Here is a 260,922-nt window from a genome sequence, read left to right as displayed (position 1 = left end):
GAAGATGATCTTTGCGGCAGAGTGGTGAACAGAAACCAACGGGCTGATGTGAGAAGAAGGAAGGCCAGAGAGAAGAAGGTTGCAGTAGTCCAACCGTGAAATAACCAGTGCATGAACAAGCGTCTTAGCAGAAGAGACAGACAAAAATGATCGAATCCTGGCAATATTATACAGGAAAAATCGACAAGATTTAGCTACTGCCTCAATATGAGGAATAAAGGAGAGCGAGGAGTCGAAGATAAAGCCAAGGCTACGAGCTTCCTTGACCGGAGTAAGCGTAACATCATTGACAGTAAGAGAGAATGAGAGATGAGGAGAAGGTTTAGGAGGAAAAACAAGCAATTCAGTCTTTGCCATGTTAAGCTTCAAGCGACGATGAAGCAGCCAGGCTGAGATATCTGAAAGACATGCCGAGATACGATCGTGAACATCAGGAGAAAGTTCCGGAGATGACAGATATAGTTGTGTATCATCGGCGTACAGATGATATTGGAGACCATGAGATTGAATAAGCTTGCCCAAGGGCAACATGTATAAGGAAAACAACAACGGGCCAAGCACCGAGCCTTGCGGAACCCCTACTGAAAGGGGAAAGGAGGAAGACGAGCTGCCATTAGTCAACACGCTGAAAGAGCGACCCACTAGATAGGAGGCAAACCAGTTATAGACAGAGCCACAAAATCCAAGGTCATGAAGGGAATCTAAGAGAAGATCATGATCAACCGTGTCAAAGGCTGCAGTTAGATCAAGGAGAATAAGAACGGAATAATGGCCTTTAGACTTGGCAGTAAGGAGATCATTGGTGATCTTAGTAAGGGCTGTTTCGGTGGAATGCAGAGGACGGAATCCAGATTGAAATGGATCCAAAGCAGAGTTACTAGAAAGAAAGTCAAGACAGCGAGAGTAGACCGCACGCTCCAGGATCTTTGAAACAAACGGCAACAAAGAGACAGGTCGGTAGTTAGACAGAGATAGCCTATCAAGAGTAGGTTTCTTGAGAATGGGAGAGACTGTAGCATGTTTAAAAGCAGAAGGAAATGAACCAGAGGACAGAGAAAGATTAATAATATGTAGCAAGGAAGGGAGGATAGCAGGAATAAGAATAATAAAGACGCGAGAAGGAATCGGATCACGAGAACAAGTGGAAGGCTTCGAAGAGCGCAGTATTGTAGACAGTTCATCCGCAGAGACCGAAGGAAACGCAGAGAAATTTGCAGGAGGAGCTGACAGATGAGGAACAGGAACTGGAAGAGGAGCAGAGCTGGCCAGATCAGAGCGGATAGTTTGGATTTTAGCATTGAAAAAAGAGGCAAAGTTATTAGCAGACAGCGAGGCGGGGAGAGATGGCGGATTAGGCTTCAGAAGAGAATTGAAGGACGCAAAGAGCCGCTGAGGATGCCTAGCATTTGACTGGATCAGCGTTGAGTAGTACTGCTGTTTGGCCAGTGAGATGGCAGAAGAGAAAGAGGAGAGTACAAATTTGTAATGGACAAAGTTTGCCCGGTCCCTGGTCTTACGCCAAAGGCGTTCAGCTGCCCGGGAACAAGAGCGAAGGTAGCGGAGGGAAGAGGTGAGCCACGGTTGGGGTTGAGAAGGGCGAACTATCCGAGTTGTAGATGGAGCAAGATTATCAAGAGTTGAAGATAAGGAGGAATTAAAGAAGGAGACAGCTGAGTCCAAGGAGACAGCCGAACAGACAGAAGGAAGGGAGGAGGCTAGAGACTGGGAAAAAGCCTCATAATTGATAGATTGCAAGTCACGACAAGAGCGAGAAGCGGGACGTGAAGGAGGAGGATTATGAGTAATATTGAAAGAAACTAGGTGATGATCTGACAGCGGAAAGTGAGCAGTAGAAAAGTCCAACACAGAGCAATTCCGAGTGAGAACAAGATCCAGACAGTGTCCAAGGGAATGTGTGGGTGCATCAGACCAAAGCTTAAGATCATAAGAGGAAGATAATGAGCGAAATCGTAGAGCTGCAGCATCTTGAGGGTCATCCACATGAATGTTGAAATCACCCAGGATAAGAGTAGGACAGTTGTCAGAGAGGAAAAAGGACAGCCACGAATCAAAATCAGAGATAAATTTTGAGGATGAGCCTGGGGGGCGGTACAGAACTGCAACCCGCAGTCGCAGTGGAGCGAAGAGCCTCACCACATGTACCTCAAAGGAGGAGAAGCAATGTGAAGGTGGAATGGAAAGAGGCTGGAACTGACACAAACTAGATAATAAAAGACCCACACCACCACCCCGACCCTCTGGGCGACTAGTGTGAGAGAAAGAGAGTCCTCCAAGAGAGAGGGCAGCAGAGATGGCAGTATCATGGGCAGGAAGCCAGGTTTCAGTAAGAGCAAGGAGGTGGAGAGACCTAGAGATAAACAAGTCCTGGATGACAGGGGCCTTAGAAGCAAGAGAGCGACAGTTCCATAAGGAACACGAAAAAGGCAGCTGAGAAGAGGGGAGACACCGGATAGGAACTAAGTTAGGACATAGCTGAGATCACTGTCCGTTTAACTGGGTCTTGGCCCAACTTTGAGGCATCCCTAGTAGGGGTGTGCACGGACCCCCGCTCCACTTCACTTCCAGATCCATGATTTGCCGGATCAGGCCGCTTCGCTCCGCCCCCGCTCCGCCCATGTCCACTCCGCTCCGCTCGGAGCTCCGGATCCGGATCGGAGCTCCGTTTCCCCCCCCCCATAGGCTTGCATTAAGCTAAAAAAGTATACAACTTTTTTTCTGTGAAAGTTAGAAACCTCAAGTTTGGCACCATGACACCTCATAGAGGTATACACACGCACGCCACGACTCAAGGCAATCCCATCATCCCCTGATTTTTGGGGAATTTATGAAAATCAGGCACCCCATTCACACCCCTTTCGATAGCTCCGTCAATTTGCATGTTAGAAACCTCAAACTCGCCACCATGACAGCTTATCCAGGGATACACATGCACGCCAAGACTCAAGGCAGTCCCAGCATCCCCTGATTTTGGGGGAATTTATGAAAATCCAACACCCCATTCACACCCCTTTCGATAGCTCCGTCAATTTGCATGTTAGAAATCTCAAACTCGCCACCATGATAGCTTATCCAGGGATACAGATGCATGCCCAGACTCAAGGCAGTCCCATCATCCCCTGTTTTTTGGCGGGGCTTAAACCTGCAGACATCTCAATGGGGCCATTTCAAAGGAAATCCCAACATGCCATGAATTGGGGAGTATGAATCTTCTTCCACACTTGAAAAATGGATTTGGAACTTCCAAAACTCCAAGTGAGCGCAGGAAGGACTTCTCCCCTGAGTCAAAGCCAGACAGACACAACATCCCTGCGAGGTGGGCAGGGGAGGAGAGAGGGAAGGCAGGCAGGCAGGCAGCAGACATTTCTGGGGGCATAAGGAAGTGAGCCAAGGATAAGCCAGTAATGCATATAAAATGGAATAAATAAATAAATAAACAAAGGAGGAGTGGAATTAAAAGCAGCAGTGTTGCTGAATAAACAACAAGAAGAACTTTAAAAAAAAGGCTATATCTGTCTTTTACCAGCAATAGGGGGACGTGCCCAGGGGAGGGGGAAGCAGCTGCTAGTTCAACTCATGAAAGACATTGCTCCACCACTAAGAAGTAGAACTGTCACTTCAACTCATGATAGGCATTGCTCCACCGGGTTACTCTCTTTGGAAGGCTCTGATGGCCTTCCAAGTACAGGAGAAAGTGAGGGCACGTCCACATGGCATGCCCTAGGGGAGCTCATCCCCTTGCACCACATCTTTTCAGTTGTTCCCCAAAGTTAGAGTGGGTAGCAGTGCTGTGTTTCCATCTCTTATTATTGGCTTAGTATATGATTTCACAGGTTGTGTCTGTGCATTTGGTGGGGCTACTGTTTTAAAAAACACTGGGAAAAGTCCATTCAGACTAAGAAAGAGAAGTTCCCAGAATCCCAAGTTACCCGTTTTGCCTATCCCCTTCTCCAACTTCGGGATCATGTGATCATGACCGGGAGTTGACTCTGCCCCTCAGCACTTCGGAAAAGGTATTTTTCCCGCCGGTTTTTTAAAAAATTCTAGCGCGCGACCCGCACCACGCAGAGAGCTGAGAGTAGTCTCAAAATGACCCCCATCCACAACTCTCCAAGTACAAGAATTTTCAGAAAGATAGCTTCAAAAACAACACAGTTATCCCCGATTCTTTTCCGCAATGCAATCCTATGGGCGAAATGTTTCAAGATGGCGATCGGACCGGACCGTGGAAACTGGAGCGCTCCAAAAAATGGCCGCTTCTCTTCGCCTTGCTTCTAGGGGTCCGCGGTCCGCTTCTACTCCGCCTCTGGGCAAGGCGGAGCAGGCCAATTCGCTCCTGCTTCTGCGCTTCTAATCGGAGCGGAGCACATGCCTAATCCCTAGATAACTCACACTCAGGGGGTACTACATGCCTCTTTTGGCTGGTGAAATAGAAACCCACAGACTGCTGGGACATGAAAGAAAATGGAGTTCTTGACAGCCCCTCACCTCTCTGACATCAGAGAAAGGGAAAAGGGGGGAAATTGAGGGCGCGGTGTGGACGGAGTGGCCTTCAACCACACCAACTTTAGACCAGTCCTGTAGCTGTTGCTGCAATGGAGAATAACCTGGGAGGAAGAGCAGCAAATCATTCTTCCTTTCCACCCTGCTAGTAGGAGCCTGGCAGAGTGTTGGATGCATCAGATGCTCCAATGCCATCACAGGGTGAGCATATTTTGGAAATTAAAAAGGAAGTCAACATGGGCGGCCCCCAAGGAGGCATGCCCACCAGTATGTCCAGCCCCCAAGGAGGCGTGCCCACCCAAACATGGCCTTGGTCACGTCTGATTTTACAGCACACAATTAAGACAAACCTGTTCTACATAACATCTTACTGTTAAAAATCTCTCAAATAAAGAACCTGTGAGACATTCAATGTATCTGAAATTAACTTCACTCACACCTGCTTTTGTAGCTTTTGCTGTACTTTGAAGCTTTTGGTATACTCTCTGTGATACAGTCTCCCCTTCCCTCAACTATTTTTTCTGACTGTAAAGATGTTTACAGCTGTGGAATGAGCTCCCTAAGGGGGTTCACTTGGCACCTACATTATATTCTTTTAGACGCCAGGTGAAGACCTTTTATTTTCTCAGTATTTTAACAGTCTATAAACTAATTTTAACTTTGCTGTTTTAAATTTGTATTTTAAATTTGTATTTTTGCATTGCTGCTGTTTTTATCTTAGTTGTGCTTTTATATTGTATTTTATATTATGGTTTTATACTGTTGTTTTGTTTTGAATTGTCTTAATTTTGTAAACCGCCCAGAGAGCTTCGGCTATTGGGCGGTATAGAAATGCAATAAATAAATAATAAATAAATAAATAAATAAAATCCTTCACTGGATGACCATAGTCTTGCCTTTCCTAACATTTAACACTTGTTCCCCATCACCTTTCTCATCTCCATAATCACAGATTCAGCATACTGCTTCCACTGAACAAAAGACGCAGTGCAGAAAAACAAGTGCAGAAAAATCTAGTACAACAAACTAGCAACCTAGCATTCTGAAAGGTCATGAATATCTAGACCTGTCTGGGCAAAGCTGGAAAGTTGGTCACCCTATCTATATGATTACCACTGAAACTACAGCAATTCCTCATCTTCCCTTGGGACACTACAACGGAGATATGAATTTTAAAAGATATGAAAACAGTTTAACAGCACAGTCCTATACGTTACTCAGAAATTAGCCCAAATTAAATAGGGCTTATTTCCCCAGAAGTGTGTAGAGGACTTTGACAACCAGCTAACTGTCCCTCCTTTTTCCTAGGATTTGGATAATGAAGCTTTTTAAGGCAACCAAGGCAGGGTTTACAATCCTCCTCCTCTTAAAGGAAGTGGGGAAACCATCCAAACCATCACCTACATAGATTCTCCATTTAACACCCTTGCAAAATTATACTTTTGCTGCTCTGAAGAACATGAATAATCAAAGCTGCAAAGGCTAAACTGAGAATTTAAATATCCCTCAACCACCAGCAAGTTGCTACTTTTCTTCCCCTTTAACAACTCTGTCACTGCAGTACTAACCGTATTAAAGGAAAATATTTTGAAAGAGATTTTTTTTTTTTAAAAAAAAAGTATGTTTTCAATGGGATTAGGTCATAAAGTCAGAGTGGGGGAGGGGAGAGAGGAGGATAAAGGAAAAGGGGGAAAGCTTTTTAGAATGTATATAACATTCAGGGGGAAATCACGGAAGAAATCTTAAGAGTGTCCAAAATTTATCTTGAGACATCTGTTCGCTGCCGTCCCCCTCCCTCCCTGCCCCCATTTGTTTAATCCACCACTTCCTCAAAGTGAAGGCTGCAACCGATAGGTCCAAAACTCATTTACTAAGTTCTAAATCTCCCATTCAGCTATTGGGTGGTGCTTACATTTAAGTAAGCATGCTTAGGCCTGTTTTGCAGCAACTGTTTGCAGGCACTACTTTGACAATTACTTTGGCAGAAGAAGGGATATGGAATGTCTCCAGGAGACTCATGCTTGTTTCAGAAGCAAAACAGAGACTCAGCCAATGAAAAGTCTGCTTTCCCCGCTACCAAGAAATCGCCTGAAAAAAAGACAATAAGCTAACCCTGTCTCCTCCCATCTGCTGGAGAACTGGTGGCTTCTGACTGGTAGTGGTGTGAGGTGTCGGCCCAGATAATCAGGGTTGCACCCCAAAGATCCGGGGCTTTGGCACTTTGGGCCCCTCACTGCCTACACCCATAGCATCATTATATCACACCCAAGAGTCTCAGCCTTTGGGGTGATGAAGACTTGGCAATCCTAGGCACAGCTATTGACAGAAGTTTTGCATAAATATTTGGTAGCTTTGTCCGGTTACTTATTAATATTTTTCAAAACTAGTTATAAGACCGTGCATTCCTTCCTGTTTGCTCATCCGTTCTTTGACCATGGGGAACCATTTGCTGTTTTATATTCTGCTGGTGCTCATTCCTGCCCTTGGATCATCTGATTTTGTAATAACCCATTTCAGGAACATCAAGGTAAGTGTACAAAGAAGCAGCTATAGAAACCCTATCATTTTGGCAGTGGAATGCTACCTAAAGCATTCTGGGCATTCAACTTTAAATATATCTTTTTATTTCTTCCAATGTACAAGTATTCCTGACAATAAAAGGTGACTGATTGATGAAGTATTTCTCCTTGAAATCAAGGATTCCTAGATGTTGGATGTGTCCTTTAGAATTATAAGGTTCAGAGGATACACATGTCAGAGCACTGGGGAATATTAGCCTTGTTTCTGTAATGCGCATGCCCTCTTTTTGTCCCTAATTGCCTAGAAGCATTTGGAACACTTCCAAAAATTTCCAAATGTAAAATTCTCCCTGAATTTTCTAATTCTGAATAACCTGGTGGAGTTCCTGAAGAGGAACCAATGAATTTGCAATTGTTCTGTTTTCTGTTTGCAAATATGCATATGTAAATTGCTGCAGCTTTCAATGTATTCATATCTTTCCTGCTGCAGTTCTATATTACCAATATATGTATTTTTTAAAACACTGATGAAAACACTGCAAAAAAGCAGTCTTGATGCAATCTTATCAAGGTTCTTTTTGTGTGTTGTTTTACTGACGTGCACACGCACACAACCACGCCTGTGGACTGCTTAAACATCATGCATAAAGAATCGTGATAAGTCATTCATACAGTCACATCAAGATTGCTTTTTTGTACATCAGTGCTCACATGCATCAGTAACAGAAAGAGGAAGAAGAAGTGCAAAATATGCAGAAGGAACAGAAAGCAGTAGCAAATGATGCAACTCCAATTTCTGGAATTCTGGAGAAGTGGCACTCAGACCCAAGAAATAATGAAAGAACTGGACACATCTCCCATCGATACACAATAAACCATGTCCAAGATTCTGCCTGCACCCCAGGTTTTCATGGAAGGAACTCCCCAGCGTGCCATCAATTGAGCGAGGAGATGGCCCTGGGTGTCCAAACTGCATGTAACATTTGTCATGTAATTTGGCTTTGTGGCGATGATGATGATTTATTACATTTATATACTGCCTCATAGCCGAAGCTCTCTGGGCGATTTACAAAAACAAATATACAAAATTTAAAACCACAAAAAGCATCAAAACAGGGGATTTCCATTTTAAAACAGTAGGCACAGGGTGACGCTGAGACCTGGAACGTGGCATGGAGTAGAGGACTTTAACCCTTTGTGATCCCCAGTTCCTGCTAGTTGCAATGGGAGAAAAGCTCCATTGGCACCAAGGAGAGCATTTTTCCTATTGCAAGTAGCAAGTGGGAGATCAATTATAATTAGGACTGTGGTGGGGGCAAGGGAGTAAAGCCCCCTTCCCCCATATCACCCTAATCCAGATCATTCCTCCCTCCCCTTCGCACTGGCTATTTTAGTTCCAAGAATCAGCTATGTGCTGCCCTTCTACATGATAAAGGTCACATTTAATTTGGCTCTAAGATGCCACTTGTTTTTCCAGTGTTAGAAAACAACCAAGCGCCAAAGAGAGGTAAAATGTTTTATTACAGCCCCCTTTTTAAAATTATTATTATTATTATTATTACCCACCCACCCTAATTCTGGGGCACCCAGTTTCTATTGCAAAGCTCTGATAATTTGAAGCTGCAATTGGGATTGAAATCATATCATTTTCCCTGTCAGCCACTTTTTTGTCTCAAAAATGTTCCCTCTGAAACATTTGTTTATTAGTAATACTTATGTACCGTTTAATATAATAAAATCTCCAAATGGTTCACATATAAATGTTAAAAATTACATTTAAATTCTGCTATTTAAAAATAAATGAATTGCAGTAACAATACAAAACAATTCAAGAAACATTAAGATGGAGCAGCATATTATTAATTGCTATTAATTACAAGCCAGAGAAAGCCTGAGTCAACAAGCTGATTTTCAGGAGGTGTTTGAAACACACATATTTTTCAGGAATAGGTGCAGCCACCAAGAAGGCCCACCTTTGAGATATTACATGGCGACTTTCTGTTGGTCGCAGAATGACCAGCAATGTTATTGATAAGATAATATCTTAATCAGGAGAAACCAAAAATCAGCAGGTGATACTGTTGAAGCCCTAGTTGACCTATGGAATGGAGAAATGGCCTGGGTGGTTGACATGATCGCTCCTGAGCGTCTTCTCCTAAAGGGTGGATCCAAACAACCCCCCTGGTTTCCCAGGGTACTGTGGCTGATGAAATGTGTGGGGCATTGATTAGAGCAACATTTGCAGAAAACTCAGAACAAGCCCAATTGAACATGGCCACCTTAAGGCCTACTTCATGGCAATGAGGGTGGTGAAGAAATTGCACTTCTCTGCCAACATTGCATCTGCACAGTCACCCAGCTGAGCTTTTTGGGGTGGTCAGAGGCCTACTGCACTCTGGCTTGCAAGAAGATAGACTGTTGTGACCAATTTGTGAAATACCTTTCAGATAAAATTGATATTTGTCCCAACTTGGGTGCCAGAATTGATACAGATCAAGCGGATGTAACTTTTGTCCTTGCTTGTCAATGGATACTTTTCTGTTTGTACAGCCTGATGATGTGGATAGGATCAATGGAGGCCTACTACTTGTGTGCTGGACTATTGCCCTTTCTGGCAATGGTCCAGCACAAAAAGTGGTAGTCCTCACTTCTCCATGGACTCCTAGACCCCCACAAAATCATGTTTGTGTTCTAATAGGAATGCCAGTGGCATCCATGGTACTGAGTGTGGTTTATCACCTTTCATTGCTCCACATGGACCCCTTGTGCCCCTGCCTGGAAAAGGACGGTCTTGTTTTTTGTTTGCTGGCAGTTACCCATTCTTTAGTAATGTCAAGGTTGGATTACTGCACAACATGGGCTGCCTTTAAAAGTAACCAGAAACTTCAAATGGCCAAGAATATGGCAGCAAGGTTGTTGACTTGTATCCTCTGTATTGCACTGCATTGGCTGCCTTCCATTGTACTTCCACACCTTTACGCAATAATGACATATTTGCTTTGCTTTTTTATTTCTTCACAGAAGAGAAATGCTGCAGATGTTGTAAGTACTCTTCTAATTTATAAGTCTAGGTTGTTGCACAGGTACAGCCTACATTGAACTCAGAGGCAATTCCTCCCCATTGCCCGGGCCATTTATATTGGTTTTGTGTAGAATTCTATTACCCTGATATGTGCCCACACACACACAGTTCGTTCGAGATGTGGGAGTACTGTGAGCTCCTATATCTACAAGGGCTCCACCATTCACTTGACAGGAAGAGTAGAACAGCATGCACTTTCCTTTTCATTGAAGAAATATAATTGTTTTATATTGAGGTGAAGGTGTATATAAGTATTTCTTTATTACGTTTATATCCTGCCTCTTTTCCTTCAAGGAACCCAAGGCGGCATACATAATCCCCCTCCTCTCCATTTTATCCTCACAACAACGAACCTGTGAGGTAGTTTGGGCTGAGAGTCTGTGACTGGCCCAAAGTCACCCAGTGGGTTTCCATGGCTGAGTGGGGATTAGAACTCAGATCCCCTGACACCCAGTCCAACCCTTAGCACTACACCACACTGTCAAATGTCCTTGACTTCCAGTTAGCTAAGCAATCATGGGTTCATCATCGATGTGTAAGGGTTGACATTCTGCACATTACATTTTCGTATGAAGAAAATAACTGACATGTAATGAAGAACGCTATTAGATGAGCATTTTATAGCATGCTCGTTACTGGGCACTTATGGATTTTTTCAGGTCCTTTTTACAATGCCATCTGCCTCTCACACGTTCCCACACCTTCTGCTCATTTTCCCGTCGCAAAAAAAAAAAAAAAAAAATACGTGCCGCCATTTCCTGCTGTGTGCAGGATAGAAATGTCCACTGAATGGGCCATGTGGTTATTTCCCACAATAGAGACGATTAAGCTGCTCGTCCCTATTGTGGGACAGAAAAGCAACGGTAAGGAAACATGATTTCCCCCGTCCCCCGATGACACTCTAAAAGGATGTGTAATACTACGTGTAATACTAAAAATGGCCACACAATTGCTTTTGTCCAATATAGCAAGCCATTTCGTAAATCTGTGGATGGAGAGATACCACCAGAGTCATTTCTCTTCCAGCCTTCATCCTTTCTCCCAATTTTGGGTTGTTGGCAATGTAACTCCTAAACCACTGCAATCAATAGTTGTGCAACCAAATGTTGCTCAGTATATTTGCTTTAGTTGCTTATTGAACCAGGGACGGCACAAAGGGTATGTAGAAATAAATGGTTCAAAGAACAAGTCATAATAAAAACAAATCAATACCAGGAGACAGAACCTCGGAGATCAAAAGGGATCTGAGATCTGTGTACTGTGCCTGTATTTTTTTCTTCTTCTTCAGTAGAGCTGAGGGCAATTTCAGTTGGGGAAACAGCATGGGGGAAAGTTCTTTGTTGTTGTTTTTAAAAGGGGGCGAGGTCCAACAAAGTGTCCCCTCTCTAGGTGGTTCACAAAAATTAAAACCATGAAAAGCATAATAAAACAAACAACAGTCTAAAAACACAATTACAAAATACAATATAAAAAGCACAACCAGGATAAAACCACACAGCAGAAATTGATATAGGTTAAAATACGGAATTAAAACAGCAAAGTTTAAATTTAAGTTAAATTAGGTGTTAAAATACTGAGAAAATAAAAAGGTCTTCAGCTGGCGGTGGAAGGAGTACAGTGTAGGTGCCAGGCGAACCTCTCTGGGGAGCTCGTTCCAGAGCCAGAGTGCCACAACAGAGAAAGCCCTCCTCCTAGTAGCCACCTGCCTCACTTCCTTTGGCAGGGGCTCACGGAGAAGGACCCCTGGGGATGATCTTAAGGTCCAGGGAGGTACATATGGGAGGAGGCACTTGTATGGCCATTCTCATGTTTGGAGAAGCTCTTGGGGGCTGCATTCCAGTGGTGGTCAGTGACAAAAGGGGCAGGTCCAAATACCATCATCTTTGATTTCAAAGCTCTTACTCCCAGTAAGTAAGCCTTAGGAAGGGCATTTCAACTTTTTGGAACGGCAAAATGACTAAATGGCCAATGGTTGGGGGAAAGGGAGTGAGACCAGGAGAAGAGGGCATGGTCATCTGGGGAACCCTGTATCTGCCTGGGACCTTGGAGAATGGCTGTCAGTCAAGCAGTACAGGTTTAGATGGAACAATCTGACAGCGCTATATGTTCAAAGAGGTTATGCAAGTCAATGGTGCTCCCACTACATTTTTTCAGCATCCTAAGAGAGCAATGCTGTGGTTCCTGGGCGATTATCCCAGGGACCATTGGATGGCTTGGGAAACCCCTCCGAGGTCAGAGATAGCACTCCGACTTTGAGGGGGTCAGAGGTTCGACCCACTCCCTCTCCCCCTTGCACCCAGTGCAGAGAGAACCATGCTGGCTGCCTCTTTGAGGTTGGCAAAGTGACCTCGGAGGAGGAGGAAAGGGGGACTTCCAGAGGGTGGGGTGGATAGGAGGAAGCCAGAGAGGCCAGGATACAACATATCCTGAGCATCCTCTAATCTCCTTCTTTCCCCCTCCGAAGTGCCCTCTCTAGGTGGGCTGAAAAGCCCATCTAGCAAAAATCAGGAAAAATGGAGGACTGGGAGGAAAAGATGGCTTCCACCATTCTTCCTGCCCTGCCAGCTTCAGCTTGGCAGGACATAGGAAACTTTGAAGCCTCCGAGTTTGGGCGTTTCCGAGCAGCAAGGGTGCATTCGATAGGATTGCACCCTAAACCTCCCTTATTTGAATAACTGAGGCTGGGTTTGAATACAGATCTCCTATGTCCAACCCCACACTGTCCTTGCTCATCACAAACAGTACCTTGTGTCATGAAAATGTTAGGGTAAAGCAATAGATGAGAGAAAGCTAAACTTTCTCGCTGTTTCCTGTGGAAGTGCAGTAGTAATCCTATTAAGTGGAAAGGCTAGATGAAGTTCCTGTGGCAGTAGATCAGATACGAATGAAACAAAGTACATATTGGATTCAATTAAAGGAAATGACAAAGGTCTCGATGAAAAGTCTTATGATAGCACTCTGCTATCCTTGATGTGATAGGAGTATTCCATTATTTGTGAATATCAAAAATATTAACATAATTGAAGGTAAATTCTAAGAATCAGTACCTACTTAAATAATGTTTTAAGTTTCACAAATCTTACTGATTGTGAATGTTGCATTATCCTGTTCAACAGGTGGTAGCTATTGTCTAATGTTTGTCTTTCCAGATCACAGATGGCATAGATATCTATAGCATGAAAATTGATTGCAAAGTTACTTCCCGGTTTTCCCATAATGTCATCACCAGTCGAGCCGTCAATCGTGGCAATGTGTCCAAGGAAGCCTTGTTTGATGTGGAGCTCCCCAAGACAGCATTCATCACCAATTTCACCATGTATGTAAAACCGACTTTCTAAACAACTGTGATAAGAACGCTCAGGTGCAACTTAGACCCGAAATACGTGGTGATGGAGTTAAACTGCATTCATTATTTGCTTTCGTTTACATTTGATTTCTATGTTTCAAAGGTAATGATTATTTTATAGGTAGGCTCAGTGGCCAGAAGAAGTGATTTAGGTATTGTGCAACTTTGGCTTCAACATTTAGCTGTAGTAGGCAAATGGTTGCAGTTAATCTCTTCAGACAATTTGAGGAGTAGCTCAGTTGTGAGCTAAATTGACCTCTGGTACTCTTTTCTTTCAACATGCCTGAGATCCCTATTAATTTAACCCAGCCTTGGTTTGCATCTGCCCTGGAATGGGATTTACTCATGCTCAGGGTCTGATTGATTGCACATTTGGAATCTGGTAAAAACTACCCTTTTCTTGCACAATACTCTTGCACAAAAGTATAAAAGAGGCTTTTGCAGAAGAGCATAAGAAGATTAGACCAAAACCTACCCAGCTCACATTCTGTTTGCACAGTGGCCAACCAGATGCCGCAATAGGAGCCCACAAGCAGGGCATGAGAGCAATAGCACTTTCTCACTCATGTGGACTAGTATCCATTCATATCAATGGATTGATAGCCTTATCCTTCATGAGTTTTGTCTAGTCCACCTTTAAAGCGGTCCAAGTTGGTGGCTATCACTACAACTACAAACAATAAAAACACCATCACTCATTTTATTCCTCCGAATAAAAATACCATCACATTTTTATTGAGTCAGTCTGTTGTATTAGCCACCTTAGAAACATGGCATAAAAATGTTTCGAATAAAGTAATACATTCATTACTGGTCAAATACTTGAAAGGTTGTCACACAGAGGAGGGTCAGGATCTCTTCTTGATCCTCCCAGAGTGCAGGACAGGGAATGATGGGTTCAAGTTACAGGAAGCTGGATTCCGGCTGGACATCAGGAAAAACTTCCGGACTGTTAGAGCAGTGCAACAACAGAACCAATTACCTAGGGAGGTCGTGGGCTCTCCCACACTAGAGGCCTTCAAGAGGCAGCTGGGCAGCCATCTGTCAGGGATGCTTTAAGGTGGATTCCTGCATTGAGCAGGAGGTTGGACTTGATGGCCTTATAGGTCCCTTCCAACTCTACTATTCTATGATTCTATGATACCATCTCTCACCTGCCTTGGCACAAGAATTCATTCAGGTTTTCTCTGTGTTAATAGCCATTATTTCTAAAAAAAAAAAATCCTCATACAAAGCTGCTTTATATCATGTCTGACCATTTGTCCACCTAGTGGCCAGATTCTAGACCAACACAATGTCTACCCTGACTAATGGGGATCTTTCTCAACCCTATCTAAATATGCTAGAAATTCAACCTGGGACCTTTTGCATGCAAAGCATATTCTCTACCACTGGGCTATGGCCCCTTCCTTTTTCAGGACATAAATTGCACATTCGTCCTGGAGAAAACTTGATCTGCTGCATGGTATTTAGTGCATCTGACCTTTAAGACAATTGAAAATATTCATTATTTAAGTAAATGTACTGTGTACCCAGCAAAATGTAATAAGCTATAATTTTCACTTTAAACTTCACTGGAAGGAATTTGATGAGTTGCACATGCACACACGCATGCACACGCACACGCACACACACACAGCCAGTAAAAGTATGTTCATGTTACCGACATATATGTACATATATTTACCTATTTTTTCTCCACTAGGACTATTGATGGCGTCACCTATCCTGGAACTATAAAGGAAAAAGAAGCTGCCCAACAACAGTATCAACAGGCAGTTTCAAGGGGACAGACTGCAGGTCTAGTAAAGTGAGAGTGAGATCCTTTCACATCTTGATAGTTTGTTGTAGTGGCTAAATTTCAGACTGGGAGTTGGGAGATCCGGTTTCTAGTCCCCACTCAGCCATGGAAACTCACTGGGTGACTTTGGGCCAGTCACAGATTCTCAGCCCAACCTACCTCACAGGGTTGTTGTTGTTGTTGTGAGGATAAAATGGAGCAGAGGAGGATTATGTTTGCCACCTTGGGTTCCTTGGAGGAAAAAGGCAGGATAGAAACGCAATAAATAAATAAATTTCTGAAGAAAAAGAAAGAAATTTGTGGACAGATAGATAGATAGATAGATAGATAGATAGATAGATCACAGTATGGTTGGCAAGCATGTATCATACATTCGCCAATAGTTAACTTTTGTATTAAATATTAGGGATGAGCAACTTCTGATAGGTCGGAGTGGTCAAACTCCTTACTTGTAATGATACTAATGTTCTTCAAGTCGCCCAATATTATAGGAGAGGCAGTGTGATATAACGCTTAGCGTGTTGCACTGGGGCCTCAGGAGATCCAGGGGGGATTCCACACGTCGTACTGAGGCCGCTTCCATGCGGCCCCAGTGCGACGTGAAAGCGATTGTGTAACTTGCCTAGTGAAGAGACGAGGAAGAGGCGTCCTTGCCGCCGCCGCCGCCACCCACCTACCTCCTCGCCGGCCGGCTCGGAGAGCTCGGCGGAAGAAGGCGGGGTGGAGAGCTTCCACCCCGCCTTCTTCCACCAAACTCTCCATCCTGGCCGGCGAGGAGGTAGGTGGGTGGCGGTGGCAAGGACGCCTCTTCCTCGTCTCTTCGCCAGGCAAGTTACACGATCGCTTTCATGTCGCACTGGGGCCGCATGGAAGCGGCCTCAGTACGACGTGTGGAATCCCCCCAGGTTCTAGTCCCCACTCGATCATGAAGCTCACTGGGTGACTTTGGGTCAGTTACTGACTCTCAACCTGACAGGGTTGTTGTGAGGATTAAATGCAGAAGAGGAGAACCAGGTAAGCGACCTTGGATTCCTTGCAAGAGGGGAAAAGGCAGGATATAAATGTAATAATAAAAATTATAACTGCCAGATCAAAATATCAAAAGAGATGCTATGAATCTGGACACAGAGTAGGAGGTTGTGCCTTTAACCCATTCTAGCTTTCTGTGTTTTAACCAGCCATGGTACAAAATATAATGGTATTAATGGTGATATCAACTTGAAATATACATTATAGTTTGATTTTTCAAAAGTGACTCCTTTAAGTGTGAAAGAATTACAGTGAAATGAATTTTATATTGATAAGAACATACAACATTGAAAAATGAGATCTCTGTAGCACATGTTGTAATAAACCTCTTTGTTATGTGTGAAGGGCCTCTGGGAGAAAAACTGAAAAATTCAGTGTTACAGTCAACATTGCGGCAGCCAGCAAAGTCACTTTTGTGTTGACCTATGAGGAACTGTTGAAGCGAAGATTTGGAAAGTATGAGTTGTTCATAAAAGTAAATCCAAAGCAGCTTGTCAATAAGTTTGAGGTAATGTACCTATCATATTAAATGGCATTGCTGTAAAGTCTGCTTGTAGTTCAGAATGATCTTGAATGAAAGATAGAAGCTCGAAGGAATGTGTGCATCTTGTTGAAGAAGATGGTTGAGATGCTGTCTTAATGCTTTTTGCTACATGTTTACTCAAACTAAGATGGCTGCCAAGCAGAGTTCTCTCAGATTCAAATGAGGTCTTAGAAACACACATTCTGTGCCTAGGGATAGGCAACATGGTACCTGCAGGCACCAAAGCACCTTAGACAACTTTCTTGGTAGCCATTGAGATGTTCTACCTCTACCACTTTTAATTTATTTATTTTTTAAATGAACAAATTGTCTTTCTGGCAGCAGAAATTACTTCAAAGTAAATTGAGGGTCTCCAGCTGCTGCCATCTTTATTTCCCATAAATGCATCTGAGCCACATGTGGGGTTTAGAGACATTCTTACAAAATAAAGATGGTGGGAGGCTGCCGGCTGATGCTTTCCTCTGCAGCATGTCCAGCCACCAAGAAAAAGGGAAATACTTGTCACTGAAATCTACAGGTCAAAGGAGTTATTAGTGTGTTGGAACTCAGATTTCGTGCCTTGCACTAAATCTTTTAGGCAGGTTGCTTGTTCATTGTGAGTAGTCATGGTTTCCATGGCAGCCATTTTGTGGTGGTGCCCATGACAAATGGCCTAAGGTGCCCACAGGTCCAAAAAGGTTGCCTATCCTTGCTGTTAGCTATTACCTAGGAAATTCTTGCTGTATATATGTATTTGTCTAATATTCTCTTACTGAATCTACCCCTGAATGATTACATTTCTGTGTTTGTCAGTGATTGCATTATTCTGATCAACATTTCAGATTGAGGCAAACATCTTTGAACCCCAGGGTATCAGTTATTTGGAAGCCGAAGGATCATTCATCACTAATGACTTGTTACCAGTCATACATAAGTCTTTCTCAGGAAAAAAGGTATTCCTAGTAGTGATCTCAGTACAAACTAAGGATCTTATTTTCCCTTTTGTAATGATGTACAAAGTGAATTCCAAATCCCTACAAATATTTTGAGGTTTAGGTTAGGTACTTGCTGGAGGTAATAATACTAAGTTCTGCCTCATGCTTTTGAGTGTGTGTTTCATACCCAAGGTGTTAACTGTCTTGCAAAATATTTTTTCAGTGATCTCAGTCTGAACACAAAATCCTTGCTTGAGAATTAATTGTTAAAAGATGGCAATGACCGAACAAGAAAGAGGTCTTGGGGTTATGGTGCACAGTTTAATGAAAATGTCACCCCAGTGTGCGGCCACTGTAAAGAACGCAAACTCCATGTTAGGCATTATAAGAAAAGGAATTGAGAATAAAACTGCCACTATAGTACTGCCTTTATACAAATCTATGATGTGACCACACTTAGAATACTGTGTACAGTTCTGGTCAATATATATATATATATATATATATATATATATATATATATATGAGCTGGAAAAGGTGCAGAAAGGGGCAACTAAAATGATCAAGGGGCTGGAGCATCTCCACTAAGAGGAAAGGTTACAACAGCTGGGATTGTTCAGCCTAGAAAAAAGGCGGCTAAGGAGTGACATGATTATGCATGGTGTACAAAATTATGCATGGTGTGAAGAATGTGGATAGGGAGACATTTTTCTCCCTCTCTCAAAATACTAGAACCCGGGGACATCCCATGAAGCTGGCTGGTGGGAGATTTAGGACAGACAACAGGAAGTACTTCTTCACACAGTGCATAGTTAAATTATGGAACTCACTATCACAAGATGTAGTGATGGCCACCAATTTGGATGGCTTTAAAAGGGGGTTGGATAAATTCCTAGAAGAGAAGGCTATCATTGGCTACTAGCCCTGATGGTTATGTGCTACTTCCAGTATCCAGGGCAGTAAGCCTGGGTACATCAGTTGCTGGGGAACTTGGGTGGGACGGTGCTGCTGCATCATGCTCTGCTTGGGGGTCCCTGGTCGACAGCAGGTTGGCCACTGTGTGAACAGACTGCTGGACTACATAGACCATCGGTCTGATCCAGCATTGCACTTATGTTCTTAAAATCTAAGTTGGTGGATGTTTGTGTTTTCAGGGTGAAGTGACTTTCAAGCCGACCCTGGACCAACAACGATCCTGTGTCAATTGTCCAACAACATTGTTGGATGGAGATTTTGTCATCAAATATGATGTGAACAGAGAGTCCCCAGGGAATTTACAGGTAACTAAGACTGATCTGAATCAATGTGCTTGTAGATGTGACCTTAACACCATCACACACACATTTTTCTTATTATTCTGTTTCAGATTGTCAATGGATACTTTGTGCATTTCTTTGCACCAAAAAATGTTTCACATTTGCCTAAGAACATTGTTTTTATAATAGATGTCAGTATCTCAATGTCTGGACGAAAACTACAACAGGTAACTCAATATGCTAAAGTCAAATCCATGTGCCACTGACTCTGATGTTAGCAGAAAGGAGGATGCCTCCATAAACATTTGACCTGAGCAGTTGTTAGCTTGAATGCCTATAAAATCTGCAGATACTTGAGTACGCAGTCATTTTGAGTCTGAATCTTGACTCAGATAAACTATTGTGTCCAAGCTCAATGCCGGCGCCATTGCGCAAGATGTCCTCTGTGTGTGTGTGTGTGGGAAACCCCTATATTCCTCTGCACCATCAATCACTCACTCACTCTCCATTTCTCTCTGGCACCAATCTCCACAACACCTGAGGGAAAGGGCAGGCGAGTGAGCAGGCAATGATGGCTGTTGTACTTTCTCATTCTCATCTCTTGCTTGCATTCTTCCTCTGGGCCACAGAGATAGAGAAGGAAACTGGGTAGCAATGACAAGGAGAAGTTGGCGTGTGCTTTGGTCAACAGCACTGGGCACCCTAGTTAAGTGCAGTCCTTAAGTGCAGCTGCCCACCAGTACCATCCCCTGATTTTGGCCATGTCCAGTCTGTAGTTCCTTCCTGTCATCTTTCCTGCTTCTGTTTATTTTATTTTAGACAAAGGATGCACTGCTAAAAATATTGGAAGACATAAAAGAAGAAGACTACTTGAATTTTGTATTGTTTGGTAGTGATGTACACAAATGGAAACATACCTTAATCCAAGCCACACCTGAGAACCTGGATGAAGCAAGACGTTATGTTCGAAACATTAATATAGCTGGATGTAAGTTTAAGGGGGGGAAACGTTTGTTTATTTGTTTATTTATTTTGATGCATTTGTACCTTGCTAAATCAGCAATAGCCAACCGCATGCTGGGGGTCTGCTTTTATGCCCAATAAATGGACCAGTGAGGGAACGTCTCCAGTCTTGCCTTCTGGGGCCAACCTGCATGGCTGGTTGGCCCTATGGCCCATCTCCCCATCCTATATGAGGGAGCAAAGCAGGCCAACTGGTAAGTAAGAGCCCAGACTGCTATACAAAGTATTCAAGGAGACCAGCTATAATAAAGAGCTCAGTAAAGAAGACTGCATAACAAATAAGCAATATAAAACCACCTTTAAAAAACAGATAACAGTGTATATAATGGCAGCCACTTAAAACACCATGAAATTAAATACAGATTAACACAGAGAGCAGCAGGCACAAACAAAACAGCTCCATAAGCCAAACACCCATTTAAACAAAAGAAAGGATTTTACCAGTTGGAGGAAGGTCATCAACAAGAGGACTAGGTGGCCTTCAGCAGGAGGGTGGACTCAATGGCCTTATAGGCCCCTTCCAACTCTACTATTCTATGATTCATGGGGAGAGAGTTCCAGACTCTGGGTACAACTAGAGAATGCCATTTCTTGAGCTCCTGCCAAAGATACGTCAAGTTAGAAATAACACCTGGAATTCAAGTGTTATTATTATTATTATTATTATTTATTTATATAGCACCATCAATGTACATGGTGCTGTACAGATTACACAGTAAATAGCAAGACCCTGCCACATAGGCTTACAATCTAATAGTGTTAAACACTATAAACACAAAATAAAGTGTTAAACACTCCTCTCCACAGCCACAAACCAATAGCCCCGTTCAGAAGACACCTTAAACCATGGCTTTAACCATGGTGGCTAAGGCTTTTGGCCTTAGCCACTGTGGTTAAAGCCATGGTTTAAGGTGTCTTCTAAACAGGGCCACTGAGAATAAAGATCCAATCAGTCAAAACAAAGTCACAAAACAAAAATGCTGTAGGCAAACAAAAAGAAATGAGGAGGAACTGTGCTTTAATTTGCACACAAAGCCAAGCTCAAAGACACACACTCCAAAGAGTGAAGGAACTGTGAACTAAAATGTGTCTTCCTATCCTCCACACATCCATCCCATAGTTAGAAGTGATTGGAGGGTCCCATGTGGAAAGAAGACCTAACAGGATGATGGGACACTTTTGCTAGAATGAGTAAAAAAATGGAGAGCTAGAACATCAATTTCCTCCTTCATGCTCTCCCTTTCTCCCTCTGTGGGCTCCTTCAGATCGGGGGAAATCATGTTTTCTTACCATGGCTCTGCTTCCTTCTTCTCTTCTGCATTTGCAATGAGCTGAAATTACAAGAGGAAGAGAGCAGAGACCACATGGCCCCTATAGTTCAATGGAAACAGTGCGCTCTAGTGGGCATTTTATAGCTCAACTTCACCTGCACACGGCAGGAAATCTCAAGGAATCCTGACTTATTTCAGAAGAGTTGGATTTTCTGTAGTTTAATTTATAATGCTAAAACCAGGAAATGAAATGGGAGACACACAAGAGGCTGATGGCCCGAGAACATCTGTGAGTGACCAGTCATGAGTGTGGTATAAATCGCTGGTTTAAAGAAGCTCTCTCACTCTCTTTCTTTTCCTCCCCACCCCCACCCAACACCCTCTCTATCATACCTAGCTACATCCCATGTTGCTGCTGCTGCTACTGCTAGCGATTCAGGAGTCATCTGAGTTTGATTTTATCCTAGAAAGGCTGGGTAAAAACGGCCAAATAAAATAAGAATAAATAATGTTGTACCTCGGGCTTCTTTGGGCTCATGATAATTGGTGAGAGGGAAGGGAAAGGCCTTGTTTGTCTCATTTTCTAATTTGTCCTGAAATAAATGGACACCCCTAATGTGTGCTGCGAGTTCAAAAAAACATATGAAGCTGCCTTACAGTAAATTGGACCACTGGTCCATGTAGCCCAGTACTGTCGACTGTTGCCAGCCTGTCAGTGGCTCTTTGGGGGCCTGACACAGAGATCTTTTGGAGCATCTCAATAATAATAATAGTAATAATAATAATAATAATAATAATAATAATAATAATAATAATAATAATGTATTACCCGCCTCTCCCTCTGGATCAAGGAGGGGAACAACACCAAATACAAAACACCATAAAATACATAAAACTGATTAAAAACATATAAAACTGATACATTATTAAAAGGCATCTTGAAATTCAACTGGATAGGCCACTACCTGAGACTCTAACTGGGGATTAAACCTGGGACTCTCAATAGGCAAAGAATACACTCCACCAGTGAGGGATGGCTTCTTCTAGAGCTCCTGCAGCTTTAGCATACAAATAACATCTGCTGAAATTCCCTTTTCTATACAACTGTTAAAGATGCAGGAGCCCTGTCCTCCAGTCTATATGGTCACCCTAGTACTGCATCAAATCAGCGTCAGTGCCAGAGTATGCCCTGTATAATGCTTTAAAAGAGGAATATGTGAAATTGAGGGGAAATGCTCTGTAATTCCCATTCTAAAAATCCAATGTGGCCATGGAGTATTGCAATGAGTTCTCTTTCATCACATAGAGAAGTTATTTCTATTTTATAAGTGGATAACAAATACACCGCCTCATTTAGGCATCTGCTACTTTTAAATTTTGCATCTCTGTATGTTCCAGGGACAAATCTCAATGGTGGCTTAATGGCTGGGATTGAAATGCTGAATGACGCTCAGAAAAATGGTTCTGTGCCAGAAAGAAGTGCCTCCTTAATTATCATGTTGACAGACGGCAGGCCCACTAAAGGTATATTTCCTGACAGGCTAAAGAACCTTCACATGCATATGAGATGACTGTGAAAAATGTCAGGCTTTCACAAAGCTTGAATAGGGGCAGTATTTCGGATTTCAGTGGCGGAGGAATGTAAGGAAATTTCAGTAAAGGGTGCAAGATCCACCTCACTGTTTAAAGGGTTGTTTTTTTAAGACATTCAAGACTAGATTGTAAAAATATCGGTGTATTTTAACTGCACTGTTTGTTTATTTATTTATTACATTTATATACCGCCCCATAGCCGAAGCTCTCTGGGTGGTTTACAAAAGTTAAAAACAGTGAACATTAAAAACAAATATACAAAAATTTAAAAGCATAAAAACAGCAAAACCCAGGTTATTTAGTTTTTTTAATACTTTATAAAAGCTAGAGCAATACGATCAATGTAAGTCAAACAATAACACCTTAATTAAAGGGATTCATACTTTTGACATGTATGCTTGGCATAGGTTGAACAGTGCAATCCTATGTTGATAGTCGGCAGCAACTGAAGTCAGAGACTACTGATTATTCTAATGTAGGGCAGCTGGAGCATGGAAGTGACCTTCGCCTCTGTGTTCCAGCCACTCTGCATTTTTGCTAGACGGGCGATTTAGCCCATCAAACCACAGCACTTTGGAGCAGAAGGGCAAGCATAGAAAACTGTGTGTCCTGTTCTGGCAGTAACAAGACTGTGGTCAAATTCCAAACTGAGGTCAGAGCACAGGAAGGCAGGTGGACAAGAGCAGCAGGCATCAACAAGAGTGGTCATAAAGAACAGGCAAAAGGTCAAAACACAGGTAAACAATCAGTGCAGTACATAGTCCAAGAGCAGAGTCGTTAGGCTGTCCAAAGGTCAAGAAACAGGGTATCAGGCAGAGGCACGGTTCAACGACACAAGACTGTTCCCACAGTGGCTGCTTGCTACTGCAGGCTTTTAAGCCCACAGCCTGTTGAACCCCAGCCAGAGCTCAGCAGGCATGATCAAGCCTCCTTCTGCAGAGCCTTACTCCTGAGGAGTAACTTTCTCCTGAGGAGTCCTTCTCTGATGGCGAGCACTTTGTTGCACAAGAGCCCTATTAGCCTCCCTGGGGTCAGGCGGTTGCTCAATCTCTGCTTCAGATGCAGAGTCTCTTTCTCCTGGCAGGGATGGCCCTGCAACCACCTCCCCAGAGGGCTCAGGCTTCTGTGAGGCTAATGGCAGTCCCCAGTCTGGAGCTTTGACTTCTAGGGCATCCTGGGCTTCTGGGTCCTCTAGCTCCTCCTCTGAAGAGGACTCCTCAAGTAGGGGCATGACGCTGTGTACGGCAGCTTCTCTGGTCGCCTCCCTTCCCACCCCCTCAGGACCGCCTCCTTTTCCGTGTCTCCATGCTCAGGTTTCTGAGTGCGGTGAGGTAGGGTGACCATATGAAAAGGAGGACAGGGCTCCTGGTATTGAAAAGGCAATTTCAGCAGGTGTCATTTGTATATATGGAGAACCTGGTGAAATTTCCTCCTCCTCACAATAGTTAAAGCTGCAGGTGCCCTGCCCTCTTTTAAAACTGGTCACTCTAGTATAGCTCCTGCACTTTAACTGTTGTGATGAAGAGGGAATTTCACCAGGTTCTCCATATATACAAATGACACCTGCTGAAATTCCCTTTTCTATACAACTGTTAAAGATACAGGAGCCCTGTCCTCCTTTGCATATGGTCACCCTAGGTGAGGTAGCCAGTGTGGTTTTCTCCATGCCAGCTACAAGGGGAAGGAAGGGGGTGGGGAGCCAGTAAATAGAATAATCCTATGGTCTCCAGACACTGTATAGGGGCCGTAGGGTTGCTTCCTTAATTGCTTATTGTTTATAAAAATTACTGATTAAATCACATATTATTATTAATGATGATAATAATTTTTCAAAATTATGTAACCAAGAACAATGCTAATTATTTTATATTTTTATATAGGAGAAAGAGATACCCAAGTGATTTTAGATAATGTCAGAAATGCAATTCAAGGGAAATACCCTTTATATAACCTTGGGTTTGGCTACGACCTTGACTATGGGTCTTTAGAAAAGCTGGCAGCTGAGAACAATGGACTGGCTCGTCGCATCTATGAAGATTCTGATTCAGACCTACAGTTACAGGTTAAAGGAATAATAATGTTAACCTTTAAGTGACTGCCAACATTTCATTTATTCTAATATTTCTAATGACATTTATTTCTATTTTAAGGCTGAAAAAAATAAGGTCATATTGTTTTCTGAATAAGCACGGTGAGAGACAGCTCACAGTTGCTGAAGTTCACTGAGCCCTATAGAGAGGGGTCAAATTGTTCTGATTGTTCCTCTTGTGTCCCTGTCCTGGCAAAGCAATCTCTCCTCAACTCTTTACCTCTTTATAAGGATAGGGGCCAGAATGTGAGATAAACTGCTTTGGAATGCCATAAATATTCTACTGCATATTTCTGGTCTTCATTCATTGTGTGTGTGTGAGAGAGAGAAATTCTCTTACCTCTAATGTAGGGTGACCACATGAAAAGGAGGTCAGGGCTCTTTTATCTTTAACAGTTGTATTGAAAAAGGAATTTCAGAAGGTGTCATCTGTATATATGGAAAACCTGGTGAAATTTCCTCTTCATCACACCAGTTAAAGCTGCAGGTGCCCTGCCCTCTTTTAAATCTGGCCACTCTAGTATAGCTCCTGCAGCTTTAACTGTTGTGATGAAGAGGGAATTTCACCAGGTAAGCCTATGCGGCAGGGTCTTGCTATTTACTGTTTTACTCTGTACAGCACCATGTACATTGATGGTGCTATATAAATAATAATAATAATAATAATAATAATAATAATAATAATAATAATAATATACAAATGACACCTACTAAAATTCCCTTGTCTATACAACTGTTAAAGATACAGGAGCCCTGTCCTCCTTTTCATATGGTCACCCTATCTAATGTGCAAAGATTGATCAATAGCCTTTCTTCCAAGACACATTTTCCTCTTCTTAAAGCCTCACAGCAAAACAACCCTGTGAGGAAACTTGTCCAAGAACACCTGTTGAGCTTCTTAGCTGAGCAGAGATCTGAACATGGGTTTCTCACATCCAGTCCCAACACCCTTTCACCATACTGGATGGTGATGGTCTTGGTTTTGTACAGGTCAGATTTTAGAACATGTACAGATGATTGCTTCCTCTACTCCCTCTTGTGTCCCTGACCTGACCCATCCCACAGAAAGTCAGACATGTGAACTGCAAAGCCCCTGCTAGTGCTGCACTGAAACGTCTTAGGGAGGAGCTATATTTGGAGTTTCACAGAATAGGGGCCACTAGTGAAAAGGTGCTGTCTCTTGTACCTGCCAACCAGGCTGATCTTATTGGTAGGCTCACAAGCAGGGCCTCCACTTCTGTTCTTAAGCCATGGCCAGGTTCATATATGTTTTCAGTTTGCATATATTTATATGCATCCTTTGCTCTTTTCAAAAATATTTTTAAAACTACACTGAAGTGGTAGGGTAGGAAATTTTAAGCATATACCTTTGGTTACACAGTGCTTAAACTGTTTGTTTTTCTGATGGTTTCTTTTCTAGGGCTTCTATGATGAGGTGGCTAATCCCTTACTTACAGAAGTGGAATTGAAGTACCCTGAAAATGCCATCTCTGACTTGACCCAAAGTAGTTTCAAACACTACTATGATGGTTCTGAAATAGTTGTGGCTGGACATTTAACACTGCCTGACTTCAATGATATTTTCGTAGAGGTGACAGCTCATGGGGTAAGTAGTTAGGTCTGGCTGTTCTGCATGATACTTTATTCACTAGGGCTCTATCTATAGGTGGGGAAAGCCCCGGGGTGGCTCCGCAGTGGCGCTGTGACACTTATATGACGCAGCAGCCATTGTGGAGCCATCGCAGAGCTTTACCCCAAAGCTCCAAATTTATAAGTTGGGGACGTACCCCGACTTTTTTCTCTAGAGCAAGGTGCCGACAGTGCTTCTGCATCTGTCGCCTTGCTCCGAAGTTGCAGCGAAGGCATGGCTGGGCCGATGGCCACCCCTGATTGGTTGTCATTGGCCCGGACAGGAGGGCAGGGGCGGGCCAGCAAGCCAGATGGCCACTGGAACGTCTCCGTGCATTTCCTATGGTGGCTGGACAAACAAAAGCCTCTGCCTGGTGTCGTCGAGAGAAAGAAAGAAAGCCCCAGGTAAGGGTAAAATGGGAGATGGGGGACGTGCGGCGGTGCTCGCACCTGCAACACAGCAGAGCATGGAGCAGCAGTGCATGGGGGCGGCTCCTCGCAAACCCTGCACTTGCTCCTTGCCGTGGGAATAACCCCACAGGAGCGCAAATGCGGGGTGCAGTGCTAATGCATCATCGTATGGATACCCCCTAAGACATTTGGAAGAAAGGGCAATAAACTGACCGATAAGGGACCTTGGCATTACTGCCTCTGATTATATACGGATCAAAATTTGGTTTTGGATTCAGCAAGATAGCAAAAGCAGCTTCAGTTAGTATGCATACATGTATGTTTTCTATTTTGTCTGAAACAGGTTGTCAGCCCTTCTCTATACACACAGCCCTCAAGTGTTTTGTTGATGCTGCCGGCCTGCTTTTCTCAAATGTGCTGTTATGCTGCTTATGCCACTGGCATCCAGATATATTTTAGGTATTTTATATAAGGAATTAAAGCACACACGTATACACCCAATGCCAGAGATGCAGGAAGAAGCATATTCATTATGAGATATTATTTATTAAGAAAACGTTGGGGTGATTATGGCTGATAACGATCATTTTTGTGAAGTTTTGAATTGTTACAGCAACCAGCTCAGGGTGTGAGGTGAGGATGGTAGCAACAAAAGCCCACCACTCTTTGATCTCTGGCTATGTTAATACAATCGCAACAAACAATATTATCATGTCAAAAATCATCAGGGTACTTCCTAGAGGGCAGTTGATGGACAAAGGAAGGGAATTTACATATTATACATAGCTGAAGCTGGCTTTCCTGCCTTGCTGTTGAAACTGTAAACTGCCTTGGCTGCTTTAGCAGAAAGATAGCGTAAGGATAATGAATTAGCAAATAAATAAACAGAAAGATTTGTTAAACATTTCTAATAGGCAGAAGAGGACATGACATTCTCTGAACAAGCAGATGTTGAAGAAACAGCAAAAGCTCTTGAAGAGCAGGAGTATGTATTCGGAGATTATATTGAGAGACTCTGGGCTTATCTCACCATTCAACAGCTTCTGGAAAAACGGTATTGAAGAGTGCTTTCTGATGTCATGAATAAGCTCAAAACTGTTGGAGAAATCCAGTTTGATAAGGCTGCAATCCTATGCACACTTATCTAGAAGTAAGTCTCACTGAGTACAATGGGCTTGCACTGTAAAATATATGGGACTGCACTACAATTGTTCCATTTTTCCAGAGAGACATACTTTCTAGATTTGGCCTAAGACTGGATAAAACCACACTTGTGTTGGATAGGTCTTGTACTTTGTGAAGGCACTTCTAACTAGGGGTGTGCACGGACCCCCCACTCCGCTTCACTTTCAGATCCGCCATTTTTGGATCGGGCCGCTCCGCCCCACCCCCACTCCGCCTGTGCCCACTCCGCTCCGCTCGGAGCTCCGGATCCGGATCAGAGCTCCGTTCCCCCCCCATAGGGGGGGGGTTACCGGGCCCTGCCGCCATCGCCGCCCATGCGGCGACGGCGGCGGAGCCCGGTAAGGGACCAAGGGAGAGGGGGACCTTACCTGCCTCCGTCCGTGGTCCGTCGCCGTCTTCAATTGAGCCCGCGGTTCCACCAGGAAGTCTGGGCCGCAAGCGGCCCAGACTTCCTGCTGGAACCACGGGCTCAATTGAAGACGCTGACGGCCCGCGGACGGAGGCAGGTAAGGGAGAGGAGGGCAGGGGGGTTACCGGGCCCCGCCGCTGTCGCCACATGGGCGACAGCGACAGCGGCAGGGCCCGATAAACCCCACTTACCTTTCCGGCGGAGCTCCGGATCGAGGCGAAGGATCCGCCTTCACCTCGATCCTCTCCGCCACGCTCCGCCGGCCCCCCAATCCTCTTCGCCTCAGCCTTAAGGGCAGGCGAAGCCCCCCGCTCCACTCCTGCTTCTCCGGTCCGATTAGAAGCGGAGCACATCCCTACTTCTAACACAGGCTGTAACTAGACCAAAGGTTTATCCCAGGATTGTCCTTGGGGCAAACCTGTTCATCTAAGTGCCACACAGGGCATCCAGCTCTCAGGCAGGGACAAACCTGGGATGATCCTGGGAGAAACCTTTGGTCTAGCTACGGCCACAGTTATCATGAAATCCTAAATCTGTCAATACATGGGGAAAGCCCCGTGGTGGCTGTGGATGAATGATGTGTCAGTTAGAAGACGCAGGTGCAGCTTTGCAGCCACTGCAGGGCTTTCCTGTGAAGAGGCGGATTGAAAAAATTGGGGATTTATCCCATCTGACATCACTCTGGGGTCAATACAGGGGTGGTGCCTGGTGGAAGGCTACTGGCTGATTGGCTGTCTCCCACCAGGAAGAGGGTGGGGGAACTCTGGCACCTGGATGGCCGCCCAGAAACCCCGTACTCCCTCCTCGGCTCGGGATTACATGATGCCACCCCAGGAGAGGGAAAATGTGGGGTTTCAAAGGGAGGCGGCACCAAACTGGCACCATGAAGATGGCCCCTAGTTAGCCTCTCCAATTTACATGTGAGTAGGGCCTGGATATCATACCCAACTTGTCCTGAATCCAGTTGTGGCAGTCCCCAAAGGCCCAGAAGCAGTGGGTTTCAATCTATCTTCCTGGGGTACCTCAGCAGCTTTTTAGAAGTTTTCAGTGCCATGATTGGCGTAAACCAAGTTTCCTGAAAGTGCCCACCACTACTGACCTTGCCTTGCCTGTGTTGTACAGCTGCAGAGGAGCATTATAAATAATGTGGTGTTGTTCTTTCATCCAGCAATGCAGCAAAGGGAGAAGAAAAGGCCAATCTTACTGCTAAAGCCCTGGAAATGTCCCTGAAATATAAGTTTGTGACTCCTTTGACATCCATGGTGGTCACAAAACCAGAAGACAATGAGGATAAGGCTGCACTTGCTGACAAGCCTCTAGAAGGTACAGCTACATTATACTTTTTAAAAAGTGTCTTGCACAAGAGTAGTGACCCGACTGATTCTCCATGTAGCTGGTGAATTTTAAAATTATGTTTGAAACATACATGGCCCTGATGTGTAGATTACGTTCACTACTAACATGTCCTTTACATAAAATAGCATAATAATCTTCTCTTCCAGAAAATTATACATCCCACTGTTAAAATCTTCCCTGCCTTGCCCCCTAGGTTTCTGTCCAAATACCATGTGATGGTCATGAAACACTCATTTTCCAAAAGGCAAACAAGTGTTACTTAAAGAAAAGTAACTTGCCCAAGAACCTAAAAAACAAGACAGAAATGAGGTCTGAGCTCTAAGACACAAAACATTCTTTGGAACCCCAATAAAGATGATGCGTGGAGGGCAGCTCTTCACTTTGCAGAATGCCAGCCTCCATTGCATAATAATATATTTTTAAAAATCTTAAATAAAATAAAAAACAGGATAGGCAGGGAGTTTTGTGTGTGCCAAGAGTAGTGTCCACGAGAACCACATTAGGGATCCCAAGGTTATACATACAGGATTAAAGCCAAAGATAATCCTACTTAGAATAGACCCATTGAAATAGTTAGCTTAAATCCCGTTGATTTCAATGGGTCTACTCTAGGGAGGACTAATTTCGGATTTAAACCATTTGTATTTTATACTTATTGTTGTCCCCCGCCTCGATCAGGATGGAGAGGCGGTTAAGAATTATTGTTGTTGTTGTTGTTGTTGTTGTTGTTATTACTACAGCGTTGTGATTCAGGCAGCTTTTATAGAAGGTTTCTCTTTGTACCATACCTGAAATCAGAGAGGGAGGGTTCACAACTTGCAGCAGCTGTCTGAGATGACATTTGGTTATTGGGTTACATTATATAGCTGGTACTTGTGTGGCATGTCTCCACAAGTATATCCATCCTTGGAGAATTACTACCTGATATTAAGCCCATTCAGAAGACACCTTAAACCATGGCTTTAACCATGGTGAATAAGGCTTTTTGCTTTATTCGCCATGGTTAAAGCTGTGGTTTAAGGTGTCTTCTGAACGGGGCCATTGTGGGGTGAAGAGAGCATTATATGAGCACTAAATCTATCTCATAGTGAAAGCCATTAAAACAACAACAACAACAACAAACAACAACAACAAACAGGATCATAGATCCAGCCTGTAAAGCATTTCATAGTCCTCTCTAAAGGTTTATATCTGATCCTTTGTGCTTACCTGAACAGTATTTTGTTGAGAATGTCTAAGTACCTTACATCAGAATAGATGTTCTAAACATTGTAACTCTTTTTCCTTCTTCTTATTTATTTTCTTACTCATTGTTGGAAACAGCTGAGGGTAAGTTTGATTTAATTAGCATTTTATCTTTAAGCATCATTTTTAATTATTGGTCTAGCGCAGGTAGCTCACGGAAAGGGACCACTGCGACCAGTGGTGACAGCCTCCACACAACAAGTCATTTGTACGCGGGAGCTAATCCCATGGATTGAACAAGCCTTTATTTCAGACGCTGTGGGCGGGGGGGGGGGGGGGGCACTGAGAAGAAAATCATAACATTTGCTTAGAAAACCTCTTCATGGAAAAAGCTTGCTGTGGGGAATTTGCTCCAGTGAGGAGACATTTGAAAGCATCTTCCTAGTGGTGGTTATTTTCCATGCATAGCCCCTTAATTTGCTTAAGGCAGCCTTCCCCAGCTTGATGCCCTTTAGATATGCTGGACCTAGGGATGGGGGAGCAATTTGTTCAGTTTGCATTGTGAACTTACCTAATTTCGCACTTTTGAACCCCTAGGCGAACCACAGTTCAGTTATCCTTCAAAATGTGCACTTCTCTGAATTTTGCAGTGTTCTCCAATCAAAAATGCATACAAAATGGATTCTAGTAGGAAAACAGTTTGCAAAAAAACGAAAACAAAGGTGTATATTAGGCAAAAACACAGTTAAAATGCATGTATTAGGAGAAAATATTTATTAAGAGAGAACATACGTATTTAAATATTTATTCACACTGAATGACTTCTCTGTATTCTTTAATTTACAGCTACTCGGCAATGTAAGTTGAAACCATATTTCACTTAAACGAATCAGAACATACGTATTTAAATATTTATTCACACTGAATGACTTCTCTGTATTCTTTCATTTACAGCTACTCAGCAATGTAAGTTGAAACCATATTTCACTTAAACGAATCAGAAATGCTTACTTATACTAGAATCAAAGACATAACAGGCCTGTATTTAAAGCCGAATCCTGATTTTCAGTTCATGTGAAGTGCTGTGAATCTTTGCTCCTGGTTTTTGAATGGAAATGTGAGCAGGATGTTGATATAATCAGCTAGAAATTCATATGTGAGTCAGCTATGAAAGCATTACAGACAATGCAATCTATGCCTACAGTTTTGGACCATGCATATTAGGAGCTGTCCTATTCTGAATCAGACCAATAAACCCAATGCTGTCTACAGTGACAGCCAGAAGGTCTCCAATTCCAATTCCATGTCTGCATCTAAAAAAACACTGAACGAATGGTATATCAGTAATCTGTCTAGTTAGACTGGAGACTGCAAAGTATGTGTCATTGAGGAGATCATTCCCATAAATGAAAAGGTCTAAAAGCAATAGCCCTCACCACCGCCTACCCAAGAACTGGTGTTTAGTGGTATAATACCTCTGAATCTGAAGGTTGCATTTAACTATGGCTTATAGACCCTAAGAGATCCAACTTTGCCCATTGAAACCAAATACCCTTTAAAAACAATTTATGGTATTGGCCTTCTGAGAAGTGCACCATGTTTTCTAAGGTAAGGCATTTTGGTTTGGTGATAGGTAAGGGAATATGATAACATGGAGGAAAATTCTGCAGCCAAGGCAACAGATCTTCCCAGTTTCCATCTGTAAAGATTTAGTGGCCGAAGTAAATCAAGACCTCTGCAATATCAATAGCATTTGCTAGCGTAACAGGTTTCCTGGGAAACCTCTCATGCTGGCAAGTGGGAAATCCATTGCCCTAGCAAGCTCTAGTGATGTTGCACTAGCCTTGGTTAATGCTAGCACAATGTCAATAGCGCTAGCATATGGGCACCATTGGATCCTTCCCAATGTATCCAATAATACTTGCAGCATAATCCATAGCTACTCTCTTGCATGTATCTTGGGGCAAGGGAAGCCCTGGGGGGGGGTGCAGCAGCCACAGCACACCCACCCCGGGGCTTTCCCGTGAAGGTTCAAAGAAAAAAAGTGAGGGACTTAACCCCATTTTTTTCTCCAGAGCAAGGCTGATTGTTTGCTGTTTGCCCAGGCCGAGGGCAGGCCCAGCCACCGTAAACCCCATGCTTTTGCTGCAGTGTCCGGATTAGCCGCTGCTACCCCGAAGCAGCAAAAGCATGGATTTTGCTTATCATGGCAGCAACCCGCTGCTGTATAGGTAGCCCCCCAGTTATTTCTTCCCTTTCTTTTATTCAGTAATAGCAAAATCTTTAAAATAACTGTGAAATAACTTGAGGTTCACTGAAATCTTGTTCATGTATGTTTGGAACATTTCACTATTAAGTTATATTCATTAAAATTAGGATGAAAATTCAGCCCTTGGAGAATTTATAAAATATATAGGCATTCTATTTTAACTCCTGTTTAACCTTTCTTTCTTTCTTTCTTTCTTTCTTTCTTTCTTTCTACATAGCATCAGCACTTGTTGTTCCATCATATAGCAGACCAACAACAACTCACAGGTATACTAGTGGTGAGTTTTGTTTTGATTTGTTTACAGATAATTGGGGTGGGGTGGGGTCTCTGAGCTCCAAAAAATTAAGACCTAAAGTCTAGTAGTACACATTCAATATTGCAACCACGTTCCATCATATGATAGAGATACAGATCATAAATCACAGTTTGGAGGCTCAGGAACATGCTGGGAGGCTCATGTGTTACCACTTCCCTGGTCACAGGCAAGTTCACTCCTCCACTTCCTGGTTTTTTCTAACCGTGGTTTGCCATAACATCTGAATTGGCAAACGATTATCAGCACTGCCTCCAAGCTATGGTTTGCAAATTCAGTTATAAACATAGTTTCATATCATAATTGTATGATATGAAGGGCGGGGGTACATTATCATCTCTAATATAGGCAGAGAGCTTTGAACAAGGGGCAGGATTATCTAAATGGACATTTCTATTTGCAGTTGATGGAGATCCACACTTTATTATCGATGTTCCCCAAAAAGAAGATGCACTTTGCTTTAACATTAATGAAGACCCCGGCGTAGTCTTAAACCTAATTAGAGACCCAATTACAGGTAAGTTAAAGTGATACTTTCCAGACAAAGATCTCCCAACTTTCATCTGCTGCTTTAGAATAAAGAGTGATTCTTTCTTAACTGAGAGGGCCAAAATTACAATTCTAGTAATTATTTTTTATATATCTATATAAAATATCCTATATCATTTTTATACTACATTTTTCTTGCCCATAGAAAACTACTCCTTTAACTACTAAGGTTTATTTTCCTCAGAACTTTTCCTTAATTATACTCTTTTTCTCTTCATCATCATCATGTTTCCCCCCCTTTTTTTAGGTATTACGGTCAATGGGCAGCTTATTGGAGATACAATGAGCAATAATGATGCGGGACCACACAATACCTATATTGGAAGACTTGGGATTGTAAATACACCATTGAATTTAAAACTGGAAGTAACTCCTGAGAAAATCATTCTCCACAATGGCACAAAGCAGATGACATTTACATGGCTTGATGAAATCACCTTACTAAACCCAAGGTAACATTCATAGCTAACACACCAACTAAGATTTGAAAATAATTTCTCTTGGGAAATGAAATTCAAATAAGGAAACTGTGAGCCATTCAACATTTTATTACTTATTGCTTTTATTTTTATTCTACCCTTGCATCTATAAGCTTAGGGCAGATCATAGCCTCGTCCCCCATTTTGTTCTCATAAACAATCCTGTGAGGTAGGTTAAACTGACAGATGGTAGTTGGCCTGAATTTCCTAGTGGAGTAGAGATTTGAACCTTGGTCTCTGGATGATAAAACATACATCACAAAAAGTTCTGCTTCGAATGTTGAAATATCTTCTATAACTTGAAGGTAAGAGGCAGAAATTGGCAATTAAGCTGAGACCAGATACATTTTGTCTCTCTCACTTTATAGAATTACCATTACTCTTGAGTGAAGCCTTTTGCTTATCTGATGTGATATGGGGGCTGACTCTGACAAGATTGCACATAAGAGATTTAAATTTATTTATTTATTTTATTACACTTGCATACCACCCAATAGCCAAAACTCTCTGCAAGTACGGAGGAGCATTCTTGGAGAGCAATGCCATCTGTGTCTCCCTGGAAGTAAGCACTATTGAGTTCAATGGAACTTATTTCCAGGTAAGTGTGTGTAGGATTGTAGCTCCAAAAGAGCTTCCCCAAATAGTTTTTCATTGAAGTTTATCAGTTGTAGCTTTTGTGATGTTGTTCCCACAGAGCCGACCCTACTATGAGGTCTGCTGAGCCTTTTGTCTCAGGCAACAGACTAGGATATGCATGGTGACACCCTGCCACCACCTGTCTGAGCCTCTGACATGGTGTGACTGCCATGCTGGAACAGGCATGTCCTTCCCCACAGCTGCTGCCCCACAGCATCTGACTGGGCAGGGCCAGGCAGGTACCCTGTTGAGTCTCTGGAAATCTGCCACTGGTTGGGCACTCCCCAGACAGGCTGGCTCCCTACAAAAGCACTGGAGTATCTGGCTGGGCATCCACAGTGAAGCTGGCTCCTTGCTAAGTGAGGGGAAACCATTGCTGGTCACTTTCACTTTGGTTTGAAATGAAACAGAGGATTCATTTCAACACGCTAACCCAAGAGAGGATTCACACAACATCTAACCCACATTCAGTGGATGAGTGTGGTTTGTTTGTTGAACCCTGGGACAGCTTGTTAACCATGCAGTACGGCTTGTTAACTGCCATGAACAACCCAACAACAAACCATGGGTTCTCAAGGTGACTTGAGAAAAATAAGCCTCACAACATGGTTAATAATCCACCCTGGGGGAAATGTCCTGGGTTTGGATGACACACTAACCCACAGTTCAACAAACAACCCCACCATTCAACAACAACCAACATTCAACCACTGAACGTGGTTTAGCATGTTGTGTGAACGCAGCCATAGCCTGGCAATAGCTGCTGGGCCATACCCTCTATGCCCACTGTCATCTGGCTAGGCTGGCCATGAGTTGGAGGACTGGACTGGGCAGTGGCTGCCTACAGACTGAGGCCATGTGATATGGGGAGAAACCTTATATATTCTCAACCAGCCATCGGTTGTAAGGTGTCTCATAAGTCTCACAGGACTTCACCAAAGTCTCACAAGAGTTTGCCACAAGGTTGGTGAAGTCTAATGAAGCTTTGGTAAAGCCTCACAAGACAATTAGTGGCTCTTCTATAACAGCATGATGGCGGGGGCAGCGGAGTCATGACTGCAACACTGGCACTGCTCTGTCTCAGGCAGTGAAATGGCTTGGGATGGCCCTATCCAAATGAGAACCCTTGCATTCATCTGTTCATGCTCTATTTTCTGATGCAAACTAGGTTGACTTTGAGAATCATCCGGAAAAAGAGTTTGGAAGTCTCAATGGGAGAGGGAGCAACTTTTGAAGTGGTTTTGCACCAGGTCTGGAGGAAGCACCCAAAACACAGAGAATTTCTTGGATTCTACATCATGGACAGTCACAGGTTGTCTGAGCAAACACATGGTTTATTAGGTATGATTTCATGAAAGAATATTGATATGTGAAGTGAGAGAATAGGAATATTCATTCCTGAGATCTGAAAGTCTTTTAATTTAGAAAGCCTTTTTTGGTAAAACATTAAGGGTTTGCAAATCTTCCAGAAAAGATGAGAAGTAGCAAGTATGAATGCCAGGCCCTGCCTTCATGGTGCCCATATAGTCATCACTTTGCCTTTAATCCCTGCGGTTCCCTGCTGCAGAGTGGTGGTGGCCAGTGGGTAATCCTGATTGCAGAGGTAGTGCAGGCTTTCTGGTGGCCATTTGGTGTGTCAGGCCCTTCTCCACACATGTTGATTCTATACAGATTAAAAATGCCTGAAGAGGGCAGTTATCATTCTATTTGTCTATGTCTGTAGATATAACAGCCCTCGGCAAAGAAAACTATTATATCAAGTAGAAGGATAGGCTAGAACTTTACATCCTGACACTGAGTTTTCTATGTGAAGGGATTTTTTGTGTATGTGGCAAACCAGTCACTTCAGCCAAGGAATAGGAGTCTGAAATGCCCTGGCACAGTTTACCACCATAGAGAGATCACGTTTGCGTCCACGTCAGTTATTTTTTCCAGTATGGAAAAATGCATTTACTCAGCTTTTATGGAGAATCCAGGCAATGTTACTACCAAATCATTGTAATCCATCATTTTCAATGTTGTCCTCCTGTCTTCTTTTCAGAACTGACCCTGCTTATGATTTTTTTAAAAACTTAAATGCAATTGCAGCATTCACCCATAGTATACAGCATGAATATGCAAAGTGCTAGTGAGGTTTCTTCTAGCTACTGGTTTCTTCTTATTTGGTTTATGTAGTGTTTTGCTTCATATTTGTTTTTGTTTTTTAAAGTGGCTTCTGCTGCCTGACTATTTAGTGTCTTCCTGTTCAGTCCCGGAATTCCTGAAATAGTCCTTTAGTTAGCTCCTATTCCTTGGCCTGGGGGAAGATTAATTACTGCTTTCCTCTTTTCATCCTCAGCAATTGCTCATTTTTAATAATTATTGCAGTATTACAATGAAGAGGAAGCAACCAAGTGAAGGGCCAGTAGTCAAGAAGCAGATTGTAAAAGAAAGAGGCAAAAGGGAAACCACTAATTAAAGGGGCAGGGAGAAGTGAGACATTTGGTGAATGGGACTTCTGAGTAAACATATTGTTTTATTTTTATAAGTTGCTTTAAATATTTTATTAACTTTTTTTATATAGAAAAGTCATCTAGATTTCCCCCCAATAAATTATTTAATGTATTAGGATCTTGCCTATAGCGACAGGCTTTGTGGGATTGGACTGGGAAATTGAGCCTTATATCCCATATGGAACCACCATTTTAATTTCAGTTCCAGCTTATTGTTGAAGAGCAATGCCGCAACAACACTAAATATTCTTTTTGTACAAGCAATTTAAGACAACAGTGGTAACTGCTGTTGCTATTTTTACCTTTAGGGCAATTCTTTCAACCAATTGACTTTAACATACTTGAAGTCCATCCTGGGTCTGATCCTGAGAAACCAGATGCTACCATGATTGTGAAAAATAACCAGCTGACAGTAACCAGGTAAACAGTAATTCAAATATTTAGGAGATAATATTTTGCCTGCATGGGGTTTGAACTTTGAATTTCACCACTGTGTGTTTTCCCTTTTAGGGGATGGCAAAAAGATTACACAGAAGATACAAAGCACGGCACAAATGTCCCTTGTTGGTTTATTCACAGCAATGGAGAAGGTCTAATTGATGGCACCTATACTGACTATGTAGTTTCTAGCCTCTTTTAGCACAAGATATATTAGTCTTTGGCTATGATCCTTTGAAGTAACAGAATATATAAGTATTCCATAGCACTGATGTTCGCTAATTGACTATAAATGTATTCATAGATCACTTTTTTATGGTTCCTGTTTTAGTACAACAATGCTATCCTAGATGCCTACTTAGTCACAAGTCAATAGAACTTGTACTCTACAAAACCAGGGGTTATTATTTCCTCATGTTTCTCACATTAATTGCAGGACAATTATCCTTTTTAAGAACATTAACTCTGATAACATTTCTAATCTGGAGATTAAACTAAACCATAATTTGTATAATTTAACTATAGTGTTGGTAGAAAGAGGTTCAAAATAAAGTAAAAGTGTCAAAGCAGTCCATCTTATGTAAGAATGAATGCTGCGATTAAATCTTCAGTTTCAATATCTTTGTGTGTGTGAGTAGTATGTTCTGCAGGATTAAGCAATCTAACAGCATGAATGCAATCCTCTCCTCTTATCCAGCAAACACACATTGGCATTTACAAGTGACAGTCAAGTCTTGGGTGTGTAGTAATGCAGCTTTTAGTACCTATGCAACAACATGTTTGGACAAGGCGTGGCATGTTTCCTGGTCAGAGATATTGAAGAGGGGATGAAGAAAGATTGCTTTCTCACAGTACCAAATTACTGGAGCAGTTTCAACATTTATTCCTTTCAGCAGGTGTGTTCCAGGTCATCAGTGTTCACACTGAGCCAGTTCTCATGTTATGGTGGCAAATTAAGGGTTAATTAACCTACGATTTGCCAGTTTGCATGCCGTGCACGAGCCACTTCCCATTAGTATGAACAACCTCGATCAGTTTGATCGGAGATACTTGCATGACGTGCAAATCCAGACATGGTGGGTTGTTTATGGGTTAAACAACCCAAAGTTAACTTACAATTTGTTTTTAGGTTAAAGTTAATTGACCCACAATTTGCCACTGTGACCTGTGAACTGGGTCATTTAATATAACTGGAAAAGAGTGAATATGTTTCTGGAGCACTGATTAGTACCATTCTTGAAATTCCCTTCAATAGATTTGAAAATTACAATTCGAATCTTCACATCAAATGTCATTTAACAATATCTGAATGCTTTTTTTGGTATGCCAAATAGTGCCTTTGGATCATATTACTCCTATACTGCATAGTTTACATTGGCTCCCTGTTAAGTTTCAATGTGCTGGCTATGGCCTTTAAAGCCCTAAATGGTTTAGGACGATGTTATCTGAAGTACTGCCTACACCTGTATGAGCCTGCTCAAGCATTAAGAACAGAGTCAAAGGCCCAGCTCTCTAATCACCAGCAAGAGTTATTAGGGTGCTGGGTCTGGGGATAGGCTTTTCTAGTGGTGGCCCCGTACCTTTGGCACTCCCTCACCATGGAGATATGCACAGCTTCGTGACTTCTGGGGTTTAAAAGCAAAATCCTGAAGACTCATCTATTCCAATCAGCAATTTGGTGCTTCAAAACCATTAGCTGTTGCTCCTGCTCTCTCTCGCTTTCTCTCTCCATATGTTTAACTGTAATTGATGTTTTTGTAAACCCCCTTGTGAGTGTAGTGCTCCCTTAAAATGCACATTAAAAATCTCATAAATAAATGAAATGTCAATTTCAAGCCCATATGTAATATCCATATCAGTATTCGACATTGTAAAGTTATAAAAATACTTTTAAAAAACTTAAAACGCATTTCCATTTTGTTTAAGCAACGTGAGTGGTACACATTTTTGTATGATCTATCATATTTGGATATGGGAAACTGTCTAAGGCATAAATGGGCAAAGCAAATTCCTGCCAATACAGGAATTCAGAGAAGATGTGGTTATTGCAATGAAGGTCAGGCTTTTATTTGTTTGGAGCTTCAATATCTACCCTTGAATAAGAATTACACTTCCTGTTTCAAAGTGTTCACAAACCTCAAGATTATGCTTAGATAACTTGGCTCTCCCAAAGAATTCAGGGGATCTTATTTGTCTGCCAAGCTCCTAGATGCTTTCATTTAAAAAAAAATGAGTGAAATATGTCATTATGTGTTCTCACCATATTGAAACAGATCGATTGTGAAAATGTGCACTTCAAATTTCCACTGTTGTGCAAGTCACACTAATTTAAAGAAACACTGAATGACCAGCAGTAGGAGTGCTCATGCTTTTGTTGTTGGCCATTTTTCTATTCCAAATCATTGGGTCATCATTGCTCTTGCCCTATGTAACTGCTTTAATTTGAAAGTCCATCTTGCTTTGGCGCCATTAAAACGTGGCTTTTTATCAAAGTCTTTGAGGGCTAAATTCACCAAGCTAAATTGTTGTAATTGGTTTTATTTTAAATGTTATACTGGTTTTAAATCGATTAATGGTTTAATATGTTTTTTAGCTATGTATATTATTTATTGAGGTCTTAATGATATAGGGCAGGATACAAATATTTAAATCAATAAATAAAATGTGTGAGGTAAAAACTGGCATGCTAATTTTGAAGGAAGCACTCCTTATTGCCCTCTCTCAAAGTTGTTTTTGGTTCTTTAAAAAAACAATCAGGGGAATGTTACACACATAGTCCCTGTCCCACAAAAGTAGGGCTCACAAACAAGCAGGGCCGGCCTACTATTAGACAGAGCGAGGTGATTGCCTCAGGCAGCAGATTCGGGATGTCATGAAAGGGCAATAGATTGCTAGTTATTTCATTTGTTAGTCTTATATTTATTTATTTTTACTGCCAGGGATGTAGGGAGAGGGTTTGTTGTGGGATATTTTTGCCTATGTGCCAAAATAACTTGACTGGCTTTGGGCACTCTGCTTCATGACTTGCGAGGTGAGGGGGAGCACTTGCTGTTTTGTCTCAGGCAGCAATGTCTTGGGCCAGTGCAAACTGAAACATCTCCCCTACTAGGGACGATTACAATGTTAAGGGCTTTTTAGTTTAGCAAGAAAGGTAAGAGTGAATATGATAAAGGCTTATAAAATTCTACACAGTGTAGAGAAATTGAACAACAGTTTCCCTCCCTCACTCATAATACCCAAACCCAGGATCTTCTAATTAAGGTGAATAGTGGAGATTTGGGACAAATAAAAGGAAGTACATTTTCACACATCACATAGTTCAACTATGGAATTCTTTGGCCATAATCTGTAATTGGTTGCTTAATTTAGAAACTCTGGAATTTGCTACCACAGGATGGCCACCAATTTGAACGGCTTTAAAAATAAATTAATGGAGGGGAAGGCTGTCAATGGCTACTAAGTCATGATGGCTATATATTATTTCCAGTATCAGAGGGAATATGTCTCTGTATACCAGCTGCTGGGGGAAGACAAGCAGGAGGATGCTGTTGCATTCATGTCCTGCATATTCCCACTGAGGCATCTGGTTGGCCAGTGTAGGGAATGGGATATGGGACTAGATGACCTTTGCTCTGACCTAGCAGGTTCTTATATGGACATAGGAAATGTATATATTTGTAATATGCACAATTGTATCCCATCACTCCCCTTTATATTCAGATTTTTTTATGGGATCACAATGTAATCTTTGTGATGAAAACACCCATTTAGAAGTTTCCCAAGATAGACTGCTGGTAGACTACAGATAATCATATGTCTGAAAAAGCCCTTCTTTATAAAATGGTTTCACTGTACATGTAAAGCTAATGTATCAGGGAGTTGGGTTCTAGTCTACCTTTCTCCTTGGTTGACTTACCAATTTTTTATTGCAGGATGTTTTGTACATTCAGTTATGTGATTCCCCACCAGCATTCTCAAGTAGTACAGTAGCAGGAGGGGCCTACAGTGTGGTATCTCTAAAATTACAGTTTGGCTCTAAATTTGGGGTTGTTCTCTCAGTCACCTTTGAACCCCCCCCCCCATGACAGGCAGAACTGATACAGCAGGAAACAATTCTCACACTAAATCCCAGAAGAGGTTCCAAGATCAAACAATAATCCCTTAGATGTTACTTAGGTTGACTTCATTCTGACCCCTCATCCATACCAAACTATTAAACTTGAATGTGAGAGTTAATCAGTTTGTCAGTTTTACAAGCCTCTATCCTTCACTCATATAGGCATCTGGAGGCTGTCATTGACACATATATCTTTTCTGACCCATTCTAGAGCAGATGTCTGTCATATTTTGTTGTTCTGCAACTGTGGAATATAGTTACTGCTTCACAAACAAAGTGGGTCTCCATCTTCTCCACTTAAGAGGGTAAGAGTAAACCAGGTCTAGGTGTGATTCAAAAGACCATTATATGTGGCCTAGCAAGAATTCTGGGAAACCTCACAACATATTTGCTACACTTGCAGCAAGACATGTAAACAAAATATGTATAGGAAAATATACCTATGTCACCCACAGGTCACTCACATGACCACCAATTCTAGATTTGCTTTGGTATCAGAAAAAAAGTCCTGAGTTGGCAAGAGGACTGAGAAAGTAAACAGAATCCAGTGGCTGGCTCTCACTACTACCTGTAGCCAACTTCGTTAATCAAGCATAGCTTCCATTGGTTAATTGTATTTAGAGATGGACTATTATGTTAACACTTTTTCCTAACATACACCTTTTTCATGCATTTTTTTAAAAATCGGCAAACTTGCTCACAACATTCAGAAAAGATTTTGATGTGTGACTGGGTTCGTGCGGAAGTTCAGGGAGCGTGAATTAGTTTGCATCACATTGTGTACCGAGCAAAATTCCCACTCGGCTCTAGTTATTATTATTATTATTATTATTATTATTATTATTATTATTTATATAGCACCATCAATGTACATGGTGCATTGTATTGTGCATGGTGCATGGTGCATGGTTGTATTGGTTTTGTATTTTTCATTAGCTGCCCCTGCAGCTATGTGTTGAAGGTGTATGATATACTTGAAATAAATAAATGAGAGTTGTGGCAACTGTACATTCCCAAGGGTCAAACCAGGTGATTCAGCTATTATTAGACTTCGTATTTCAGGGCTGTCAATAAGAACAGAAGTTATACTGAGGCCCAGTATTGGGCAAAAGGCGGGATACAAGTAATAATAATAATAATAATAATAATAATAATAATAATAATAATAGACAATAGAATGTTGGGTGGGCTGATCAGGAAACAACACTTAGCTTAATGTAAACTTTAAGCTTTAAAAATAATCTTTTAGATTGAACAGGAACTACAGCTATGATTGGTTCTGTTACGGATCTTGCCTGAGGAAGTAGTGTCTGAAAATAGAAAACTCTGTGCAACCCTATATCTACAGTGAAGAAATCAATGCTACTCTAAGATAGCATCTGGTTTTGTGAGGAATCTGAATATATTAAGTAGACCATTGGCCTGGAGTGCCTATGTATGGTAATATATTTTGACAGAACCTCTGAACCAGGGCACATGCCATATGAGGTTTGCTCTTCTGTTTTAATTTTTAAATAGCAGCTGTCTCTCTCTGTGTGTGAATTAATGCTGCAGCAAAGGGGAGTTAATCCTTTCTGACTTGTGCCAGGACCCTGCCAAAAGACAATCTTTGAAGTTGCTTTTCACCATGGGGGAGAAGTCCCAATCCAATTGCAGCCCTGCCCCTACCCCACAACTCGCCCAACTATTTTAAAAAAGTACTATGCTCTTCAGGTCTGAAATAATCTACCAATAAATAGGATTTACCCCTCATACAGCAGTCACTGCCTTGCTTGTTTGCTTCCTCATCACTCTATCAAGCTTTATCATGTATGACTTTCTCCCCCCAAACCCTGTAATCTATCCCAAGCTTTGCTATTTCTAAATTGCATAGCTTCTGTATGAACACCTTTGCAGCCAATGTCTTTTTCCTTCTGGTCCCAGCATCTTTCTGTCCAACCCCTGCTTGATTACTCCAAAGAAAATGAGTCTTACTCCCTAGTAAGCATGTTCTAGTTTGGACATCATGATAAACCATGATTTATGCACATAGGAATGAGCTGTAGTGAGCATTGGGCTTGCACACTCCCATCTCCATCTGGCATGGCTGTGAGATTAACTGAAGCGTGTTATTCCATTTGAACCCAAAAAACCCATGGTTAATCTTAACTATGGCTTGTTAGAAACAAGCCAATTTAAAAGCATGAGTTAAGATTAATCACAGTTGAGAGTCTCCTCCTCGGGACTGCGCTGCATGAGCCCAAGACTCACTGAGGTTCATTTCCATGAGGATAAACCATGATTTGTTGTAGGGGTAAGCAACCTATTTGATCCTGAAGCCTACATACAGCAGTGGGCAGCAGGTCAGGGGTTCATGCTGACTGTGGGCATGGCCAGAGCCAGGAAATGTGGTAGATTCCATTCTTTGCTGTAACATATTTTGCTGAATATTATTTCTACAAGCAATTTTTCCAATTGTCTAACATTCACTCATGCTGACCTTTGTTCCTTTGTGGGTAGTTGAGATACAGCATCTAAAACAAATGTCCTGCTCCCTTAAGAGAAACCTACACTATCGCAAGCTACCATGATCTGGTGCAATCTTTTTATGTATTCAGTCTTTTTATTTAGACTCCCCCACCCAACCCCGTGCCTTGATCTTCTTCCCAGAATTTCAGTTTAATAGCACAGCAGGACCCTGACCCTAAGAAGGTTACACAGAGAACAGGGTTAACTTGTGCCATCACTAGATCTGCCACAGTATCTAAACACAGCCTCAGCTATGAGCCTTGAGAGAGAGATCAAAATTATATTTAAGTTTCATTGACACTGAGTTATGTAGCTTGCCTCCATTCAACATCCTTTGGCCTAGGCCCTACCTTTCCTGGAATTTCTCGCACTCTACCTTAGCTGGAAGTGAGACAGGAAGGGGAGAAAGCACCTGAGGGAGGTGAAGCAGGGGGACAGTTCAGCTCTCCTCACCTTTACATACCTATTAATAAAAACAGAGGAAATCCCACACATCCCACTTTATATATGAATGGAGCAATTACTTGAGTAAACCAATGTGTCTATTCCTAGTACCATGTCTACTTTGGCCCCAAATGTGCTATGCAGAGCAATCCATTGCATGTTTACTCAGTACCCACTGTGTGGAATGAAGCTTACTATCCATCCTGAAGCTCCCATAACATTCCAATAATCACTAGACATCAGACTACATTTCAAAAATAAATATTATGATAAACATTTGGTTAAGGTGGATTAATGTGGACTCTGGAAGATCCATTTGTATTGAGCTATCAAGTTTATTTCTGAAATTAAATTTAAGCAGAGCATTCATTTATTATGTTGCAAAAATAAATGCTTGGGTTGGCCACTGTGGGAACAGACTTTGTTCTGATCCAATACAGCTCTTCTTATGACCTTAAATTCCAGCTATTCTGACTAATACCCAAATCTGGGATGTTATACAGATCATAACAAAAACATTTTCTCAGATGATGTGGCGCTAGCAGGAACAGATCATAAAACAAGTATTTTCTCAGATGATGTGGCGCTAACAGCAATAGATCATAAAACAAGCATTTTCTCAGATGATGTGGTGCTAGCAGGAACATGTCATACAAATTGTCCTATGCTATTGTTTTGAGCATATCACAAGAAGAATCCCCCCAAATATCAATATATACTGGGAACAATATAGTCCGTGTGCACGCCATCAATGAGGCCTTCCCCGTTGTTGTGAATAAACCAGCAAGGGACATTGGTGACATGCCGGGCATCAACAATGTAATCCTTCTGCCATCCCCTAAAATGGAAGACACAAAGTAGTGAACTTAAAGCATCCACTTCATGCAAGCAAGTTACTGTCAACTAAAAACTCAGTTTTATTTACCTGGTTACTGTCAGCTGGTTATTTTTCACAATCATGGTGGCATCTGGTTTCTTTGGATCAGATCCAGGATGGACTTCAAGTAGGTCAAAGTCAATTGAATGGAAAAATTGACCTTGAAGTATAGATGACAATACAACAATAGTTACTAAACGCTTTCCAATCATTGATACTATTTCACAGGTATTATTTTAAAACAACAGCTGTCTACGTTTCATTCAAGCAGCAGAAAGAGACCCATCACTGCTACCCATCTCCAGATAACCCAGCCCAAATATGGTTGAGTCTCCAACTATGCACAGGGGTTTCTGGGTCAAGAGCAAAACAAGAGTCCTATAATAAGACCCATACCCCAGTATCTATTTTCACAAGGTACCCCACTGACATCCCATCGTTATATTAGGCAATAACTTTGCATACTGTAGTGTGCTGCTGTCCTGTACGCTACATTAAATGAGCCCGAGGACCACTTAGATCTGGGGTGGGAAACCTCTGACCTGAAGGACACCTACACATGGATAGGTTATCCACTCTTGCTCTCTGGACTGCCCCTCTGGGAATTGCTTCCTCTTCCACACATGTGTGTAAGAGATGTAAAAACATAGAGAAGGGATGGGGCGGGACAGACAAAGCACAAAGCAATGCTGCAAGCTCCACCTACTTCTGGCTGTGGCTCCACCCACCATCAGGTCTGGCTCTCCCCACCACTGGCTGTGGCTTCCGGATGATGTTTCCTGTAGGTCAATGGCTCTTTTCCCCACCCCTGCATTCTAAATCTTATAGGCACTGCTTACTCTGAATGAAAGCATGGAGTTGGGAGATGGTGATGGAAATAATCTTCCTGCCACATATACAACAGATTCCAGCATATGGCACATTTCATAAGTCAATATAGCATTGTCAGAAAAAAAGTGAGAAGTGTCCAAAAAATAACAACAAAAACCAACCATCTGAGAAGTATTTCTGACTTGTTGGCTTTTTACTCATACAATTATTTTATGAACAGACTACCTATGCCTTGTGAATGAAAAGCAACACAAAACAACAAAATCCTCATAAAAGTATTTTAATTTTTTTTTGTAAATTGTTACCTAATAAGCCATGGGTTTGCTCAGACAGTCTGTGACTATCCACTGTGTAAAATCCCAGGAAATCTCGGTGTAGTGGATGTTTCTTCCACACTTGATGCAGAACAACAACAAATTTTTCCCCATTACCCATTGAAACCTCCAGACTCTTTTTTCGTTTGATTGTCAGAGTCAAGCTAGGTGTGAAAAGAAAGAACAGGCTAACCTGAGTAATTTGGTCATTATTTTGAACAATAGAGAGGCTACAGTTGAGGAAATTGGATAGGTGGTGTTCGGAGGAGGCTTTTTAAATTTTTTTAAGGAATGTTAATATTTTAACTGAATCCTTAAATTCTTCTTTATGGTATTGTATCCACATCAACGGTTAAGGCCACCCATTCTGACAATGTTGTTAGGCAGGTCAGGGGATTGATATTCTTGGTTGGAGCCTTCCTGGTGGAAGCTCCCAAACTGCGGAACTCTCTTCGTATTAATGTAAAGCTTGCCCCTTCTGTCCATGCGTTAAGGTGAGCCTTGAGGACTTTCCTCTTCAGCGCCACCTTTCAGTGAGGTCACAATTAGTCTTGCATTTCAGAACAGCTTCTCTGTGTTTTTAATGTTCCTCTGGTTTTTGTACTTTGCTTTGTGAGCCCTAAAAAGTGGCTAAAACTATATTAAATAAATAAATAAATGTTGAGCATTGGTTCTCCATGAGTTTGCTCAGACCTGTTTCAGCAAGGATCACTACATACTCAGCATTGATTAATGTTCATTAACCTGGAGCCCTTCCAGAACTTTTGTAGTTCAACTCCCATCAGGCCTAGCCAGCATAGCCAAAGAGCAGGGATGCTGGGATTCGCAGTTCAAAGCACCTAAAGTGTACCAGGTTGGCATAAATGCTGAATGCAGGGCAGTTTGAGCCCCCTTGTGCTCACAACGCATATGTAGCACATCCAGACACCTGTTTCCACACAGGGATTGGTCTTCATGGATCAGGATATCTGTGTTTGACATATTAAATATATGTCAGATATTCTCTGAATATTTGTTTAATCCTCCTTTAAAATTTGATATTGCTATTTGAAATTGAAGGATATTTGATTTCATAATATTTAACTTTGATATTTGATAGTATTTGGTAGTTGACATGCAACAGTCTTTAACATTTCACAATAATTGGTAACTAGCAAGCATTAGCATTAGTTGGCTGACTATATTTTTAGGTGATATACAATAGTGTTTAGTATCTGATATAAAATAGTTTCCGCAGATGATTGTATTTTATAGGTAATATGCAATGGTATTTAGTATTTTTATATAAATGTATTTATGAACCAGATGTTCCAAATTTGTAAAGAAATTTTAGAGCACTTTGTCCCAACCCCAAGTTGTGGTTCATTTGGGTCCCCTCCATGCATTTGCTCATATGATAACATTTTAATACTTTTTGGGAATATGCAGTGTTTACCTGGGTTGTTGTAAGATGATTTCATCAAGCCAACTGAATGCTGTCCGTTCTTTACCATTCTGAAGGATGATTTCTTCAGTGGTTATTTCAAGTCTTAAATTCTGATGTATATTTACAATCCCAAGTTTCCCAAAATATGTATTCTGTGGTGCTACATCATTATTGCTGTTCTTATCACCAATAAGCTGCCCATTGACTACAATACCTAAAGGACAAATAATGTTAAGAGATGGAATAATTACAAGTAAAATGTTCACAAAACCCTCAAGTCTAACCCTGGCTTACTATGGGGCAGAACAGTATAGAGAAGCAACATGGTTAATGAAAAATCTGGAATTGTACTTCCTGTTAAATTGGAATTGCTTCTATGAGAATGAAAATTTATTTCACCAAAGCTTGATTGACAACAAATTACCATTAGAAGGATCTTGTAACATTGTACTTGTACTGAAAATGAAGCATCTGCGAGCCGTTATTCTCATCCTACATTTTAATCTGTCTCCAGATACTTAGTATAATTAATCATGTGGACCAGCATTTAAATATCTCTCAGGGCAATGGAATATTCTTAACCTCAATAGAATGGGAAAATTTAAATATTTATTAGTCCTCAGATTGGCTTATATATCTGCAAGTAGCTTCTCCAAAAGGAAATTGTGCTTGAATGGTAACATAGGACCGAGGTGCAGAACTTCAGGCCTGTGGGCCAAATTCAGCCCACCTGGGGTCCCAATTCAATGCTCTGGCATTCCCTATATGGCCCAGTTTCCTTTCCCAGCTTTTGCATACTTTTTCCCCATTAAGGCATGCCCTGCTGGATCAGACCGAGGGTCCATCTAGTCCAGCACTCTGTTCACATAGTGGCCGACCAGCTCTCGACCAGGGACCAACCTTCTAAAAGGTCAAAATGCTTGTCATAAGGCTTAGTTAGTGGCAGTAAGTGCTATTTAAGTTAAAATATGCTGGTATTTTGGTCTCACCCCTTTGGCTTTGGATTCGCCCCCTACTGGGGTGACTCCTGAGCGCTCCACCAAAATGAAATTCAGCCCTCACACTGAAAGAGGTTTGACACTCCTGAGTTATGTTACAGACAACCATCTCTTCTGAAATGCGGAGGAAGGAGTTTTCGCATGTGCACACAGCATTGCTACACTTTTGTTTTCAGAGAAGCAAATGTGTGTCAAAAGCACTTCCACTACCCTTTGAAATGTGAATCCATTTGTTTTTATCCTTAGTGGCCCAGATTCTCCAGGCACAGAGATTGTGAGGAGCTCCAAAGGGTTTCTTCAAACTAGATGACAGGCAATTAAATGGCAGATAAGATTTAGAGTATATAAATGCAAAATGATGCACACTGGATCAAGGAAAAGATAAGAAAAGATAAACTTTTTAAACATATATATTGATGTGGTCTAAATAGGGTTCAACCATCTTAGAATCTTAGGAGAAAACTCATTTTAAAAAAATCAGTTCCAAATGCTGTGGCAGTATAAAAACACAATTTCACCATGATGAAAAGGGTTGAAACTAAGAGAAGTATCAAAATAAAAAAATAAAATCTGTTGTGTATGCACATTATTGTGTTCAAATTTGGCTATCCTATGAAAAGAAAAACAGACCTCAAGAAAGAATCAGAGGTGTTAGATGGACATTTGGTTTGCTCTAGCAAGGCAATTTTTATACAGTAACTTCCATTTATACCTTGGGACTTAAGAGTCTTTCTATGTGAGGTATTTATTGTGCACTCATGATTCCTCACTCATGGTAGTTTGTGGGTGCTTTACATGATGTCATCCTCCTTCAGGGCCTCTCCTGTTCTTTGCAGCCATCTTAGCGTTATTTTTTTTCTTACTAGGAAAGTCTGATATATCTATGAATTGCAGCATAAAATCCTAGTGTATTTCAGCAATTCCTTTATACTGCAGCACCACCTAATGGTTGTGTAATGGAACATATAGAAAGGCAGAGAAAGAAAAACCACAGAAAAATATGAAAAGGAGCTGATCTTAATCCCACAAAGAAACTGGGACAGTCCCATGTTTATAGAAAAAAGACTCACCTGTAACTGGGTCTCTTATTAAATTTAACACTACCCCTGGTTCTTCATTAATATTGAAACAAAGGGCATCTTCTTTCTGGGGCACTGCTATAATGAAGTGTGGATCTCCATCAACTGCAAAGAGGGATTAATAAAATATACATGCTGAGCATTATTTCATCTCTCCCCCTCCCCATTTCAGTTGTCTTTTGTAGAGTCTGTTTTTAAATGAAAAGGGGGAATACAAGAGCTGAAACAATAATACTGGATACAAACAATGATTTCTATGAGCTAATAGAAATGTCTCTCTCTCTCTCCCCCGTCCTGATATATTTGTTTATCTTGTCCTTACTGCAGGGTGACATTATTATGGCATTGGCCTTAGTTTTAATCCAGCATTGGTAGCTTGATCACTGAGCAGCTATGTAAGGGGAGAACCCTGTTTCTTCCATTTTCCTAATTCAAGGTATTTCCTCTACTCCCATTCTAGTCAATGGAATGGGAAAATATGCTAGATCAGGCTATAAGCAGCTTCAATTCAACTTTGTGTAAAAGGGCTTGAATGTGCTGGGAGTATTACTGATCACCAGTGGTCTCATGGACATTAGCCAATTGGTGTCCTTTAAAGTCAGACACAAATGTGTCAGACACAAATCATGTCTATTGCAGACATGCTAGTCATGCTATTAGAACCTAGATCCGGCTTCTTCTTCTTTTCAGATACTGCTTGAAATACAACAGAAATACGCCCAACTGAACACTGGTGGACCGAGAAAAGGTGACTGTGTGTACTATTGCAGCAGTTCAAACATATTGCCTCAAAGTTTCATCTGTCGATAGCCAAAGCACACATTAAGTTAGGCACTCATTTTTATTTGCAGTGTACAGTGCCTTTGAGGGCAAAGAGCAAAATCAGGTGATTTTCAACAAAAAACAGGTATAGGGAAATGACAGGAAAATGGCTTCCTCTTCCCATGCTACAGTCCCAATCCAGACTTTTGTTTTTGCCTGGGCTCTAAACGAGAAGCCAAACTTCAGTTTGAAATCGTTTGGGTAAGCTACTGTGTTGAAAACATGTATGTTTCTGAGGTAATAAAATTAAACCATTTCAGACAAATGCTGACTGTAGCATAGTACTCTAGTCCTCAGACACCATCTACCTCAGGGGCTCTATCAGCTGTCTTTTCACTTGGAAATAATCAAGCAGAAGGCTCTATAAATTCTTTGTTGCCAGTAGTGCCACACCACCGACTAGCTCTTCAGACCCATAACAAAGACCATTAAGAACTATCTTGTTAATGACATCCATTGAAGTCTTGTGAAATAATTTCTCTGTAAATTTGAAAAAGTAAACTCACCACTAGAATAATAATAAGGGGTCGATGGAGCACTAGAATAACTAGGGAATGATTGCTGCCTTGCTGTTTGAAAAGAAAGAAAATTCAGTTACTTAAAATCAACTCAAAATGGATCGACTGCATATTTTTCCAATACCATGCTGAGTTCCCATTCTGTTTTTTAATTATTATTGTTCCTATATCTGGACAAAACCTTCATGGATGTAGCCTGGGGGCTGCCTATATGCCCTGTATACCCTGTGGTGGCTACGGAATGGTGCTGTGTAATTTATATGATGCAACTTGCACCCACCACAGGCTTCCCCCCAGAAACTGTGCACTTACAAATTCACAGACTTACAGTGACTTTTTCATTTACTCCAAGGTCACCACCTTCTTTGCTCATCTGTCAGTAGTGACCTTCATTTGCATCAAGGCTGGGGGCGTTCTGGGGGCAGATCAAGGCCCAAGGTAGGTTGCGGGGGTGGGGGGATGTGCAGGAAGGCCTGGCAGGGAGCTGGCTCAGTAAGCTGAATGGCCACCAGTGCTCTCTGGAAAGCCTGTGCTCCCTCCTGCCAGGGCCAGATTTACGTACAAGCTAAACAAGCTACAGCTTAGGTCCTCATATGATGAGAGGCCTCGTATTAGAAAGAAAGGAAGAAAAAAGAAGAAAAAACACATTTACAACATTGCCACCGGGAAACCATAAACATCATACAAAATGAAGACCTCTTCAGAAGGGGGAATACTGTTATGTGGTTGGGGTCAGTCTAAATTATCTCTAGGGATCCCTTACTCAATGCCTCTGATTGCAAAGAGAGGATTTCCCCCAACTCTGTTACTCTTAAAGTTACACGACTATCAAATTCTGTTCAATTGCACAGCCCGTATTTTTATTTATTTATTTATTTATTTATTGCATTTCTATACAGCTCCATAGCCGAAGCTCTCTGGGCGGTTTACAAAAAAAAAATATTATTTGAAGAGGGAAGGGCGTCACTCATGTTATAGCTTAGGGCCACAACAAGTTTAAATCCAGCCCTGCCTCCTGCCATAGGGATTTGCTGCTCTTACCGCGCAGCTGCAAAGCCGCGGGGTTTTGAAGGAAGAAGCAGCAAAGCGATGCGGTCAAGACACACACCCCTGGTAGTATGGTGGCTCTCATCTGCTCAGGTGTGATGAGCAAGAGTGAAATAAATATTCTATTCCACTTAGCTAAGCTACAGAAAACTGCCTACCTTATTTTTTTAAAAAAACTTGAAAGTAAAAATAAGAAAACTGGAGCAGTAGTTTAATTTTAATATATACATTAATTCCTATGACATTGATCAAAGCTAAAATTTGCAAAATGGTATTGCTTTGTTTTAACAATGAATAGTATGTTTAAATATTATTCTAGCCTGTAAATGTAGGCATGTTCCACTTACGTTCCTGGCAAAAGAAGAGGAATTAAATTAAAATTGTGCTAAACCTGAGTAGCGAGATAACAAGACTTTAGATCTGAGTGAAGCTTACATTGGACCATTGACATGAGCTAACAATTGTTTTGTTATGACTAAATTCTTTGGTTCAGTAAAATTTGGAATTCAGCTTTAAGAAATAAAATAACTTAGTAAAATTAACCAACCATTGTTGAGGGGAAGAAAATTAGACAGAAAAATAATTAGAATCGAACTTACCTTCAGCTGTTTTCAAGAAATTTTAAGAAAATGAGAAGAAAAAAAGGTTAATATTTATGCCAATCTATTCTGACCATAAAGCATTTTTGCAACAGAATTGTCTCAATAAGTATAGAATGGATGATATGGTTCAGTTACAAGTCTCTAGGCAAAGATGGAGAACAGTTATTTTTATTGCTTCTAAAAACTAATTCAATCATAGAAGTTATTCCCTTTTAAATGTGCTGAATGTTCATGTGAAATTCTTCAAACAATGAATCATTTTTCTATCTGTTCAACTGAATGGCAAGCTAGGACCAGTAACTACTAGTTTTCTTTGACTCTCCTACATAGTGTTAATTTCCCCTCTCATTAATTCAAACAATTTGCAAATTTTTGAGTTTCAGGGAGAGCTTCCTGCCACAATGGAAACAAAGCTTATGTCACTGAGAGGGAGGGAGTGGACCAGACGAAGAGGAGGTTAGTATTCATAAATTTTATCTCAATGTATTATTATTTATTTATTTAGAATATTTATATAACGCTCCCCATTGAACATTTTTGGAGCGGTGTACAAGATAAAATGAAAATAAAAACAGGATAAAACAGTTAAAACAAAATTTAAAAGAAGCAAAACAGATTCAAGGCTGCATATTAAGGAAAGGCTTCTTGGAATAAAGATGTTTTCAGGAGGCGCCAAAAGGAGTACAAGATTGGAGCCTGCCTGGCCTCCAGAGGCAGAGAATTCCACAGGAGGGGAGCCACCACGCTGAAGGCTCTTCCCCTGGTGGGTTCCAATCGGAGGATGGATCTATGTGGAACCATCAGGAGCAGGCCCTCGGATGACCTCAGTGACCGGGCAGATTGGTAAGGGAGAAGGCGCTCTCTCAGGTATCCTGGTCCCAAGTTATTTAGGGCTTTGTACACAAGTACAAGAATGTATTAAAGGAACTGCAATTAATATATCTTATTGTGACTAAACTATGATAACGTTCTGGTATATATTGTACTGTAAGATGTCTTTTGTTGATGCTGTGGTGGATGATATTGGCTAAAACCTATTTTGGTTGCATAATAAAGACTAGTATTTATTCAAGCTTAGGGATCAAAGAATTATACCAGGGCATCATAGGGCAAAATCAGTGACTTCACTTTCCCCAGAGATGGGACTTAAGACCAGCATCCCACAAAAACCTCTTTAACCGCTTTGGCTCTCACAATATCCAGAGGTGTGCAAATGTCGCGTCTGGCTTGCCAACTTTGGTTGGAGAAAAAATAGATTCTGGAATTTCAGGAGCCTGTTATCTACCAAAGAATCACTATCAATTTGTAATGTGTTCAAAGAGAGCTTGCAGGCTATGCCTTCCTGTATTTTATGTCATTTTGATGGATATGACTGAATATATAATAAACCCATCCATGTGGCAATAAAAGTGATGGGTTCCATTTTGATTGTAGGGGAAAAGGATCACTACGCTGGCTAGCTATTGCCCCTGGACATATAAGAAGACCGCACTGTTGTATTCTTGGAACTTTCCCCATAAAAAGGAAGATACTAAAAGCCAGATTGGTTGATTTCCAGATAAAACTATCTGTACCTTCTACCGGTTTGTCAGCAACTACTTCCTTATCTTCATTGTCTTCTGGCTTTGTGACCACCATGGATGTCAATGGAGTCACAAACTTGTATTTCAGAGACATTTCCAAAGCTTCAGCGGTAAGATTCGTCTTTTCATCCCCCTTTGCTATAGAGCTAAATGTAAGAATATCAGAGAAGCATTAAGGTATTGACTTTTTAAAAAATAGGAATCCTAGTTATTTGGCATTTTGCCCATCTCTGCTTAAGATACGTATTGTAAATTGCTCTTGAAACTATGCTGAAATGACAAAACAAATAGGAAATGAACCCCACCAATGCCTTGACATCAGTTTTGCTGAGATTTGGGGAAGAAGTTGGGACTCTAGTGAAGCTCTTGGCACTTAAGTAAATTCCTGGGTGCGTGTCCCATTATATCCTCAAAGAACATGATCAGGACAATTTGAGCTAGGTCTTCCCAAAGTGTTGTGTCAAAGTTTGGTCTCTATGAACTCTTCAGTGTTGTGCAACTTGATCTAAAGAAAACTAACTTCGGTCCTGAAGATCTAATAAACATTATCGGCAGGTTGCTAACATCCTCTTTCTAGACAAGGTGCTTGAGTAAAATGGTCATCAGTCAAGTCATTCTTGGATGGAACTGATTTTCTAGATCCATTTCAAATGGGCTTTTAGTTTGTACAATCTTGGTCACTCCATTGGATGACCTTTGCCAAGAGAGGGAAGAGGGAAGTGCAACTATCTTGGTTCTCTAGGACCTCTCAGTGGCTTTTGATACCATCAACCATGATATCCTTCTGGAAAAGCTGTCTGAGATGGCTGTTGGAGCAATTCCAGTCCTACTTGGATCGAACGTGGTGCCCTGTTGCAGTTATGCTATGGAATTCCACAAGGCTTTATTTTATCCCCTGTCCCATGGAAGGACAGCACTGGCCTGTGTGATTCATGCATCCCTTGCCATCCCTCCAAATTTGGAGAAAACTCTTGGGGTGAGGAATGGAATCCATAGCAGCTACGGAGTGCCCCAAAAGGTTAAATTCAGCTTGCAAACAAGTTATTTTTGACCATTTTGGCACTATGTAGCTGCTACAGACCCTTTAAAAAAATTGGCAACCATGTGATGGGGAAAAGTGTGGGCCCGTTCCTCTCTCCCCGTTTTGTTTTTTACTTTTACAAGTGCAGGCCGCCCATGGTGACCAATCAGAGGGCGCCATGGGCTCCACTGCCCAAAAAGTCAGGGTAAGTGCCCAACTTTTTTGGAGCGGAGTTTCCAGGGTTTGCCCCCGGATGGCTTCGCAATGGCAGCTGCATCATGTAGATGACATGCTGCTATCACAAAGCCACCCTGGGGCAAACCCTTCATGTAGACATGCCCCTGAAGGGAGGAAATTTTAGCTTTTGCAACCCCAAAGGGTTGCTGGATTGTATGTGTATATGTGTGAGTTTGGGGGATATTTGGGGATTATCAATACCTCTTGTAAGGCACCTAGAGAATGATTCAATTGAAAGGCAGGGTGTAAATCTTCAAAACAGATAAACAAATAACAATTGCACATTATTGGCACAAAGAATTCATCCTCTGAAAAGGTCTTTTCATTACCGTTGGTCCAGAAGTTGCTGAATGGTGAGATAAGCCCAGAGTCTTTCTATATAATCTCCAAATATATAATCTTGTTCTTCAAAAGCTTTAGCTGTTTCCTCAACATCTGCTTGTTCAGAAAAAGTCATATCATCAAGTGCCTGGAAGGAAGAAAATAATTACATTTATAAAAGTGCATTTAATAGTATTTCAGCAATACACAAATTACTTTATAGGACAGGATTGCATATACCTTACTATGGATTCTGTAACTGTGTGCAGTGGATCTCTCCTCATATTTGGGAGAACTACTAGTTCCTTATAAGAACTCCATAGTTTCATAGTTCCTTAATTCAATTTAGCAGTTACAAGCAATCTAAACAGGAGATGCCTGGATTTGTTGGTCTCGGCCACAATCCTTGATAACCTGGAAATGCTTTGCGTAGCTAGGCGAATCCCCTCTCTTGGCTAGGTGAAGCAGGCACTTGGGTGTGGTTGGGTGAGTGGGAAGGGGCTAGTTTTATACTCAGATCGGGCTAATACTTACACCATTAGCTTTCACCTCTGCAGTAATACTATTTATGTCATTGTCTGTAAGTCGTCCAGCTACAACAATTTCAGAGCCTTCATAATAATGTTTAAAATTATTTTGAGTCACGTCAGTGATGGCATTTTCGGAGTATTCTAATTCAACTTCAGTAAGCATGGGATTGGCTACTTCATCATAGAACCCCTAGAAAACAAAATGTTTATTAGAATAACAAACGACAGTAATACTTAAAGGAATTTATCTGTTGAGGTCAATATATTATTCTTTAGGTCTCCTGCTCTGGTATGTATTTCTTTTCTGCTTCAAAATCCAGACATCCCTTTTGCTGGTAAAGGTCCTTCCCTTTACCTGGTAAATGGGTGTCCTCTGGAGACAGAAGCCTCATTAGATTATTTAATTCTAGCATTAGAACAGACTAGAATAGTCATTTCTGTATATCTGCTGGTAACGTATGTATATAGATATAAGAGCCTAGGACGCAAATGGGGGGGGGGCAAACGGAGTTCACCAAGAGACAAGGTAAGGCAGTCACCTCAGGTGACAGATTTTAGGTGGGACAAGGTGAAACACAAAGGTTCTCTTATAACAATGGGAAGCTCTCCTGCAACAGTGTAATGTGTGGGAATTGCATGAAAGCAATGTCACCCATGTCAAAAGATAGGGAGGAGATGCTAGTTGAAGCCCAAACACCAACATGCCTGGGATGGTCCTGGAGTCTCCTACTAATTCCAGTCTTCATTGTTTGAAACACTGTTCTTAGGGCCAAGATGGTCACATGCTTGGTGACTGTGCTATAGCATATCAGTGAACTAAAGACTAGCAAATGCTACAGCATTCCCTCCTGCTACCTTCTTCCATCTCCTCCAGTTGGGGAATGGAGTGGCAGGCAGCCAGTTGCCTGAGATGGGAGGAGGCTGCATCACTTCACATACTAGGTTGTGGGCTGATTCTTTGCCAGCAGCAGCAGGCAATTTATTTATTATTTATTTATTTAATTACATTTATATACTGCCCCACAGCTGAAGCTCTCTGGGTGGTTCACAAAAGCTAAAAACAGTAAACATTAAAAATATACAAAATTTAAAAACCATCAGAGACATAAAAACAACAGTATAAAAACAGCAGCATCCATTTAAAACAACGGTTCTGGGGTCCATTAAAAAACAAACTTAGCGTTCAATGCCTGGGAGAAGAGGAAAGTCTTGACCTGGCGACTGAAAGATAACAGTGTTGGCGCCAGGCAAGCCTCATCGGGGAGATCATTCCACAGTCAGGGGGCCACAAGCCCTCTCCCTTGTTGCCATCCTCCGAGCTTCCCTCGGAGTAGGCACTCGGAGGAGGACCTTAGATGTTGAGCGCAGTGTATGGGTAGGCTCATGTCAGGAGAGGTGTTCCATCAGGTATTGCGGTCCCAAGCCATGTAGGGCTTTATAGGTTAAAACCAGCCCCTTGAATTGGGCTTGGAAATGTATAGGCAGCCAATGCAAGTGGGCCAGAATCGGTGTTATATGCGCAGACCTCCCTGCACCAGCTATCAAACTGGCCGCCGCATTTTGCACAACCCGCAGCTTCCGAACCATCTTCAAAGGCTGCCCCATGTAGAGGGCATTGCAGTAATCTAATTTGGAGGTTACCAGAGTATGGACAACTGAAGCTAGGTTATCCCTGTCCAGATAGGGAAGTAGCTGGGCCACCAACTGGAGTAGGTAGAAAGCACTCCATGCCACCGAGGCCACCTGAGCCTCAAGAGACAGAGATGGTTCTAGGAGAACTCCCAAGCTATGAACCTGCTCCTTCAGGGGGAGTGCAACCCCATCCAGAACCGGTTGAACACCAATGGTGGCAGCAGCAGCAAGGGGGAAGTCAAACAACAGGGATCTGTCCTGGCCCTTGGACAAAGAGGAAGAACTGTCCTAAAAGACATTGATTCCTCCCCACTTTGACTCCAGATACAGCACAAAGGTGTCAGAGCAGAGGGAATCTTATTGGTGGTGCCCTTTTAAGGGGCTGTGCCTCAGTGGCAGAGCACCAGCTTTGCCTGCAGAAGGTCCCAGGATCAACCCCCTGCATCTCCAGGTAGAGATGGAAAAACTTCAGCCTGAAACCCTGAAGCGGCACATGGCACCTTCTTTTCCTAAGCTTCCCTTTGTATCTAACCCTGCCTGGGGATTGAGCCACAATCCACCAAGAAGCAGGACGCACACTGACACCAGATACTGCCTCAGCAGCACAGCCAGAGCAGACGTGCAGCTTGGTTGACCAGGCAATGGAGATGCTTCCTCCTTGGGCAAAGCACCAAGACGTCTTGCAAGGGACAGGCCATGGATGCTGTCAAGCTTATCAGTGATGGCTTGAATGGTGGCTAGGTAGGGCCCAGGGAAGATCAACCCCAGAACTGTCAGGCAGTGCAGTGGAGGAGACAGAGAGCAAAGGTTGTGGGAGGGAGGTGGGGGGGGAGGAGGAGTGTGGTGCTTCAACCCCTTTTCTCTCACATCTAAGGCCCAAGCAAGAGCGATAGCAGTGTGGAGTGGGCGCAGCAGCTTCTCCCTGCCACAGAAATGTTTCATCATAAATATTAGAATGAATATTATCTTTCACATGATTATTATTCTACCTGTAATTGTAGGGCTGCATCAGAGTCTTGATAGATGCGACGAGCTACACCATTGTTCTCTGTTGCCAACCTTTCTAAAAATGCATAGTCAACGTCATAACCAAACCCAAGATTGTATACAGGGTATTTTCCTTGAGTTGCATTTTTAGCATTCTGCTGAATCTCGTAGGGGTTGGATACACCTGTATGGGATCGATCACAAAAAAGAATTAGGTTTAAGGTGGTTTTGAATACAAAAAGGGGGGAACCTACTAAAATGTTTTAAATCAGCAATGATACTTTCAAAATGAATAACACCGTCAATACAGGGAAAATTTAAAAGAGGTTTCCTTTTCCAGATTCCAGCAAAGTAATGAGGCTTTAATTCTCTTACCCCACTGGTAATCCCAACTCAGAACCAGGGGGAGCGTTCTGCACAAAAAAAGCCTCCAAAACAGACCGACATAGTGTCATGTTTCCCAAGACCTCCAGCCTTCTTGGGAGACAATAACGAGGTCTGCTTTATCCAAGCAATTGCTTTATCCAAGCAATTAACATCTCTTCCCATCCGAAGAGAGTCTAATCTCTAGGAACTTTCCTCTAGGCAAAACTATGCAAACTAAGTGAGACAATTGTCCTTTCAAGAAGAATGGAAAGCCCTTTCCCAAAACGCATTAACTTCAGAGAGTCTGGTTGTGATGCAGCTTCTGACAAGATGCCAGCTGGACAGACTTTCTCTCACCTTCCATTAGCTCCGCCCGTTTTAGTCTGTGGCATACTCTAGGATCGGCTAACATTTCTGTGCCCTCCCCCTTGGAAGAATACTGTCTTCCCACTGACTGTGTGTCATTTACCCTTGAGGAGATAAGCAGTGGAGAAGGTTCATTCCCAGCTGGTGAAGAGCCGGTGAGAGCTGCCTCCCCCACTGGTATAATCTGGCATGTTTCTGGCGCCGTCTCCTCTACTTCAGAGTCTGATTCTGATTGATCACCTGAAATAGCTTTCCCCAACCCAAGGGGAGCAGGGCTAGACATGACACATAAAAATTATGGAGAGCATCATTACTAGGGGTGTGCACTCTGCACCGAAAATCCGAGGACCTGATGGACCTCTGACAAACCTCTGGAATTGGGGTGCGGTTAGGAGGCCGTTTTAAAACCGTCGGAACTCCGTTGTGCAATTAGATCGTTCGGAGCCCAAAATGCATCCATACATCCGAACGTTTTTTAGGCAATGTGAGGGCATGTTTCATGTTGATGGACAGTGAACTGAACACATTTCCATATTAGGAAGACACTGAGTGCTGAAGGGGGTAAGTTCTGAGATTGACATCTGTGGCTAATCAATAGCCACTGTCTCCTCCATGTCCACCCCCTCCAATCACACTGCTTAGGGGGAGGGATTACAAATGATATAACCCATTTCCCTCCGCCTCGGAACTCATTTGTTTGCTAGCTTGTGGAGCGAGAAAAAGTCCAAGTTCCACTCCCCATATGCACTATAGTTGTTGGCTGAAAGGAAGGATTTAGAAAAAATGGCTCACATTATGAAAATAATTCCATGTAAATGAGTTGTCCCAGGAAGTGATGATGACTGGCAGGAAGTATAGATCCATACAATCTCACAACCCAATATTAGGATACGGAAAAAAATCTTGTGCCAAAGGCTGATCTGTATACTGTAAGTATGGACACAACTCAGCTGGACATAAAGTCAAGAGAAGAAGGGGCGGCGAGAGAAAAGTTTGATATTGCTAGTACTAGTATATCTCCTATTTTGAAGACAGGACTCAAGTTTATATGCTTTGAAAAATATATATATAAAAAAGGTATTATATTTATGTTTGTTCTTATCTGGCGTCTGATAGGGAGAGAACACCCCCCCATTTTATCCCATTAAAGCAAATGGTAAGGGAACAGATCTCTATTTTTACAAACTGAAGCAGGTCTCTACTTTTATAAACTGAAGATGCACAACTGTGCATCAGCAAAGTAAAGAATAAAAGGTCCTGCGCTGTTGTGTGTGTGTATGTGTGTGGAGGGGGGAGGGGGGAGAGGATATATATATATATATATATATATATATATATATATATATATGTGTGTGTGTGTGTGTGTGTGTGTGTGTGTGTGTGTGTGTGTGTGTGTGTATATGTGTGTGTGTGTGTGTGTGTGTGTGTATATATGTATATATATATATATATATATATATATATATATATATATATATATATTCCTAAAAATCAAGGCATGAACAGATCTGTTTTAAACTTAGCATGGCTAAAGCCCTACATAAGAACTACCAGGGTGCCAAATTTTATCTCTTTATCTTTAAAAATGACAGATGTATGCATTTTTGTTAATTCCCATTGATGATAATAATGTGGTTCTCTGAAAATGGAGTGGTTTTCCGATGAGTAATCTGGCAGTGCGGGGAGACAGAGTCGCCCCAAAAATTGGGGCAGGGAATCCCCTCATTGGAGCTGCACCCCAAATTTCGGGAAGCAGGCCCGCTCTGCACACCCCTAATCCCTACATCTCAGGCCAAAAAAAGGTGCATGGTACTTGGACTACGATGAAATTAACATGTAGACCAGGATTGGGGAACTCCTGCCCCACCAGATGCTATTGGACTCCAAAGTTAGTTGCTACAATCTCAACAGTCATTGAGTGATATGTTTGGGGCCTTATTGAGACATAGTATTAGTCCTCATATAGTCATTGACTATTATTTCTGGAGTTTTTGGCTTATGTGATTTCCTGATAAAAATATGGATATGCAAAAGTCTCCTCCGTACAAGGATGAGGTTGAGTATGAGAGCACAGTTCTAAAATAATTGGCATCCTATCCCTCAAATGTATTATTTGTAGGTTTAGGATGCTAGTCAACTGCATTTGTATACTTCTTATTTTTCCTCTCTGGTGCTAGTTCCAGGGAAGCTACCATCCGGAAGTGCCCAAAAGGGACATAATAGTTTTTTGCATTTAATCAAAATGTAGAAGTATGGAATGGAGAAAGCAAGACATAGATACCTTATTTCCAAATCAGTCATAATACCATATTAAGATCATTTCACCTGTTGTTCAAACACTTACCCACATTGGCCTCACCATCCGTTAACATAATCACTAAAGAGGCACTTCTTCTAGGCACAGAATTTGATTCATGCGCTTTATTCAGCATTTCAATTCCAGTTATTAAACCATCATTAAGGTTTGTTGCTGCAATACGGAAATGGCAATTTAGTTTGTAATACTGAAAGTGAGAGGGGAAAAAACACCTGGTTTGATTGATTTCAGTGGGATTTCAGGTAACAGTGTGTTAGAACAGCGGTGGAAAGAATCTGTATTTATGTAAAGGCCACTTTACACAAGCACAGCAAGGGACAACAGCCCAGCAAACTATTCTCAGGGTGTTCATATTTTTTGTAAATATTACACATTTGCATTTCTGAATATGGTAAAAAAAAAAATCTGGTCTCTTCTTTCAACTTGAACAAGAATACACCAGTATTGATTGAGGGACAAAAAGCAGGCTTTGGTAGGGCAGTATATTCATCATGGTGCCATTGCCACTTCTGCAGCAGAAATAGTATATGGCTCAGTTCGGATGACACGTTAGTCAAAGGTGGACTATTTAATCAACTGTTGCTTAAATAGTCCCCTGCTGACTATTGTGTCGTCTGTTGGGCAAAAACCACACCAGTTGGTCATTTCCAAAAAAATAACCAACAGAGATAACCAACAGTTTGCAGAACTGTTCTTCTGCACAACCATTGCTTATTGTGTCGTGTGGCAGGCTCTGTTGATTATTTCCCCTCTGACAAAGGGGAAACCCCAGCCACTGTAGCCTAGCGGGGCTCCATTGGCAGGAGAAATAATCCCAGGCCAGCAAGCACTTGGAGAGCCCAGATCATGCCATCCCTGGGTTAGGCGGTGCGATCCTTGACATACCACATGCTTCCCGGCACAAGGATATGTTGTCCCTGGGTGGGGTGCTGCTGATCTCAATGCCCCATGTGCTCCCAGGGACATGCAAGATTGTGGGGTGGGGCAGCAAGGATGTTTCCCGCAGCTGGATGTGCACTGATCCACCAATATTGGGAGGGGTGCAAGGATCCAAGCTGCTGCTGTGACAAGCAGGATGGATCCTTCCGCATCCCATTCCCATTCACGAGAACAGAAAGGGAATCCCTTTGCTGAGGAAGGAGGGATGTTTGTGCATCTGATTCCCCTGCATCCCCCATGCCTCAGCAAAGGATTGCCCTTCTGTTCTTGTGAATGGGGACGTGACGCAGAAGAATCCAACCAGCTCGTCACAGCAGCAGCTCGGATCCTTGTGTGCCCCTCCGTCGCCATCATTTCCATAGCAACAGGGCAGAGGGTGGCATTGTTTGTAGCCACCCCCATTCCTGTTGCTATGGAGATGAGAGCGAAGGATGCGTTAGCACCAAGAGAACTTCTCCTCTGACAGGGTATCAGTTATCTCAGCAGTGCTTCTTCTGTCCCCATCTAGTTTTGAGGCAGAGAGAGGGGACCTGTGATTGTCAGCTCTCCCCACTCTCTGCCTCAAAACTAGATGGGGACGGAAGAGGCGCCGCCAAGACAACTGACGCCCTCTCAGCGGAGAAGTTCTCTCCGTGCTGACGCATCTTTCCCCACTGGCACAATGGCAACAGGGAAAGGGGTGGCATTGCTATAACCGCCCACTTCCCTGTTGCCATGGCCCCGACAGGAAAGGACGCATCAGCACCGAGCCATGTGATCCCCTGTGAGGGATGACATGTCCTTTTCCAGAGGCTGGATCGCATGCCCTGACACACGAAGAGACTGTTCCTAAGCCTCTTGCTTCTGCAGCAGAGATGGCACATGTTTCTCCCTGCCTGCCCTCTTTTGTATCTTGTCACTCTAGTATAGCTCCTGCTGTGATGAAGAGGGAATTTCACCAGGTGCTGCATATATACAAATGACCCCTGCTGAAATTCCCCTTTCAATACAAGTTTTAAAGATACAGGAGCCCTGCCCTCCTTTCCATATGGTCACCCTAGGAAACTACCAAACTATTAACAATAGGGAGAAAGGCAAAGGCCACCTGGGAAATCCCTGAAGGGCCAGACTGGGCTTCCAGGTGGGCTGGATTTGGCCTGTGAGCCTGAGATTCAACATCCCTTTATGTAGAACTTCAGCTCAGATAGCCAGGGGGAAGAAGAACCTTAGCTGAGTTCTGAATGCTAAGGGGTCCCAACATTAGTTCTTCCCCACAGCCTGGGTTTATTTGGGAAAGTTCAAGAGGATTGTAATAACTTGATGAATATATCTTCAATGAAGAATATATCTTGGTGGCAGGTGAAACTATAGTCTTGGACTAAATACTTGACTCTGGTGCACTGGACTCTGGGAGATTTAAGAAAGTAAAGAAGTAAACATAAAAATCTATTAGACCCTCAGAAGTAAGTTTTGATGTTTATTGCATAGTACTTACCTCCTCTGTCATTAATTTTCTCAATAAATTCCTTTGCTTCCTTCACATTATCAGGAGTGGCTTTAATTAACGTATCTTTCCATGTAGAAACTGAACTCTCAAACAGTATGATATTAAAGTGATCGTCTTCCCTTAAATCTTCAACTATTTTTGTCAGTGCTTCCTTTGCCTAATATAAAATTAAATATATATATACATATTCAAATTAATAAATTTGGATATATTGAGGGGGAAGGGAATAAAGAATCAGGCCTTTAATATTATTTGTAAACTGTGGCTCTTCCAGATTGGGGGAGGGGACTCAGCAAGGTGGTCCCAGGGGCCACCCTGCCTTCACACATGCACCACCTTTTTAACATTTTGGCAGGTGGCTGTGTTGCCCAGTGAAGTGACTGCTGCTGATGCTCCAGCCACATTATAGAATCATAGAATAGCAGAGCTGGAAGGGGCCTACAAGGCCATCGAGTCCAACCCCCTGCTCAATGCAGGAATCCACCCTAAAGCATCCCTGACAGATGGTTGTCCAGCTGCCTCTTGAAGGCCTCTAGTGTGGGAGAGCCCACAACCTCCCTAGGTAACTGATTCCATTGTCGTACTGCTCTAACACTCAGGAAGTTTTTTCTGATGTCCAGCTGGAATCTGGCTTCCTTTAACTTGAGCCCATTATTCCGTGTCCTGCACTCTGGGAGGATCGAGAAGAGATCCTGGCCCTCCTCTGTGTGACAACCTTTTAAGTATTTGAAGAGTGCTATCATGTCTCCCCTCAATCTTCTCTTCTCCAGGCTAAACATGCCCAGTTCTTTCAGTCTCTCTTCATAGGGCTTTGCTTCCAGACCCCTGATCATCCTGGTTGCCCTCCTCTGAACACGCTCCAGCTTGTCTGCGTCCTTCTTGAATTGTGGAGCCCAGAACTGGACGCAATACTCTAGATGAGGCCTAACCAGGGCCGAATAGAGAGGAACCAGCACCTCCTGTGATTTAGTAGCTATACTTCTATTAATGGAGCCCAAAATAGCATTGGCCTTTCTTGCAGCCATATCGCACTGTTGGCTCATATTCAGCTTGCGATCTAAAACAATTCCAAGATCCTTCTCATTTGTAGTATTGCTGAGCCAAGTATCCCCCATCTTGTAACTGTGCCTTTGGTTTCTATTTCCTAAATGTAGAACTTGGCATTTATCCCTATTAAATTTTATCCTGTTGCTTTCAGCCTAGCACTCCAGCCTATCAAGATCACTTTGAAGTTTGTTTCTGTCTTCCAGGGTATTAGCTATCCCACCCAATTTGGTGTCATCTGCACAAAAGGAGATCAGTACCAACCTGCAGATCACATACTCGTTTCTTCCCTCCCTTCCTCACTTATGTATAAGTCCACCACTCTCTTTATGTTTTGGAGCTAACCCTCATCAGCGCTACATCTGCACTAATCAAGGTTGATTCCAGGCACAACCTACAAACTACATGGATGGGAAGGGCTGAAGCCTGCTGCTTTACAAAGCTGGCTGTATGGAAATGGAAGACTGGAGCTAGAACCTTCTCCCATCTTCTTGCTTAAAAGGAGCTGCATCCAGTTAGAATGCAACATTCAGTTAAGAGTGAAAGGCACATGGCTTCAGACACGTCCCACCATCAAACATGTGTAGAGTGTGCAGTGGGGATGACTTCAAATGGAGGGCTCCCTTTGTCCACCACTTCTTCCCCACCCACACCCATTGATGTTTAGCTAGAGTGACCAGATACAAAAGAAGGCAGGGCTCCTGCAGTTTTAAGTGGTGTGATGAAGAGGGAATTTCAGCAGGCACTGCATACATACAAATGACACCTGCAGAAATTCCCTTTTCTATGCAACTGTTAAAGATACAGGAGTCCTGCCCTCCTTTCCATAAGGTCACCCTAGTTTAGCTGTGGAAGGCTCTGGGAGCAGAAATGACTTTGGCTGGATAAACTAAACTGGGGGAAGGGTTGGGGAGGAAATGCCAGGAAAAAATAAGCACTCCTTCCACCCGCTGCTTTTCAACTTGAAAATCCCCCACCCCAATTTGAGACTCAACTTGCCAAGTTAGCAGGCATGCTAAAACCCAGATGTACTCATGCGTACACTCCTTAATAGCTATATGAAAGGCAGGCTAGGATACTTATTCACAAGCCATTCCTGTACCTCCTTCTGGGACTGCAGTATTTTAGAATTGGGTGAATCCATAAAGAAAACCAGTACATCGGAAGAACGGCAGGCTGGAACTCTTTGTATGGACACAGCAGCTTTCTGCAGTCAAGGAGTTTTAATCTGGAGGTTAAATCACATATGCAAACCCCACCTACATTAGGAAGTGTAATCAAGAGCACTATACATGACGCTATTGTTTTTTCTGAATGTGTAGAGCAGGCCTTTTCTGAGTAGAAAATTAAAAGGATGTGGTTTTCTCTGCCATACTTATTGAGAATTGTTTTTATAGTGTTCAATTACCTGCTGAATTTTCTGTCCATACATGGAGCCACTGACATCTATTACAAAGGCAACATTCTTTGGCAAATGGGCAAGATCTTTTGGTGCAAAGAAGTGTACAAAGTACCCATTGACAATCTGAAAAACAAACATAAGATATGGAAATACCATTATTACAAGTTTTATGTACTGGTATATCAACTCAGATGACAAATAACTGGATTTACCTGTAAGTTACTAGGAGAATCTCTGTTCACGTCATACTTTATGAGAAAATCTCCTTGCAATAGAGAAGTTGTACAATTCTCACAGGTTCGTTGTTGATCAATAGTGGGACTGAATGACACATGGCCCTTAGGAAAGAAGAATTCTTCAGTTTAGATTTTAGCAAATGCATGAAGAATGTAGTCCACATAGAGATTTTGCATTCATTCAGAGATCCAGGAGAAATGATTTCCCCCATTGGTTGTTACTCTTTTGTGCAATTTGCATTCAAATATGTCATTTCTGGAAAACACCTCAAGGAGCATTAAGGATAAATGTTTGGGAACTGCTTGACTGTTACAGGTATCCTATCAGAAGTCTGTGAATAGGGTAATGTCAGTTGTCCACTGGCAACGACTAGTCAGAGCCTCGAACTTGTCAAATGACTGTTGATAATTTGGCAATGTGTTGAGACCATTTTTCTTAAATCTTTTAAATGGCTGGGAAATACGTAAGGGGGCATGCCTTTCTCTCCCCACCCACCTCCCCCACCTCAGGGTGTTTTAATCTATGTGTCTATGAAAAGAACAGTACAGGCTGCAGTATGAGTAACACAGGCTTTAAAAGGCACCAAGACTATGATCTCTTTCGCAACCCAGGAAGAAAACCCATGGTTTGTTGTTGGGTTGTGAACTCAGGCTTGTTTACAGTTAACAACCCATAGTTAAACCACAGCACAGGGTTTACATATAACAACAATCCACACTTCAGCAACCACCACGTTTCAATGACAACTCATACTCTGGGTTGTTGTTCTGTGCGAAACAGGCCATAGAGAGCTGAGTTTAGGCTCTGTAAGCTAAGAGCACTTGGGGACGCTGTATCTCTCTAGAGATCTAATCTGGGAGCAGTGAACTTTTGTTGTCTGTCGGAATGTTTAAACTGTGTCTCCACCTACGCTCAGTCTGTATGTTTGCAAATAAAGACAAATATTACAAAATACCACTGTGACCTCCTTCCAAAGGAAACTGAACCTGGGGGGGATTCCACACGTCGTACTGAGGCCGCTTCCATGGGACCCCAAAGCGATCGTGTAACTTGCCTGGCGAAGAGATGAGGAAGAGGCGTCCTTGCCGGCGCCGCCGGCGCCACTGCCACCCACCTCCCTCCTCGCCGGCCGGGACGGAGAGCTCGGCGGAAGAAGGCGGGGTCTCCACCCCGCCTTCTTCCACCGAGCTCTCCGTCCCGGCCGGCGAGGAGGGAAGTGGGCGCCGGCGCCGGCAAGGACGCCTCTTCCTCGTCTCTTTTACAGGCAAGCTACATGATTGTTTTTGGGGTGCACTGGGGGTGGATGGAAGCGCCCTGAGTACGACGTGTGGAATCCCCCTGGGTCAGTGCTGGGGTCCAGGGACTTCACAGCACTCTGAGAAACTGGATGAGCACAACATTACCCAAATTTGGGTGTATTACCAGGCTGAATGTTAGGTTTTTTAATCTACTAAATTTTTAAAAAGGGACAATTTGTTAGCTTTTCTTTAACTGGTAAGACAATATGGGACTTCAAACCTAGATAACTATGAGCTCCATCACACCTAAACATTTGCCCTGGTTTTATGCCCCTTCATTTCCGTAGCATTTTAAAGCCTTACATTTCATTCACCTTTACACCCCTCCTCTCCTGTAGCTGGCGAATCTGTTTTCCTATTGCATGCCCCTACCCCACCCCAACCTGCAGATCTGCTTTGTACCTCCCCTTGCAGTCTATTGGTTGGTAGCAGTGGATTTTGCCCATATTTGGAAAGAATACGCTTATTGTTCGGGGTGGGGTGGGGTGGGGGATTCATCTAGTGGAAGTAAATCCCATTGATTTCATTTGGCTTTAAAGAATAAATAATCATAAAACAAAAGGGGCCAACCAAGGGCAAGATGGATGGATGATATTCTAGAGGTGACAGACTTGACCTTGGGGGAGCTAGGGGTGGCAACGGCCGACAGAAAGCTCTGGCGTGGGCTGGTCCATGAAGTCACGAAGAGTCGGAAGCGACTGAACGAATAAACAACAAAGTAGTGTGTATAGGAGTGGAAATAACTCTTGGTTCAGGCAGCCCTGAGGAGCACTCCTTTGCATGTTTACTCTGAAGTAAGACCCACTATATCCAACGGGGCTTCCAAGGTTGCACTCCTAAACAGCCAAAAACCGTATGCAAAGCAACTATTCTCCGTTCCGGACTCCAAATCTGTCCCCTTTTCAGTTTCTGAAGGAAAGGGTGGTGGTGGTGGTGAAAGGAGAGAGACTGACTCTTGTGTATGTGTGTGTGCTTAACTTTTCGCTCTTCCTTTTTTGGGGGGAGGGGGTGGAGGATTCCTGCTTCCAGCCACAACCACCCTCGTCCTTGCTTCTCTGTTACCCGACCTCCTCTTGCTCCTCAACACACAGTAGGTGCTGACGGGGGGGGGGGTTAGAGACAGAACCTCAGAGGGAGCAGAGACACCTCGAGGCCACTGGCTTAGGAGGAGGCGGGCGAGCCTGGGGCCATGGCGTGCTGGAGAAAAGGCACGTCCCCTCTCTTTCGTCAGCAATACTGCCCCTTTAACACATGCCCTCAGAACATAGGATTGAGTATGATGGGAAATATAGGTGAGGGTCGGCCGCATTGCCGGAAAAAACATACTTTCCGTACATTAAAAAACAGCTCACAGAGACACGGGGATAGAGACGAGACAGGGACAATATCATGTGAGCCCTGTGCAAACAACCTACAGTAACAGTGGGGTATAAAGCTGGTGTGATGGAGCCCTATATGTTCTGATATGCCAGAACTTTGTGACCTCTAGCTAGTTTTTTCTTATTTCTCCCTCTTTATATCACTTGGGCAGCACCTTAACAATCCCCCCACCCCCAAATTCAAGAGGATAGTAGAAATATTGAACCACAACTGCTAGCATCCTTTTGAGAAAGGCAGGAATGCTATTTTCTTCCCCAGAGGCAGGAATATATTATTATTATTATTATTATTATTATTATTATTATTATTATTATTATTATTATTTTATATAGCACCATCAATGTACATGGTGCTGTACAGAGTAAAACAGTAAATAGCAAGGCCCTGCCGCATAGGCTTACAATCTAATGTGCATGGCCTTGGTAAAAGTTTTTTTCTCCAAATGTTTTTGTCTTCCATTTGGAGCCCTTGTGCTTTTCCATCTTTTTTCTTATACAGAAAATCCATTAAGGAGGGAAAGACAGAATAGCTGTACAATGTCTTCAGACTGGAAGCACCATAAGTTTCAGTAAACTCCAATTGGTTTGAACTATACTTACCTCAAAGTAGGTGTGCTATATGGGTTTCACTTGACATACCTTTTTCCCTGAGAAAGACTTTTCTACAACTGGTAACAAGTCATTGTTGATGAATGTTCCTTCTACATCAAGTTCGCTGATACCTTGGGGTTCAAAGATGTTTGCTTCAATCTGTAATGTTAATTGAAATTATGCTGGCATTGATGAGGCATATATATATATATATATATATATATATATATATATATAAGACAAGCCAACAGAATAAAAACAAATGCATATTTTTTTAAAAGAATATCTTCCACAGTTGTTTTATAAATTAATCTCTGAGTTAATTGCCGCAAGCAACTCTATGTGGCACTAAACAGTCCCCAAAGCACACAGGAAGTTCCAAAGTGCAGCTTAAGTTTCGGTGCCACTGCTTTGGGGCAGATGTCTAGGGCTTAACACAGCAGAATGTACAGGAGATACCTCAAATGCAGCAGGGCAGAATCCTATGTCTGTTTAGCTGGGAGCTGTAGGAATTTTGTCTGTCTAAACAGGCATGGGATTGTGCCTTAAATTAAGGGCTTCTCTAAACAAGCTATTTATAGCATGCTCATGACTGGACACTCATGGAAGTTTCTAGGTGGATTACATTGCACTGTAAACATCCAGTGCCTCTCTCATTCTTTAAAAGGATTTCCTCGCCTTAATTTGAAATGGAAAAAAAAAACTAGTAACGAAAAGATCCCCTTTCCATTTCATCACATAAAGAGGAAATTGTGCTATAAGAATAGGCAGACCAGTGCAATCTTGTGGCGGTATAAATGAAACATAGAATTCCTAGTTAAAGGGGGAAAGGGGGAGGGGGAAGGGAAGAGTGTGTCAAGAGAGCACGTGGTGATCGTGGTATGAAAATGGAAGCAGAAAGCTGCAGTAAGTTGCAGGGTTTTCCCTGGTGTAGAAATGACCTAATACACATTGCAATTTCTAAAGGAGGAGGCCCCTGTAAGATCATTAAATCCACGGGCTAAAATTACCTAATTGCATCATTGAGCTAGAGAATCTGTTTCTGGGGAAAATAGGAAGAAACACATTGCAAGTACCAACAAGTACTTGAACAAATGTTTGAATCAAGGCCAAATACTTGAAATGATAATAGACAAAACACTGTTTTTAAGGAATGGCATTAAACATAAAATAAATTTAAAAACACACATGTGTAAACTTCATATTAAATACAGTTGTAATTCCCGCAGATATTCCCTTCCTTTCTTTGCCAGTGAGAGTCAAGACACTTGCCTTTCCATCTCATGAAAATACGTCCAACACAACACTGAATCTGCTGCTCAGCGAAAATAGTTTACTACTATGACGCAACACTACCACTGGGCACAACTGAATGGGCCTTACCTCAAACTTGTTGACAAGCTGCTTCGGGTTTACTTTTATGAACATTTCATATTTTCCAAACCTTCGCTTCAACAGTTCTTCATAGGTCAACTCAAAAGTAATTTTGCTGGCCGCTGCAACGTTGACTGAAACACTGAATTTTTCCGTTTTCCTTCCGGCAGCCCTTCACATGTTATAAGATACAAATAAAGCCATGAGTGCATTGCTTTAAGAGGATATGCACCAGACAGCTATTCATGGAAGACAATCCCATAAGACAAGAGCAATATAAGGAACAACAGTGGACAAGAAATGAAATAACAAAAAATATTTGAGACTAGAAATTAAATAATAAAGTTAACTGTAAGGTTTCACACTTACTTTACAAGACCTGCAGTCCGTCCACTTGAAACTGCCTGCTGATACTGCTTTTGGGCAACTTCTTTTTCCTTTATGGTGCCCGGATAGGTGACACCATCAATAGTCCTATTGAAGAATAGATAGGTAAATACCTGCTTATGCGGATCTAAGAGTAATTTTAATGATTGTTTTCTCTAGTTCATCAGATTACTATCCATATGTAAGATACTATCTGCATTTAGGATGCTTAGGGAAAAGTTTAGAAGGGACTGTGCCTTCACATTACTGAGACAGAATCTGGATGTAGGAGAGATACCTCAACTGAGCTTCTGGCAGAGTTTAAATTTAGGCAAAACATTTGAATAATAATCAAATACCCAGGTTATATGATAGGTGATACCTGGCTTGTTAGTAATTCAGTAGAATTACCTAGAGGGATGGTGGTCTCTTCCTCCAGCATTGCTGCAGAAAGATACTGTTGAGGATGCTCCAGTTCTAGATTTCCAGGACTGAGCAGGGAGATGGACTACATGGCCTACAAGGCCCCATCCAACACTTTGATTCTCTGACATCAACTCTGTTGCTGTTGGCTTATATATTTCTATTCTGACCTCCAAAGTTTAGTGAGATAATGATATGTTTTACATACATGGTAAAGTTGGTAATGAAGCCCGTTTTAGGAAGCTCCACATCAAAGAAAGCTTCCTTGGACACATTGGCACGATTGACAGCTCGACTGGTGATGACATTACGAGAAAACCGGGAAGTAACGCTGCAATCAATTTTCACCCAGTAGATTTCTATGCCTTTGGGATGCTGGAGAATGAAAGTGACACATGATATAAAGGAGGTTTATGGGATAACATTTTATTCCCTCGGTAATATTTTGAGGATGTGCTCGTGCAATGTTCCATTCGTACAGAGGCTTCTACACATTCAAAATTGAGGCCTGGGCAGCTGGGGATGTTGAGTGTGCATCCATTTCCTCTCCTACTTTTAGCCCTCACATGAGCAGGCTGAATACCTGCATAGCTGGTTAGAATATTTAATATCCCTTCAAGAGCTTTCCAGTTTCACTGTTAGTTGAAACAAGGAATTGGGATCCTTAAAATATTTGGAGTCGTGATGTACTGGAACCTGCATTGTAATGTTCTGAGGGAGATGGAGGTGGCGGCGAAGCCTCTTGTGCCCAAGAGCTTTACCACACCAGCGTTATACTGTGCAATCACTGTGAATTGCATGCAAAGGACTCAGAAGTTTTCCACCTTATAATCTGCTTTGATTGTGAAGTACTCCCAAAGCCAAGACGCTGGGGTTTGGAGGCGGAGGCTTCAGAACGGCGCGCAAGGAAGCCACTTCCAGGCGCGCCGCTTTGAAGCCTCCGCCCCGCCCCCCAACCCCAGCATCCTGGCTTCAAAGCCGGGAGCAGGCAGGAGCGTGCGCGCACACGGGAGGGCGGGGTGGAGCCTTCAGAACGCACCTGCCTAGGGCGCAATATAGTCTGGCGCCAGCCCTGCATGCAATGCAGAGATAAGGAAGGCTAAAGTTCACATAACAATTTCAATAATAAACCAATATTTTGGATATAGATCTCCAGGTTCAGGCGTCAGGAACCTCAGGCCTGGCAGCCAAATCTGGCCCTCCAGGGTTCCCTGGATGACTACAGCCCCTTTCCCCAAACTCATTTTGTGGTTTCCCGGATTTTGTCCAGATTTCCACCCCCCACCCCCCATTCTAAAAGGTTGAAAATGCCTCTCTGAATGATTAGTTAAGAGAAGTTAGAGCTTTAAGTTAAAACATGCTGGTATTTCTGGCCTCACCCTTTTTTGCCTTCACCCCTGCCCACCACAGGAATGCGGACCCCGAGAGCTTCTCCAAAACTGAATTCCAACCTCAGGTTGAAAGAGGTTCCCCACCCTAGCTGAAATCCTGCTGGAGCAGAGCAACCTTATTGCATCTTTTTTCCTTCTTCACTTAGGATAATACCCTGTAGAAGCCACCTCTTCTCCCAGGACCAGCCCAGTCTGTGGTCCCAAACCTCTCTTTCTCTGAACACGGTTCTTGTGGTTCGCAGGGCTTGAAGGCCATCTGCTCCCTCAACCCCCAGTCACAGCCTGGTATAAATAGAAGCTGGTGAAGAGGGCTAAACCAATGTGAAGTTTTTTTCTTTGCTTTTATGGAGCTCTCTGCACATACGGGCTACTTCTGAGCCACTACAACACAAATTTCAGCCAGCTCTAACCTCCTTCATAATAATCTATGATTGCCGGCTGTGTATGCTTGCAGGGGCGAGGGACTCTCTGCATGGGAAAATGGCATCAAGATTGGAATCCTATTCATCTTTACTTGTACTAAAAGTACCATTGAACTTAGTAGGACTTATTTCTGAAGAAACATGCATAGGATCTCTCTTCAAGAATCTATACCCACCCTACCAATGCACAAAAGTGCTCTATTGTAGAGGTATGTGGATTTTCACAACTAAAGGTGCTTCCAGATGAGTCTTTTATGCCCCCATCACCCTGCATCAGTCAAGGAATTTTATGGGGGGGCGGGGGCAGATGTCGTCTTCCACTTGTAACTCTCCCGTGTTTCCGCATTGCCTCTTCTGTCTTTTCTCTTACTGCAGAAAATCCATTAAATAGGGAAAAAATACAGCATAGCTGTTCAATGCCTTCTGTCTGGAAGAACCCTAAGAAATGTTTTCCCCCAAGATCTCACATGCCATCTTTCTACCATGTAATTAAATTCTGTCATAATTTTGGAGTTAAAATCATCATCATCATCTTATAGCTAAAATAACAGTGTTTCAGTGAAAGCAAGGCAAACATAAATGGTCAAGAAATTCAGCATTCCAAATAAAATGTGAAGACTTACATACCCCATCAGTGGCACTTCTCTTCTGCAAAAGAAAAAAGAAGAGAGGCAAAGAAAGAGCACATTTAGCATCAAAATATAGGGTTGTTGTATCTCATACAACATGCTACATAGCAGCTGTATATCGCTTTACATCTCTATTCCTTTACAGGAACTAATAGTTGCCATCAGATAAGCACTCAGAATAACAGGGCTGAAAATCATCCAGTTCTCCCCATCCCTGAGGTAGAACCCTTCATGCCAGCAAACAATAAATTAAATCATACATAATTATGGGCCAAAATTACACTGAAGAAGCAGGAAATGATCATTCCTCAGGTATCTGTAGGGCATGAAAGTAATTTAAATAACATTCCTATAAAGCCTGACACAGCTTGGGATGACAATGCCTGAGGGAGTGCCTCTTCCATCATGAACCGACCCATACAGTACATTCAGTCCTCCTTTAGGTGCCTCCTCTAAGAGGGGGTCAGAGGGAGGCAACAAGAGAAAGGGCCTTTTGGGTCATGTCCCCCCAATTTTGGAATGATATCCCTGACGAGACCTTACCAGGACCAACATCTTTTTGTTGCCACATAAAAACTTCCCTCTTCTTCCAGGCATTTGGCAGCATGTAATGAGTTTTAATTACGTCTTGGACTGTCTTTGGCTGATTGTTTTAAAAAACATTTTAGATATATGTTGTCCATGTGTGTTTTATCTGTTTATCTGTTTTTATGTTAACACTTTTTGTACTTTATGTAATGTATGTGTTTTTTTCATTTTGGTGAACCACCCAGAGAGCTTTGGCTACTGGAACATTATAGAAATATAATAAATGAATGAAATGTATATCCAAAAGGCCAAAACAAGAGGTTGCATCCAATGGTGTCTGCCCACCAGCAGAAAAGACATCTCCTTTGGAAGAGATTCCACCACAATCCCTCTGCAGGTCCACAAAAATCTGCTCCAGAAAGTTTGGGGGTCTACCAGAACAGATTTAGGGGGTATGGGTGCAGGGTGAAGGAGAAGAAGGGGAAGTCCAGTTGTGCAATAAGATTCCACTTGTACAAAGTTGAATGTAGCCCAAGGTGAGCTATTATGTGACAGTTAAACAGGAAAGTGAAAATACCCAGGTTCACCAGCTGATAAGATAGAGAGGAATTAATTCCTTGTGCCAACCTGGAAGGCAATGCAAAACTCATCTCTGAGATAAGCCAAGAAAATATTTTTCATACCATCTAATACAAATTCCCTTCTATGGAACTTATATTACTCAGGGCTGGCTCAAGACATTTTGCTGCTTGAGGTAGAGCATTCCCCAATCAGGTTCTGAAGTACACTAGACCAGCTAAGTTATTTGGCACCTGAGGAAACCCTCCACTCACCCATCCCCAGAAAACAACACAAGCACCCTTTTTGCTCCCTGACAGGAAAAAATACAATAGTAATAAATTAAATAACTAACATTTTCCTTCCCTTTCACGAATGATACCCAAAATCAGCTGCCTGGGGCAGCTGTCGCATTCTGCCTAATGGTATGACTGCCTAATCGTATATATTACCTCATGAGAACATATGTTCTAGTTCAGCACTCAATTCACATAGTGGCCAACTAGCTGTTTATCAGGAAGCCACAAGCAAGACATGAGTGCAACAGCACCCTCCTGCCGTTGTTCCCCAGTAACTAGTGTACATAGGCTTCTTGCCTTTGATACTGGAGGTAGCCATAGCCATTGATGGCCTTCTCCTCCAGGAATTTATCTGATGCCCTTTTAAAGCCATCCAAACTGGTGGCCATCACCACATTTTGTGGCAGTGAATTCCATATTTAATTATGTGCTGTGTGAAGAAGCATTTCCTTTCATCTGTCCTGAATCTCCCACCAATCCTGCGATAACCCTGGATTCTAGTATTAATGAGGGGGGGGGGGGGAATGTCTCCCCATCCACATTCTCCACACCATGCATAATTTTACGTACCTTTATCATATCTCCCTTTACCCTCCCTTTTTTCCAAGCTAAACAATCCCAGCTGTTGTAACCTTCCTTCATAGCGGAGATGCTCTAGCCCCTTCATTATTTTAGTTGCCCTTTTCTGCACCTCTCTAGAGTTCACATTCTCCAGAAGAAAAGTTATAGGTTGACTTCATATTCAGCCTTTATATACCCTAACATTAAATAAGACAGAATGCATTCCTGTGTGCAGGATCATTCACAAAGGAACAAATACTTTGCAAATACTTTGAGAATCAACTTAAATCTTCATAGGTCTTTTACTTAGAAAAGCATGACTGCTAGTAAATATTCCTTATTATAAATACTTTTCCATAAGTCCATTTCTAAAGTGCTTCTTGTTTTCAAAACTTCTTTGGACTAGATCCAAAGCCCTTTCGCTAAATAAACTATTGTTAAGCTGAATCCTATGCAAGTTTACATGGAAATAAATCCCACTAATTTCAATGAAGTTTACTCCTTTCTAAGTATGCTTACAATCACAACTTGGTTTAATTGGTGGGATTTACTTCTAGGTAAACCTATATAGGGTCAGGCGCACACAGTGCTTAACTAGTCTCTGAACAATCATGCCACTATGCACCTGGGGTTGCTGTGAATGTCAGAAAGAACAATTGATCCAAAAAATAGAAGTCTACTTTATGAACTTCAGCTACATACCTTAATGTTCCTGAATTGTTCTATTAAAAAATCTGAAGTTACAAGAGCAGGAATCAATGCTAACAAAATATAAAATGGCACATATTTCCCCATGTTGAAAAAGTGACCAAGACACTGTGGAGGGACCTATATTTGAAGTAACACTTTAAAATGTGTTAATCATTTACCAGATGGACATAAAATTAACATAAAAGAAAACAAAAGCAACGTCAAATATTTGCCTTTGGAAGTGATAAAGCTTCCAAAGAAAAGGATTTACGAAATATCATTGGGAAACCCAGAGCCAAAGGCCATGTGCTCTAATGTGACCTCCTGTGTTTTATAGTCATTAAGCCCATGGTGGAACTAATGGGTCTAGGAAGCGCTTAAAATGAACGTTGAAGAATACTAAAGGCCAGGGCAGTCCAAAGATCTTTTGTTGTCTGAGGTGATGGACAAGATGGTGCTCGTTTCCCAGTCCATGTACAGAAGCTGACTGGAGTTGCAATTGGAACTTACTTCAATACTGGCAATTCACAGTGACTACCACACCTGAGGCAGGAGGCTTGTTTAGGGGTGCAGGACAGGTTCTCTGTGATGTATACAGCTGTTTTCTAACAGAGGGGAACAGCTGAAAAATTCATGAGGAACAGCAAGGATGCTGCCACTGCTGCCCACCCCCCAGAATATGCCACCTGAGGTGCTTGTCTCACTCTGCCTAATGGCAGGGCTGCCCCTGCTAAGGACCTAAGGGTGCAATCCTATGAGTTGCACCCTGGATACTCGTAAGCTCCCAAACCCAGGTCTTACAACTATTCAATTCAGGGCAGCTGCAGCATGGAGGGGATCCTTTGCTCCTGCTTGTTTTGCTGTATGGCTGCTTTTGGCTGTCTAGCTGGGGGCTTCGGAGCAGGGAGGTGGGGAGGCCACACAGTGCTTAGGATGCTGTCTAAACCAGCTTCTGCAGTCTCCTCCCCTCCCCATCCCTGGGACTGCCCCCTTTTCACCTTCTCAGCGCTTAGTTTACTGACATTGTCGAGGGGACATAGGATTGCTCCCTAAAGCACATTTGTTAAAACTGAAGTGTTTGTATGAACAAAACATCTGCAAAAACAAGATAGATGAATTTTTTTTCAGATAATCTCTTTTTTTATTTATTTATCACAAAACAACCAAAACAAGGACAAAAAACAGATACAAAAGGAAAAGGAAAAATAAACGATATACACTATACAGTTTACAACACAACACAAACATCTACTAAAATAAACACAGTTACATAAGGCTATAAATCATTTGAAGCGATCATCAAGCTGGACGATTGCTTTGAAATTTTGACACAACGTTGCATTCGAATACGCGAGCGTTGTTATGTAACTATGTTCTATATGGGGTCAAAAGTTTGTCTTAAAATCGAAGAAATAGGCCTCCTCAAAACCAGTCCTGCTGATCATTGTGACATCGCCAACCAGTAGGCCAATCCACTGCCTCTGCCTTCTCTCCTATTTGCATGTTCTCTCCTATTTGCTCTTATAGGTCATTGTGACATCGCCAACCAGTAGGCCAATCCACTACCTCTGCCTTCTCTCCTATTTGCATGTTCTCTCCTATTTGCTCTTATAGGTCATTGTGACATCGCCAACCAGTAGGCCAATCCACTGTCTCTGCCTTTTCTCCTATTTGCATGTTCTCTCCTATTTGCTCTTATAGGTCATTGTGACATCGCCAACCAGTAGGCCAATCCACTGCCTCTGCCTCCTCTCCTATTTGCATGTTCTCTCACAATTGGCTGAGTGAATATAGATGTCACACCTGTGACAGTTACACGTTCTGAAGAAAGGTAACTGCCAGGAGTTTCCACTAACCTCCTCACCGTAAAAACATCCTTTTTAAAAAACCAAACAGTAGGCCAATCCACTGCCTCTGCCTCCTCTCCTATTTGCATGTTCTCTCCTATTTGCTCTTATAGGTCATAGAAGCAACAATCTTGACAGGACCTTTCAAAGGTGAAGATGTCCTCATTCCTCGCATTCCTATGATTCCAACAGATATGCCATTTCAATTTAAGAGATTGCAATTCCCAATTCGATTGGCATTTGCAATCACCATCAACAAAGCTCAGGGCCAATCTTTAAAATTGTGCGGTTTAGATCTAGACATAGATTGCTTCTCACATGGACAATTATATGTTGCGTGTTCTAGAGTCGGCAAACCAGACAATCTCTATATCTACACAGACAATGGAAGAACTAAAAATATTGTATATCCACAAGCATTGTGAAATTAAACATATTAGAAACATCCGCTTTGTCTTTTCTTTCTTTTCAATTTAACCAGACTGAGCCACAGCAACGCGTGGCAGGGTACAGCTAGTAGTCAATAAAAGGTTTCCAGTCTATTACATATGAATCTATTGTTCTTTCATTTATTAACGCTGTTAATTTCACCATCTCCACCAATTCCAACACCTTAAGTAGCCATTCTTCCGTTGTTGGTACTTGCATTTTCTTCCAATATTGAGCATATAGTAGTCTTGCCGCTGTCACCATATGTTGAACTAACAGTCCTTTTGCTTTTAGTTGATCATCCATGAGTCCAAGCAAAAACATTTCTGGTTTCATTTCTATATTTGTCTTTAATTTATTTTTATTTTTTTTGCATTAATGCATGTATTTTAACCCAGTATGCTTTTGCTCTTTTACAAGCCCACCACATGTGATAAAACATACCTTCTTGTTCTTCACATTTCCAACAGTCCCCCAGACAACAAGGAGACATAGATTAAATGTTTTTGAGAATGTAGTGGACCTTGAAAACTTGCTCACTACTTTGCAAAATATTAATTGGTGCTAATAAAGGCATCACCCTACTGTTACATTTGGATTCCCCCTCCCTCTTAATCCAAAGGTTACCAAAGTCTGGAAATGAGACTAAATCTAACATGATGTTATATAGAATCATAAAGAAAATCTCCAAGCAGCAAATGAATTTCACCCATAATTTTGCCTGTAAAACGGGAGTAAAGATGTCAAGGCTGCAATCTTAGACACACTTATCTGAGAGTCAGTCCAGTGAATGCTAAGAGACTTACTTCTAAGCAGAAGGGGATAGGATTATACTGCTAAAGCCCTCTGTCAATAACTAGTTTTAAACTTGATGTATTGTTTTGTCTTTATTTCTGTAAAATTAATTTTACATTTTATGGGAGGGGGGGAGAAACACGGCTACTTGCAATTTTTATGTTTCAGTTTTTTAAACTCGGGTTTTCTTTTTCTGTCCTCATGAAATGTGGCGCTGGTTATAGGAGTTCTGATAGCCTCTAGTGGTCTCATAAATTATGCAGGTTGCTTTCTTAGGACGGTGCCCAATTCTATTCATCCTATATACGTAATAAATAATACATGATAAAATAAACCATAAAACCATAAAACAATAATGTCAAAACAACAGAGCAACCAGAAACACAAACTGCTGCTCTACAATCGGAATTCCTCCTTCATCCGATATACTAATTGCAAATTCAGGCTTGAAGTTTGGATTGTTATGTAACTGAAACGTAACCGAGGTATCAGGGGCGGAGCCCAAATGTTTGCAGAAGTACAACGGATCTTTAGAGGGGGAAATCCTACAGGGGGACGGGACCCAAACCATCCAGCAAAGTATGTTCACTGAGCATGGTGACTGTTGGTGGAGAGGAAAAACAGGGGGAGGGATGGAATGCAGTATCCTGAAAAGGGGCATGTTGGCTGGTCCCCCTTAATTGTGGCATCCACTGCAACATTTAGTTGTAGTTCCCCCTGGTGTTTACTTAGAAGCAAGTTCTCCTTAGTTAAGGCATAGGATTGTCATATAAAGGTTTAGTAATCCGAAATAAATGTAATCCTATATTAAGTGTGCATAGGAGCAAGTCGTATTGAATTTGAGACTGATTCCCAATGGTAAACATGAATAGTTCGGACTGGCTGCATTCCTCTGAATGTGAATAATCGTATGTAAGACACATAATATGGCTTAAAGGAATGAGGGGCAACCCTATGAGAAAACACTAGACAGCTCCGTCCTAAAACAAATACGCTCTTTTAAGGGTAAGCAAGCTGCAAGCATTGTGAACTGTGAACATCTCAACCACATCCGCATCGTTGCTGAATCTCTTGAGGCTCGCAACAATACCGACCGCTACGCCACGCTGAAGGTTGGCAATCTGAAAACACCAGCATGGATGCCCACAACTAAAATGGCTGACACAGGCTAGGGGGTAAAAGGCGTAATCAAGATGGTCGCCTGCAAAAGCGGAGGACATTTGCCCGCGTCCAAGATGGCCGCCCAAGCGACTACGAAGGCTACCATAGACAGCATGGCTATCTTCTCTTTTTAGCCCCCTGCAGGTGGTGCGCTCTATGGCATCCGCAGGTTGTGTAGATCTCTATGGCATCGGCCACAGCGTCCCTGCGGTTGGCGGATGGGGCCCCGCTGTAGCCCCCTCAGCTCTCGACAGGCTCCTCGAGTGTAAGGCCCTGGGAGGATGCCCCTCGGCGAGTATGTCTTCGTGCGAGCCGTGGGGAAGGGGAGCTACGGGGAAGTGAGCCTGGTGCGGCACCAGCGTGACAACAAGCAGGTAGCGAGGGCAGGGGAAAGGGGTGGGCGTGTTAGGGCTGGCACGTCGCCTCCCAAACTCTGGCGTGAGGAAAAGCAGCACACAGTGGACGCTCTCTGTGAACGCGTGCCTGCAGATTGGGCAGCCTTCCCCGGCCTACCGGCCTCCGCATGGGTCGGACTACTACGCCCACTATCCCCATGCAGTACACTGGGGATGATAGGTGCTGTAGCCCTATACCTTCGCAGGGCGCCCGCTTGGCGAAGGCCGATGTAGGGGCTTCGAGGCCATGGCCCGTCTGTTCTTCCTGGCTCTTCTCCGCTTCTCTTGCCAGAGGGGAACTCGGGGACAATAACAAAGCGCGCCGAAGCTGCCGCGTCGGTTATACAGCATATCTTACTCTCCGTGAAAAGGAGAGAGAGGCGATCCCTTTGCATCCTGTCTGATTTGAACTTCGGAGTCGTGGATGCCCCTACTCTGACTGTTTGTTCGTGATACTTATGGACCGCTAAATATAATGAAATCCCTAAGCGATTTACATATAACTATTAAAATCTCATTTAAAATACAGTATTAAAAACAAGTCCAGGTATATATTGCTTCACCTGTAGGTGATGTAGTACTTTCTCTGTTTTGCGGGAGCTGTATTTGTGCTGTAAAGGCGTGGATTTCCCCCAAACTTTTGTTACATGTTCATAAAACGGGAAAATATTTATTTGCAAGAATAGCTGTCGATCGAGAGCACCAAAAACGGTGTGTGTGGTGGTGGTGGGCAGAGAATAGGGATACCTGAGGTATTCAAGACCTTTTAGAAAGAGCCGTGTATATCCATGATTAATTATTTCCCTGGAATTAAATATTGAAATCTGACAGCTGGTGAATCTTGAGGATGCCTTGTTTATATCCTTTGTGGATATAAATCCACCCCCAGGATATACTGATGCCAGAGTGATTTCTTAAGAGAGGCACAAGGCACTAGGAGATTTTCTAAGGGCACAATCATATTTTATTTATTTATTTATTTATTTATTACATTTTTATACCACCCAATAGCCGAAGCTCTCTGGGCGGTTCACAAAAATTAAAACCATAATAAAACAACCAACAGGTTAAAAGCACAAATACAAAATACAGTATAAAAAGCACAACCAGGATAAAACCATGCAGCAAAATTGATATAAGATTAAAATACAGAGTTAGAACAATAAAATTTAAATTTAAGTTAAAATTAAGTGTTAAAATACTGAGAGAATAAAAAGGTCTTCAGCTGGCGACGAAAGGAGTACAGTGTAGGCGCCAGGCGGACCTCTCTGGTGAGCTCATTCCACAACTGGGGTGCCACAGCAGAGAAAGCTGTGCAAAAGGTCTTACAATATGCAAAAGGTCTTACAAAGTACAGCATTCCCCAGCCAGCTTGCATAGGATTGTGCCCAATTCAATTAAGAAAAGAAGACTTGTTCTCTAAAATGCCTCTAAAAGGCATTTCTCTAAAAGGAATAAAACATTCCAGGGTTCTGAATTTCAGAATTTGTATCTGTTGCCTCTTATCAATTTGGGCTTTTATTTTTCTGTTTTGGTAGAAGCTGAAGTCAATGAAGACTCTGCTCTGCTATTCTAAGATAGCACTTTGCCAGTTAGTTGCTATATGTAGAGTTGATAATTAGGATAAGAAGATCCTTAATACCAAAAAGCAAGAAAATGCAAAGTACATACATTCCTGCATTTAGCTTTGTGCTGCAACATAAAGAAACAGGCTTCTGTATCCAGTCAGATGAATAATTTCTTAAGTCCATGTTTTAAATTTGTACAAAGAACTATGTTACTTCCCCCCACAAAATATTAAGTGCATGGATTCTGGCTCAGTTAAGAATGTCTACTTCATTTTCACATTTCTGGTTCTCATCTGATGGTTAGCTAGGTGCCCTCAGAAAAGCAACAGATGGGCCCAATCTATCTGTGTATTGCGTTTTCCCCATTCGCTCCCATGCAAGTTGCTCTGCATGCAGGAGATGGATTATTATTTTTTTGCCAGCAGTCCCCTTTCCCTGTTTCAGTTCTCCCAATAGCGCGCATATATATATATATATATATATATATATCTCATAGAACAGTAGAGTTGGAAGGGGTCTATAAGGCCATTTTATATATATATATATATATATATATGGATTAGAACTACTATATACAAGTATAATTTTTGGACCAATGCATAGAAATATAACTTTAACATCTTAACCCTAAAGATTTTGGCCGTGATCTAGAGGAATTTAGCAGTGCTTAGGGCTGAAATCCTATACATACTTACCTGGGAGTAAGTCCTATTGAGCGCAACAAGATTTCCTGCTGAGTAGGCCTGCGTGGAATTGCACTGCAGGTTGTTGAAATTAATTGAACGAGTTAAATATGCACGAAACACATGTGCCTAACATCTGGATTGAGGTCAGTTCAAGGATAACATTTCATTGAAATTAATTGGACTTCTGCAGAACAGGCCTGTGTGCTGGAATTTTAGACTTACCTAGTTCTTAATACCCGTGATTTTTTAAAAAACCCACAACAACTACAAAACTTGTTTTAATCTCTACAGTATGTCATCAAAAGGCTGAACCTTAAACATGCATCGAGCCGTGAGCGAAAAGCAGCAGAACAAGAAGCCCAGCTGCTGTCTCAGCTGAAGCATCCTAATATAGTCATGTACAGAGAGTCCTGGGAAGGGAAAGATGGCCTCCTATACATTGTCATGGGCTTCTGTGAAGGAGGCGACCTGTATCATAAACTGAAAGAGCAGAAAGGGCAACTTTTGGATGAGAGTCAGGTGGTGGAATGGTTTGTTCAGATTGCTATGGCATTGCAGGTAACAACTTTGCAACTTTCACTTTTAAAAGGTTAATTTTGATTAATGCCCCCCCTCTCAATTAAAAACATTCCCTAGAATTTTGGATGATTGGCCCTGTTTTAGACTGTAGTCCTGGCAGTTTTGATGCCTTATCAGTATGTGTAATCTGATAGGGAAATGTACTACTATCCCCTATGTGTGCTTCTGATCAACATAGAAGATAAAGTACAGTCTTTCTTCTTGAATAATTCCTGATCATTATAGTGTTTTTTCTAAAGGGAAAAACTAATAGTAGAGAGCCTATCCATAATCCTACATAGCCTTGATCCAGTTAGACAGAGTTATTTAGGGCACAATCCTATGCATGTTTAAACAGAAAGAAGTCTGGCTGAGAAATGCTGGGAGTTGTAGGACTTTTTTTGTAAAAACTTGCATAGGATTGCACCCTTAGTGTATCTTACTCTTCCCCCAAGGAGTTCATAGGGGCATACATGAGATATATCATGTTTTGTGCAAACTGTAACCCTGTGAGATAGAGACTTGTAAATGCCATTTTATTTTTCAGTATTTGCACGAAAAGCACATTCTGCACAGAGATCTCAAAACTCAAAATGTTTTCCTGACACGTTCAAATATCATCAAAGTGGGAGATCTGGGAATAGCTAGAGTGTTGGAAAATCAGTATGACATGGCTAGTACTCTCATTGGCACACCTTACTATATGAGCCCTGAATTGTTCTCCAACAAGCCTTACAATTATAAGGTAAAGTATATTGTGTAGACTAATAACAAAATCATTCTCTGAGTAGTCTATCCTTAGGTAGGCCAAATGGCACTACTTAATAACAAGACAGAGGTATTGGCACACTCAAGTTTTGTGGAAGTACAAAACAGCTTTGCCAATCCCCCCCCCCCCCCATCTAAGAGAGCAACCCTTGTGGTACAAGGCATGGCTAATTGGCTTGAACTGAATAAGAGCAGTGCACACTGCAATATTTTGTTGCAGGCCCTGCTTGATAATGATGTATTACTCTTTCAATACGCCTGATGGGCTCCACCCCCAAACCCTTTATTAGGCTTGTGAGAAAAGTCTACATTCTTTTCATTGTATAGATTGGTTGTTATACTCTTACTTGGGACTAAGCTTGTTTAAGTTTAATGGGACTTATTTCCGAGTAAAGGCTAGGACTGGGCTGTTAGTCTGCAATCCTATATACACTTACCTGGGAATAAGTTCCATTTAACTCAGTAGGACCTACTTCTGAGTAGACATACATAGGAGTGCATTGTTAAGCTGCAATCGTACCTGAGACTAAAGCCATGCAATATAGTAGGACTTATTCCTAAGTAAACAGGCATTAGATTGCATAATGGTTTGTTATTACCAGCTTACTAGTGGAATAAAAATCTTTATGGTATTACTGATTTACGCTACATTAGTACAACTTAGTCATTACTTACATCACTGTACAATGTTTTATAATATTGGTACAAAGAAAATGCGCCGGTTAAATAGATCATTGAAAAATCTAAATTACAACGCAGTCCTAAGATGTTTACTGAGAAGTATATCTCATCGAGTCCAGAGGGACTTATTCTCATGTTTGGGTCAGACTGTAACCTAAGATATGTAATTGGGAACCAGCTTGGTTCTGCTATTGATAAATGAAATGTTTTAATAGATAAAATAAATTGATAAATATTTCTTACTTTTTTTTGCTTTTCTTTCACAGTCTGATGTTTGGGCTTTGGGTTGTTGTGCCTATGAAATGGCCACTTTGAAACATGCTTTCAATGCTAAAGACATGAATTCCTTAGTTTATCGAATTATTGAAGGAAAGGTAAATTTTTGTATAATTATTGCTATGCTAATTGTGGGATCACACCAGACTCTTTAGGGACTGAGGACACACATTGACCCCCATGTGTACAAGAGTTGTCCCCTTTTCTTCTGTGTTGGAGAAAACTGCATGCAGAATAGATGTATTAAATAAGGATATACCAATATAGAATCTCAGGGATATCCCTGAATACCAAATGAGTAGTAAGTACTTGGTATGTTTAACAAAAGGTTAACTGCCCAGAGCGTTTCAGCTATCAGGTGGTATAGAAATGCAATAAATAAATAAATAAAACTTATATGATCAAAGCTGAGATTTTTGTGTAGGGATAGTGTGTGCATCATCTTGTCTGATATGGATGTATGATACCCTTCAGCAAACTTGAAATGCAGTTTCTATCTAGGATACCACTAGCATTATAGGTTGCTTGATTATTTAAAGCTGTTCTAAGACTCTCGCTTGTAAATCTGCAATTCTTGGCCACAGTTTTGAGATCTGCAGCTCTACCTCAGCTTTTCCATAGACAACCTGGTCAGCAACCTCCAGTGGGTCTCATGCAAGCTCTCTTCTTCCCATAGTCTCCCAGATTTCTGAGCACTTGTGACAATATGTTAAGATTTGGCCCACCATGTGATCAGAAGCTATAAACCAGCAGTGCTACATCTGGCTTAGAGTAGTCACACAGGAAGTCATTGTCTGGGCCTGTATTTGGTCACCCCTAAGTAGTAAGACTTTCCTGCCCTCCCTAGCCATACTGTTGTATAATACAACATTTTCTTCAGAAAAGACTTGTGATACGTGTTAATGAATAAATAGAATAATGTTACCAATGGATGCTTAAACACCTAAAATACTTTATTATTACTTTTAACAGCCTAAGAATGCCCATTATGTCAGTTCTTTTTTTCTTAACAGTTGCCACCAATGCCAAAAGACTACAGCATTCAGCTGAAAGAGCTAATAAAGACAATGCTTAGTAAAAAGCCAGAAGAGAGACCCAGCGTGAGAAGCATACTGAGGCAACCGTATATCAAGCACCAAATTTCATTGTTTTTGGAAGCTACAAGGGCGTAAGAGACGTTTAAATGAAAAATACATTTTTTTAAAAAAAAGTAGTTCAACATAGTTACTGGAATGGGTGCTTTCGCCTAATCTATACCTTCAGACTTTGGCCTAATCTATAATAAGCAGGATATTGCTCTATGAAAGCAGTATGAAATGGGTATATGGTATGTGTCAGTGGGCCCCAACAGTTGTCAGTGCACTTCAGTACTGCTATAAAGCAGTAGTGTGGCTCCTGCCTTTTATATACGGCTTTCATAATGCTTTCATAGTGCAATATCCTGCTTGGTGTAGATTAGGCCTCTGTAACGTATGATAGATGCCTTTTTGATCCAGCAAGGCCATTCTTTTAAAGCCAGTTGCAGGCATATTTGATGGTTTGGCAAGCAATATAGATAACTGAAATGAACCCCATGTTCGTTGCATGGACCGTGCTTTCAGACACCACACTAAACCTGGCAAAGGCTGCTTTATATTTAAGAAGGCGTTCTTAAATATACTTATTCTTAAATACAGCCAACATGTAGCTCTGTTAGGTTGGGTGCAGTTTTTAATAGTTTTTCTGTAATTGTTATGCCATTATTGTATTTTAATGTATTACTTTATGTTTTAATCAGTTTTAATGGTTTATTTAAGCTGCATTGAGTGCCATTCTTAGGTAGAAAGGCAGGGTATAAATAAATGAATGAATAAATACATAAATCTATACATAGGGACCTGAGATAATCTTCTATTGGTGCAAAACAGTGCTTTCTAAAATCTCTACATCCTGTAAATACCTTAACTGTATCTTATTTGGTTTGCTTTGAAGGAAAACATCCAAAAACCATAAGAAAATGTCTGAACTTAAACACCAGAGTTCTTCAGGTGAATTGAAAAATGGAAATCGAATACCTCATAAGTTTCCTAATGAGCATTCCAGGAAATCTAAAGGAGTAAGTTATAACTTAGCTCTGTAGCCAGAATACCTGTAATGATAAAGGGGCTATCATCAATTTGATAACAAAAAAATGGATGTAGCTCATTTCAAATTAAACAAGAGGAACACCAGTTAATTCACAATGTTGCCTTCATTTCCTTTACCATGGTAACATGCGTCTCTCTCTTAAACTGTCTGTCAAGCGTGAAATCAAATACAAATAATTCTGCCATCTGAAGATGCAAAATATTCTATCAGCTGTGTAAGCAACTCCCCCAAACGGATATCAGCAAGAATTCTTTGTGAGAGATACAGCCCCACCCCAGGCACCGTATCATCTGACTTATGTACTGCCTGTGTGGGGTTTATATACTGGTGTTAGGGCAGCTTCTCCCCAGTCATGCCCTCAAAGGATTTAAGTGGGAGGGAAAATATTTACACCAGCTCTTGACCTGGTGTAAAGATCTGTTGTCATTGTGGGTGTGTTGTGGGAATGAAGAGGCCTTTGATGTGGCTTAACTATGTCATCCACATCCCTGCCTCATTTTTAGCTGTTCTGCTGGCAGAGTGCTGGTGTCATAAATGGATTCTGTCTCATCCTAACCCGCTCCAATTGGTGTAAATTTGAGTTAGGATTGCCTTGTTTGATCCAAACAGCACTGAGTGAAAGGAAAATAGTGCTACCGGAAGTGTTTGTGGAATGATATAACTCGGATGTTCAACTTGCATACGAGCTGTGCAAGTGGAAGAACATATTTGGATTTAGTTTCTTCTTTTTAGCAGTGCTCTAAGGAGAGGCATTGCTCAAACAAACAACGTTTCTATGAGTGAAAAGCATCTTCTGAATACAGAAGGACTTCTCTGGATCTAGCCTGATTATATTTTGTTAGGATAACAAATTCTTTGGGGCTCTTGTGCTTACATTTAAAATAAAATTGCTAATGAAATCAATGAATTAATTCTTGTGTGTGTTTTTAACTTACAGAATGAAGAGAAATGTTTAATCAATAATAAAACCTTTGAAGTTTCTTCCTCAGACAGACTGACAACTGAGCCTGAAAAAAGTGCAAACGATAATGTTTTGAACAGCACAGATGTATCTGTGGCAACAATGAGCAAAGTGGACATAGTTATTGTTCCATTAGTAAAGAGGAACTCTAAAAGTGAACTTTCAGCAGAGGATAAAAAATCCAGCAATTCAAGTATTCCCAGTGAAGTAGAGTCTGAGAAAGCAATAAATGGACCACAGTTTAAGGAAGAAAGGTTGCAGAAAATCACCAAGCAGTGCCTGAAAACTGAAAATGTAGATATTAAGAAGACAGTTGTTGATCCCATGCATGATGGCGATGACACCATGAAACTTCTGCAACCTGTTTCAGAGACCCCAAAGACAAGTGATAAAGTAATTATTTTCTCGTTTGTATAGAGGAATATAATGGAAGGTGCAAAGCAATTGAAAATAGGACTGTGCCATTAAAATAGTCACCTGCTGCTTCAGCAATTAGTGGTGGAATAGGGCTCATGTCATGCACTGATTCTTCATCATGCACTCTTGTTATTCCTATGCTGGCAGTATACTCCAGCATAATAGTGCGCTCTCTTGCACAGGACACTGGAGTAGGTGGGACTGAGGATAAAATGATTTGGGGTGGTTATGAATTCAGCTATGTTCCTTTTACACTGAGATTTTGGTTGATGTGCCAGCACTGCTGGATGGGCTTTCTTCATGTTCTCATGTTCTTCATGTTCTCTACATAGGTGTCGCTGATATAGCTAGAGGCAGTCTATCTGTAGGATGAACTATATCATAGTTCTGTTTCCATGTAAGGTTTTGGAAGGAGCAGAATCGTTCAGAATACATTATTATTCATAGCTTTAAAACAGTGCATTCGGTTTACTTTCCAGGACCTATAGCTCTTAACTTCCTTACCTCCTAGGTGTTGTGCAAGATCTCTCATTGAGATTCCCTCCCCAAAGCTACACTGTCAGCATTTAACCACTGTCCCTTCCATTCATATCTGACTAATTTGATACTTTTTTGAGAAGAGAATTGCTCTAGAATCTGTTTATTTATACTTTGTGGCCATATGCATTATTTTCAAAATCTACGCACTTGGTTTCATCAGATCTGAGGGCTCAGATCCAAGCCCCAAATGAGGTTGATATTGGGTCTTATCTAAATCCTTATGCAGAATCCTTGCTTAAACAGGCACTATTTGGATTGAATGCTTTTCTTAATCATATAAACACTACGCTGGATATAAAGAGCTATTTTAGGTGTCCTAATGCGTTGGACATGCCTAGTGCAATGTTTGACTCCCTACAGCCTTTCAAGGATGGGGGTTGGGGAGACCCCATTACCCACCACTGGGGATCCAGAGGAGCCCTGCTTGGGCTGCAAGCCCATTATCATGACTGATAATGGTTGAAATGGTTGATTTACGTTTGAGGATGTTTCTGCAAATTTATTTCCCTGTATTTATATGGGGTGTTGAGATTTTGTGAGATTTACCAGAGCTAATCAGAAACAATTATAGAACAGAACAAGTGATATCCTGAAGGGTGAGTTGCTGGCCCAGACCCTTGCCTGGAACAGATGGAAATGAGGAGAAAGAAAGGAGGAAAGGGACTCCTGTGAAAAGTTTGTAGTGGGTGCAGAAATGTTTCACTTGGGTGTACAGTTTTAGTTGGGTGTACAGTTTCAGTAATAGACATTTCGTTTTTAACTTTGCTAATGTTTACATCACACCTTTACTTAATAGCGTGATCAAGACGTGTTAATGAAAATACAGTAAACTCTCTTTCCAGAGTCTGGATTCTACTGAGAAACTACTAGCACCATTTGTTCCTGTAGAAATTCTAGTAAGTGTTCAAATTTTATGGTTCTACAAAGCATGTAAAATTAAACCAGTGGCTTCTTATAGCAAAGTGTTCTACAAATGAACTTCAGATGTCTGTTGCCTTTGTCCCCTAGACAAAGGCTATTGTACACTGCTGCTTTCCTAGAGTGTATAGGTTTGGGCCTTTCATAAAATGGCTTCCTTTAGCCCACTTCAGAGTAAACAAGGGAATGAGTAAAGCAACCCAAAGTGGTGTCAGGAAGGAACAGCGGATTCACCACTGCACCCCACGTCATGCCAGCTTGGCACCAGGATTGCAGAAAATGAACGAGCTCCCCCCGCACCCACCCACCCCCGCTATGCCAACTCGAGGCTGGTTTGGCTGAGGGGATCTGGATCCAAGCTTGCTGCCCCTGAAGCTTTCTATTGGTGGGCAGAGGCCCCTTCCGCAGGTGCTGCTCCTATGCCCAATCCTTACTCCCTCCAGCAAGCTAGTTCTGGGAGTTAGGATTAAATTCATAGTCACTTGCCTACTTTACAGGATTGTTGTAAGAATTACACGAAAATGTAAATGAAGCACTTTGAACACTCTTAAGGCATTATATAAAGCTGCCTTATTACTGTTGTTGTTGTTGTTATTATTGTTTTGCTATGCTGTTCAAGAAACAAGTCTAAAGCACTCTTGTACACTGGGAGTAGTTGAGTGAAACTTTCAGTATTGTATTTTATATATTGGAAAAGGTTACTGTAATACAGGATTTTCTTGTAGACTATTGACTACATAAATGTAGTAGTTTTAGTTATGATAATGAGGTGACCTTTATTGGTCCTTGGTAGCTTTTTTTCAAGCATGTGTGTATACTCGAATCTGGAAAGCATAGATTAAAGTATTGTAAAGGTTTTGTGGTTATTTTTAGGATGAAGTTTGCTGTGAACACCCAGGAGAAGTGAAAGATAAAATTCAGAATGAAAACACCCAGTGTTTTCAGCCCCAAGGATCTGTTCATGAGCCTTCCCTGTCACGACAGCGACGGCAGAAGAAAAGAGAGCAGTATGAGGTCTGTTCAGAGAGAAAATCTTGACACTTTATTTTCATTAAAAAGGACAAAGAGATGTCTAAAAAAATTTTTTTAGAGGTGTTGCTGTAAACAACTGGGTGACAGAATACCTGTTCCGATAATTGTCAGGGTTTCCCAGTCCCTTGGGCAAGCACACGTTGTGGCAAACTGACACGGGACAAGCAAATCAGTGAGACTTCTTTATTTCAGGAGATCCCACTGTAAAAGCTTAATGGTTACTCGCTTCAGAAATCATAACTGATGGTCAGTAACTATAGGCTCCAAGAAATTCCAGAACAATCAAAAGCTAATCACTACTGCCGTGACGAGATTCCCCATCAACATGGTTTCCCCTTTGCCATCTCCATGGTTCTAAACCCAAGGGAACGTCTATACATGGATTCCAGACAAGGGAGGGGGATGTTTCCTGACATGATCTCTCAGGCAACCAAAGTCTTGAAAGGCCAAACAAACCACTCTAAGTGACCTAGTCCAACCTCGGATCATACATTGGTAACTCAAAGGGAACATGGTCAAGGCCTAAACATGATCATGGGGAAGGTAAACCCTCAAACACAAGGAATTCTGTGCCAGCGTGTGACCGCTTTCACACGGCCCGCTCCCCGCCGCATGAGTCTAGGCAGAGGAGAGAAAAGTCCAACAACCAGCGATCAAACCCAGTCTGCTGGTGCACTGAGCTGACAACAAACAAAAACACACAATCCACTGCAAGCAAGAGTACAAATCTATTGAAAGCCTCACTGTACTTTTCATGGCAAGTGCTTAGTAATCCAAAGTTCCACTTAGGAGGGAACATGTGCAGTGTGTCTCCAGAGTTTCAGATGATGATGGATGCGAACAGGAAGGTTTTCTGGGAAATGCATAATAGATGTTCCTAGCAAAGGCTCCTCGCCTTTGCACCAGCTTAAGAAGTGAGGCGTAGGCCTCTTCCAGATCACTTGACAGGGACTTTGGCCTTTCAGCAATGCCCCTGTCCAAACGGCGTTACTGCTAAACCCACCAAGATGATGCTTCAATCTGGGCAACCCTTCTGCAACCACCCACCCTGCAACCTTTCTCTATCAATTTCTCACAGACAGTTCCTAGACCAAAGCCGAGACAAATAGGTGGGTTGCGGGGAGTTATGGACACGCCTCCAATTCTATTGTGAGAACACTGACAGAGTTCTATTCACACAGATTGTAACATTCCGAAGGCCGACTAGGCCCAAAGCCTTCCAGACTACTTCTAATTAAATCTTCACTAAAACTACAAGGCCTTAACTGACAATAATGTACAGTGCAACATTTGCTTATTTAGATATCATGTGCTCCCTGTGATGTACAGAATTATATTGGTGTATTAGAGATGGAATTGAATAGTCTGCTTGAATATTTGTATTATAACTTGGTGTTGGTAGTATAACTGGGAGTAGGGCCTAGAGGAATCCTTACATCCAGCCTTGAAGACTAAGTGCACACGTTTGATTTTTCTCTTTAAGATTACAGTTCCTCGGCGTCTGCCTTCACCTCCTAACGTGGATGCAAAGACCAGCGAAGACAACACAGAAAAGCAGAATGCTGCAGTTGCAAGGAGTGTGAACAGATCTACAAGCATTGAAGTAGCAGTTTCTAAGGTTTGTTCCAGACATCTTTATGTAGCGCTTACTCGTTTTATCAGTTTCTTTGAAGTCTCCCAAATGTCATTTCATCCTATACACTAATGTGCTATTATTGCATTACCAACACTCTGTAGATCTTCTTAGTATGGGATTGGCAAACTTACTTTATGGATGGGGCTCACAAATCTTTCCCTACACAGCTTTATCTGCCTCGCAGAATAAGTCACCAGAGAAAGATGGAGGGTTATTTAATAATCTTGGAAGTTAGTTTTCAGTTATGGCATCATTTTCTTGAGTAAAGTGCCTTCTGGTCAAATATAACAGAATGGAAAGCTACAGATGTTACTGCTGATACTATTTTTACTTATTTTAAAGGATCGGCCATTGTCAGCACGAGAGAGAAGGAGACTAAAGCAGTCCCAGGAAGACATGCTTCCTTCTGGTAACTGGCTTCTTTGCCTCACTGGGCCTTTTTAATATATATATATATATATGGTATAACTACTTAGCTATAACACAATTTCTTTTGTGATTGTTCCCCAAAGAGAGTCTTAACACCTTTACATTAATAAGGGATATGATCAAGACATAATTATCAATCTTTGAGCATGCTGTCTTTTTAGCTTGTAACTAACTTGCAAGCTTATTAATTATAAGAAGCTTTATATGTCAACTAAATTTTTAAGCATTCCTGTTGGTGTAGCATAGTGTAAAGCAAAGTGTTTAAAAGAACTATAGGGCACAAACTCTAATAATAAAAGAGGATGTTTGTCAGTGCCATCACACAGACTATAAAACATAGAGACCGGAAACTTGGCATGCATATTAAGGGAATCCTAGGAGTGTGCATCTCAGATTCATCTGGATTTAAAGACGTATTAAAATTAATTCAAATGTATCTGTGTGTTTGAAGCTTGCAGTATCATCTTTACTCACTAGATGGCACTTTCCTAACTAGCACATATATTTGCAATTGACAGAGTTTGAAGACAGGAGAAATTAGTAGGCCAAGGGACAGAATTATATAGCTGACCCCTCCCACTGCTTTGCCCCCCCCCCGGGAAATGAAGACTCCTGCCTTAGGGGGGTTGCTATGGCAGGGGCCGTGCCTAGACATACTAGTGGGTATGGCTTCACTCAGACAGGGTGAGGACATGCTATTCCAACCCATGCAAAGCCAGGGTTGTTCGCTAGTTTGGAGTAAAAACTGAAGGTTCAAATTTGCATCTGGGTCCAAGTATAAATGACAGAGAGGCAGCCAAGTGAATCTTGCAGCTGAACCCAAAAGAGTCTGATTGCTCCTTTTTAAAGGCTTTATTGCAGCATAATGGACTGGAGTCACGTTGCCAAATGTGTGAAGTGTATAAATGAGTTTAGCTTCTGATATTGGTAGCACTGGCTTCTTTTGCATCCAGACACATTTTTGTGAAGAGATCCAGCCTAGGACTGTAATAGAGAAGTATTCTTATGGTCAGATTTTAACATACCCTTTTCTGTGGTGGTCCCCAGAATGTGGGGTTCCTTCCCTTTTTGAGGGTCAATTGAGAACCTAAAACATTTTCATTCCACCTGGCTTTAAGATGTTAATTTCTTTGAACTGTTTACTGTAGCATGATTATGCTGCTCTTTTTTTGTTTTGGTATTTAATTTGAGTGCCTTAGCAAAATGGTAGCACATAAGTACAATAAATGTAATGTTGTACTAGGAATTGACAAAGAAATGCATGCCTGTGCTTTGTCAAGCTTTTCCAATTATATCCATTGTTGTGAATAGTCAAAATAATAAATAAATTGTACGTGTTTTTAACTTGCCCCTTTCCAGGGCCTGCTGCAAGACGAGTATCTCATGGCGCATCAACAGAAACAAAATTTCCAGAGGAAGATGGTCATGTTCAAATTGCTCAGTTTTCCTTAGAGCCTAATTACAAAGTAAGCAGAAGTCATGGGTTAAAAACATCTGAAAACAAACAATTTTTAATGTTGCGAAATATAAAAGAGCAATCTAGCCAGTGTCATCTATATGCAGGAAATCTCTTCAGACCTGGGCAAAGTGCTTTACGTGGGAATACTTCTGAAGAGAGTGAATTAGATTAGAAAGTACTGCCTGCCGTTTCTTTAATTATGGTTTTTAGAGGATTTTTGAATTCTAGTGTGATTCACTGTTGCCCATCCCAAAGATGTTCCTAGGCGACTATGCCATATGAGCCTATGGACTATGTTTTATCTATATTTTCTTGTGTTTTGACATGCATGTTTTATCTTCAGCAGAAAAAGAGCTTAATTGGTTGCTCTACAGATGATGAGTTAACCTCTTCCACCAGCTCCACAGAGAGATCAGATGGAGACTGTAAAGAAGGGTAGGTGTTCTCTGTCTTGCCTGTAGTTGTGCAGTGCATTTGTGCATCTGCATACCAGTCACATGTGTGGCATGGTGTCACCATGCTGCTACTTCAAGCTCTAGTAAAAGAGCACTTCCAAATCTAGGTTCAAGAAACATTAGAGAATCTTGGATATAAATATATTTTCCTAGATGTTTAGCAAGATCTGTATTGTTTCTCAAATCATAAGAATTCTAACACTTATCTCAGGGCTCCCAATCCTATGCCTTTACCTACAACTTTTACAAGCCCAGCGGGTACTTGTAAAACACCAGACCATCACCCAGCAACAAAATAATAATCGAAAAATAGGCTTCAGATATTGATATTTTAAAAACAAACAAAACCTACAACATTGTGTGATAAGATTAGGATACATAAATTAAGTAAGGAAAATATATATCCAGGTTTTAAAATTATTTTAATTGCAAAATTTTGGTTTCAGTAGCAGAATTGGGCACTTACCAACACTTTCTTATTTCTGCTATGGAAGCTGCTGATTGAATAGCTGAATAAAATTGGAAAAAGCCGTATTTCCTTTTAATCTGTTCCTTTTCCAGTGTGGTACTTTATTGGGTGTATTGCTGAAATCTAAATAGCTCACATGTGGACACCTTCATAGACAGCTGGTGCATTAAAATGGCTGTGAATTCCATGGTTTAACTCTCATATCAGTCATGAACTCACTAGATGACCTTTAGCAAGTCACTATTTTCTTGCAACCCTTGCCCTCATCTGCTACATTAGAAGCGTTCTGCCTCTAGTATCCGAGGCAGTAAGCCTGTGTGCACCAGTTGCTGAGGAACATGGGTGGTAGGGTGCTGTTGCACTGTGTCCTGCTTGAGGGTTCATGGTTGATAGCTGGTTGGCCACTGTGAACAGAGTGCTGGACTAGATGGACCCTTGGCCTGATCCAGCATGGCTCTTCTTATGTTCTTATATTGGCTGAGCTTTATATACTTGTTGTAAGCATTTCTGAAATGTGTGTGAAGTGCTTTGAATATTCAAAAAGTATTATATAAACTTTTAGTAGCATTTCCTCTGAAAGCCAGTTATCCTTTCACAAAGGTTGTCAAACTGTTGTTCATGAGCTATCTTCATAGAAAGAGTGTTTTGTTACAATCCATTTCTTAAGTGTCCTTGCCCTTTACCTCTCTTGCTTATCTGTTGGACTCCCGGACTATTAATCAAATCATTTTTCCATTGTTTGGACACACTAGGTTGGATCCAGAATTTGTCATATTTGATTTAATGGGACTACTCTACTTTAATTTATATCCCACTTTTTTTTCTTCCAACGAACCCAAGGCGGCATACATAATAATCCTCCTCTCCATTTTATCCTCACAACAACAATCCTATGAGGTAGGCTGGGCTGAGAATCTGTGACTAGCTCAAAGTCACCCAGTGGGCTTCTATGGCCTAGAACCCAGTTCTCCCAACTCTCAGTCTGATACTCTAGCCACTAAACCACATCGCCTCTCTAAGTGCGATTAAATCTTGATCCTGTTCACTCTGCTTTTCCAATATCTTGTGTTTTTAAGATATTGGGGTTTAAAGTGTCTAGTAACAGATACCAGCATAGGCTTTGAGCATATATTTTTCAAATACTAGTTCTCCAGGCCACAAATGAGGGTACTTTCAAAAGTAAACTGAAATTTGGCATGGGAGTCTTTTATAGAAAAATATAGATCCCATGGCATATATCCCAACCCTTAAAAAAAAGCTCTTTGGATCCTGGCCATGGCTATTCAACCAGTTAGATCTAGAAACTACCACCCACCCACCCCACTCATATTATACAGATAATCCTTGCAGCTTTTAAAGCTGATATCCTCCAGGTTTGATGTAGAATTTTAAAAGGAAGGGCTTTCTAGGGAAGAGAAAGGGGTGGTGGTGGGAAATACGTATGGGTGTTTAAAGGAAAACGGGAGAAGACTGGAAAAGAAACAGAGAAAAAGAAGCAACTTTTTTTAAACTAAAAGATTGGGTATTAATGACTATTTTAAGTGGCAACCAGTATTAAGAGTTCTCTATGTAACCATACATACCATTATTGTGAATGGGACCTTCATTACATTTTAAAATTACCACTCAACTTCTCTCCTAGGCATTTTGTCAGTCTCAATAAACAGTACATTTTCCATTATTTTCACTTTATCTTCATTACTTTTACAAAGCTTGAAGAGCCTGCCCCCTTCCCCCTTTAAAAAGCTTTAGCATGAGAATGTGGAAAATCCTAATTTTAAAATAGGCTGTTGTACTCTTCCTACAGAACCATTTATTTGGTCCATCTCGGTTCTTGAAAACTCTTAGGCCCAGTACATACACCTACAGTTTATATGCCATCTGTATGTAGGAGGAACATGTTCACCCACACTCCGCCACTGGTGATAGAAGGCTCTCCCCACAAACACTTTATTGTGTGATGGCCAGGTTCTGCAGCAGGAAGGGAGAGGTGAGAAAGCTCTTCTGGAAGTTTAAGATCCTAGCCGCGGCACACATATAGTCCTGCATATAAAATTCAAAATATTTCACCCCTGCATTAACCAGTGAATTCAAAGCTGGGATTTAAGTATGTTGGGATTTTTATTCCTTTTGCAGAAAAACAAATGAGATGAATGACTTAGTGCAGTTGATGACACGAACACTGAAAATGGATAACAAAGAAAATTGTTCACATTCTGCGATACCAGCTCCTGAATCACAGTTCAGGCTTAATAGGAAATACAAAGACACTCTGATCTTGCATGGCAAAGCATCAGAAGAGCCAGATGAATTTCCATTTCAGGAGTTTCCTTCAGGTCTGTATCATGCTTGACAGTAGTGATACTCAAGTTAGGTCTCCTAGTGTACCATTAAAGGGCAGAAACAGCCATTAAGCCTGTAAAGAACATATTCCCCTTTAAGAAAAAAAGAACAAGCTGTGTGCTCCCCCTTTCCAGCATAGGGGGATTCATCTGCCAAGACTGTACCTCATCATGTGGGCATGGAATACTGATGCTATATTGGGGCAAGTGATTCATTCAGGTAGCTAGCAATAAAATTCGAGACTTGTAGCCTGGAAAGGCCTTCAGAAGGTTATTGACCTGAACCTAAATGAAATGGAAGTATTCTGTCATGACTCCTATTTTTATCTTTTATTGTGTTTAGCTGCCAGACATCTAAACATAGAACTCAAAATACCTAACTAGCATTATGTGTGTTATTTTAGATGTTCTCTCTGGTCCTGAAAAGATTAGAAGATTGGTTGAGATCTTGAGAGCAGATGTGGTTCAAGGACTTGGAGTGAAGCTGCTAGAGAAGGTGTATGATGTCATGGAGGAAGATGATGAACAGAAAAGAGAGGTGGGGTGTTTTTCATACAGCAGTCTTTCAGCCTTCCCTTCATTACGTAGAAACCACTTTCTGGGAGGAAAGCAATTTGGGGTTTAATACAGCAGTTGGCTAGCTTTCAAGCACAGAACAGTAATGATAAGAATGTCATATTGAATGTTTTAAGGCATCACTGTCCTTATATAGAATCAAAGTTGGAAGATCTCTGATATAACTACTCCAACCCTCTGTTCAATGCAGGTTCTGCTCTTCAGGATGCAGCTACATTGCATATTTCCCCCCCTGGAACAGCACATTTTTATATGTAAAAAAGCAAAATTAGCTGTGCTGGTCCATGAGAAAAAAAATCCAAAATCCAGAGTTGAGCAATACCTTTATTAGGACTTAACAAGGGCTTTTCAATGAACCAGGAAGTTCTTTTTATAGACAATGGGTGTGTCAAACGTTGCCATGACTTCATTCATTGGCTAAAAGCCTTGAAAGGCAGAATCAGACCATTTTTGCTTATACAAAATGAATAAGCAGAATGGTGCCTGTACATTTTGCATCATATGTGAGGTTCTACAAGGGCTAGAGACTTGCATTTTAAAAAGAAAGTGGGGAATCTGGATATTATGGCTCATCCAGCAGGGTGCAGTTGCCCCCCCCCCCTGCCCCTTTCTCCGGACGCCCATGTGAGGCATACCAAAACTGTTGAAATTAGTGGGATTACAGGGGACAAACTCATACACTTGCAGACTTGAGGGCTACATTTAATATTGTGTGAGCATTTCCACTCATACAACAGACCTTTCTTGTCTGTTCTTCTGCCCTGCAGCTCCCCTTCCCATTCCGCCCTCCAAATCTGCTCTGGATGGTCCCCAAACCCTCCAGAAGCAGGGGGTGGGGGGAGGAATCTGCTTGGCATTTCTTCAGCAAATGGACACAATTTGATTTCAGCCTAAATATTTGATATTAGAAGCATTCTTTTTTTCCCCAATGACAAAGTAGCTAAACTTGTTTTTTTAAATCTGAATAGCTATATTTGCGGGAGCTCATGGGAGAAAAATACGCATCTTACAGCATGAAGGCTCGCCATTTAAAGTTCTTGGAAGAAAATGTGAAGCTTTGATGAATACCTCAATTGAAGCCCTCCTTCCTGAAGGAAAGAGCAAAACCTCATTCAATTCCTTGTAGCTCAATGGATTTTTATTCGCCTATACACAATGATTTGTGGGGTATTTCTGCTCTACCAATTTTTATTGTTTGTACAGCTTCTTTAGTTTATAAATAGCAATACATGTTTATTAAAGGTAAGTTTGGGTAAACGTTTTGTTTTTTTAAAAAATACAAATGATAGGTAGCACATCCTAAATATTTCAGTTTTTTTACATCTTAAATTATTCCCTTTCAAATTTCAAAAATCTTCAATGATCATCTTTAATACTGCAATCTTGCACACAGTCACAAAGAAGTAACCCCAGTAATTTCACTGGGCATTGTATGCTGGTTACAGAGTGCAGGATTACAGCCCAAATATAGAACTGCCTCCAAAAATAGTATAACCACAATTCCCATGAAAAAGTGCAATTCACAAATGCACCAGCTGCTGGTATCTATACTTCAAACAAATAATCTGAGAACCAATTGTTTATGTGAAGATATTAGGAAAAAATCATTACTATTGTTGGCATTATTAAAAAAATCCAGTTTAAAACCAATACCTAACTCCAGTGCCTGCCACTTTCTATGCATTTTTAATATGCATATATTAAAAAGTAAAGGATAGACCCTTTGCTGGTTTTAGTGTTTAGTTACTTTGAATGAAGGTTTTCTTCTCAAATAACACCTTTCGGTGAATGGGACTAGGAAAGACGACACAAAACAGATTTAGCATACAGAGTAGTTCGTAACAATGTAATTTTGCTGCTTTTTACACATTATCAAGGATGCTACATCTTGTATTTAATTAGACCCATTTGGGTTGATGTAGGAATAAGTAAGTTGTTAAGCTTTGCAAAACTCAAGTACAATGAACTCTTGCAGAACTCTTGAACTGGAAAGATTCTAGGAAGCTCTTTCTACTAGATGCAGAGTCATGCTTGCATTTTCCTATGCCATCTTAAACTGACTTTATAGAATGATAGCTATCCATTGGGACCAACATGGCAAAACTGCTCTAACTCTCTAGTACTTTGAATGAGTTGGATCCAGTGGCACTGGCATGCCCTGAGCAGAGTTCTGCTCAGAATGCTCCTGCTGGTGGGAAGAGGCATTTTTTTTTGTTATATTCCCACTGTCTTCTGCAGCTCCCAGTGCCATTTTCCTCAGTGTTCCAGAGGGTCCCTGAGAGCAGATTTTCAGGGGGCATAGGGGATTACAGGAGGGGGGAATGGACAAAAGTGGCATCCTCCTGCAGAAATACTCTTCTGGATCAGAAGCTTCCCCACAGATGGAAGGAACTCTTCTGCCTGCGGTAGACAAATGCTGGGTCTAATCCAGTGTACCGTAGTGTTTTGTATACAGAGGGAACCCCTCTGGTTTGCATCTGTTAACTATCAAACTGAAGGAAGGAGTTATGCATAGATGCGGTTACTCTTCTCGGAGCCAGTTGAGTCTGCATTGCCTCCATAGGGAATGGCACAAAGCCAGGAATTCGGTAATAGGAGGAGTGGCTGCTCATCTAAGCATCAGCCAAGTCCCTTTTAGTGGGGAGAAAGATAAAATGGGCAGAGTGAATATGTCACAGAGTGTGACCACTACTGGAAGAAGCATAGTGGCAGCAAGTAGGCTGTGTGCACAAGCAGGCAGCTTGTGAATAGTAGGGTTTTCTGGAATTCTGGCTTTGTGCAAATGCAGAGTTTGTTATAAAGTAGGCCATTTTTTATGATCCATTTTTACATTCATAATTTGTCCAATGGTTTAAGAAATGTACGAAAAATGTAAAAGCAACCACAGCGTCTGGCACCCTCAAGCGTTTATTATGGCATAAGATTTTGTGGATCATACAGTCCGTGGCTTCATATCAGATGCATATGAAGCCACAGGTGACAGAATTGAATTGCCTGAAATTAAAACTGAGAAATGTTCTGCTAGAAGGTTTCTGGACTGTTTACAGTTGTCTATTTCAAGCATGTGTATGCATATCTGGAACTCAGGATAACACTTCATTCATCTGATGGACTCTGGACCATGAATGCTTATGCCAGAATAAATTCATTAGTCTTTAATGTGCCAGAAGACTGTTTGTTTTGCTGCCACCGACTAACACTGCTGCCCTTCTGGAAAATTTTGAACATGTTCATAATATGGAAAACAAAAACACTTCATTCAAACAGGTTCAGAATCTGTCAACACAGGATGTTACAGTGGCCTCTAACAGATTGATTTAAAGATCCAGGCCGGTATATCATAAAGTAACAGAAAATTTGGTTTTAATGTTCAAAGACACTTCTAACTGCTAGGTGCAGCTGCAAAATGATTATCATTATAACCCTAATTGAGATATTCCCGGGACTTCTGACTGGCTACTGCTAGAGAGATGGAATCTAGCTTAGACTATTATAACCAAACAGCATCTTTAACAAATGCAGCTACTCGAGTATTTCTTTAATGGTAATGAAAATAAGAATGCTACCAGTGTTCCAGGTTGCTCTAATCAAAAACTCAATGTTTTTCATAACTGTCAAACTGCAGAACCAATTTTGAAATACTGTCAGATTCACATAAATAACTAGCTAAGTAAAGGAAGAAATGTAATCAATTTGAAAGCAAATTTAATGTCGGGAAATGGTACAAGATACATAGGTTTTCAATTTTTAGAGTGCCTTTTTACTTTTCTGTCTGCCGACTTCTTATCATCTGTTGCCGATTCCTGGACAGGCAGCCACTTCAGAGGGTTGCGACGATACATGGGCCATGGAGGTAGTGTGAGCTGCAACAGAAGACACTTCTAAGAAAACTCAGAATTGTTCATTGACAACAAGGTTTTTGTAAAGTTTTGGCTAGGCTTCAACTTTAAGAATAGGTACAAAGCAAATTAAAGGAATCTTTTGGAGAAGTGCTTTTATGATTATAGTAGGATTATTTTGAACATACAGAATAAGAGCAAGATCAATGGACTCTCAAAGGAAAACTAACAAATATCAAGGCAATGGTATTGCATGGATTAAAAGCATTGTTGAATATTGTCCAAAGAAACATGTCTTGTATTCATTTTGCATGGTGTGGAGTTGCATTACAGCTGCCGTCTACCAGTCTTCACATTTATTTATTTTATTTATTTATTAAAATCATGTGTATCCCACTGTATATCACTAGGATCTTAGGGTAGATACAGATAATATTATACAATATAAAACAATAAATTTATACAGCTAAAAACAAATTAAACCATTAATCAAGTTAAAACCAGTATATAATTTAAAAGCTGTAAAAAAAATGTGCGAGATTGGTGAATTTAACCATTAAAGGTTTTGTTAAAAAGCCACGTTTTTACTTGGCTCCGTAATAAAGTCAGCGTTGGTGCCAGTCGGGCCTCCAAGGGAAGGGCATTCCAGTCAGGGTGCCACCACAGAGAAAGCCCTCTCCCACCATAGCATGCGGTTGCGTTGGTGGGACGCGGAGGAGGGCTCCTCCAACAGATCTCAAGTCTCTGAGGAGAGGCGCTCTCTCACGTATCAAGGTCCCAAGCCGTTTAGGGCTTTAAATGTCATTGCCAACACCTTGAATTCTGACAGGAAGCGTATAGGCAGCCAGCGCAATACCTTTTAAGACCGTTGTTATGTGGCCTCTTTAAGATGTGCCTGCCAGCAGTCTAGCTGCTGCATTTTGCACTAGTTGCAACTTCCCAGTCGTCTTCAAGGGCAGCCCCACATAGAGTGCATTGCAGTAGTCTAATCGGGAAGTTACCAGTGCATGCACTACTGTGGCTAGGTTGTCCATCCAGGAAATGCTGAATCAGCTGAAGCTGGCTCCAAGTACTCCGGGCCACAGAGTCCACCTGGGCCTCCAGTGACAAGGATGGATCTAGGAATACTCCCAACCTATGCACCTGCTCCTTCAGAGGGAGTGCAACCCCATCCAGAACAGGTCACTTACCCAATTCCAGGACTCGGGAACCACCAATCCACAGAGCTTCCATCTTATCAGCTTCAGTTTTATTGGCCCTCATCCGGTCCATTACAGCTTCCAGGCACTAGTCCTGCACCTTCACCACCCCAGCTGACTCCGACAAGAAGTAGAGCTGAGTATCATCAGCATACTGATGACACCCAAACCCCTAATGACCTCACCCAACAGCTTCATATAGATGTTGAACAGCATGGAGGATAAAATAGAGCCCTGTAGCACCCCTCAGCTTAATAGCCAAGGGGTAGAACAGGAATCCCCCCAATACCGCTCTGGAATTGGCCCTGCAAGTAGGAGCAGAACCACTGTAACAGTGCCTCCTACTTCCATCTCGCAGAGCCGATCCAGTAAGGTACCATGATCAATGGTATCAAAAGCTGCTGAGAGCCAGGAAGATCCACAGGGTAGCACTCCCCCTGTCTTTCACCTGGAGTAGGTCGTCAGTCAGAGCCACCAAGGCTGTTTCAGTGCTGTGCCCTTGCCTGAAACGGGACCAGATAATCAGTTTCTTCCAAGAACGTCTGAAGTTGCCCGGTCACCACATGCACAAGCCCCTTGTCCAAAAAAGGGATATTAGCGATGTGTATGAGTGTTAGTTCTCACATACCTCTCAGTCCAGAGAGGTCCTCTTCAGGGGAGGGTGCACTGCAGCCTCTTTCAAGGCAGCAAACACCACTCCCTGACAGAGTGAGGCATTTACCACCCCCGGGACCCACCGAATTAATCCACCTCTGCTACATTGAATTAGCCAAGATGGGCAAGGGTCAAGCTTACATGTGGTGGAACAGACTGATTCAAGCGTCTTGTCCACATCATCAGGCTGCAACAACTGGAACTGATCGCAGGAAACATGACCAGATGGGGCACTGGACACCTCCTCAGGCTCTGTGATAACGCATGAAGTTCTTAGCGAATATGAGCAACTTTCTCCTTGAAGTGCCTAGCAAATTTATTTCAGCAGATGACTGAGGGTTCCAATTTTGGTTTCTCTGAACCTGAGCCTCTTCCCAACAGTCTCTTTCACCACTCAGAATAGTTCTGCTGGGCAGCATTTTAAAGATGAAATTGAGGAAGCATAATAAGATTTTTTTGCCATCCTCACTGCCAAATAGGCAAAACAGACTATTTGCTAATCTTCGATAGTACTCGCTCCGAGACCTACGCCACCTGCACTGTAGCTGTCATTCAGCCCGTTTCATTGCCCGTAGAACTTCTGTAAACCAAGGTGAGTTACGGGCTCCACAGTACCAGAGTGGGCGCTTGGGAGCGATTATATCGATGGCCTTTCCCATCTCACCGTTCCATAGTGAGACAAAGATCTCGACCGAATCGTCAGCCCTATCAGCCGGAAAATCCCCCAGAGCATTCAGGAATCCTTCAGATTCCATAAGTCTTGCCCTTGTCACTCCCTTTTGGAGGCGCCCCCTCTTCCCTGGCTGATGGTCCCTCGGTCTTTCACAGGACTGGTTCTCCCAGGCCACCTCAGCCAGCCAGCTTAGATACCCCTTGCAGGAAGGGGGAGAAGTGGAGCTGGTCAGCAGCAGCTGGCTCTGTACCTTGGGGCCTAGTCCTGCAGGAGAGGTGGTACTCTGCCAGGCAGAAAGTCCACAGGAAGACTGCAGGACAGTGGAGATGATAATGCTGGCAGCAGCCACAGCGGCAGGCAGCCTCTGTTCCCTGGCTGATGGTCCCTCCGTCTTTCACAGGACTCGATTTCCCAGGCCACCTCAACCAGCCAGCTTATATGATTCATTATTCTGGCTACACTGTAGATATTCTTTGCTATAAAAAGTCATGTTCTTACCAGGCATGATACAGCAAATCCACCCATTACTATGTAAACTGTCCAACCAAACTGTTCAGTGATGTATCCATACATAAAGCCAATCACCTACAAGAAACAATTGAAATCAGTCAAAGAAAATTCTAGTCCCAGACCCAATGTGTCAGAGTTTAAAAGGGAGCACTGAAGCAGACAAACTCATTTAGGAGGTTGGTATTAGGAACTGGCAAAAGGACAGCATCAAGCCCTTAACTGTCATTCATTTGAGCTTAGACAGTATGGTTCAAGAGGCACTGAAATATAAACATAAAGGTTTGGCTCCAATTTGTCTTTTCTGAGAATAGAAGAGACTGAGATTCAGTAGAAGCTTTTGCTAGAGGAGACAATTTCTACCTATTCCACCTGTCACCCTCACAAGGTTCCCAAACCCTCCAGAACACCTTTTTGGGGAAAGAGGAAAAAGCTAAATTGCTTCTTCCTGTTCTGTGAGTTCTAGTCACAGGAACTCTGAGACGAAGTCACACAAGATCTAAACATAAAAATTAGACTATTTAAAATTGTGCTTTTAATTTTTACTGGTGATTCTTATCTAATGGTATCTTTGAAAAGTTATTTTTATATTCGAAAGTACATTCTAGATCTTTGTAGGGCTTGCTTCTATGTAAGCATAGTAGGGGTAGGCAACCTTTTTGGGCCATGTGCATATTTAGCAATTTTAAGAAACTGTCATTGGCACTGCCACAAAATGGCAGCCATGAGAGGCATGTCAAAGAACAAGTAACCTGCCCCAAAGACTTCATTACAAGGCAGAGCTGGGATCTGATCCATAACACATTAAACAACTCCTTGGACTTATAGTTTTCACCACCAACAGAAACCTAGTTGGCAGTTATCTCAGCTATTGGTAAGAACGTGTGTTAATTTTTCTAAAATGCGGGAGGAGTAGGGCACCTCGGTGGGTGCCAAGGGAGGTGTCTGGGGGTGCATTTGTCCCTGCGGATACCATGTTGCCTATCCCGATGTAGAGGATGTAGAGGATCACACAACAATCATCAACTTGGCTTCAGCATGCTGGATTTAGGCTGCAATTCTAAATAGTTATCAGGATATAATCCCCAAACATAGTGGGACTTTCTGAGTTGCGCTAGTAGTGTTATGTATGCTTCGCTTTATACATTGTATATAGCATTATTATTTCATTATACTTACAGCAGAGAAAATAATGATTCCCTGAAAAATCTGCTCTGCTAGTTTTTGGCCTTTGTAGTCCTATAGAAAAAGAAAAAAATTACAGCATTGCCACTTCCTCCAATACCAGAGGTTATTTTAATTTTTGGAATAGCAGCATACAGACAGACAATAAGCACTACTGATAATGTAGTAATAAGGAAAAAGACTAATAAGATGAAAATTCATTTAAATCAAAACAGCTTACGGACTTTAAGCAAAGAGATCTTAACAACTAGATACTTCTATTTAAGTTAAAGATAAGCAGGGAGAGGGGGACAAAGAGAGGTCAAAAGCCTGTTTTAAGTCATGTTTTCATGACTTATGACTTCACATTCTGAGGTATTGCTAACTGTCCTCCCATGAACGTTATACATTACAAAACATGTGGAGACTTCCTAAAAGAGCCAGGAATGTGGGGTGTTGGAACAGAGACTCTGCAATGCATAGATTCACATCACCATAGTGAGCAGTATATCCATGTCATGGTCAAGCATTTCTTGGTGGCTTTCATATAATATGGAACAGTCCTCAGTGCTTTACTTTTCTTACTAGAGTACTCCTACTGCATGTTAACACCAGTCTTTAACTACTGCGGTGGAGATTATTAGACTAAAATGCAAAGAACGTACTTTGGTACATTAACAAATAATTTTATAAAGGGCCTTAGATACTAACATACTACTGCATTTATAGCCAAAGACCTGCGTGCACAGAGCCACATTACTAACGGAGAAAATCTTAGCATAGTTTTTTTAATTCATATTAAATCTAACCCATTTAAACTAAGGGAAGTCCTATCCATGCTTACTCAAGACTTAAGTTCCATTGAGCCCAACTTGCAATTTACTTCTGAGTAAATGTATAGAATCAAGGTGTAGAGGACCCACTGTGGCTCAAAGGTGCAGTCCTCAACATACTTGATGTGGAAGAACTGCTTTGACCTATAAAGCCTTACACTGCTTGGACACTGAAGGAGCATCTCTTCCCCCATTTATGGAGGCTCTTCTTGGAGCACCCTTTCAATCTGAAGTACAGAGAATGGCTATGGGAAAGAGGGCCTTTGTGACACACTCTCCCAGCACCTACATGAATGCAAGGGAAATATTTATATTTTTCTAGGCCTTTTGAACAAGTCACTGAAACATCTTAAGTATTATTTTATCTCTTTGTATTAAAATTCTCTGTTGCAAATTGTTTTATTCTTGAGTTCTTGTTCTGTATCTCAATGCCAATAAAGTCTTACTAAAATTCTATTTACTATTTACTCCCGAGTAGAAATAATTTGAGACTGGGCTTCAGTCTTCTCAGGCCAATGAAAAATTGTACCTTGTACACCGCTCCGAAATTTTTCAATGGGGAGCGGTATATAAATAGTCTAAATAAATAAATAAATTAGTATGATGAGGCTAAGTAAGGGTTTTGTTTCTATGTTTTCCCGTAAGCTGAACACAGAAGGGTCTCCCCTTTTGTCTCTGAGCCTGGCTACTTGGCGATGCTTCTCTCAGCTTAGGACACGTCTGCTTTATTATCGTGGGCGCTCGGGTAGTTGCCTATCTGGAAAGCAGAGAGGAGGGCTCCGCTCCCGCTTATTATTGGCGCTTCCCCAGGAGGCGGCGGCGGGTGGGGGTTTTCGCCTTTCTCCCCAGGCAGGCGATGCACCGCCATCCCCCCACCCCACCCCTCGCCCACGCCCCTTACCATCTCGGTGGGGATGGATCGGAATATGCCGAGCATGGTGTCCGTCTGTTGCAGAAGCTGCTCTTGGGGTCCGGGCTGCAGAGCGGAGGCTTGCGGCGGTTGCTCTGCCTTGCCGGGAGGGGTCCTGCTCTCGGGGAGCTGAATCGGGTCGCCCTGCGAATTGGCGTCCGACTCGAGCGAAGCGGCGTCGACGGGCGCTTCCGGCTCGTTCGCGGAGGCGGCTCTGCGCCGTGAGGCGGGCGCTGCGGCGCTCGCCGGAATCGACGCTTTCCTGCCTCGCCTCATCGCGCTGGGACTTCCGGGGCAGCTCGGGCGGGGAGAGGGGCGAGAGGCCTGGCTCTTCTGCTCGGGCCTCTGCACGCACCGGCGTGTTCCCCGGGCGGACTCCTCCGTTTCTCGCCTGGCGACCGGCAGCCCTCTAGGACGTGGGGAGGCTTCCCTGCGGCCTGTGGAGCGCTTGCCTGCGTCGCCATGACAACAGGCAAGGGAGGAGCACGAGCACCCCCTCCCCCGGGTTCAGAAGGGTCCTTGGCGACGCCGAGCGTCTAACGGGCTGCCTGCCCGCGCTTCGTTCTCGGCCGCGACTAGAGCCTGCATGTGCCCGCGGATAAATAAGCACTTGGGGGTAGCAGGCTGCTGCACCCAAAACCGTGCGAACGTGCCTACTGCAACATGTTGCTTTGTTTTATTTTCCAATCAGGCGTTATGAAAGGTACCCTCTTTTCCTCCAGCGCCTGACAACTTACTGCAGCTGTTGAGTTGGCATTTCGCTCGTGGCTGCCAGACTCTGCGAAGCGAGGCGAGCAGACGGAGGACCTCTGTCTTCATGCAAACAAGCAGCAGCATCTCCTTCTCAGGAGGGGACTGCTCAGCCAATCAGCACCATGATGGGTGTGGCCAAAGAGGCAGACCCGGCAAAGTTAAATCTCTCCTTTGTTCTGCCTCCAGCTCAATCTCAGGTAGGCCTCTCATGCTGCTCAGGGATTGCAGTTGCTGGCTTCGGCAGTTGCTTCCTTCCCCAAGAGTAAATCCATGGGGGAAAGAAATCACTGAACTCTCAAAAGAGCTCTCAAAAGAGCTCCAGAAAATGGGGTCAAGAAGGAGAAACCCCCCTCTCACCTCCAAGGAGAGATTTCCAGTCTAGGACACTAGACGTGGGAACCATACTCCTTCCCCAGGTGACCTGTGGGCACGTCCAAAATAAACAGTGACCAAGCATCTGGCATCCACCTGAGCTGATAGTATTTCAATATTCACAGCCTGCCAGAACCAGGGCACACTTCAAACCTTGTACATCCAAGGAGCAACTCATTTTACCCTGCTGTAACAGTCATAATGGGCCTGAGCCCTGAGCCTGTTTAAGGGCCGGAAGGTCAGTAGAAGGCTTGCGCTGGAGGTGATCAGCAACACCCAATGGGGGAGCCCATAATGTTTACTCTGCTGGCATAGTTAGGTTGGTTACAGTTCAAGGTGACACGATGCAGGGCAGCCTTCACCCTAGCAATTTTGGAGGTCTTAAGGATGTGTGAATTAGTTGCTACAAATGGAGCAGCCATCACAAGGCGAATCGATGTCGAAGACACAGCACCACTGGGAAAGTGTATGCCTTAACTTTGGGAGTTTAAAAAACTGCTCAAAGGGGGAAGGGCTGCCTGGTTCAACTGAAGGACACTTTTGAGCAAGGGACCAAGTTCCACCACCTAATGGCAGCATGGGAATCTTAGTGGGACAGTTGCTGAGCATACTATGGGTCAGTATCATCTCCTTGGCCCTCGCTGGTCATGAATTCAGCTTATACGAATTCAGGATTGGATCAACCACAACTGAGCTGAGCATGCTAGTGGACTAAATAAATAGATATAAATTAAAAATTGGTTGTGGAAATCAGCTACCAACGGATCATACACCAGCCCACAACAGGGCTCTCATCACTAACATTATTTGTTTATAGCTGCAGAGCAAGAAATAACTCTTCAGCATGGATTTCCAGGCCCAGTATCCTACACTTGGGAGGTTAATAGGGTTCAAAGAATGGATGAGTCTCGGATGGAGCTCCTGAGAGACAAGTGTGGAGGTGGACAAAGACCTGGACAGTCGAGGTGGCCAGGGGGGAAATGAATAAGGCTATGCAGTGCCTTGTGCAAGCCCTTGTGGTTAGAAGACATCTGGCAGTGTCAAGCACTGGCTGTAACCTGAAGAGATGTGGCAGTGAGGCACGGTTGGTTAGGAACACCCTTCTCCCACCTCTTGTGGCATGATTGGCATTGGGCTGGATCCATTGGTGAAGGGGAGCGGGATTGGCCTCCCTGCTACCCCATGACGAGGATTCCCATAAGGGGTCTCGGGGATGTGGCACGAAGACCAGAGCAGCATGGAGGCTGTGAGCTGGCCACGTCCAAGGAGGTAGAAAGGGGTTTATTTATTTATTAAATTTATATACCGCCCCATAGCCAAAGCTCTCTGGGTGGTTTACAAAAGTTAAAAACAGTAAACGTTAAAAAGTATACAAAATTTAAAACCATTAAAAATATAAAAACAGTATAAAACAACAGTATCCATTTAAACAACAACAGTTCTGGGGTTCATTAAAAAACAAATTTAGCATATGTTGTTAAATGCTGTTAAATGCCTGGGAGAAAAGTCTTGACCTGGCACCGAAAAGATAACAATGTTGGGCCAGACAAGCCTCATCAGGGAGATCATTCCATAATTGAGGGGCCACCACTGAAAAGGCCCCCTCTCCCTTGTTGCCATCCTCTGAGATTCCCTCTGAGTAGGCACTCGGAGGACCTTAGATGTTGAGCGCAGTGTACGGGTAGGTTCATGTTGGGAGAGGCGTTCCATCAAGTATTGTGGTCCCAAGCCATGTAAGGCTGTATAGGTTAAAACCAGCACCTTGATTTGGGCTAGGGAACTTCTAGGCAACCAATGCAAGTGGGCCAGAATCGGTGTTATATGTTTGAACCTTCTGGTTCCATTCTCAATCTGGCCGCTGGGTTCACATTAGCAATCCACGCTGTGGTTTGTCCCTGGCCCTACCATCCACCACCAGTGCCCCTGGCATGCAGGCCAAGAAGGGAAATCAGTCAGCAGGCGGGCTGGCCAATTGCAAGATCCACACCCTAGGCTGCCGACAAGCTTATTCAAGTGAGTCAATAAAGTTGTGGCCAATTTATTACCCAGTTATGCCTGTGTGTCTAATTTGTTCTCGTCCCTTCGCTAACCGGACCCAATAAGCGCTGCTTTCACAAGTAAGACTCATGGAAATAGAAGGAACTTATTCACTCATCCCTGTCTGCTTACCACACCATGTGTGCTGATCTGCTCTGAACAGGCCTCACAAGCAATAGCATGGTTTATTGTTAATCTGCTTATATATGTGTTCTCTATCCTCCTTATGCATGGCGCGTATACAGTCAGCTGGCCAGCCTTTCTCGGCTAATGTCTGGTAGACAAAACAAGTCCTGTTGCTCCTCCATTTTGGAATGGAAAGGTGGTTGGTTTTTAATTGGTGAATTGAAACTCGTAGCAGGGTTTACCTGCAGTGGGTTGTACCAGCGACGGAGAGAAACAAAGTGGTTGGGGAAAAGAAGGTAGGACAGAGTTATGCAAAGTAAAGGCAACAATAATACATGAGATTAAACAAATTAAATGTTGGGGCTAAAAGTGGGTCCTGGGTCTGGAAAGGTTTACAGCCATGTGCGTGGGTGAACTAAAATGACAAGTCCAGCAGAGCAGTGCAAATTAGTTACATACCTGCTGAAACACTGAATCTATTTCACTTACATTTAGCTTTGATGGTAATTCCAAAACTGGACAGTTTTTGTTTTGAGAGAAGGTGAATTTGTATTAACGTGTGAACTTCAAGACTGGTGGAATTTATAGGTTGAGTGGGACCCATTTGGGTTGATGTAGGAATATGAAAGTTGTTAAGCTTCACAAAACTGAAGTAAATGCTTGCGTTTTCCTATGCCATCTTAAACGGGCTTTATAGAAAGATAGGAATTAAACAATCCATTGGGACCAACATGGCAAAAAAATGGTTTTCATGTTCAAAGACAGTATACCTCTAAATACTAGGTGTAGCTGCAAAATTATTATCATTATAACCCTAATTGAGATAGTCCCGGGACTTCTGACTGGCTACTGCTAGAGAGATGGAATCTAGCTTAGACTATTATAACCAAACAGCATCTTTAACAAATGCAGCTACTCAAGTATTTATTTAATGGTATTGAAAATAAGAATGCTACCAGTGTTCCAGGTTGCTCTAATCAAAAACTCAATGTTTTTCATAACTGTCAAACTGCAGAACCAATTTTGAAATACTGTCAGATTCACATAAATAACTAGCTAAGTAAAGGAAGAAATGTAATCAATTTGAAAGCAAATTTAATGTCGGGAAATGGTACAAGATACATAGGTTTTCAATTTTTAGAGTGCCTTTTTACTTTTCTGTCTGCCGGCTTCTTATCATCTGTTGCCGATTCCTGGACAGGCAGCCACTTCAGAGGGTTGCGACGATACATGGGCCATGGAGGTAGTGTGAGCTGCAACAGAAGACATTTCTAAGAAAACTCAGAATTGTTCATTGACAACAAGGTTTTTGTAAAGTTTTGGCTAGGCTTCAACTTTAAGAATAGGTACAAAACAAGTTAAAGGAATCTTTTGGAGAAGTGCTTCTATGATTATAGTAGGATTATTTTGAACATACAGAATAAGAGCAAGATCAATGGACTCTCAAAGGAAAACTAACAAATATCAAGGCAATGGTATTGCATGGATTAAAAGCGTTGTTGAATATTGTCCAAAGAAACATGTCTTGTATTCATTTTGCATGGTGTGGAGTTGCATTACAGCTGCAGTCTACCAGTCTTCTCATTTATTTTATTTATTTATTTAAAACATGTGTATCCCACTGTATATCACTAGGATCTCAGGGTGGTGTACAGATAAAATTACACAATATAAAACAATAAATATACACAGCTAAAAACAAATTAAACCATTAATCAAGTTAAAACTAGTTTATAATTTAAAAGCAGTAAAAACAATTAAAACAATGTGCAAGATTGGTGAATTTAACCATTAAAGGCTTTGTAAAAATGCCATGTTTTTAATTGGTGCCGGAATAAATTCAGCATTAGCGCCAGTCAGGCCTCCGAGGAGAGGGCATTCGACAGTTGGGGTGCCACCACAAAGAAAGCCCTGTCCCATGTCCCACCATAGTGTGTGTGTTGCGCTGGTGGGATACGGAGAAAGGCACCTCCAACAGATCTCAAGTCTCAGGCAGGCATATACAGTTGTGTGAAAAAGAAAGTACACCCTCTTGGAATTGCATGATTTTGCATATCAGGACATAATAACAATCATCTGTTCCTTAGCAGGTCTAAAAATTAGATAAATACAACCTCAAATGAACAACACATGACATATTACACCGTGTCATGATTTATTTAACAGAAATGTTAACTAAATGTAAAATGTAGAAGCCATGTGTGAAAAAGTAAGTACACCTTATGATTCAATAGCTTGTAGAACCACCTTTAGCAGCAATAACTTGAAGTAATCGTTTTCTGTATGACTTTATCAGTCTCACACATCGTTGTGGAGGAATTTTGGCCCACTCTTCTTTACAACGTTGCTTCAGTTCATTGAGGTTTGAGGGCATTTGTTTATGCACAGCTCTCTTAAGGTCCCGCCACAGCATTTCAATTGGGTTGAGGTCTGGACTTTGACTGGGCCATTGGAACACCTTGATTCTTTTCTTTTTCAGCCATTCTGTTATAGATTTGCTGGTGTGCTTGGGATCATTGTCCTGTTGCATGACCCAATTTCGGCCAAGCTTTAGCTGTCGGACAGATGGCCTCACATTTGACTCTAGAATAGTTTGGTATACAGAGGAATTCATGGTCGACTCAATGACTGCAAGGTTCCCAGGTCCTGTGGCTGCAAAACAAGCCCAAATCATCATCCCTCCACCACCGTGCTTGACAGTTGGTATGAGGTGTTGTGCTGATATGCTGTGTTTGGTTTTCACCAAACGTGGCGCTGTGCATTATGGCCAAACATCTCCACTTTGGTCTCGTCAGTCCAAAGGATATTGTTCCAGAAGTCTTGTGGTTTGTTCAGGTGCAACTTTGCAAACCTAAGCCGTGCTGCCAAGTTCTTTTTAGAGAGAAGAGGCTTTCTCCTGGCAACCCTTCCAAACAAACCATAGCTGTTCAGTCTTTTTCTAATTGTACTGTCATGAACTTTAACATTTAACATGCTCACTGAGGCCTGTAGAGTCTGAGATGTAACTCTTGGGTTTTTTGCAATTTCTCTGAGCATTGCACGGTCTGACCTTGGGGTGATTTTGCTGGGACGTCCTCTCCTGGGAAGATTGGCAACCGTCTTGAATTTTTTCCACTTTTGAATCATCTTTCTCACTGTAGAACGATGGACTTTAAATTGCTTGGAAATGGCCTTATAACCCTTCCCAGATTGATGAGCAGCAGCAATTGCTTCTCTAAGATCATTGCTGATGCCTTTCCTCCTTTGCATTGTGTTAACACACACCTGAATGCTCCAGACCAGCAAATTGAAAAAACTTTGGCTTTTATAGAGGTGGTCATACATGCTGATGATCAATTAATCACAGGCATTTGATTAGCAGCACCTGTCTGCTACTTAGCATCTTAATTCCTATGGAAGTAGTAAGGGTGTACTTACTTTTTCACACATGGCTTCTCCATTTTGGCTTTATTTCTGTTAAATAAATCATGACACAGTGTAATATGTCATGTGTTGTTGTTCATCTGAGGTTGTATTTACCTAATTTTTAGACCTGCTAAGGAACAGATGATTGTTATTATGTCCTGATATGTAAAATCATACAATTCCAAGAGGGTGTACTTTCTTTTTCACACGACTGTATAGGGAGATGCACTCCCTCAAGTATCGAGGTCCCGCACATGACCTAGGGTTCCAATTCTGCCTTCTCTGAGCCCGAGCCTCTTCCCAACAATTTCTCCACTCAGAATAGTTCTGCTGGGCGGCATTTCAAAGATGAAATTGAGGAGGCATAATAAGATTTTTTTTGCCATCCTTGCTGCTACATAATAGGCAAAAGAAAGACTCTTTGCTAATCTTCGATCGTACTCACTCCAAGACCTACGCTACCTGCACTCTAGCCGTCATCCAGCTTGTTTTATTGCCCGTAGATCTTCTGTAAACCAAGGTGAGTTACGGGCGCCACAGCACAAGGTACAAACCCTTAAAACTGGCACTAGGGCGAATGGGCTTTCTTATGAGGAAGATGGAATCCTTGTGGATGATGGCAACTACTCCCACCCCTTGGCCCTCTAATCTGGGTTGGTGCTGCACCGAGTACCCGTGGACAGAGCTCAGACAGATCCACTCCACCCAGCTATCTTACTCTCTCACTGTAGGACAGCTCATGCACACAGCACATTCACGCACACACACATACAGTTGCCTAAGAAGGGACTAAGGCCTTGCCCTTGTCACTCCCCTTTGGAGGCACCCCCTCTTCCCTGGCTGATGGTCCCTCGGTCTTTCCCAGGACTGGCTTTCCCAGGCCACCTCAGCCAGCCAGCTAGCTTAGATACCCCTTGCAGGAAGGGGGACAGGTGGAGCTGGTCAGCAGCAGCTGGCTCGGTACCTGGGGGCCTAGTCCTGCAGGAGTGGTGGTACTCTGCCAGGCAGAAAGTCCACAGGAAGACTGCAGGACAGTGGAGATGATAATGGTGACAGCAGCAGGCAGGCATCCCCTCTTCCTTGGCTGATGGTCACAGGACTCGATCTCCCAGGCCACCTCAGTCAGCCAGTTTATATGATTCATTATTCTGGCTACACTGTAGATATTCTTTGCTATAAAAAGTCATGTTCTTACCAGGCATGATACAGCAAATCCACCCATTACTATGTAAACTGTCCAACCAAACTGTTCAGTGATGTATCCATACATAAAGCCAATCACCTACAAGAAACAATTGAAATCAGTCAAAGAAAATTCTAGTCCCAGACCCAATGTGTCAGAGTTTAAAAGGGAGCACTGAAGCATTCATTTCGACTTAGACAGGATGATTCAAGAGACACAAATATAAACATACAGGTTTGGCTCCAATTTGTCCTTTCTGAGAATGGAAGGGACTGGGATTTAGTGGAAAGCATCTGCTAGAGGAGACAATTTCTGCCTATTCCCCCTGCCACCCTCTATAAGGTCCCCAACCCTCCAGAACAGCTTTTTTGGGTAAAGAGGAATGGTGATTCTTATCTAATGATATCTTTGAAAACTGATTTTTATAATCGAAAGTACATTCTAGACCTTTGTAGGGCTAGCTGCTGTGTAGGCATAGTAGAGGTAGGCAAGCTTTTGGGGCCAAGGGCTTATTTAGCAATTTTAAGAAACTCCTCTGCACTGGCACAAAATGGCAGCCATGAGAGGCATGGCGAAGGACAAGTAACCTGCCCCAAAGACTTCATTACAAGGCAGAGCTGGGATCTGATCCATAACACATTAAACAACTCCTTTGGACTTATAGTTTTCAGCACCAACATAAACCTAGTTGGCAGTTATCTCAGCTATTGGTAAGAACGTGTGTTAATTTTTCTAAAATGCGGGAGGAGTAGGGCACCTCGGTGGGTGCCAAGGGAGGTGTCTGGGGGTGCATTTGTCCCTGCGGATACCATGTTGCCTATCCCGATGTAGAGGATCACACAACAATCATCAACTTGGCTTCAGCATGCTGGATTTAGGCTGCAATTCTAAATAGTTACCAGGGTGTAATCCCCCAACATAGTTGAACTTTCTGAGTTACACTAGTTGTGTTATGTATGCTTCACTTTATACATCGTTGACAGCATTTTGATTTCATTATACTTACAGCAGAGAAAATAATGATTCCCTGGAATATCTGCTCTGCTAGTTTTTGGCCTTTATAGTCCTGTGGAAAAGGGAAAAAATGATAGCATTGCCACTTCCTCCAATACCAGAGGTTCTTGTAGTTTTTGGAATAGCAGCATACAGACAGACAATAAGCACTACTGATAATGTAGTAATAAGGAAAAAGACTAATAAGATGAAAATTCATTTAAATCAAAACAGCTTAAGGACTTTTAAGCAAAGAGATCTTAACAACTAGGTACTTCTATTTAAGTTAAAGATAAGCAGGGAGAGGGGGAGGAAGAGAGTAGAGAATGAAATTTATTGCTAGATCTTACGTACAGTTCAATACCAGTCCAGGTTTCTATCAGTTTTAGTGTGGCAGTTGCTGATGCTGTTGCGCTTATTTCCCCCCTCATCACAGCACACAAAATGCCATGCAGTGTATTTATATAGCACTGGCAGGGGACAGTGATAGAATCAGATCACAGCTGACTCCTTTGTGGCATCTTTAGAACCCACTAACTGTGGATGTCTCTACGTAATGATGTAATCCTGTATCTTGCAGCTTTTTAGAGTGCGTTTGCCAAGCAGTTTTACCTAACGAGCAAAGCAGGATGGTTCTGAACTGTATGGAAGGAAAACAGTCCTGTTTCTGTCATAACTGCTGTAGCAGCTTTGTAGGATTGGTCAAAGGCCTGTTTTAAGTCATGATTTCATGACTTCACATTCTGAAGTATTGTTAACTGTCCTCCCATGAACGCTGTACATTACAAAACACGCAGAGACTTCCTAAAACAGACAGGAATGTGGTGTGTTGGCACAGAGACTCTGCACTGCATAGATCTACATCACCATAATGAGCAGTATAACCACATCACAGTCAAGCATTTTTTGGTTGCTTTCATATGGCTGACATAACATGGAACAGTCTTCAGTGCTTTACTTTTCTTACTAGAGTACTGCTGCTGCATTTGTTAAGAGCAGTATTTAACTACAGCAGTGGAAATTATTAGACTAAATGCAAAGAATGTACTTTGGTACATTAACAAATAATTTTATAAAGGGCCTTAGATATTAACATACTACTGCATTTATAGCCAAAGACCTGCGTGCACAGAGCCATATTACTAACGGAGAAAATCTTAGCATAGTTTTTTTAATTCATATTAAATCTAACCCATTTAAACTAAGGGAAGTCCTATCCATGCTTACTCAAGACTTAAGTTCCATTGAGCCCAACTTGCAATTTACTTCTGAGTAAATGTATAGAATCAAAGTGTAGAGGACCCACTGTGTCTCAAAGGTGCAGTCCTCAACATACTTGATGTGGAAGAACTGCTTTGACCTATAAAGCCTTACACAGCTTGGACACTGAAGGAGCATCTCTTCCCCCATTTATGGAGGCTCTTCTTGGAGCACCCTTTCAATCTGAAGTACAGAGAATGGCTATGGGAGAGAGGGCCTTTGTGACACACTCTCCCAGCACCTACATTCATGCTCTATTGTCAAAAGGGAAATATTTTAATATATTTTTCTGGGGCTTTTGAACACATCAATGAAATGTCTATAAAATCTTACGTGTTATTTTATCTCTTTGTGTTAAAATTCTCTGTTGAAAATTGTTTTATTCTTGAGTCCTGGTTCTGTATTTCAATGCCAATAAAGTCTTACTAAAATTCTACTTACTCCCGAGTAGAAATAATTCGAGACTGGGCTTCAGTCTTCTCAGGCCAATGATCAATGAGCTCAGTACGATGAGGCTAAGTAAGGGTTTTGTTTCTATGTTTTCCCGTAAGCTGAACACAGATCTGAGCCTGGCTACTTGGCGATGCTTCTCTCAGCTTAGGACACGTCTGCTTTATTATCGTGGGCGCTCGGGTAGTTGCCTATCTGGAAAGCAGAGAGGAGGGCTCCGCTCCCGCTTATTATTGGCGCTTCCCCAGGAGGCGGCGGCGGCGGGTTGGGGTTTTCGCCTTTCTCCCCAGGCAGGCGATGCACCGCCATCCCCCCACCCCACCCCTCGCCCACGCCCCTTACCATCTCGGTGGGGATGGATCGGAATATGCCGAGCATGGTGTCCGTCTGTTGCAGAAGCTGCTCTTGGGGTCCGGGCTGCAGAGCGGAGGCTTGCGGCGGTTGCTCTGCCTTGCCGGGAGGGGTCCTGCTCTCGGGGAGCTGAATCGGGTCGCCCTGCGAATTGGCGTCCGACTCGAGCGAAGCGGCGTCGACGGGCGCTTCCGGCTCGTTCGCGGAGGCGGCTCTGCGCCGTGAGGCGGGCGCTGCGGCGCTCGCCGGAATCGACGCTTTCCTGCCTCGCCTCATCGCGCTGGGACTTCCGGGGCAGCTCGGGCGGGGAGAGGGGCGAGAGGCCTGGCTCTTCTGCTCGGGCCTCTGCACGCACCGGCGTGTTCCCCGGGCGGACTCCTCCGTTTCTCGCCTGGCGACCGGCAGCCCTCTAGGACATGGGGAGGCTTCCCTGCGGCCTGTGGAGCGCTTGCCTGCGTCGCCATGACAACAGGCAAGGGAGGAGCACGAGCACCCCCTCCCCCGGGTTCAGAAGGGTCCTTGGCGACGCCGAGCGTCTAACGGGCTGCCTGCCCGCGCTTCGTTCTCGGCCGCGACTAGAGCCTGCATGTGCCCGCGGATAAATAAGCACTTGGGGGTAGCAGGCTGCTACACCCAAAACCGTGCGAACGTGCCTACTGCAACATGTTGCTTTGTTTTATTTTCCAATCAGGCGTTATGAAAGGTACCCTCTTTTCCTCCAGCGCCTGACAACTTACTGCAGCTGTTGAGTTGGCATTTCGCTCGTGGCTGCCAGACTCTGCGAAGCGAGGCGAGCAGACGGAGGACCTCTGTCTTCATGCATACAAGTAAGACTCGTGGAAATAGTCAGAAGGAACTTATTCACTCACCCCTGTCTGCTTACCACACCATGCGTGCTCATCTGCTCTGAAGAGGCCTCGTAAACAATAGCGTTATGGCTTATTGTTAATCTTTATATGTGTTCTTTATGCTCCTTAGGCATGGCGCGTATACAGTCAGCTGGCCAGCCTTTCTCAGCTAATGTCTGGTAGACAAACAAGTCCTGCTGCTCCTCCGTTTCGGAGGGGAAAGCTAGTTGGTTTTTAACTGGTGAATTGGAACTCGTAGCGGACTTTACCTGCAGTGGGTTGTATCGGCGATGGAGAGAAACGAAGTGGGTAGTGAAAAGAGAGGAAGACAGAGTTAGGCAAAGTAAAGGCAACAATAATACCTGAGATAAAACAAATTAAATGTTGGGGCTAAAAGTGGGTCCTGGGTCTGGAAAGGTTTACAGCCAGGTGCGTGGGTGAACTAAAGTGGCAAGCCGAGCAGAGCAGTGCAAATTAGTTACATACCTGCTGAAACACTGAATCTTTAACTTACATCTAGCTTTGGTGGTAATTCCAATACTGGGCAGTTTTTGTTTTGAGAGAAGGTGAATTTGTATTAATGTGTGGACTTCAAGACTGGTGGAATTTATAGATTGAGTGCGGCCAATCAATTTGTTCTTACGTCAGGTACAAATATCAATAATGTGTAGTGTCAGGTGAATAGTTAATCTATACAGGAATAGCTTCATTAAACACCAGTGGCAGTGCTCTAGATTGTAAAATGCAACCTATAAGGCTGATTCTTTTAATTTACCTGAGTCACTACACATACACTAAATTTTCATCCGCAAGGGGGTTATTTATTACTCTGCACACTTTTTTATTACTCTGTACATACTCTGTACACTTCAGAATGTAGGGAAAAGACTATCTTTTCATTTATCAGTGATTACCAAGAAATTGTAGATTGTGTTTGTTCATTGAGAAGTTTGCTCACAGGAGTCTTCACCTACATCTTCATTGGTTTGCATCACCCTGGTTTACAAAGTAGTAGAGGCAGAAGTATAGAAAGCAGGTGGTGCTCAGTCACTTGGAAACTGACAGATTGCAGCATATGTCTTAAAGAAGGCCGTGCTGTGGCAGCTGTGACAATGCCTACCTTGGTGTCTGTGCAAAATGCCATGCAGTAAAAATATTCTACGAGATGAAAGGATCTGTTAAACTTAGACAATATGTCTGAGGGCCAAGTCTTCTATCTCAATCAGATTGTAGCCTGCTTTGTAGACAAAATTGCTTTGTATTTGTCTCAGTTTGGGGGTGAAGAGATTAACTACACTGTACTCTTTTTGTCGCCAGCTGAATACCTTTTTATTCTCTCAGTATTTTAACACTTAATTTTAACTTAAATTTAAGTTTTACTGTTCTAACTCTGTATTTTAATCTTACATCAATTTTGCTACGTGGTTTTATCCTGGTTGTGCTTTTTATACTGTATTTTGTATTTGTGTTTTTAACCTGTTGGTTGTTTTATTATGGTTTTAATTTTTGTGAACTGCCCAGAGAGCTTCAGCTATTGGGCGGTATAAAAATGTAATAAATAAATATAAATAAACTATAGAAAGAGAAGTGAGGATCTAAGAAATGGGTTAAGTGAGTGAAATGAGCTGGCAAGCTGCACTGGCAAATATGGCTCGGAAATTATATATCAATGTTTTTCACACTTGTTGTGCACATGGTGGAATCTGAGGAAAAGATGTGAACCCTTGTGGGTGGGGGAACCTTGGAAGAAACCCAGGCAAATTTGGGAATCGTCCCCACGCCAATTTTCCAAAACTCCCTTGGGGAAAAGGGGGAGAGGAAGTGTTTTTTTAAACAAAGTTTCCTCTCCCACTCCATTTTTCTGACTCCCCCTCCCCCCAGGCTTCTTCCACATCCCCAGTCTTATGTGGATATTTACTTAAAATCTTAATTCATTACAGTTGTAATATTAGAACACCTTATCAGTCCATATATATATATATATATATATATATATATATATATATAGATGTTTGTGGAGTGGTACTGTTGCAGAGGTTGTCTGTTGTGTTTTGTAGACTTTTGAAGAGGCTCAACTTTTAATCCAGAACAAACAAAGGAAATGACATTCAGAAAAGGTATTTTTCTCTAAACAGCATTTTTAAAATAAATTAAAATTCCAGTGCTCAAGATATGTTTGGTTAACTATCGTTTTCTCTCTTGCATTTCAGTAAATATTTTCATCCTAGTACTTGTCGTTGTTATATTTTTGCTAGTGTTGCATCACAACATACTAGGTCTAAGTGACCTCTTGAAAGGCGAATTTTCAGGTATGATGGCTTTTCTTTATTTTAGTAAGTCCGTGTTTCAGTAACCTTGTTTATTTGGTTGGAAACCAATCATGTTAATTAAGTTATTTTAACAACAACAAAACTGTGCAAAATACATATTTCATGGCAAATGATTTTCATGCACTTTTGCTCCAGTTTTGAGCCATATTTAATGTAAATACTTACTTTACTAGTAGATTCTAATAATTATCTGCTGTATTTATTGTTACTTAATGTATCTTACTACAGCATGCAGGTATTGCTAAAAGCAAAATAGTGACTTCCCAGGAGGCTTTTTATTTCCTACTGGTGGAGCATGAGTTCTGAACTGTAGTCTTAGCTCCACCTTCTATCTCGGCTAATACACCCACACTGAAAAGTTATGGCATTTAAAATATAGCTTTCATATCAAACTTGATTTTAATTAGTTCAAAGGTCTTAAAGATCGGCTTCGTCCATTTTCTTCTGCTGCCCCTTATGCCTGGAACGCTCTTCCAGAACATTTGAGAACTACAAGTTCAACCACAGCTTTTAAAGCTCAGCTAAAAACTTTTCTTTTTCCTAAAGCTTTTTAAACTTGATTTTGTTCTGACTTTATACTGTTAGTTTTACCCTACCCAGTGCCTGTTTACCCTACCCTGCGCCTATTTGCATTCTCTTCCCCTCATTATTGTTTTATTAGATTTTATTAGAATGTAAGCCTATGCGGCAGGGTCTTGTTATTTACTGTTTTACTCTGTACAGCACCATGTACATTGATGGTGCTATATAAATAAATAATAATAATAATAATAAAGGTCTTTCTGTCTGTGAGTAACTTTAATCTGGTCATCACCATGCCTTCAGGAAGAGATAAAAGGTTTGATTGAAAATCTATGTAAATAGCTTTATAGTATAATGGAAGTAGTTGGAGAAATTAAGGATTTTTAAAAAAATTATATAAAGCGTGATCTAGTCAATGTTAAGTACTGAAATCTTAGATGAAGGAGAGTCAAGCATGGACTTAACTTTCTCACTGAAATCAGCAGTGGATGCTGATTGGCATTGGATGCTTCTCAGTACCTATTGCTGGGGAACCCAAGTGAGAGGGTGTGATTGCTCTCATGTCCTGCTTGTGGGCTTCTCATTGGGGCATCTGGATGGCTACTATGGGAACAGAATGCTGGACTAAGTATCCCTTTGATCTCATCCAGAAGAGCTCTTCTTATGTTCTTATGACCATGCCATAATGTTGTTTATATGTTGTGATATTCTATGCTATTGTCCTGCAGATTCAAGTCCATTAGGATTCCAACCAATAGATTTTATACCCGAGGCTCCTCAAAGATTGACAGAAGGTCCAAATGACAAGGAAATTCCTGTGGTCATTACAGCATCTGAGGACAGGCTCGGTGGTGTCATTGCAGCCATAAACAGTATTCAGCAAAACACCAAGTCCAATGTGGCATTCCATATTGTCACTCTGAATGACACAGTGGACCACTTGAGGTAAAGTACGCTTGTGGAATTTTGTTGCCCACAAGCATGTTACTATGTCTGTCAATCCTGTCCTCTGTTCGAGAAGTAATTGTGAATAAGAGTCAAACAATTGCCTGTTTGAAGAAACCCAACTCATTGCCTTGCAAGATTGTGGGTGTATTTGGCATGAGCAGCATACTGGTTACACAGAATTGTATAGAAACAGGAGTCACCAAAAAGGGGCAATTCTTGCAAATACTGCTCACTGTTATCACGTAATAGGACCTGTCCTTGTACGATATTAAACTTTCCCCATGAATGGACCTTGTCTAGCCACATCTATTAGTTAAACTGAAAAGGCGAAACAATAGCCAGTTCATTTAATAACTATTTTTGTGTTAGAAATTCAGGCTCTTGCCCCAATATTATAATTCAAGAGACTCCTTTTTGAATCCTCGAGGGCAACGTGTCCCTCCAGGTAGTTTGGCCTACAACTCCCAGTGGTCATATCCAGCATAGTCAATGGCTATCTGGAGGGCCTCAAATTGTCCAGCCCTGCTCTAGAGCCGTATGTCTGTAATAAACCACTTGTAAGCAGATACACTCACAATGAAATCCATACCTGCTATTTGATTGTGAGAATCTGAATCAGGAACGGCTGGCGGTTTTTTGTACAAATTCAGCTCACTCTCATGCTATCAAGTAGTTAACTTAGTTTATTTAGCATTACTTAATGGGGCAGTATCCTATGCTGTCTGTGTGCCAGTGGGACCCACTGCTAGCGCAAGAGGGAGCTAGCAGTTAAAGCAATCCAAAATAAGTAGAAAAATCCATTTCTGGAACAGGGCAGGACAGTGGAGCTCACAGTGGTGATCTAGACGTGAGTGTTTCCACTCCTTTCCAGGGTTCCTTTATGAGGAGTTAACTCTGTTACACACACATCGGGTTCCACCAGTGCAGCTCAGTCAGTGGGACTGAAGTAGCCCCATTGGTACTGCCCAAGGTCCTTATCTTTGTCCTTACAACCACCATCTGAGGTGGATCATTGATATTCCCATTTTACAGATGAGAAACTAAGGCTGAAAGTTAGTAACATGCAAGGAGACTTTGGTGTCAAAGTCTAATGTTCAGTTCACTGCTCCACCCCAAAAGTCATGGGAAGGCATGTATCCTAACATTTCAGTAACCTGTGAGGTTTCCTGCTCTCTTTCCTTTGCAGATCATGGCTTAGTAAAACTAGTCTGAAAAACGTGAAATACCAGATTTTTGATTTTGACCCTCATATGCTGCATGGAAAAGTGCAGGTTGACTCAGAAATGCCAGACTCCATAAAACCTGTGAGTACTAGTGCTGAATTAAAATTTCAGTATAACTTGCTTGCAGTTTGCTGATAATTTGAGTGCATATATGTTTAGATATTAGGACCTTGAAAATCCTGACTTGTCACAATTGCTGTGATGCTCTTGATCCTATGATGTTTAACTAATTAAGTTGGGATGGCTCTGATAAACACATTTGGAAATTATTTATTTATTTATTTATTTGTTTATATCCCTCCTTTTGCCCAATGCTGGGCCTCAAGGCGGCATTACAAAATTTAAAACATATACATTTAAAACTATAAATAGAAATATACAAAAGTTAAAAATATATTAAATATGTTCCAATATTAAAACATTTCAACATTTAAAATGACAATTTTAAAAGTCCTTGGCACAGACGGAGGTCCAGATCATTCGCCAAAGGCCTGCTGGAGCAAAACCTTTTTTGCCTGCCTCCGAAAGCACATCAAGGAGGGAGCCAGTCTAGCTTCTCTGGGAAGAGAGCACTGGAGCAGCCACTGAGAAGGCGCGTTCCCGCCAGACGTGCCTGTGGCGGTTGTGGGACTGAGAGAAGGGCTTCCCGTGAAGATCTTCAAGCATGGGCAGGCTTGTAAGGGAGAATCCAGTCTTTCAGATAACCTGGACCTGAGCTGTATAGGGCTTTATAGGTCATAACCAGCACTTTGAATTGTGACCGGAGGCCAGTGGAGCTGCTTTAACAGGGGAGTTGTATGCTCCCTGTAACTAGCCCCAGTCAACAATCTGGCTGCAACTCTTTGAACCAGCTGAAGTTTCCAAACACTCTTCAAAGGCAGCCCCACGCAAAGTGTGTTACAGTAATCCAATCAGGATGTAACTAAGGCATGTGGCCAGGTCCGACATCTCTAGCAACGGGCGCAGCTGGCACACTAGCTTTAACTGTGCCAATGCACTCCTGGCCACTGCTGAAACCTGGACATCCACCTGTGTTTTCAGGGGGAGTATAACCCCATCCAGCACAAGCTGAAACCCTATTCCGCCTTTCGACTGACCAGGAGCACCTTTGTCTTGTCTGGATTGAGCTCCAATTTGTTTGCCTTCATCCAATCCATTACTGCCAACGGACACTGGTTTAGCACTGAGACAGCTTCCTTGGAATTGGGTGGAAAGGAGTAGTAGAGTTTGGTATCACCAGTGTACTGGTGGCACCGCACCCCAAAAATCTCCAATGGTTTAATGTATATGTTAAATAGCATGGGGGACAAAACAGAACCCTGAGGAACTCCACAGGCCAATGGCCAAGAAGTCAAACAGGACTCCCCCAGCACCACCGTCTGGGTCCACCCCTCCAGGAAGGAATGGAGCCATTGTAAAACAGTGCCTCCAAATATCATCCCAGCAAGGCGGCCAAGAAGGATACCATGGTCAATGGTATCAAACGCTGCTGAGAGGTCCAGCAGAACCAACAGGGACACGCTCCCCCGGTCCAGATCCTGGCGTAGGTCACCCACCAAGGCAACCAAAACTGTTTCTGTCCCATAACCAGGTCTGAAGCCAGATTGAAATGCATCTAGATAATCAATCACATCCAGGAATCCCTGGAGTTGGGAGACCACCATGTGCTCCAATACTTTGCCCAAAACTGGAATATTGAGATTGGCTGATAATTATCCAATATGATGGGGTTCAAGGAGAGCTTTTTCAATGTGGGTCTTTCCACTGCTTCCTTCAAGCAGGCTGTCACCCTGCCTTGGCGAAGGGAGGCATTGACCCTTCCACTTACCCACTCAGCCAGTCCCCCTCTGGCTGATTTTATAAGCCAGGAAGGGCAAGGGTCAAGTACACATGTTAGCTCTCGCCTCTCCAAGGATCCTGTCCACATCATTGTGCTGTGCAAATTGAAAGGTATCCAATAATACTGGACAAGCAGGTGCCAAAGTTACATCCACTGGGTCTGTATCAACTATAGTTCCAAGTCAAAGTGGATCCAATTGATTTTGTCTGAAAAGTGCTGGGCAAATTGGTCACAGTGGGCACCAATGACACCAATCGTTTATTTTCAGTAAATTGTTTTACTATAATCTTGTTGCTGGATGGGAAGGAGTCATCAAGAGATATTATTGTTATTAAGAAATTACTTATGCTTTGCATGTCAGTTTCCTTTCATTCTTTTTCTTTGTTTGTTTACCCCTAGCTAACCTTTGCAAGGTTCTATCTGCCTAATTGGGTCCCTAATGCAGAAAAGGCCATTTATTTGGATGATGATGTGATTATGCAAGGTACGGGAACTTTCCTTCTTGCAAGTACTTTAGGACATAGAAATTGTCTTTCTGTAAATAACTTTGTTTGAGGAAACAAGATAAATTCTATAGTACTTAAAGAAAGTAAAATACCTATAAGTTTTACTGACGTTTTGATTTGTCTCTATAGTACTTATCAAAGTATTTAATGTAGTCTTCCCAACTTTGGGCCCTCCAGATGTTAGAGTAGAACTCCCATCATACTCAGCCTGCGTGACCACTGATGTAGTGGGATGGTTCACATGTGGTTTACAATGCTATGTGCTTGAGCAGAAAGGAGGCAGAGAAAAACCTTGGCTCATGCATGCTTCCTCCTCCCTTGCAGCTGGTAGGACGAATAAGTCCGGATTCTGTTCCACTTTAGCTGATTCCTGGATTGCCTTTATATGTGAATCATGGTTTCAAATGAGCTATATTCAGTTACAAAACAAGCCAATTTCAATCCATAGATTAAAGTGGGGTGGGAAACATGTGGCCCTCCAGATGATTTTGGATTGTAACTCCCATCAGCCCCAGTCTAGCATAGCTGATGGTGAGGGATGGTGGGAGTTGCAGTTCAACATCTGGAGGACCACATGTTTCCCATCCCTTTTCTAAAGTGAAATTGAATCCTGTTTCCCCCCCCCCCTCATCCTGGACATATGGGGGAGGAGAGTGTGGAGTGTGTGAGCCTGATGTTTAGCATGACTCCTTCCTGCTATGTATGTAGCGATAAATTATGCTTTAGCATTACATGTGTAAGCAGTCAGCTAAGCTTGTACCAAGTTGTAAAACTTGACAAACGGCTGCAAGTCATAGGTTAATTAACCCACAATTTGTAACGATGCATCCCAACGTGCTGCTTCTACTCTGCATAATTAACCTCCTACCGGCCTAAACTAACTGTAGGTTATTGAACTCACAAATAACCTATAGTGCCTGAGTTCACTCATCACAAAACCCAGAGGATGATTATGCAAAGTGGAAGTGGCATTCATTCGGCATTCGATTTAGCAAATCATGGGTTAATTAACCAAAATTTGCTGCTATGTGTGAACTGGGTCATTATATCACAGACAGAATAGTATTACTGAGCTATTTACCTCGAAAGGCTGGATTGGATGGTTCCCCAACCCTCCAGAGCAGATTTGAGAGGCTGCACGGGGGCGGGGGAGATGATGTTGGGGTGGGGGAGATGATGTAGAAATCCCATTCCACCAGTAGTCTGCTGGCAGAGCCGCAATGCTAGTTTCAAAACAAACTTTGCAGGTAAATACAACAGCATAGATGTTTAGATTTGAGAAACAGTAATAAAACATCTTCATAGTGGTGTGAAAGTAGACATTTTATGTAATTAAAATTGCTTTCTAAGAGATGCAGCTGTTGATTCCCTATATTTCATAACTTGAAATGTGAATTGAGCTACACATTTTTTTAAATTTAGTTTTTGACTACAGTTTTTATTTGTTTGGGTGTTTTGACTGGAAGTTTGTCTTTGCTTGGGTTGCCTTTTCAGATGATATCCTTGAACTTTACAATACCCCACTGCAACAAGGCCACGCAGCTGCATTCTCGGATGACTGTGACTCTACCTCAAATAAGTTTGCAGTCCGTGGAGCTGGAAACCAGGTGCAAACGGTTCTAAAAGAATGTGAATATCTCAGGCCCCAGTTTTGTAGAAGTTGCCTCTGCTCTTGTGGTTGTATTCTTGACTTCAAAGTTGTACAGGGGTGCTTTATGGCTTTGTATTTGCTGAAACATTGAATGAGGCTAAGCATTCATATTTTATTTGAGTTTTAAGGCTGGGAGACCTTCATAATTTCACTTCATATCATTCAGGAGCCTAAATAATTTTCTTGAAACAGTGAAAAAGTATAACTTTATGTATACATAAAGACAATGGTATAGGGTTATGTTCCACATGTCCCAAGGAGATTCATTTCCACCTTATGTTCATCAGAAGCAATGCTTCAACCACCTGTTCACCAGCAAGTAACATCTGTTCAATATGCTGAGGATGTAGTAACTGTATCTTGCATGCTTGAACAGCCAGGAAGGGGGAAGCAGACTATCTTTGATTAAATGTAAGTTCCCCTCTTTCCAGGACCTATCTGCTGAATAGGAAGGGAGCCTTAAATTGTTTTCTTTGTTGTTCAAGAAAAGGTCATAAGCAAACCGTTAAATTATAAAGCAGCTTTTGTAATTTCCCTTGCTTCAGAACAGTTATTGAAGGTACCTGCAATAATAACTTACACAACTTAATAAACATTAAGGTTTAAATAACTTAAAAACAACTACCACATAGCTAAATAACACTGTATTTGATGATAGTAGGCCTAAGCCTTTTAGAAAATGGGTTGTATTTCATCTAATGATTAAAAATGTTTTCAGCATAGAGACATACGACAAAGGAAGTATTTTGGTGGGAGGTGTTTGAAGCTGAAGCTGAGATCCAATTTCTATTCTCTCTGGCCTTCCTTCTTCTCACATCAGTCCGTTGGTTTCTGTTCACCACTCTGCCGCAAAGATCATCTTCTTGGCTCGCCGCTCCGACCATGTTACTCCGCTTCTGAAATCTCTTCATTGGCTTCCAATTCACTTCAGAATCCAATATAAACTTCTCCTGCTGACCTTCAAAGCTTTTCACGGTCTAGCTCCTTCCTATCTCTCCTCTCTCATCTCACACTATTGCCCCGCTCGTGCTCTTCGCTCCTCTGATGCCATGTTTCTCGCCTGCCCAAGGGCCTCTACTTCCCTTGCTCGGCTTCGTCCATTCTCTTCTGCTGCCCCTTACGCCTGGAACGCTCTTCCAGAACATTTGAGAACTACAAGTTCAACCGCAGCTTTTAAAGCTCAACTAAAAACTTTTCTTTTTCCTAAAGCTTTTAAAACTTGATGTTGTGCAGACTTCTACTGTTACTTTCTACTGTTAGTTTTACCCTACCCTGTGCCTGTTTACCCTACCCTATACCTGTTTGCATTCTCTTCCCCTCCTTATTGTTTTACTATGATTTTATTAGATTGTAAGCCTATGCGGCAGGGTCTTGCTATTTACTGTTTTACTCTGTACAGCACCATGTACACTGATGGTGCTATATAAATAAATAATAATAATAATAATAATAATAATAATTTGTTTTTTAGTATAATTACATTGGATTTCTTGATTATAAAAAAGAAACAGTTCGGAAGCTGTCCATGAAAGCAAGCACCTGTTCTTTCAATCCGGGTGTCTTTGTTGCAAATCTAACTGAATGGAAACTTCAGAACATCACTAAGCAGTTGGAGAAATGGATGGCACTTAATGTTGTGTGAGTATGTCCACTTTTGCGCTTAACACTCTGCTATTTGAAGATTGCAGCTAATGGGGGAGTAGAGGGAGGGAAGAGTGATGAATGGCCAAATGTATAGCTCAGTTCTTTTCTATACTGCCCAATAGCCAAAGCTCTCTGGGCGGTTTACAACAATTCTGTAACCCTTTTCTGTACTTCAGTCATCCCTAATCTAGACCACTGCTAATTCAGCCTTCTGTCTGCCCTGTACCTATGCTTTATCTTAACTTTGTACTGACTACAAGCCACTTTCTGCATCAACTTCAAGCTCCTAGTCTTGAGTGTGAAACTTATTTCTGTTCTGATGTCTTTTACTTCATAGCTTTCAGCTTTCTTGTTCTTTATTCCTTAAATGTACTCCTTCCCTCAACCCACATTCCTCTCCTCACTGTCCTCTCTACCTTCTTTCTCTTGATGAACCACTTCAAAGAATTTCATGAGCCAATGCCTGACCTTCTACTGGGTGCCTTCCCTGGCTCCTGCTTTGTCAGGTGCTTCCCCCACCTCTATCCTATTGACTGAGCCCTTTTGGTCGAAAATACTAAATACTGCTGTACTTTTGGGGCACTTATATTCTTAGTAATTCTTACCACCACTCTATAGGATAGATCAGCATTATTATCCTCCTATAGCAGGTGGCTGGAGAGGAGTGGGGAAGGTGAGAGAGGTCCCACCTTCATGGGAAAAGGCAAGACCTGAATCCTTTGACTTTCTTAGTTATGCTATTCTAGCACTCAAGAGCCTTCTGTTCATTTTTCTGGCTCATAGCCCAAGATGGCAGTGCTGTGCAGTGCCAAACTCCATTAGCAACAAAACATTCTGTTTATGAATAGAATGAATAATTTCATTAAAAACAAAAGCATTCCATCCCATTCATAGATAAATATCTCCTAAAAATGTTTTGCGCATTGTGTCTTCAACTAGTTAATTTTCCTTTTTTTAAAAAATCTCTTGACTAGAGAGGAAATCTATAGTAGGACTCTCGCAGGCAGCATCACTACACCCCCTCTGCTCATTGTATTTTACAAGCGGCATTCAAACATTGATCCTATGTGGAACGTGCGCCATCTTGGTAAGTATAGGGGAAAAGAACTTGACACTAATTACACCATTGTGAAACTTAAGCTAGTTTAATTGACATGGTTGGGACTGTACTTGTTTTCTCCATTACCTCCATTTTCAGAGATCCTTCAAAGAAACTCTTAACTTCCTGGGAGGGTCTCTCTTTGATCCCTTTACTACATATTTAAAAACCAGACCTTGATATAAAATGACTTATTTGAAATGTTGTTGTATTTGAATATGCACTTAGCTGCTGCTTCAGCAGGGACTTCTAGATAAACCTTAATGATGACCATTCAGGACTCCCTGTTGTAACCTCTCATCTGGACCAACTTTAGGGGTTGGGTGGGGAGAGGAAAGATATTCCTAATAATAAATCAAGCTATTCAGTTTGTCCAAAAATGATTGATATAAAGCTGAAAATTACAGATTCAGCTATGAACTTAGGTGACTTATTAACTTTTTAGATTGTATGTCAGCCTTAATCTTTTGAGAGAAGGCAGGATAGGAATGTAAATTCCCTGATATTTTTTCTTGTTCAATTCAAAGGTTCAAGTGCTGGGAAAAGATACTCACCACAGTTTGTGAAAGCCGCCAAACTACTCCATTGGAATGGGCATTTCAAACCCTGGGGAAGGACAGCATCTTATGCAGATGTTTGGGAAAAATGGTACATTCCTGATCCTAGTGGCAAATTCAACTTGATTCGGAGGCATACTGATATCTATGAGGCAAAATAAGATGGAGTTGACATCTGTATTTTTTCTCAGGAAACTTATGAGACCCTGGAGTGAAGACAATAACGATACGGCCACCTAGTTTATATTGAAATGGAGAAACACAGAATTGTACTTGAAATTGCATACTTGGAGACAAGGGAGTTTCACGTCTTCCAAGTGTGACAAGCAGAATACATCCATAAGCTAGCATTTTGTACTAAACAGACTGTTCAAGACTGACGTTCTAGGGATAAGATGTTACAAAAGAAACTTGACCCAGCAATTACACTACAGCAACTTAGGCTGCAATCCCGTACACACTTATCTGGCAGTAGGACCCATTGAACTCAGCAGGACTTACTTCCAACAGTATACGTAGGATTGTACTGTTAATATGCTAACAAGCTGCTGCCACTTTTTCTTTTTGCGTAACTGATGAATAAGAGCTTTTACAGTGGTGGACAAAATTGTGGACAGTTTTTGAAATGTTCATGTTTTGCAGTTTTGCATGCTTATAGAAAATGTTCTGTTTCATAAAATTGAAATGGTTATACCGTATTTCTTCGATTCTAAGACGCACCTTTTCCCCTAAATAAACAGCTCTAAAAATGGGGTGCGCCTTAGAATCGATGGCGTCTTAGAATCGAAGAAATACGGTATATCAATTGAAAGAGACTTTAATGCTGAATTCAATACAAAAATCAGTGCAAATATCTGCAGTACAAAAAAGTTATGCTTACTTTAGTCTAAAAAAAAAGGTGTGATTGAGTGAAGAAGCAGATTGAAATTGCAAACCCTACAGGCCAATCACAGTCCTTGTTCTGGGGACCAATCACATGGCAGTAGCTGCGATACATCATGTTTCAAGTTGGGGAAAGTCAGTTTTGCTGTTTGTTCTGTAACTGAAGCTTAATTGGATTGTGTGAATATTTGAAGTATTTCTCAAATTAAAAGTGTTTTTATGTAGCGTCCACAGTTTTGGCCACCACTGTATGTTAAACCTTTTCTATTGCTTGAAAACCTATTCAAATTCTTATAGCTATTTGTTCGGTGGATTTAATCTGTATTTCAAAAAAACTAGCTCTCTAGTAATTTTTTTTATTTTAATAATTTACCCATCAACACTAAGCAATTTTCTTTAAAAATTGTGGAAGAAACCACTAAAATGTATTATTAGTTTGTTGTGTTCAGACCAATCTGTACTTGGCAATTTCTTGAATATTTGTGTTTCACAATATAGTCTTCCTAATAAATGAATTTTGGTGCTTAGTTATCTGTTTGGAAGCAAATGAGGCAAAAATATAAACATAGGGAATCTAAACAGAACGGCCTACCAGGATTTACAGAACGTTGACAGCAACCTATCTTATAGAAAACTCCACAGTAACTCACCCTATCGCTCGTAGACAAATTTGCAGGTCCACATTGAACGCCAAGCAAAGGAGCTTCTGATATTACTTCTGGTTGGGAGTAAACATGCTACTGTACAATTAGTTATGCTAAAATACTGAAATTCTCCAGTTCTCACTTCTGTCCCTGGTGTTTTTTTTTTAAAGACATGTAAGAGTGTCGGCTTGAAAACAAAGTAAAATGGATGGCAGAGAAAAAGGGAAATTAAACTGCTCGAGCTTATGGTAAAAAAAAGAAAAAACGGGCTGTGGGGAGGATTAAGGTTTGGGACACATAATTAAAACACTCCTCCTGCACTATATAGACATGATCCAGAAGGGATAAAAATATAGCTCAAGTCTGAGTGGCAGTGAAAAACTGTTCTTTATTCCTACCTATGCCCTGCCCTGAATAGGAGCATTCCTCTTATGACCTTAAACGGTGTAATAGATCAAATTTTATCAGAACATCAAAAAGACTTGGGCTAATGTCCAAACAAGTTGGACTTCCAGAATACTGTACCGCATCCCTTCGTGCAATGTATTTCTTTCCTCCAGTCACAGTTCATACATTTGAAATGTATTCCTGATAACATAGATCATACCAGTTAAATCTTACATATGTTGATTAGGGTGGGGAGGATTGTTTTAAGTTGGAACAATTGCTTTGGTACTCTGAACAGGTACAGTGGTCAGATTGTAGGATACAAAATTACAGCCAATTCATCTTTTAACAGCTACTTTACAATCCATCTTTTAACAGCACAGATTAAGTTTATTTATTACATTTTTATACTGCCCAATAGCCAAAGCTCTCTGGGCAGTTCACCATCAGACTTGCATTTAAGTATTTTGGAGCGGACTCCTTCCAGCATGTACGAAATTTAGAACACAATAAACTGCCACCAGAAATGTACAAAAATGTGTTACCTATTTGAAAACTAGTAAGGATCTGTCAGTGCAATAAGCTGCAACTGTCATTGAACTTCCCTTGTGTTGGCTGTATTTCTTCATTGTTCTTGGACCTCTTAATAAATTTGATTACTCTGCCTGCAGGTCTCTGGGTGCTCTAGGTTGGCAAATCTGCATCATTAGAGGTTGTGAGGCAGGACTAAAAGGCTCCTGTTTCAGTAGCACTAGGTATATTTACAAACTGGACAAGTGCCTGCTTAGGCAGACTAGAGAAACCTTGGGAAGTTTATGAACACTATCAAGTATTTACAATATAATGTTTTGTTGGAGAGGTTGAGCAATCAACGCTTGCTGCTTTTATATGTGGCTTTAAGAATCACAAGTATTGATTTTAGAAGTATTAAAAAACAAGGTTTGCTCAGTGTAGACATCTTGCTCAAGCCTAAACTTATTAATACTTCTATGTGTGTCTACTAACATTTTAACGAAGATCATTCCAACCAACAATCGAGGGAAGTGGCTATCTTCAAATTCTTTCTACAGCTTGCAGCACTAACCTTTTCTACTCTTCTGGAGGATTCCCTTGGGGCAGGGGCATAGGGGATTGCAAGAATATGACTCCTATGCTGGATCAGAAGCCTCCATTGAGAGACATATGTGCTAGGTCGAACCCAATGCGTGTATGTATTCTAATCCCACCATTCCCATGGCTACGGTGTAAGAAAGCTACTAGTAGTCCTACTCTCAAGCATAACTACCTGTGTGGAATTTCTCTTCAAGAGGAAGCTTTGCAGACAGACATGCGTCAATGCTTTTAAATTTTCCAAACAAAGGAACACCACAGTCCACAATCTGATTAGTTACCTCATTCATTATTTTAAATTAGTAAAAGAAACAAAAAAACTTCAGTGGATGAAGTCACTTTGTTTTAGTTCATTTTTACAGAACAGATGCAATTAGGATGAAGTGATGAAAGTGTTTATTTAATACAATTTACAAAGTTGAAAATATTTTTCTCGCCAGCTCTGCCGTGTTCTTTAGCATTATATACAATATTCACATCGACCTGGTGTTTAGCAGATGGGGGGGGGGGAACCTTGAGGCTCCAAAGAGTCCTAGTGCTCGTTCCAGAAAGCTACAGTACACTCAGAACCTTTTGATAATCTCTTTACATATAGTCTGTATTGAAGTCATATGCATCATCCAGGTCACCAGTCTTATCTAAGCTGAGTTGTTTACCTTTAAAAGAAAGGAAAAGAAAAGGTCAGACTAAGTCAGCAGCTGTTTATTTAGTCATTGTGTGAAAACCAATTGCTTTACGCACCTGCAGGTAAGTTCCCCCTATTTGCATTCAGCTCTTCCGATGTTATTTCGCCACTTGCTGTTCTGTCGCTTTCCTGAAACAAAGCAACAGGGATTCAGGATGTCAACATGGGAGTGCTGATGTATAAACATAAGGGGGTGGGAGGAGGTAAGAAAAGCTGTGTGTTTGGGCAACACATACAAATTCAAAAATAACTTTTGATGCAGGTGATCTCCATTTTAAAGAAGGGAACAAGGAGCTGAGAGAATGACTTGACTGTCCAACACAGGTCCAAAATGCCACTCTTTTCTCCTCTTTGCTGCTGATTGACAAAATATTATTATTATTATTTATTTATATAGCACCATCAATGTACATGGTGCTGTACAGAGTAAAACAGTAAATAGCAAGACCCTGCCGCATAGGCTTACAATCTAATAAAATCATAGTAAAACAATAAGGAGGGGAAGAGAATGCAAACAGGTACAGGGTAGGGTAAGCAGGCACTGGGTAGGGAAAAACTAACAGTAGAAAGTAACAGTAGAAGTCTGCACAACATCAAGTTTTAAAAGCTTTAGGAAAAAGAAAAGTTTTTAGTTGAGCTTTAAAAGCTGTGGTTGAACTTGTAGTTCTCAAATGTTCTGGAAGAGCGTTCCAGGCGTAAGGGGCAGCAGACGAAAATGGACGAAGCCGAGCAAGGGAAGTAGAGGCCCTTGGGCAGGCGAGAAACATGGCATCAGAGGAGCGAAGAGCACGAGCGGGGCAATAGTGTGAGATGAGAGAGGAGAGATAGGAAGGAGCTAGACCGTGAAAAGCTTTGAAGGTTAACAGGAGAAGTTTATATTATATAATCATATATATGATTTTGAGTTAACACTAGACACCTTAAAGCCCACTGATTTACCTTTTCCATATCGTCAATATCACTTTCTATTTCATCCCCCTCATCTGCTCCTTCAGTTAATTCCTCTTCCGCCTCACTTGCTTCCATACTCTCTTGTTCCATTTCTTTCTCTGGCAGTTGATCGTCTATTATGCCATCCGTGAAGCCAGGAGATTGAAAGACAATACTGCTCGCTTGATTGGGGTATTTATTAGCTGTAGAAGAAACGTTAATCAGTATATTATGTGCCTGGGCAGAATCTTCTTACAAGCATTTTCCCAAAGGATGGGGAAAAAACACACTAGACAAAGCACAGAAGTTGAATTCTGTGGCAGGAAACATCAAGGTAATTAAGTCAATTCGTCTGCTAGTTATTCACTGATGAAAAAAACACCCTACATCTATGAAGCATTAATAGAATGGGTTGGATCCAGGATCTGCCTTTCATAAGAAGGGCTCCGCTTATGCAAGGTCCACCCATCCAATTTTGAGGGGTGGCCCCCCTCCATTCAGCATAGACTCCTGTCCCGCTGAATGGCATTTTCATGGGGCTGGAGGGGCTGCCCTAGGAAGGAGGGAGTGGCAAAGTCCACTTCCATCAGTAGCTGATCCAGTTTAAATTGAGATCCTACCCAATGTCAATACAACAGTACCAGTTACATCGTTGTAGCAAGAGATTCCCATGGCACCAGCAAATGTAACGTGGCCTGAGTTTTATCAACAAAACAAAAACCTACTTCAGACAGCGAAGATGCTGGCTATACACTTACAGAGAAATACAAACTTCCTACAACTGGTCATGTGGGGGGAGAAAAGAGAAGGACTAGAAGGCAAAAGACAATTACAGCTATGCCCCAGCAGAATGTATTTTCCACTGATCCACCAGCAGTAATACGAAGGACAGCTGGGAAATGAGAACAAGGGAGTCTTGACCCCCAAACTTCTTATTACTAGGGAACAAAAAGGCCTTTTGCTGCTCTAACAACTGTATGCTTTTATATCTCCTGGTGAATTCTAAAGCTCAAGTGCAGATCAGATATGGCGGCAGAGATCCAGGTTCCCAAACAGGTCAGCATCACAGACCAGTAAAGTCAAGGGGATGTCTCTGAGATGTCAAAAGAAAGAGCAGCAGGAAGGATTTCAAGACGAAGAAGCAGCCTTTCCCATCACCTGCTACTTTGCTCCCAGTCAAACTCAAGAGGGCGGAAATACGTCTGGCTAGGAGAAAAGCAGTGGGTGGAGAAAGGATGCAATGCCAAATTGTTTTACATTTTTGTACGTTTAAACCCCCAGTTGCAAAACACTTTGAGTCTTTTTCTAACTTTTGCTAATAAATTTCATAAAGAACAAACTACCAATCACAACTTGAAGATTACATTTAACAGCAACTGTAGAGTTTTTATCTGACCCCAGAATAGTTGTTTTAAATGGACATTGCCTGTTTTTATGCTTTTTAAATTTTGTATATCGGTTTTTAATGTTCAATGTTTTGATCTTTGTAAATCGTCTAGAGAGCTTCAGCTATGGGACAGTATATAATTGATAATGATGATAATAATATATTGGAATAGAAGATAAACCTGCTCCATGTCGCTGGTGTCTGGGTGAGGGTTAGGTTTTTCTCCCTCTCTACTATGTCCGAGATGGCAGCTGATTTTCTCTGCCACAGAGAACTCGATGGCAGCGCAGCCAATGAGAATAAAATAGTTGCGCTTTTTATACTGTATTTCGTAATTGTGTTTTAAACTGTTGGGTGTTTTACTGTGGTTTTAATTTTTGTGAACCGCCCAGAGAGCTTCGGCTATTGGGCGGTATAAAAATGTAATAAATAAATAAAATAAATAAAAATAAATTGAGCTGGCTGTCAACTGCAGAGCCCAGCCTAGGTTCAGCTGCTTGGTCACTCATGCTAGTGTATTAACAGGCCCCAGGAATTGGCTCTTACACGGATGAAGTGTTGCTGCACACTAGCAGAATAACTGCTGTAATACAGCAAACAATTAGCATAACCTCCCCGGGAACCATGTTCTTACACTCATAGCTTGCTTGGTACATCAGCCTCACCTTTCAAGGTGCTTTTGTTATCTTCTTCCAGTTCCTGAAAATTAAAACTCTGTTGTACTGCTGCTACGACATCATTGGAAAGGTGTGGCGACAGGGTCCATGCAGCAGGGGGTCGTGAATAGTAACTGACTTTGGCACTACGGGAAAAGAAGTCTCATTTACAAAAGGACTGAAAACCTTCACTCTCAAACAGGAACATAAGATATTTTAATGGAGCTCAGACACTTCCCATCTTAGGGCTTGTTGGCATTAACCACATGCATTTTCAGAATTGCGGGGGGGGGGGGGGAGAGGATAACCTCTATATCCTCAATAGGAGCCACTTAAAAGAAATCTACTATAAGAAGACTTTAAGTATCAGGCAATTCAATTTCACCTCTCATCCTACACTTTATAGAATTCAAAGGACTGTGGAACTCAACCCACTTGCAACCTAGTGCCACTGCATAGAGGCGCATACATGCACAATTTATGCTCACTTCAAGGAACAACTACCCCTATAGAACACATTGCTTTTTCAGTCCTTAAGCCTGACAAACAACCTGTTAAAAATGCGACCGACTCTATGTGCTTTATGAGACCATCAATAAAAGTATTTTACATTTTATAGCTGCCCTTTTTTTAAGCATCCCATGCAGGGGTACACTTTGCTCCATTATAAATCATTATCAAATCCCTTCAGTCACAATTGTGATATTCCTTTACCTTGCTGTGTGGTAAACTTTATACATGGTATTTTGCATTATTTTGCCCATATTTTCCTTTAAGCAGCACACCAGCCACCTAAAATGTTTTCAGAACTTGCGGGGGAGTTTAAGCTCAAGCTTGGAGTTTGGTTCCGGGAGCTTCTCCAAAGGACATTCTCAATTCAAGTCAACTGGGGGCATGGATAGGATGTGTATACTTCTGGATTTGCTCCCTTCAACATAGCAAGAAGTACTCTAAATATTACAGGAACAAGTTTGCAATCACAAAATCATACTTATTTTGAGCTGTACCAGAACTTGGCACACAGGATGTAACTAAAACATAAACAATGTGGGGGCTTGCTTATGTGGAATGTTCAGAGATCAGTGGTAGTGCACACACTTTTCATATAGAACATCCCAGATCCAATTTACAGACTTTCCAGGTAAATGGCTAAGAAGCCAACAATGCAAAAGAGCCTTCTCTGCCTGAGTCAATATTGGGGTAAATGGACAGATAATCTGATTCAGAATGTAAGGTCATACGATCTAGTCCTATATGTCAATGAAACCCACCGGTTCATTTTACATTTACAAATCATTTATCGTTTCTCTGTGCCTCACTGTTTCATACACTGACTGCCAAACACAGTTAATTTGGCTCCCACATTCAGTCAAGTACAGCACCTATTTTTGAATTGCAAATATTACTGCAGCAAAGGAGCTTATTTCAAATATTTACCCTGTCCAGTCATAAAGCAATAATTTAGCTGCACCCTCCGTATCAGCAAGTCCTCCCTTTTTCAGCATTCCTCTTTTCTGAGCAAGCAGAGTTAAAAACTCCAGGGTGTTTCTGTAGTCTGGGATGTTGTAGTTGAGCATTATCTGAAAAATAAAAAAGAAACTCCCCTTCAAATGTGTATCAGATTCTCAGACATCCTCTTGAATGAATTATTTCCTTCAGAATCCCAGGCTTTTTGCAGCATGTCCTTGAGCCAGTTCATGTATCAGGGTCATTACCATTCTGGCATGACAAAAAGCAGAACTGGATCAGAACTCCTTTGAAATTTATTTATTTCATTTTTATTCCGCCCAATAGCCGAACCACAGGGGTCTTTCTCTGTGAGCCCCTGCCGAAGGAAGTGAGGCAGGTGGCCACTAGGAGGAGGGCTTTCTCTGCTGTGGCACCCCAGTTGTGGAACAAGCTCCCCAGAGAGGTTCGCTTGGTGCCTACATTGTTTTCCTTCCGTCGTCAGCTGAAGACCTTTTTATTTTCTAAGTATTTTAACACCTAATTTAACTTAAATTTAAAATTTGCTGTTTTAATCTCATATTTTAACCTATATCAATTTTTGCTGTGTGGTTTTATCCTGGTCGTGCTTTTTATATTGTATTTTGTATTTGTGTTTTAAATTGTTGGTTTTTATGCTCTTCATGGTTTTAATTTTTGTGAACCGCCCAGAGAACTTCGGCTATTGGGGAGTATAAAAATGTAATAAACAAACAAACAAACAAACAAACAAACCATAAAGCACAAAGCAAGATCAGAGTTGGATCTGATGTCTTCACTGTAACAGTAAGACACAGCAAATATCCTCATTTCTCACTTTGCTAATAAGGTAGCGAGTACAAATCCATTCAATTCAATGACAGGGCAGACAGATTTTTAATTTTTTTAAATCTGAGTAGCCAATTTCACTTCCCTGAGATGAGGGACCAATCTGAATGAAGCTATCTGGGTGGACAAGATCCCACAATTAGACATGGACATAGCATTTTATTCACACCCCTGTACAATGGTTATTCCAGCGGGCCAGAAATTAATATTCCACACATCAGAGGCTAAAAAAAGAATTGGGAAACTAGACAATAGCTTTACCTGTTGTTTGCTGCAGTGCTTCAGAATAGCATCTACTGAATCAACTAAGTTGATAGCAGCAACATCTGTATGAGAACTTCTCAGTGCCAGGGCAACAGGAGAGCAGCAAGGTGCTGCAACAATACATGGGCTGTCTAACATCTTGATATGTTTGTCAATGTGAACTGCTTGAATGGACCTTTAAGAGAACACACAGGTAGTGAATAGTAGATTTAAATAAACCAAACACCAAGAAGTACTTGATAAAGAAGCAGACCATAAACAAAGGAGTGACCCAAGTCAATCACAGTACTTCATAGACAGCACAAATCTATTAAATGTTAGGTATCATTGTTGGGACATGCAAGATCTATTCTCTGCCATGTCACTGGTTTATTTTGAATTCAAGAGAGTTCTGGTACAATGAAGCCTACATTTCACAACCGACGTATTTCCCTTGACACAATTTATTTAAAAATATTTTAGCACTTTTTTATGATAAGGACGGCAATATTCTATACCTTGCATTCTGCACCTTGACAATGTGAAAGTGGATATGCAATGGGAAAGGTGCAACTTAAATATTACAGTTGCAATTTTCAAAGTATATCTACTTAATGGAATTATTCCTGTTACCACTAAAATACATCTATTTTGTCTGAATACAAAGACTGAATCCAGCAGCCAGTTAGGGCTACTGGGCGCTAGGTGTGTGCAGAGTGGGTCTGCGCCTTCCTGAAATTTGGAGCGGAGCAGGCGGCTCTGTCTCCCCACATGGCTGGATTACTCATCAGAAACCCGCTGTTTTTGGAGAACCGTGCTATTATCATCAATGGAAATTAACAGAAATGCATAGATGTCCGTATTTTTAAAGATAAAGAGATGAAACTTGGCACCCTGGTAGCTTTTCATTAGGGCTTCAGCCATGCCAAGCTTAAAGCAGATCCCTTCATCCCTTGATTTTTATGGTTATTTTTTTTAAAAAAAATCCCCCTCAAACCATTCCCCCCCACACACAAACACAAAACTGTGTAGGACCTTTTATCTTTTACTTTGCTGATGCACAGTTGTGCATCTTCAGTTTATAAAAATAGAGATCTGCTGTGTTCCCTGACTGTTTGCTCTAACAGGGTGAAATGGGGTGTGTGTCTGTGCTCTCCCTATGAGAGGTCAGACAAGAACAAACAAATAGAATACCTTTATTTTTTACTTTTATATTTCAAAGCATATAAACCTGAGTCCCATCAGAGATGTACACACTTTTCTCTTGCTACCCCTTCTTCTCTTGACTTTATGCCTGGCTGAGTTGCGTCCCTACTTGTAGTACACAGATCAGCCTCTGGCACAAGATCAGTACAGAGATCACCTTTGGCTGACCCTAATATTGACTTGTGAGACTGTATGGATCCACACTTCCTGCCAGTCATCATTACTTCCTGGGACAACTCATTTACATGGAATGGTTATTATTATTTTCATAATGTAAGCCATTTCTCCCAAAATTCTTTTCAGCGAACATCAATTTTTCAAGTGAAGAAAATTCGTTGTAGCTTCATTCTAGTTCACACACAGCTCCCATAATTTAAACATATGGTTCCAAGTCAACACACATGGGAGACTTCGATTTTTGTAGGTTAGTTTCTGAAAGTTCTGCAAGCTATCTAGAGAGAAGATGAAGTGTATATGGGGAGCGGAACTTGGACTTTTTCTCGCTCCACAAGCTAGCAAATGAATGAGTTCCAGGGCAGGGTAAAATGGGTTATATTATTTGCAATCCCTCTCCCTAAGCACTGTGATTGGAGGGGGGACAGGGAGGAAACTGTGGCTATTGGTTAGCCACAGATGTCAATCTCAAAACTACCCCTCCCTCACCCATCAGCGACAGCATCTTCCTAATATGGAAGTGTTCAGTTAGTTGTCCATCAACATGAAACGTGGCCTCACGTTGCCTAAAAAAACTTCGGATACCTAAGGATTCATTTGGGGCTCCAAACGATCTTCTAACCACACTGTGGTTTTCTGACTGTTTTAAAACCACCCCCTAACCGCACCGTGATTTCGGAGGTCCGGTGGGCCCTGGATTTTTGGTCCTGAGCGCACACCCCTACTGGGCAAAGAGGTAGAGGGCAAGGAGGTCAAAGCACAGGAGGGATCTTCAGTAAGTGGCATGGCAAAGTTAACACTCAAAGTAAATGCTTCACAAAAGCAGACTAACTTAGTAAGGGCTTTCACTGGTCCCACGTTGCAGGCACGCATTTCTTTCAGACTATTGATTATGCTGCTTTTCCCCACGTTAGGAAAACCTGAAGACCAGGAGACAAAAAAATTTTTTTTTGAGAAAGATTTATGTGGCATTCTGTCCAAATCATATCTGGGAATAGGCATGACATCTTCAAGTTACCCTACATCCCAGGAACACTGCTTACTTTGAGGAAGACTGTGGCATGAATTCAATCTCCCCTTCCTTTCCTTTGCCTGCCCTTCGAATACTACACAGCATAGATCATATGAAAAATGTTGGCAGGTAGTGCCAGTTTCTGATTTTTGGCAACATTCCCAAAACATGTTGTATATAGGTATAGCCTGCCTTCAGAGCAAGATCAGAGTTGGATCTGAAGTCTTCAGAACAGTAAGACAAAAGCATATATCCTCATTTCTCGCTCCAGTAATATAACACAACAGGAACCATCATATTCATGGCATAATGTCTGAGTTCTAGTCCTGCAACCTGGGGTTTCATTCTCACGCTGGAGCTTTCCAAGTACCCCATTTCTACAGCAATCCCCTGAAAATTGCACCTAAAAGTGGGGTCCAGTTCCATGTGCCACTGAATATAGTACAATACTGCACAGCTCCGAAAACACTGTTCGTGTTCAGGCATGTGTCACAATTCAATAAAGCCCATATGGACAAAGAAGTGTACTTACCTACTACACCAACCTGTAGAGCTTTGTCTTTAGCCACACTGTCCTCCCGAAGGAGTTTTAGGAGGCACTCGCTCCCAAAGCACAAGCTTGCTCTCGATAACTCAATATACGCACTCTGTTTTTTAGTGCGTTTTCTCTCTTGCTGTAAATTGAGATTTACGTTTTTAAAGAGTCAGTATCAACAAAATATCAATTTTACAAGAGAATGAATTTCAACACTAAATCATGCTGAGCCCATGTGGTGAACAAACAAAGGCCTTCACAATATTAGTCTTTTAACTAGAAGAAGGAATTGAGGGAAAGGACCAACCCTAATATATCTAGGAAATGGGTGGAAGAGCGAGAAGAATTCAGAACAGAGATATGTCCTCGAAAGTATCAAGACACAGATGATTATGTCGGTAAAAGAAACTAGCATGGCTTCTCCCCCGCACTTGTGACCACTATTTGCATAATAACCCATGATGCAGCGTGGGTTGTTGTGTCATCCAAACCCAGTGTGTGGCGTGGCAGAGATGGCTTCTTACCCACCCTGCAACCCCTACTGCAAGTCGTGGGTTGTAGGGTGGATAAGAAGCCACCCCTGCTGTGCACTGGGTTTGGACAACACGGCAACCTGTGCTGCATTGTGGATCATTATGCAAATGGTGCTCACGCAAGAAGGCACATAGGGAGATGCCACAATGGCTTCTTTTATCAATGTGATTGTCCAAACCCAGTCACAGTAGAACAACCTTCCTCAATCTGGTGTCTGCCAGATGTTTTAAACAACAACTCCCAGAATTCCTGGTCACTGGCCATGCTGGCTGAGGCTTAGAGGAGTTGGAGTTGAAAACTCACAGAGACCTCCAGGTTCAGAAAGGCTGCAGGAGAACAATCCCCATTCCATTTCTGGTTATTCTTGCTAGACGATTCTTGCTCAAACCATGCCTCTGGCACCTGTTTGGTGTTACTGAGGACGGGGGCTTATATGTATATACCTGAATGCACAGAGGACTCCTCAACTCAAGGGAGAACCCTGACTGGCTAGGGTACACCAGGGCCCCCAAAATACTAATAAAGCTTATTACATGGGAGAAAATGGGCTTGCACAATATGATCTTCAGTATCAAAACTTTTTTAAAAAAATAACGTTTAATACAAGCAACACATCTTTCAGCACTGTAGGAGAAGATCCTCTTACCACAGTTTTGTCTTTCAGCTGCATTGCAGATTTAAAAGCAACAGTTGGAAGTTCATTATTTAAAAAAATTAGCCATTTCTCTACGTTCTCTTTTGGTACGAGATCTGAAAACCAACAACAGTCCCGTTGTTCAGAAATTAGGCAATAATCACATTTTGGTGAAAATATGTGATTGCAAAGATAATATCAGTAGGGATAGCTGTGTTAAGTCTATTGCATCAGGTTTATTGTAACATAAGCTTTTGTAGACTAGAGTGCAATAATAAGATTCAAGCCACCGGCTTTAGACTCCATCTGGAATACTCCATATACTTCTGGGAAGTATTAAGAGGCATGCTATTTATTTGCTGAATGAAATTGCCCAGGTAGGCCCTTCAAAAAATCTGTATAGCCTCAGCTGTCCTTGAAGAGTTTAAGAACAGCTTAATTCACAAAAAGCTTGTTGATAACTGGCTTTTTCGGTTTTTGGTGGAAGTTCATACAAAACAAATCAGGCAAACACCAGAAAATGCAGTTCCCTCAGTCGACTGAGCAGAAGGAAACCAGGACTGGCCTGCAGCAGCTAGGTATGAGAAAATCTGCAGGTAAAGCTTTTTCATAGTATCGTTATAAGCATTATGCCTACAATCAAGCTGGTATTAAAGGCGCAGGATAGAAGCTAGTAAAGAGTTGACAGCCATACTCTGTTAAAGGACAGTGAGCTCAGAGTTGGATCTGACAGTCTTCAGAGGTTTGTCAGTATGCATTTGTGTCTTCCTCACAGCTCACATCCTAATTGGAAAATTATTTAAGTGACTGATATTGTGATCTGCAACCTAGTCAAACTTTGGTGCTTGAATATAAGGCCATCAAGTCCTATTGATGTCTGGGAAAACCAATCTCAATCCGAAACATTTATTTAAAGCCAAATCTTACTGGTTATCATGGACTGTATTTCTAAGCAAGAATTTCCATCTAAGACTTAAAATCCTACGTACAGTCACTTAGGAGTCATTCAACAAAGCAGGACTTCCTCTAAATAAACGCAGCGATCATGGGACAATCCAGTTATTTCTATTTCTAGGCTTCACATGTTATTGCTCTATGATAGATAACTTACCAATTTTATTTAAAATCAAGAATAATTTTTTCTCTCCATCCGACTGACTAACAAGTTGCTCCACCTGTGGGCACCTAGAGCCTAGAGGGTCTCTAGCATCTAAGACTTCCAGCACTACATCAGAAGCCTCGATCACCTGAAGAAAAACAGGTGGAAAGATACACATTCCAGGATACAACTTAAAATTCACACAAACACACACGGTTCTAAAGTTGTAACGTCCCCACTGCCATTTCAATGTCAGATTCATTTTAAAGATTAATTAAATTGGGACACGAGTGGGAGCCCCTGGTAGAAAGCAGGGTACAAGCATAATAAATATTTAAAATATAGGTGAATAATGTCTTAGGGCACAATCCGGTAGACAAAAGCCTTTAGTCTCAGAGGCTTCTGAGTACCCAATGCCCTGCTGGCATTGGAGGGAGGAAGATGGAGCCATAGGTTTCTTTGAAGTACCTCTCCAAGGCTGTACGCACAGCTACGAACCCAGAAGGGGGACTCCAGGATCTAATCCAATCCGTCCCCTTGCATCTGCTGCAGAGAATGGCAGCGTGGCCTCGGTGAGATCTGAAAAGCAGATGTTGCACTGAGTGGGGAGGGGAGAGGCCAGAATATGGTCTGCCCAGCCCCAGCCCCAGCCCCTCCCAGTGCACCACTGCTAGATGGGTTCAGAGGCCATAGAGAGGACAGAGAAAAAATAAAGCAGAACAGAGACAAAAATCGCCTCTGTTGCTCCTCCTGCCTTGCCGGCAGAAGTCTAGTAGGACACTAGATATTCAGAAACTTCCAAGATCAGAGGCTTCTGTCAAACAAAGGCTAACACATAGGGTTTCAGCCATAGTCATTGTTCCACACTACATGGTTTTATCCTGCAGATTTTGCTGGCTCTCATTAAAATTTCCCTCCAGGCAGGGCAGCTGCAACTAATTCACTTTATGTACCAGAGAAACAACAACAGGTCTAAAAGATCTGTTCATTTAAAAACAAAAAACCCACACACAGTCTGGCTTCGACCTACATAAACACACTTTAAACTGAAAAATGTATCACGTAAAAAGGGAACAGAAAGCAAACAAATCAATATCAAGTCTTTAGGAAAAGAAGATGAAGAAAACATACCTTTTTAAGCTCCCTGCAAAAGGATTTCTTTGAATTTTTGTCTACCTGCTGATCTGACTTGGCTTTTTGTTGAGTGGCTGATTTCTAAAAAATAGGTTGGAATTTGAGAGGGGGGGGGGGGAAATTAGGAACCAGGAACATAAACTGCAAAAATTGATAAAAGTAGAACTATACCCCTTTTAGCTATGTGAACACAAAACTACATGGCAAAAAAAACCCTCAAGTATTTGGAACTTCAGTTACTGGATGGAAGAAAGCATGCCTGCATACGGGCAGTAATCCAAAGAAATCATTATGCTCAAGTAAGGAAATACATGCCTCGTGAGAGCTCTTTTCTGTAGTTTTCTCTGTAGCAACGCATGCTGCTAAAGAAACAAGCTGCTTTTAAAGCTGAATTGTTTGCCTCTTCAGTAGCAACACTTGCAGCAAGGAAGAAAAGCTCCGCCTGTATATGCAATTCCTTTATTTGCACTCTTAAGATGGAGAACGATGTAAATGGCAAACCAATCCAGCTGTCTTTGGGAGAATTAATGGACGTGTCACTAACTCTTGATGCAAGTTTATGGGAATCTGGAATAGATAATGCTGATTGCTTATGGCATTACAACTGCACCACCTATAGAAGGGGGCAAACAAGGAACTGGCTGCCCCAGTTCTCTCCTCCTCTTAGTACATGTTTTCTATCCTCTATTACTGCCTTCCACAACCTGATGCTTTCCTGTCCATCAGCCATGCTGTGGCTGATGGGAGTTGAAGTAGAAAAAACTCTGAAAGGCACTAGATGAGGAGGGCTGCTCTATCTAGCCATACCATGCAGTGTGGCAGGGAGCGGAAAGCATTGGACAGACTTACCAGCTGGCCAGATTCAGTAGACGTGGTCTACTGCCAGGTTACCACTGGCTCGCTGGGAGAAGACAGTTGTTAACCTGGGAAATAAAGGAACTGCAAACACCTAGACTGGTACAGATGTATAATCTCAGGATCCCATTATCTTGTCCCCATTATCTTGTCCTATCAACCTAGCCTCTGATTCACCTTCCCAGAAATACATACCTTTTCATGATGTTTTACTTCACTCACATCCTTTTTATTAGCTTCATGTTTACGTTTCTTTTCTTGCTCCTTCTGCCGATCAAGTTTTTGCTTTTGCTTTAGTTCTTCACGCTGTTTACAAAAAGACACACAAAGTTATACGCCGAAAAGATCTCTTTCCATATTCAGAGAGACACCATTTCCACCTGATTACTCAGCACGTTGTTACTATAATGTATTATCTATTGCAAATATACCATTATGTAACCCAGAAAACGGGAAGAATCAATGCCTGATACACATGAAGCAACAATCCCATACCAGTTAATGTCTACCTTACTCCTATTTGCCAGTGCATGAAGTTACATGGAAGCAAATTCTATGCATTTATGAATGCTTCAAAATGTACATGCTGACACAACTACAGAAAATGTAACACAGTTTGAGTTTATTAGTCAAATTAGACTATTAACCACAAACCTTGCTGAACAGAATAATTATAAATAAGAAATTAAGTAGGCCATACTTTCTAGGTGGACCGCTATCAAGATTAGTGGTAGTAAACAATTATTTGCCCTGCAATTCCATGAAAACATGCCATAGTGATCTTTTTTTACCCTTTGTTTTCTTTGTTCAGCTTCCCGAAGAACCTCCTCCTTAAAAGGTGCCGTATTAGGAACTCCTAGATCTTTCTTTGGCTTTTTGTGCCCACGTTTCTTGGCTTCCTTGTGGAGTTTTCTGTTGTGTTCACGTACCTGAAATCAACAATGGCCAGATTTTGCTATTAAAGAGGCTGAAGTTTGTTCAATATAGTTTTTCACCCATCTTTACTTTTCATATTTACACAAAAAACTGCAATATTGATCTGAATTCAGGTACATACTATATTCATAACATCTTTTCACATCATAGTGCACACCTACCTTTTTCTGTATTTTATAACGTTTGTGGCAGCTCATGCGCTTACTAGCTTTCTTCAACTCTGAAAAACAAAAACACCCAAGCTTAAATTTCTGCAGATCAATGCCTATAACCAATTATACGCATACCACAACCTAGTCTTCCATATATATGATCTGAAGTCTAATCTATACATGCAGGACAGAGGGTGGTATGAATAAATTATATAATACACACACACACTATAGAATGAATCATACCAGTACAGGATGCAAGTAGAGGATCACATTTTTAATTTCCCCCTACATTAAAAAATCATTCTAAATAGAAAACTAGCATAGCAAGTAAAGGGATGAACCAGACTGTTTCACTCTGGGGTGTTATTTCTCTGTTTGCAAGGAGGTTGTGTCTTGGAGAAGCATTCAGAAGCAGTAACAGACATTCCACCAGACAAGTGTAGACCCAGCTTTAGACTGCACTACCAGAGTAGCATTTCAGGCTCAGGTATCAAATCAGCTTCTCTTCCGATATCCATCTCACCTCAGGAAACAGCCTCATGGCCCCTATTGTGATTGTACTGGTCCAATCCTAGCTTAATTTCTATGGATAGTTTCAGCTGGGCATATTTTACAATTTATATTACTTGGGTACCTTTCATACATTTTCTATTGACAAGGGAAGCTTCCAAAAGGAAGGATATATTAAAGGAAGAGGAATTAGTATGTTCAAATGATAAAGCTTTCGGGTGTACAAATGCAAAAAATAAATGTATTGCATATAACAATATGCACATGTGCCTAATAGTGCAAGTGTTTGAGAGTGTTTTTTGTTTTGTTTATACAGATATAGTTTTAAAACTTGCATGCCTCCATCCTGTTGGAGGGTTTTGCAAACTGAACCTAAATACTCCATGAACTCTATGGAGTTCACTAGGCCTTTCCACCTGGTAGCTATGTTTAGGACTGCAGCCTTTGTTGTGCATGTTTTCTTCAAAGTCCAGAGTTTACCGGGAGGTTATCCATAAGTAAGTGGGCACAGGACTGCAGCCATAGATGTACACTGAAGTTAAAAGCGGATAAGGTATTTTATGTCCAAGATTTTAAAATCCCTGACTAGGAACATTTTCCCCAATTCACTATTCAACTTCTCAGAATTGCAGCACTGCCTTTCCAGGATTATTGGAGAAATTTATATAGCCAGAACTCCTCACAGAAAGTGGGGGGTTAACTCCTCCATTTTGGGGGGAGATTAACAGCAAGTTCATCTTCAGTAGGAGCCTTATCTGCCATGCTTTTAGACAAATGAGAACGTGCTCTCAGTGTGGAATTTAATAGCAATCCAGCCACAAAGGCGTACAGAGTACAACCAGCAGTATTCCAATCAGTTCCCATCCACAGAAACTCCAGGTCAAATAAAGCAGCCTTCCCCAGCTGGTGACCTCCAGATGTGCTGAACTACAAGTCCTAGAACCCACCAGCTAGTACGGCTGGCAAGGGGATGTGGGTGTTGTAGTTCAACACATCTGCAGGACACCAGTTTTGAGAGAGGCTGAAATAAAGCAACCCATTCCACCTTGTCCTTGAGTCAATTCCTAGCAGTTTTAATGCTCCATGTTGGGGAACTTCGACGATACTTCCTAACACAGCAAAGTTTAGCAGCAAGAGAGGCATTACGAGGCAAGAAAAACATAGAAAAACTGGGAGAGAGTTAAGGGGAAACAACCGCTAGGCCAAAAGAAAAAAAGGTGGCGTTTAGAGATTGGCCCCGTTCAAAAGACATCTCAAACCACGGCTTTAACCACGATAGTTAAATCAGAAAGCCAGGCCGTGTTCAGAAGACATCTTAAACTAAGGCAAAAAGCTAAGGCTTTTTACCTTAGTCATTGTGGTTAAAGCCATGGTTTAAGCTGTCTTCTGAACAGGGCCATTCTCTCTCTCTCTCTCTCTGTTTTAGAGCAGATCAAACAGCAAGAGGGCTACCCTTTGCGCTATTTCACACTTTTATGCATCACCAGAGGCGGGCTGGGGACACGCGCTTGCCTACAGAGTTCACGGCCCGTATTCACCGCATCAAGGGAGACTGCCGTACCCGCAGGTGGGCCCACAGGCGCCTCTCCAACCCTCGCCCCCGTACGTGTGAGCGATACTCCCGTCTTGGCGAGGGGAGATGGTTGACAATCTCCCCTCAATGTGAAAATGCCAGATCCCACACACGCCTTTTCTCCGAAAGCGCCACCGACCCCACCCTCCGACCCCCACCCTCCGAGGCAGCCACCCTCTCAGGACCCACGCGGGAGGTCCCTAGCACTAGTCCATCAAGGCACGTTTGGGCCTGGCCGCCCTGGCTAGGAAGAGCGGCCTGCCCAGGGAGAAGGCCGCGGCGGGACGCCCTCCGCTTAATCTCTCTCCCAAACGCTCCCGACTTCTACGCCCACCTGCCCAGAACTATTTTTGCTTTATCCCCACCGGCTACCCGCATCCCCTCTCCTATGTCGGTGCTTACTAGGCCGCCTCATGATGGCTGCTGCTGCTGCTGCTGCGGCCGCGCTTCCTCCTCGCTCCGGCGCTCCACGTGGACTGCGAGAAACTGCAGCTCCAGCCGGCGTGCTGTCGTAAAGCACGACCGCCCCCTCCCTTCTGCCCGTGCTGTCGCGCTCCCGCTGTCGCTTGGCGGCTGAGCCAGGAGTTGCGACAGCGGCGGGCTCGCCTGTGAGTGAGCTGAGCGGCAACAGTGGCGGCGACGCCGACAGCGCGGGGGGCCGTGGCGGCGGCGGGGGCTGAGCGCGGCCGCGGCTGCAGGAGGAGGAGGATTAGCAGCAGCGGCGGCGGCGGCGGCGGCGGGGCTGGCTGGGTAAGCTGAGGGCGGGGGGCCGAGCTTGGCTTGGGCAGGCAAGCGGCACTCGGGGAAAGGGAAGGCAGGAGGCCAAGGCGGGTTCCCTTTGTGTGATTGTTGTGGGACTGCTGGCCGGGTCCCTTCGCCGAAGCGCCCCTCCCTCGGAGCCTTTGCTCCCGGGCACCCGGCTTGCCGACGTCTCCTCTTCCCACCCACGCGACCCCTTTCCTGCCGACCTTCTCCCCCTCGTCCACCCCGAGAGAGAAAGGATCGGCCCTCCGGTTGCCTGAACTGCCCCTGACCTACTAACCCTCTTCTCTCTTGGAGTTTACACACGCCAACTTACACACGTTTCTCTATCTGTTTGAATGCCGTTGACTCCGCCACCCTTTACATCTAGGTTGTGTGTTTCCCCTTCCTCGTTTTCATTTCCCACACGGTTTTGAGAAGACTCAAATTTCAAAACCAGTGATCAACTTATACGCCGTAAGTGTTAGAATGATCTGAAGCTTTCACAGTGCTACCGAGCCGGGCAACTACTGCACTTGTCAAAAGCAATCTCTTCTCTGAATAATCCCCCTCCACCTCTTGAGATAGGCATATAGGGTGGTCTTGTTCCCGTGTTTCCCAGAGTAAGACTTTCTTCTTCTAGCAAAAAGTTAATATTTACAATGGCCTCTACCTTTTCTTCAAGATCTTGACTTAATTTTTCTATCGAATAGACTATGGAATATTGCTCCTTTTTAAAAAGAGTTGGCAAGACAGTGACAAAAGAGGATGAATGTTAGAGGGAGGAATTCTGCACATAATACTTTAACAAATATAATTAGTGGTGCTATCTTGTGTAGAGTCTGTTGTGTTCTTTATGTCTCACTTGCTGTATTAAAAGTGTAGATAGGGTGTACAATGATGGATTAGAACACATGTTTTAGAAAGCCATCCAGTACCAGTACCTGGAATATTCATTGTTAAATCTATTTTTCTCCATAAGGAGTGCCATGTTTCTTATTACTAGGGAAAACATGCCTTACTGTTAAATTTGTCTGTATTATATGCCTAACAAATTGTAAAAGCTTGGAGGCCTAAAGAAGCCACTTTCAGATGGTATCTCCATATGTTTTCTAACATACTGATAATATGTAAAGTGGAACAGATATCTCTTATAGTAAGGTAGTTTACAAGCTTCCAAATTGTACAGAACTCGGCTTCACAGTAGATAAGACACTTTATCTGAAAGAACTATGTAACTATAAATGATCAGCAATGGAGCTGCTGATTACCTTTCCTTCTAACACACATAATTGTAGCTATAGTAAAATATAGAGTCTCGGTCCAGTGTCAACTTTTGTGGCTATACTCAAGAAATAATTTTGGTTCAAATTATGAACTTTTGAGCTCAAAAGCTATTTGAAAATAACTTTTGGCCAGTTTATTTCTAGGAGTGGTGATGAGATAGTTGTTTTTCAGTTACTAGCAACAAATAATGATCTACAGCAGGTGTTTAGTGGAATTGTGTAGATGCTGTTATGAGGTTTCTGACGAGTGTAATAGCTCCTTGCATCCCCCTCCGCTATATCAAAAGATTTCAGACAGTAGGGAGTAATATCACACATAAATCCACCACACCCAGATTATTTGAACTGTCAACCATTAATACCATTCAATGTGTTTCTCATTATCCTTTCAATAATGGTATCTTACCACTGGCTCAGGGAATCCACTGACATGCCTGTCTTGGGGAAGTAAAATACGCAGAGTTGGGCATTATCAACTTAGTGATGACCCTTTATTTCAAAGGTGCATACAACGTCTCTCAGCAGCTGTATATAGATGCTTAAATAGTAGACAAGCATGTGTATTTACACAATTAACTTGCAGTCTTTTTTAATAAATATGATTATGGATCTTCTAATTAAACTTAAATGTATGTTCCATTACAATGTGCAACAAGCCTTTGCTATTTTTGAAAACGCTGAACTCTTCTTTTCCGCCATACTTTAGATTCTGAGAATAGTTTTTTGTAATATTAAGATATATTTTAAGCATTCTGATCTGGGAACTGCTTATACTAAATGGGCCATGAATTCTGTGGTATTTTAGTCTCTTTCTTGGTGTCTAAAATTATGCATGGTGTGGAGAAAGTGGAGAGGGAGATATTTTTCTCCTTTTGTAATACTAGAAACTGGGGGGTCATCCAATAAAGACAAATGGTGAGAAATTCAGAACAGATAAAAGGAAGTACTTTTTCCACACAGTACATAATTATACTATGGAATTTACTGCCAAAGTTGTAGTTATGGCCACCAACTTAGATGAATTTAAAAGGGGATTAGAAAAATTCATGGGATAAGGCTATCAATAGCTACTAGTATTACCTCCAGTATTAGAGGCCGTATGCCTTTGTTTACCAGTTGCTGGGGAACACGAGTGGGAGGGTGCTATTGCATTCTTGTCTTGTTGTGGGCTTCTCATAAGCATCTGGTTGGCCACTGTGCAAACAGAACTAGATAGGCCTTTGGTCTGATCCAGCACGGCTTTTATGTATTATGTGAATGTTAGCTGCAGTCCTGTCTTATAAATCAAGAGCTTTGTCATTGAGTTAAATAGGAGTAGAATTGCACCCTTTGTTTACACATTCTAAGAATGCCCTGTTTGTTCCAAGTTTTAAACATTATGTAGAAGGTGTTTTTTCTGAAATGCCAATAACCTAATATATATGTTCCTACTTTTTTGCGATTTTGCAATATATCTTTCCTTAACCATTCTCCTTGATTCTTTGATTTACCTGTTCTTCCCTTTGTTTCTTCTGTCTGTTTCCTTTCCTTTTGTTGTCTTCTCTTTCAGTTTTGGCTGTACTAATACTACTGCTGAATTGGTGCTTTAAGGATTTCCCTTTTCTCAATTTCTTTACTTGCCTATCAGACATTATGAGGAGACTGGCTTTTCGTGGTGCTGGTTGTACTCTGGTAAATCTGGTAATTTACTGATAATGTGTGTGCTGTTTTGTCCCTCTCTTCCACACATCTCAGCCATTTCTGGTTCATAACGGCATGATAGATCATGCTTGTTCATTTAGCTCATTCATGAGTTTGTAATTAATCCAGTCCTCAAATACGAAATGCAAACGTTCTAACACAATTATGCTAGACCAATTATACTTTTTAAAAATAGTCATGTGAACAAGAGAGTTGGGGTGACAATGTAGGTCTACATGTGGCATTACATATACTGCATATCAGAAATCAGTTTCATTTCATTTTCATGTAGTGAATAGAGGGAATAGTTCTGCAAGCAGAGCGATTTCACTTGGTTTCTAATGTAGCAATACGGAATTAAGGTTTTAGGATGCTTTGTGGATCATGTATTTAAGGTAAGGTTTGGGCCTTTACTGAGGATCAAATAGGCACTTTCATGTTGCAGAAGCAGAGTCATTGGTTTAAGTTCACTGTGCTAAGTTCATACCTTCTGGTCTGCGCATATTGAATGAATTCCATATTCTCTGTTCTCCAGCCTTTGTGGATAGCTCAGGCCAATTAGTTCCATATGCATCATGACCTAGTGTCATCAGATGACAATAAAATGTTATTAAATAGCAGCTTGTGTTGTTTAATCTTGGAGGTAGTTCCTTCAGTCTCAACTGCAATTTCATGTTTGTCTTCAATTTATAAATAGTATTTTAGCATTGGGAGGAAACTTAAGGAGTCATATTTACATTGCCCTTTCAAACATTGTTTTCAACATAAAACCACAATGCCTTTATTTTAAAATGCATGTTTTAAAGCTTGTGTAATCCTCAGGAAATTCCCTTTTGACATGGCTTCTTGTGGTATGTCCCTATATGGGATAATGCATATTTTTTCCTGACATAATTGTCCCAATCCAAAGAAAGTCATTCTTAAATCCTATTGAAGTCAGCAGTACTCCTCCAACAGTTGTTTCCCATTCTGTTCCTATTACACCCCCACCCCCGTTGACTAGTGTGTCGTCCAAACTCAGCCACAGTGTCTTATTTTCCCTCCCCGTGCATGCTAGTCACGACCTACCTAATTAGCATAATTATTCTCACCAGGCACCGGTTGAGAGTGGATGACTGGGGTGGCTTACAAAGCAGACCTAGAACAAGCCATGGTTTTCAGGGTGGTTTGCACACCATCCCAGCCACTCATTCTCATCCGGTTTTGATGTTACAACAACCCACACCTGGCTAGGGTATTTATGACAATTAAATGGTCCACAACCGGCACATGTGGGGGGAGAAAAAAAGCCACCACAACTTATTTTCCTCCATGATCATGTGAACCTAGTCTATGTCATGTGGCAAGCAAACATGTTACGGGAAGTATGAAAATAATTTGCCATGATGGTGCCATTTCTGGAGACATTTTTGTGGCTGGTATAATGTGTAATGCCACTAACCCATTAATTAGAGTAATCAAAAGCTCCAATGTTGTTAATCTTTTCTTCTCAAAATCTTGAGATAGTTTCCTGCAAGCATTAGGTGTGAAGTTTAAGCAGATTTCTGCCTACTCAATGGGACTTTCTCCGCTTTCCCTCTTTCCTGTGCTTTGGTGCATTCTCCAAACACCTGGAGCAGATTTTGAAAGTGTGCAGGAGCCTGTATTATGGAGGGTGAATTGCCTCTCTCCCCATTCTGCAGACAGAAACAGTTCCATTGTCAGGAGGAGTTAATTGGATAGCACTCATTGTTAACTACAAAACAAATTATTTGCAAATAATGTTTTTAATTCATTTTATTTTTTCTGATATTTTGACACTTTGCAGCAGCTTTGACAAGTTGTTGTTCTCCAACCCATGCAGTCTTCCAACCATGGACTGGCCTTGAACAGTTCCCCCCCTCCCCCGCACCTATTTTTGCTGCCTAGGCCTTCAAAAATAGGTGGATCATCAAACCCTGAAATATAGCATAATCAGAAACTATTTAAAAATGTCCTGAACAGAAGTGCATTGGGGCCACTTCTGTGTGAACAACTCCTGTGTCAGCGCTAGTGTTAAATTGCTCACACTTTGTGCAAATGGTAGATCTTTAGAAGTATGTTGTTTGCACCAATAATGGAGACTGGATAAATTTGTCAACTCTTCCTTGGATCCTTGTTGCAATTGGGTGGTTATATTTCAGTCAGAAGTGATGTTAATGAGATTGAATCATTGACCAAAAAAACACTACATCAGGATTGGAGCTTTCACATTTGTCTTAACTGTTATGCTCATTTCATTGATATGTTTTTGTCATCCATGTGCTTGGTTAATACAGTGCTGGCTTGGCATTAAAACACACACACACACACCCCTTAATTTAGATTACTTTATTGGAGAACTGTGCAGAATGTTGGGCAAGATTTTAGCAATGTACTATCAAAACATTCACGTAAACCAGAAGTGGGGGACTTGTGCCCTCCAGAGGTTTTAGCCTACAACTCCCATCATTCCTAAACAGCATAGCCAATGGTGATGGATCATGGGAGTTGTAGGCCAAAATATCTGGAGGCCCATCCCTACTGACTACATAGAATTCAGAAGAACTGCAGGATTAATACCTTGTCATCTTCTGAGATCTTGGATCGAAAGCCTCACATTTAAGAGCATTTTTCTTTATTATAGAAGAAGTTGGATTCCATGGGCTCCAAGCGGCGAAGGGCTACCTCTCCTTCCAGCAGTGCCAGTGGGGGAGATTTTGATGATGGTCATCATGCCACAAGCACACCAGGCCCAAGTCGAAAGAGGAGAAGACTTTCCAACCTCCCAACAGTCGATCCTGTAAGTGCTTTTTAAGGTTTAAGCTTTCTACACTACTGCCCAATGTACCAACCTTTTGAGTTATCTAACTTGCAAGGGGAAAAAACCCTGAGACTGTATCTCAGTGTTCTGAAAAGGAGTTCTTGAGGTTATTCAGCTTGATTCCAGAATGTTCTCGTTGTGGTTATATGCTACGTACCTGCTGGGGAATGCTGAAGCAGTGTTGGAATTGCTACAGGTATGTTTTGTAAATACAACCTGCCTGAGGAAAGGTGAATTACAGCTGTCTCATAACTTGCAGAATGGGCTGCCTATAGGGTAAGGATTAGAGATGTGCACCTACAGATTTACTGCCTTGGAAAACAGGCTGATTCAGCTTGGACGAATTTGGAGGCCACTTGCTTTGACTCGGAAATCCCAGGTTTCATACCTCCCATTGACTATCATGAGAAATAAACAAAAAACAAAAAATGGGGTGTAACTTTTGTTTCTTTGCCAGAATTGGTGACATTTGCAGACATTTGCCCCTCAGGAGGGAATTATGCCTGTCAGACTTCATTAAAATAGGTACGGGGGTTATGCTATATGCCTGTATATTTTGAGTTTTTTAAAAAGGGAACTGCCTATGACCTATTTATTTCTTGACAGAATGGATGAAATTTGCAGGGATAGTTAACCCTTTGGCGGAGATCAAGCCTGCCAAGTTTGAGATTAATTAGGTAGAGGGATTTCTGTGCATAAGCAGCCTTTACATTTTGAGTGTATCCAAAACAGGATGTGTTTATCCCCCCCCCCCAAGTTCCTTGTGGATCAGTGTTCTGAAAATGACAGACAACCTCGAAGTAGGCCTAAATAAGAAACTTACAACGTTTAGGTCCAGCAAAAGTCCCCAGTGGGTGGGTGGGTGAGGGATTCACTTGCTCTTTCCTTCATCTGTGTTTTTTTGTGGGTTTTTTGGTCTGAAAATGGCACACATCATAGAGGCATCCCTGGGCAAGACACCTGCAATGTTTCGGAAGGATAGGTGCAGGAGTGAGGGAGGTGGGATGATTGCAAACCAATTAGAGGTTTTTTAAAAATAGTGAATCATGATGGATTTGGAAAGAAAGATTTTCACTGCAGAAAAATATAAGAGAAGAATTCATTTAATAACTGAGAAAGGGAAAGAAAAGGATTTTGAAATCACGAATAAACAGAATTTGAAATCATCCCAACCCAACATAGAACCACTGACTTTCTACTTGGCTTGCTTGCTACAGAACAAATAAACAACTGAGAAATGGAAGAGCAGACACACAGTTTTATGTAACTTGGACCCCTCCCCCAAAAGCACAGTGACTGGAAAGCCCCTGATAAAAAAATATTCTAGGATTAGAAGGTGGATCTGTTAGTCATTACCTTGCTCCCCCTTAATAATAATATTAATAATAATAATAATAATAAATTTATTTGTTACCCACCTCTCCCTCTCGATCGAGGCGGGGTACAACACGAATGCAAACATCATATAACGAATTAAAACATTTAAAACTAATACATTATTAAAAGCAGCACATTATTAAAAGGCAAATTTAGAGAAACTAAAATAAAACACACTGTTTTGAGAGAGAGAATGTCTGCATTTCCAAAGATTGAACCACACCAAGAAATCTGGGCCCAGCTTTGGATTGAGTCACTTCAGAGGGAAACCCACTTAGGAAACACCAGAAATGGCCCAGAGGTTTAGCTGAATCTGATGTGCACCCCAAGGATTGTCTGGTATGTTCTTGCTTGGATGTTCCTTTAGCAAAGAAATTGTGTTTATTTATAAATTGAAATAATTATTTTGAGAATTGAAATGCCCAGGGACGAACAAAACTTAATTGGTTTTTTTTGGCTGTCATGAAATTCATGTAGAAAGAGGTTAATGCTACCTACTTCTGCTTTCTAGTCTAGAGAATGGAAGTTTACCAACACAGCCACTGCCGAAAGCTAGAGTAGTGAGTTAGCTAAGAGCATGTGCTATAAGCCAGGAAATATCAGCTGAGGTAGCCTTAATCCAAGCCATTATCCTTCATCCTCATCTTCTGATCTATAATATGGGGAATGTAACATGTCTTTTCCATACAGGTCTGTTGTGAGGATACTGAAAATACATGTGAAATAAGCTGAGCACTAAAAAAAAAAGCATTGTATAAATACTATTACTACAATTATGGACTGTCTCACTCCATATGTTCCTGCCCGATCTTCCAATCATTAGAAAGAGCATTTCTGAAGGTGCCACATGCTCCAGAGTTTCACCTGAGGAATACATATAGTAGAGCATTTAGTGTTGCAGCACACATCCTCTGGATGCTTTACCAATTGATCTGAGGCAACCTCCACAGTTCAGATATTCAGGCGTCTTCTTAAAACTCATCCCTTTTCAGAGGCTTTCTCAGCCAGCTATGGTTTGTAACACACAGTAGAGTGTGAGGGTTTTTGGGGGTCCCCCCCATGATTAATTGTACTGTGTTGTTTTTATTATTTGTGGTTTTTATGCCATTGCATTTTTTGCTCACTGCTTTAATACATTTGTAGAATGCGGTGTAGAAATCTGAATAATAAATAAAATAATTGAGTAGTAAATTTTCTGTTGGTTTTGGATTTTAGATTGCTGTTTGCCACGAATTATACAATACAATCAGAGATTATAAAGATGATCAAGGGAGGCTACTGTGTGAGCTTTTCATTAGGGCCCCCAAGCGAAGGTAAGTGTGTGACGTTGATAAGAAATCTATGGGAAGGCTGCTGTTGCTGAAATTAATGTGATGCATCCAGTGCAGTGGAAATTGTCTACCCTGACCTCCTACTGCTGTCTCACAGCCCAGGCCTTTTCTAAGGGTCCCCCAACCTTAAGGAAAACATTTGGGAGGTGACGGGGGGTCTGCAATGGGGAGGAGGGGTGAGGAATTTCCCTTATGCAAGCATTCTTGTGTTTGTGCTTCATTTTGTATGTCCCAATGACCCAGATCACACATAGCAGTGGCAAATCTTTGGTTAATTAACCCACAATTTGCCATGTTGAATGCCACCATCATTTTGACTGATCAGAGGTTGCTCCGTGACTTGTGAACCTTATGGGTTCATTGTGGGTTAAACCACCCCCTGTTGTTGTTATTATTATTATTGTTGTTGTTATTATTATTATTATTATTACAATATTTATTTATATTCCGTTTTTTCCCCAGTACTGGGACTCAAGGCGGTTTACAAAATTAAAACATGTACAATTAAAACATATAAATATAAATTTACAAACGTTAAAATAGAATTAAACCCACAGTAAAATTAAAAACATTTTAAAAACATTAAAAACAGCAACAAATTAAAAAAAAAAATCTAATACATTAACACAGGTCCAGAGTATTTCCAAAAGACTGGCGGAACAAAAAAGTTTTTCCCTGCCTCCAAAAGTGTAACTCAGAGGGAGCCAGTCTACCCTCCCTGGAAAGGGAGTTCCAAAGCCTTGGAGCAGCCACCAAGAAGGCCCTAGCAACTAGTTAGTTGACTTAGTTAATCTAGAAACTAATTGTTGATTAACCCACGATTAACCTATTGACCTGGTTCACATGTAATGACAAACCATTGGTTTTAAAATTGGTGGGTTGTCATGCTGAAGCAGGAATGAGCTGGTGTGCTGCCTGCAGCATGCCCATCTCTTCCACTTTTACGGTACAACCCACAATCGGCTCCTTAGTAGGTTGTTGAGTATGATGTGGGAACTTGGACTGCTGGCTAAAAGCAAAGAAGTGGGTGTGTTGCAGGCAGTGATGTGTAATCAGGCCCATAGAGGTTGCAAATCTAGAAAGGTGGCGACATACAATCCTGGCAAATTGTGTTTTAATTAATTATTAACCCACAATTTACTACTGTTATGTGACAACTGTTATGTGAGAATCGGGTCAAAGTTTTTTCAAATAATCACCCTTTCCAAAGTGTGAAACGTTTTTTATTTAACATACAGTTATTTGTTAAGTTTAAGCACACGATACAACAAAGTGCTATAAAAGGATTTACGTTCCCCCCCACCCCCCGGACATTACATTTTTTTTAAGGGTTGGGACACAAAAATGAAAATATCACACTAATGGGCTCCCGCTAGAGAGACAGCGTTTTCCCCTCTCTCCTTCTCCCTGCAGGCTTCTGTCCTGCCCAAAAATCTGCTCCAAGGGCTTTCCAACCCTCAAGGGCATATTTTGAGGGCAGGTAGGGTGCTGCAGGGAGAAGGAGAGAGAGGAAAACGCTGTCACGCTAGCAGGAGCCCATTAGTGTGATATTTTCATTTTTGTGTCCGTGGTCCACGAAGTCACGAAGAGTCGGAAACGACTGAACGAATAAACAACAAACACGGTGCTGCAAAGGTAAAAGGAAATTGCTCTCTTATGGTTCCATCTGTCAGCAGAACACCATTGTATACAACTCTTAGTAAACAATGTTACCCTCAAGAATCCGTTAGATAAAAAGTAGTTTCTAATGTCACCACATTTGTGTGAATATTGTTAAATTAATATATAAAGTTTTTCCAATATAAAATCCCATTATTAGGTACTGTAAGTAAGTTTTGCTTATACTCGTTGCCTTTTCCAATACCTTTGTTATTACAACAGAAATCAGCCAGATTACTATGAAGTGGTTTCTCAGCCAATTGATTTAATGAAAATCCAACAGAAGCTAAAAATGGAGGAATATGATGATGTGAATGTGCTAACTGCTGACTTCCAGCTGCTATTTAATAATGCAAAAGCCTATTATAAGGTGACAAAATCTTTTGTTTTAAAAGTCATTATCTGCATGTTCTGTCAGTGGATTGTGTTTGAATTAAGTGCAAAAGTGGGGAGGACGTCACCCATCAACATTGTTTGCAGTATTGCTGACTCTGTAATGCTTATTCACAGTGTACACGGTTGTATTACTGGGAGCAATTGCTTTAGATACTTTAATTCTCATTTGTAGAGTAGCTTTAATTAATTGAATTGTCCTTTCATTTACAACTGGTACAGCTAGTTGTTTCTGGGCAATTTATAACTTTATCAGCTTTATTTCTTACTGTCCGGATTGAAAAAAATATTAACAACTGTGTCCTTTGGCTCTTTTACACAGCCAGACTCTCCTGAATTTAAGGCTGCCTCCAAACTGTGGGATTTATATCTACGCACAAAAAATGAGTTTGTTCAGAAGGGAGATGCTGAGGACGACGATGATGATGACGAGGGCCGTGACAATCAAGGGACAATTTCTGAAATAGTAAGTGTAAGCTTTGCCAATCAAGTACCTACTTGCAGCTGAGCTTGTAACCAAACCTAATAATGGCCTCATTTGTCAGAGTATGGGTTGTCATGGAATGGTGGGTTGCCATTACATACGAACCCTGCATAGTGGTTTTACGATGGATTGTTATCTATGAACAACCCAGAAAAAGAACCCATGGTTTGTTGTCGGGTTGCAATCTCTGGGTTGTTTATGGTTAACAACCCATGTTTAAACTATAGTACAGGGTTCACATGTAGCGACAACCCACGATTCAGTGACAGTCCATACTCAATCCGTACTCTTGGTTGTCATTACGAATGAACCAGGTTAATATGTAACTGAAGTGATCCCTGCGGTAAAGCAGCAGTTTCTGCAGCTGAAACTCTCCCCACAGCCTGAGTTCGATCCCAGCGGAAGCTGGTTTCAGGCAGCCGGCTCGGGTCAACTCAGCATTCCATCCTCCCGAGGTCAGTAAAATGAGTACCCAGTTAGCTGGGGGAAAGGTAATAACGGCCGGGGAAGGGAGCGGCAAACCACCCCGCTATAAGGCCTGCCAAGAAAACGTCAGCGAAAGCTGGCGTCCCTCCAAGAGTCAGTAATGACTCAGTGCTTGCATGAGAGGTTCCTTTCCTTTCCTTTCCTTTCCTGCTTCCCTCCCTTTCAGTTGTTTCCCAAATGGTGTTGTTTTTAGATTGTGAGCTACTTGCGGGGTAGGGACCTGTTCTTTTATATTCATTGAAATGGTATGCACACGGATGGCACTGTATAAATAATAGTTGAACTATGCTAAAGTAGCACATTGTTTTTCCATAATTAAGTTATCCACAAAAGCGGCAGTGGAACATGTTATTTTTATTTATTTTTGAAATATATACCACTCTTCAAAGGCCAATGAGATATTCCCAGGACAGGTATATATGTATGATCACATTTAATTATATTGCCTAATAGTGCTTATGTGAGCACACAGCAGCACTAAAAATCATGGAAGTAATTTCTTTGTCAATATCAACATCAACACATTCCTAATCCTAATAGCATATTTTATTAAACTATTTTATTCATTCCAAAATTTATATGCTCACCAGTCTAGGCAACAGCAGGTTAGTTACTTTCCCCCCTTGTTTTGTAAAACAGGAAAATTTATATTTAACAGCCAATTCCAGAAAACCCAACCACAACCCAATTCCTCAACATTGTATGTTCTTAGGTTCTTAACCACTTTACACTATCATTTTTGTTCCAGTCTTCTCCGAGTTATTTAAAAGAAATTCTTGAACAACTTCTTGAAGCAGTAGCTGTAGCCACAAATCCAACTGGCCGCCTCATAAGTGAGCTTTTTCAGAAGCTTCCCTCTAAAGTGGTGAGTAACAATACCGATTTCTGAATGCAAACCAAAGATTTTCCTCATAAATGTCCCACTGAAATTAATAGAAGTTATACAGCAGAAGTCTTTGGACTGCACAATCAAGTCCATGAAGCTTATATACTTAATAATAAATATCGATTGTAAGGCACTCTATAACCCAAAGCACATCTTACTTTAAAGAAGTAGCTAGCTGTTACTGTATGTAAGTGCAGGGCCCCAATGCGCATCAATGCCCTAGGTGTTTTTTTTTAGGTGTATGTGATAGGGGGCCTCAAACCTCCCCCCCCAGTCCAGATTGGGACCCCCACTCCTGCTATTCATATTGCCAAAGAGTGATCCATCGATCAGAGCTATTGCAGAGGGGAGGAGAAAGGGCTAAAGGCTCCCTACCACCACCTCACCCCAGCTAGTTTCTTGATCTGGATTGGGACACTACCACAGAGCAGGGGTAGGCCCTCCAGATGTTTGGGACTACAACTATTACAACCCAACCACGGGCTTTGCTGGCTGGGGATTATGGGAGTTATAGTCCCAAATATCAGGAAGTCACCAGGTTGCCTACCCCTTCTCTAGAGGAAAAAAGTAAAGAAAAAATGTTGCATGTAAAATGTGCTGGATGAAAAAAAAAAGTATAATACACAAAAAAAAATCATAATGCCAATGGAAGGCATCATTATTGTACAAAGGCTGTGCATACCAAGTAGAGCAACTTGCAAAAAAGTTTCATTGTGAGCTCTGAGTAAAAGTATTGAGGACTGAGATTAAAAAGCATATACAAATAATTAGTTTATTTTTAAATTCTTCATGCTGTCCAGGAACACTTATCTCCTCATGTAGTGCTTCAGATTGACTGGGTTCACACACCACAACAACCCATACTCATAGTTGAGTCAGCCCCCTAGAGCTGTGCTTTGTACCCCCTAGGAGTTTTGGGGAAATTATTGTTTAATTTGTGACCTGACAGACAATGACAAACTCCATTTAAATAATGTCTGCTTGTTTTAAAAAGAGGAGTATCTTAGGAATTCAGTAAAAAAAAATCAGTGAATAAGGCAGGGCAAGTGCACAACAAAAGCCTCATCTGAAAGAACCCCCTAAAGTCTGCTCACTCAAGACTTTCCCTGAGAGAGGGTGGATTTTTCATGATCACAATCACCCTATAATTAAGTGATCATGGGGGGAAAAGCAGCCTGTATAGTAACACGATCCCTGAAGAGTTCAATATTAGAACTTTGTATTATGGGCTAGAGTTAGACACCACCGCTTGAGCTTGTGTTGTGTTCAATTGTGCTCTCTACCCAGCCAGTAATAAGAAGGCATGTTTGCCTGCGGTAAGAATTGAAAGCCTGTTTATTCTGCAGTTATTATGATGCGTAGAGTAGGATTGGGTGCTTATTGCTAAAGGGTAAAATAAAGAGATAACTTAAAGTAACTTGAAATAAAGTAAAATAAAGAGGCAACTTAAATATCTACCCTGCTGTAAGTTACCCTTTACTCTTCTATAGCACTCGCTATACTCACAATCATACTGGCAATTTTTGTCTTCTTTTTCTTTAGTTCTCGATGACAGAGGGTGCAAATAGACCTAGAAGAATAGGGTGCACACTATAGTTAGCCGGCTGGCTGGCCATTTTTATAAGTTTATGAAAGGAAATCTATTATTTATTAAATATATTACAAAGTGCATGGTGCTCATACTAAATTTTCTATTAACTTGACCTTTACATAGCCCATTATTCAAGTTAACATGCTCTTTGTGTGAAGGAGGAGAGAGAGGGGTGGGGTGGGGTGGGGAAGGTCACTGCCATCCCCTGGCTTGGCCTTCACATCCTCTCCACCAGTGAGTCAGGGAGAAGGGGATTGACTGGCGCTATGACCCACCCACCCCCATGCCTCCCCTACAAATCTGGCTGCCCCTGCTGAACCTTGAGTATGGATTGTTGCCTTGTGTGAACCCAGCCATTGCGTGCCTGCTCTGTGTTCAGGAACATGCCTTTCTTACAGTGGAGATCCTAAGCATGTTTCTTTAAAAGTAAGTCCCACTAAGTTCAGTTGCATGTACATTTTAGTAAGTGTCTTTAGGATTGCAGCCTTAGTTGGGAAACTTCTGTTCCAATTGGCAATAGGAGCATTGTTCGATCATGGTTACACTTATTTCAAATGAAATATCTTGGGTATGTTATCTTTGTTTTTCAGCAATATCCTGACTATTATGCAATAATTAAAGAGCCCATAGATCTGAAGACTATTGCCCAGCGAATACAGGTGCAGTATAACTTTGGGGGATATCGGCTTGAATACATTAATGGGGCTTGAATACAACTTGTCTAAAACTGGTTAAGAGATTTAAAAATCAAATATTTATGGTAATATGACCTTGAAAGCAAAGCTGTGCTTATCAAGAGGCAAATGGCTGCTTATGTTAATGATAGCGTTGCAGCATGTCACTTTACATGTGCATTTGGCAATTTGTTTGAAATTGTCTATTTGTTTCTGCGGTGGTAATTATCGGTTATCAAGTGGGATGGTATAGACTTAACGGTCTGGGTTAAATGAACTACAGTTTATTTAAACTGAGAATTAGTGTTGTGCCTATGTGCTTCTCTCTTTTCCTTTCCCACAATGTTCTGGCTTTGGCATTATTGACATGGCTTGTTTAAATTATTGTGCCCCATGACATCTGAACTGAGAAACTGGTTTCATTTTGGCTTGCTAATCAGGATAGTTAAGGTCAAACCATGGTTTCTGGTTCAAATATATTGGGAAACCATGATAGAAGGCCTGAACCCCTTGTGTGACAGGATGGGGTGCAATATGACACTCATTTTCTGCTTCAATAAACAATGGCTTATTAAGCCAAGGTCATTACATTTGAGCTGCCCCAGTGTGTTAGGACAATACCTTTAGATTCCTTATAGTAGTCAGCTTTTTCAACAATTCAGAATAATTTGAGGGGAGTGTGTGATTTATAGCCACCAGTGTAAGACTGTTTCAGATGCAATGATCTCCAACATGGATCCTGTTTCTTGATCTTCTGTGAAATGAGAAATAAAAGTGTGTTCTTGCATGTGATGATGTACATATGGTTTTCCCATGCAGAAGCACTATCCATGTCACAAATCAACATGTATGAAGCAACCCAAAGATTGGGACAACTCCTACAGTTTACTCCAAAACACCCTGAATATTTTGACATTAAATACTGAAGTTGATACACGGGTATATAAAGATGCCTGAAAAAGGGCTGATTATTCAGATTCACATAAATTGTGATGTGTTCCAGTAAATTATACTGAAGTAGGAAAAGATACTAGTTCTGGAGATACTAGATGTTGCAACCTAGAACTATCACAAGTGGGACCTGCAACAAAATGTTGCAGTGAGGAGTGCTCCTGTTTCCTGTTCTGGTCAGTCAGCTTTGCCCCGCTCAGTGATACTCTATTACATTTCCCCTCCCACTGATGTTTTGCTAAGGAGAAATGGCAGATTAGGTTTAAAGATGAGAGATGGAAGTTGAATGTGTAGATTAAGCCTTTGCTAAATATCTTGACTGAAGTGATACATTCCTTTGGAATTAACCTGCAGGATTTTATGGCAATAGACTATTGATACTGTTATTTGAATTCCTATCTGGATTGCATTGAAAAGCTCATGCTAGCATTTGCCATGTTCTGGATGGAATAGTGCAGGTATTATGGGCAGCTCGGATGGTGTATTTCGTTTGGTTTATCCCCCACTTGTTTGGTGGTGGTGGGGAGATGGAGCTAAGGCAAAAGAGTTCCTTTTATCCTTTTAATAAAAGGTGCAAGCCATTTGGGTTCATCTGTTGGGCAGATTTGGCCTTCAAGTTTACAGTTTCCTACCACTGCTTTATGGCATTCCTATAAAGAACACACTTGAAATCTGTAGTGATTTTTCCCCCTAGCTCCTTGCCAAATATTCTGTGAAGCTGAGTTTTGTATAAATATTTTTTTGCACAAACTTCTTCTCAGTTGATGGTGTCAGTTTCTATCACACAGCTTTAACTGTATGCATTATAGTTCAGTTCATCGTTGGATGTGACTTATTCACACTCTTTATGCTTTAGTAGTTGCTACGCAGAAATAACACACACCTAATATGGGAACAATCCTTCAATTTTTGTTTCATCTGTTTTGTTTATAGAACGGAAATTATAAAAGTATTCATGCAATGGCCAAGGACATAGATCTGTTAGTTAAGAATGCCAAAACCTACAATGAACCTGGATCTCAAGTATTCAAGGTTAGTTTTTTAAAAAAGAGTTCAATTTCTTGTACCGTTATCACATCAAGCAATAACTGCCAAGGCAGATAACAACATTAAAAAAAAAATTAGATTCTTCACTGCAACCTGGTTGTCCTTGTTGTTCTTATTGTATTGCAATTTCTATTTGGCTATTAGGAGGGATGTGATTGTCTCTGCCAGGAAACTTAGATAATAAAGGCACAATCTGTTCTACGTATCTTGCTGCTTAGCTGATACCATTCTGATATTACTAGAACAGGTTTTTTTTTCCTGTTGCAATTAATTTGAGATATCAGTTAACATAGTTTTTTTTAATTGCTTGGTGGGGATTTGCTTGGTGGGGATGGACTTTTTAAAGAAATCTCAGTTGTTTATTTATTTAAAACATTTATATCCCGCCCTATATCATTAAGTGTACAGTGTACAGACGAAAACATACAGTATAAAACAATAAATATACACAGTTAAAAACAAATTAAACCATGATCCAAGTTAAAACAATATATAATTTAAAAGCAATAAAAGCAGTTAAAACAATGTGCCAGTGAGTTTAAACATCAAAGGCTTTGTTAAAAAGCCATGTTTTTGCTTGGCATCAAAATGAAATCAATGTTGGCGCCAATCGGGCCTCCAAGGGGAGGGCATTCCACAGTCGGGGTGCCACCACAGAGAAAGCCCTCTCCCTTGTCCCATCATAGCATATATGTTGCATTGGTGGGATGCAGAGAAGGGCTCCTCCAACAGATCTGAGGTCTCGGCCAGGCATATATAAGGAGAGGTGCTCCCTCAAGTATCAAGGTCCCAAGCCGTTTAGGGCTTTAAACGTCATTACCAACACCTTGAATTCTGACCGGAAGCGTATAGGCAGCCAGTGCAGTTCCTTTAAGACCGGTGTTATGTGGTCTCTATAAAATGTACCTGCCAGCATTACACTAGAGTAACAGTGTAATGCCAAGGATGGTGGGGCAAGTGGAGTGGTGGAGATTTCTAAATCTCTGCTGGTTGGGTAGACTTACCTTTTGTTTTCCTCTAAGCAGCCAGCTGAGGTTCTTTTTCTTTTAAATTCCAGTGGGTGAGGGGATATTAAACACAACAGCTCCAGGCTGGCATAGTTGAGATCCTTAGTTCTGGGGTCTCTCAGGGATGACTGCGCCTTTGGATCCAGTGGATCGAAAGCCACATCTGTGATGCCCCAAAACGCCCTGCACTGAGGCCTAATGTCAGTTACCACCAGCAGTAGCTTAATGCCCGCAGAGCTTTCTGCAGGAGGAGCTGGTCCTCCAGAGTGGACATGGTCCTGTCTCCTGATGGGGCTCTGCCAGTGGGAGGGTGACTCTACCCCATCCTAACCCCCCCTAGCCCACCATTTGTTCTTGGGTTCTTTCTCTGGGAGCTCTGTGGTTTGTTTAGTTGTTCCTACTTGAAGCAGGAGCAATTGGTCAGTGTGCACCAGCATGCTGCCTCTTTCACGATAATCCAGAATTTAAAGAAAATTTGGGGGTTTCTTTACATAGGAACTGGGCCTATATGTGCATTTGAATTACCAACATCATTTGGTTTAGAAATGATCAATTTATTAATAGAAAGAGAGGCTGCGATGCTACCACCTCACACACAAGGCTTTGACACGCACACCTCCCTCAGGCTAAGCACCACCACTTAAATACCTGAGGAAGGGGTAAAAAGAAAAGTACAACCTTTCCCTTATAGTAGATTTGGAAAAGGCTTTTCTGTGAGTATAGCAGGCTGAAGGTTTAATGTAATGTGTTTATTTATGAACCAATAGAGCAGGAGACACAGCCAAAATGACACGTGGTTTTATGGTAGCAAAATAAAGAAAATGTTTGTTGTTGTTTACAGTTCTTAGTTCCTTCAAATTCTATTCAAATACTGCCTATTCTTAAGAAAACTGGTAGTAACCAACCTAATAATAACAATCCTTAGTCCCTATGATCTTATTTTCACTCATTCCTCACACAACTCCTGACAAATCACTCAGCTAAACACATCTACCCTCCAAACCCAATCACCAAGCGAACACCTCAAACCACTCAGCTCCCCCATATATCTACTCCTCCCCCCTTTCCACAGCATCACCAGCCACACCCACTCAGCCCAACATTCCGCACTCTCTAGACGTACTCACACAGACATATCTAAGGGAATAGAAATGTGGGTAATGTCACAGAGGCCTACCCTATTATTGGAAAAGGTCTGCTGCTGCTTTATTGGTATTTCATATAATATGAGAAATTGCCATTATGTCTAAAGTAGCATTACCTATAGGATCAAGAAGGACACACTAATGAGAAACATTTTATACAGAAAGAATTCATACTACTAATAAGTTGGAATAATTTCTGTAGCTGTATTAGGTTCTATTCTGTGGCAGAATGTTGTGGCTTTCCCCCTTTCTTTTTGTTTACATAATGATTTTGCTAAATGTATATTTGCAGAATATATTTTATATATTGCATCTATTTAAATATATCTATAAGCTTTTAAGTAGTATCTTTACTTCATATTTAGCTTTTTAAAATTAATAAAATACATTTTCAATACAGAATTTTTATTTGCTTTAACAGGATGCAAATGCAATAAAGAAAATATTTAATATGAAAAAGGCAGAAATCGAGCGTTCGGAACTGACCAAATCAAGTCTCCGAGTCAGGTACTGTAAGAAGAATAAAAGTATATAAAGTTACTGACATCTTTTGTTTAATTAAGAAAAATATACTGAGAAATCGTGTTTAACTATTTGTGTATTATTAGTAACTGTTAAATCTTTGGCATCGAGTTGCGGAGAGGCAGTTGGATCTCCAAAGTCAAACAGCCAGTTTCTTTATATGTGCTGGAGAGTACAGGTCTGATCCATTGGAAATATTCTGGTTAGGACTCTACTAAGCAGACATGGCAGCATGCATTCTTCAATCACCAGATCTCAACATCACTTGTAATAGTGGGGGACATCGCTGCTTCTAAATTAGGATTGAATACCATAATTGGGGATCATGACATGTTAAGTGCATCCATACATCCTCTTTTCATAGCTTCAACTTTCTCTGGCCCTCCCCAACCTGTTGCACTTCAGATGTGTTGGTCTGGGAATGATGGGAGTTGCAAGTCATCACGCCTCCAGGTACCAGGATGGAGAAGGCTGGCCTAGGCTTTTGAACCTGCCTTGCCCTATCTAGGAGCATAAGAAGTTCAGCCTATGTCACCTAAGCCCAGTTTAGCTTGACCTGCCCTTTCTCACTCTGACATTAGATCAGTTCAGCTAGTCTTAGAAGCTTCATCACAAAATCCCTATGGCGTAGTGCATTGTAGCAGATGAATTTGTGGCCACTTTTTCACAAAATAAAGCTCCAATCTTAGCTGCTTGAGAGAAAATTGAATTAAGGCCAGGGGAATATAACGGAGAAAACCATATTGGGCTGTAAGGGTGTTAGTGCAGAAATCCTGGCACTGTTTACTTCTGTTGGAGAGATTGCTCTCTGTTTATGCTGCCAACTTTTCTACCTGGAATTTTATTGTATATATTTTCTTTCATCAATCTTCATTGTGAAATTTCAATGAGATGATGAAGGCCTGAACACTTATGTAGCCCTTTATGTGTAAAATGGTTCCTGTAACAGGTAGAAGCTGTGGTTTAACATTGCTTTTGATTAACAGTATGCTGCTGCCTGAAGTTTGATTCTATGGCGATTTCCTGAAAATCCCCCAACCCATTTTTCTTGTATATTTTTCTCCTCTGTGCCTCCTTAATTAAACGATTTCCATGCTCAAAATATTGTCATTTTTAACTATTTCAGCAACGTTATTTTAAACTGAAATAGCAACCTGCTTTTGTTACTTCTCTGCTACACAATTCGCTTGGAAATTCACCCTGACATGGCTTTTAACTGCATCTTTTGCATCTAACAATACAGTCAAAAACATCCCTAGTGCATGTTAACAGTACTTTTATTTGATAATAGATTGCACTCGGATGTGTAATCCCTTCCAATTTAAAAATAGCAGTTTAGACGTTTTTGCTGCTGCTATAAATTGGACTAAAAAATGAGGCTATTGTTTTCCGTATACCTGCTTTGAATGTGAAATCAATGGGATTTACCACAGAGCATATGTGAAGAAGCATTTTAGCATTAAATGTTGGTGCTGTTGTGCCTAAAATGCATTACTCTGGCCTTGATATAAAATCAGTATCATTTAGCATACCACTTTTCACTACAGTGGAATGACAGAGCCCTTTAGCTTGCATTTCAAAACCTATTCTGTAAAAGAGCTGCATCCTAACTGTATATTGTCTTGGCTTTCTGGTGGATATCTTTTTCTCACTTTCTGTGGCTTCTTCACGCTTCATAAAGGACTCCAAATTTGACTGCTTCCAAGCTGACAGGTCCTTCCTCACAGGGTAAAGGCAGTGTTGTCGATGAGAGAAATTCTGCTAATAAATATTACCGGTGAGTCCTTAATCTCTGGATGCCATTCAGTCCATTCATATTCATCATAGGCTGCTTCTCTTCTTTACCTCTTGTATCCAAATCTGTTCGGCTTTGTTTGCAAAATTAAAAAATGCATTTTAAAATATAATAATGAGCTGGTTGGTTGTTGGAAGTATGAAAGTACTGTCTTTGTTTTTATGAAACTGAATTACCTATAATAGTTATTTTATAAAGAAATATTTATAAGTTGCTAAAATACACCTCTATAAGAGGAGTGTAAAGAAAAGGAGTGTCTAAGTTACTGTTAGTTTTTGGGCTATCCTGACTTCTGCCATAAGCTTGGCCACTTTTTGGAATTGGGAGGGTCTTCTTCTAAAGAGGCAAAAATATAAAACTTCAGTAACATGATCCCTGCCTCTTGATCTAGTAAGAGGAATAAAGCTCAGCATAGAGGCCCTCTGCGCACCAACAATATTTTAAATGTGGATCCATTTTCCCCTCCCCAAGGGATTTTTCATTGATGAGCTGTTTTCTCTAAACTTTACAGTAACAAAAGAGCTGTCCAAGGAGATCGTTTATCAGCAATAACCATGGCACTGCAATATGGATCTGAAAGTGATGAAGATGCCGTTTTGGCTGGTAAGAATTAAAATAGTATTGCCAATATTTGCAAATAAACTGTTAATTCATTGAACTCCTAACTTACCTCTCCTTTGGGTTAGAATAGGGTAGCAACCATTTGAAATGCAAGAACTGACTAAAAATGCAAATAAACAGATAAAATAATCCCGTTAACTTAAGTGTTATTTCTGAAAACCACTCAGAGCTGGTTCTTTTGCAATTTTCAGCCAATCTTACTGAATTTTTGAGGTCTAGCGGTTTTGTCTGTATTTGTTATTCAGAAGACACCTAAACCACGACTTTAACTACGGTGGTTAAGCCAGAAAGCCAGGCTGTGTTCAGAAGACATGGCTTTAACCACAGTGACTAAAGAACAAATACAGACAAAACCAGGGTATGTATAAACCACTGTAAGATGCAATCCTGTAAATATTGCACTGTAAGATGCAATATTTAGACAGAAAAAAGCTTTTTGCCTTAGTCACCGTGGTTAAAGCCATGGTTTAAGATGTCTTCTGAACACGGCCTGGCTTTCTGGCTTAACCACTGTGATTAAAGCCATGGTTTAAGGTGTCTTCTGAACGGGGCCACTATTTGTAGATGGTGAATGAATTACTGTACTTGATCCATCTAGTCAAATGCAGATAAAACTTTATGGCTGCTCTGTAACAAGGCAACCAGTAACATATAGAAAATGCGTAAAGAATCTGCCTCTATGAAACCATTCAGGTACCAGAAAGTATTCACATTCTCTTTTGGATAATCCCATCCGTTTTACTGTTGCAAACAGAAAGAAAAGACGTAAACATTGTTGTTCCCTTATTTCTAGCTGCTGCCCGCTATGAAGAAGGGGAGTCAGAAGCCGAGAGCATTACTTCCTTTATGGACGCTTCCAATCCTCTCTATCAGCTTTATGATATAGTTAGGAACTGCCGGAACAACCAGGGTCAGCTCATATCGGAGCCCTTCTTCCATTTGCCCTCAAAGAAAAAATATCCTGATTATTACCAGCAAATCAAAATGCCTATTTCATTGCAACAAATCAGGTAAAACGTGGCGTAGCGTTCTTTCACATTTTGAATGTTTTCAAGAATAATTTATTTTTTCAACCTTAAGCCATGAGTCAACTCTTCAGATGACTGTATTTGATAAATTTCATGCTTTCTATTTAAATTTGTGTGTGTGTATTTGCAAGCCCTCTTAGACTATTTTAGCATAACACCATAAGGTTTAACGTGATTCAATTAAAGGTAACTACATTACCTTTAATTGGTAATCCAAAGTAACTACATTACCGCTACCTCCTTTTATTACTAGTCTCATGGGAAATACCAAGATATTTGAGAACCAAAACTTTTCAAGAAGAATAAATCAGGTAGTCACTTATTTTTCTAATGGGTTTATTTATTATTATTTATTTATTTATTTATTTATATAGCACCATCAATGTACATGGTGCTGTACAGAGTAAAACAGTAAATAGCAAGACCCTGCCGCATAGGCTTACATTCTATTAAAATCATAGTAAAGCGATAAGGAGGGGAAGAGAATGCAAACAGGCACTGGGTAGGGTAAACAGGCACAGGGTAGGGTAAAACTAACAGTATAGAGTCCAAACAACATCAGGTTTTAAAAGCTTTAGGAAAAAGAAAAGTTATTTCATGTTTGATCACAAAAGATCTGACAACTACTAGTGTAAAGCCCATGTTGTGCTAGTAGTTTCTCCCGTTATGTCAATCTTCCAGAAGCCATATGGAAGTTATTTTCCTTCAACGAAACAGAGGGTTTCTGGCCCTTGCGTCCTCATACCCGTTGCTGCTGACATTGGCTTCTTCCCCTCAAGCGTCAGGCCCACCTCCTTCCCTCTTCCCCCACGTTTTAAAACCCAGCTTTTCCTGAGGCCACTGCTTTTGCTCTTCTGCCACCGCCTCAGGGCGTTCGCTGCCACCACTTCCACCACCATTCCTGCCGCCAATATGGCCTCCGAGAGTGGGCTCGACTTGCAAAGACCAAGGTGCTCTCTCTTGCGCAGTTGTGTGATGTGGAGCTACATGGGAGATGTAGTTCCCTGACTGCTTCAGGCTCCTAGCCAGGGTGCGGAAGTGTACTGTTTGGCTATTGAAGCTCAAGCTTTGAACTTTTTTGAATTTTCACATTTTCTGCACGTCTACACTGCTCAGTTTTTTTAAAAATGGTAGATCTCTAGTAATATGCATTACACTAATGTATTCTTATATAGATTTTCAGATTTTTAAGTGAAGTATTAACACCCATACATTTAAGAATTAAAGTACCCCCTTCCTTCATTAAGATGTCTTTGTTTAAAGTGTATTTCAAACCTACTAATATCAGATGAGAGATGTTCATGTATCTTGATTTCATATTAGAATTAATTTGGTAAAGACCCCAGGATCTGCCTTGCGTTGACAAAAGTGCTCCCCTCACAGAAGGCGTCTCGGCCCGATATTCAGGGGTCTCCCTTTCCCCTCCTGCATCACAGCTCATCCATTTCAGTAGGTCTCCCGACCCTCTGTGTAGCATTTTCAGAGGGCTCAAGGCTTTGCCATGGGGAGGAGGGAGAAGAGAAGTCAACCTTGTTTGCACAATCAAAATAAGCCAATGTGGCTAATTTAAATCACAGCATGTGCCGGGTGTGATTTGAATAATCAGTTCTAGGGCACGGCTTGCCATGTTATCCAGACCCAGGCGGCATGGCTTGGTTTTTGTTTTTTAGAGGGAAATAACCCTCTAAGTGATCCATAAACTGTTGTAGGGTTATTCAAATCATGTCTCGCATGTACTTGTCACATTCCACTATTTAAATAAGTCACCTTATTTTGATCATAGGAACTGGCCCATTCATTTCCTCCAACCTAGTTGCATCTGACTAAAGCTGGATACAACCCATTGTGTCCACGTTTTCTTATCTAACTTCTCAAACACCAGTCAGGGAGTTGTGTTGGGGTCCTTCTCTGCAGAAAACGGAGAAGTAGTAAATTCTTCTTTATAAAAAAGTAACTGATCATTGCAGCAATGAAAAGAGATTCTCTTTTACAGAATGAAACTGAAGAACCATGAATATGAAACACTCGACCATTTGGAATGTGATCTAAATCTGATGTTTGAAAATGCCAAACGTTACAATGTTCCAAATTCAGCTATTTATAAGAGAGTATTGAAAATGCAGCAGGTTATGCAGGTAAAACTTACCAGCTCTGTTTCTGAGCTTATTTTTTGTAGGAGCTAGTATTTGGTGCATATATATCTGCATTGGCACACTGCTGCCTTGTGATATTAATTATTCTCAGTAAATGCAACAGTGCTACATTTTAACTCAAAAGCATTATTCCACATGCTATCCAAAGGAGGGTTCTTCTGATGGTCCTATGATGGGAATGAATTTAAACAAACAATATTCTGGATGAGGAATGAATCATGATGAGCTAATTTTGTTTTCTATACTGTTGATCTGAAATCAGGCTTCTGAAGAGGAAATTGGATGTTAGCTTTGAAGATGTACAAATAAATACAGTAGGATTAACTGGAAGTTAATAAGACTTTCTTAATCGAGGTTTGGATGTAGGGTTTCAAATAAGATTACTTTTCTATAATAGATTTGATTATTTAGATATTTCATCCCCTGTATTTAATATTTTTAATGCAAGAAATGTGAATGACTGAATGTTTTAATTGTAGCTTACTGTTGATGGAAGCTACTGCTGTATTTGTATCTTTCCAAATGAACTTGATCTATGCAGCTGTTTAATATTCATGCATTGTGAGGACACTGAACAGGGTGAATTTGACTCTAGGGATTTGTTCTCTTTCAGGCAAAGAAGAAGGAGCTAGCTAGGCGAGACGATATTGAGGACGGAGACAGTATGATCTCTTCTGCCACATCTGATGCTGGAAGTTCAAAAAGAAAAAGGTATGCATTTGCATACTGCTATGTCTGTCGTGCTGCTAATAATAAACAGTAATGATTTGTTTTAATTTTCACTTATTCTCAACAAATAGTCAGCTATCAATACTTGATCTATCAACTATGTAAATCAACAGATGACAGAAATGTTTATACTTTGGTTCAGTTGCTGAGTTGGTATGAACTTTTAAATGAGATTCAAGGTATCGTATGTGTTTTATCTGTGGTTCTCTGTTTTCACTTTAAACAGTGCCATCTCATATAGGTGAATAAGGCTGCAATGCTGTATACCTGAGAGAAAGCCCCCTAGAATTCATTCCTACCTACACTCACTTTTTTAAACTAGTAATTTCATTTACATAAAGAAAAAGTTTTAAAGCATGTGTTTTTCCTTATCAATTTGAACTTTGAAAAATATCTGTAAATTTAAAATCAACTGGAAAAAGGCTAAAATGTTATGCAATCATTAATAATCACTTCTCTACATTAGATTTGATTTTAAAACATAGTCTTGTGAGCAGGGATTGTGTAGCTTGCTGGTCTTGAATCAGTGTCTAGCTTGTCATTATTAATATTTTTGAGTGTTTTGAATGGACATGAATGGCATAGCTGGCATATCTTAGTGTCTGGTGAAGTCAGTATTTTGGTTGCATGTATCCAAGTTGAAGTAGTAATTTCCCCTCTTCATATCTGACAGCAAAAAGAACATAAAGAAACAGCGAATGAAAATTTTGTACAATGTTGTTCTCGAGGCACGAGAGCCTGGAACTGGCCGAAGGCTTTGTGAGCTCTTCATGGTGAAACCGTCCAAAAAGGACTATCCAGATTATTACAAAATCATCTTGGAGCCAATGGATTTAAAAATAATAGAACATAACATCCGCAGTGACAAGTACTCCGGGGAGGAGGCCATGATAGAAGATATGAGGTTAATGTTTCGAAATGCGAGGCATTATAATGAAGAAGGCTCACAGGTGCGTCTGTAGGAATGATCGAGCTAGATAGTCATAATTGTCACTCATGCGTTCCTTTGCTTATTCTGACATTTCATTAAATGAACTTTGCAGTGTTTTTCTCTAAGAGTATGAGCAATACAATTTCTTTATGGCAATTTTAGTTGCGTCCCTGATTGGGAGTTGAATATACAAATGGCCCCGGAATGCACTGAGCATGCACTACGATAAATCACAGGTTAATTAACCCCGAAATTGCCACCATTATGTGAAAACTGGGTCATTGTCTCACTTAAGAGAAGGCATTTCATATTTAAGCATGCCAGAAGTCGTCTTGCCTTACCCTGAATGTAGCTATGTGGTTATTCCATGGAGATGTCCTTGCATTCAAAAGGGGAGGGAGGAAGAGGGGAATATTTCCTACAGGTTTGGGAGGGGGCAAATTGAGCCTGCAGCCTGCCAGTTGTGTAACCCTAATATAACGAATAATTCTTAGACTCATAAGACATTACCAAACAGGAGTTCCAGTGAAATAAGACTCCTTCTAGTATCCCTTCCTATGCAAGAGCAGAGATGGCTCCTCTCCCATATCTTTGTCCATGCATTAAGCTTCCCTTGCCATTGCTATAAACATGGAAGCCCAAGCTAGCTACGAGCTCTGGATTAGGTTAACAAGGTTACAAGGGAGACCTCTGAAGTAGAATAAAAATAAAGGCCTAATGGCCTGTTGTTGGTTTTGTTGTTTTAAACATTTTTGTTGATGATGAATAGGTATATAATGATGCTCATATCTTGGAGAAGATTCTTAAAGAAAAGAGGAAAGAGCTGGGACCTCTGCTTGAAGACGAAGAGGTTGCTTCCCCTAAACTGAAATTAAGTAAGGAACTTCTCTAAATTCCCATGCTGGATAAATGTTCATTTGAAATACAAAATGTTTGTAAATGGCCATCTGATTAAATCTACTTCTGAAATGCAAACAAGATTTACCAAAAGAATAGTTTAGTTTTAAAGTATAATTAGTGAAGGTCCTGAACAAATGTGCTCCAGAGCATTTATGCTAAGTGATAAAAGAAATCTTTCAGAACAGCAGAAGCCAGATAATATGATTTGAAGGGAGTATGTGTTAAATGAATGTGTTAGACTTTTGGTACATGGAGAATTGCAGTATCTGGCATGCTGTTAGGTTAAGGGAATAGCAGGAGTTGTTAAATTCACTTTCCACAATTCCACTCTTGCAACAGGGCACAATGCTATGCATGTTTAGACAGAAAAATGTCCTACAACTCTACAAATGGAGTTGGAGGACATTTTTCTGTCTAAACCAAAGCAAGAAATATTCCCCAACCCTTAGGAATGTAGCAACAAAACAAGTAGGTTGGGCTTACTGGTGGTGGTGGTGCTGATGATGCTGATGCTAATAATAATAATAATAATAATAATAATAATAATAATAATAATAATATATTATATAGCAAAATGTAATACGCATCAAAATAATAAACGAATATACACTTTTCCAAAGATAACCAATACCAAATAAACAAATCACATTTTGACATGACGGTCTTCCTCAGTGGTCTGGTATAAAGGACAGCTTGAAGGCTCCTGTTCAGCCAACATTCAGTGCTACTCTGTTATCCTGTTGGTCTTCTGTTTCTTTGACCACTGCAGTTCCTTGCTATCCTCAAAAATAGTTGTTTATAGTAGAACTTTTGGCCCCCTTGCAGTTTATTCATTATAACATGTACACTCCTTTGCTGGTACATGTACTTGAGGAAGGTTTGGCAAGATTTATAATTGGCCTAAATACTGCAGTGTTCTAAGCCGGCAGTTGTGCTGAACGTGCTATATACTACATATGTTTGTTTACTCTTGGGCATACCTTTTATACACTAGACCATGTCCTTTGTACTAGAGAACTGAGGAAGACTGTATGTCAAAATGTATTTTGTTTATTTGGTATTGGTTATCTTTGGGAAAGTGTATTCTCTTTTATTGTTATGATGCATATTTTTAAACAATATATGTTTCTGAGCCTGATTCAAGATACTGGTTTTAACCTATAAAGCCTTACATGGCTTGGGACCACAATACCTGACGGAATGCCTCTCCCAACATGAACCTACCCGTACACTATGCTCAACATCTAAGGTCCTCTTCTGGGTGCTTACTGTGAGGGAAGCCTTCGAGGACGGCAGCAAGGGAGAGGGCCTTTTTAGTGGTGGCTCCCAAATTGTGGAACAATCTCCCTGATGAGGCTTGCTGGCGCCGACATTGTTATCTTTTCGGTGCCAGGTCAAGACTTTTCTCTTCCCCATGGCATTTAACAACATACTTTGAGTTTTTAACTGACCCAGAATAGATAGATATTGTTTGCAATCTGGTTTTATGCTTTTTATAGTTTTAAATTTTGTACATTTGTTTTTAACGTTCCGTGTTTTAATCTTTGTAAACCTCCCAGAGAGCTTTGGCTATGGGGCAGTATATAAATGTAAATAATACTAATTATTATTATTATTATTATTATTATTATTATTATTATTGCTTTATATATGTTCATTATCACCAGTAAGCCAACCCAGTTGTTTTGTTGCTTTTTCCTGCCTTAACATGCAATAGGATTGTGGCCTTAACTGCCTTCTTTTCTCCCCATCCCAGTTTCTTGTTTGGAACTGAGTCTTCTGGTGCTGATAGAAGGCTTTCTGACCCTTAAGCAAAAATTGCTGTAGAAATATCCAAGTTTGGGTTTATATTAAATGGCTCTTACCATGTGAAGCAGGCCTTCCTAGGGAACCTATGCCTGCAAAATGCCAGCCCCAAGCTCTTATGTTTGTTTGATCCAGTACTGGAGAACAATTGGACAATTCTTCTTTTTTTCCTTTTCCTCTTCCTTCCTTCCTTTTTTCTTTTTGGATAGTTTTTTCTTCTTCATTGATCATTTTCCTATTTTAACATGGTCGATGTAGCTTTTATTTGAAGAGATAAATTTTATTTCAAAGAGAAAAGAACTGAAAATGCTTGATGTAGTGTGTATTGCTGAATCTAAAGTTGCAGCAACAATAATAAGCATAGTGCAAGAACGATGAACAAGTATCACCATAGGTTGCTTTGATTGATATGCCTGTTAGCTGCTATTCTTTGGGAAAATCTGACCTGGTTTAACTGTGTTTAAAAAAATTATGCCAGGATTTCTAAATGGCTTTCAATAGTATTAGTATTAGTGTGCCTGTGGAAATCTGCACATAAAGAAGCTTCAGCATTCTTTTCTGTGTAATGCTCTATGTTTGTATGAAATAGGGAATCTCCGTTTGCTCACAGAACAATTGTCTTTGTTAAAACCCTGTGCCTTTGAAGCGATGAAGAGTATGCCTTTTGATTTGACATGAGTGTGTTGCCATGTAACCCTTGCAGTAGGCTGATCACATTGCTTTCAGTGTTCATTTGTCACACTGAAAGAACATTCAGATCATGCACAAATGTCACGAGGAGGGGTTATGATGTGAGTGGTCGTACCAAATTGCATGTCTCCAATGTGGCATCTCTCTGTGTGTATCTCTGATGTGCTCTGATTAATTTTTTAGTTACTTAATTCATACGTTACAAAATGTTGGCCTCTACCTTTCAGTTTTGTCTGTTCTAGGTAGAAAAACTGGCATCTCCCCTAAAAAATCAAAATACATGACTCCAATGCAGCAGAAGCTGAATGAGGTGTATGAAGCAGTAAAGAACTACACAGATAAGAGAGGAAGAAGGCTCAGTGCTATTTTCCTGCGACTTCCATCCCGTTCAGAGCTCCCTGATTACTATCTGACTATTAAAAAGCCTGTTGATATGGAGAAGATCAGAAGTCACATGATGGCCAACAAATACCAGGACATTGATGCCATGGTTGAAGATTTTGTAATGATGTTCAATAATGCCTGCACTTACAATGAACCAGAGTCCTTGATTTACAAAGACGCTCTGGTGCTACATAAAGTTTTGCTTGAGACTAGAAGAGACATAGAAGGAGATGAAGATTCTCATGTCCCAAATGTCACACTGCTGATCCAGGAACTTATACATAATCTTTTTGTCTCTGTAATGAGTCATCAAGATGACGAGGGCAGGTGCTATAGTGACTCCTTAGCTGAAATTCCTGCTGTTGACCCCAACTTCCCAAACAAACCACCCCTGACTTTTGATATCATACGAAAGAATGTAGAAAGTAACCGCTACAGGCGGTTGGACTTGTTCCAAGAGCACATGTTTGAAGTGCTGGAGCGGGCAAGGAGAATGAATCGGTAAGTAAAACCTTCCTCACATCAATCCTGCCTTGGTAAATTTACTTGCAAAAGCTGAACTAACATTGCTGTTACTTGCTGTGATTATGGCTGAAAAACCTGAGGCTATCTGATTTCAAAAACTAAGAATTCCTAAAGGAAATGTTGTTTTTTAATCTATAACAGTTGTGATGAGAACTCTGATTTGGGATTCTTAAAGGACCCGAAAGGTTTAACAGGCTGTCTCCTTTCTGTTCCAGATTTGATTAAAAAATAGGTTTTGCCTTTCTGTGTGAAAATACAATAGCTTTCCTTTTAACAGTAACTATTATAAATATCTGAAGCAGTGCTTAACTTTAGTTCTGGATCTTCTTCAGTACTGATGTGTCTTAAGCACATTTATTTTTTAAAAACCATTTGGACTGTTAGAAATATAAAGAATATTTGATGACTAATAATATATCCTTTTTGGCAATGAGTGATAGCTTTTGTTTGTTATCTTTCACTTTAAGTAAACTGTTGCATGTTCAGTATCCTCTAAAAGGCATCTTCATTGAGATGTTGCAAAATGCAAATGTAATCCTAAGCATGTTTAGACAGAAAAAAAAGTTGTAGAACTTTTTTTCTTTCTAAACCTGTATGGGACTGTGCCCTTAGATAATCATTTAAAAATATTAATCAATTGTTAGCAGTCTTTGTTTCGGGGGTGGTGGGTGGAAATGTGAAATTTTTACAACTGCATTTATATGAGTATTGCAAGCTTTGAGATGGCTTAGCAATACCTCAGCCAGTTCAGATGTCACAATGTCAGGCTGATTAAGCCATGGTTTATCATGAGTCATGTGTCCATTCACTTCCTCCTCTCTTCATATGTCTGGCTTCAGGACACCTATCCTAGGTTATTAAACCTCAGTTTCCTGTGACATCTGAACCAGCATCAAGGGGGGGGGGGGAAATCAGTTGCAAACAATGGCCCCATTCGGAAGACACCTTAAATCACAGCTTTAACCACGGTGGTTAAGCCAGAAAGCTGTGTTCAGAAAACACCTTAAACCATGGCTTTAACCATGGTGAATAAGGCTTTCTGGCTTAACCACAGTGGTTAAAGCTGTGGTTTAAGGTGTCTTCTGAATGGGGCCACTGAAATCTCACATTTGTCATGATGCACTCATGCTTAGACTATTATTGCCTTCTGTATGTTGTTGTTTTACACAGTTGCTCTTTTTCCTACAGGACGGATTCAGAGATTTATGAGGATGCAGTTGAACTTCAGCAGTTCTTTATCAAAATTCGTGACGAACTCTGCAAGAATGGTGAGATCCTATTATCGCCAGCCCTCAGCTATACTACCAAACATCTCCACAATGATGTAGAAAAAGAGAAGAAGGAAAAGCTCCCAAAGGAAATGGAGGAGGACAAACTCAAAAGGGAAGAGGAGAAGAGAGGTAATTGCATTTACTTTAAACAGCTGTACATTGTCGCTTTTCTTTTGGCATACATTCATTCAAACATGGAGATAGAGGTAGACCTTTATCCAGTGTTATCAATACTGCTGAAGAGGCTGGCCACTATGAGAATGAAGGGCAACTCATTTGTACAGTCGTGTGACACAGGAAGTCTCTTAAAAATGCCATGTTTGCCATTCAACTCACTGGATTGGCTTCACACACTCTGACAATAGACCAGAATTCAAAGGAAATAATTTTAAGTCTGGGGCAGGCAACAACATATCATAATACAAATCATACTGCAAATAAAACCTCCTCCTATTCCTCAACAGTTCAGTGCCGGTTTATTTGATTTGCCCCAAACAGTGCCTGATCCAACATCATGTGTTTTCAACCTCAAACTTCAAAGAATTGAAAATGACTTTAAAAAAAAGCTTGTTTTTTTTTTGTTTTCACTGTTGCTGGTTTATTTGTAGTACATTTATTTTAAAAGTGTAAAGTTGTTCCAGTTGCAGGGGAAACAGGCAGACACATTTTTATCCAATCAGTCTGTGGGCAACATTGCACTGCTGCAATATAGAATGCTTTAAAGGCTTCTCCAGATATTGCGGTGGATTAACACAGCTTTCAGTAAACCACTCAGATGATTTTGCCCCTGCATGTAACACCTTTTGTGAGAGAATTGCTGTTTACTAAAACTGCAAACCCAAGTTCCTGAAAAACTGCAATTCTTGCACGCAATGTTGTATTCTGGGTGTGGTGATTGTGTCACAGATAACTGTAATTGCTGCAAGGAATGTCCATTGCTAGACTGTCGCTATTTAGAATGCACTGCCAAGTGTAAAGTGCTTTCCTTCTGCTCTTCCTCCCCTGCCCCCCCCAAAAAAGAAGGGGGAAGCTTTGGAGGTTATGTGTTCACCCATGTCAGTGCTCAGCACATGGTTCCTGCAACTGGGAAGAAAGCTGTTCCCCTCTTCCTGGTTCATCAAGACTAACCCCTTTCCCTTGCAACACATGGGGATGGGGATATTGCTTGATATGGCTGGTGCCAGTAAAACTCTAGGAGGAAACAGTTGCCCTGCACAGAAAAGGCCCTTAGTGTACACAGTGTTACAAGGGAAGTTAGTCTTTAAGGGTCTTTAAACTAACTGTATATCATTTGCAATGTGTGTGTTTTTTTATGTTGAATAAGAAGCTGAAAAGAGTGAAGATACTTCTGGAGGATCAGGACTGTCTAGCTTACACAGGACATATAGCCAAGATTGTAGCTTTAAGAACAGCATGTATCATGTTGGAGATTATGTCTATGTTGAACCTGCAGAAGCCAATTTGCAACCTCATATAGTCTGTATTGAACGACTGTGGGAAGATTCGGCTGGTAAGGAAGATTCCTATAGTAATTTATAATGTGTGTGTCGTTGGCTAACTGTCCTACACCCTGAAATATCCTATTGTTAACATACAGTAGTATGTATTTCTTTAGGTGGTAAACATGACTGTGACATTTCCCTAATAGGCGGGTAGATTTTGGAAATTGTTTGGTGCAAGGAAAGCACTTGGCTGGTCTTGGGCTGGGCCCTCCTCTTCTATTTCCTTGGAGTCAACTAGAGAGGGGAAAAACCTCCATTCCAGTCTGCCTGTCTGACTCCGCCCCCAGGGCAAGGGGGCTGGGCTGGGCTGAGGCACAAGCAGTGGCGTGGCTGAGCCACAAGCATGGAGCCGCATCATTAGGTAGCTAATGCCCACCTACCTGAAACCCCCCCTTCCCTTAGCATCCCTCTGAGGCCAGGGGGTCACGTCCATCTCTCTCTCTCTCTCTCTCTCTCTCTCACACACACACACACACTGCTGTTGTGATTGTTGTGCGTGGCGTAGTGGCTAGAGTGTTGGACTGGGAGTTGGGAGACCTGGGTTCTAGTCCCCACTCAGTCATGGAAACCCACTGAGTGACTTTGGGCCAGTCACAGACTCTCAGCCCAACCTACCTCACAGGGTTATTGCTGTGAGGATAAAAATGGAGAGGAGGAGAGGATTATGTACACCGCCTTCGGTTCCTTGGAGGAAAAAAGGTGGGACATAAATACAACAAATAAATAAAATAAATGTGGAGTGGAGTTGTACTAATACACCTGTTGATTCTTCCCTGCAGCATCGTTAATGACAACAGATATCTCTGCCCTCCCCTGACCCCCATACCTACTCTGAACTTAAGCTTTTTTTACTCAACAGTAAAGTTTTTTCTTTGGAGGTATGTGCAGTCCCAATGCTCGAGCACTCATTTAGCTCATAAAGAAAGCTTTAAAGAGAAACATGGCTATTCTCCTCCAGTTTCCTCCTAACTGGCCCAATATTTTGTGTGTCTTGGTTTTAAAAATAAAAATACCCCCAAAACTAGTTCTTCAATGGCTATGCACTGCTTCCATGCAAAATTTCAGATACCAATCAGAATTACTTCAGGTGTTTGCCTGACATGAGAAGTTTTTTCAAATTAGCTTATATTGAATCATAATTGTTTTGTATCACACAGTGAAAGAATAGAGAAACTAAACTGTCTCTTGTTTTTAGGGGAAAAATGGCTGTATGGCTGCTGGTTTTATCGACCAAATGAAACATTCCATCTTGCTACCAGGAAGTTTTTGGAGAAAGAAGTGTTTAAAAGTGATTATTACAACAAAATTCCTGTGAACAAAATTCTAGGCAAATGTGTGGTCATGTTTGTTAAGGTGAGAAGAGGCTAAGTGGACTGTTACGCTGAAACTGATTTTATGCTGCTTTTAAAATTTTTAAAGGTATCTGGGTGAAAAAGACCACTAGTGTTTTCTTGTGATAGTGTTTATTTTATGTTTTGCTACATACCTCCCAACAGTCTCTATAATAGTGAACTCAGTGGTGAAAAGCTTTTCAATTTGGAAGCAAAACAACCCCCTCTCCCCCCCCCCCCAAAAAAATAAGGGAACATCTTCTACTTAGGGGATTCCCTAGGTAGGTGGTTATCTAGATATTTGTAAACTAAAAGGACAACAGATTTTCAAAATCCTCAAGAGTAGCATGGTTGGGACCTGTGGGGTTCCAGACTTACAGAATGTTGAGCCTATAGAGATAGGAGGAGGTAAAGGATCTAAAACAGGTGGACCATGTGGGGGCCGCATATGATCCCTACAGCCCCCCAATGCACGTGCCTGTCACACACACCCCTCAAAAAAATTCAGGGAGACCAATTTTTGCAGCAGAATAACATCTAGAGCTGCTACAGAGTAACAAAAGGGCTAGCTTGTTTGTAAGCTGATCTTGATCCTTTTGGGACTCCATAACAGCCTCAGATGCTTCCCCTCCCCCTTGATTTTCTCTGTTTTGGCACCTGGTTGGGTGGGGAGGGAGGGTGCGAAAATAGCTTTCGGAGCTCCTGAGGTTTCCTACTCCTGGTCTGAAAGAACCAGAAATTAATCAGATAAGAGTCACACTATCCATTAGATAGAGCAGTTAAGATACAGAATGTTAAAAGAAAACGGGAAACGGAGGACAGAGCTAGAGGGAATTGGGCATTAGGATTGGAGGGGGTGGGATGTGTGCGATGAGCTTAAGAACTGTAAGGGATGTTTCAGAAAGAAAGGAAAAAGGGAGACCTTTCTCCCTTTGTGCTCTCTAGAATTGTAGCCAACACCCCACTATGTAGCTGTAAAATGCTCAAGTTTGGGGCTGACAACTCTCTAGTGCAGGGGCCTGGTTCCTGCTGCTCTCCAGATGTTTTGGACTACAGCTTCCATAATCCATAAACATTAGGCATGCTGACTGAAGCTTATGGGGGCTGTACTCCAAAACCTCCGGAGGGCTCTATATTTCCTGCCCCTGTTCTTGTGCTGTGTAGTACAGCAGGCGAAGGTCCGGGTGGGTGGGAGGAAAACACCCTTTATCCCTTCCCCATTTGTTCCCACCCCAGCAGACCTGAACAGCATTACAGCGCTCCTGTTCCAAGTTGCCCGGAGCGCTGAACAGGAACACTTCTCTTGTGGGCTGGTACATACATTGCAACGTTTGTGTCGCCAGTCCCATTTGTCGTAACTATTGTTATATAATGGTATACGGCAACAGACACACGCATGCTTCCAAGAATCTTGTTCATTAATGGTGTCTCTAAAAAGCTCTTATAGGCAATGAAACAGATATTTTATTTTAATTATTTCTGCTTCCGTTAAATGCTTGCAGTTCAACAAGACTAATAATGAGAGACAAAGACTTTCACCTCTCAAAAATGGTTTGATCTGTACCTTGGTTCCTGATTACCTGCTGTCGAAATCTCATGCTACAAATAAACCTAATGTAAATATTAAAATGAAGATTGTCTGCCTAGATATTCTAAAGAGAGAGGTCAAGTTTGCATTGAAACACTTTGGCCAGGAGCTGAAGTGGCTCATGGGCTTCTGCATGGGAGAATTGCTAGTTGTCCATTCCAGCCACCCTTTGCATTTCATGGGATGCTACTTCAGAAGTGGCCCTGACCTTTCGGAACGAGATAGGGCTGCTGCTGGAAGAGGAAAGCTCTTTGGATCTTGGCCTATGCGTTCTTCAAAAAAACAACACAACCCATATGACATGCTAAGAATAGCTAAAGGAATTTAATCACCATGATTAGATACTGACCAGGTTCATGCGACACGAGTGTGGTTAATAAGATACAGTGGCTTGTTAACCATCTCCTTGCATGCTGGCTGATTTCCCTAATTCTCTTTGAGGGGTGGGGCCTGTCATGACATCTGAACCCAGTGTGGGTGGTTGGCTGGCTGGGTGGTTAACAAACCACCCAGCCACCCTACAACAGACCATGGGTTCCGGATGGTTTGTTAACCACCCCAGCCACCCACCCTCATTGGATTCAGACATCACAATAACCTGTGCCCAGCAAGGGTAATTAGGAAAATCAGCTGGCACGTGACCAGCATGCACAGGGCTGGTTAACAAGCCCTCATATTAACCAGGATTGTTAACTACCCTCATGTTGTGCTAACCTGCTCACAGTTTCAGCAAATGCCAAACACTGGTTTATATGGTTCTTCTACTACCATTCAAATGATTATTTCTTTCCATTGGATAGGAGTATTTTAAGCTGTGTCCAGAAAACTTCAGAGATGAAGACGTCTATGTTTGTGAATCACGTTACTCTGCAAAAACAAAGTCCTTTAAGAAGATTAAATTGTGGACCATGCCAATTAGTTCTGTACGATTCGTCCCTCGAGACGTGCCCTTGCCTGTGGTTCGTGTTGCATCGGTGTTCGCTAATACAGACAAAGTCGATGAAGAAAAACATATTGAAACATCGGAGGAAAACAAAGTGGGGGACAATATCCTTAGTCTTGAGAAGGTATATAAGAAAGAATTGGCCGTTCAAATGAAAGTATCAGTGCTTTGACTCTTTTGCTCATCTTTGGCTATGTCGGTAGGTTTTAAAACCGGTTTATCAGTGTAGGAATCAGTAGTTGCTGCTTCTACTTGTTACAGTTACAGTTTATTTATTTCAGTCATGGACCAGCACAGCAGAAAACATCATCAGCACTAAAATTAGAAAACCCTGACAAGATGCATACAATAAAATACATGCATAAAATACATAAAATACATTCATAAAAACACAGCAGTCTCGGCCTAAATCTAAAATGCAATAAAACACTTCAACATCAATTTCCGTTGGCTTATGGCAACCGCACAAAAACTGACCACTTTTAGAGTAACCTGAGGATTCTGATCTGATAGGAGACGTTTTAAGTAGTATTCATCTGATCTACTGGGAGTTCGTTGCAAGATAGGGTTTATAAATGTTTGGCACAAATCTTGGTAAAAGGAGCAATACAGCAGAACATGGCCTACTGTTTCCACTTTACCCATCTCACAGGGGCAAACCTGTTCTTGATAGGGTATATTTCCAAACCTTCCGTCCAAAACGGCTGAACATTAAACCTGGCCAGAGTGAACGCTTTCCTGAAAAATCATTTCTGATTTGTACCTGGATCTCCTATTAATTTCAATGGAAGGAGCCACCTCTGTGTGCAGAGGGATAAGAGTACAAAAGTATCTCCCACCCAGAAGTAAAGGAGGAAGACTTTGCATGCATTGGAGCTCTGGGTGGACATCAGAGTCCCTATATATTCAAGTAGCCTCTGGATGGGGCTAGGCAAACTCCTGATCTACCAGCTTCATTAATATTAGTTGCATTAGTTGTGAACCGCCCAGAGAGCTTCGGCTATTGGGCGGTATAAAAATGTAATAAATAAATAAATAAATAACTTCCACAAGTTCTTACATCTCTATTTCTTTACAGGATAAAGAAGATGTTCCAGTAGAAATGTCAAATGGAGAACCTGGCTGTCACTACTATGAACAGCTTTGTTACAATGATATGTGGGTGAAGGTTGGGGATTGCGTATTCATAAAATCGCATGGCTTAGTCCGACCAAGAGTTGGCAGGTATACTCTGTGTGTGTGTGTGTGTGTGTGTGTGTGTGTGTGTGTGTGTGTGCACCACTGTATTAATATACTTGCATAACTTCAATATGTTTCAAGATTTATGTGTACAAAAGCAAAAGGTGAATAAAACCATCATGGAGTAAAGTAATTGAGGGGAACTGTTAAAATTTGGATGGAGCTTGTCTTGAAGCAGTGACTTGTCTGTGTTTTTCAGAATAGAAAAAATGTGGGTAAGAGATGGAGCCGCCTATTTCTTTGGTCCAATCTTTATACATCCAGAGGAAACTGAACATGAACCAACTAAAATGTTCTACAAGAAGGAAGTATTTTTGAGTAACCTGGAAGAGACCTGTCCCATGACATGCATTCTTGGTAACTGAACATATTGATCACATTTGCTAATTGTTGTGTTTTGAACCCTACATTTAAAATACCAGTTCGACTCTGACATTTCCTTGGCTTTTTAATGCTTTTGCTATTGTTTTATATCAAAGTTTGGGGTACATAACTAGGGTTTGGGATACATGATTAGTAAACCTGAGTGTCTGCTACAAGATGAATGCTTGAATAATAACAGTTCTGTACTTTTTTAAAAAATCATTTTTATTCTTCTGGAACTGGTAAGAGGGGAGAAGGAATGCTCTGAAAGCCACTAGGTTCTTTGCTAGTGAAGTGCTTTTTATAATACTAGCACTTACCTCGGATAATATGGGACACAAGTAGCTGGAGAGTAACCTTACCAGCTGCTTCTGACTCAAACTACCTATATCACAGTATTGCCAATTTCACGAGAAGTAAAAATGTTGCATACTTGTGTTTTTAATTGTTTAGAACTGTTTTTAAGTGAGTTGTTTATTTGAAATGAAATCGGCTGTGAAAGGCGGAGGAGAGCCCTGTATTTGTCATAGGGTGTTCATTGCCCCAATCCTGCAAGGGAGGTAAATGATTCTGTTCTATTTGTATGTGACAAGAACCCACCTTTTTAAAAATAATAATTGTGGGGTTGTCATGAATGAAGCAGTGTGCTAGTGCACGCTGCCCGATCACTCCTGTTTGCAGCGAGATCAGCTAACCAAACGAACCAAAGAAAGAATTCCAAAACAAACTGAAATAGGCCAGTGTATGCAGCCAATTCAGATTTGTATCTGCAGCATGATGCTCGTTTGGTATTCCTTGAACTTGCTGGATGTGTCTGCTAATGATTATGGGGATCCATGTTCCCATCGTGAACCACTAGTTGCATTCAACACACATGACTAGAGAGGAGGGGGTTCATTTCTGCCACTGTTGGCTGTGTGTGCTGAGTCAGTATTTTCCCATGAACCTTTTAATATTTTAAAACCTGCAGGCCCGTTACAAAATTTCATGTTAGAGCTATTAGTGGGGGAAACGTTGCTACTTACTCTTCTCTCTTGCAGGAAAGTGTGCTGTGTTGTCTTTCAAAGACTTCCTCTCCTGTAGGCCAACTGAGATTACGGAAAATGATGTTCTCCTCTGTGAAAGCCGCTATAACGAAAGTGACAAACAGATGAAGAAATTTAAGGGACTGAAAAGATTTTCTCTTTCTGCAAAAGTAGTAGATGATGAAATTTACTATTTCAGGTAAAGTATGTTTTTTAATCATAGATCACAGATATGGGGATGCTCATTTGATTTGATAAGAGATGGTGTGGGGAATCCCTTGGTAAAATTTAATATTAACTGAAACGTCTTATCCGTTGAACTCTGATTTTGAGCCTGGACTTGGTAAGCTTCTAAAAGAGTAATAAGAGTGATCCTGAACATACAGAAATAGCAGGGTACCTTCTATACATAGGTTATGGGACAGTTGCCAAGATCATTTTATAGATGCAGGCCCTATTCACACAAAATAGCGACAGATTGTGGGTTAATTAACAGTGTGCAAGCCTCTTCTGCTTTGCATAATCAACCCAAAGTTAATTCAAGAACTAATCGTAGGTTAACTGTGGGTTGTTTAAACCACAAACAATCCATAGTGTCCATGTTTGGACATGACGTGACAACCAACGATTGGGCCATTCGGAAGCTGATTATGCAAAGCAGAAGCAGTTCGCAACCTGATAAATTGTTGATTAATTAACCTGTGATTTGCTGTCATTACATGCAAACACGATCATAGCCGCCTTGTAACAAGTCCAACTGTTAGCCTGCCAACGGCAGCATGTGTTCTCAGATTGGCAGCCACTTTCCAGGGGTTCAGGCAGAGGTATTTCCCAGGTGTCTCTCTGAGAGATTCCTTTAATTTGAAATGCCAGGGATTAAACCTGGGACTTCATACATACATAATGCACGTATTTATTCACAACTTTGTATTTTATGTAGACAATGGTGAAGATGAATATGGCCATTTATTTTTAACTTCTAAAAGCAAGATGTTTTCTTTTTAATAAATATTGCCACACTAAACCATACGTTTTGGTAACAGATTTCTGTTCAAAGGAATGTGCACTTGGGAAGAAATATGTAACATAAAACCACTTTGTGAAAAAACTTATGTGTGTCTTACTATTAGATAAATTAATTACACTACTAATTATGTTTAGTATAAGCAGACCAAAGCCATTCCGTTACGAAAGCCATTCTGTTCTATGTGGTCTGTAGTTGGGGATTATAATAGTGAGGTTAGAAGAAAATTACATGCAAAAATTATAAGCAAGTGACAATTGTTTTACTGATTTATTACATTTCTATACTGCCCAATAGCCGAAGCTCTTAAATGTTGTTTACAACCCCCACCACCTTGTGTGTGAACCGCCCAGGGAGCTTCGGCTATTGAGCGGGATAAAACTGCAATAAATAAATATAAACTCAGGATAACACTTGATGCATCTAATGAAGAGGGCTGGAGTCTGTGAAAGCTTATGTCATGATAAATTATTAGTCTTTAATGTGTCTTTTGCCACAACAGACAAATTGTTGTTGTTGTTACTACTACTACTACTACATTTATAACCTGCCTTTTTCTTCTTGAAAGGAAACCAAGGTGGCTTACATTTGTCCTCCTCTCCATTTTATCTTCACAAAAGCCCTGTGAGGTAGGTTAGGTTAAGGATCAGTGATTGGCCCAAAGTCACCAACTGAGCTTGGTGATTGAGTGGGGACTAGAACCCAGATCTCCCTAGTCCCAGTCAGCCTCCCCCTCTGGAAATTATTTTGGTGCAATTTCAGAACTGAGTTAAAAAAGAACAACACAGGGGCTTACTCTTTCTTTTTGAAAATTCAACTTCCACTCAATATAATACTTATTGTAAAGTAGCAGAATTTTGGAACAATATGTTGTGCAGAGAGGAGTTTTATTCTTATGGGATTTTTTGTTTGTTTGCTTGTTTGTATTTTAGGAAACCCATAGTTCCTCAGAAGGAGCCATCTCCACTTCTGGAAAAAAAGATTCAGCAGCTAGAAGCAAAATTTGCTGAGCTGGAAGGAGGTGATGAAGAGATTGAAGAGATCGGGGAAGAGGAAGGTGAAGTGACAGAAGCACCAACGATGCCTCAGCTTCAGACTCCACTCTCTAATGAATTGGATATAATGCCATATACTCCACCACAGGTAACATTATTTACTGGTGAAATGTTTCTTTTTCTCTGTCTTTGCTTACAAGACAAGTATTTTGGGCCCATAGTGAGCTGTATGCAACTCCACATACTGTAAACTCCACATACTGTAAACTTGCTTTTCTCAATTATTTTGTCAATATAGAGAGGATAGTAGCCAGTTTTGAAGCACATGCTACCATTTAAACTTGGGGAAATTGGGAGTTGCGCTTTAGCACAAGAGCAGTGCTATGAGGCATGTAAATGAAAGCCCACGGTTGTATACTTTGCTGGATTGTTGCTATCTCTAGGAAGTCCTAAAGATCAATTTGGAATAATTTAAACTAACACCAGATATAGTTGAGTCCTGCAAAGGGTTTGTAAATCCTAGGGACCAGCAACCAATTCCTAACTATGGTAGCCAGATACCTGCATTTTTTTCCAGCCATCCATACGCTATTTGAAAACTATCCAAGACTGTTATCAGCTTAAAACTATGACTGTGCAGAAGCAAAGCTTAGAAACTGAGGTTCTCTGGTCTTCACGTGTTAACTTCCTATGCATTTATGACCATAATTATTTTTGCCCATAGTCTACTCCCAAGTCTACCAAGGGCAGCGTAAAGAAGGAAGGATCGAAAAGGAAGATCAATATGAGCGGTTACATCCTATTTAGTAGTGAGATGAGAGCTGTTATTAAAGCTCAGCACCCGGACTATTCCTTTGGAGAGCTCAGTAGACTTGTTGGAACAGAGTGGAGAAACTTGGAAGCAACCAAAAAAGCAGAGTATGAAGGTAAATTAAAAGTGTAATGGTGTGAAAAGCTTTCTGCCTTTCCCTTTCAGAAAAAATGCAGTGTCCTTTGAGAACAAGCAAGTCATATTTCCATCCTTGAAACTTTAAGTCAATCTTCCCGAAAGTGGTGCCCTCCAGCATGGGCAATGCTGTCTGGAAATAATGGGAGTTGGAGTCCATCAAATCTGGAGGGAACCAGGTTGGGGAAGTCGTCTTTAAGTGATCACGTCATTGATTCGGCCTTGTTATGTACTAAGAAATTTAGTGGTGATGAAACCTCTGGTACTGGTTGGCTGACCTGACATGCTGTCATAGAGGGGCAGGTAGGAAGCATAGACATAGGGTCCCAGGAAAGGGGGAGGCAGGGGCCTGAAAAAGATGTAACCCAAGGGAAACAAGTGGGTTTTAAAAGAGGAGGTTAGGGAGAAGAACGCGATAAAAACAAGGCCAAAAGGAAGCATAAAAGAGGAGAAGGAAAACTGGAAAGGAGAAATAACAGAGAGAATATGTGAACCTGGCCAGGAGCTGCAGAGAGGGAGAAATCTGAAGTTCATATATTGATTTGAAACAGCCAGCCCAAATCTTCAATAACAGGCTTCTAGTACATGTAGAAAGGAGAAGTTAATTCAGTATTAAGAATGCTGATATGTAGGAGATGATGGTGGCCTGTAAAAAGGATCCAGTTCAAAGCACTCAAAGAAGATTAAAGCAAGGAAATATGTGGCTTGTTTATTTTTTTTATTTATTTATTTTACTACTTTTTTTTTACACTTTCTTTCCATTAATTATGGCCAAGGTGGCTAACAACAATAAAACCTACAATTCACTAAATACTTGAAGTTCACTTCCGCAGAGTAATTATATATGTATTTATTTGCTACATGAAACAGTGGACTGCAACTTGATGAAACTCAGCATTATCTTTAGTTAACAATTGATTTCTTGGACTACTGCATTTGGCCACTGAACCCTCACAAATTTGCTCTTATTTCTTTATCTCATAATTATAATTCTTCTCTTTGATCAGCATAACAGACTATTCGGACTGAACTCTGTCATCGGGGATCATCTTGTTATGTTTGCTTGTGTGTTTTAAACTTTGGACTTACTGTATTATTTCTTTGCATACTGGAATAGTAGACAGGTCATTTAGTTCCCTTTTTCAAACTGTTGTTCCTTTGTAGAACTAAAACTAAGACAATATGTCTCTGAAATATTTCAAAGCAAAAGTGTTGGGTTCCCCTCTGAGCTTATCTTTGGAATCATAACCATCTCCAATGTGACTTTGGTCCCTTTTATTTCCCTTGGGAATGCACTATGGTATTAAAATACATAACTGGGAGCTTTAAAATATTTTCACCTATCTCCTGTTTTAACTTGATTGCAACTTTCCAGTCTCTGGGTTGGATCCAGACTCAATGATACTTAGAGTAGAGGCATTGAAATAATTGGGACTTAGCTTAGTAATGAATATCAATGGCTACTAGTCCTGATAGCTATGTGCTACCTCCAGTATCAGAAGCGATATGCCTACGTACACTAATTGCTGGGGAACATGTGTGGGAGGGCTGTTGCACTCATGTCCTGCTTGTGGGCTTCCTATAGACAGCTGGTTGGCCACCATGTAGACTAAATAGACCCTTGGTCTGATCCATCATGACTCTTCTTAATGATTAACTTAAATCCCATTGATTTCTGTGGCTCTACTTGAAGTATGACTAAGTCTGGATTGACTTGAAGCTATTTGTCAAAACCAGTTTTTTTTTTTTTCGTTCTAGATGGGGATGTGAATGGAGATGTTAGTCAAAATAAAGTAATTTATTCTGTTTTATACCTTTTTGTATGAACAGATTTGTGGACGCAAGAAAAACTATTCCATGTGTAGGTACATTAAAAATTGGAAAACATTTTATTTCCTCCTTAGATAGCTTTTATATACAATCCTATAGGATTTATGCATCAATACATATTTGCATTAAGTGAGGTACCTGGTTTTCGATACCCCCTTGAGTTTAAATCATTTAAAACTGTGAGAAGGTTATATAAAAATGTCCTATAACCAAAAGTGATGCATTACAAGTTTCACTACTAAACAAAATAATTAGTAAATATATTCAAACAAAAGTTTGTTAATATGCAAAATGAAGTCTCAAAGGAAGAGCCTTTTCAGGGGCCAGGTTTGCACGATCACAGGAGTAAAAGAAGCCATCATGGCTTCTCCCCCTGACTCCATGGGGGTCAGTTGTTTGCATAATTACCTGTGCTGCAGCATGTATTGGCGTGATGTCCAAACCTGGTGCAAGGTGGGGTTAGCTTCGTGCCAACCCTACAATCCCTACTGCACAATGGCCCTGTTCAGAAGACACCTTAAACCATGGATTTAACCATGGTGGTTAAGCCAGAAAGCCAGGCTGTGTTCAGAAGACACCTTAAACCATGGCTGAATAGGGCCTTTAGCTTTATTCACCGTGGTCAAACCCATGGTTTAAGGTGTCTTCTGAACAGGGCCATTTTGGGTTGCAGGGTGGGTATGAAGTCAGTCCCACTGCGGTGCATACTGGGTTTGAACAAAATGCCCACCCGTGCTGCAGCATGGGTAATTATGTGATCAGCAAGTGAGCATTTGACAGAGGGAGGGGAAGAAAGCCATGATGACTTCTTTTACCCCTGCAATTGTGTGAACCCAGAAACTCTATCCCAGTGTTTGCAAGCCCTGGTCAAGGATTTGGGGTTGGGTTTGCTGACAGTGAAACTCACAAGCTTAGCTCCTATGTCTGCTCACTGTTGTTGGATTGTTCTGTCAATATTGCAAGATTTTCTTCTCTTGTCTGCTAACATCTAGCACAAACCTTTTAGGACAGAGCCATTGCTAAAATGATGGCTGTTATTTTGCTGGTTATAGTCCTAATTCAAGCCTCCAAAATTAACATGAGAAAAGAAATGTTTATCCAATGAGAACATTTGAAGATGTGCTCCAGTGTGGTGCTTTTCTTTAAACCTAAAAAAAAAAAAAATCTTCCAGATCTCTCGTTTTTCATAGATAAAACAATATCAATCATCTCCTTGCCTTCTGACCTTGTTTTAAGGGATTTTGTATTCTAACATAAATCATACATTGTATGCTTAAACCTGTATAAGCATAAGAAACTTTCATGTATCCATACCTGTATAATCTAGATTATTTCTTATTCTGAACATGTTTTATTTCTACTAAAGCAGCATAGCTGTGTTTTTTCTTAATTAGTTGTATTATGGCTTCTATTTCTATCTCAGATCAAAAGAAATGCAGGGCGGGAGCCCAGGGCTTTCATGTTTGTTAACAATAAAGAAATAGTCCTTTTGACAACTGAGGCATTTGAAATGGTTTACTAGGAAATAAATCTCCTGATAGCTTTATATGTTCTATCTCATTATTTTGTAATTTTTTTGTCGTTTATTGTGGAAACAACAGAAATAGATGAGAACAATTCCTTTACAGGTGTAGAAATTGCCATCTGATCAGATTTTGTTCTGTTTAGCAAACATCTATTTCTCATGGTAGCAGTAAGAAACTTGTTTAGGCATTTAGAAATTATCAGATGCATGGTACTTAAGTTATCAAATATCTGACATCTAGTGTGTTATGATTAAAACCTAAAAATAAAAGTGCTGAAAGTTTAAAATAGGGGTTTCCTCCAAATTAATGTGTGTGTTTTTCAAACACAGACAGCCTGTTTTCATGGCGGGGGAGGGGGGACATGCAAAGATTGCACTTTTTGTTTCTTTTGACAGCCCTTCCAACTGTGGCAATGTTAGCCATTTTAGGGTAGGCAGATAATGCCATTCTGTTATATTTTGATCACTTTTTCTCATCTCCAGCCCCAGTACTATTGCGTCCTCTGGGCAAGACTGTTGAAAAAGGCTGTACAGCTCATTTACACTGGAACTCTATACACTCGTATAGAATGAATCTAGAGCTAATGGGCTGTGGATTGCAGCTGTGGTGCTTAGTATCATTTACACTAGACTATCTTGTGTTCCTGCCATTAAATTTCGTAGACAACAAAGACAGGAAACCTCCTGGTGCACATTCAGTGCTGAACTGCTGCTATTTTATTGGTAACACTGGTGGGTGTTAATAAGCTATAAAGTCCATGGCTTGGATTCTGAGAACCACGAGCTGATGGAAACTTACTGAAAGAGACTTTCCCATCTCTTACTGTTTAGAAGGGGCCTCTGATCTTTAATAGAAGATCTTGGAGGAAGCTAGGTGTTGCAGCTGGGAGGAAGAGACAGGACCGTCTCCTTCTGGCCCTGTTCAGAAGTCACCTTAAACCCAGCTTTAACCACCGTGAATAAGGCCTTAATCACTATGGTTAAAGCCGTGGTTTAAAGTGTCTTCTGAACAGGGCCTGTGTGAGATTCCTTCTGGTCAAAGTTTTCTGGAACCAAGTCTGTCTTTCTTGAAATCTTGTGGATTTTTAAAAAGCATAGATCCTTTAAACGCTTTTTGTTGGCATCCAAATAAAATAAAAATTATGTGCTGCATTACTAAAAATTGCCTGGGTACTTTTCTTCTTCTTTTCCTTCCACATAAGCCTAAATTTGTGCCAATGTTTCGCTAGTCCTTCTTCAATTATCAGAGAATATTATTTTAAAAAAAATTCTGGGTTTGCAAAACAGAACTGAAAATCTAAAATACTTTTGCAGAGCGGGCAGCTAAGGTTGCTGAGCAGCAGGAGAGGGAACGAGCAGCACAGCAACAGCAGCAGAATTCCTCCCCCCGGGCAGGCACTCCTGTCGGGGCGCTTATGGGGGTGGTGCCGCCACCAACACCAATGGGGATGCTCAATCCGCAGTTGACACCTGTTGCAGGTAAAAACAAACAGGGGCTCTGACCATTCCCCCCCTTCCATCCACTTTACCAAACTCCTTCATAACTCTGAACTCTATTCTTGGGTCACTTTATTCTTACTGAAGAAAAACAAAATTAACCCACCTCTTCAACTTTTCTTCTTAAAACTTTAACTGTGAACAACCCGATTTGGAGCACAGATTTTGCCCTCGCCACTAGAGATAACACCCCTTAATCATAAGCATGCACTCTTACCCTGACTAAGCCTGTGCCCTCCTAGTTAGCAGACCTGCTCCTAGATTGTATCCTATCTTATCTGTTAACTCTATTTGTTTCTTTTGAACACTTCCAAATCAGCCTAACTTGGAAAGAGTGAATGATCATGTATTTGATGAAAAGGTCTCTAGTCCACTAAAGTTTATGCTATAATAAAATTAGTCTTTAAGGTGCCACAAAATACTTGGCTGATTTTTCTCGTATGGTGTATCAACAGAGCTAAAATCCTCTTGCGTTATTGGTGCCATGTTAAGACTGTTAGAAATTACAACATAACGCCTTAATTTGAGGGTAAACATGGAGAGTTAGCTGTTAGGAAAACGGATTTTATCTACCTGTTGAACTGATTAGGCATCTTGGCAGCAGTATGCAAGATCTGAAGAACCTTGCAGCTAGTTCTCGTAGCACGAGGGGACTTTTGGGCTTGTAGTCACTGAAAAACACCCCCTTCATACCACTTTGCAACCCACTTCTGTAACTACGTGGTGACTAAAAGGAATGACCTAGTAAGAACAGAAATACATTTTTTCCTTGAAGGGTGTTTATAGATTTGGAAGTTCCTGTATTTTCTCAATGTGTAGTTAAAAATTAGATTAATCATGATCTGAATAAGTGTTTTCTGAACAATTTTATGTGAGTACATGGCAACAATTGCAAGGTTTTTTAATTCCTTTATAGTTAATGGGGCATGATAGTTTATTAAATTGCTTAGTTCATAATCTACCATTTTGATGCTTTGTATTTATTTACATTAAATTGTTTTTTCGGTATTCCCATCTCTTGGAAGAAATTCAATATACCATTTTATATTGTTTTTCTCAACACATGTTGCTGTCTTAGTTTCCCATGCTTCCATCCAAATTAACTTATTAAAATGTTCTTTCCAAACACCTCTTTAATGTGAAGAATATCTTCTTTTAAGGAAAAAAATGTGTTTCTGGGAATTCATTTACTTTGGGCAGTATCTAATGCAACACTACTGCTAACGTAAATTATGCTGCACTTCCCCAGACAACAACTCACCGCACCAACAAACGGTATTGCTGTTGTACTACAGGTTGCTAGTGTGATATAGTTTATGTCAGCAGGAGTGTCGCATTGGATTCTGCACATCTAATTGATTTCCTAATCTACACAGTAAAAACTTTCTAAATGCACTCTGAAATGCACTCTGTATTTTGGGAGGGGCCCTTTTTGAACTGTGATCCTTTACTGACATAAAAATGAATATCTTACGTTCCTTTGATTTATTGTTGGTTTTGGGGGGCTGGTGGCATTGAGAATAGTTTAGGTAGATGTGTTCTTCAAGTGAGTTCATACACCCAGCTTAATGTAATAGCAGGCACATAATAGATTTATCACATCCAGATTTGTTTCACTTCAGTAGATAGGTCTAAATATATTTTTTTAATAAAAAAAATCCCTGAAGTATCCATGACTGTCTGAAGTGATGCAGTCATCAGGTAATCAAGTTATAGTTGTGATTTTCATGTCATATTAGGATAACCCCATTAATTCCACTCCCCCCCCCCACACACACCAACTCCCATTTTACAGGACAATGATCTACCTATTCCCCTCAGAAAATCCTTTTCACCAATCCCCAGTCTCTTCTCCTCCCATTATATCTCCCAATACTTCCGTCAGGGCACCCTTATTCTCCTCCACATCAAAGGCCCCTCATTATTCCTGCCATTCACCCCTACCAATTCATACTATCCTTTCAGCACCCCACCCCACCCCTGTCTGGCCATACTCTCTAACATCCCCTAATACATTTCCATTATTCCCTTCAGATTTCCTTCAGGGCATGTTTAGCCTGAAGAAGAAAAGTTTAAAGGGGAGGCATAATAGTTGTTTTCAAATAACTAAAGGCTATCATGCAGAAAATGGAATAAAAGGGTTGTCTGGTTTTTCCAGAGAGCAGGACTAGAACCTATGGATGGAAACTGAAGGGAAGCAGATTGTAGCTAAACATTAGGAGAAACTTCCTCACAGTGAGAGCTGTTGGGCTGTGGAACAGACTACCTTGGGAGGAGGTGGGTTCTCTTTACTGGAGGTATTTAAGCAAAGGTTGGACGCTTATCCGTCAGGGACGCTGTAGCAGAGCCTACGCTGAGCAGAAGCGTTGGGATCTCCAAAATCCCTTCCAACTCTGATTTTATTTATTTACCACCTATCATGTATGACGTATCCAGCAAGTACAGCAATAAAAGATTAATATACATTATAGCTGAAACACGTACAACTATATAACAAAGCAGTACGCCATACACTAAAATCATAACAACCAGTGTTGGAAATCAGTAAATGCTGAATAAAAATGTTTTTAATACGCACCTAATAGATTCAGCAGATGTTTTGGTTCTGAGGGGAGGGCATTCCAGAGAGTTGTCGCCAACTCGGCATCTGCAGGATGTGGAACAACCAGGCAGGCTGATGATGCTGATCACAGCAACCAGGCAGATCTCTATAGGAGACAGACACCCCCTTTCCTCTTCTATTATTCCCCTTAGGCCACATCCCTAAATTTCCCTCACCCCACACCCACACCAATCCCTATTTTCTCTTCAGATGTAGCTCCTTTCCATGCCTACTCTGCCCCTCCCATACCGTGTATGATTTCTTGTTTAGTTATTATAGTATGTGTAAATTAACTTGCCGAAGACAAAGGATTGTACTGTACAAAACATAGCTTTTCAGTATTGTTTTTTAACAGCATAATAAGTTTCACTACTGGTGCTTTAAAAAGCAATGTGAGAAAATACGATTTTGCAATCCATTTTCCATGATGCAGAACTCCATGAAGTTTTTTCTGTGTCATCAGGCATGACAGATAAAATGTCTTTTTAAAAAATACTTTTAATAGCCTATTGACCTTGAGATGTGAGGCAGAACAGCCCAGTCTATCCAATATTGTTGTATTAACTTCTCATTTCTGTAAGTGGTTACATTGTAAGTGAAATAGTTAAACAGACTGAGTGCTTGTTTTTTTGTTTTTAAAATTCTGTGCAGCGACGGTACTATCCCAAAAGCTTTGAATATGCATGGAACAATGTTGTATAAGTTTGTATGACTGACAGACAGAACATTTTGCATTTGCTTGCAGTAACAACCATTTAATGATGCCAAGTATTTAGTTTGTTTCCCTGAAGAATATGCCAATAGGCTAAATACTAATCCATTCCAAACGCAATATTTGGTATTGTAACATTGTTCGTTTTTGCAAGGTACTAATTGTAGTATTGTATTGGCAGTACTGAAGTACTGCTGATGTGTGGATAGTGCATGTCGTTATTATTTTGATCATTTTGCATGTCATTGATGCATGTTTGAAATTTGTTGTGTCCTCCAAGGCATGCTAGGTGTCTATCCACCAGTGCTGCCACCTTTACAGGGCCCAGTTGATGGCATTGTTAGCATGGGCAGCATGCCGCCACTTCACCCTGGGGTGCCTCCACCCCACCAACTTCCACCAGGCATGCCAGGCATCCCACCACCGGGTAAGAATGACCTCCTCATTCACTCATTATCTCAGGTTTCTGTTTTCACCCCATTTAACCAACTACTATGGGAAAGGTTGGCAGCTTGTGCATTTATAGCTTAAGTCTTGCTGAATGGCCCAGGTATGTCTAGCTATGTAAATGCACAAAGTGCATTGAGAAACATATTAAGTATATTTACAGAACATACTGGCATATTATATACAGTATGTTGTTAAACCAACATATGTGACCAATCCAGCAGCAAAGGTGGATGACCAGTGAACTATAAGAACACCACTTAAAAGTGTGTCAAATGGCCTGGCTTTACCAGTTACGTGTAATATTGAAAACACATACTTTCCAATCCATGTGAAGATCTAGAAATTCATGTTATTTGTTTAAATTGGACTTCTAAAATAATTCAGTTGAGATATGAATCTTTATACCAGTATGTTCTTCATTTCTTTCTTCTTTACACACTATGCATTCAGATATACACATACTGATTACAATGGCTTTGTTTAACAGATCATTTAAAAATTTACACCTAAACACAAGGTTAGAAAATTATATCCGTACATTGTTTTAAACAAACTAAACTAAAACTTTGGCCAAGAGAATATCAACCAGTAGAGTAGTTGAATGTATCAGTGTCCTTCCAGGCGTGATACGTACTTAAAATTAAACGTTTCTCTTGTGATGTGAATCAATATTTATCCACAGTGAACAAAACATTAAACAGAAGCAATGGATTATTTCACTTTTTATTACCAATTCTTTTTTTTTTAATGGGGATGCATAGGCTGTTGTAAAAACTTCAATTTCCTCTTTTTAATCTTTTTTGCTGCTGTTAAATCTTTCACTTTTCACATAAACTACTCCTTTTCTGCATGCGTTGGATAAATTCAGCTGTGGGCAGAAATAAATATAATTTGCCTGCTTTATTTCAAAGTATACATTTAACGTCAGGGTTTCCCTAAATTCCAACTAAACATGAATAATTGTATGCAAAATCACTTTATAAAAAGCCTGTTAAGGTATATGGCTACATCCCAACTTCTAAACAAGAATCAAAGATTTGATTGAGTATTTACAGCAGGATACGAGCTTTGTAGCACAGTTAGAATCATAGTGTCCTTATACCAGATTGTGCTGCTGAATTTGAACAACCATAAAGTGTTCTTAGGTGTTCACTATCTCTGCCTGGCTTATCTATTTTTTAAAAAAATCCTTATTTGACTTCTCAGATAGAGAAGCTTTATTGAATAGAATTATTGTTTGTATGCTTGGTATTAAAAGGAAGGCCTTAAAATAGGATCCTCATGAAAGCAACTGCATTGTGCTAAATAAAATGTGGTAAAAGTGAAGAAATGGACACCGTCAGGCCCAGGAAGAAAGGCTATTGCACAATTTCCATTGATTTCAAAAGAAAAGGCACTTGCACAATTTCCATTGTAATTGGGGCATTTGCAAATTATTTTCACAGCCTGTAGAACAGATGTTGATTATTATGATGAAACCCAAAAAGTCAACAAACCTGACACCCAGGCAATATGTAGCATCTTTATTACCTTAAATAATGCTACTTGGGAATGTACATAATCATACATCATTTAAACAAACAACAGTAGTTTCAGATTGCACAGGAATATATTGATTTGATGCTAGACTTCCATTACAAGCAAAATAGCCTTTTTGTCAATGGCCTGAAATAAGTCTCTAATTTTGTTTGCATTTTGAAATACAGGTGTTATGGGTCAAAATGTTTCCTCCATGGTAGGAGCACCAGCACCAGGAAGTCCATTCGGGCAGCAGGTAAGTGGTTTGGAGAAAAATAGGAAAACTCGAATTATATTGGAAGATCTTGAAAAAGCTGTCCTCCAATGTCCTAATGAGTGTATTGTATTTCTAATTTGCTGACATCACCCCAGTATCACCTCTTATCTAACCTGAGATTTAATGATGTAGGAGTTAGAATATATATAAGTTGTATCCAAAGCTGTTCTTTGGCAGGCACTGTCAATTGAATTATCAGAAGAGATAGGCAGGGCAAGTGTTGCTGAGGGAGAAAGAGGGGCAGAAGAGCAACACTCTGAGTCTATAGTTAGTTTCTTCCTAACTATAGATTTCTGGCTCTTGTCCCTGCCTCCCAATCACCATACCATTCCTTGTAATTTGTGCCAGTTTATTTAAAAATCTGGATATCTAGATAGAAAAACCATTAAAATGTATGATATATACAGATATAGTTTCCTGTGTATAAATCTGTTGATTTCTGTAGTACAAACTTAGGACTATTGTGGGATAGGATTTGAAATGGTTTTGTTTTGGCATTAAGCATCATCCAGTTGTCTCTCGTGGGTCATATTTCACATGACACCAGAGAGTAGCTACCATTCCCTTAAGGACCTTTCATACATTGATGCTATTATACCCTTTTTTGTTGTTCAGCATATTCCAATGAACCATATGTAGAAACTGAATATCCACTAGCTCATTTCAGCAATCCTTTCTTAATTGTGATATTAACATCTTCAGGGCATGTGTGTGTGTGTGTGTTTAACCTAACTTTTAAAATGCTTTCTTGGTATTATCTTCTACTATTCTAGATGGGCATCCTTGGTCCACCAGGCCAACAAGCACCCCCACCCTATCCTGGGCAAAATCCAGCAGCTCAGCAGGTCATGCAGCAGCCGACAACTCCTATGTTTGTCTCCCCTCCACCAAAGACACAGAGGCTTCTACACTCAGAGGCTTATCTGAAATACATTGAGGGTCTTAGTGCTGATTCAAATAGTATTAGCAAGTGGGACCATACCCTTTCAGGTAAGACTACTTGCATTAAGCAGGGAAAAAATCTAGAAAGACGTTTTTCAGACCTTTCAGTATGAGGCTGTTTGCATGACATGGCAGCCCACCATGGGTTATTTAACCCACTCTGAGGCTTGTGGCTTGTGCAGCTGCCATTTTGAATATGCAACCCCACTTGGTGTAATTAGATGAACCTGGCAATCATGGGTTATGTGAGGGTTAAACAACTCTCATCTAACCCATGATCACCAGGTTCGCAAGACTTGACAACTCCTGAGTGGGGGGTTTCATATGCAGCCTGGTGCCTGTGGGCACTGCAGCTTGTTATGAGTTAAATAACAATGAGCTGCAGTGTGTTATCCAAACCCAGACTATGTCTGTACAATGGAATATGCAGAATGAGGTTTTCTGTGGCTGCTCCACAAGAACTCCCTCCCCATAGAGCAGAGGTGCACAATCTGTGACCCACCCCACACTCATGACTCCCTCAAACAGTGAGAGATGTGCTGGGAATTCAGGGGAAAGAGAGAATTGGCAAACATCCCACCCCCCCTGCCTCTCCCAGTGGGATCCCTCTACTAGTTCAAAAGTATTTTGCAAAGTAATGCATTTATATTATCACATTTGAGCTAAGAAGGAGCACAGCAATGGACACATGAGGTCAGTGTTTGTGTCCCACCATGGGAAGATCTTGAGGTTGCCACATTACATCATTTGAGAATTACATGGAAGTTTATCCAACTGGTGTGATTGCAGGGGAAACCATGGGTACTGGGCAGGAAAGAAGGCGATTGCCATTAGCCTCACCACAGTGGATACTGGAATAACCACAGTAGTTCTGGCCAAGACTAACTTCAAGACAGGATTGATGAGCATTAATGGGGATTACAAGACTTCAGGTTTGCAGAACCAGTGGCTGTTTTAAAAGGTGTGGACTGGACCATGTTAGGGCTGCTCAATAACCTTGAGGAACAAGAACCAAAACTGAGAAGTGAGGAACAACTGGTGAGTTGCGACATCATACCCAATAATAAAGACACACTAGGAGGAGAACATGGGTAAAAAGTTTTAAACCTCATCCTTCTTTACTGAAGGCACAAGGAATGAGTGCTGCTCTCTCCCCACTCATTGGTAAAGAAGTCACAAATGTAAATACAGATAAGCTATTCTCAATATCTGTTAACAGTTCATCGAAGACACTAGAAATGTTTACTGTTAAATATATTCTCTTTATAACCCATTGCACAAAGATTTTTAAAGATTATGGGTTGGGTTGGGTTGAGGATCTGCCTTCCTCAAGAGGAAGGGCTCCACTCACTCACAGAAGTTCATTCCATCTGATTTTTAGGTACTCCTCCCTCTCCCCCACCCCACCCCACCCCACACACACTTCAGCTCACCCCGTTCAGAATGATCTCCTGACTCTCTGTGTAGCATTTTCGGGTTTCAAGCTTTTAAAATAAAAGCTTCCCAGAGTGAGTGTGCTATAATCCTATCAAATGGCCTTTTATTCAACACCTGGTAAGCCTGAACGATTCATTTCCTCAAACACCTGGTTATGGTGGAAGAAAAACTTTACATCTCAAAGATTTTCCCTGAAAAGCCATAGAGCCTTGCTCTTCTGCATCTTTGAGATCCTGTCCAAATAAAACTGTGCAGCCCTCCAGACATCTCACTTGTGCCAGCTCCACTCCTGGGGATGGGAGGGGTTAGGACAAAAGGAAGAAAAAGCCAATTCCTAGGACCGAAGGAATAAAGAATTTCCTTTTGCAGCAAAAGAAGGGTATAGCCCTAACACCACCCATTCAGTGAAAAATACGTAACTGCAGAGTCACCAACTCCAAAACCTGTCTAGTGAAAGTGATAGCTACCAATATGACTGCAAGTCAGCAGTCGTGATGCACAAGTGTCCATCAGTTCAAATGGAGCCATTATGAGGACCGTTAACATCTAATTAAAATTTCAGGTGGGAAATCTATGTACCTGGGAATGGGGGAAAACATCAACAAAGCTACCCCTCCAAGGAACTTATTTAAAAGTGGTTGAGCAGACAAGGACCCCCCCTCCCCCTTGTAATTCCAAACACTGTTTAGTACTGCAGCCTGAGATTTGATGGTATTGGTAATGAGGCCCTTGTCCAGACCTTCTTGCAAGAATTCAAGAATAATTTTCACTCTGCCAGGGTGTGGCTCCCTCTTCTTGTCCTTGCACCAAGACAGGAAGATTTCCCAAATGTTAGCGTAAACTCTATTAGTGGACTCTTTCCAGGGTGAGAGAAGTGTTCTCAATATATAATCTGAGAACTCCAGCTGTTACAGCCAGAGCCATTCAGTTTCCAGACAGATGGAAGAGTTACAGCCGCAGATGCAGAACCAGGCTGAGACAGTAGATCCCTCTGGAGTGGAAGCTGCCAACATTCCCAATCTGTTACTTCCATGAGATCCACAAACTTTGGACACCTGGGCCAAAACAGAGCTATGATAATTATCTCTAGCGTTTCCTTCCTTATCTTCTGTAACACCTGTTGCAACAGGAGTAGAGGTGGAAAGGTGTATAAAAGACCAATCAAGTCCCTTGGGTCATCTTCCCATCCAGATGAGCCCTCCATTCAAACAGACTGGTATTGGTTGTAATTATGGTCCAGTTGGGCTCCTCTTGACCCCTTTGGGCAGTCTACTGGTCAGCATCTACCAGTCCAGCTCCTGCCTGAATAGAGCTCGTATCCCCATTCTTTTTGAGGATCTGATGCTCAGAGAACAGAAATTCCTGGTAAGAAAATGTTCATTGTTCATGTAGTGTGGAGGATGTGGCCTGCACTGTATACACTGATTGGCATCCGTGGAATGTGGATTTTATTTGTGAAGTAAAACTTTATTTCAGTCATATTGGCAAGTTGTACAGAAATTAATGAATTTATTTTAACAAGGTACAATGTAACTGCATATCTTTCTACTATTTCAGCACGAAGGCGTGATGTCCATCTTTCAAAAGAACAAGAGAGCCGTCTTCCTACACACTGGTTGAAAAGCAAAGGGGCCCATACCACAATGGCAGATGCTTTGTGGCGCCTTCGAGACTTGATGCTGAGAGATACTCTTAATATTCGTCAAGCATACAACATAGAAAATGTTTAATCTTCTTTTGATACCAACATATAAAATTTTTGTGGAACAATAGCTGTTTTAGTTATTGGTGAGGGGGGCAAACTGTTTTTATTGCATCTTACTGTACATTGCAAGATTGTTTTTTTATATATATAAGGACACTTTTAATAAGCATATTTCACTTTTTGTTATATTAAGTTGACTTTTCTTAAATATACAGACTTGTGCATATAGTTCTTTTGACTTGGAAGATGATCTCATACTTGGTTATAAATGAAAAACAAGGTTACATCCTTTTTCTTCACACAGAGTTTCTGATGCCATCATTTTTAAAGCAGCAAGTGTGTTTACAGTTTAGCTAAGAGAAATGTGAAATTACTCATAGTTTACATCTTAGCAGCATTAGCATCCATGTGCTTGTGTGGTAGTGACTTCTGGCAGATACCTCATGTGAGCTTAAAGCAGTCCTCCCCAACCTGGGGCCCTCCAGGTGTTTTAGACATCATCTTCCATCAACCCCAGCCAGCATGGCCAATGGTCAAGTATGCTGGGAATTGTAGTTCAAAACATCTGGAGGGAACCAGATTTGGAAAAGTTGGCTCTGAGGCTACAGGGATAGGGAGTGGATGGAATCAACCTGCTAAATCTAAGACCATAAACGTTTGATCATTAAGAGGGTCGCAGAACTTGACATAAAAGAAAAAAATGAGCAAGGAAGTTCAGTTAGTCCAACTTCTGTTGGCACATACAAGTTCCAACTGTGGTTTGTGTTGAAGAGTTTGCCCTATGTGAAGAGCTCTAAAACCATGAAAGCTTGTGTGTACTGCCAGTAGACATTGGCCTAATGAGAGAGTGCATTATGTAATTTGGTTCTCTAAAATGAGACTTGTGCTTATCACCACAGCAGTTTGTCTTAGGGAGATTCTAGAGGAAGTATAAATATGAAAGGATGCAAATATTCCTTTCTACTTTGATATCTATCATGATTCAGTTTTTGTCGGGATACATAATGCCTTTGAATTCTCAAATTAGTAACAGAGCATTTATTTTTATTTTATTTTTTAAAACGGGGTTTTTAAATGTGCCAAGGCCTATATTTAGGATTCTTTGTTGTAACGATAAACTGAACAAAAAGTGGACATTTTATTCTCTGAATATTTTTAAGTTGCTACTGCAAATTTACTGTAGATCTTAACTGTGATATTGGAAGGTAAGTAACAGGACATGCAGAAGGGTTACTTCTGTATTTAGCATCTTAAAGTGCTTAATTAATTGGCATTGACATGTGTATGCTTTATTTTTTTAAAAAAAATATTACACTGATTAAAGCATTGTAATCCAGCTGTTGAGAATTTTAACATGCATAACCTGTATGACAATGCTTACAATCTCAACACAGCAAATAAGGTTTATTGGAAGAAGGGAACTTGAGCCCTGATCCTGTATATATTTATTTAAAAAGTAAATAACCTAAATTTTAATATTAACTTCTAAATAATTTGCTGGGGATCACAAGTTTATGTGATCCCCAGCAAATTACAGCAGTTAGCTCCTTCAGGCATGTAAAAAGCCCTAAACGAGGCCAGTTGGAATCTTTGTTCTCGTATTTTGAACAGTCTCCACCTCCCCACCCCCTGAAGTTAAGTGGCTAGTTCTCGGGTTTCATAGTGTCATAGCCTTCCTCTTTTCAGGAGATGTCTGATGATAACAAATGAAAAGTATGAATTGAATCTAATGGTTGTCCTACTTAGAGTAGACCCATTGAAATGAATGGGACTTAAATTAGTCATGACTAACTTAAATCCCATTCATTTCAGTGGTTCCATTCTGAGTAGGACAAGCATTGGATACAACTCTATGTAAAATGTTTAATAAAATTTTAGTAAAACAAGTTTGAACTGGGATAAACGTTGGAAAGGCTTATAAATACAATGCAGATTCAAAGAAACAATTTTGAAATTTTTGCACCAACTAACAGGTAAAACTTGTATAGTGAGGAAGCATTGTTTTTAGAAGCCTTGCTTGATTACAAAATAATTTAATGAATTGTTGCCATGTTGGCTTCAGAGAATAAGCAGTTTACCAGGAAACAACTACTAGTATTCAAAAGTTTAGTTTATCTGGTCAAAGTTTAATTCCATTGTCTATTTTAAAACAAATCTAGAAAAAGTAATATACTTGATGATTCTGGATCTGTTTCAGTGATAAAATGTAAAATTATGGCAACAAGTAGCTTATGAAACATATATGCCAAACATTTAAAGATTCAGCTGTTCAAATGAGGTAGTAATGTAAAATACAACTTGATTAACATTACAAAGGGGAAATGTTTTGTATCCTTAACATTCTATAAACTGTGGTATACACATCCTTAGTTTATGGCCCTTTGCAATATTTAAAAATGTGATGAGAAGTGCTGCTACCCCCCGAGGTCTGTGCACGCACCCAGGGTTGTGGATTTTTTTTTAATTGACTTGGCTGCAAGTCCCAGTACCAAACCAGCTTAGTGCTGGGAGGTGCTGAGCTGAGTGCATGGGTGCTCTTCTGGATCGTGGCCAGTGTGTTTGAAATTACCTCAGATATTGCAGTTTACAACAACAAAGTCAAAAGAAGCAGGCAGCTAGTTCTTTAGTACTTAGAACCACCATAGACTTTTACTAATACAATCACTTTTTTTAGGTATTGCAAAAACTACACCAAAGAACCTGGAATTTATTTATTTTTATTTATTTTTTTAAAAAAAATATTTCAAGAACAGGATGAGACACACTTTGGATGCTGTTTAATTCAGAAGGATCAGTGTTGAATAACCTGCAGCATTGACTTTTCCAAACATTTAAGCTGAAGGTAGCTTCACCATTCCCAATAGCCCAGGAGTAAACAATTAGAACTGTAAATGAGGCCTTTTCTATGGCAGTGCAGAGCACTCCTCCTAGATCATTAGGCTGGCCCTAATTATTTTAAATTTAATTTATTCCAAAATCATGTCTCTGTGTACTGGGGGCATTTCAATAACATGTAGGTTTTAAGTTTTGATGGCTACAATCCAGTATTGCACAACCAGCTGACTGAACTGTTTTCTAACTCTTAAATTGTTGAACAGGAGAACAAACCATGTCTTATTTGTGGCCATTTGAACCCATTGTTTTCCACAGCCACATACTGTACTAGAATAAAAGAACTTTGGATATTCAAATAAAAGCATGGGAAATGGATATTCAAATAAAAGTATGGGAAATGGCTGGCTTGAGTAAATGGAAGAATACAACTGTTGCAGTAAACCAGTTAGAAAGTGATTAGCAGTTTATCTCATATTCCTTCTTCCCCACTTTCTTCTTAAAGAGCAAATGTGTGTAATAATTCAAGTTGATGTTTATAACTTTTCACCATTTATGATTTTGGACCTGGTTAATCCATGCCTCATTTTTACTTCTGGTTGTATACTCCAATGAGTAAAGTGATAACTAGTCAATGTGCATGTACTATCAGTTTGTTTTTCTGAGGCTTTTTTAATTTGAATAAAAATAGTTTGAAATTTGGATTAACCAGGTTTGATTGTTCCATTGAGATGTCTTATTTTCAGTTTCAGGTAGCTTCCCTGCAAACCTCAACATGTTCTGGAAAGAAATCACAATGCAAGTGACCTGAACATGTGTGGTGCATGGTTTATCATAACAGGAACAAGCCACAGCAAGTCTCAGGTTTGTACACTCTCCACACCCTCTTTCTTCTGGTGTGGCCATGAGGATCTCCGATGTTTTCGCTTCTGTTTTTTTATTAATTACAGTTTAGCATTATGTCCAAACCTGACAAACTGTGGTTAACATTAACTATGGTTTAGGAAAACAAATCAGCTTCTTAACCTATGGTTTGAACGTGGCTTGTTTCAAACAAACCATAGTTAGGATTAACCAGAGTTTGGTGGGTTCACACAAAACAAGCTTGTTAATAAAAAAATGTGAGCCAAAGCTTCTGATCTACTCACAACTGTATTGGAATAGAGAGGGAATTCTGAGGCTTGCACACACTTGTTTGTCACAAGAAGCAATGGTGTCCAGACTGGCCCAGTATTTATACGATAAAGCAATAAAATTCTTATACTGTAACTATTACTTTTCTCACCCGTTTGGAATAGCCTTAGCTCAATACTGGAAGATTTACAACATGGCTGAAATGGCAAATTCTAATTGGTCTCTTCTTGTAAAAAACACACACACCCTTATGTGATATCTAATTGTAACATACAAGAAGGGGCATGCTACATCCCCAACATTCTTTTTACTGATTAGATGATGCAGAGTTCACAAGGGACTATAAATCTGAGTGAGCACAAGATAAGTTTTCTTTGGATGAATGACATGTATGGTGGGATTAAGGGATGAGTAGCTGCTGCATTATATTGGTCTGGCTAAAAATTAAAAGTGAAGTGATTTCTAAAATAATTAAGAATACAATACAATTTCATTCCTTTAAAGACTAAAAGGTTAACTACTTTCTGCTTGCCTTGAGATGGCACCAGTTTAGAACAATTGGAAGGAGGCTGAAATGGGGGGGGGGGAGGAACTGCCTGATAATAGGAGGGAAAGGGGGGGAAACTACTTTATACTGGGTCATTTATCCATCTAGCTCAGTATTGTCTGTCAAGCAGCAGCTCGCTGGGATTTCCAACCTAGTAGGGACTGAACCTGGAACCTTCTGTGTGCAAAACATGTACCCTACCACTGAGCTCCTTTAACATAGTCAGTTCACTTGTAATGTCTCTCTGAAACATATGAAAGCATAACCGAAGGCGCTGTTAAAGACTTGGGGCAGTAACAATGTTTATCGTATTGTGGAAAGCAAAAATGCAACAGTATAAGCCTTTGAAATAGTTTGCTGACAGACAAAAGGATAGTGCTAATCTCTGTGTACATTTTCCTCTTCTGGAGTGCAAAGCACACAGTGGACGTCGAAGCTATTCGAAACAGTGTCCTGCTGTTTCGTATCTGAAATCCTTTTTCCGCTGTAAACAATAATCCACATTGCAGCAGCATTCTTCAATTAATTGCATTTGTTGTACATGTCCATCTGCAATGGGGAGCTGCAGTCAATCACAGCAGGAAGCTATAACGTATTCCCATGTTTGTCCTGGATCATTGTTATGTATATGTGTGAAAATTCTGTTTAGCTATAATCTTTCTTGAGACAATGATTTTCCATTACGAGAATGAGCTGTAGCAAGTATCAGGGTCAAATGCTCCCCACCTACCCACCCCTCTGCCTTTTGCATTACATTGAAACCAGCCCAATGTTATAGCAAAGGTATTCCCTTAAATTAATAATAGAAGCAGTATAACAATGATGAATTTTAAAAAATGAAGAAATGGGTCAATCATGAATTACTGCTTTTGGAATATGGTATAAACAGCTGACTTTCCTCTTCCTGGGTAGCTCTGGTACACCAAGATACAGCAATAGCATTTTCTGCCCCTAAACTGGGTAGCAAAAATATACATTCCATGGGACTAGACACAGTGCTCAAAGGTTTTAGATGTTCAGAATTCATTTCATACAAACTATTCAGGGTGAAATTCATCTTCTTTCCAAGTTCTGCTCATGCTGCCTCTCAGACCGCTTTCTACGGTAAACATCATCTGGAAAACATTTGTGATTATTTCTGAGGATATTATATTGAAGAGCTCTCTAGGGAAGAGACAGCCTTCCACCTATAAATGGTTAAAGTTTAAGGATCAACTAAATGGTCTGATTCATGCAACAGCAGATAAACTGTACCACGGATCATATTTAACAGAATGTAATGTAGCAGTAGGTAAATGATCTGTAGAAACCAGGTTCTCTCTAAAGAAGTTGCGAGAGCCCTGTCAATTCTGAAGTTTGCCATCCATTTCACAGATTGATTAGAGTCTCCTTAATCTGAGGCCTACCACTTGTGTTTTAGACCATTTGGACTAGTTTCAGTTTCTCTCACCTGCTGATACAAAGGATATGTTTGGCTTCATGAGGACAACCACCTGAGAGTTGCACCAACACTTATCAACACTGATGAAACCTAGATGAGAAAAGCTGGCTGGAGTTGATAATTTGTATACCAGTGAACAGGATGCCACACAGCCTTAAAACTTTGATGGTTCATGCCTGCTCAAAAAATTCCTCATTTGTAATGTTCCAAATAGCTGGGGATAATCACTGATTTCATCAGTGCCCAGAAATTTTTACTACTTGCATGTCAGAAACTTCTAAGATCTACATTACAAGTTGGGCACTGCCCTGAAACTATAATTTATGAGCTTATTAATTTATAATAGCTTAGACAAGCTAGAAAAAATAAATTCTGGCCTTTTAGCAATGACCATGTAAAAATATCTGCTAAGAGAAAGATAATTCATCTGAAAACTTTCTGACAATACTTACAAAAAGTCTCTTGGCCAAGTCGGATGTTTATCATAAACCATTCCATAGCACCTCCAAGGATGAAGAAGAAAGGGAGAAATCTGTACACACCAAAGCGCTGCTTTCCAGGCACCATGTACAATAGTTTCCTTATTTTATGCTTGCCAAGCATTTTATAGAGGACTTTAGAATCCCTGCAAGGGAGTGGGGCTGATCCTGGAAAACATACAAGATTGGTTAGCCAACCTAGATGAAGTGTAGCCAGTGAAACCAATTAGGTTTCATCACTGTATCTTGTACACATAAATATGACTATGCTTTATACAATACTCAAAACACAAATTTCAAATAAAAATCATGCTACCTGCTCCTATACATGTTTACTCATTAAAAATTCCACTTAATTTGGGTTTATTTCAAAATCAGTGCACATAGGACTGCGGTGTTAAGATTTATTTTTATGGATTCAATTATTTTCACATCAATTACTAAAAACTTGACACATAATTTTTGGGGAACTCAAAGTACATGGTTACCCTGTGCAACTGAGAATAGATGTAATGTGCAGGTTCTGCTCTTTTTCCATTTGGCAACCAATTACCTATGTGACACAACAGGAAAGCTTGGCTGAAGATTATCCTGCCGTCTGTCCTTTGCTTCCTGTTATAGAGACCCACAACTTATTGCAAAATCTCTTTTCAAACAGTAATACACAAGTGTTCTTTTCTGGTAATCATTTATTTAGTATTAACAATGAGTTATGTATATATTAGTTTGAAATGCAGGGAATCCCAACAGTAATCAACTGAAATAGTGTGTTTCTGCGCCTGGGATGCAGACTTATCAGGGACACTTTACCAAGTGAGTAATATAGGTATTAGTGCAATATCAAATACATTCTGAGTATTCAGCTTAAAAACAATCTGCAGATACTAACAAGAACAAGGAGGAGGAAAGTGAGAAAAAAGGCATAAAAACAAACACTAAGAATTACAAAATTAACAGAGGTTACATATGAATAGTACAATTTGTTCAACTCAGTAAATGTTCTTTGGCTGGTAAAAGCCATCTTTCTTTCCAGCTTTGGTAATATGTAACACTACATGAGGAGGGGTAGTGCACCTGCTTTGCATGCAGAAGGCCCTAGGTTCAATCCTCATTACTTCACAGTAGGGCTAGGAAAGAATGCAGCCTGAAACCCAGGGCAGTCAGTGTTGACAATACTAGGCTAGATGGGCCAGTGTTCTGACCCAGCATAAGGCAGCTTCCTATGTTCTGCAAACCTACACTCCTAGAACTTGAGATAATAGATTTATATCATACCTAAAATTAGACCGGTATAAATATCATACTCTCCAATAGTTCACAGATGGAAAAAGGAATACAAACAAAGTGCCAGACCACACAAACACCCCAGTGCCTTTGGTAATGAATAAGTGGGATAGAACATTTTAAGTCATAAAAATGGGTCTGCTTCTGAAAAGGGTTCCAAAACTTCCAATACCTACGGAATGTCTGCATCCCAATTGCTTGAAGGACCACTTTCTCCTATTTGGGATTAGCTATATATTAATATTTTCTCAGAAGCTCTGCTCCATCTGCCCCTGGGACGGCCACATACAGTAAGGCCTGTTCAATTGTGGTACCAACACTGGAACTTCCTTCCTAAGAATGTGCGTCTTGCTTTCTCCTTTTTGTCCTTTAGGGTGGACAGACTAGGCTTGCAGCAACTACTTTATTTTACTAGAGGTCTGAGATCTACCAACCAGAGCCTGGTGCAAAAGACATACACTTGGAGCCCGTTCAGACAACAGCTAACCCATAGTGGATTGCTCAAAAATGCAATCCACAGTGGGGTAGCATGTCGTGTGATGGAAGAATTCCCTCTCCATGGGTAGAGTACCCATACCTGCTACCCATCTGGTGCAAGATGGTTAGTGGGGTACCATGGAAGTTCCTATGTTTTCTTGCAGAAACTCCAGTTTCGGGCCTTGTTTTGGTGGGAAAATAAATAATAAATGGCAGAGGCCATAGTCGGCCAGCAAGAACCACCACCAACACTTCGGCCAATACTTGTGCCACTGCAGACGTTGTCCATGGTCAGAGGCCTTCCCCCCCTGCTCCCCACTTTCATCAACAGAGCAGCTGCTCAACGCCTGTTCAGCACACAGAGGATAATGGGATGTGCAGTTAAACCACATGGAGATAAGTGATCTAACTATGGTGGGTAGCGGAATCACAGGGCACGCCATGGTTCCTTGATCGTGTGTTGGGTCTGCTTGTCATGGTTCCATTACCCTCCCCTCTGCATAGTTCCCTTACCCATCTGACTTCATCCTGAGGGACCAGACCGGAACTGGCTAAGGCTTTATTATCTCAACATACTTTAGGGATTTATTATAGCTCCAGTGTGGATTTGTCTTATTTACTGCTGCTGTTCTGGTTTCTATCGACTGCTGCCAAAACTTAGTACTTTAGCTTTTTACACCTTGTATTGGATTTAAACTGATGGCTAGCCACTTCGCGGTTTGTTTGTTTTTAATGGAAAAGCAGGATACGTGTTTGAATAAATAATAACTATGACTGGGTAGAACAGAATAAGAACCTGAAGCTCCACTTTATAAACCAGCGACAGCAGGGGCGGAGACCCGCTGGCCCAAGCTGGGCTGCAACTCCCATCATTCCTGACCATTGGCCAAGCTAGCTAGAGGTGATGGAAGACGATTTCAACGACCACCTTAAGGGCCACGGCTTTCCCACCCCTGAGGCTCGCGCCTAAACTGCCCCTCCTTTTCAGCCCAGAGGGGTGGCCGTCTTCGCCTGCCGCACAAGACAAGGAAGAGCCCAGCGGCATCTGCCCAAAGGCTAACAACCCCACCGTAGGCCAGAGGACGCGCAGGCAGCTTCCCCCACTCACGCTCAACGGCTGCACTGACAGCCCCCCCACCCCGGTTTACTCTGCGTATTCGAATACAGCCAATCAGGGAGGCCGGCTTGAAGGCTCTCCAGCGCGCGGACGTGGATTATCATTATCCCCTCACCTTGAACGCTAAAGGAGGCGCCCCACGCGCGAGGAAACCTGAACCGAGCAAGAGGCGACGAAAGAAGTCGTCACCCCGTTGCCTGATTTACATGCGTTAGGGGAGTAGCCGAATCTGATTGGCTACTGCGTTGAAGGGCGTGGCCGGAGCCCAATTTGGTCTGGATTTATGGAATAGGCGGGAGACCAATTCCGTGGTGCTTTTGTATCGAGCTCACTGCGGCTCTCAGGCTCCAGTGACAATAGTGGCGCTGCTCAAGGGAGCAAGTTCAGCTCAGTACCCCACTGAGTTCAATGGGAGGGCCTGTCAAGTAAGATGCATAAGATTCCAGGCTAACAGTGCAGTCCAATGCATGTCTATTCAGAAGTAAGACCCATTGAATTCAGTGGTTATTGCTTCCAGTCAAAGTGGGTTTTTTTAGTCTGTAACTGCCTCCTAAATGTTGCTGCCTGCCAACATTAAACATCTTGGACTAAATAAATCCATGTTCATCATCATCATCATCATCATCATCATCTGGTGTTGTAGAAATTGGGCCTCTCTATCACCAATAGATAAAGCTTGAACTCTTCAAACGAAGAGAAACTGCAGAAGAGAAGAAAGAGGAACAGACCAGCAGGACAATAGATGGTGGAAGCCTGAGTGTGATTGGTGGACAACTGAATCAAGCATCGCCGTTATGGTCTTTTCTTCCTCCCTCCGAAACCTTTTCTTTTGTGTCGTGTGTCTTTTTCGATTGTAAGCCTGAGGGCAAACACTATCCAATAATGCTCTGAATAAATACATAAATTACTGTTCATTACCCTTCAAGAAATGCGGTTACTGAGTGGGCTAGTCATTGAAAATTCGGTATCATTCCTTTTAATGCGCTCCCTTAAATATCCTGGGGCTTCAATTGGCCAACTTTACCTTTCTCCAATCTGTAACCCACAGCCGCTCTTTACAGCCGGCAGAATATGTAGCATCCTATATCCATCCTGTACAAACTTTACTAATAGATGCATTCGAGATTTCGTAGTCTCGCGGAGACATTGGCTATGGAAAATGCATTGTGCGATACTAAATATTGTGTAGCGCAATCCTATCCGTGTTCACTCAGAGAAGTCAGTCCGATGGGTGTCCATAGGATTCAGCGTCCACACTACTTAGGAATAATCCCTGTTGAACACAGCAGAACTTTTTTCCGAGTGAATATACATAGAATGGAGTTTGTCATTCCTTTTACTCTTTCCTCGCGTTTGTCGATTTCACTTAAGAGCTCCTGTGAGCGAATAGGCGTCCTTTCTTTCACTAAAATCTTTTTCTTAAAACAGATGGAAGCAACAACCCGTCCTAGAATAGGACAAGCAGCCAACAAAGAGCGCGTAGCTCCCACTCCAGTGGCCCGAACTGATGAGCAAAACCATTAGAATTGCAAGCTTGGAGTGGAAAATATCGCCGCAGTAAACGTTTAAATACCCTCCAGCAAGGTGAACGAAAGGGCTCTTGGGAATGGTAGTTCTTGTCTCTTCGAATAGTCAGATGTAGTCCATCAGGTAAACGCCTTGATAAACTCCAAATCCCAGGTCGCCACGCGGCGCACGGGGCCTCGGAGTCCCGCCTCCTCCCTGAAGCTTCAGCTTGGAGTGCTAAGGATTGGTTAGACTGGCCGCGGTTGGATTGGCTGGCGGCTCGTGTCCAGTCCGTGGAGCGGAGAGTGGTGCTGCTTGCTTGCTTGTTGAGCGGGGCTTCTCTCGGGAGATGGTCTTGTGAACCTGCCATGGCGGTCGTCGGACTCAGGGTTGCCAGCAGCGGCATATGGAAGGGCGGCGGGGTAGCCGGCCTCCAGCTAGTAGCCGGGTTCTCCAGTCAAGGCTGCTGCTCTAAGTGCAGCGACAGCGGGGACGGGCTCGTGGGCTGCGGCCAGCAAACGGCCCACCAGCCCCAGCCACCGCCGTCTGCTCTCAGCGACCGAGGCGAGAGAGCCGGCGACTGCAGCCATGCAGCAACAGCAGCAGCCGCTCCCCTGGGCACCCACCAACCCAGCCCCATCGAAAGGATAGACACGAAGTCCTACCTCTGGGCCAGATACCACGAGATGAAAAAGCTGGTTTACGGTAAAAACAAAAACAACCCACCTACCCTTCCTGAATTGCCCTGGACGTGGGGTTCTTCGGCCCTGTGTCTGGTGCATTTGCCAATACCAGACTCCGACGGTCCTGAACTAAAAGGCTTCCTCTACCTGAAATCTGGGTCCTGTTCAAGCTATAGTCCGGCTTAGGGGGGCTCGCATCGAATTAAGCCTTTCACAGCCCATCAGGCTGGCCTAAGGAAGACACGTGCAGTACCTGCTGTCAGTGCAGGAGCGAGCCTGTGGCTTCCCCTCTTGTCCTGGTCAGATATTCTAATAACAAACGGGGTTTAATCATTCACAGCCCTCGGAGGTTGCAAGTGATGGCGAAATCCTAGCCGTGTCTACTCGGAAGTAAGACTCATTGAGTTCAATGAGGCTTCTAGCTAAATGTGTTTAGGATCCCAGACAGAGCGTCTTGAATCACTTTGGATATCCTATACCTAGTCTACTGTGTTCCTGAAAGGAAATTTTCTATGGATAAGATTATAAGGATCCCTTTGTAACCTGGGCAAAGTGCTGTTAATGTGTGCACTCGAAATGAGTTGGTGCTTTTAGCAAGAAAATGTCCACTTTGCAAAGTTATAATCATCACCAATTAGATTGCCTTAGCCAAGTAGGCTAAAACTAATGTTCTGGAAAGTAGGAGAGACAACAAGGTTTAGGCAACAGATTTTGTAGACTGGGTTCTTTGAATCTAAAACCCAGCAATTAGGGTGTGACATTTTCCACTGCCCTATGCTTCTGTGGGAAAATTTCTATTCTTAAAATTAACTATTTCATAAAATTGATAACATAATGAACTTGATACACCAGTAAAATTAAGTGGTTTAGAACCTATAATTAACTTTCCCAGGTGACTGTCCCTAAAAAGCACATTTATATTATATAATTGCTAAAATTATTATGTTATCAGTCCCTTAAGTTTTTTGTTAAAAAGTAAACCCTGCCAGTGCTGTTCAGTTGTCATGATTCAAAATATTTACAAATGTTGCAAATATAAATATGAAAAAATCCAAGAAAATGGTCCAGTTTATTAGAATATATAATTTCTACCACACTGAGGCTATAATCCTATACTCATTTACTTGAGAGTAAACCCTGTTGTACTCAGTAGGACTTACTTCTGAACAGACATATATAGGATTGTACTGTAAGTATGCTTTTGTTTGTGTGTTTTACATAATCAGATATTTCAGTTCAGCAACTTTTGACTATTAGAAAAACATCCTAAATTTTGCTAAAAACCCACAAAAGTGCTAGAGCACAAATATAAAAATTAATAATCTTGCAACCCTGTCAGATTCTACTTCAGTGTTCTTAAATTGTGTTTTATGTTTGTGGAGTATGCTGATATTTGAAAGAACTTTTGCTACTAAGTAAGGTAATAAACCTGCTGATTCCATGATGTATGTTTTACTTTACTCCATATTAAATTCATCTCTGCCTCTTTAATTAGGTAGTACAACATAAGGTTTCCAGAATGCACTCTTTTTCTGGTCTTACAGTTCTGGAGGAACAGTGGTAGGGAGCATAGACCAGGGGTGCAAAATCCTGGGTGCAGGGGTCAACCTGGCCCTTCAGTGTTCCTCATATGGTCATTCTCCCTTTGCCTGGCCCCAATCCCTTTCCCCCTGGTTCCAGTCGATTGGTGGATTCCTGGCTTTTGTTCAGTTTTTCTGCATTCTCCAAGATTGAAATGCTTCTCCTAAGGCTTAGTGACTGGTGGCAAGAGCTTTAAGCTAAAACCTGTTGTCATTTTTGGCCACGCCCCTTTCCCCTTTGGCCCCACCCATCAATGGAATGAGGCCCCATGGAATTCTGCCCTTGGGCTGAAAAAGGTTCTGCGCCCATAGCATAGAGACTGAAGCTAGCAATATAGTACAAATTCTTGCTATTGTTCCTGGAGAAGCACCAAAGGGCCTTTGAGCTGGTATTCTTGGAAACACAGTGGGGCTTATGACACCCACCTCCATTTTTCCTTTTTCAGCTAATCGGGGGCAGGCAGTGGATTCCTTGAACTTGGTGTCTATTGCAGGGGTAGGCAGTATGGTGCGCTCTAGATGTTTTGGTCCATGTCTTCCATAAACATAGCCAGCATGGCCAGTGGTTGGGGATTATGAGAGTTAAACCATCTGAAAGGTATCAAGTTGCTTGCCCCTGATCTAGAGTTAGTGATGAGCTGGATTAGGGGAAAATAACACCGAAATTCAGTGTTGATCATAGGTATTCTGGCTTCTCATCGGAAGCTCAGGATATGTTCCCTCTTCCGAATGAGGTCACACATTTCCTTTTGGCACAGGTAGGCAGCTTGGGGATGGGGTGCAACTGGCAGCTGTATCCCTCAATTGCAGCTTTGGTTGGTTTCCAATTTGCAGGACCTCTAGGAAATGGTTTCTTGATAACTGTTATGAATGCTGTATAAATTCTAGATTGGACTTTTGAAACATACTCTTTGTCAGGTTGCGCTTGAAGAGGTTTCAAAAGGTTCTGTTGTGCTGAGTTGTGAATGCTGTCAACAGATTATTGACTAGTGTCAGTTGCAGGGAGCATGCATTTTGAATCAGCTGTCCTAGTTCCCAATTGATTCTGGATTCAGGCTGGATTCAGCATTGGCATTGATCTTTAAATCCCTCAGTGGGGATTAAAGACCGTCTTCTCCTATAAGGACTCCTTGTGTACATAGGTCTTCAAATGAGACTCCCAAGTGCCTTTGCCATTGAAAGTAAGGCAAGTTGTAAAGAATAAGGCCTTTTCAGTTGCAGTGCCCTCCTTGTAAAATTCTCTGTTTAAAAAGGCATCAGAATAGCAACCTATCTTGCTTTTAAGCAATAGAAAAGTTCCATCAATTGCCTTTAACCCCATCTTTAAATCCAAGATGAAGGTCCAGTGGCAAGAACTGTGCAAAGACCAGACCATAATAAGCATCTTGAATTCAAACCGGTACTTTGGCCATCTGTGTCACTTAAGAACTGAAGGAAGGAAGTGGTTAAGGATCAGGCACAGAGTCCTTACCCATCAGCATTGATTGAGAATGGGGAGGTGCCACTTGTACACACTTTGTAGTGTTCCCCTCACTGGTAAACAAACCTTGCTCCACGATCCACGATCCTCAAGTGCACAACTGACCTTTCTGTGTATCCCAATTTCCTGCTCTAAACTTAGCCTCAATTCTGGGCGACAGAATTGATCTTTGAGTTTTATTCAGGGTCCTGAGCTCTAGTGGTGGGCTATTCTCTTCTTAGGTTATTGGGACCAAATCACTGGCAAAAGAATAATCCTGTATTTGCAGAAAGACTAGTTTGTGGCATAATGTGGTCTAACTGCTGCTACGCCATATTTTTTAATATCTGCCTACCCTGAAAAAGCCTACCTGCTTGCTCTCTTTTTGGCTTTAGGCGACTTTAAAAACAAAACAAAACCACTTGACATATGTGTTGGATGAGTTGCTTATGTTTTTCTCTCAAATGATGCTAAGGTGGTTTTATAAAACTTAATTTTATAAAATGTGATTGTATTGTGTTGGGTGTCCCAGGGTCCTACTATAGTGCCAGGTTTCCAATAGGACTAAAGGTGGGTGATGCATTTAATAAATAATATTAAACTAGAATTCAGCAGATAACATGGATGTTTTTGTCTGTTTTTCCCTGAGAGTCTTTACATGAACAAGATTACTTATTGGCAGATCTTAAGTAGATATTAAGAAAATGCCTTGATGGTAAGCTTTCAGTTTATAAATGGAAATATTTGCACTAGAAGACATATGACTTTATGCGTTGCTTACATCATTTGACAGGTAAGAGAAAAAATACTATGCGATAAAAACAAGAGTTTGCTGGTGCCTTAAATCCACTACAGTTTAAATTAGGCTGCAATCCTGAACACACTTACTAGGAAGTAAATCTTATTGGGCACAATGGGAATTATGTCTGTATGAACATGCACACGTTTGCAGTATTAGTCTTTCACACCCAGTAGTCATACAGATGTCACAAGATGCTGCTTTTCTTCTAGCAAAATAACACAATAATTCTTCAGGAATACCGTGCAACCTACCCTAGAAGCCTGAAAATAGGCTGCTAATAAATAAAATATATGGTTAATTGGCAGACTTTCATCAGTCTTTTCCATAGTAGAAATATGGAAAATAATCTTCTGTGAATCATTCACATATGGCTAATACAGTGGTTTAAAAAACATTTTTTTAAAATAATCATATCTTTTGATACAAAGATCAAAAGAGAGATTCGTCAAGTTAACAGTGTTCCAGATTTTTAGAAAGCTATAAAGACTGATCTCTTCCAGCAAGCCTACCCAGTTGAATTTTAAGATGCCTTTTAATAATGTGCTGCTTTTAATAATGTATTAGTTTTAAATGTTTTAATTATATATATTTTATGGCATTTGCATTTATGTTGTACCCCGCCTTGATCCGGAGGGAGAGGCAGGTAACAATTATTATTATTATTATTATTATTATTATTATTATTATTATTATTGTATGTAACACCTAATTTCAAACCTTCCAGCTGTCTCCTGACTCTTGTGACCATTCAATGTGGTTTACAACTGGCAATTAATTTTGTTCAGTGAAAAATTGTCACACATTCAGGAGTTGTTATACACCTGATTTGGTTTATGTTTGCTGAGACTTTTGTTATCTGTTGTTATATCCCAAATGTTAATGCTTTTAGGGTGCAATCCTATGCATGTTTAAACAGGAAAAAAGCCCTACAACTCCCATCATTCCAGGCACCAGCATGCTGGGAATTAAAGGACTTTTTTCTGTCTAAATATGCATAGGATTGCATCCTTAATGAAAACTGCTTCAAGCCTTTGCAGAGAAAAACAATCTCTTGGTTTTTAAAAAGCTTATATATGATACTGTGTAACTTAAGGATTGATTACAAATATGAAACTATGTGTTTTGGACATTAGTTGTTTGGTGTTTACATTTCAGTGCTAATGGTAGCAACCTCTTCTGAAGCTAATTGGCTCTACTTTGAGAGATGGTTATCTTATAAGATACCTGCACTCTTGGGGGCTGAAGTAGTGTTACTAAAAACAAAAACAAAGTGTTTCAGAGCAAAGGAACTCTGAGAATGCTGCAGTGGGCTAACTCTAGAAGTCCTTTCCTTGGTAGTCAACGTTGCCTAGGGCTAGTTGTTTTTAGAGCATTTTGAAAGTGAAATGCTGTGTTTAACATTGTGCTTTCAGAAAACAGCTAACTGGCGTCAGATAACATATAGGACTTTTTTTGCTTACTACTAGCATCAGTAGAAACTGAAGCTGCTCTATAAATATTCAGCATCTTAAACAATTCTATCCTCTTAACTTCATAAATGCAACACATTATCCATCCAAGAGAGAGCTGTTTAGAACAGGAAAGGACACATAGTTTTTAAGACAAATTTTGCAGCCACAAAAGATTTTGTAGCCTTAGTTTAATAGAACTATACACGCAATCTTCATCTCAAGAGTTGAAAGTCCATGTTAAGACATCAAACCTCAGTCAAATTCCCATCGTCTAATAAATAGCTTCCATCATTGGAGACCAATAAGTCTCTACTGAAGGGCATCTCCACCAAATATGATGCCTATTGAGCATTATGTTTCCAAGATCTAAGTGTTGTTCCTCTAACTCAGGACTGGTTCAGATATTTGGAAACTTCATCTAGATTCCCTGGGAAGAGTGCAGTTATAGAGAAACTGTAACATCTGACCCAGCATGTCCCTTACAGCCATCACTTCCCAATGATGATTCACGTGAGTGAAATAGCACATTTTTCAGCTATGGCAATCACGCTATTTATGCTGATTGCTGCTGGGAAGTGGAGCTATAATGTGGATGGGCTGAGTCAGGCATTATTTCGTCCAGATGGCTGTATTTTTGGAGGTATCTGAGCCACTCTTCATGAAGACTTTTTTTAAAGGTGAACTATGTGAAGTCATTATTTCATCTCCCCATGCTTCTGCTTTCATAAATTTGCAATAACAATTCATGGGCAAAAAGCTGGCATAACTGATCATAATCACAGTTCTGAGCGTCATCAGATGGAGGGGAAATTGCCATTGCTTTGGCTTCCTGCTGCTGTCCCTCAATAGGGATGAGCAGCTTCTTCTTCCTTCACACAGGGAAGAAAGAGGAAGCATCAATGACCATGTGGCCTATTCAGGCATTTTTATCGCACTGCTTTTCCTGCACACAGCAAGAAATGGTGGCAAGTTGTTGTTGTTTTTTAAAAAAACCTCGGATCTTATTTTGTTGTGGAAAAATATCCAGAAGGAGCAGGAAACGTGCGGGAGGAGGGGGAGGTGGCAGTGTCAAAAGGACCCACAAAAATCCGTGAGTGGCCAGTAATGAGCATGCAATAAAACGCTCATCTGATGATGCGCACAGGCAGGTGGTGAGAGTGCTGGGCAGGGGCTTGCCTCCTTTGGTGAACCTTGTTTTCTCCTTGGAGAATCAACTCCTGAAAAAACTTTCTTGAGGTTAAACTGCATTGTAATACCCAGTAGTTGCCTGCTGCAGATCAGAAGAGAAGAATATGGTTATCTAGGTTTATAGTCCGTGATTTGTTGGGAAAAGAGTGATCAGAGATATATAATAACATCAAAAGCTGAATTTAAGAATGTGGGAGCATCTCTGAAAAGAACTTCATTACTCAGGATAGAATTGCTTGGATACAAACTGAGCTTCTGCAAACAGAAGGGCTCCTTCTGTTCACAAACAAGGGTGAAATCCAGCAGAAGAGAGGTATTTTTGCTAATTTCCCCCCTCTTCCTAACACTGTTCCAGAGAGTCTCCCAACCCTCCAGAATAGATTTGTCTGCAAGGGAAAAGTGGAATCAGTCAAACCTGCCTCCACACACCCTTCCACTAGCATCAGCATCTCATGTGTGGAACTCTGCTCAAGGAACACTCCTACCATCGGGAGGAAACTTGAGATTCAGCCATTGTGTGTAGGCTCACAGCAAAAATTGTTCCTTGCTCCACTAATTCTTTTTGGCAATGGAAATTGAAATATTGGTATTTTGTTAAAGATTTATCAAGCATAAGTGAAAATTTCACACCATCAATTTCAAAAGAAATATTTAATAGTATTCCCTGCAATACAGCTGCCATGAAAGTGGAAAGTGAATACTGTTGTTGTTTTTGCAAATTAGCAGATTCCCACTCCATATGGTACAGGATCAAAAGCTGAAAGATTGACTGTATTTTTTCCCCTTGTTCCAGATCTCCTCCCGCCAGGGGTCTGCAATCTTCTTAACCCAGCAGCCATCTATGCAAATAATGAGATCAGCCTGGGAGATGTGGAGATCTACGGCTTTGATTATGATTACACATTAGCACAGTATTCAAACCTCTTGCATTCTATGATATTCAACACTGCCAGAGACATCCTAATTGAGCAATATAAGGTAATGTACCTTCCCTAATTTTGCTGTTTTTCATCTCCTGGTTATTAAATGATGCTTTTATCCTTGTACGAAACTCGATCTTAGCAGAGCAGGTCAGGGCAGTGCAGTATCAAGATGAAAGTGAGATAACTGCATGCAGCTCCAACTTCTGTGCTTGGGGCTTATAGAATGTCCTGCAAGTAAGGAACATGTAACACCCTTTGCATGAGAATAGCCTGGTTCATGTGTAACACTAAATCATAGTTTAATCATTCATTTCATTTATTTATTTATTTCATTTCTATACTGTTCAATAGCCAAACTGTCTGGGTGGTTTACAAAAATTACAATGCAAAATACATAATATAAAACCTTTAACATACAAAAAGGCTGTGTGGCTGAGCCTTGGGTTTGTGTAATCCCCCTTTTCTCCCTCTTTTGGTCTGGTGACACTGGCCCAATTTGGACCACATGATAACCAATGGTGGTTTAAGCAGTCAAATGTTAGTTAAATAGTCAACCATTGGTTATTGTATTGTCTGTTGGGCAAAAACTGTTTTCCCAAAATAACCAACGGAGATAACCAATGCTCTGCAGAGTTGACTATTTGCACAACCGTTGGTTAGTGTGTCATTTGTTGGGCTCCATTGACTATTTCAGCTGCCTACAGAGTCCTCAGGCAAAAGTGACCAAAACCGTGCCGGCCACTGCTACAGCCACCAAAACTCAATTCCGAAATCTGCCTAGCAACAGATGACAACCACCTCCCCTCATTGCGCTCACGAAATGAGGGCCTTCTGACAGGTGCCCATGCCCTCTGCTGCCCATCTCCCCCCTCTTTGTCCCCCATTCCCTGTCGACAGTGATCCCATTTCCTTGGCCTGGCTTTTGGAGATGTCCTGGGTGGTGGAATCTGTGCTGGCAACAGTGGCAGTCTTGGGTGTTTGTGAGAAGCTACACGAGCCATCTGGCAGGAGGGCTCCTCTGGCAGTGGGGGAGTACAGATTAGCGAGCTGGAAATAGTTGTAGGAAGTTGCCATGGACAGTGGGGCAGGGAGGGGATTGATAGAAGAGCAGGGATGCAGGGCCGTTGGAGTGTTATGCAATCTTTCAGAAGTTTCACATAACAACCACAGCTGGCGCAGCCAGACGGTTCTGGAGCTCACTTGCCCACGTGCACCATTTGAATGGGCATTCCACTGGTCTTGGGGAACAGGAGGAGCGGGGAGGAAGTGCCAAGCGTTGGCAGAGGAAGGAGGGGGGCTGCATGAGGCTGGCTTGCCTGCGTGTGCGATTTGAATAGGCATTCCACTAGGTATGGGGAAGAGGAAGATTATGGAGGAGCAGGGGGAGATTGGGGTGGCTGCCTGGCTGGGTGGCGTGGTACCAGGGTAGATCACTGAGATAGCGTGCAGAGAGCAAGGGGCAGAGAGGGGCTAAGGTGTCCAAAGGGCAAGTGGGCAAACTGTGTGGGAGAGGCATGAAGGGGGAAGGGGCATCCCATTGCCTGCCAGGAGCCACTTCGCTGAAGTTGCTGGCAATTATCAGAGCGCAGGAGGTCTGACCACAGCCGCAAAGGAGCCAGTGTGATATGAGCATCATCATTTCCTGTTTGGCGATGGTGGCTACCATGGGTTTTGGGCCGTGGTGGCTGCTGGGATAGCACTGGGAGGACTGAGGTAGAAGCGAGGGTGGGGAGGGAGGCGGGGGCTCTGTCAGTCAAGCACCGTGTTGATTATTAGTCCACTCGTCGCAAGTGTCAGCCGCTCAATGGGGTATGGCAACATGTCATTTGGGGAGCACCCCCTCAATAGAAATCCGTGGAGTTGGCTATTCCCCCTTCGTTGACTACTGTATCGTCCAAACACAACCACTGAAGGAGATCAGAAGTATTTTCTTATTTATTTATTTATTTATTACATTTCTATACCGCCCAATAGCCGGAGCTCTCTGGGCGGTTCACAAAACAGTTCTTATATTTTTTTTCTTATATTTTTAAAGCTGCTCCTCCAGGAAGGATTGAGTCACTGTAACAGTGACCCAGTTCACATAATCACAGGGTGGTTAACAAGGCGTGTCGGTTATATGCTGGCTGATTTGCATAATTCCAACATTGGGTACAGCTCCTTGTATCTCCCATAACTGGCGAGGGTGGCTTATAGGGGTGGTTAATAAATTCCCCAGAACCCATGGCTTGTTGCAGAGTTGTGGGATGGTTTGTTAACCATCTCAGCAAGCTACCATTGCTGGGTTCGGGCAACACAAGAAACCACAGTGGTGGGAGCTTGGATCAGCATCATGGTGTCCATGGTGCTGATCCACAATGACTAATAAGCTGAGGTGGGTTGCAGTGATTGTGCAAACTAGATCATTGCAACAGTGAAATAGCACGAGCCTTCCAGATGACTTTTTCTGGTGTCTTGAACCTGAAATTAGTATGAACAGGCCCATGTTATTTCTGAAAACAGGACCCCAGGCCATGAACAATATTGTATAAATGTCTTGGACACCCATATGTTTACTGATGCAATTGCCATAATTGGCTACTGGGTTTTTATTTATTACATTTTTAAAATCGTATCTTTACAACAATATGGCAGCATACATGGTGTCTGTCTCTTATCCTGAAAAATCCCTGTGCGATAGGTTATTTTGAGAGAGCCTGAAGTAATCCAATGATTTTTGTGATTGATCACAATCCAAGTCTGTCACACTATCCAATACACACATTACACTAGTTTGCTAGTCTTCTGGGATTTTACTGGTCTTTGAATAAACTAAATTAATGTAGCATGTACCTCAGTGTGACAAGATGCCCTGATACTTCCTAGTGAAATGTTTTGCAGTACCCAGAGGGACTCAGGAAATATGAATATATTCCTGGATTTGCCATAAGAGGGCTTCACTATGATGTGCACAAGGTAAGTTATAAAGATTCAGTCTTTGTTAATGTGTTCTTTCACCGTATTTATGGAGCTGGATAATGCAGCTTCTGTGTGGTGTGCCAATATTTATTTACCCACTGAGTCTCTCAGAAATTAAGGCTGCTCCTGGAGGAAGAAATGTAATTAATAGGGACTTTGAGCATATGACCTGGTTCACACAGTGAAACCAACCCACTTTTTGTTAACTATAAGTAGTTCTGGAGCGAGCAACTATGCTAGCTCCCAACTACTCACCAGCTCCTGGTGTGCTAAACAGCCCAGGGATGCCCCATTCCTAGAGTGTTCTCTGTGAGAACTAAACCCAGAACTCTGGGTTTTTGGGAGAGAAACAACCCACAGTGATAACCCGTGGTTTGATTTTGGGTTATATAACTCTAGGTTAGTTTTCCCCTCAACATCCCAGAGTTCCAAGTTCAGATATCACAATTGTTTAGCATACCTCTTTGTCCCAAACAACCAATGGCTAACTAACTGTTGATTATTACATTATGCGAACTAGGTCATTATGGACTGGGAAAGAAAATGGTAAATTTGCATTACATTTTCTTACTATCTGGAGCTTCTTGTCTACAAGCCTGATAGAAAGGCAATCTAGAAAGCAGATAATGCTTAACAGTGAAAGCTTCCAGTGGAGTAATTGATATTGTTGTTTGTTTGTTCATGACTTAGCATTTTCTGAATTTAGGAATAATATTTGTTGTGCACTGTATGGGAGTTGTGGGAGGAGAAAAAAAGGGACATGATGCAAAAGGATAAAGGCAACTTGAAAAACTATGAGAGCTGTGGCATAGACTGTATGAAGCAGGAAAGTCATTTTTCAACAATCAGTTGCGTTCAATAGTGATGACCTATGCAAGTAGGTATTAAGATGCTATGAAGTCTTTTTTCTGTTCAGCAGTTTTTGTCAGTAGTATGCAGGGCAATATTGTAGTGATTTAAGAACTGTTAGGTCTTTGTCTGTTGAGCAGCTTTATCAAAGTAAGGTTCTCTTGAAGTTGGAAGCAGGATGGGGAGAATATCTGAAATGCTGAGGCCAGTGCATACGTTACATTTGCACTCCCTTTAGGAAATGATGCTGCTGTATAAGTTGGTGGTGGGCAGCTTCTTGCATGGTTTGAAATGTGCTCCCTTCTTGAAGCTTAGATCGATTCTTGAATTAGTCAGCCTCTGTGGCTTTGGACAGGGGATTGGGTAGTCATTTTGCCCACTCCTTTGGGTTTTTTTCTTGCCACCCCAGAAGAAGCATGTTGCTACACCATCAGGAATGGGGCTTCCTCAAATGAGCATAGGACTCTTTAGATGAACCCTTGCCTGCCGTATCCACAATTCCATCTTATTTCCTCAGTCTTATCAGCAGTAGCTTCCTGCCAGTGCAAGGCTGTTGTGATACTGGCCTGATTTTTCTTATTTTTTGGGGGGTGCTTTGCACTACAGGGGGTGGGGGTTAGTTAGAGTTCTGTCCTGCTCATTGGGTCTAATTTGTGGATAATGTTCTCTAAGAGTAATTTTAAAAGCCACTACAATGTGAGGTTTAGTTTAGCTAGGACTGTACTGTTTTAGATTCTTCAGTCTGAGTAAATATATGAAGTATTCTCACTGTAAAGGTCTGATTATCTTTCAGAGCCTTCTGATGAAGATTGATGCTTTCCACTACGTTCAGTTGGGTACTGCATATCAGTGAGTTGAATCTCATCTTTTAAAGAAATAAACACATAAAAATACAAACCCTTCCCTTTTTGGATCTGTTGCCCTTTAGATGGTTGCTTTTAGGCAGCATTTAATGGCCCAAGTGTGGGAATGTAAATCTAGTTATTTTTATGGGCAGTTCTATGCAATCACTTACATCACTTGAGTTCTAAAGCTGTGACTGAGAGGCTGTTGTTTGAATGTAACAGCAAGACTTCCTGAAGTTGGCTGTCCTGGGAATTGCATTGCCCCTCACTGAGCTAAAGAGGCAAGAATTAAAGAGCGGTTTTTGAGTGGTTGAAACATATACAAGCTGCATCAAGAAGATTAGCAAGTTTAGCGATAGTTACCAAAAACTATAAAGAAAGAAGCTGACATCTTGTTCTGATAGATGTGCATAGCTGCCATATTTGTAACTGGAGTTTTATAAAAACATCCTTTCTTAGAATAAAAACAAAATCTTCTAGCAGTCAATTAAAGTTTTTGTCTGAAGTTCAGAACATTATGTTTGAAGAGCTTCTTAAAAGTTCATGACTATTGTTTGAAAACATTGTTGGTTTTGGTGAATAGTCCTCAAACTTATATCAGTTCCTGATTATGCTGCATGTTATTAAACCTATAGCTTCAGGGCAGTGTAATAAAAGTAATAATAAATAAACTGGGCAAGAAGGGGAACAAGCCATACAGTTTTTGAACCCGAGTCTAGTAGAAAATTCTGCTCTGAAGAAGCAGTTCTTGCGACTGAGACAGTGACCTCGTAGCTGTTTCAGCTATAAATTTAAGCTAAAAGTAGTACTTTGAGCTTTATGGACATTCTGATAAAATCATATTATGTCTATTCACTTGCACAATCTCTTCCAAAATATAATGGTACATACCCGTTATATAACTATTTTAAAAAGTTTCACAAATAACCAGCCAGATGTTATTTTCAGTGAAGTGAACACAGCTAGCTACCAACTTACAACTGAAAAGTTTAATCTCTGTTTTAATGATTCAGGGAACAAATTAAAGTCCACACTGCATTAGAAATGGAGTTGGTGTGAAGGTCAATTCCTGTTTGACATTTCAGCTTTGTAAAGAGCTGTCATACCATTGTTCTTGTTTACTTTTTAAATTTCAATTAAGTTTTATCTGCTGAAAGTTTTTGTACCTTGTTTATAGAGGGCTGAAACCAGTGCCTGATGACGAGGTTATTGAGATGTATGGTGGAACCCAGCATATCCCACTATACCAGATGAGTGATTTTTATGGCAAGGTACAGTAAGCACCCTTATTAAGCATTTAATAAAATGGGAATGTTGACCCTTCTTACTAGCTAAGAAATTTAATATACGGTGATGAAGTGAAAATGTCAGTGACTTCTTCCAAATTTGAAAAAAGCAGCACTTGCCAGGGTAAACATACTGTTTCTCTGGGAGTTTAAGAAGAGTTTATAAAAGAGACAGGGAGTCTGGATTACTGCTGTGAAGTACTCCTATTGACTGACTAGACAACTCTGGAGATGACGTGCCATTTCAACTGTGTTGAGTAATTCTCCATATTGTTGCATAGTACATACATAGACCATGTAAGTACTCGGGGATGGCTAACTTCTGAATCCATGAGAGCCATGCTGTACCAAACAGTAGTCAGAAGCAACAAGTCTATTTTGATGCACAATCCCACCCCTGCATGCATGGGCAGGCCCTATAATAAAGTGTCTGGGTGGCTATCAGCATGTTCATACAAAACCGCAAAAGGCATTGATGATAATTCCATAGAATATTGCTCTTGCTCCACTTTTCTTTTCCTTCCTAGTTAAAACTGTATGCTGTCTTTTTAAATGTGATTGCAATTTCATTGAGAACCAGGGAACCAGATAAAATTGCTTTATTTGTCACATCCGACCTGTAAGTTTCAGATGGCTACCCTGACTCACTATAATGTGTTCTTTTTCAGAGGCTTTAACAGCCATTTGGTAAAAGGAAGTAGCCCTCTTCTTTGTGGTGGAGTCACCACTTTTTATTTCCCTGCTCTCACTGCACATAAGCATGTGCGAAATGCCTGTGAGTGGTGTGTACTTAACCTATTGATAATTTCCTGTAGGGTTGTGCAAATTGTTCCTGGTTGCTGTTTTCGCTTCAGTTTTATTTCCGTCTTCATGGCATACGAGTAGGGGCTGTTTGTACAAGTAGTGAAGATTTTGTAGCTACTACAGAATTCAGCATCCTGTGAACCTTACTGTCATTAACACACACACAAAGGAAAGTCTAGCTGTAGAGCAGTCCTTGGCGAAATCTCAAAAGGAAGGGAACAGACTTTCAGTAAAGAAAGTTTTCAGTGCTCTCTGTAGCTCTCTCTTCTGTATGGTTAAACCATGTCCTTCATAACAGCCCTGTAAGATAATAAGTTTGAGAGAGAATTACTTGCCAAGGACATTCCAGATTAGAACATGGGTCTGCCACATCCAAATAAAACACTCTGTCTCCTGTACCATGCTGGCACAATGAACATTGTCCAAGGGATGTAATGATGGAAAGAAACAGGAACTTTTATTTATGAAGGGTATTTTTAATGCTTGGAGTATATACACTGCTTAATTACATTGACTTTAAAAAGATCCTCAAACTGTATGTTTCCCCCAATTGGCTTGAATCCTCCTCCTCCCACAAATACAGTCTCTGTCTGCAAAAGAATATTTCATAGATGGTTCTTATAATAATATATTTATTTCACCGAAATTATGATAGAAACCCAGAATCATTATCCATTTTCATTCTGCTGCAAAGATGTTGATTGTACTTATTCAAAATGAGGCCAAATCTTGATGCAATGAGTCTGAGTATTATATTGCACAGATGAAGGCACAGACTCTACTTTTTGTTTTAAAGCCCTACATGGTTTGGATCCAGTTGACCTGCGGGATCGCCTTCTCCCATACAATCCGCCCTGCACACTCAGGTCCTCTGGAAAGAATTTACTCCAGCCAACAAAAACAAGGCTGACAACTATTACCCAGAGGACCTTTTCTTCTGCCGCTCCCAGTTTGTGGAATGGCTTGCTGGAAGAGATTTGTCAACGTAACAGTCTTCTGGAATTTAAGAAAACCATAAAGACTGATCTCTTCCAGCAGGCCTACCCAGTTGAATTTTAAGATGCCTTTTTTAAAATAATGTGCTGCTTTTAATAATGTATTAGTTTTAAATGTTTTAATTAGTTATATGTATTTTATGGTGTTTACATTTGTGTTGTACCCCGCCTCGATCCATAGGGAGAGGCGGGTAACTACTATTATTATTATTATTATTATTATTATTATTATTATTATTATTATTATTTTAATCTCAAGGTATATTGTCAAAATGGAAGAGAGGAGGGAATAAAAGTGATTCCAGCTTTCTCTGCTTCTCTCCACTCTTTTTTTTACTTCCCCAGATCTTTTTCCTCCTTTGATAGGGTGACCTAGCAGACATACCTACACTGTGCGTAGGAACTTCTAAGTCTGCAGCTCAATTATGTATACTTAAGGCCATTTATGCCAGGTCTTTGTAGTTCCTTCTGCTGTTGAAGCGTATATTACCAGTTAGGTTAACATTGTTATCTGGTAGAGTTTTTCTGCCTGTGGTTTGTTTTTAACTTCTCCATTTCCCTCTTCCTGTTGACCCCTTCCCTAGAGGGCTTCCCTTGTGTAAAGGAGAAGCAAGACACGACTATCAGCACCATCTGCTATTAAGAAGCCACGTTCCCAGTCTTGCCAGACAGGTTTCAATAAACTCTTCTTGAATAGTCTCTGCTAGCAAATAAATAGCAGTCACTTAAAGAGAGATGCAAAGAAACTGACCTAGTGACCTAGTTTATAGTTTGTGTTCCTTTAATATTTTTTTGGTTCTGATTCCAGACTGGTACTTGGTAAGAACCAAAAGACTCTGTAAAATCCTCCTCATAGCAGATTCATCCTAAAGATTTCAAATCCCTTTTCTACTGCTTAGAACAAGAGTGATCTTCTTCACACACTCACTTTTGCTTTGTGAGTTGCTTTTTAGTTTGTTGCTGTTTGTTAAGGTAACACGTGATCCAGATGTCCTTGAGCCTCTTGTAGATGCTTATAAACGTTTGGTCTGTGACCCTGAGCTTGGATAGTGCCCAATATCATCAAAACGCCTTCATGGCTTAATTGAATTTCTCCTTTATAAACAGCTTTCTAACTTGCCAAGGTCTGGGGTGGAGTGTGTGTCTATGTGTACATACACAGATATTGCAGTGCCACAAAACTATTTTTATAGCTAAGCTGTCTAGCTGCTTAAATGTGTTATCATTCTACAGCCTGAAAGTTCAGTTTGTTATAAAATAAATATTATTTGCCTGATTAGTAAGAAATTTGGCATGGAATGTACCTTGTGAGAAGTATAGTAATATAAATGACTGAGTTATAGCATTTATTTATTTATTTTTGCGTTGTCCTACATGCATGCCACTGTTTGTCTCAACACCCTAACCATTATTCCTTCCTTTCTTTTGGCCTCCAAAAATAGTGTTGAATTCAAGGATGTTGTGTATTTCTAAAGTTAGGAAGCTTCAATACCCGTATCATAATTTGGAAGTAACACCCTGGCAAATAATGAAATACATCTACATATTAGATTACTTGTATACCACCTTTCTGGTTGTGTTGTTGTTGTTTAATGCTCAAATCAGCTTACAACATGTTTGCAAAAAGTCAGAAGTTCAAAGTCAGGAACATCGCAGATAAACATAAAAATTCAAGGCATTAATAAAATTACTTTTGCCTGCCAAAAAAGAGGTCCCACATCCCAGTATTAGTGGAATTTACTTGGAGAGCTACTACATTTTGTTGTAGGTTTTAAGCTGCTTATATTAAGCTCTGCCTATATAGGTAAGAAAGATGAGGTACATGTGTTTTACTAGGTATCTTTTTCTACAGATTTTACCAGCATGGTGTAAGTTGGCCATGTAGGATAATTTTTAATCTGACTGTGAAGAAAAAGTAAAGGTGCCAAGGGCGGAACAAACAAACTGATTACGTATGGAAGTAAATTAAATTACTGTGAGTCAGTGCAGGGTGAGCAACTCTACACATAGTAAGTGGTTAACTTCTATCAGAGGCTTGAATGGTTTGGTAAGATGACAAATCCTATGGCATTCACTTAGAGCTGAAGTATATGCAACAGGCAGTACAAACAAATCCCTTCCAGCTGGCTGATCAGAAATAATTTAGTTATGCAATTATAATTGGAAGGTGTATTCTGGAATACGTGTCTGCAGTGCTTAATGCCACTTGTTAACATCTGGCTGTTCTACTCTACCAGCGAAGATATCAGCCTGCTCCCATAGCCACATGGCGATTGGTAGCTGCCTTCTGTTAATAAAAACATCGCATGCCAAAATTTATATTAAAACAGATTGTTTCATTGCGCAGATGAAAGATAATATTTCAGTAACTTAGCTGTTACTCTGTCTGACCCTAATTTGCAGTCCAGGCTTCACTGGTACTTGCTGCTTCCTACTGCTTAGCTGTTCAACAACAATAACAACCCACTCCTAACTTTTCTATTCAATTGATTCCTTTCCTAAACAATTTTTGGAGATTCCTCTCTCTCTCTCTCTCTCTGTCTCTGTCTCTGTCTCTGTCTCTGTCTCTGTCTCTGTCTCTGTCTCTGTCTCTGTCTCTGTCTCACTCACACACACACACACACACACACACACACACACACACACACACATTAAAAGTGTGGAAAAATATTAGAATATATTTACTTCCTGGGGTTACTCCATTATTTACCCCTTTCCCTTCAAGGGTATAATAGCATCCTTGAATCACTTCATCATATCATGGTACTGGCTGCATCTGTGCAGAATCTTCATAGCATCCTATTAGTTTTAGACTTCCCAAGAGTCAGGGGAGGACCAAGACAGTATCCAATGGCAATCCTACTTAGAGTAGACTCGTTGAAATCAATGGATCTAGTCTACATAGGACTAACATTTGATACTGCCCATGCAGTTCTAGTAGCCAGAAACTTTGGTTGCGCCAGAATTGGTACTGGCAATTAGTGACTAGTATTGATTGACTTTATAACCACCAAAATTTTGTCGTCATCTAACCCTTTGACAGATGGATTCTCAATGCAATTAAATCAAAATACTTGGATTTCTTTTAATTTAATTCAATTAGTTTTAACAGAACTAAATCAAAATGCTACAGATGGCGTTTGGCTATAGGCCAATTTTGGTGAAGGCTGAATTGCACTGTTTGGTTTTTGTGCACACAAATTCTTAGCCATTTCTAAGCGTTTCCCAACATGTACTTTTATCAGCAAATCTAGTTGGTTCCCACACAGACCAAAAGCTAAATGACAATTCATCCAGCTGGAGTTTCCCAGAGGGATGTATTAAGTTCCTTCTATGTCTGACAACATCTGAAAAAGATGCAGTCTTGTATATCCTTTTGCATTGTGTCAAAGATTTGTTATGTTGACAAACTTGTGCGCTGTTTATAAACCCAAGTCTGTGTTCTGTTGCTATATGGTAAGTGTAAGCTGTCTAGTAGCCTTCCCGTATGAAAATGCTGAACATAGTAGCTAATCTGCCTTAGCAAAGTTAATATAGTAAACATATATAGCAATCTAAGCCCAATCTTAAGTATAATTTGTAGAGTGCAATTTAATGTAAGTGAAGTTCCTTTAAAAGAGATGGATTAATATTAAAGAATAAACATGCATTTTCCCCATTTGAAGTGATTTTGTATATTTTCAAATAGTTTTTGGGTAGAATTTGGTAAATTTATTTGAATAAGTATTGGCTGTATCGAGGATGCCCTGGAGTAGTTTATTTTTTAATTTTGTATTTTTAACTATTTTACATCCCATCTTTTGACAGCCTCAGGTGAACCAAACTCAGCTCAGAAATAAAATCAAATACAAAAGTAAAAACATTAAAAACTAAACCCAAGTGTTGGCAAACTATTTCTTTCCATCAATCCCTTAAGGGTTTTACCCTGAAAAGCAGCCTAAAAGTAGTTTTAAATAAATAAATTTTAACAAAAATCCAAACCCTGGCATTATAAAGAAGGGGGGGGGTACTAATCTTTTGCCAATCTCAATAGAAATCCATGTATTCAGTTTACATATTTCTGCTGTTGTATGTTAGTCTCTGAAAGGGCCTCATCTTTGCATCGTTAAGTTGCAGACTGCTTTACAAGCATGGCATATTTGAATTCTTATTTAGGGGAAGGCAGCTATAGCTGCTGATTCAACATTTACAACAGATCACTATTGCATTGGGGAAAGATATGCTGTGTTCAATTAAAATAAGAGAGTATTACTGGGTCCAGTCTCTCACTTCATATAGAACTGCTTTATTTTTAATAGAAATATCCCCCCTCTCCTACTGCAATTTTGCACACAATTTCATTATTATAATAATACATTTGTTTTTCTGTGCAGGGTCCATCAATTAAACAGTTTATGGACATCTTCTCCCTTCCTGAAATGAATCTGCTTTCATCAGTGACTGACTATTTCATGACTCACAATATTGAGTATGACCAAGTTCATCTTTACAAGGATATAAGTGTGAGTACAACTGTTTTAGGAAATAGGTGAATATTATCCCTTTGGAACTTTTGTCTGCGTCCTATAGTAATGTTTGATTTATCCATATATAAGGTATCATTGTTCATGAACAAAATCTAGAAATCATCCTTTGCTTCTTAATTGATACAAAGTATAATGAATTACATATTTGTGTTGAACATCTAGATTCTAGTAGTGCTTGCAGAACCACATTTGGTTCTGCAAGAGTTTATTTTCGGAATCCAAAGTACCTCTGGAGAATTCTTTGTTTCCCCATTCACTTAGTGAGGCAGCTGTATTTAGAGGATGAAATCGTCTCACCTAAAGAAATGCAATATAAGTAAAGGCTTAAAAGGGTTTTTATTTTTGCTGCATTCGTTGTAGGTCTCGGCTTTGTAAATCATGCTCCACAATAGGGGGTAGATCAAATAGTTATCCAATGATGGCAAGCATTAGTGTGGGATTTCATAACCTACCGAAGTCGGCTGCTGGACATGTGAACCCCACTTTGACCTTTGAAAGATATGGCCCATGAGATGACGCAGCATTTCCTAGCATGTCAAGATCTGGAGAAAGAGGACTTAAAGCTTAATGTTACTGTAGGGTGGTGAGGTCGCTGTACCAGCACTTCCATTGGAATATCCTAGTTGTCTATAGAGGCTTTTTTGGAGCACAGGAACCTGCCTTATACCAGGCCACAGCATTAGCACATCTGGACCAGTATTGTCAACTCCCCAGGGTTTCAGGCAGGCATCTTTCCCAGCGCTACCTGGAGATGCCAGGGATCAAACCTGGGACCTCGTGCATGCCAAACAGGTGCTCTACCACTGAGCCATCCACACAACCCAATGAGGAGAGTCCATGGGCCTTGGCAATTATTACTCTTAAGCTAATACTCCATGTATAGTAGCTGCAAGGCTGCACTGGAGGAAGTGGGTCCCTAATACCACTGTCACTAGTAATAATTGTGCTTAGTATTGTGTCATCTCTAGCCTGTCCCACCATGTTCCATATGCCTGTATTTGTGCAAAGGCTTGTACGGTAGATCTGCTTCCGTTGCTGCACCTGCCCTTGCAGGTTTCCTATGGGCATCGTATTGGCCCCAGTGGGAACAGAATGCTGGACAGGCCTTTTTCCCCATTCTAGCAGGGCTTCACTTACATTTGATCTAGCACAGTTTTTTTACCTCCCTATCCAGCTCGTTGTATTTGCACTTTGAAAGGCAGCAAGCTAGAGCTGCGCACCAGATATGCAAATATCTAGCTTACCAATTGATCCTGGTAAATGTCACTGTTTATCCTCGGGTAACCCATGCTACTGCCAGGCTGCTGTTGGAAGAGCACCAGCGGATTCGCTAACTCGTGTCCATGGTCTTGCGCAAACATAAGGCACTTCTTCTCATGCAAGGGGGCCCTCCACTTTCTCCTCCTTACTTTTTCCCACAGCCCATCCTGCACCATTCCTGAGGGCCACCCCACCCTCAAGTGGCTTTCTGGGAAAGGAGGAAGCAGGAAATCCTGACTCACAAGCAGAGCTATACCCTTTGTACAGCTTTAGAATTCAAGCCAACTATTTTCCTTTTGGTTTGTCCTATCTATACCTCTGTAACAATGTCTTACTGGCTTGGTGGCAAAAATTATGTGGATTTTCCGTCTCCCCACCCCCAACTGTTTTAGTGGTCTTGGTTAGAAAGACAGGTACATTGTGGGAACAAGACATAATCACAAATCTCCTGCATCAACTATCCATCTCCTGATGAACATTTTTGGTGGTTACTCTGTGAAGTGCCCATTTACTTAGATGGTGCTGTATAAACTTGCAATATCAGGCTTAAGATGGATGCATAACTACTCTTCCCTATTTTAGGATGCCATTAAAGATGTCCACGTGAAAGGAATGATGTACAAATGGATTGAAAAAGACATGGGTCAGTTAAGGTCTAAACTTTGTTTAAGAATTTTGAATAGTAAGAAACTTTGTCTGGCATCTAATGACTATAGACAGGGGTGGGGAACCTCTGATAAAAGGGCCACATCCTCCACTCATACGCAGCAGATGGACTTGAAAAAAGCCTCCCATTGGTGGGTTTTCTTCAAAGTCTAATTGCTATGCAGAGGGGGTGATCACCTTTTCCAGTGGTGATCCCCCGCAACTGCCTCCCATGCTGCAGTTAAACATGGAAAAAACCACCTTCTCTTGGCTCCAATGGGAGGCGCCTATCAAGCCTAACTCTGGCAGGGGCGTGGGACTGGGGGGGATTGTGGGCTAGTTGGGGAGGCCCTGTGGCATGCCAGCTTTAGATTAATTGTTTTGCATCATCAGGCTAAAATTTACCTAAATGTTTCTTTTTTCCATTGCCATGGTGTACATGTTTCTGCATTATGCTTTGTCGGTTTCTTGCAGAACAATATATTCTTCATGGCGATGAAACCTACGCTGTCTTAAATCGACTGGTTAACCACAACAAAAAGCTCTTTCTCATTACAAACAGCCCCTTTAGCTTTGTGTGAGTATCCTCTTTTGTACATGCACCTTCACAAAATGTTTGCTCTTGAGTGACAGTTAATGTCAGGATAGTAAATACTGTTAATCTTTATAACACCTTTCGTGGGTAAAGCTATTATTATTATTATTATTATTATTATTATTATTATTATTATTATTAGTGTGTTTTGGGAAAGACTTGCATTGTATGCTGCTATGCAACTGGAGGGGCTGTGTTGCTTGGTCTGATGCTGAAGCCTAGTTCTCATAGTTGCAAAGATGCATTCAAAAAGTGGTAGCAATCCTGCAATCCTTCCATTCCCAAGGGTGGGTGGTGAAAAAAACTCTGAGCTTGAACAGACAGGCAGGGTCTTGTCCATGATGTCACACTGACCAGATTCCCACAATCACGGCGGGGTAAATAAGCCCCAGTAGCTTATTTCGCCTGCTGCGTGTGCCAGTGGAGGTTGCCATGTCTTGTGAACCCAGGCAACATAGCTGGTTGAAGTGGGCAGCCACCCTGAAATAATCTCTGGGCTGTTGTTTGCATGACACAACTAGCCACGACAAGCTGGTTGCTATTCAAGAATGGCGGCCGTAGGCACCCCACATGATGCAACAGCCCCTTTGGCTAAATGAAGTCATGTTGGGCTGTCGGGTTGTGTGAACTCAGAAGCCCTGAGAAGACACGCTACTTTCTGAGTGCTGCTAAAGCCTAGCATAATATCAGGGATGAGACCCAGCCTTCCCCGGAGCCTGGGGAAAGGTGTGGGCTTCTCCTTCACCTTGGCAGAGCTTTGGGGGCTGTCTATATACAGGGAAAGCCCCACAGTTGCTGTGGATCTGTGCCGTGTCGGTTAGATGACGCAAGCGCAGTTTCACAGCCACCACGGGGCTTTCCTGCGATACTGCGATATGAAAAAGTCGGGGATTCACCCCAACATTTTCAAAGGGAACGACGTCAACACAGCACTTCTACTGTGTAACATTGCTCCTGGGCCAATCTGGGGTCAACCCAGGGGTGGAGCCTGGTGGAAGGCGACCAGCAATTGGTCACCTTTCAGCAGGAAGAAGGTGGGTGCAGTTCTGGGACCTGGATGGGTGCCCAGAAACCCCACGCTCCCTACTCAGCGTCGGGATTACCCGGGAGAGGGAAAGTGCAGGGTTAAAGAGGGAGCGGTGCCAACCTGGGGCCATGAAGACAGCCCCTTATTGGCATCTGGGAAGAAGACGTCCTGCTTTCAAGAGCCTCTAAAGCTGAGCATGATCTGGGAGATGATCTGCTCCTCTGCTGATCTGCTGCTCTTCAGGTTTGTGAGAAATCATTACCTTTCCCTGGCTACTAAAGCTAGCAAAACATTGTGGCTAGCTGCTCTCTGTTTTGTGTACCTATATGATCCATGCAGCCAGAAATATGTATTTGCTTGCTATATGTTTACATTTTTATACATAAAGAAGGTGATGCTTTTAGCATCCGTGGGGTCTTGCTTTCTTTGAGCCTGAATGGCTTATTTGTTGCCATCAAGGTTGCAAATCTGTCTGCAGTGGCGTAATTGTCTTGACTGCTTCTAGAAATTAAAATAAAGGGAGGATGAATCATCTGGAGGACCCTGCTGTTTAAATTTGATCCAGACTAACAGCAATCCCTCCTATTATGCTATTGGAAAAGGGGATGGAAGCTATTTAAAAACCTCTATACAAACTGTTTGCCTTTCATGAGACCAAAATGAAATCTTTCTCTAGAGTATCATACATTGACTTTCTTAAACATTAGGACTGTTCTGCATTCCTTAAAGAAAACAGGAATGTCACACTTGCCCTAAATTCCTTTTCTTGAGGAATGTGAGAGGAATGTCGCCATACATTTGACTGGTTAACCACAGCAAGAAAACTTATCATAAGAGTTTTTTTTCTGGAGTCAATAGGCTACATGTGCAGAGCAAGGCAGGGCTTCCTTGGTATCTAATCTTTCTTCCTAGCTTCTGCTTGAAAATCGTGACTTACCTTAACAAGGCTAGTGTATTCCTGAATGTAGGTGCACTGGTTCTCAGTATGAGCATTTCTAGTCTTTGAGAATGGCTCCGGGTTAGGCTTCCAGAGGCCTTTCTACTCCAGTCTGTGGGAATGGCTGACCTTCCCAAGGCAGAGCATGTGGAACAGCTGGCCCTGCTTCCTCAGCTCCAGGGCGGGATCAACCAAAGCTTACGGACTGCTCTCAAGAACAGCAAGTTGCAGTAACTGTATAATTCCCGTCTTTTTCCTGTTTGCCCACAGTGATAAAGGAATGAAGCACATGGTTGGCAAGAACTGGCGAGACCTTTTTGACATGGTCATTGTGCAAGCAGATAAGCCTAATTTCTTCACTGATAGACGCAAGTACGTGTTTTGTTTTATAAATGGTTTTGTATTCCTTAGACCAGATGTACACATTGGTTTAAACATGCAGCTCTCACCAAAACGGCGACTGCACATTCTGCCCCACAGAATTAGTTGGCTGTTAAAGTGGTTCAGGGCCGGAGATGCAAATCTAAAACCTCATGAAGTCAGCACAGGTCTACAGACCCTGACAGAGGGGGAGAGAGAGGAATTCAATGTGCAGTTGAACACGCTTTGACAGCAGCTGTGCATTTAAAGCAGCCTAGACTTGTGGCCTTCCTGCAGGGCATTGAACTTCAGGTCTGTGGGCCTAATCCAGCCCTCTGGGTTTCCCCAGATGGCCATGAACCCTTCCCCTGCCCTCACACACTTCTGGGCACTGAGAGTTTGGTGGTTACCCTGCCTTTGCGCCGTCTTTTTCCCATTCTAAAAGGTTGAAATGTCTCCTCTAAGGGTTAGTAACTGGCAGGAAGAGCTTTAAGTTAAAATATGTTGGTATTTTGGCCCCACCCACTACTGGAATGTGGGCCCCCAAGAGCTGTTGTGAAATTGAATTCAGCCACCTGGCTGAAAGCAGTTCCACACCCCTCTCTGCCTTGCTGTAAGTCTAAACATGCTCATGTGGAAGTCAGTGCCATTAAGGTCAATGTCAAGTTACTCTTTGCATGATCAAAATCCAGCTAAGTCAGCCCATGCTCCTTTTGCTAAAGCTGTTTTTCCTTCACGTTGTCTATAAACGTATTAGGTTAATTCCAAGCCTATTGTCCAGGCTTAGAATTAAAAATTCAGTGTAATGCCATTCGTTGAAGTTAGGCCATCTACAAAAATTCAAAAGGGAGGGGGAAAGGACTTTAAAACTGGCTAGCCTAGTTTGTGTTTTGTTGGCATATATGTGTTTCCATGATGTTATGTGTCCCTAACATTCTTGAAACAGAAAGAAGCACATTACCTATTTTATCTAAAAACAGACTATACCCTGGGCATTCTATAAATCCTTATAAATAGACGGGCCCATTTCCTTCCTTCTCCTGTTTTCATTAACAAGCTTATGAACAATTTGCATAATAAACTACAGGATGGTTTTACTCTGGCATTTCTGACATTTGTTTTGTTGACATTCTATTCATCAGCTCAAGTCATTCACGTGAAATGCTCCTTAGGTTTTTCTATCAAGATCCCACTAAGGACTTGCAGGCCTTTCATATTATCTGTTTGACTTCTTGTAGACCTTTCAGAAAAATGGATGAAGAAGGCTCACTTCATTGGGACAAAATAAACAAATTGGAAAAGGGGAAAATCTATAAACAGGTAAAACTAATTAGCAGTACCGTATCATTTCATGGGTTGGATCCAGATTTAAGGTGGATCAGTGGACCTCCCCACCCCCACCCCCATTTCTGTGGCACCGGTGGCAAATTGTGGGTTATTTAACCAACAATTTGCAAAAATGGGTGCTGCCTGTTTAGTGGAAGACACTGGTGAACATTTTAGTAATCCACTTTACCTGATTTGCAGTGGAGTTCTCTAGACTTCAGAGCTAGTCCTGAAGTAGAGCACTAGTTCAAATCAAGCCCTGAGAATTGTGAGCTCAAAGCATGTCACTGTGTTCCGTTGCTGAACCACTGGTGCGATTTTCAGCATAGTAATTTATTTTATTTATTTATTTATTTCATTTCTACACCGCCCAATAGCCAAAGCTCTCTGGACAGTTCACAAAAATTAAAACCATGAAGAGCATAATAAAACAACCAACAATTTAAAAACACAAATACAAAATACAATATAAAAAGCACGACCAGGATAAAACTGCACAGCAAAAATTGATATAGGTTAAAATATGAGATTAAAACAGTAGAATTTAAATTAAAATTAAATTAGGTGTTATAATACTGAGAAAATGAAAAGGCCTTCAGCTGGTGACGAAAGGAAAACAATGTAGGCGCCAAGTGAACCTCTCTGGGGAGCTCGTTCCACAGCTGGGGTGCCACAGCAGAGAAAGCCCTCCTCCTAGTAGCCACCTGCCTCACTTCCTTTGGTAGGGGCTCACAGAGAAGGACCCCTGTGGATGATCTTAAGGTCTGGGCAGGCACATATGGGAGGAGGCGTTCCTTCAAATAACCTGGCCCCAAACCATTTAGGGCTTTGAATGTTAATACCAGCACTTTGAATCAGGCCTGGACCTGGACTGGCGTGATATGATCTCGTCGGCCAGTCCCTGTTAGTAGGCAATTGGACAGTGGGCTGGGTCCAGATTTTGTTCTGACAGTGGGAGCGGCCCCTCGTTGGGGTTCAGCTCAGAGTGCTTCTGCTGGTGAAAGGGTGGTGGTGGAATGACATGTGCCAATTCTCCCCCACCTCTGCAGCCCCCAGCACTATCTCCCCCACTATTCCAATGGGTCCTCTGAATTTTGCCACGCCCCCCCCCACTTCCTCCAGCAGGATTTCCTCATTGGATCAGCTGCCTCCCATGGATGGAAGGAGCCCTTTTGTCCACAGGAGACTTATGCTGGATCCAACTCAATGGCTGCAACGTCATCCAAATGTATAAAATAGCCAAAATATGAGCCCCCAGGGTTTGCTAATGGAATGCTGTGGGAATGAGGCTAAGGAAAGACTTTGTGGATTCACACCACATGTGCTACACATGGAACATGTGCAGGAGATATGCAGTTGGGAAGCTTTTTTTGGCCTGCCGACCTCCTACTTGTGTTGCTGTGAGTGAGCTCTCTATTGCAGAACTTTGACTTGGAGGTTGGCAAGTTAAAAGCTTCTCAGTTTCAGCATAAACACTGAATTGTTGGCATAGGGAGATAACTCGTGTGACTAATATCAAATTTCTCTTGAACTAGCATAATCTTTTTCTGTTCTTATCAGGCATGCTGGTGTTGGGAAAAGTTTCCTAAAGAAGCAATCTTCTTTTAAACTGCCCCCCACCCCCAAAAAAGTATCCATTTTGCATGGGTTTGAATATTTTCAGCGTTGAGCTTGGAGTTATGTCAGGGACAATGGGACTTTAGTTCTGGGCTTCATTAGGAAGCATCCCCTCCTCCCCCCCCCTTCCAAAAATGGCCAAAAGCAAAGCTTAATTGGTTCCCAGCCTTATTACTAAGCTAAGAAATAGTGGAGGGTAATCAGACTGTGTTATGCTGTTAGGATATCTGAGGACAGGTCTGGCCCAATCTAAACATGCACAAACATTTGACCCAGGGTGAGGAGTTGTAAGAGCAGTCCATGCCTCCCGTAGAAAATATATGTGACCTCGTAAGGACACTTCTGCTTCATTTTGAGAACATATTGGTATTAGCTCTGGAGCAGGGCATAACTTAATTGGTGTGAGCTCTAGAGCAGGTCAGGGTTAAAATTATAGTTCAGCACAAATTCAGCATATGACAAATTATTATTATTGTAGTTCTTCAACTGTAGTATGAAAATAGCAAGGTTATAGTGAAGGTGAATGGGATAAGAACTGTACCCACTATGAGCCTGGGTTAAATCCAAGAGTGGTTATTAGTATATGTAAGATGTGAATTTGTATAAATGATGAGATTATAAATCTGGCATTCAAAAGTCCCTATTTTCTCTAATTTGACAAAGTTCCCGTGAGAACTCTTTAAGCCTCTGAGCCATGGATTTTTTTTCAAAATAAGCAGCTTATTATGATCAAATATTTCCCTTTGTTTCCTTAGCTCTGTAGAAAAATCAAAGTGCAGGGAGACTTATTATTTTGACCTTTTCAAAACCAGGCGTGCAGTTGTTTTTTTCTTGCAAAAAGAAATCTGATATTTGGTTTATTCTCACATTATTTTGTTTCCCCTACTTTTCAGGGCAATCTGTTTGATTTTCTGCGGCTAACAGGCTGGCGTGGGTCCAAGGTCCTTTATTTTGGTGACCATTTGTACAGTGACCTTGCAGTAAGTATGGCAGCCCCGTATGGAACATTGTGCTTCTCTTTATCTCTGTACCACTTAATGTTCTCTGCCTGCTACCGGAATCTAACAAGGTTTTTGTTTCTTCTTCCTTTGAATTAATCAGTATCGTATGCTAGAGCAAACATTTTTGGACCACATCTTAGTCATGGCTTTGATTTTGTAATCTTCAGTGTGATAATATCCCATTAAATAGCTGATTCCCTTTTGCCCTAACCCGATTTAAACCAAGACTGGCATTAAGTTTACTCCAAAAGATCAGATACTTTCTCTATGGCCTGCTGTCTTGAACACCTTTCCAAGAATCTCTTTAACAGCTTTGCAAAAAACAAAAACACTCTATCAATACAGGTGGTTTGAACCGCCTTTTTCATGAACTTATTTAATATCATGTCTTCCTTACTTAACTAATTTTGCTTCCATTTTGTTTTACAACTGGTACAATAAAACTATCAGATATTCCTGTAGTATATTCTGTTCATCCCAGTGATGTCCTCCCACCCTCACCACCCCATTCTCCACTTCTACTAGTCCTCAAGGACTAATACACCCTTTAAAAGAATATATTCATTTTTAAAAATGAAAATAGCAAGAGGGGGGAAGGAAAAAAGGAATTGAAGCCATCTCATTTTTGCCAATTTACATGTAGAAGTGATTTCTGCATGATTTTAAGGAAGTGTGTCAAGAGGACCATTGTGTTCCTGGCCCGGAGGGTGTTGGGAACATTTATTTTATTTTATTTATTTTATTTCTATACCCGCCCAATAGCCGAAGCTCTCCGGGCGGTTCACAAAAATTAAAACCATGAAGAGCATAATAAAACAACCAATAATTTAAAAACACAAATACAAGATACAATATAAAAGCACGACCAGGATAAAACCACACAGCAAAAATTGATATAGGTTAAAATATGAGATTAAAACAGCAGAGTTTAAATTTAAGTTTATTTTATTTCCAGATTCATAGCCAAAACGTTCCATATGATCAACTTTCTAATTCAGGCCAGTGACTTTAAAAAAAATTGGCCCAGCTTCTGTTCTTCAGAATCCCAATTATATCAGAGAAGGCTTATAAACAGACACTTTCCTGCTCACTATTGGCATGTAAGAATTGACCCAAATGGGAAAATGGGGCGGGGATTTTTGTCAATTGGATAAAAATGTTGACTTGCATTAGTATAAGGATAGTAATTTTTTGTTGTGGGTTTCTTTCCAATGCTGCATCACAGTGTTTCTTGGGATCCTGTTTCTTAGGATCTCATGCTGCGTCATGGTTGGAGGACAGGAGCCATTGTTCCGGAATTAGAAGCAGAAATCCAGATCATTAATACGGAACAATACATGCACTCTTTGACTTGGCAGCAGGCTCTTACAGGACTTCTAGAGAGAATGCAGGTAAAATATACCTGATGATGATAGGCTAGATTAGAATGTAAGCCTATGCGGCAGGGTCTTGCTATTTACTGTTTTACTCTGTACAGCACCATGTACATTGATGGTGCTATATAAATAAATAAATAAATAAATAATAATAATAGATTTATTAATGGAATAAGGTAGTGGTACATGTGTCACCTGATATGGTTATGATTATACTTTCCATCATCCTAAGCAAAGGTCCTGACTGCAGTTCCCTTGTTTGTACCGAATTCTCTGGGGATGAAAAGATATATAAACAAATATCAAAGCTTCAGTTTAGCCTGACAGAAGACTGATCTTTAGTGGAGTCATGTTCAAAATTAATTGTGGCTTTTTTTTAAAAATTTTTAGATGTATCAAGATGCAGAATCTAAGCAAGTGCTGCTAGAATGGATGAAAGAGCGACAGGAAATTAGGTGATCGTTGGTCTATCTTTGAATTTTACAACTTTTATTATTTTTTACAAAAAAAAGACGAAACAAAACTTCACAAACTTAACATACAATACAATACAACTTATAAAAGCACACATACAAAACATATTAGGCCATGGCAGAAATATAGGCTATCTGTTCTTCACTTTAGCCAGCACCGTATTGTGTATTAAGACCACAGATTATATGTGAAATCCACAAACATATAAATCATTTTTTCCAACTCTTGCAAATATTCCATTAGAGGTTTCCAGTCCGAGGTTGCTAGAATGGATGAAAGAGTGACGGAAAATTAGGTGATTGTTGGTCTATCTTGATCATGGTTTGGTTTTTCCTTTGTGTAATCTTGCAAACCCAGATTTGTGACTTGGTTAAATAGCACACTATTTGGACTGGACTGTGATTGGCAAAACACTTTCATGTTGTAACATTTCCCTTGCCCCCAATATTGGATGCTTCTTTAAACCTAAATAATAATAATAATAATAATAATAATAATAATAATAATAATAATAGAAGATTTATTCATTTCTTACCCCCCTCTCTCTTACCCTGGGAACAACATTGGATACAAATACCATAATGATATATGAAGTTGCTAAACAGCATGGACACAGCTCATCAGGCCTTCAGTCCTCCTAACCTTCCAAAGAACTTAAAGGGGCGCCGGACAAACTCTAAGTGGTTTAAAAGAGGATGTTGGGTGCTCTTTTAAATTAACAAACTTATTCTCTAAAGCACAGCCATTTTGAATTGGTAACACCACTGTGAATTGCCTTCTCTTTCCCCGAGGGTTTCATTTGTCATTCCGTAATACCGAATTCTTTCTTTTCAGGTCCCTTGCAAAGAACCTGTTTAACCCTCAGTTTGGAAGCATCTTTCGAACCTTCCATAACCCAACCTACTTTTCTCGAAGACTGATTCGCTTCTCTGACATCTACATGGCGTCCATCAGTTGCCTGCTGAACTATGATACGAATTTCACCTTTTACCCTCGTCGAACCCCGCTACAGCACGAAGCTCCCCTCTGGATGGATCAGCTCTGTACTGGTTGCATGAAGACTGCATTCTTAGAGGAAATGGTACATATCCGGTGAAAGGGGCCAGGATGTGTATGTTAAAAGACAGCTGTGATATGGTGGTTGTGTATGAAGGGCCCAGCTGTTAAGTAATGGATTGCAACTCCCAGCACGTCCTAATAGAAGATATCTGAGATGAATGGTTGGAAAGGCTATACAAATTATGTCTTTGAAATGCTTCACTGATAAGGAATAATCTAGGCTGGATTAGAATTATTATTACTTTTGAGTGAGCCTTGTGTTTTATCCTTCTAAAGTAGTTCTTTCTACATGGAGATTCAGCTCAAAATGTTCAGATCTAGGCTTCAAGCTCTTGGGAAACATAAATACAAGCAACTGGTATTTTCAGAACTTGTATATGTTACAAAGCTCTATTTGGCCATATCTGCACAGGGACTGCACATTTCAGATGTTCTTTAGCTAGCAAATGGAATGGATTGGATCTAAAATCATTGCCTGGCCAGTGGAAGGATGCTGCTTGCAGAATGGGACTTCTCTGTCGTCTCCTCCCTCCAAATCTGCTCTGGAGCAGGGCTGCAGAGGGGAGAGATGGACAGGAAAGTCCCATTCCGCAAGTGGTATCCTTCCACTGGCAGGACAAGAGTTCTGGACTCAATCCAATATAAATTTGTTCACCCTTTAGCAGGAATATCTCCAGAGCTACGATTGTCAACTAGGATCAGTTTTGCTACATTAACTAGATTTGTTGTAAAAGTAATAAAGTATTTTTTCAATCAACTCACAATGAGCTTGATAAACAATTAGATTATAAATTTGCAGGTGCTAACTTGTGTATTTTTAAAGAACTGAACATGATACAATAGAGAGCAAATATCTTTGTATGTAAAACTGATTTACTAAGTTGATCTTATTCTCGGTTTGCTTGCTTTTTGCTTGCCATGCTGAATCTCTCACTTCCTAGATTTATGGCTACTTCTCGGAACTTAGTGACATTTCCAACTAGGCAGCATTCATTTCTAACAGAGTGTGGGCTGGTTCTCATTTTGCCACTTGATTATACCGGAGTCATAACAGAATTGAAAAGCACTGTTTGATAAGCTGCTACAAAGCTAACACCACATTTACACATGCAAGCCTTCACTTGAAGGTGTGCTTATCAAGTGATGTGCATGCATGTGCAAAACAGCCTTATCAATACACAGTGGTAAAAAGTAGGTTTTATAAATATATGGAATGGTATAGAAGTAGCTTCAGTTGAAATTTCTTAAGCTGCATTTCCATATTTACCTTATTTTAAGCATGTAAGGAGAAATAGATAAGTGTTACTTTTTTTACCTGATATGTTAATGAAGAGCACAATTCATGCCTTTCTGTGGAGGAAGAGATTAGCATCAGGAGCAATGGAGCCCTTGTCCTTTGTGCAGCTGTTGCCCTGGTACATTTTCCTTTTTATCAGATGCAGATTTGGCCACATTCAGCAATAGGTGGTGCTGCCGTTGCAAGACTGTTCAGAGGCTACTCCGTGCTCTGGTGTTTGCACTGACTTATTAATGTCTTCTGAGCTCAGTTCTAGCTGCTAGTTCTTACTATAACAGGCTTGCATCTTAGACCTAACCTAGCTTTGGCACTGCCTTTTTCTATCTCTGGTTGATAATGAGCTCAGGGTACCCAGTTAATACCCTCTTTGCACTTTGTTCAAGATTCAAGAGCAGATGAAACACTGTTCAGTCATGCACACTAGTTATGGAATTCCCTTCTCTTGAAGACTTGCTAAACTCCATTGGGGTTGCCTTCAGGCAGCACCTCATGTGTATAACGTTAATCTGGGGAAAGTTTTCAATCTGATTGCATTACACAATGTGTTTTAATGCTGCTTTAGTCACTTACACAATTCAAAGTAAGACTACAAATTAAGTAATGTGTAAATAAAGCTGCTGCAACTGCTTGTAGCACCATTAAAGGTCTTTTCAAGAAGCCTTTTTCTCATGAAAGGCAGTACGAAACTATTCAAAGATGAACAGTGGATCTATTTGGGACATGGCAAATAAATTGAAGAATTGAGATTTATGACAAGGTCACACTAACTGCTGCTTTTGTATAATCCACAACAAGTTGTTTAAGACTAGGAGACCATCTTTTGTGTACTGTATCTTTTATTTATTTTTCTTTCAGAGACTTATTCTAGATTTCTACCTATTAGTCAGAAACACTGAATTTTAGTTTAAAATGTGTTAGTGTAAGTGAAAGTGTTCTCAATTGAAGCAACGCCATGTTAATGAAGTAGTATCTGTTGACTATTCATTAGCCACAGTAAGCAACAACTCTGGATGTGGCAAAACAATTACTTTATCAACCCTAGGGATGTACACCTAAAACACCTACCATCATTTGAAGTTTTCTCTTGCTTAAGTTTTTAGTTGTATCCAACTTGTAGGGAAAAATGCAGTCCATATATCACATAGGGATGACTGATGGATTGCCTAAGAATGTTGTCAGTTATTTGTGTGACAGAGATGCTTGTCACTCTCTCTCCCCTTCCCTTCCCCATTAGATCTCTCTGAGGCCTGCTTCAAGCAGGAAGATCTTTGAGATCATCACTTTATAGAAAAGCAGTCTACGAAAGCACACATGCCAGTTTCACAGTAGTTATGCCAGAGCCAAGTGTGAAAGAGACATGTGTGCTCATTAGACAGGCTGCGTCCATTCCAGTGGCTTTCCTGTAGAGAAGTGATATTATTCATGTAGGAAAAAGTCATGCGAAGTTGCTTGGTGAGGCAGCGCACCTCTCGAACCATCTCTGGTTCTTGTGTTTGCCTGCCAACATGAGCTGCTTTGCTGTTACACCACTGTTAAATCCAGATCTCTCCCCAAGTGGACACTGAGTACAGAGGATTTGCACTTTTATAAAGATGTGGAGTCAAAACCGTAAAAGGGGCATGAGAAGTGACTCTAGAAGCTAAGAGAAGTGTGGGCAGGACACCTGTCAGACTCCATAAGATTAGACAACTGTGTACTGTGTGTAGGGCACTGGTAGAATGATGCCAATCACTACATTATACCATTATTTCTTGGCAACTATCCAATTGTGAGAGCAGCGCTTATTGGGTCTGGTTGGTGAAGGGTCGAGAACAAATTAGACACACAGGCATAACTGGGTAATAAATTGGCCACAACTTTATTGACACACTTGAATAGCTTGTTGGCAACCTAGAGTGTGGATCCTGCAATCGGCCAACCCACCTGGTGACTGATTCCCCTTCCTGGCCCACATGCCAGGGGCACTGGTGGTGGATGGTAGGGCCAGGGACACACCACAGCATGGACTACTAATGTGAACTCCTTTCCACCTCCCTGGACTTTGCTGGTCTGGACTTGGTGCCACATCTCTGAGATCCTTTATGGAATTCTTGCTGTGGGGGAGCAGGGAAGCTAATCCTGCTCCCCCTCACCAATGGATCCACTTTCCCCCATGGATTTACACTTGGAAAAGTAAGCAACTGCAATCCTGGAGCCGCATGGGAGGACTGCCTGAGATTGAGCTGGAGGCAGAACAAAGGAGAGATTTAACTCTGCCGGGTCTGCCTCTTTGAGCCGTCTTTGCGCTGATTGGCTCAGCAGTCCCCTCCTGGGATGGAGATGCTGCTGCTGGGTCTGTGCTGCTGTGGTGGCTGTACCACCGCACCAATCTCCACCAGCCTTTCTCCTTTTGCTGCCAGCCAGTGCACGTCACAATTCACTGCTCCCCATTAAGTGGGGAACTCGGCTTCCTTTGCCAAGAAAAAAAAAAGTGGTTCCAAGCCTGCATCTGCCAAGGCAAGGTGAAGGCAGGGTGCATTTGTAGGAAAGAACGTGCAGAGTGTGCTTAATTCTTCCCATGCTTTGTTGCTTCTTTCTTGTAAGTCCCTGCAGGCAGTTTTCTATCCCTCCCTCCTAAACTAGGATAATTCCCAGAGCCTGGCTTGGGTAAAATGGGTTTTGGGGTGGGGAGTGGATTTGCTGAAGAGAATCTGTGGGGAAGAAAAGTTGAGCAAATATCCTACCCCACCCTTCTAGTGGCATTATAAGCCAAACATGGAGTAGCGAAGTCCACATGTAGCTCTACCCTAAGAGAAAGTAGATGTCTCACTATTTAAACTACAGAATATATATTTTAATTATTCCTTCAAGTTATCATTCCAAGAATTCTAAGTGCACTTAGAGTGAACAAGACCTGATGTCACCTCATTTTCTTCTAAAGTTGCCAGTTATAAATGTGCCAAGTTTATGATGCACAGAAGTGATCAAATAAAATCACTGCACATTATAATTATTCCTGTCATGTAAAACCATCTTTGGTCTATCTTTCAAAGTCTGGATGAAATGTTACATTGCTAAAAAGTAGAAGGAGTAGCTGGGGCTAAACAGATAGTTTTGCTGTCAGTTTTGGCTAAACATTTATATTAATGTGTTATTAAATAGCTGTAAGGTTGATTATGTTTTCAATTTGAAATTACTGAAATGCCAATTACTATCTGCCCTCCAGATGTTTTAGACTACAAATCCTATCCACCTCAGCTAGCCTAGGCAATAATCAGGAGTGATGGGAGTTGTAGTCGAAAGCATCTGGAGGGCACCAGGTTGTCTACTCTGTGTTAAACTATGCATTATGATTACAATATAGTATAGACATTGTTGGATTACTGTGGCAAACCTTGTTTAAATAGTACTTTCCTTCACAAATCTACCCTCTGAACTACTGTAACCATTCTCTTGTATCATCTTTGGACCCAAACAGAAGGTTTTGTGCTGTAAGGTGCACATATATCATTACTCTCTTCCTTTTATAAGTAGGCTGCTCCA

General features: G+C 41.2%; 10 protein-coding genes and 2 non-coding genes across 20 annotated transcripts; 5 read left to right on the top strand and 7 right to left on the bottom strand.

Annotated features, from left to right (window-relative positions):
* The first annotated feature begins 6,653 nt into the window (after nucleotides 1–6,653).
* Nucleotides 6,654–38,958, top strand: LOC134395134 (inter-alpha-trypsin inhibitor heavy chain H3-like). Of its 2 annotated transcripts, XM_063121158.1 has the most exons (19): nucleotides 6,665–7,048; nucleotides 10,062–10,082; nucleotides 13,272–13,438; nucleotides 15,174–15,278; nucleotides 16,644–16,806; nucleotides 17,664–17,774; nucleotides 18,911–19,036; nucleotides 19,123–19,239; nucleotides 19,832–20,000; nucleotides 22,705–22,830; nucleotides 24,780–24,961; nucleotides 26,409–26,594; nucleotides 27,943–28,082; nucleotides 29,791–29,972; nucleotides 34,119–34,262; nucleotides 34,542–34,746; nucleotides 36,578–36,750; nucleotides 38,210–38,321; nucleotides 38,412–38,958. In XM_063121158.1, exons 1-19 carry the CDS (start codon nucleotides 6,956–6,958, stop codon nucleotides 38,539–38,541), a joined length of 2,652 nt encoding a protein of 883 aa, XP_062977228.1. In that variant the 5' UTR covers nucleotides 6,665–6,955; the 3' UTR covers nucleotides 38,542–38,958. The 2 variants fall into 2 exon arrangements, with proteins under 2 accessions (XP_062977227.1, XP_062977228.1); XM_063121157.1 differs by lacking the exons at nucleotides 34,119–34,262; nucleotides 34,542–34,746; nucleotides 36,578–36,750; nucleotides 38,210–38,321; nucleotides 38,412–38,958 and adding an exon at nucleotides 31,302–32,012 and having other exon boundaries at nucleotides 6,654–7,048; nucleotides 29,791–29,945.
* A 6,761-nt stretch (nucleotides 38,959–45,719) lies between these two features.
* Nucleotides 45,720–79,025, bottom strand: LOC134395435 (inter-alpha-trypsin inhibitor heavy chain H3-like). Its single transcript, XM_063121598.1, has 21 exons — nucleotides 78,912–79,025; nucleotides 76,262–76,282; nucleotides 74,030–74,196; nucleotides 73,402–73,506; nucleotides 73,042–73,204; nucleotides 71,707–71,817; nucleotides 68,366–68,491; nucleotides 68,160–68,276; nucleotides 65,696–65,864; nucleotides 63,310–63,435; nucleotides 60,236–60,417; nucleotides 57,619–57,804; nucleotides 57,093–57,232; nucleotides 55,497–55,651; nucleotides 53,920–53,925; nucleotides 52,262–52,345; nucleotides 50,925–51,038; nucleotides 48,866–49,070; nucleotides 47,422–47,594; nucleotides 46,334–46,445; nucleotides 45,720–46,246 (listed from the first exon to the last, which is right to left on the bottom strand). Exons 1-21 carry the CDS (start codon nucleotides 79,002–79,004, stop codon nucleotides 46,117–46,119), a joined length of 2,685 nt encoding a protein of 894 aa, XP_062977668.1. The 5' UTR covers nucleotides 79,005–79,025; the 3' UTR covers nucleotides 45,720–46,116.
* A 4,289-nt stretch (nucleotides 79,026–83,314) lies between these two features.
* NEK4 (NIMA related kinase 4) lies at nucleotides 83,315–105,034 on the top strand. Of its 5 annotated transcripts, XM_063121161.1 has the most exons (16): nucleotides 83,317–83,505; nucleotides 86,072–86,338; nucleotides 86,886–87,083; nucleotides 88,054–88,161; nucleotides 89,077–89,231; nucleotides 90,035–90,158; nucleotides 91,128–91,544; nucleotides 92,951–93,004; nucleotides 93,900–94,040; nucleotides 95,542–95,676; nucleotides 96,037–96,103; nucleotides 97,483–97,589; nucleotides 97,926–98,017; nucleotides 100,643–100,842; nucleotides 101,253–101,386; nucleotides 102,393–105,034. In XM_063121161.1, the coding sequence occupies exons 1-16, from the start codon at nucleotides 83,413–83,415 to the stop codon at nucleotides 102,483–102,485; spliced, it is 2,385 nt and encodes a 794-aa protein (XP_062977231.1). In that variant the 5' UTR covers nucleotides 83,317–83,412; the 3' UTR covers nucleotides 102,486–105,034. The 5 variants fall into 5 exon arrangements, with proteins under 5 accessions (XP_062977236.1, XP_062977231.1, XP_062977232.1 ...); XM_063121162.1 differs by lacking the exon at nucleotides 88,054–88,161; XM_063121163.1 differs by lacking the exon at nucleotides 86,886–87,083 and having other exon boundaries at nucleotides 83,318–83,505.
* Nucleotides 105,035–105,107: 73 nt separating this feature from the next.
* Nucleotides 105,108–111,494, bottom strand: LOC134395147 (signal peptidase complex subunit 1-like). Its single transcript, XM_063121183.1, has 4 exons — nucleotides 111,195–111,494; nucleotides 109,476–109,535; nucleotides 108,288–108,374; nucleotides 105,108–105,287 (listed from the first exon to the last, which is right to left on the bottom strand). The coding sequence occupies exons 1-4, from the start codon at nucleotides 111,477–111,479 to the stop codon at nucleotides 105,165–105,167; spliced, it is 555 nt and encodes a 184-aa protein (XP_062977253.1). The 5' UTR covers nucleotides 111,480–111,494; the 3' UTR covers nucleotides 105,108–105,164.
* Nucleotides 111,495–111,956: 462 nt separating this feature from the next.
* On the top strand, nucleotides 111,957–136,710 carry GLT8D1 (glycosyltransferase 8 domain containing 1). 2 transcript variants are annotated; one of them, XM_063121179.1, is made up of 10 exons: nucleotides 111,957–112,030; nucleotides 125,039–125,098; nucleotides 125,192–125,290; nucleotides 126,562–126,778; nucleotides 127,968–128,085; nucleotides 130,244–130,328; nucleotides 131,845–131,957; nucleotides 133,473–133,639; nucleotides 134,620–134,732; nucleotides 135,272–136,710. In XM_063121179.1, exons 2-10 carry the CDS (start codon nucleotides 125,083–125,085, stop codon nucleotides 135,460–135,462), a joined length of 1,119 nt encoding a protein of 372 aa, XP_062977249.1. In that variant the 5' UTR covers nucleotides 111,957–112,030; nucleotides 125,039–125,082; the 3' UTR covers nucleotides 135,463–136,710. The 2 variants fall into 2 exon arrangements, with proteins under 2 accessions (XP_062977249.1, XP_062977247.1); XM_063121177.1 differs by lacking the exon at nucleotides 111,957–112,030 and adding an exon at nucleotides 122,793–122,960.
* Nucleotides 115,570–122,424, bottom strand: LOC134395146 (signal peptidase complex subunit 1-like). Its single transcript, XM_063121182.1, has 4 exons — nucleotides 122,125–122,424; nucleotides 120,086–120,145; nucleotides 119,092–119,178; nucleotides 115,570–115,744 (listed from the first exon to the last, which is right to left on the bottom strand). The coding sequence occupies exons 1-4, from the start codon at nucleotides 122,407–122,409 to the stop codon at nucleotides 115,622–115,624; spliced, it is 555 nt and encodes a 184-aa protein (XP_062977252.1). The 5' UTR covers nucleotides 122,410–122,424; the 3' UTR covers nucleotides 115,570–115,621.
* A 1,993-nt stretch (nucleotides 136,711–138,703) lies between the features above and the next one.
* GNL3 (G protein nucleolar 3) lies at nucleotides 138,704–155,374 on the bottom strand. Its single transcript, XM_063121169.1, has 15 exons — nucleotides 155,298–155,374; nucleotides 152,819–152,877; nucleotides 152,513–152,650; nucleotides 151,917–152,027; nucleotides 150,864–150,947; nucleotides 149,745–149,880; nucleotides 148,646–148,749; nucleotides 147,463–147,604; nucleotides 146,751–146,838; nucleotides 144,557–144,734; nucleotides 143,420–143,562; nucleotides 141,992–142,128; nucleotides 139,949–140,142; nucleotides 139,066–139,138; nucleotides 138,704–138,980 (listed from the first exon to the last, which is right to left on the bottom strand). The coding sequence occupies exons 1-15, from the start codon at nucleotides 155,308–155,310 to the stop codon at nucleotides 138,910–138,912; spliced, it is 1,671 nt and encodes a 556-aa protein (XP_062977239.1). The 5' UTR covers nucleotides 155,311–155,374; the 3' UTR covers nucleotides 138,704–138,909.
* LOC134397033 (small nucleolar RNA SNORD19) lies at nucleotides 144,209–144,282 on the bottom strand. The gene has a single exon (XR_010025322.1). It is a non-coding gene; the product is annotated as a small nucleolar RNA SNORD19 (small nucleolar RNA).
* LOC134397032 (small nucleolar RNA SNORD19) lies at nucleotides 149,335–149,411 on the bottom strand. The gene has a single exon (XR_010025321.1). It is a non-coding gene; the product is annotated as a small nucleolar RNA SNORD19 (small nucleolar RNA).
* Nucleotides 155,375–155,598: 224 nt separating the features above from the next.
* Nucleotides 155,599–216,794, top strand: PBRM1 (polybromo 1). Of its 2 annotated transcripts, XM_063121149.1 has the most exons (32): nucleotides 155,599–155,645; nucleotides 158,472–158,593; nucleotides 161,247–161,402; nucleotides 164,016–164,113; nucleotides 166,013–166,160; nucleotides 166,506–166,649; nucleotides 167,902–168,018; nucleotides 170,221–170,289; nucleotides 172,189–172,287; nucleotides 174,876–174,961; nucleotides 176,658–176,753; nucleotides 177,283–177,374; nucleotides 178,186–178,402; nucleotides 180,414–180,555; nucleotides 181,187–181,284; nucleotides 181,976–182,252; nucleotides 183,003–183,108; nucleotides 185,872–186,514; nucleotides 187,727–187,938; nucleotides 189,134–189,319; nucleotides 190,507–190,664; nucleotides 193,031–193,297; nucleotides 194,252–194,397; nucleotides 194,612–194,769; nucleotides 195,816–195,999; nucleotides 197,757–197,967; nucleotides 198,544–198,745; nucleotides 203,435–203,599; nucleotides 207,212–207,358; nucleotides 209,088–209,155; nucleotides 209,950–210,166; nucleotides 213,113–216,794. In XM_063121149.1, exons 2-32 carry the CDS (start codon nucleotides 158,555–158,557, stop codon nucleotides 213,283–213,285), a joined length of 5,121 nt encoding a protein of 1,706 aa, XP_062977219.1. In that variant the 5' UTR covers nucleotides 155,599–155,645; nucleotides 158,472–158,554; the 3' UTR covers nucleotides 213,286–216,794. The 2 variants fall into 2 exon arrangements, with proteins under 2 accessions (XP_062977219.1, XP_062977220.1); XM_063121150.1 differs by lacking the exon at nucleotides 158,472–158,593 and having other exon boundaries at nucleotides 155,632–155,645.
* Nucleotides 216,006–222,750, bottom strand: LOC134395131 (ubiquinol-cytochrome c reductase complex assembly factor 5). Its single transcript, XM_063121152.1, has 3 exons — nucleotides 222,687–222,750; nucleotides 219,667–219,861; nucleotides 216,006–218,888 (listed from the first exon to the last, which is right to left on the bottom strand). Exons 2-3 carry the CDS (start codon nucleotides 219,815–219,817, stop codon nucleotides 218,827–218,829), a joined length of 213 nt encoding a protein of 70 aa, XP_062977222.1. The 5' UTR covers nucleotides 219,818–219,861; nucleotides 222,687–222,750; the 3' UTR covers nucleotides 216,006–218,826.
* A 1,932-nt stretch (nucleotides 222,751–224,682) lies between these two features.
* Nucleotides 224,683–256,967, top strand: NT5DC2 (5'-nucleotidase domain containing 2). 2 transcript variants are annotated; one of them, XM_063121148.1, is made up of 14 exons: nucleotides 224,683–224,782; nucleotides 232,034–232,218; nucleotides 235,044–235,118; nucleotides 236,764–236,819; nucleotides 237,993–238,086; nucleotides 244,274–244,402; nucleotides 246,269–246,329; nucleotides 246,806–246,908; nucleotides 249,161–249,262; nucleotides 250,489–250,570; nucleotides 253,087–253,173; nucleotides 254,445–254,585; nucleotides 254,961–255,025; nucleotides 255,879–256,967. In XM_063121148.1, exons 1-14 carry the CDS (start codon nucleotides 224,764–224,766, stop codon nucleotides 256,138–256,140), a joined length of 1,461 nt encoding a protein of 486 aa, XP_062977218.1. In that variant the 5' UTR covers nucleotides 224,683–224,763; the 3' UTR covers nucleotides 256,141–256,967. The 2 variants fall into 2 exon arrangements, with proteins under 2 accessions (XP_062977218.1, XP_062977217.1); XM_063121147.1 differs by having other exon boundaries at nucleotides 224,706–224,782; nucleotides 254,961–254,987; nucleotides 255,879–255,991.
* The last annotated feature ends 3,955 nt before the right edge of the window (nucleotides 256,968–260,922 follow it).

Source organism: Elgaria multicarinata, chromosome 3 (assembly GCF_023053635.1).
Source record: "Elgaria multicarinata webbii isolate HBS135686 ecotype San Diego chromosome 3, rElgMul1.1.pri, whole genome shotgun sequence".
NCBI lineage: Eukaryota > Metazoa > Chordata > Lepidosauria > Squamata > Anguidae > Elgaria > Elgaria multicarinata.
This window is presented reverse-complemented; position numbering and strand designations above follow the sequence as displayed.

What these genes read in the sequence shown, in the direction of transcription:
- LOC134395131 (XM_063121152.1), bottom strand. Translation starts at nt 219,817, where the DNA reads ATGCTTGGCAAGCATAAAATAAGGAAACTATTGTACATGGTGCCTGGA. An exon ending in ACTTGGCCAAGAGACTTTTT is followed by an intron (nt 218,889 to 219,666) that starts GTAAGTATTGTC and finishes AATGTTTTCCAG; the next exon opens with ATGATGTTTACCGTAGAAAG.
- NEK4 (XM_063121161.1), top strand. Translation starts at nt 83,413, where the DNA reads ATGCCCCTCGGCGAGTATGTCTTCGTGCGAGCCGTGGGGAAGGGGAGC. An exon ending in ATCGAATTATTGAAGGAAAG is followed by an intron (nt 88,162 to 89,076) that starts GTAAATTTTTGT and finishes TTTTCTTAACAG; the next exon opens with TTGCCACCAATGCCAAAAGA. An exon ending in CCTTAGAGCCTAATTACAAA is followed by an intron (nt 97,590 to 97,925) that starts GTAAGCAGAAGT and finishes TTTTATCTTCAG; the next exon opens with CAGAAAAAGAGCTTAATTGG.
- LOC134395435 (XM_063121598.1), bottom strand. Translation starts at nt 79,004, where the DNA reads ATGGGGAAATATGTGCCATTTTATATTTTGTTAGCATTGATTCCTGCT. An exon ending in AGTCTTTCTCAGGGAAAAAG is followed by an intron (nt 68,492 to 71,706) that starts GTATGTCAAGTG and finishes TTCTTTCCTAAG; the next exon opens with GGCCATGTGTCATTCAGTCC. An exon ending in AACCAGCTGACAGTAACCAG is followed by an intron (nt 46,247 to 46,333) that starts GTAAATAAAACT and finishes CTTCCATTTTAG; the next exon opens with GGGATGGCAGAAGGATTACA.
- GNL3 (XM_063121169.1), bottom strand. An exon ending in AAGTAAAACATCATGAAAAG is followed by an intron (nt 150,948 to 151,916) that starts GTATGTATTTCT and finishes CCTATTTTTTAG; the next exon opens with AAATCAGCCACTCAACAAAA. An exon ending in CTTGATTTTAAATAAAATTG is followed by an intron (nt 148,750 to 149,744) that starts GTAAGTTATCTA and finishes GTTGGTTTTCAG; the next exon opens with ATCTCGTACCAAAAGAGAAC.
- LOC134395147 (XM_063121183.1), bottom strand. Translation starts at nt 111,479, where the DNA reads ATGAGGCGAGGCAGGAAAGCGTCGATTCCGGCGAGCGCCGCAGCGCCC. An exon ending in GAATCATTATTTTCTCTGCT is followed by an intron (nt 108,375 to 109,475) that starts GTAAGTATAATG and finishes TGTTTCTTGTAG; the next exon opens with GTGATTGGCTTTATGTATGG. An exon ending in GATTTGCTGTATCATGCCTG is followed by an intron (nt 105,288 to 108,287) that starts GTAAGAACATGA and finishes CTTCTGTTGCAG; the next exon opens with CTCACACTACCTCCATGGCC.
- NT5DC2 (XM_063121148.1), top strand. An exon ending in ATCTTTACAAGGATATAAGT is followed by an intron (nt 244,403 to 246,268) that starts GTGAGTACAACT and finishes TCCCTATTTTAG; the next exon opens with GATGCCATTAAAGATGTCCA. An exon ending in GACTTCTAGAGAGAATGCAG is followed by an intron (nt 254,586 to 254,960) that starts GTAAAATATACC and finishes AAAAATTTTTAG; the next exon opens with ATGTATCAAGATGCAGAATC.
- LOC134395146 (XM_063121182.1), bottom strand. Translation starts at nt 122,409, where the DNA reads ATGAGGCGAGGCAGGAAAGCGTCGATTCCGGCGAGCGCCGCAGCGCCC. An exon ending in GATCCATCCCCACCGAGATG is followed by an intron (nt 120,146 to 122,124) that starts GTAAGGGGCGTG and finishes CCTTTTCCACAG; the next exon opens with GACTATAAAGGCCAAAAACT. An exon ending in GATTTGCTGTATCATGCCTG is followed by an intron (nt 115,745 to 119,091) that starts GTAAGAACATGA and finishes CTTCTGTTGCAG; the next exon opens with CTCACACTACCTCCATGGCC.
- GLT8D1 (XM_063121179.1), top strand. An exon ending in GACACAGTGGACCACTTGAG is followed by an intron (nt 126,779 to 127,967) that starts GTAAAGTACGCT and finishes TTTCCTTTGCAG; the next exon opens with ATCATGGCTTAGTAAAACTA. An exon ending in TCCGTGGAGCTGGAAACCAG is followed by an intron (nt 131,958 to 133,472) that starts GTGCAAACGGTT and finishes TTTGTTTTTTAG; the next exon opens with TATAATTACATTGGATTTCT.
- LOC134395134 (XM_063121158.1), top strand. Translation starts at nt 6,956, where the DNA reads ATGGGGAACCATTTGCTGTTTTATATTCTGCTGGTGCTCATTCCTGCC. An exon ending in TTCATCACCAATTTCACCAT is followed by an intron (nt 13,439 to 15,173) that starts GTATGTAAAACC and finishes TTTCTCCACTAG; the next exon opens with GACTATTGATGGCGTCACCT. An exon ending in AGTCCCCAGGGAATTTACAG is followed by an intron (nt 19,037 to 19,122) that starts GTAACTAAGACT and finishes ATTCTGTTTCAG; the next exon opens with ATTGTCAATGGATACTTTGT.
- PBRM1 (XM_063121149.1), top strand. Translation starts at nt 158,555, where the DNA reads ATGAGGAGACTGGCTTTTCGTGGTGCTGGTTGTACTCTG. An exon ending in AAGGGACAATTTCTGAAATA is followed by an intron (nt 166,650 to 167,901) that starts GTAAGTGTAAGC and finishes TTTTTGTTCCAG; the next exon opens with TCTTCTCCGAGTTATTTAAA. An exon ending in GTCCGACCAAGAGTTGGCAG is followed by an intron (nt 194,398 to 194,611) that starts GTATACTCTGTG and finishes TGTGTTTTTCAG; the next exon opens with AATAGAAAAAATGTGGGTAA.